The sequence below is a fragment of the Lytechinus pictus genome, unplaced genomic scaffold, assembly GCF_037042905.1.
Source record: "Lytechinus pictus isolate F3 Inbred unplaced genomic scaffold, Lp3.0 scaffold_19, whole genome shotgun sequence".
Lineage (NCBI taxonomy): Eukaryota > Metazoa > Echinodermata > Echinoidea > Temnopleuroida > Toxopneustidae > Lytechinus > Lytechinus pictus.
Genome location: NW_026974140.1, coordinates 4046922 through 4262009, shown reverse-complemented (window position 1 = coordinate 4262009; position 215088 = coordinate 4046922). Strand labels below are relative to the sequence as shown.

The following is a 215088-nucleotide window of genomic DNA, read 5'->3' as shown; positions in this document are numbered from 1 at the left end:
TTTGGTCACGTGTGTGTGTACAGCAATATATTTGACTGCCCCCCCCCCCCCCCCCCCCCCGGGATAATATGTTAAGGATGGTTTACATCATTGATATATGAATTATGACTAGCTGGATTGATAATAATAATATTTTTGTTATTACTGATTAATACTACTATATTCTTATATTCTTCTCATAATTATTATTATCATCATTATTATTCTATTGTTGTTATCATTTTTTTATAAATTTGGGCAAAGGTTGGGCAAAACTTACATAAGCTTGCTTTTGCCGGGAAAGAATCGTCAGCTCGCTCAAGAACAACTTTTATGGCCCCACCCTATTACCGATACGGTACTCATACTAGACTGTACTTTGCAATTAAGCTCAGAAAAGGATATACAAAATGAATTTGTTACACACTATGTAGGGACTAGTCATTGGAGGTAGTCATCAAATTACATAAACGATGATTTTGTTGATTTGTAAGATTGAACAAAATATTATTCCTTACGTACGAAAGGAAAGTACCTATTGTTAATTTACTCTAAAAGAAACAAAAACTCTTTCAAGCAGACTACAATCAGACATAAACAAACAACGGGAACGGGCGGACTGGTACCGGTACTTGACTACTTCTGCTCTGTCCATAAATGTTTCAGGCTGAGGATCTGCTGAATCCGAAGTGATGTTAAAGAAAGAGCTTGTGTAAAAGTAGTAAGTGTTATTTGTACCACTTTTTGAAGACCACTAGGGTATTATTTGCCGTGTAATCAAATTGAGAATGTAAGTTGAGCAGGCCAGGAGAACGTGGAGAAGAATGAAGGGGCATCTGTTGCCGCATGCCGCGGCCGCTCACTCCGTGCCATAGCCAGGCATAGCCCAGTGGCCTGTGTTGCATGACGAGATGAGCGATACGTATGACTATGATGGGGTGTCCAAACTTCGCGCACTTTTCAAAAATATTCATCAGGCTTAAAATTTTTCACAAAATATTCATAATTTATACAAAACCAATTCAAGAAATAGTTACCACATTGACGGCAAGATCGTAAACTATAAAATCACGGACGAAAATGTAAAGTAGGTCAAGGGGATTCGCCGGTATCGCGATCTCAAAATTCTATTCCGATCGGCGAATGCGCGCTGTGCTGGAAAAGCGTTCAGAAAAAGTGTGACCTAACTTCGCAGACCAAAGTTTTTGTGGACATTTAAACAAAAACTCAAGCTCAAAAAGTATCATATTTATATCAGATTGACGGCAAAATGCTATAGAATCGGTTAGTACCACATTTAACTCACATGTTTGATGATTTCTGCTTGCAAAATGGTGATATCGTGATGCTTGTTGAGAATATCAGATTTCTTCAAAACGGGCGCTAACGGTGACAAATTTGCCGATCTTTTGCCAATATTTTCATGAATACTGAACTCATCCTAAAGAAACTTACACCAAATGGTAATTTTAGGTCGCTTTTCACGTTGATGATGTCAGATTTTAAGGATATTGGCTAGTTTCTTAGATAATGACCGTCCGCGAAGTTTGGACTCACTGCCATACATGTAGGAACGTCCTAGGACCATAGAGATATATTAGTAATAGTATACATCTCTATGCCTAGGACCATTCTTCCGAGATAGAAAGATTGGTGACAAATCAGCGCTTTCCGTTTCACGAAGGCAATTTTGTCTTTCAAGTCCGCGACATCGTTTGATATCGATAGTATCGGAAAAATATTTAGTCTTCATCGTCACCTGAACCTTTTATTTCGGAATGACGACTTATCATAAAGTCATATATTTCAATAAAAGGGGATAAAATAATGTTTTATTTATTACTGATTGTAGAATTGATGTATGGAGCGTACTTTATCATGAGTTAAAGAGAGAAAAAACTTTCAAGATTCACAAACATAACTAATGGATAAAATCGAAATTTTCATTATTTCCCTTATTTAGAACATGGGTGTCTTTTTAGAGACACCTTCCATTGATATTTCAACGAAAGAGACCCTTGTCCGACATAAAATTGATTTAACTAAGTAATTTCGACATTTTATTAGTTCAATATACTGATTTTTTTATAGAATACACATATATATAATGATGATTTTGCAAATTATGCGTTAAAGGTAAATGCTAGTTTTGGTAACGATATCAAAATGAGTTCGTACAGAATCCAATGAAATGACCACCAATGTGTCTGTTTGTATAAATAAAACGCATGTGCCAAAGGATTCTGGAAGAAATTGTGTAATTGCTGAGAAATCAGCAAATAAGCACAGGATTCGGGTAGAGCGTCGGGCCCGACGCTCAAAGCAATAATTATACACTGTCCCACGTGCGCTTATCTGTGTTGGGGAAGTTCAGTCTGAACATTATTCAGCGTAAATTTCAAGATTTCACAAAGTTCAGTTTATGTAACTGTACCAGATCTAGATCCTCGATGATATACTGACAATTAAGCCTGGTTTTACAGACTTTCTCATGAAATCAGTGTTTACTGCAACTACTGGAATTTCTCTTTAATATCTGTTGAGGTAAAAATAGGGTTTGAATGGAGTAAACAAAACCAACAGTGTCTGATTGTATGAGACTAAGAAGGAAAATATGAGAGGCTGCCTGTGAAAAATCTAATTTATTTATTTTATTTGTCAGATATAACGCAAGAAATACAAATGTGAGTCTTTAGTGTATAATCATACCTCAGTTGCATGATGAGTAACCGAAGACAAGGAAAATATGAAAATTGCTGCAAACATGTCCAAGTGGATAAAGTAGTGCTTTGCAATAACAATTAAAACATAGAAAAAGATGTGCAATCCGCAATGGAAAAAATACTATTTACAGAAATAATGCTAAATATTACAATGATCATAAACGTTGGTCATCTTTAAAGTTGATCACTTAATATATGGAAGCTTACCGTATATAAGAATATAAGGTTTAAGAATATAAAAAATATATATGTTCAACATTTCAAAGTTGAGGAGTAGAGACTATACATTATTGCTTTAACATTACATAGGGGCCGAAAGGGGCCTACCCTACGATTTAAAATGCGCCTCTTCGTATGGACTTTCCATAACCTTTTCTTTAATGAACTAGCTTATCTTCATTCGTAATAATTGTGATGGATTCGTAAGCTATAGGCCTAGGCCTAATCTGTCAATTATAGCTATTTTGTTACTGCAGATTTTTTGTTTTGTTTCACTGTTTCACATCTCAAGTTAGCCCAAATCCGACAGTTAATTTTCCTTGATTAAAACTAATCTCAGCAAAAAGAAAATAATTATAATGAAAATGAAATAAAAATGAATGAATGATTTACCATGTTTAACATTTTAGTTTTGTATCGTGTTTTTTTTTTGCTGAACGTTATAAACGCGTTTTTTACCTTACATAATTTCTTTTAAAGAAATTTGTTTTCATGTTGTTTAATTATCTATAATGAGAAAGTATGAGGGGTCAGAGAGATAGTGCCGCCCATTTCGATATTTCAAAAAAAAATTATGGAAATGATGTGGGGATAGGATGGAGAATAAAAGAAAACATATTAAAAAATATTTGGGCCTATACATTACCCCCGGACCTAATGCTCGGAGAAGTTAAAATGACATCTGTTTTTGGTCGTCTTGCCGTGCTAAAAGACGACCTGAAATTGATGACAACTAGCTCCCATATAAAAAATAACTTGGCGCTATCCCAGATAAAATGCATCAGTGTGCAACCCCCAAAAATGTTTAAAGGTGATATGTCAGTGTGGTTGCCATAAACGCATTTTCTCTCAATGCCGAAGATCATGCCTACGTAGGACGTATGTCTGGAGGTGTCTTTCCAAGGACCATTCTTCGTATCGCCCAAATCGGCTTTGTGAAACAGTTGAGCGATATCTCGTTCTTACGTAGAAAGGAGGTGCCTACATCTAGTGGCTCCCGCCCCACCAGCAACGATGCTTATTGCCTCTGCATGCCGAAAGCCAGACGATGGGCGGCTAATGATACAGTCTGATACTGAGAGGTGCCTGGAGTGGTATCATGGGGCATGTACTGCCGATTCAGGCTATGACCATGAATACTTATATGTGCCCCGTATGTTGGGTAACCCAAAGAAAAAAGAAATGGATAGGTTCTCGGGGTAAAGTAGCTCGATAGTTGCTGCCACATTAAGTTCCTTACACATTTAGCTTCTTGTTGTTGGGTTACTCCATCTTTGTCCATACTAATCTATCCATTGTTGTCAAACCGCACCTAACCTTGTTTATTCTCCATTCTTGAATGTTTTCACGTCTTCCAGTACCGATTAGGAATGTATGTATGACATGTATACATAGATACATGTATTCTTTTATTTTATCTTCTTTTTTTTTCTTTTTTTTCAAAGCATAGATATCTAACATACGATGTAATAAATATGCAAACTAAAACTTTATCCGAGAAAACAAAGCATAGATATCTAACATATACAATATATCTATAAACTAAAACTTTATCCGAGAAAATAATACCAATAGCAGTATTCAAAATGATTCGGCTAAACCATCAAGTCTTCCTTGATCAGTACTTATTTCATCTTGAGATGTCGGGGGCAAGTCAGTACTTATTTCATCTTGAGATGTCAAGGGCAAGTCAGTACTTACTTCTTTCATCTTGAGATGCCTTTTTTGCATTTTTCTGTCAGTGGCTTTCCTTTCATGGCCATTCGTAGCTCATTAGCTTTTGTTTTGTAGACGTCTTCATCTGGAGTCCCTTTAATTCTCTTCCATTTCTTGTGGGCCCTTTTCATTAATTTTCCTCTCCTCCCTTGTTGCATTTCCGAATGATTGGCAATGTATTCAGACATGAAAACCGTATGAGATGTGCAGCGGGTTCCAGTCCGGCCCTCCCTTTCCTCTTCCTTCTTTTAAAATGGTAAATCCAGCCCTTCACTACATTGAATGGGGCACGAATTCTTGTGAAATTTCATGAAGCACCTTGATGTTGCCTGCATTTTTCGCATCACGAACTCCTCTCTTAAACGCGTCCTTGGTTGCTTTACTAGCTCTCCTTAATAATGGATCTCTGGGTACTTGGAGATTGGAAGACCTGGTTGGAGCTCAGAACTTGAAGCGATTGGAAGCTGCCATTGCGTTGCAGAGCGCTCTGTGATCCTAGCTGGACGCTGTATGTTCTGCCGGGGTATGTTAATTCCGCAGGCCACTATACGCTTTCAGCGTTGGATCCATTCGAAATCGACTCAGAACAACAACTAACCTACACAGTGACTCAGCTTTACATAGGGAACCCGTGAGCCGTGACAAGAGGCAAAGTGGTATGGCTCGCCAAAAGGGAATACGTACATATACGTAACCATATGGATAGCGAATGAGGAAACTATATAAAAGTGCACGTCACTACAGGTATTTGCATTTGCAAGTAACGTCTTTCGTGTCGCCCATAATGTGCTGTGTGTGTATTTTTAGTTCCTAGTAATTACAAATGAATTAGGCCTATAAACTATTCTTTCTTTTTTTTCTTTCAATCTTTATTGATCAAAGTATAAATTACAATATAATAAATCAAACTAATCAACAAGCTATTTACATGTACATGATTAAACAGAGCAGCACTAATTTATAACTTTGTAGAGACAGATACTTTATATATTAAGACTAATTTAATATCAAATCTCCATTTTCAGAATGTGCAGGTAATTTACCATTTTTCTTCGCCAAAAAATATTCAATATCCTTAATGCCTTTGATACGAGCTTTGAATTCCACAATATTGGGGGTTTTGTTATTAAATTTACAAAAGTGAACATAGTATTTGAAAGCAAGGAAAAAGAATGTTAAAAAATTATCACCTTGAATACCAAATATCTTTACAAAGGAGGAAATGATAATATTCGATTGTTGTTTTTGGTTTATTATACTAGATATAAGATCATCCCACACAATATTAACAACCGGTCAATCACAAAAAATATGTACAATTGTTTCATTCAGGGTCTCTTCCACAGAATGAACAGTTTGGGGAATCCTTATAAACTATTCACATTATTTAGGCTTAACGTTAGATCTAGCTCACTTTTAAATCAATTTTTTATAATGACATATAAAATATTACATCTGTAAACAATGTAATTTGTTCATTTAAACAGATTCATGAATAAAATACGTTTGCAGGAACTTTATGAAAGAGGCATTTCATACTCCACGTCATAATTGGCTACATGAAAGACGTTCCTTGCAAAGACCCTTCCTTGCAATCGGTCCTAGATCCCAATTTCCCAGGGACACTTTTTCATGACAAAGATTGCCAGCGGCTGCAAAGCAGCTTCCAAATTGTGGCATTATCGTGCGTTCATTTTAAATAATTTACCTGCTAACATATTTCATTCATCCATTAAAAGTAAACAAAATCTTTGTTATAAAATGATGTGATATTGTACATGTATATCGTGAAATTGTGCAAAAATTGATTTAAAGGGCAAGTCCATACCAGCAAAAAATAGATTTGAATTTAAAAAAAAATCAAAGCATAACACTGAAAATTTCATCAAAATCGGACGTAAAATAAGAAAGTTACATGACATTTTAAAGTTTCGCTTAATTTCACAAAACAGTTATGCACATACATGTACCAGTTGGTATGCAAATGAGGGAACTGATGACATCACTCACTCACTAATTTTTTCTGTTGTATATTATTACATGTATATAAAATATGAAATATTCTAATTTTCTCCCCTTTGTCCTGTGAAACAAAGTTTTATAATTTCTCCCTGAACATGTGGAATCACCATTATTTAACATTTTATGGTTCAGTCAAGTTGGTCCTTATTGTCAAATCTGTAAAAATTGAAATATTGTGTAATTCAAACAATAAAAAACCAAAGAAATTAGGGAAATAATCGATTCTCATTTTTACGTGACTAAATTGTGCAACTACATGTATTTTGTGAAAAATAAGTGAAAATAAAAAATATCATAATTTGCTTATTTTATGTCCAATTTTGATGAAATTTTCAGCATTTAATATGCTTGTCTGATTTTTTCTATTGATTTATATATCAACATTTTTGTGAGGTGGACTTGACCTTTAAAAGCTAGCTAAAATATTTGTTTATCATAAATGTCAGAAATATCCCGTATACAGCACATCTTAAAAGATACATGTATGCGACATATTAGACTTTCCTTGGAAAGACCCTTTCATGCAATTGGCCACTTAAGATTTCACTTTCACTAGAAGGTTGAATCCTGACAACATCGCTTCAACATGTGCAGTCACAGGGAGAAACCTTATATGAAAAGCTGAGTTAAGGGGTTTAAAACTAAATCGGCTTTAAAATAGCATTCCAATTTGACAGTATGTTTGGACAGAATGACGTCGATGTATGGGTATTATCAGAGCATGTAGCTGGGTGACCTATAAAAAGAGGCAAGACGTTTTTGTGTGTGATATGTTAGTGTCGGAGCAGAGAAAAGTATCGTGGGTTGAAGGAAGCTGATTAACAGACCCTCCCCCCTCTCCTGAATAAGATAAAATATTCATATAAATGAAAATTGAAATAAAAAAATAAAGCAAATACATTACTAAAAATTTATTAAATAATGAGAATGAATGAATGAATGATGATTGAATGATTGAAGAATGAATGAATGAAAAATATTTTATTGAATACAATTATGAATGAAAAAAATACATTAAAAAATTCAAAATAAAATGCAAATGAGATCTAATTACACTGTACATGTAATCTTATTCAGTTCAAATGTATATAAAGTTGATAATATTGTCACATGCATGCAATTTATTTACAACCTGGGCGCCCATCCATATATACACCTAGGTCATAGGATGAAGCAGTCATGTAGTTGATCCTGTATTCAATAACAATAGGCGGTGCTGCACCAGCCCAAGTTTGCTCAATCTCAAGATTTTAGCCCGATCGGCCCTCTTCGCGATTAATCTTGAGATTCAAGAAACCCTGTCTTTACCATCGCAGGAAATGCGATTCCTGCTCGAGCGAGGCATCGATGCACTATGGTCTGATGCCGTAAATAAATAGTCCCGAGTGCGTCTGCACCTGCAAATTAGCGTGATAATTCTTAAAATAAAGCGCTATTTTGCAAATAATCCTAAGTTGACTTGGGATTGCAATCTCGAGATTAATCCAACGAACTAGTGTGATAATTGTGTCTCCATTACAAATGATATTTAGATTGTTCGGATCGGGATAATTTGCCATATCAGGAATAGCACGCTATTTTGAAAACTCGGGCTGGTACAGACGGCCCTAATAGTAACCTGAAGATTTTCTCCGAAAGCTTTTTGTGTAAGCCTCTGTAAGCTTTCCAGCTGATTAGTTTTTAAAAGGAACTTAATGAACCATGATGAGCTTTATAAACACTGTATGTACATGCAGGGTTGATCTAAAAGTAGTTATTTTGAGATTTAAAAAAATGATTTTTGAGATGAAGTTATAGGCTTAATTTTGATGTAGATTTAGGGTGTGTTTATGCTTCCATTGCGTAGACAGAATCAGCATTTTGAAACGTCGTTTCAGAATGCCGATCGTAAACGTGGTTCTGGGAGTGCTGTTTATGCTTAACTTTTAAGAGGCGAAATCATGATCTCCAGCTGGCTTCGCATCGTAATTTTCGTTGAACAGGAAAGCGAGATCAAATTGAGCTTGCCCTTTATCGAAAGTTTATTTTTACAGAGTGGTGTAGTGGTCGACTATTATTTAAACATAAAAAAATTTCCGATATTTTGGTAAATGCATGGAGCTACTTGACATAGCCATAGAATTTCCACCATGGTGATGATAATTAGCCAAAATAAAGAATATTAAAGTATAAAGGAAATAATAAGACATCTTTCTGTTTACTGGGGCTTTATGGCTCAGCGATGTCTCCTCATCATAACTCATTCATGGTGATGACAAATTAGAAGAGTGTAGTGATAGTACTTAAATTAATAATCACACATGCAAATGTACATTGGTCATTATCAGAACCAGGGAGATGAGAGGTACATGTAATTCCGTGGATAGAAAAATGCTGTATTTGCCCGCGGATTTTCATCTCACCGGAAGCATGTGACATATGACGTCATTTAAAGACGTTTACGATCGTGGTTCTGTTTATACTTACCCAGAAACCCTGATTCTGGTCAAACGACATTTTGAAACGTACCTTTTTGTGAGTTTACGATCGGCGTTCTGAAACGTCGTGTAAATGAAAGTAAGCATGAACGCAACCGTGTTTTGGACTAATCACGTATGGAAACGCTGATTCTGACCTGAAAAGTGGAAGCACAAACACGCCCTTAGACCCCGTACTCATTACCGTCCTAAAACTGGTTAGTGGAAACTGTAATCAGAATGGCCGAATTGATCTTCAAAGCGATCTTCCAAACCGGTTAGAGAAATCACATTGTAGTTTTCAAGATCGCTTTGCCTCGTTAAACTGGTTTTAGCAACAACTACTCTTCGGGAAGCGATCTCCGCACATGTTGTGTGGAGAATGCCTACGCTGCGGTTTCAAATTTCTTGCGAAACTGAGAGCGTACTCAAGCAATAAGATCGCTTTCCATGAAGTGGTTTTGAAAATCACTTTCATGTGTTCAAATGGGAACGCCAGCTACATGTAAGTGATCTTCCAAACTGGTTTCCTGAACCTGTTTCCAGTTTTTAGGTTTGAATTGTAGTGAGAACAGTGTCTACCTCCAGGGTCTACATTTGTATCAATAGGATGTGTTATTGAATATTTTGATACCAAAACATCAATAAAATAAGTACCTCCTCCTGTTTTCTTGATCAATAATTTGTCAAGTGTTGTGTAATAAATAATGTCCACTGTACAATTTAACCTACTCTTAATAATATCTTACAGTTTACACAGCATCAATATAAATTTTGCTTGTGTACATGTATCATTTTGCTGTTTGCATCCTGACATCAGTGTACTGTATTCCTTTTTTAATTCTGTGCAATTTTTTATTTATTTTTTTTTTGCTTTGAAAATCTCCATCAGTGTGACACTATTATTTCTTGGCAGACCTCAATGGGGTTTATTGTGAGTTTTTTCCGAAAAGTTTGTCTAAACAAAGTTAACCACTGGACGAGGTCAAGTGTTTTCAAAGCTATTTCTCATTAACTTGGCTTTAATCTGATTGTGAAACTAATGAGTAAACAACGCTATGAGACTGAAACCTCAAATGTACTTGAAACAGCTTGCTATTATAGATTGAATATTATGTCTTACAAGCATAGTAGGGGAGACCGGGGTTAGTTGGAACATGGGGTAAGTTGAAACATTGTAATTTTCTTTAACGTCTTTAAATAAATTTCTGCAATACTGCCCTCAAGTTATTGTCATTATCAAGAGCCATCCACCATATTACAGACAAAACATGTGCAACAAGCCTGGTGAAGTTCGAAACAATTTTTTTTTTTTTGACCTTCTGAGTAATTTTTTTCTCGTTCAGAAATGTTTGATTATCTCAGAGAAGTTTATAGATCAAGTTGGCCAGTTTGGGGGTATAATAGACACTTATACCAAGCTACAAAATGAGGTTATTAATATGCCATGGTGAAGTCCCTTTTTTGTGCTGTAAGCTTATAAATGTCAAATGGGCCTCCGGGGTTAGTTGGAACAAAGTTGAAGGGGCTAGTTGGAACATGTTCCAACTTACCCTAAACATCATAATCAAACATCATAATTTTTCAACCAAAAGTCTTAAATGTATGATTTACTTTTGCTGGTTCAAATAGATTCATTTTATACTATTTATGATCGCAAAAGACTCCTGACAAAGTCCATCGGAAAAAACAAAGTTCGGAAAACAAAAATACAAATAAAAAAAAAAATAATAATAAATACATAATAAATTATATTTTTTGAATTTTTGGTGGATATTTGTTATAAATGTAAAAATTGATACTCTCACCAAAAATTAGCATTCTACTAGCTTAATAAATAGAGTTAAAGGCAAAAACATACCAAAAAAAGCAAATTTCAGGAAAATTTTATATGCTTATTTGCATAATTAATTATGAAAAAAATATAAACAATTAATTTTTGTCTTATAAATTTGATGCAGAAGTACATGAAATTGCTGAGAGTACACCTAATTGCATGTAAACTCAAATGCACCCAAATATGCGGAATTCTACTACACAGTCTGCTTGTGTGAGTGGCTGTATAATAGAAAGCCTAAATTTCAATGAATCCACACTTTAATATTTTGAACTTGAATAAGATAAAGCAAATAGGCTAAAACCATGTGATATTACAGTTTTAAGTAGTTTAAGTATAATTCTTAATTGACCATGCAGTGTTCCAACTTACCCCATACCATGTTCCAACTTACCCCGATATGGGGGTAAGTTGGAACGTTTGCAATGGTCTTGTTCAAGTTGGATTTTTTCAGTAACCATAATGGAGTTAAAAATTTTATGGGGTACATTTGAAGCCCTGAGATATATGCTTCAAGCTGATATATCGATTGTTTCTCGAATAAAATCTATTTGGATTTTACAACCATTTCTGTCAAAAATGTTCCAACTAACCCCGGTCTCCCCTACATAGTGTCTCTTTTTATGCTGATTTACTTTTGTATGTTACTTTAAGTATGTCACAGAATTTGACTTCAGAAAACACTTGACTCATTCCATGACTCTTCTTGGTACCCCCCCCCCCTTCACCCTCAGCCATTATTTACAATGTACATATGTAAGTTTTTATAATCCCAGTCCTGTTTTCAAATGAAATGAATCTTAAATCTTGTGTGTTGCTCTTAACTTTTGCCTTAAAATCATGAGTGCCACATCCTCAGGAGGCACCTCCGGTCATGATTTTTCATCTTTAATGGTAAAAGGAAAGTAATGAAGAAATTCAAGAAAGATGGGTACTAAAAAAAATAGAGGTCTGAATGCTATATTACCCCTGAAACCGGAGAAAAAATTATTTCTGATTGTCTTGTCCTCGCCTCTCAAAAAATCAATGATGCACCCGTTGGAAATACTAGACAATCCAGACATACAATATAGTGTACAAACAGAAACCTTGGCCTATTAAAAGTATGATCGGTTAAAGGTCTTAATAAACTTGTGTAATTTAGAGTTAATTCTGTTTTCTTTCAACTACAACTATGTACATGTACACAAGTAAACATATTTTGTGTTGCTCTGCAATACTCTGTCAAAGTGGTTGGTCTGCATGTGTATTCATTGTTGATTTAAAATTAAAGATTAATTCATTAATGAGGATAAGGATTTGTTTACAGAGGAGACACATTTCCAGGATGTGATGATCAAAGGTAACTTATAATCAGTATGTGCTTCTTGTTTTGTACTTGTACAAGTAACCTTTGAAGAATTTCAACACTTATGACAACAGACTGTAGTTTGAGATGTCACTGAGTGATCTACATTTTGCATAAGTTACAAATTATCCTATGAAACTGAAAGGAGGGATGTCAAATACAGTCTGCTTTGTGATTGCTTAATAGCACATTTACTTCCTCAGAATGTTGTTAGAACTTGAGTTTCATGTGTGGATGTTTTGTGACCTTAACAGGAGTCTGAGCTGGTTCTGTCATTCTTAAATAATTCCCATATCGCTTTATAATCTACATTTTTCTTTAACAATTTTACCAGCTTCACCAATATGTTGAAGTGCTTTTAAGAATGAGGCATTTTCAAAACACCCACATTTCTGATTACAATATATACTTGTACATGTATCAAGCATGGCCGTACCTGAAATTTTGAAAACTTATATTTTTTTCTGAAAATTTTCACCAAATGTGTGAGTGCATGAAATCGTTCAATTTCACTTTAGAAAATGCAAAAGCACCCCTATATAACAAGCTCGGTTGCTTCGCTCTGACGCTTCTTAAAAAAAGTTTTTTCTTCCAAAAAAAAGTTTCTTTAAAAAATGTATGTGTATTTAATACACCCCCCGGAATTTTTTTGCATATATATACGACCATAGTAAATATAAATATTCATTCATATAATGCATGTACACCGTACATGAAAACATTTTATTTTAAAGTGAACATTGTGTTTGTGAGTAATTTAACAAATTCCTTTTCTCACATCTGGGTCCCGTGTCTTCAAAGACTTATTACAATTTCAAATGCACATTTTCTGTAACAAATTTACAAACAGCCAATCAGATTGAAGGATTTCTGTAGCTTTTAACTTTAATGTAAATTTGTTATTATAACAATTATGGGGGCACCTGTTTTTCAATTGCAGAATGAGGAGCACACTTTCCATTGAGAGAAGAATCAATTTTGATTCCACGTCAAAATCTATGCGACTCCTCCCTTCTCTCCTCAACTAAATCCTGTCATCGCTATTTTGATACATGTATGTAGCTGAGGAAATGGAAGATGAAGGTGAAACAAAGGGACTCTTGGATGGGAATGAAAGCAAGAGCAGTCATGGTAGTATATCATCAAATGGACACTCTATACTTCACAGCAATTCAGTGTACAAAGAGATGGAAACAGCTGTAGATGATGATAATGATGATGATCGCAGGTAAGCGAGCTAAGTTTTTTATTCTTGGTTTATCCAGATGTAGAAACGTCTTTGTCATGTTTTTGAAATGGTGCGCATTTCAAGTATGGTAACTTTGCCATTGCAGCATCTAAACCATGGTAACCTTGATATCGATTGGCTGCTTATAGCCCTGTTACCATGGTAGTTGCCACATTGATGGAAACAGTTGCAAGTGATATTGGTGCCTGGTCTGATTTGCATGGACTACTTTCTGTAGAAGGAAGACTCTGTTCCTCCCTCACCCCAACCCCCTCACCCTTATCCCAAACATCTTTACCTGCACCCTAAACCTGGAAGGGAATTGGCCTCAGGGACTGTACATATAGTATTTCCTGAAATGGTGATCAAAGTATGCAGTGTTTTTATCACACATTTTATAGCCTTAACAAACTTTTTGCATGTACTTTACACCCTGTAATGTAAGTTTTACGGTTTTGCTATAGAAGGAGGAAGGTCTAAAGAAAGGGATGATAGAAACAACATGTACATGTATAATTTTTTTTTTCATTTTTTATTTTAATTCTATATTTTGCTTGCTTGCAAAGCAGAAGTAAGACATACTAACCCCCTTTTTTTCTGAAGGAGGTGACAGTGTCATCGACATAAAATCTTAACCATTGTTATAAAGTGTCATAACATTGATTATTTATAAGGACCTATTTCATGATACTTAAATGTAATATAATCGAGTGTCACTGATCATTTGGCATGAGTTTCAGGTCACGCTATCAAGGTCAAGGTCATTTTTGGTACATATGGTGTCAACATCAAAACCAGAACCAAGATTAAGATAATTTTTAAAGTACATGTAACATAAAAAAAAAATTGCCAAATGGATGCGTGTAATTTCAGGTCACTAGTCAGTTCTAACGCTAATTTGGGGGTCAATGAATCTATAAAGAACCTAATTAATCTTGAAATTTTTCAATTTTCAAGATAATGTGGAAAACGTAAGTCTGTATTCCGTTAAAATGTTTATGTTTGAATGGTAAATCAGCTACGGTACCATCAGTAAAACAACAAAAGAGGACAAATTAAAAATCATATCTGTTGTGTCTCTTGAGTTCTGTTCCATTCTTCCAGATTTCTCAGTGTTTTGCATGAAGTTTGAAACTATCTTTGTGAATTATGCCGATGTCCTACTCCTGGTACCATTTGTGTTCTACCAAAGTTTTTGTATGGTCATGTGGAAAAGGACTTTATCTTCTTTATACTCTTTATATGAAATAAACAGGAAAAAGCACACTCCATAACCTTGTTAACTCCTTGAAATGTTGTATTGAATGAAGATTGTCTGTTTTAGTTCCAAATTCTATCAAGATTGAAGATGACATACTGTAAATTCTGTGTTTTAGATTTTAAGCATGGGATTACACCAGGGTGACCAGACTTGGACAATCAAAATACAAGACACTCTGAAATTCTAGGCAATTATTGCATTACATGTATCATTCAAGAAGTAATTGAATTGAATTTAACTTAATTTAATTTTTTTAATTATTACATTTTTTACAAGTCTCACCATAAGGAAAATGCACAATGATCATGTTCATTTAAAAAAACAAAACAAGTTCACACCTAGTTACCAATAATGCATATAATGTAGCATTGCCATTTATTTGAAAGCAGGATAAAAGAGCATTGTAGATTAAATGCCTTGCTCAGGGGCATAGCTGCCGCGGCCGGGGATCGAACCCCGGACATTTTCATGTATAGCCAGGCGCCTTAGACCATTCGGCCACGGCACTTCCACTATACATGTACACTGGACCGTGGAAACATGAATGGACAGATTTCCCTTTCATTAGTACCAATAATTTTATTTAGAAATTAGTGGGAATTTAAAATGTAATATCAGAGCTCAAAACTCAAACCATGGAAGCTCATCTACACGTACATGTACCATGTGTACAACTGTAGTAGGCCTGAATTTGCACAACCCTCTACATGTACATGTACATGTATGTGGCCAGCAGTCTAGATTACTCAGCATTCATCACAATTTATTTTTTCCGGGGGGGGGGGGGGGGGGGGTCGGAAAGTTGCCAATACAAATTCTGCATCGGTTTTAGAATTCCAGCACTCATGAGGCAAAAAGACAATCTTGTGAGTAAATTATTCCAAAGCAAAACCCAGCTGGCAAGTGATGAAAATGTATGAAAATTTGTAGGTTTCACTTTTTTGTCTCACCTTTAAATGTGCGTCCGAAACATAAACTATATATGCACCTGTAGCTTCTTTGTATACCAATTACATTTGACATTTAACAAGCTATTTCTAATGATTGGTTTTTGGATTGATTTTTCCAGATTTGAGACATCGCAGAGAACATCTTTCTCATGGGATAAGATGCTTTTGGATGACTTAGCATACGATGATGGGGACACGTCAAATAGTAAATTTAAAAGGGTGTTATCAAGATGCAAGCCTTCCAATCAAACAAAGTAAGTACTGACTGTAATACATTACAGTAGGAAACAAGTACGCTGATGTGATATTTTGTGATTTTAGTTTTCATTTGTTTTATAAAATGCTTCCCTGTTTACCAGCTTGTTATACAGGGATCATTTAGCACATTCTGTTTTATTCATATATCACATAGAAATATTTGGCGGCCATTTTGTTTAATTACTATTGGAATAAATATTCTGGTTGTCATCATGACAGTTGGCATTTTTAAATATTTTTTGTTTCTTAAGTGTTATTAATAACAAACATTTGAATGAGGAATTGTAGTCATTAGTCAACAATCATTGTAGTAATTACTAATTCAGAAATCATTGACAAGACGTTTGTTGACCTTTAATGTTGTGAGATTATTATATTTCTATTTTGATTGTCACGTTTGAATTGCTTCCTGCCAGGATGAATCTTGTGGTGGGAATGATTTCCTTTTACAATCAACAAATTAGCTCCAAAGAAGATTCATGCTGGCTTGGAAAATATTAATGATTAGCTGAAAAAGAGAAGCGGATTTGTAGTCTTGTGATGATTTTAATCCCCCTTTCTGTTGCATTTTGTCACGTATGCTTGATGAATTTTACACTTGTCTTCATGCTTGGCAAGCAAGACAACATTTCCTGCCAGCAATAAAAAAAATGTTGGCATTCTAACAGGTTCAAACGTTCAAGTGCCAATGTGGAAAATTCATAAATCATTGATAAATGTGGCCATATGTATTCATGTATTTAACTTTAAATGCAGGATATATTATGAGCTATTCTCTGTTAAGTTGGCAAGCAAGGAAATCCTTACCAGCAAAAGAACTGTGTTATGTAAATCAGCTCAGAAAAATTTCCGAAGCATGACAAACATAGCCATAGATTTGATATATATCTAACTGTGGCATATACATGCGCTTGACATTTTACCTGACTTTTCACCATCTCCCCTTTGAATTGGACCGATCCTAAAACATGTTAACCAATTATACTGCTAGGTCCAGTAGGCATTGCAGGAGAACTCATCTAGGTATAGACTGGTGCAGTGCGTCAGGGGTAGCGGGGTTGGGGGGCCACTTACATTGACGAGTGGATACCATGCGCGACCAAAGAAACACGTAATAAGGGTATCAAAAACACTAAAATTGTGAAATAAGGGTATCCAATTTTCGCTAGGTTTAGGGTGCTTTTCGACACCCCATGGTCGCGCATGGTATCCACTCGTCAATGGAAGTGGCCCCTCCGGGGGTAGGAGACTGTTTTCAATAAATGTGTACATAAATGAAAAATGACCATTTGCTTATGAGTTTCTATACATGTTCATGGTCAGCTGCCCCCCCCCCCTTATGAAAACCATTCCACGGCCCATGTGGATCACAAGAATTGATGGAAAAGAGCATTTGATTGTATTAAGACTGATTATTTTGATTGGGAAGTGACAACATTTGTGACATACCTGTATCCATTTTACTTTTCAGAGTTTTCCGATGTTTAAAGTATTGTCAACAGTTCTTGTAAAGTATAGGAGTCATTGCAGCAGAATTATGAGTAGTTTTATTTGTTTGTATGGTAATTAATGTAATTTTTCATTATACATGTATCTTTGCAGGCTTTATCTGAGATATACAAAGATTGCTGTTTTATTTCTGTCCATGTTTGTCTGCACGGTAAGTTCATAAATCTTAAGTTAAGCATTTTCCCCGACAAAATAATCGTCAGAGAGGTCAAATAATGATAAATAAGTTGAAAGAAAGTACATGTAGTTGCTCTCGTCACAGTGATCTTGAATATTCACAGATCTTTGACATCACACTCAATGCATTTTAGAATAGTTTCTTAATTCTCCTGACCACCTTTATAGCATGACAAGACTAGAAAATTAAAGACCTTTTTCCTGATTTCGTCAGTTCTGGTGTGTGACCATTGTACAAGAAATCATCAACTTTCCAGTCCATGTTCCAGATACATGTAGATGATGTAACAAAAATAGACCTATTAACAGAACTAAATGTTCAAGAGGTTTTTTTAAAGGAGAAATATTTTGTTGAATGAATCCAATGATAAAAACCACAGGTGCACATTTGTGGATAACACATTCAGGACGGAAGTTTGGTTGTTGAAGCAATGACATTTGACCTGTAGATGTTATCAATATGTTGATTTGTATTGCACCTGGTCAATGACAGGACTGATTTTTATGTACAGTGGAACGCATTGATCATTACATGTATGTGTGCTGTCAATCATACCAGTCATTCGCTATAAAGCCTTGTATTATGGAAGACAGATTAGTGAGCTTTACTTCATCTGATACCATTTCATAAATCAAGTGGTCAGATATATTCACTGACTATTGTTATATACATTTCAATTCCAGAAGTATCTGCAAAAACTTTGACTCTGTCGAAACTTTTTTAACTTCTCTAAACAATTATTCTTTTTCAGTCATTGGTATTTCGGAAACCTGGTTGAAGTCAAATTCTCCAAATATCTATAATTTACCAAGTTATCACATGATACACATTGATAGGAGGAAAAGAAGAGGAGGAGGGGTGGCAATGTATATTAATTCAAATATCAAATATAAACTTAGAACAGATATTCATTTTGAAGATATAGAAAGTTTATTCATTGAAATAGATAATAAAGTTGGAAAAAATGTAGTCATAGGAACATTATACAGACCCCCAGGTAGCAATATTAACAACTTTCTTGAAAACTTAGATAGTGAATTGGATAAAATTTCACGAGAAAATAAACATATTTACATAATGGGCGATTTCAATATTGACTTGTCACATCATATACAAAGCACGTCACATTTAATCGGAAATCATGATGCCAGTGAGAATATCATAAATACATTTTTGAATACACTATTTTCATATGACTTTTATCCATGTATAAATATACCTACTAGGATAACTCCAATGTCAGCGACAATAATTGATAACATATTTTCCAATTCTTTTAATGATAATAATCATAGTGGTGTTTTTACTTATGATATTACGGATCACTTACCAATATTTTTTATTTCTCCACTTCTGAAGCTTAATGATAATAAAAAGCCGAATAAAAGAAAATATAGAAAAGAAAATTTTAATACTATTTCGGCCTTAATTGAAGACTTAGAAAGAGAAGACTGGCATGAAATTATGGTTCAGCATGATGTTAATAGAGCTTACAAATACTTTATTGACAAACTAACTCATTATTATAATAAAAATATACCACTTGTTCAAAGAAAACAACGCAAAAATGATAAAAGAAACCCATGGATCACTCGAGGAATTATACGTTCAATTAAAAAACGCAATAAACTTTATAAATTGTATATTTCTAAACCGTCTGAACAAAGTCTTAAGAAGTATAAAAAATATCGCAATACTCTTAACAGTGTAATCTGCTCATCCAAAAAAGATTATTATTGTAAGGAATTAAAAGATGCAGAAGGAAATTTAAATGCCACGTGGAAAGTTATAAACAAATTGATTAACAAAAGCAAACCACATAGCAACAGGGACAGTCTTAAGATAGACAATGAAGAAATATCTCAACCGGCTGAAATCGCACAATCATTCAACCGTTTCTTTACAAACATCGGTCCCAATTTAGCTTCCAAGATAGTTAGTGACAATACGAATTTTAAAGAATATCTTTCCCAGCCAAATCAAAATACAATGTTTTTTACTCCCACAGACCGACATGAAATAATTAAAATAGTACAAGCTTTAACATCAAAGAAGTCAACAGGCTATGATGGTATTAGTACAAAACTGTTAAAGCAAATTGTAACATGCAGTCAGACTGCAGGTCCCAAGAAAGTGGCTTCTTTCATCCAATTGATATTCATGACTTGAGATGTTTTGCATATTTAATGAGCTTGATGCGGACCAAAACACCTCTTTTCATTCGGTCATTGCTGCTCTAATTGAGCATCGAATTTCATGAATTTGGTACCATTGTAAAGAAGAAGAATCATTCTTTCAGGTCATGTGTTTGGATTTATTCAAAGATTTTGTAATATAGGTTAAAATTTTGATCTAAATTATGCTACAAAATAAATATTTTCACCTGACAAAAGCTGCTATTTTCACACTTTATTTTTGTTTGAGCCCAAATGATTTTTATATCATGATAAAGCTGAATATGTATGCTTTGAAATGATATAGGTTTCAAAATAAGAATTGGTTTAATCGGGTCAAGATCACACTTTTCATTTGCCAAGTACATAAAGCAGCTTGAAAACAAGAATACTGCACTGTGATTGGTCAAAGAGACCACACAATGGCAAATTCCAACGGTTCCAGTGCCTGGGTTCGTGGGAAGGTCACACTTCCCATGTGGTAATCTCCTCAAATACCCCGCGCCTGTTGTTCTGTGAACCTTATCCAGCCAATCAGAACTCTGGATTTCATGCAAGTACAACATTTCAGAAATCTCGTCTTGTACCTTGGTGGGAAAAGTGTGATCTTGACCCGATTAAAAGGTGCCGCATATCAAGAGTGGCATTGTGAGAAAGTACAGATGTTCAGCTTTATGGTGATATAGATATCATTGAGGCTCAAAATAAAAAGTTTTGCACAATTTGCAAAAGAAAACAGAGGAAGAAAATTCAATTTTTAGGCACATTTTCAGGCCAGAAATTTACTTATTTAACAAAATATTGTATACAAAGTAAATGACCAATATGAAAGAGTAACTTTTACTCTATCTGATCGTGTAATAATATTTCATTTAACTTGAAGTTAAAACAGGTAAATTCTTAGAGAAAGAAAATCTCACGAATCACGAGATTTTGCAAGGAGGAGGATTCAGCCACGAGATGATTTGGATGAATCTGGCCTTTTTGCTCATTAGCATAGGGACCTGCGGTCTGACTGCATGTATTGTTTCTCCATTGGAACATATTTTTAACTTATCACTCTCAACTGGATGCTTTCCTGAGCTATTGAAAATAGCCAAAGTAGTCCCGATTTATAAAAAAGATGATCCTACTCAAGTTACAAATTATCGGCCTATTTCTCTTTTACCATGCATATCAAAAATATTTGAAAGAATTGTTTACAAAAGATTGGATTCCTTTTTGTCATTTAATAAGATTATTACACCAGCCCAGTTTGGATTTAGAAAAAAATTCTCTACCGATTTCGCAATAACCAAATTGCTGGACAAAGTTGTAAACTCACTTTCAGAAAAAAATCACACAATTGCTTTATTTATGGACCTAAGTAAAGCTTTCGATACCATTGACCATGGTATTTTACTTCATAAGTTGTATAATTACGGGATAAGGGGCATTGCTTGGTCATGGATTAAGAGTTATCTTTCCAATAGGCAACAATACATTTTTATCAATGATGTTAAGTCTCCTTTATCGTTTATCAATTGCGGCGTCCCGCAGGGTTCTATTCTGGGACCTTTGTTATTTTTAATATACATTAATGATATAGTAGATTCATCTTCCATTCTTTCTTTCATCTTATTTGCCGATGATACTAATATTTTGTTATCTCACAAGAACTTACCAGAATTAATAAATATAATGAATTTAGAATTAAATAAAGTTTCATCATGGTTTAAATGTAATAAGTTATCTCTTAACATAAGTAAAACTCATATTATGCATTTTCAATCATCTCATAGAAATGAAAATTTTATACAAGATATAAAAATTGATAATGTGCCTTTAGATAAAAAATAATACGTAAAATTTCTTGGTATAACAATAGACAATCATTTATCATGGACTCCGCACATAAGCAACGTGTCTTCCTCTGTAGCTAAAGGAATTGGAATACTATGTAGACTAAAACAAATCTTACCAGAGAAATCTCTTGTTATGATATATAATACATTGATTTTACCATATATTCACTACTGTAACCTCATTTGGGGGAATAGCTGCAAAACAAGGCTTAATCATATACTTTTATTGCAAAAGAAAGCGGTTAGAATGTGTTCCAAATCTGCATATCTTTCACATACAGACCCTCTTTTTTATCGTCTGAAAATATTTAAGATAAATGATATTAATACTTTACAAATAGCACTTTTTATGTATAGATATAATTACGACATGCTTCCTCCGGTATTCACGGATTTATTTTCATATAATAACAATTTACACTCATATCCAACAAGAACATGCAATAATATTCACTTAAACAATCCCAGGACACTATTTGCACATAAAACACTAAGACATCATGGACCTGATATTTGGAATGCATTGCCAGATTCACTCAAGCTGACAAGATCATTTTATTCCTTTAAACGAACTATAAAAGAAATGCAATTAAACCAATACCTAACAAATTAAAAAAGAAAATCATTACAATTGTTATCATTATTTTAATTAGACATTGACTTTTATCTAGAACATGTATAAATTAAAATCAAACAACAAAACATGTTATTTTCTAAAATTCCATGCTAAGGACCAAGCATCTCCCCCCCCCCCAGTCCCTCATGCACCTGCACGTTTAAATGACAATAGATATTAATTATTTTGGCTATATTCCAGGGTTGTTACGTTTTCAAGCTTTGCTTTTGTGACGACCCTTGCAACCATCCTATTTTTTATTGTGAAACAGAAAATACCACTTAATGATTTTCATTTATGTAAGATATATTTGATGATTTATATACAAAACTATTGTTCATTATCTTGATGTCAAGTTTCAGATATGTATTTTCTTGTCCAGAATTTTGTTATGAAAAATGTTGCAAAAACCAATAAATGAAATGAAAAATGAAATAAGCTACTGCAGATTAGTGCTGTTATCGGTAAGAAAATTCTCTGTCGATATATCGCTAAAATATCTTACCGATATCGATAACTATTGACAAAAGCACGTAATCAATATGCATTTTTTATGCATTGATTAGCGATGTCACAATCCTCGCGTTGGTCAAAATTTGTATCTGCCACTGTACCAAGAACACTTTAAAATCATCGGATGTAAACGATTACATAACATCTTTTAACAAATATATTCAGCATAAATACATCCTTACCTTTCATGTTACTAGCATTATTTTAGGGTTGGATGAAGTTTTATTGATAATTTGGAGGCTCTTTAGACATCGTATTGAGCGGTCAACGACTTTCGCCTATCCGTCATATCGTGCTGTACATCTTCAAATGTAGAGGGCAGCAACACGGCCGTGTGCTGCCTTCTACGCTAAAATTAAGCTGGCGCTTGTGAATGTTTTTGATACGATCGAATGGAGTCGAGTGCAGTCACGATGTTTGGATTGTCATGATTATAGCGAAGTGAGATCATATTTTGTGGCTGGGAAATGTTCATATTTTGTTGAGATTTTGGAGTAATTTCTGTTGCTGTTCTGTGCATTTTGAGGGAAAAAATATGTTTTTTGTGAATTTCTGTTTGAAAAGCCACTTTCCGCAATCACGGAAAATCACTGTCATGTCCCTACATAATCATGGGTATTATCGACAGCGAGAGAAAAGTTATCGATATCGCTCAGTGGCAAAAAACATGCGATTATCGACAAGACTAGCAATAAGAGGTTATCGATAACAGCACTACTGCAAACCCTTGTATCTGATTGGCTGAGAGCAAATCAGTTGGTGAAAATCACTGAGTAATCGTTTCATGAAATGTTTCCCAGGTCTCCTAGACTGTCAGGGAGACTTCAATGTGAACCCTTCCTAATTCAAACATTTCCCTGTATAGTCATACATTGATAAACCTATATTAGATTGTATGTGAAATTTTGTAAAGTCTCTTTGATTGGTCTGTAAATTATCACCGAAATGGGCAATGATAAAAGCTACTTGTAGCAGCTCTGCCTATTTTGGATCCTATTTTATGCCTGCATGATCAAGAGGCCATCCAATTCCTGATGTGAGAGGCAGGTTCCTGAGTGGTACGAAAGGAAAGCCATATATGCCACGTTTCCTGTTTTTGAAGTTTAACATGACTTTTCAATTTATTCTAACTCTGGGAAATTAAATGAGATTCTTATAGAAATCCAAATTGGAATATATCACAGATTAACATTGTTTTTAAATGTCATTGAAGGAATATTCATTAGAGGGGGATTTAGACCTTTCATTCCCAGCTCCACCCCAAGTAAAAAAAAAGTAAAATGAGTCTCGATGGCAAGGAGTATCATTGATTTGGAATTCTAAAGAGCTGTTTTATAAACATTGAAACTAGATTTTCCCATTATTAGTTCACCACTTTACCGTTGGAAGTATCAAAAGCCATTCGGTGTAATATCCCATCACAAAATAATTCTTCATTGCTAGTTTATAACATTATTAGCTAATTGGGAAATTTGTATAATCAGTTTAATTCTTAATCTTTTTTTATTTGATTCTCGTTTTTTTCTTCAGGTATTCTTTACCTTGAAAGATGAAGTACTGCCTCAACTTGAAATATTCTCTATATCACATGATCATCCTTATTGTATCCTTCAAAGAATGGTTTCCTATCTATATCAATAATCAGGCAAAACAAAGAAGAAGATCTGGATGATGTTGCATATTTGGATTACATTAAAAGATTTCCTTTTGTAATACCATGATTTGGGAAATATATCATCCTACATTAATGTTTGTCATGTTCACACAATACCGCTTTTTGTTCAGCCAGTGCTATAGGCATAGTTACAATATGATATACTAAGACAAGGGAAAACAATTTCTGGTAAGGGTTAAAATGTTGAATGACACTTTTCTCTGATCCAATAATGGGGGAGTAACCGTAAAAATTTGTGGCGTTTTGTGACCTTTGCTCAATTAGTAACTCCTTTGTTTTGTATATTATTAGAAGTGATACATAATAAACCAATATTGTGTACTAAGTTTGAGTCCCATGGTGACCCGGCTAGTATCCTGTGGCAATGCATCAATCTAATTTGTAGAGTGTACATATATTTTCCTTAATCCTACCCACTGGACCAGCCTCTAAAATATCAGATCTTGGCGGAAATGTTATAATAAAAGTCAACTTTAAGGGTCCAATTGTAGAATTAGGCAACTCAACAGAGAATATCACAGTCCGACTGGTTGGCTATAACAACTTTCAAGAGGTTTGTTATGAGGTTTCAGAAGTCTATAACGTCTATCGGGAATATCCACTATCAGAAAGTATTTACTGGGAAGAAATAGAGAAGAAATACTCTAATCTTAAAGAAAGGTAAGCACATATAAATAGTGTAACACATAATTGTACCTGTACATGAAGATATTCAATTTGCATTACTTTATTTCATTGCCAAACTTTTATACTTTATTCCTAATTCCATGAAATACCAGCTATATTACACTGAGTCTTTCAGATGAATGTGATAAAGAGCAATTTTCATGTACATGTATGTTTGGAGCAAGTAAAAAGTATTTATTTAGTCTTTTTTGTGGATCAATCTCACAAAAATATGCTGTTATAAACAATAAGAGGTTATTGTGTGTACAATGAAAAAAATGATTCATCATTGCTTTCTTCAAAACACAATAATTAATGATGAATTAAACATTTGGAAAAAATATGTCTTTTAAAGTATGATGCATGTAATGTGCATGTACTAATATTGACAAAATATCACTTGAATTACAATGTGCAGAGTACACTAGCTTTACCAGACTGGCTAGCCCCCTTAAACATATTTGGAAAACTAACAATTTCATATCCCTCATTTGAACATTGTATTGAAGACATCTATAGAATCAAAGGTAATGTTTGAACATCATAACATTGGAATCATACTAAGTTTGAGCTTGACATCTCCATCAAAAGCAATTCAATTGAGATGAAGATAATTTAATTGTTGAAATGATGCATTTGCATAATGCATTTGTATAATGTCTTTGTATAATGTCAGAAGTACCCTTCCTCTTTATACATGTAACTTGCAATTTTGCCAATTATGTCATTTTAATAGGGAACTGTCCACTATTCATATTTATTTTGCAATATTTGATTGATACAAGGACATGCTATCATCTTGTCTATACAAATATTATTAGAATGATAAAAATACTGATACTTGATTTCCAATCACTTTCTGTTAGATGTGGTCATAATACCAGTTATGAGCTGCGATTTGAAAGCAACATTGATGATTTGGTAACCATGCAAACGGACCACACCCTCTTACCCTCATCATCAAATGAAGAGGTGGTTTGGGCTGCCATTATCTTAGTTGCTGTATATGTCCTGATTGGATTTGAGGTATGTCATAGTGTCAGACTGCTCCATTGTTGTGTATGTTTAGGAATATGAGGATAAGTTTAATACCACGTAGCACATCAAGCTCATTCTTTGGCTGTGTTTAACTTACATTTTGTATGTGTATCTAGTGACATCATAATTTAGGCAATATAACTGCTCTGTGAAACCGGATTTTTTTAATGTTGAATAACCATTTTTGCACTAAATAATTGAGACTGCTATTATTTTCTCCTTTTTGTCATTGTTATTTTTTTATTATTACTTCCTATTTTTATTTTTATTTATTTATTTTTTTTTTTTGGGGGGGGCTATAGCCATTAGAAATGAATGAAAAGTACTAGAATATTCATTAAAAAACTCTTTGCATTTTTATATTCTTGTATGAACCCTGAATAGACCAAGATCAAACAGGTGCAGTATTAAATTGTCCATGTTTTGTTTCCAGTTAGTACATAGGACCACAGCTGCCATGATAGGATCCTTTGCTACACTAGCTGTGTTGACAAGCTACAACGCACGTCCACCTTTAGAGGTTGTGATGTCATGGTTAGATTATGATGTTCTCGCTCTACTCTGGGGAATGGTGAGTGCTTAAATATCAAATGATCTGGGGAGTGTTTCATAAATTGACTTGTCAGTGATTTCCACTGATTACTTCTTTCTTAGCCAATCAGATGCAAAGGATTTCAGTAGATTATAACAGTTGGTGAAAATCACTGTTTCATGAAATGATTCCCAGATGACAATGACTCTTGGATTTCTTTAAAGATTTGAGTAGAGAAGAATAGATAGGGGAAAATTTTGTCACTACATTCACCGCTCTCCACCCAGGAAGGAATTCCTTAAATGTGTGAGTATCTGATCAGGAGAGCTATGCTAATGCCAGGGTAATGATATGCAGCTTTTGGAAATGTTAATGCTATACAAATGTTGCATATTATCATTATCATCATAAACAAGAAGGACATAAGGAGGCAGAGTAGAAGCGCAGTATATAATATTCCTTTTTCTTTTATTTTCTGTTTCAGATGACAATAGTAGCCATCTTTTCTGAGACTGGCTTCTTTGACTACTGTGCATTGCTCTCCTACAAGTTGGCTAAGGGAAAGATCTGGACGCTGGTTACCATTCTTTGTCTCTTCTCTGGTATTGTTTCTGCCTTCTTGGACAATGTCACTACCATTCTACTCATGACCCCTGTCACTATTAGGTAAGAATAATACGATACATGTGATTGGTGTGTTGCATATCACCCCACATTATCATGTACAATGGGTGTCTTGATAGCCCCTCCCCCCCCCCCTTCTCCATAATTCAATAGAAAGTTATACCACAAATAATTTTCTTTTTCTTTTTTATTAATTTCTCTCATGTGAAGGCTCATACATGTATGTTTGTTTTATTTGGGGGCAGCTACCCGGGGAAAATATGTAAATATATTTCCAGGTCTTGTTGCTTCTATTTCTACAGCTGCTGCAACTACATGCGATTAAACTTGAATTTAAGTTGCATTTGGAGTTAATAGTTTAAGTAGATCCTCTAACCAAGATCTTGATTTATTGATGGTATGCAGAAATTGAAATTAAATTGAATGTGTGATATCGATCCTTTTTCTTACTTTACTTCACCAGTTTTTTCCACATTGATATATTTTTTTTTTGTAGAACAAACAAGCAGTATTTTTGTTTTCCTTCTCTTTTTATGTTTTTCTTGAAGCCTCTGTGAGGTACTCAACATTGATCCTAGGCATGTGTTGATAGCTGAAGTAATCTTCTCAAACATAGGAGGTACAGCTACAGCCATCGGAGACCCTCCAAACGTCATCATTGTTGCCAACTCAGAGATTGAAGCTGCAGTAAGTATTTATCTCTATTTCACTGAACATATCTTTGTGAATTACACTATATCTTTTGAAATATGGAGAAGGTCTCAGAGAATATCTGGGAAACTTCTAAGGATTTGCTTTACTAACTTGGTCCATTTTGTTTTGTTTTATTTTTGTTTAATCATATTGATGAATGTTGCCCCCATTTTCAAATTTGTTGACCTTACTATTCCATAATTATCGGATGGGGGCAACATTTTGAAAACACTACAAAGTTAAATCCCCTCCAGAACCACACATGTATTCTTGTCAACTCCAAACACATTTCAAAACTGAAAAAAAAAATTTGAAAGTTGAAATAAAAAATTCTGAAAGATAGGTGAAATTATTGATATGACATCTTATTTCATCTGTTCATTCATATTTTAATTATATTCCAATAATTGATCTTGAGACCATTTTGTTTTTGTGTTTGATATATATATCTGACATATTGGATTATAGATTTATTTTCAATCCAATGCACATCATGTCTATCTGTAATGAATTAAACTACTCTCCATACCCACCCTTCAAAGAAATCATTTCACTTGTTTGAAACAGTTTTGTGGCAACAAATCTCCATTCTTGTTTCATTTTCTTATGATATTGGCAATATTTGGAAAGGGTAATTCCTGTAGAATCAATTAGTAAAACTAATTAGTTGACTTGAGATGTCACAAAGTAGGTCACCACCTGTGATACTGAGGTGGTATCTGAAATCAACCTCCTTTAAAGTGTTATGCATTGATATTCATAGAACCAACATGGTAATTCAACATATGTAATATCTTTATTGAATGAAGAAAAGTATGTATTATGATGAAGGATAAATTTATTATCCATGATTGGAGTAAATTTCATTAAATCCATGTTATAATCTACAGATGATAGGAGTAAATTTTATTAAATCCATGTTATAATCTACAGATGAAGCTTTTGATATCATATTTGCACATCAGGCATGGCATAATTCAATAACAGTATTATCAGCAGTTTTATATTCTCATCAGTATTTTATCATGACATCTTTATCCATGCATCACTCCATTGATTCCATTTGACAGGAAAACAGATATCCTTATGTATTGGTAAGTAGTTGATGAATGCCACTGACTCCCAAACTGCATTGGTTGTTTTTTGCTGGTTCCCTTGTGTGCTATGTATGGATATTTCTTTCAACTAATATGTGATATTTTTTCCTGACTAATTGTAGATGTGCATGGTTATATTAACATTGCGTAGATCTAACCCCCTAACCTTGGTATCACTAATAGATTGCAGTTGACAATTTGCTTGTTTCCTTCCTCTGTTCTGAATAATGACAGAGCAGTTATTATTGTTAATGTAGTGGAACAATGTTTGTACAATCTTTGTAGGTGGATATTAATATGGGTGGAAGCTTTTGAAATTTGTCATTTTGAAACATAATTTTGAATTGGATATGAGGGCTCATCTTCTGAACTCTGGTTTAATCTAAACTCTGGTCTAAACTTAACTATGGAAAGCCAATTGTAACAGGTATTTCTTAGTTAGTTCACTTTGTCACCTCATTTGACACACAAATTATTCATAATTATACAAAAAACACTAATGAATATATCAGCAAACAATAGGGGGCGTACTTCCCAAATATGATAAAGGTTGTTGATCGATGATCTATGAAATTAATAATAATAACATTTCAACAATCCTGAAGTTCTTAGGTACTTAAAATTCTCAGTGTACCAAGCATCACTTAATATCTGTAGTAATACTAGATAAATTTGTGATACACACAGCGTAATTTTTTAGATAAGTTATGGTATGGCGGGTATAGTATTTTCTCTCTTCAAGGAATGGTGTCATTTTTTTCCCTGAAATTTGGGTTTCCATTTCAGTTTTCTTTTTGAGGGGGAGTTGGAACCTTTCTTGGCCTTATATACATGAACAATAGAATAACATTTTATGAAAATTTGTCATAAAACCCCATCTGCATCAGTGAATACCAATTTTAGATAATCACTGTATTTGCATTTTTTATCCTTTTTTGAATTAGATTGGACGACATATTTGCCGAAATTTGTTTGCATTGAAGAAAGAGTTCTAGATTGATTTGTCGTTGAATTTTGTATATCTTTATTGCCCTTTAGGTACATGTACATTATAAAAAATGTTGATTTTAATAGATGTAATTCAGTTTTATCCCTATTTTATACATATCTGCCTGTGAATGTCTTTTGCATGAAAACCGTTCCTGGCATACAAATGGCCTGCATGTTGTATGTGCATTTATTTGTTGCCGCCCATTCTTCCTTTGAAATCTACCGTTCCCTTTCCTTTATTAAACAAGAATGGTATGCCTATGTGTAAACATAACCTTTTTTGGCAAATTTTGAGAAAAAATGAAGAAGTTTATTGTAATAATTAGTGTGCAATCCATAATGTACATGTATATCAATTATGAGCTCCTCATCTTATCCCCATCAGGGTCCTGTAATATAAAGGTTTGCAGTGCATTGCAAATGTGAAAGAACCACTCTGATTGGTTCCTGGTCAGTGTATTGAACAACATGCGCACGTAACGATGATCTTGATTGGTCATTGGCATTAGATCTCACCAAAAATTTGCCTTCACCCTACAGATCTTTGCAAATGATATACATTATTTTAACACCCCTATTTGATCTGTATTATTAACAACAAAGAAAGTGAGATTTCATTTGATTAGAAAACAAAATAGTAGGAAGCATAATTTCCAATTTCTAGATAAATAAACACCTTTTCATGTATGTACTGATAGATCTTGCCTTAAAAAAAATCAATGTTTATTGGTCAATGGGGATTGGATATGGCTTCTTTGTACGCGTGGAAAAAATAGGCCACATCACCATCGCTCATGGATTGAAACCTATAATTATGGCGGTTTAGAAAGGTTCAGTCTGACATGGTTTTGGAACACAGTTATAAAATTGCTGCATTCAGCGTGGCTCACATTTCAAACCTCTGAAGCAAATGAGTAGATAGATGCATACAATTACAATGTATACTGTATGTAGTGCAAGATATTTAACCATCAACTTCAATTGACCCTTTAATTATGTCCTTGGAAACTAATACTAAACTAATACCTTCTTTGGAAAGGCCTTTTTGTCATTGTGCAAATACATGTATTAAACTCAAGTAGTGAATTCCTGTGATGACTATAGGCTTGACAGATCATCATTAAAGCTTTGAAGTTAAGGTGACATTTAAAGTGATCCAGGCACCTAGGGCCATAGATATTGCCATAGATCAAAATCAGAGAGAGATTGGTCTCTAACTGTCTGTGGGTAAAAGTGGTTTAGATTTGGGGATCCTGCATTTTCCCCGATGTTCTTAGTATAACTGTACTAAGCATGGAATACACAAAATGCAGATATCTGAAATCTCAACTTTTCCTTCAAAACTTTATGTACATTACAATGCAGGCAGAAACTCAAAATTAAAGTCATTATGTGCAATTAAGTATGACCAGTTACAATTCATTTTCTACCAATCGGTATCTGGTGCTAGAAAATACTGCAGGGATTTGATAATGATTGGTTTATCTCATCAAATAACAGGATTATATCTCAAAGTAAATTTGGACTTCGACTTTAATTGACATTGACTTGAACTTTGATTTATGTCTTCCTTAAGACACTATTTATTATCAAGTGGAAGCGTCATGGTGTAGCGGTTCTGATCTGACTCTCGCCTTGTAATCAGAGGGTCGTGTGTTCGAAACCCACCATGGTCTAGCATCCTTTGGCAGGCATTAATCCACACTTTGCCACTCTCCACCCAGGTGTTAAATGGTTACCCGGTAGGATGTGAAAGCCTCTATGACTTGAACTTTGATTTATGTCTTCCTTAATCACTAATATGCAATTAATCATTTGTGATTTTAATATCCAATATACAGTAGAATTAACTACTAATGATGCCTCTTTATTTCAGGGAGTATTAAAAGATAATACTAAATTTTACCCCCCCCCCCCCATTTTAATCCCAGATATCAAGACTATTATAACCACCAAGTTCTTGAACTGTGTTGTATTGGATTTGTTTTTTAGTACTATTTATTATCAAGTAGAAGCGTCATGGTGTAGCGGTTCTGACTCTCGCCTTGTAATCAGAGGGTCGTGTGTTCGAATCCCACCGCGGTCTAGTGTCCTTTGGCAAGGCGTTAATCCACACTTTGCCACTCTCCACCCAGTTGTTAAATGGGTACCCGGTAGGATGTGAAAGCCTCTATGACTTGAACTTTGATTTATGTCTTCCTTAATCACTAATATGCAATTAATCATTTGTGATTTTAATATCCAATATACAGTAGAATTAACTACTAATGATGCCTCTTTATTTCAGGGAGTATTAAAAGATAATACTACATTTTACCCCCCCCCCCAATTTTAATCCCAGATATCAAGACTATTATAACCACCAAGTTCTTGAACTGTGTTGTATTGGATTTGTTTTTGAGTACTATTTATTATCAAGTAGAAACGTCATGGTGTAGCGGTTCTGACTCTCGCCTTGTAATCAGAGGGTCGTGTGTTCGAATCCCACCATGGCCTAGCATCCTTTGGCAAGGCGTTAATCCACACTTTGCCACTCTCCACCCAGGTGTTAAATGGGTACCCAGTAGGATGTGAAAGCCTTTATGTAGTGGTATGTTGCTTGGTATTTCACTAGCATGTTCTCATTGAGATACGAACCTAGGATTGGCGGTGTTGGTGCTCAATTAACATTTTATCTTCTGAATTGATTTATGGGGACTGTTAATGGGGTTTATGGTGTAATCTGATTTCATTAATGGAGTTTTTATGCTAATTATTATATCAATAATTTAAGGTATTCTGTATGTAAATCTTTTTCTTCAGGCATTATGGTCCAATGGTGAAGGAAACGGCATATTTTTATTTTTGTCTCACCGGCATAGCAGAGTGAGACTATCGGCGCCGCTTTTCAGATGGTGGCGGCGGCGTCGGCGTCAACACCAAATCTTAACCTAAGGTTAAGTTTTTGAAATGACAGCATAACTTAGAATGTATATGAACTTAGTTCATGAAACTTGGCCATAAGGTTAATCAAGTATTACTGAACATTCTGCCTGAGTTTTAGGTCACATGACCAAGGTCAAAGGTCATTTAGGGTCAATGAACTTAGACCACTTTTTGGGGGAATCAACATCAAAATCTTAACCTAAGGTTAAGTTTTTGTAATGTCATCATATAACTTAGAAAATATATGGACCTAGTTCATGAAACTTAAACATAAGTTTAATCAAGTATTACTGAACATCTTGCTTGAGTTTCACGTCACATGACCAAGGTCAAAGGTCATTTAGGGTCAATGAACTTTGGCCGAATTGGGGGTATTTGTTGAATTACCATCATAACTTTGAATGTTTATGGATCTGATTCATGAAACTTGGCCATAATAGTAATCAAGTATCACTGAACATCCTGTGCAAGTTTCAGGTCACATGATTAAGGTCAAAGGTCATTTAGGGTCAATGAAATTTGGCCAAATTGGGGGTAATTGTTGAATTACCATCATAACTTTGAAAGTTTATTGGTCTAGTTCATAAAACGTGGACATAAGAGTAACCAAGTATCACTGAACATCTTGTGCAAGTTTCAGGTCACATGACCAAGGTCAAAGGTCATTTAAGGTCATTGAACTTTGGCCATTTTAGAGGTAATTATTAGATTGCTGTCATAACTTTCAAAGGTTATAGATATAGTGTATAAAATATGGATATAGGGGTAATCAAGTATCACTGACAAGTTTTAGATCACATGATCAAGGTCAAATGAATGTAGTATTGTATCATTATATCAATGGTGTTTTTTGTGAATAATTATTTTATAGTAGTTTTCAAAGTCAGCACTGCTGCTATATTGAATCGCGTGATGCAGGTGAGACAGCCAGAGGCATTCCACTTGTTTTTAATTTTATTATATAGTTAAGATAAACTGCCAACATCATCTGGAAAAAGAACATGTACCTACACGCAATGCTACTATATAGCATAAGCTATGCATGTACATTTCCATTAGTGATCTTAGATTGTGCATGAAACAATACAATGATATCAGTGAGGAAGTAATATTATGCCTCATTGCATAAAATCAATGAGGCATCATTTACTCCTACACATTTGATGAAACTAATTCACTTCTTATTCCTAATTTTAAACTAATTAAAGGAAATGTTGTGAGTATAGATATTTTAGGCCCAAATTGAGTGTAGGGCGTAAATTGCAGACATGTTGTTATTTGTATATTCAACCAAATGGGCAATATGAACAAGTTTATTTTTCACTTGTTACAATGTTCCAAGGCTGAAAAGATATAATGGTCTTAATTCCAAAAAGTGCTTTAAACAAGGGAATTATTCTCACAATTCCATGTTATTACCCTCCTGGTTTAAACCCTAACCTGTGTTTTTGTAAGCATGTCCGCATGCACACTGAATAATACCCATATGAATGCTGGAGGTGCACACTTGGCCAAAGTGTGCTTACCTGCCCCCCGTCTTGAGTGTTCATTCAAATTAGGATGGGGTTTTATACCCTCTCCTAGTTTAAACTTCTTTCATGAATTTGGACGATTGAGTCTCTGTTCATGTAGGTTCATATTAAAGTGATGGGGGGGGGGAATACATGGGGCTCGGGGTGAAAAGAGCCCTGGAAATTCAAAAAGAGCCCCGGAAAAATTCCCGGATTAACTTAGGCAGTACATGTAGGTTGTGAAAAGTAGCCCTCGAACAAAAAAAAACCTTGAAATTATACTTTGTTTAATACTTCTTATCTCTCTGTGTGCTATACAATAAATACAGCATAATTACCCTGGGTTTAGTAATGCAGCTGTTATATTTGTACTCTGCTTTTTAACCCTAAAATGGCCGGGGGGGGGGGGGGGGGTTGAATCAACCCCCCCCCTCAACATTTTCTGCGATCATTCCGCCGCGTGAAATTTTTTGACCGCGCCACTCGCAGAATTTATACTTATAAGTCTCGCGCATCTTTTGAGACCAAAGTTACGACGCCCGGGTACGCGGTTCCAAAATTACGCAACATTTGTAAGTGCATGTCAGACCAAAAATTGTTCCAAAACGTGATTTTGTGTACAAAGTCAATGCAAATTGAGTTTTCTCATCTTATTCATAAAGATATGATTATTTTTACTTTAAACAGCTGAAAGCAATTGATTTTAGCATAATTATGCTTCAAAAAGATTGTGCAATAAATCTGGTGAAAAAAACAAAGAAAAACAGAGAAATACATGTACATAAGAAATTCATAAAACAATAAAATACATAAGAAATAGATTTCCAAACCGAAGTTTTTTTTCAATTGCCATTGTTAAGAATGCTACAAAGAATGCTACATTCTAGGAGCTTTATTTAGTGAATTAGAGCAAAAAGTATGATTTATGCATAAATTAGCATAATTAATTCATATAAAATAAAATCTCATTATTTTGGAAAATTTTACCATACTGCCTTGTAGATTACGTCGCACACTACCAGCGTGCAAATTTTTGTGGCGCTCGCGCGATCGGTGGCCGAGATCTCAGGGGGGGTTGAATCAACCCCCCCCCCCCCCCCCCCCCCCGGCCACAGAACAGCCAAAAAAGCCCGGCCTAGTTAGGGTTAACCCTATCTAGGCCGGGGTATTTTGGGAGTTCATATGGCGGGGGGCCTCCCAGGCCCCCCTTGAGATCTCGGCCGTCGATCGCGCGGAGAATCGGTTGTCTGGGACATAATCTACAAAATTGTAAAGTAACTTATTTCATGCGAATTGCTATTAAGTGATTATGCTAATTTATGCGTAATTAGTATGCAAAATCATACTTTTTCCTGTAACTCCCTAAATAGAGCTTCAAATGTTCTAATTTTTGGTATAAAAAACTCTTTGTGGTGTTCTTAGCAATTTTGCTATATCAAATCATTTTCTTATGTATTATAATGTTTTTTGCAATTTCTTATGTATTTCTTTGTTTTTCTGACCTTTTGTTTTTCATTGTTTTTTCAATGAAATTTGTCGGGGACTCTTCTGAGATTATAAAAAGCATAAAATAAATACATTTAGACCAGCAAAACTAAAAATAATCATACATTTATGATTTTTGGTTGAAAACACAATTTGCTTGACTTTGTACACAAAATCATGTTTTAGAGCAATTTTTTTTATGCACCTATATAATGTTGCGTAATTTTGGAACCACGTACCCGGGTGACGCAAAATTGGTCTCAAAAGTTGCGCAAGACTCGAAAGTAAAAAGTCAGCGAGAGGCGCGGTCAAAAATTTCGCACGGCGAAGATATTGTGCAAATCGTTGTGGGGGGCCTCGGAGCCCCCCCCCCCCCCTCCTCCCGGCCTAGATAGGGTTAAGGAATACATTCTTGCCGACTCCCCATTTACCTCTCCTGGGGCCTGTTGCAGAAAGAGTTGCAATCAAACGCAACTCAAAAAATCTTGCGCAACTTGATTTTCAGCCAATGAGGCACCCGTATTCGGGACTTGCGCTTGATATTTTGACTTGCATTTAAACGCAACTCTTTCTGCAACAGGCCCCTGGCTTGAGTGCAGCATAATATGGATGAATTTCTTGCTGAAGGAAATTAATGCCTGGAGTAGGATTTTAACCCTGGTGGGTGTTTCATAAAGCTGTTCGTAAGTTTAGAGCAACTTTAAGAACGATTGGTAAACCTTTCTTACGCTCTAAATAATCACCAATGGACATTTAATGGTCAATATCATTTACCACAAGAAAGGATCACCAGTCGTTCTTAAAGTGGCTCTTTACTTACGATCAGCTTAATAAACCAGCCCCCTGAACCCTCTCATTCAAGAGATGAGATTTGGAACCACTTCATCATTTTTCTTCCTGGTTTAATGATAGGGAAACATTTCTTTATTACATGAGTTATTTTTGATCAACCATAAAGCAAGGATATGAAAAGATAATTTTTATTCCATTGGTTTTTCTGTGCACTACCTCTGCAGGGTATAGGGTTTTCAGTATTTACACTTCATCTGAGCTTGGGAATAGTATTCTGTATGATTGTAGGGTACGGAGCCCTGAGACTACTGTATAGACGCATCAATCTGCATTCCCTGGAACCACCTGCTATAAGAGGTAATTATGAGCATGCCATGAAGCATTATAAAGATGATTTTCACTGACAAATCAAGCTTTTTCACCCTGATCGCCGAGAGCAAATCACCCTCAAATTGCATCATAAAATGCCCCCCATATCTATTTTTCGTAATCTTCTAAAAATCAGTTTAGGTTAGTTACTCCTTATTACCTCTATTTTTCTTCTGTATATCTTGAGATAAAACTAATATCACCTTATTCATCATTTAATGAGACCATAGTTTTATTATTAAGTTTTATTTTTTTGTTATAAATTATGTGTATTGATTGTCAAATTCTGTCGAAGTCTGTAAATAAACTTAAATGATGAAAATAAGAATGGCATGTACATGTATATGCATAATGATGATCATCATCATTACAATCTTCATCATGACTGCCATCACTATTATCATCATCAATAACATTACGTTTTGTCAGTACCATCATCACCATCATTATCACAAGTGTCAACAATTTCATCACGGTTATCTTTATCATCATCTTCATCATCATCGTTTCCATTACCATCATCAAAATCATGATGCTTATCACTTTCACTGTCACCATCATCATACTATCACTGACGTCAACATCACAATCACCATCATCAGTGTTATGATGATATGATCATCCTCACTGTCACAATCATGATCGTCATTGTCATCCGATTTCCTTTCTTTCCGCCACAGAATTAAAACATGAGATTGAGGTATGGCGCCAAGCAGCAGTCCGGATAATGGTAGCTTCAAAGGAGGAGAATACTGTAAAAGCTTTACTTCTCCAGAAAGTCTCCCAACTTGAGACACAACTCAGAAACCAAATTTATGAACAAAGGTGAGACAGGATCATATTGATTAATGGGACTGTACTGGCATTATTTTCTTCAATATTTTATTATGTAGAATACTCATGATTTAATAATGTATAACTATATTTATGATTATTGCTCGTCATATTTATTCGACATTTTACACTGATGATGGTGGTGGTGGTGGTGGTGATGATGATGATGGTGGTGGTGGTTGTGGTGGTGGTGGTGATGATGGTGATTATGATGATGATGATAGTCCTCATCATCATCATCTGCTGTAATCTTCAAAGGGCTCTGCAGCCTACCTCGAAGATGAAATTAAACTTGGACGCACGTTATGAGGAGGAGTGAGGGATATTTTCAAGGTGATTTTGCAGAAACTTTTGGAAGCTGTCAAGCAAAACTGCATTAACTATTTGAAGAGGGAGTTTATTCCATTCAGGTACAGATCGTTGGGCAAAGGCAAATTTGTCAATATTGCCTCTTGGACGATATGTCTGAAAACACTTGTTGTGATTTTTCCTAGTGACAGTGGTGCTTAAGGAAAAGAATTTGTCTTGGGGTATTGCAGCAAGGTCGTTCACAATCCTATACACCATGCTGAGTCTGCTTACAGTGCGTCGAGAAGACAGACTAGGCCACTTCAGCTTGGTGAGCATGCTGGTTACGCTGCTGGTTCTACTGTAATCAGCTAAAACATAGCGAGCCGCTTGCCTTTGGATTCTTTCCAAATTCTGTGTATCCATGATAGAGTGAGGATCCCAAACACTGCAGCAGTACTCTAAGTGAGGGCGTATAAGGGACTTGTATGCTGCCTCTCTGAATGACTGGGGCAGAAACCTTGTATTACGCCTGACAAAGCCTAGCTGTTGGGTAGCTTTCTTGCAGATCAGTGAGATGATGATGATGATGATGATGGTGATTGTCATGATGATATTGAATATATTTACAATGATTGAAATAATGTCAATAATGAGTATGGTAATGATGGAGTTAATTATTGTTCTAATTTTCAGAATCCCTAACAAAAAAAACCCTGATATTTGTAATGTTATGTGGTCATTTTTCCATTTGAACTAAGTTGATTTATGCCTTTTACTTCTTTTATATCACTTTACAGACATATAGCCAATGAAGATCTCAACTGGAAGGAAAAGCTGATGGAATTAGAACAAAGGGTAAATATCATGTCAAATTTAATACACGCCGATCATGGTAATGGAAAATGATTATTCCCTTCGAAGTGATCATCAGTTTCAACCTACCTAAGTGCTCATAATAAATTACCTATAAAATCTCCTGATTTTTAGTCAGAGTATTTCATACTTTACCATGCACTTTTTCCACTCCACGTGGAGCATTCCCTAAAGTCATCTTCAGACATACAGCGTACTGTCAAACCTGTTTTAACGACCACCTCTCTGTAGCAATCACCTGCTTATAGTGTCAACTAAAACTGATTCCAATGGATGCATATTATTTGTATGGAACCTGTCTATAGCAGTCACTTTTTTGATGATTATTATAGACAGGTTTCACTTAATACGTTTTGATCCTCTTGATTAACTTTTCCTTTATACAAAAGAACTATTACTAGGTGGAGTATGTGCTTTAGAAAACAACACCATTATTATTCTTATTTTACTTGACATGTAAAAATTGGGAGATATGTGTCCTTTGTTCTGCTAGTGATTATTACATTCTCTGTTCTGCCTTAGACTAGTTTTTAGCTTTGTGCTCAGAAAGGCCCACAACCAGTTTAAGCTATTGAAATATCTCAAGTTGACGAGGTTTTCCTTGGGTAGCATTTCATGAAGTGATTTGTGATGGGTTTTTTTACTGATGACCGTAAACTTGTTTCCTTGGGCACAGTTCAAAAAATGATAAATAAACACTTTCAGTTTTTACTATCCACACACCCGTTTTCTGCATTATTGTATCTTTATATTTTCCCCTTTCAGTTGAATGCAAACTGCCATATACATGTAGTGCTAATACCATTGATGTGTGCAATTAACCGTATTGTACATCTTCTTTAAATTTTTGTATCTGCAGTACCGCATTACAGATAGTGTTTTGTTGGCCAAATGCAGCTTCATATTAATAGTCACAATACTCTTATTCTTCATCCACTCGGCAGTCGATACTATTTACCTAGATCTAGGTAAGTTTGATTACCCTAATATATGTTAATGTTCAAACTGTTTTGTCTCAAAATTCACAAAGAAATTTTAACCGGTGTCCTGTTTAAACCTTTCTACCATACTCAAATATGAAGCATCAATAAACATAATTCCTTTAGTTTAATTCTTTGTAATGAAATGAGAAGGTTGAAATTAGAAATTTAATATTAATTCATATCAATACTGTTATTTCTGATACCATTGTGATCACGATCATCACTATAAATGCATGTATTATTCTAAAGTGAAGCAACTCTTCTTTGATGAAAATAAAACACTATTTTTTAAAATCTAGGTTGGATTGCTATCATTGGAGCTGTAGCACTTCTTCTGTTAGCAGATGTGCATGATATTGAGAATGTCATGCATCGTGTGGAATGGGCTACATTACTCTTTTTTGCAGCTCTCTTTGTTCTCATGGAGGTGGGTCTTAGAACTAAACCTTTCAAGACGATTATACCATTATACTGTCAAGAACTGAATTGATGATACCCAAGAGTAAATAAATGTGCATGCTCTGATCGTGTAAAGGCATTGGTTGGAATGGGTTATGAGACTCTCTTTTTTTCCCCTTATTTGGTAGCATTTTTTTCAAATTCGGGTTGGCGCCAACACACTATGTAATTAAAAGAATGGGAAAGATATGAAAAGGATTGTCGAGGAGAGAAGGGAAGTGAAAATTATTTTTTAAAGAGGGGGAATTGAACTTTGGAAAGGGGTATCAGAGTCGTGTAAGGCAGAGCTTAGTGACCGATTAGACCATTTTACGATTGATCGTGCATTGTGGTCAGTGCAGTTAATTCTATTCTTATGATCAATTACTAATCTCGGTGTTATTTGGCAACCCGCACCATAATTCTCATATTTGAAATTAATTGCAAATTGTACATGATTCTGATTAGTTGATAGGGAATATCTTGAACTATATGCACATACTATATGGATTGTTGCAATTTGTGATTGATTGCAAGACAGTATCTTTGTTTTATGGAGCCCAGAGAAGAAGATGATTTGCATATGTTAAGCTTACTATAATAATAATAGGCATTTATATAGCGCCATCTATCTAGAAATATTCTATTCCGAGGTGCACAAGAAAAGAAAGAATGAGAAAGTTTGGATGAGTGTCAAAGTGCCAATAACTACTACTGTTAGAAAAGATAAGACTTAAGTTTAGATTTGAAGGTCTCCAGTGATGGTAAAATTCTTAAATTCAACGGCAAATTATTCCAGAGAGAAGGTGCTGAGGCAGAGAAAGCTCGCGCACCATATGCTACACGTGCCATGCATCTTGTGGGAATGGCCATCTTGCTTCCTGCATTTCTAATCGCTTGGTTAAGGCCCTGTCACATCATTCTGTGCATGCCTTTCGAACATGCTCAAAACTCTCCCGCAACAAATTTTTGTGCAAAACTTTTCTGCTTGCAAATTAGACTTGTGTGCGTTTCTGAGGGCAACTGCGTGTGAGATGCATGCGAGATACTCTCAATGCACGTGACCTGCGGGTAGCAAAGATAGCCACCCGCAAGTCACACGCAAGGCTTGCACTGAACGATATGACAAAGTTGTGCATGAGAAGATATAGGTCTTTGTTTTGCAGCTCTCTAAGTTCTGATGGATACTGGTCATTATTGGGATGAGTTCATCGTTATGTTTTATTTTGATAATATTTACAGGGTTTAACAGAACTTGGCCTAATTGAGTATATTGGAAACTTTGTGGCTGGTATTATTGAGGTAGGTATCCTGCTTTTCAAATATTCAAGCTCATTTGCGTCTTTGTTAGTATTATTTTCTTTTTTAAATGTCTGCTGCATTTATGGCAAACTCCACAAGAAGGGATTCCATTGTTACTATATCTGGTATGTTTGTCAACAGTAGGATCTCGTGCTATTATTCCTATGTCATACTGATAATAATATGCCTATTAGTATCTATTTTTACAGTTTGCTTGAGGTGATGAATGTTTTGGGATGTTTGAATGTATATTACGCAGTTGACAACTCTTAAGTGACAATATCTTCTCTTTTCCTCTTTTCTTCTTTCAAATCTAGGATGTTCCTCCTAATGCCAGATTAGCTGTAGCTCTTATTCTCATACTCTGGGTATCAGCCCTAGCGTCATCTTTCATTGATAACATACCATTTACAACAGCAATGGTAAGTGGATATGTCAGCTCAACTCAAGCATCAGCAAAAGAAGGAATAGCAAGTAGTATAAATGCTAGCTTCTATTCTTGGAGTAAGAAAGGAAGGAAGCAAAGGAGAGAGAAAGAGAGTGTGATAGAAAGAAAGTCAGAATAATAGATTAGATTTAGAAAGATAAAGACAGGGGCAAATAAAGAGATGGAATGGAACGATCAAATAGTTCAACAAAAAGGCAATGATGGAAAGAGAGAGAGAGGAGGAGACCAGATCATGAGAGAGATTTTCAAGTTCAAGTTCAAGTTTATTTAAACCAATCAAAACAAGAGACATATTACATAGTATAACAAGAAATGAGAATACATGATAGGTTTGGGACCACATAGAAGCAGAACTTGTGAGAGGGGCCCCTTATACAGTACAGTACAGCAAGAATGAGATGGAAAATATATACAATGATAATCTAGAGAGTAAATAAGAAAAATACACACACACACACACCCACACCCTCACGCACACATATGGTTTGTCAAGATTCAATCAATAAGAGGCACTTTGTAATCTTTCAAATAAATATTTTCAACGTGAAATTTTAAATATGGGCAGTGTTGGACTGGATCTAAAGCTTTGTGGTAACTTATTCCATTCTTTGATACAAACTATCACAAAAGAATTCAAAGCAGTATTTGTTCTTGCAAGTGGTTGGTGGATAAGATTTTTCTGCCGTGTATTGTACAAATGGACATTCGAGTTAACAACAAATGCATCTTTTAAAAATGAACAGTTTTGAGAGGATTGTGATTTGTACATAAATATCAAACAATTGAAGGAGACTAAATCATCAAGAGGCAAAATCTTCAATTGTAGAAATAAAGGAATACTTGGACATCTGAAATTCGAATATGTTATGAGCCTCATAATTTTCTTCTGAAGAATTAGCAATTTGTTTAAATGGTTTCTATATGTGTTTCCCCATGCAACTTTACAATAATTTAAGTGTGGCATAATAATAGCATTGTAAAGAGTTACTAAGGTCTGCTGAGGTAGAGAAAAACGTAACTTATAAATGACACCAACACTCCTTGATACAATAGTACAAACATAACTGAGGTTATTTTTCCATGATAAATGATCATCAACTACAACTCCCAGAAACCTTACATCTTGACTTTGATTAATCTGATGGCCACCGATTGATAATGGATTAGTATCTTCAGGGACTCTTTTACCCCTTGTTCTAAAGACAACATATTGAGTTTAACTAGCATTTAATAAAAGCTTGTTACAGCAAAACCATTTAAATATATTTTTAATTTCATTGTTAGTTGAAAATATAAGAGTATGCATATCTTTGTGATGGGAAAGTAAGCAAGTATCATCTGCGAATAGTGAATAAGTAAACAATTTTGATGAATTTATAATGTCATTAATATAAATCAAGAACAATAATGGACCCAGAACCGAGCCTTGGGGTACACCACATTTAACCTCCTTAGATTGTGATTTAACTCCATTAATCATTACATACTGACATCTATTCTTTAAGTAATTTTTTTAACCAACTTAAGGCTGCCCCACGAACACCATCATGCTCAAGCATTAAAAGGGGGAATTAAATCAATGAGGTTATTGCCAAGAATTTCCCGCAGTATTATGTGTCCCTTTGGAACAGTTGTTTAGACTGTTTGAAGGTACCTGGCATATTTTATTATATTGATACTTCAAACAAAATAATTTTATTTTGTTTATTTTATCAAATAATCATATGCATTCTCCTTGCTAAATTATTGTCATCTCAAAATCATTGTCAGCCTTCATACATAGGATCATCAGTACAAATCCCTTTTCATGCACTCTCAAACAAAATATGTTTATGATTTACTTAGCACATGTTATGAATAAACGCTCTATACCAAATTTTGTATGTACATCAGATCCCTATTGTACTAGATCTTGCTGAGCGTGAGGAGTTAGAGCTCCCTCTGCAGCCATTGGTTTGGGCGTTGGCCTTTGGGGCGTGTCTTGGAGGCAATGGAACACTCATTGGTGCCTCAGCCAACGTGGTGTGTGCTGGCATAGCTGATCAACATGGATATGGCTTTACTTTCTTTGACTTCTTCAAGTGAGAAATATCATTATTATTATTTTATTTGGTATAATCAACAAACAAGAATAGATACAGGCAACAGGATAAGGAAAGTTACATGGATGCTGAAAAAGATAACTATAACCTGGAGGTCAATCTTTCCATCAATTCGACTTTACATAAACTACATATTGGTGAACCATTCAACCAAATTACCATAGTTACAGATCACAGCAATGGAGCTGTACATAGATTGAAAAAAATTGGGAAGGGTATGCATATCCATCGAATCATATCATTTCAGAATATTGATTATTTTGAAGATTATATAGCATTGGATTTGCTGTCAATCTTCCTGATTAAATAAACTGTTCATTTCTTGGATATTGCAGTTTATGAAGATGAAGTGAAAAGCAAGATTGAAATAAAGTATAGGCCTACAAAATAATATTACACATCACCAAGGTTTTTAGTAATAATTACATTTGGACCAGCTCTAACACATTTTGGACTGTTCTGAATGTACCAGGTTTGGGTAAATATTCTAATTACCAAAAAAATGATTTGTATTACATGTTTGATATGATAATGATGTGGGTTCTTTTTATTTGATGAACCATCCCAATCTTAAAGCCATGCCTGGTCAGAACAATTATTCATTAGTACCAGTCATGAGCATACATTGTATTTACCTGTTGTGAATGACTTGTCATATGACTTTGGCCAATCGTTTTATTAGAATCAATATCGCAATTTTATCAAATGTAATAAAAACTTATCATAAAATATAAAGTGGGTGATTTATTTAGGTCTAAAAATCCTATGAATGTTGCAGATTTAAAGAAGGTGAAAAACTTAATACCTCAAGTTCAAAATATTCCGTCTGGCCATTTTCAGGATATGCTGATTATGCCAGTCCATCCGCACAATTTTTAGAAACATACACTTAAATCACAGTGTCACATTATAGCTTTCCCATTCCAAAGTATGTGTCTCTAAACCATGATAATTTCTGGAAATGCTAAAAAGTGTATATACAAAATACACCTACATATTTGATTTTTATTATACTTTTGGAATTATATATTGATTGTAATTATATTTTAATTCATCTTTTAGTTGTGTTTATTTCTAAAATTTCAATGCAATTAAGACATACAAAGATATCCTATGATGAATTTGAAACAACATTTTGCCCCATTTCTTCCTTCACTAGGGTTGGATTTCCCATGATGCTTTGCACCACCTTTGTTGCAATGATCTACCTGTTGATTTGCCACGTGGCATTTGAGTGGCACTAGTCTTCCCTCAAAACCCAGCTGGATTGTTCTTCAAAGTAAGCATGTTCAGTGGAACCTGTGTGTTACCACAATTCAAATGAGAGACAAGGAATGGTCTTTACTAGTATATGATTGAGGTTTTTTAGAGTTTTATTTCAAAACATCTTGTACAGGAAAGAGGAAAAATATTTTTAATCTTATTTTGTATAAGAGATAATTCGTTGCTTCTACTAGTTACACCCTATGATAAGGAACCAACTCTTCTTACATCCTTCCAGATGGACTTGGTAATAATTACACCGATCCCACAATGTCCCAACAAATCATTTTTTTTCTACTAGAATATAATATATTGCATCTCTTTTCTTGTGTGTTTGATTGTATATTGTACTCATCTTTTTCCTGTATCTTGGATGTTTTAGCATTCAGACACTGTGGACATTGTTCTGAAGTTGGATTTAATTAAAACTCTGGTCTAATGTTGTAGGATAGCCAATGAATGTTGATGGATAGCCATATTGTAACACAAATCTCAGACAGTGTAGATTCAAGTGAGTAGCACATAGAGTTCCTCACCTTTGAAGCATGGGATGAGAATACCTTAAAGAAAAGAAATAAACTTTCAACATTTTTGGTTTCTCATGATTTCACCACAAAACTCGGACCATGGTCTAGGTTAATCTGGACTTCAGACATAGAGATATATACTAATAACGCTAGAGGGCGTACTTCGTCGAATCGCTGTGATTACGCGGAGACCGGCCGCCATTGCTCGATAGGTCTTCGCAGCCTGCCATGCGCGTACAGTACCTATGGGGCATGTACATTGATGAGCATAGAACTGGAACAAAACGATGAAATATGAGCGCGAAAGCAATTGGAAAAGCAAAATTGTAAATATTGCACTGGATTAAAGTTCAAATTAACAAAAAATCTAACAAAACTGGGGACAAATATACCTATATATAGGCCTATAGCGCATAATTATTCTTCAACTATAGGCTTACAGGCCAACGATCAGTAGGCTAATTATTTTTGCTTTGGTCATAACATTTCGATACATTAATATGACTTCTATTTTCTAATGATTTGGAAGGGATTAATTTTAAAAATAACATGTATGCCTAGGCATATCATTATAGGTCCTGATTAACAAATTCAATACGTTTTGATATAATTTTGTATTCAATTTATTGACGTCAGAAATTAGGCCCTAGCTATCACAGCTAGTGTCTTATGCATCTGAGACACTAAGGTATAAAAAAAAACAAGACTGCTTTTTTTTCAAGTATAGTTTCCTAATTAGTATAATGCTGATTGCTGATAAATTATTTCTTCACTTGATGATTGTTATAATTCATTTTCCATATAGATCTACACATAGAAATCATAATAAAGAAATTTAGAATAGGGCCGAACTCCTTTCCCCCGTGGCCTTAAAACGTCGATGTAATCAACATCACAAAAACTCGTGAACATCATAAAATGACTTTTATTGATAATATTAAAAAATGATTTACGCATTGGTCCAGTTAATTGATGATTTAGATTTCCAACGTAGGCAACCTTCGATCATATTGATTACTTTCTTACATGCGATCAAAAGTTTGTTGACAGCAAAATTTGCATATCAAATGCGCGTATGCAGTCGTATTTTGCAATGTACAGGAGGCCTAATTCGGGGGGGGGGGCGGTAGGATGATTACAGTATATTATTGCCTTGCAAACATTTCAAAATTTCGGAGAGTAAACAAATTACAATGTGCAACATAACTTGAAAATTTCACTTTGAATTTCTTGAAAGTCAGACTTGATTCAACCCGGCTGATATACTATGCTGATAGGAAAACCGACTGAAATATTCTGTTGATAATTATATCGCTGGTGTTTGTGATCCTATATTCCAATGGACCAATATTATATGAACAAATCAAGGACAGAATAATAAGGAAAGGAAGAAGAAGAAGGATAGGAGAAGAAAAAGGGCGGGAGGAGGATATTATAATCTGTGTTATACTACAAAGAATATTATAAAACTGAGTGTAAAAACCCAATTGATAACAATATCAGACATGAAAAAGATAATTGCAAACTTAATAAACTTATCATATTAAGCAGTTGCAAAATTGTGAGTACTAAAACCAAACATATTAAACAGTAATATTGAAAAACACTGACAAATACCTGGAATAAGATATTACAAATTGTCCGCTGTTGAGTGATCATCCTAATTTTATCTCAACTATATATTCCTTTCTTGAAATTGTGTCTGTGTCGCTTGAATATTAACTTTATGGCAAAGATTTCCAAAACACTGGCACCGGCCTATAGCCCTAATTATTAACAGATAAATGCGCATTTTGCATATTCAGTTTTGTTTGTCATTTTAAAAGTATCTACTGAATTTGTTTTTCTAGTTTTCTTCTTTTTCATTGGCTAGTCTATGGACCTGCAGTTTGATTATTCAGTTTTGTTTTATAACAAGATTTCCCTGGATGAACAAAATTATTATATTATTTCATATGGGGCCGCGGAATGGCTTTGAAATTGATGGGTAGTGCATAAAATCAAAATCATTTATTATGTAATGTTCATTTTCACTTCAGGGAGGGGTCCGGTCGCGCCCCCTGTATTCTTTTTTTTTTATCAGTGTGTTAAAGTGAGTTTGCATGGGTGCTTTTGTCATTTTAATTACACCCACCCCCTAAAAAGCGAATAAAAAAAGTGAAGGGAATTAAAAAGCAAAAAGTTGGAACAGTATAAAAAGTCATTCTCGATATTTTTTAATCAATATTTCATTTTAAGTGCCATAATAGGCCTGCAGGTTTGGGAATTTATTATTTTCCTATGAGAAAAATTCAACACGTACACCCAATAACACAAGTTTTAACATTGATGGTGTAACGGGAGGCTCACCAAGAGCAATAATGAGATGCCCTTTATTCTACTTGCTAATAAAAATACAATACCGCATATATAGTAATCAAATATCAAAACACTAGTGTACAAATTATTGTATATTAAAAAATTATATATTTCATAAAAATTAAAGCAAGTTACGGCCTACATAGATATTACAAAATCATATCCAACATAAACAAATTGGTCACGAGAACATGGAATCAAAGGACGTGAATGGAGGAAAAGGACGATGCAGTTAAATCCTGAGAAGATGGGCTAATTCACTGTCTTTTTAATTAATTGTCTATCTATATATCTATGTGTTATTATCAATATTGTTATCTATTATTATCTATAATAGGCCTATAAATGGACAGGTAAATGCAAATCATTTAGGAGAATTTCATCCCGAGAAGTCAGGTAAAAATGACAAATTAAAAGCATAATCCCCATGTAATCATTCTAATAGTTCATTGAGATGCACTTTGTCATTCATATTTTCGATTATAATGAGGTTGGATTCCTTTCTTCAAGAAAAAAGGCCGGAGACGGCATCCCTTTTTCACAGCGTTACAACGTACGAGCTATGGGTACATCCGGGTACTTTTGCGAATCTAGACCTATCGAGCAATGGCCGACCATGCTCCGCGCAATCACAGCCGTTAAGTACGCGCGCCTATGGCGACTCCGCACTCTAGCGTAATTAGTATACATCTCTATGACTTCAGACTACAGACCTATGGTGTCTCCAAAGCTGTAACACAAGATTATCTAGCTGATTTTAAAAAATAAGCTAATTCAATTTGGAAAACTCAGATGTCAAGTTGTCGAAATTCGCATTTCATGATCAATAGGAGAGGGTACACTCTAGACATGTTTATATTAAAAATTGCATTTTCCTTATCCTATTTGACCAAATCGGTTGTTGAATCTGCCCAACCCCATATCGACTTCCTTCACTCTGATTTATCATCATTATTCTTTTTAAACCAATAATTACATTCCAATCACAAGCATAGCTTTCACATGTTGAAATCCTCCCATGTATAAAACACTTTAAATTATTAGTGGGAAATTTGCTGGTGGGAGAAAACAATTAGAGAGATGCTTAAAAAAAATTCAACGTCAGTTTTTATCACTGCCAAGGCTGAGATAGGGAGGCCAGAATCCTACAATTTTTCTTTTTCTCATACAGAAATATATCTGTTATTGGTTTATTTTCCTTTTTTTTTGTGTGTGGTGTTTTTTATATCATGTAATATCTGCCAAAGAATGATTATTGGTTTTTTTTAGAAATATGTCATGTATATATGAATTTCTAGTTGTCAATTATTGAAAATGTCTTTAATTAGAATTCAATTAAATATTTGTAAAGTAGTTTTTGTGGCCTTGTAATGGTGAATGCAATATGATAACTAAGGCTTGTAGATTCATGTATCAATGTGGGATGTGCTAATATTTTTACACGTTTATTTCAACCTTAACAAAGACAATGCTATTTTGTGTCGTTAAGGCTTTGATTTTCTCTTAGTCATAGAGATTTAGGTTACTGAAATAGTATTTTTTTGTGTGGAAAGGGGTACTTTTTGTCTCGCCTGCATAGCAGAGCGAGACTATAGGCACTGTTTTATGGTGGCAGCGTCAACATTGTAATCTTAACCAAGGTTAAGTTTTTCAAATGTCATCATAACTTAAGAAATATATGAACATAGATCATGAAACTTGGACATAAGGGTAATCAAGTATTACTGAACATCCTACTTGAGTTTCAGGTCACACGACCAAGGTCAAAGGTCATTTAGGGTCTAAGAACTTCGCCCATGTTGGGGGAATCAATTTTGAAATCTTAACCAAGGTTAAGTTGGAAATGTCATCGTAACTTAGAAAGTATATGGACCTAGCTCATGAAACTTTCAGAGTAATGCAACTAAAGATAATGGTGTGTCACTGAAGATCCTGCCTGAGTTTCAGGTTACATGACCAAGGTCAAAGGTCACTTAGGGTCAACAAACATGTTGGGGGTATTTGTGGCATTGTCATCATAAGTTGAAATTTTTTTGATCTAGTTCATGAAATTTTGACATAAGAGCAATCAAGTATCCCTGAACATCCTGTGCTTGTTTGAGGTCACATGACCTGCTCAAAGGTCACTTAGGGTCAACAAACTATGGTAATGTTGGGGGTATTTGTGGAATTGTCATAACTTTAAAACTTTATGGATCTAGTTTAATGAAACTGGTACATAAGAGCAACCATGTATCCCTGAACATTCTCTGTGCGTTTCAGGTCACATGACCAAGATCAAAGGTCATTTAAGGTCAATAAACTTTGGCCATGTTGGGGGTATTAGTTGAATTGACATCATAACTTAGAAACTTTATGGATCTAGTTCATGAAACAAAGACATAAGGGTAATCAAGTAATGTACATGTATGAATGATTGTTTTGCACACGTTTTAGGTCACATGATCATGGTCAAAGTTCATTTTGGGTCACTGACATAGTATTTTTTTATCATATGAATGTTTTCTTTTGTGAATGATTATTCAATTGATAGTTGTTTTCAAAATTAGCGCTGCTGCTACTAGTATATCGAATCGCATAATGCAGGCTAGACTGCCAGAGGCGCTCCACCTTTTTTTTCCCATTCAGTTGTTAGTGCCCGTTTGCAAATACAGAATTTCTCCTCCAATGTAAGTACAAATTTTCTTCTACTGTCTCCAGAAGGATAGGAGGGTATTATCATGAAATAGGGACCCCCATTCACTCTGTACAACAGCGCTTCATTCAGTAACAAATGTATCAGTTTCATATTTCCACTTCCTATCAAATCGTACACAAGTGAGGTGCATCGACTACTGGTTTTCTATACCACAGTATGGCCAATATGAGAATGGTTTTGTCCAAATCTTGGTAAGGGTCCTGCCATTTTGGGATGGATCTCATTAATAACAATCCATGACCCCATATAAGAAAATATTTGTCAAATTTTGTGTTGTTTAACTTAAAAATCATCTGGTCTTGACTTCTTGAATTAAAAGTAGCCATAATTGATATTGCAGCACAAGACTTGAAAGAAACATCACATAGTTATTAAATACTAAAGCTGCCTTTGATATGTAAAACAGAAATTATGAGGTTTGATTGTGAATGTTTGTTATGTTTCATACAAATTTTAAGGGGTTATTGCTTGTTGATAATTTTTTGTACATTTTGCTGACTTCATATATGCATCCTGTGTGTGTTCATATGTTTCATAGAGATATTGATATTATCAAAATTTAGTACTATGCAACTGTCGAACAAGTGGAATCCCTTCCTGAAGCACATTCTTCTAAAAGGATACATGGTGTATACCATCAACCCTACTACACTATTCTTCTTTGCCATGGCAACCTTCAGAAGTTGCATTTAAAAGTTTTTTTAATGTAAACGCTTTATTCTGGGTGTGTGAAATTACAATTTTTATGAACAATACAGTAAGTTCATAAGCTCTAGACAATCAAAATCTAGATCCTAATTCTCACAGATTTTAATAATAGATTCTGATTAATATTTTTAAATCTATATTAATCAGAATCTATTATCAAAATCTGTGAGAATTAGAATCTGGATTATATGATTGCCTAGAGCTTATGAACTTATTATATTGTTTATCAATCATTTTTCTATTAAACTCTAGATGTTTTATAGGTGTCCGTTTACCCGTGATTAAGGATATAATAGATCAGCTTTAGTGGAATCAATATTTTTATATTTAAATGTGAGGGATACTATCTAGCATAACCATCTGGATAAATTTTTTAATTGAAATCAAGCTAATATGTATGTTATGGAGGGGGAGATGAGAAATTATTGAAGAGAATATATAATGAGAGAAACAGAGAAAAAATGACTCAATATCAAGACCTTGCATTTGGGACACTAACTTAAACCGTGATCTAAATCTCTAGTTTTAAACTGTTTAAATATAGATAACCAAGTGTGGTGCAAGGCTTTTCAATGGAATAATAAATTTATTATCACATTTCTTACTCAAATCATAAATATGTATTGAAATGATCAATGAAATACTCTTCTACATCATTCAAGCTTGTGAATATATCCCAGTGAGCACAAAAAAAACCCAATATCCGAGTAAATGCAAACAATATTTTACACTTTTTGACACAACCATGGCTTGAGTTAAACCAGAGTTTAGATTAAGAACCTGGTATCCAATAATATCTTGCAAATTCTATTCTACCTCTTAAATCATCGTGTAAAATCGGGGATTTAACTCCCTGGTCAAATTAAGATGATATTAATTTATTTTACTGTATTTATTTTACCATCATTATGTTTGAGATGATAATTGTAAGTTGAAGCAGATCTAGGAATATGCCATGAGTGTTGATGACATACATGTACCCAGAGGCGTAGCTAGGATTTTTTTACTAGGAAGGCACTGGGGGGTCCTTGCTTTTACAGGGGGGAACATTTTTTTTGTGTGTGTACGTGTCACAAGGGCGGATCCGACTTTTGCCAATAGGGGGTGGGGCCCGAAATTATATTTTCCCCGATCAGTCACTTAGATTTATTCTTATAAAACAACATTAATATGAAATAATCTCATAACCCCTATATAAAAAGTGCAAGCGGGAAGCGCGAGCGATTTTTAAATAAATTTTTCACGTATTTTGTCCTGAAAATACAACATTCTGTGCAATGTTTGTGATCCTGAACAAGATGCGTATGTATAGATAATTACTGCAAACGCCAAGCATGAGCAGGATTTTTTCATAAATGTTCTAGTATGATCGGAAAGGGACCTGTTAAGGACTGTTTACAGCTACCCACGAATGCGGTACATAAATTGACATTCCGACCTAACAAAAATGGACATTTTAAGCAGTTTTTGGAATCATAAATGGGATAGGTATGTAACTAATAAACAATTGATGCGAGCGCGAGCGGAAGAAAATTGAGATTTGAGACCTAAAAGCGGGACACTATTCATGAATAGGATATGGTTAATTGGGTATCATTAGTAATGCGAGCGTGAAGCGCGAGCAGACAATTATTGATATTCTGATCTGAAACTGGATAATTTAAGCATATTTTAAATAAAGAACATGCATGCTATCTAAATAAACATGCGTGCGCATGTTTTAGATTTACTAGACCTAGAATCTGGGCATTCTGAATACATTTTTTTAATCGTGAAGATCAATAATGCAAGCGCGAGCTGAAAAAAATGATATTACAATCTGAAAAGGTCAAATTAAACAATATTTCAAGTACTGTGTAGGGAAATTGTGAAGTGGATGTGGATCACACTTAAAGGGGAATCCAGCCTTGGCCATAAAATGGTGTGTTGGGAAGGAGAAAAATACATGAAATATAATGGTGAAAGTTTGAAAGAAATCGGACAAGCAATAAGAAAGTTATAGCTGCTTTAAAATTGAGATCACTAATAGTATGTAGATTTCAAATTGGCAACTGGTTAAGTAAATTATGACAAGGGGCAAGGACAACTTTCCCATCTAGGCCATGTACTTTATTATCAGGGATTTGTGGTGTTCTCCTAAGTACCCATTCCCCTGGGGCAGTAATCTAAATATAACCCAGGTAGTATATTGTTTTATGTCCTCATGAAAGAAAAATATAATTTGCAATAAAACTTTTGGGAAAAATTACATTTTAGCCATAATATGTAATGGAGTACATGGAAGAGTAGTCCTTGCCTTACATCACTATGACATCCCATATGCGGCCAATTTGAAGTCTCCATGAGTAAAGTGATTACCAATATTTACAACTTTTAAAAATTCATAACTTTCTTGTCGTTTGTCCAATATTGTTAAAACGTTTACCTATCAACTTGTCTGATTTTTCTTTTTCTTATAAAAACAAGTTTTTATTTGGGTTGGATTCCCCTTTAATGAATGATATTTTTTGTTATTATTTTAAAAAAGGACCGGGACATTCTCAGGACATTTTGTCATCATATGAAAATGATGACTATCTTCCTATTAATCCTAAGCTCGTCGATATTCCATTCTGAAAAGACCCAATTTAGTTATTAGGAATTCATGAAAACGTTATTTTCTTATTTGTTAATCTAATATGCGTAATGACAGCGTAGAAGTTGTTGTTTTTAAGGCGTGAAAACTAGAAATTTTAAGCATTTTGTAATTATGAATACAATTAATGCAAGCGCAAATCGCGAGCTGAATTTTTAAAATAAAATGTCATGAAAAGGCCTGGGGTTATTGTTTGCTTATATAGAATTGATATAGAGTACTCACCAATCAAAATGCGAGCACGCAGCGCTAACTTATAGGCCTACGTTTTGACAGTCACATCTGAAAATTGATATTTTGAGAACTTTATAGAATACACGAAGACAATAGGAACTCGGCAAATCAAATAATGCGACCACGCAGCGTGAGCTTAAAATGTTGATGTAGACCATATTAACGGACATTTTACAGAGTGCATTGAATTTGTAAATGGAAAAAAATAATGAAAGTTCTACGCCGAGCTGAAATATGTTTTGTATATTGACTTCAAAACTTGACATTTTAAGCTCCATATCAGCCTATTGAGCAAAATATGAATCTTATCGAACAGGCAATTCGAGCGCGAAGCGCGAGCGAAAATTTTATTTAGTAACATGAAAGGTTTGTTTTTTGCAAGTCTTCCCCTTCCCAACATTATTTTATTCACTTAGTCTTCATCCTCTAAATTTTCCTCTTATTTCCTTCTGTCTTTCCCCTTTTTCCCTTTTCTTTTCTTTCTCCTTTTTTTTGCTCTGCCAATTTTTTTCATGGGGGGGGGGGGGGGGGGCAAGTGCCCCCCCAGCCCCCCCCCCCCGTAGCTACGCCACTGCATGTACCTCATACTCGAGATTGGGGCATTGTTTCACAAGCCTTTTTGATAGTAGCAATAATAAGATACCAGTTCTCTTCAGCCCCCCCCCCCAAAAAAAAAAAAAAAAAAAAAAACCAAGGATTTTCACTTGATTATTCTGAGCTGGAAATTCAGTCAGTGCTCACAATTTCATGAAACATTCCAAAGTGATCCTTATATCCCAAGTTCAATTATTATGTGAGCCAAGAATTTTATGCAATCATAGATACCAGTGATATATATAAAGATATGATTTATTACTATTTTTATTGATTTTTGTTAAGATTGTTATGTTTTTTAATATCTTCTACTGAATGAATTCGATTTTTTTTTTATGTGAATGAGACCTCATTCTTGGGCATTTTTAAGTCGAGTATAACTTTATCATGTAGTAATTATGCAAAGTGCACACTCATTAGAAAGGCACCTTTTAAACACAAATTAACCGACACTCAGATCTGTGAAGGTGGGGAATAAAAGAAAAACACAAGTACTAACTCTCAAGTCTAGGAACTGATGTTTATTTATTAACTAAAATGGTAAATCGTCTTAAGTGCAAACGCCCCCCCCCCCCCACAAGAGCCTGGGTCAAATCATCAGAGATATGATGGCATAGTGCCATAGAACAAAATCAACAACTTTAATTATTGACCAAATCTCATTGTGTATGGATAGCCAATATATATATATTTCTCTACATCTGTGTTTAAGGCGATTTTTTTTTTCTTCTTTCAATGTTCGTAATGCGCCTTAACGCCCTCTACCTTCATCTTTACGCCTATATTTGTATTATGACGGAATAAACCCATTCATAGACTTCGCCCTTACGTATGATGTAGGCATATATATATATATATATATATATATATATATAATATCATGGTCCTTGTTCTTTATTTGTTACCAACCTTCTATTTTCATAAGTATCAGTTATCTTCAAGAAAAAAGTAATAATACTTCTTAATCTATGTTCTCACAGTACATGTTTAGAAGTTTTGATTCTCTTTGTAAATAAAATTAATAATTCTCGATCAAACATCAACTCCAAATATTGTATGTGGTAAATAGACCTTACCATCATTTATTATAATCACAGTTCAGTACTATTTTTGTTATCAAGTTGTGATGCCACATATAAGCTTTTACTTACCAGAGGCAATAAAAATTAACATCTGTTTAGTGCTGCATACATACGGATTATTTGGCAATAGAGTAGGAACTAAAAGAGATTCAGAAGTTGTATCACTGACCTGTTCTTCAAATCATACATTACTTTGCAAACAATGTGAATATGTAATGAAGCCAACTGAGTTTATGATATTTAAATACACATTAGCTCAATTTAAGTATGCACGTGTTACTGACCTTTTTACTGTTCATACACATCTTTAGTACAAATTATATATATACAGTGCGTCCCACAAAAAACGAAACCGAGATTTAGCGATGATTTATCATAACTTAATCACAAATACAATAGACAAATGACCTACCATTGTAAAGCTTAGAATCTCCTCTTTCATCTGAAATTACTTAGATTATTTCTCATTCACGCATGAGGGAGCAAAAACAATTTGAAGAGGGGATACCAAAAAGTCATTTGGCGGGCTGTATCTTGGTTTAAAAAAGAAAACCACATTTCTAACAAGTTCAATATATGCTCTTTAATTTGATACCTCAATTACAGAAAATTGTCAAGAAATAAGAAAGTTCTGGTTATTTAAAATAAGGCTTGAATTTCAATAATTTCATAACATGAAGAGGTTTTACAGGCTAGCGTTCAAACTCACTCGACACTCCGTTTTGTTGACGATCAGCCATGCATGAAGTATTTTGTTAACCATGCGATAGCTTCTGTGGGAAACCGGTGAAAACACGTTTATTTAATGAAATTATGGAAATACAAGCATTGTTTCGAGGGAACTTAACTTTTTTTACTTCTTGACCATTTTTTGTGATTAAGGTATCAAATTAAAGAGCAGATATTGAACTTTTTAGGCATATGATTTTCTTTTTAAAATTCAGATACCCCCCGCCAAACGAGTTTTTGGTATCCTTTCTTCAAATTGTTTTTGCTCACTCATGCGTGAATGAGGAATAATCTAAGTAATATCAGATGAAAGAGGAGATTCTAAGCTTTACATTGGTAGGTCATTTGTCTATTGTATTTGTGATTAAGTTATGATAAATGATCGCTAAATCTCGGTTTCGTTTTTTGTGGGACGCACTGTATATATATAATTTGTAGATGATGATATTATTAGAAGTGCAGGCGTACTTAGGTTACAAAAATATTCATGTGTTTGTGTTTATCAACCATAACTGTGTGCTTAGCTATATCCCCGCTGTAAAGAATACAGGGTCACACAGTGTGGTCGCAGTTGAAAATATTATCCACACTTCAGATGTTAACAATATATCAGTGTGAATATATTATCCACACACTTCAGATGTTAACAATTAGTGTGAATATATCATCCACACTTCAGATGATAACATTTCATCTGTGAATATTTTATCCACACTTCAGATGTTAACAATTTATCAGTGTGAAAATATTATCCACACTTCAGATGTTAACAATTTATCAGTGTGAATATATTATCCACACTTCAGATGTTAACAATTCATCAGTGTGAATATATTATCCACACTTCAGATGTTAACAATTCATCAGTGTGAATATATTATCCACACTTCAGATGTTAACAATTCATCGGTGTGAATATTTTATCCACACTTTAGATGTTAACAATTTATCAGTGTGAATATATTATCCACACTTCAGATGTTAACAATTTAAGTGTGAAGATATGTTTACACTGTGGACACCTCGACAGTGTGTTCACACGGTCGACCATGTGAATACTGTATATGTTTCACACTGTTGAAATACTCAAATTTAAGTATGAAGGTGATTTCACATTGTGTTCCACACTGTGGTACCCACTGCGGGACACTGTGTTCTTTCCAGGAGGGATGAAACAGCACACTGGGTAGGTCACCATTTCTTTTCACCAATCATATGCAGTAAGTAGAACTTGCAAGTCACTTAATGTATATTCAAGAGAGTGCTGAGAATTTTTAAGTCAAAATTTTTAATTAGAAGCATTTTTGTGTCGCATTACAGAAATTATATGTTCTCACTGTTTCACATGAAATGACATAATGCAGATCAGTTAACGGAAGCCTTTTAATACGTAATATCTTAGACCTTTGAAATATTTTAAACTTTTAAAGTATGATGTTACCTATTAGGCAAACTTGAAATGAATACCAAAATTGACTATTTTTTCCCTAAGTACATAACCAAGTAAGATAGTTATTTTGCCAACTAAAGTATTGATTTTGATAAATTCCTGCTTCTTAAGTGACGGCTCCTTGAAATGTTTTATTTGAAATTTGACTATCCAAATGCACATGTACTGAATTTCCACCAAATTCTGTTAGTAACTCATGATTATATTTGGGATGAAATAAATGTGATAAATAATTTGCATTACTTATGTTACATTTATTTTTGTTTTACTTCCATTTTCAATAATTCCAATATAAAACATCTCATATTCCATGCATGCTTCCATCAAATGAGTTTTATATGATGTGATTTACTTTTGCACTTGAATGATGAACATTGTATAAAGTATTTTTTTCAATTGACATTGTATATTTTAATTTATATCTGTTATGAAATCTTCAAGAATTGAAATATTTTCATATTACTATATGGCCAATGAAATAAATTTATCAACTGTTATATGATTACATGAATATGTATATATTGGTGATTTACATTTTATGTAATAGTTATATCTATATATACATGTATATACATGGTTTGAAATAATTTTGTATTTTTATAGGAATTATGACCTTAAAATTGTATACATGAATATTATATACATTGACTTGGGATCAGCAACTTGCATTTCTTGTCCCCAGACATCTGTCTTGTGTATAGACATTTTGACTAAGATCAGGCATATTATTATTTAGAAAATGGTAGTATAATACTTTTTTTCAAATTTCAAGTTCCAAATCTTATGATGGCTAATCTAACCAAGATGCCTTTAGCTTAAAAATTGTAACAATTTGAATTTTGTCACCGATAAAAAAAAAAGGGTTTATGAAAAAGGGGGCCAAGTTAAGACTGGATGTGATGACCACCCTTGTACAATATAGAGGCATAATATATTGATTATGATTTGCGTCTTCCTAAGATTCTGTTTATGTAACGAAATTTATATAGGTTGTTGCAGTTATATTTTTGTTGTTGAACTTAGAAAGCCCACCACAAATAAATACAAAACTTAACCGACTGTATCTGCCTCCACTGTAAAAATGCTGTTTGAAATTTAAAGCACATTGTTTAAGCCCGTCACTCTAACAAGTATTGTTTAAACTTTTTAAACAATTGTTAAATAAACTTTTTAAACAAGTTGTTTAAAAAAAGGTTTAAACAATTACAAAAAAGTTGTAACAACTTGTTAGAGTGACAGGCTTAAACAATGTGCTATTTTCTTTTTACTGTGTACAATCTTCTTATTTCTATTAATGAATTAAAGCTAGGCTCAGTTGGAAGTTGGACCATGGTTTGTGTATTCATGGATCCAAGCGGCGTCCATGATGTATTGTAGGGTACATACACAATAAAAAAAAAAAACATGATATTAGGGAAATCATAAGAGTACTTAAATTCATTGTGAGATATTATCATTGAGTGTTTTTTTTTCACTTTATCAAATATTTAAAAGGGGGAATCAATGTTAACAGTAAATAAAAATATGAAAATGAGGTCAACATACCACTGAAGATGTGGCTAAATCAATCACAGAATAACATATTAGCATGTTTAAACTTTTATTTTCTGACATTGCGAGCAGCTCCCCCATACTGTATGTCACATAATATGAATTCCACCATGATTTGCAATTTTCTCAGAAAACCGAGAATGATTTAGTCCTGGGGCATTAAACACTTCATCCGACATATCATTTCATACTCAATATCCCTTTTCTGTCTCCATGTTAATTATGCGGGTGTCGTGCAAGACATGTATGAAAAGATAGTTATCCCCAAAATTTGAATTGGTTTTCACTTGTAGATTGATAAACCTATAGTTTTTCAAAAACACCACTGAATATCAAGTGACAAACCTAGTTTGTCCAGTTCGTTGAAAAACCCGGTTTCAAGTTTGTTTAACCTTTGTTTTCAATTCAATAAACTTGGTTAATAAAATTTTGTAATTCTGGTTTATAAGATTCCTGAATATCGACATATATCACGGGGTTTTATTTATGAGCCAGGTTTTCGATTTGATAAAGATCCTATAGTGTTTTTGGTATCATCATCATTCGCATCTTATTAATGTACTCCCAAGGATTCTTCTAAAGTAAAGGTTTCAATAAACATGCCAGTCTTGACAGCACCAAGATAATTTCCGTTTCTTTTTGTCGTGTTTGATATTTTAAAGGTAGTTATTTTTCATCCTTGGGAAATTTTACTCTGACCATGTTTGTTTTTTAATAGGCTCCCGAAAGATGTATTTCTCTCATTAAACGTGTTTGTTTTTCTCCTTCAGTATTGTCTTAATGTAACGTCCAAGATGACCGTCTTTCAAAGCAAAACAATTATGATCGGAGCAGGAAGGATCGGATTGGATTTTTACAGAATAACTCGTGAGTTTTCTTTTGAAAGAAATATTTAATTATCTCTGCATGTACAATTTTTTTTCTAAAAGAAAGAAAGAAGTCACATAATAAGCGTATATTTTCTTTTAGAAATCTAAAAATGTCTATGTATCGTCGATAACCAGTTCCAATGACGACTACCTTTCAGAAATACATCTATTGTGAAACAAACGTTACATAAACTAATCATCGCTGCTGGAAGGAAATTGAATTTTCGACGAGATTGATTCGTGATTTCGTGAAGCTACTTAATATTCAAATTTTTTTCCTTCTTCAACGAAATATCCAATTGTTTCCGGATAAAGTCTTGTTGAATCGTATTTCCATGTACAGCGTTTGCAGACGAACTAGTTTCAATTGTTTGCACTAAAACCATACCCGACTATGATGATGTGAAGGAGTTTGTTGATTCTCTCTTTTTAAAGATTATTTTTTTAGTGTATCATGCTGTTATCTTCTCAAGCGGGATAAGATAAAATTGAAATCACCAGCCTATACCGGTTTTAAAGTTCTGGGTATGGTTTGTTTGAATTTTGTTTCGACAAATCCACGGGCAAGCGAGCAGAAAAATTGAAAGTTTTAAAATAATGTTTGATATTAGAAAATCGATTTGTCAGCACCTCTGATGTACAGACCTACAACTTTTTTTCTCATGTTGCTCATGCATGCCACATTTTGAGGAAAGGCCTTCCTAAAAAAGGTCAACAAATTGCATTTTCCATAAGACCTTTTCAGACTTGTTATTAGTAGTGGACCTCTACACTCTTAAAATGTTGGGCAACATACTGTCCGCACAACAATTGGTTAAAAAAAATTATCCAACTCTGTGTAGTTTTCACCCAAAGCACACATTATTGGTTTAAAGCTACCCAGAATTGGATAGTTTTAACCAATTGTGTGGACAGTATTATGTTGCCCAACATTTTTAAGTACTTTGTAACCTTAGCGCGCGCATTGAGCACTAACAGAGTGTGCAGGGGTGGATCCGGGATTTTCCAAAAAAAAAGGGGGGGGGGGCAATTGTTATTGAAAAATATGACAAGCACATAAAAAGTCTTCACTCCATAAAGAAGTAATTCAGGTCACGAGAAATTTGACAAATTAAAAAAGGAAAAAGGATCTTAAAGTGCTTATAATATTTTATGACATTTCCACTACAGGTACATATGTCTCACAAAGGGGGGGGGGGGGCACACGGCCGGGCCCGCGCTCCCTCCTATAGATCAAAAACTGAGAGTGCATCATCCTCATCAATGTACTGTTAAGTGTTCTTCTAAAGTAAAGGTTTAAACGTTGTTTCTCTGTCATTTTGCCTATTTTTCTTCAAAACTAGTTATTTTTCACCCTTGGGAAAGTTTACTCTGACCATGTTTGTTTTTAAAAGGCTCTGCGGAGATATCCTGTATTTCTCTTATCAAAGTAAAAATGTTTTTTTCTCTCCTTGTGTTGCATTTTCTTAAATGTAACGTGCAAGACGACAGTATTTTAAGCAAAATAATTATGATCGCAGCAGGAAGGATCAGATTGGATTTTTAAAGAATATTTCGTGATTCTCAATATCATCTCTGTATAATGTAGTATATTTTCGTTTTTGTTTTAAGGAGAGAGTACTATTCGTTGGCATTACATTGGAAACTTTTTTTTCTATTTTAATTTAGGACTTTACATAATTTGTTTGCGGACAATGCCCATTTGTCGCATAATTATTTCCATTTCCAAGCGTAATTGCAAATGAGTTCGTTATTTCAATTTCTGCACCCCATTGAGATGACGTTAATGGGAAATTATTTTGTTTTATTAAAATGTAGCTGTATCATCTCGAGAGGGGTACACAAGGTCTCATGCAATATTTCGACCTCCATTAATACCCGTTATGACAATATGTGCAGGAGGGGAACTGACCTTCATCTGCACAGGATGTGCAAGTTAAGGGTTCCCGGACCGGACACTATTAGTTGGGTATCTTGCAACTGTCCGTAGCGGACAAAGCTCATAACGCTACGAACGACGACAAGGAACAAGTCTCCGTCGAGACCTACGAGCTATATACTTGCGGACTAGCTTAATTGCGGAAACCAAAAGAATGATTGAATGATTGATCGTTATTGTTGAGGTGTGAGTCCGGATTATCATTATAGATGCATCCGTGTTTTCTTCGGGAATGTTAGATGCGACAACTTTTGGAAATTTGACAACTACCGGTATATTAACGACCACATCACCGTTGCCTGATATTGCACCAATTCCCATCGGTCATAGATATATTATTTTGCTAGGTCCAGTATTTTGTTTCCTATCCCTTATTGGCAATTTGGTAATCATAAAGATTGTTCCCAAAATTTCATCAGATGACATGGCAGATTCCACAAAGGTCTGTTTAATCGGACAGGCCGTTATCGATGCTTTGTTTTTAGCAATGGCCATCATTGCAGCCTCGGCAGAAACGATTGGTAAATATTCAATGTGGGCATATGGAAGAATGCAATTTTGCAGGGTATTTGGTTTTTTCTTGGAATCGCTACTAAGTGCCAGTATCGTCCATGTTGCACTCTTGAACACGGATCGATATCTGTTCATTGTGAGGCCTCTTCTTCACTCCAGAATCGCCACTCGCAAAAACCTGATATTTGCATCTATATTCCTCTCAACATTTGACATTTTTCTGCTGGCCCTTTTTGTTTTCCTAAACGATGATTCTTTTCATATCCTAAGGAAAGTAAAGACTGAATCGCTTATATGCAGTATTGACTATCAAGAGCCAAATTTTCTGCCATATTCTTACTGCATAGTTGGAATTCCTTGGTTGGTCATGGTTTTTCTGATGATCATGTATATTCACATCATCAAAATCTCACTTGCACACCTGAAACGATTCCAACGACAGCTAGGTGCAATCGGAGCCAACACTCCGGCGGATAGCCAGGGAATCGCTGATCGGAGCGCGGGCGTTCCACCATTGCCGATAGTGAGTTCGAATGATGTAGAGCAAAGGGACAATCGCAATGTCTTGGTTAAGATTCATGGCGAGGAATCAATTTGTAACTCTCTTCCAGAGCCCCCTGCTGTCGGAGATATCCCCAACAGACGCAGGAGACAAGAACCTCGTCCTAAACATGACAACGCAACTCTGCTTCGAAAGAACTTTCGAATTTTGCGAACGCCTCTCATAATTACCTGCTGTTTTTTCTTCTCATATATCCCTGTTACTTTCACGAACATCTACATTGCTTCAACGGGCAATAATCCGCACCTTTCGTTATTATCATTATTATACGTACTTTCCACCTTCAATAGTGGAGTCAATATCATCGTATACTATTTTACCATTAAACCATTTAAACAAATTCTTAAGAACACTCTTTGCCGACGCTGAGATAAAACGTCTGTATTTTTAGTCTCACTAACTCATTCCTTTGTCAGTTAATTTGTCTGTTCATTCATGGAAACATGTATATATTTCAAATTTCTTGCGATGAACATTAATCATCTGATCTTGTATAATCTTAATATAATCTGCGTCTGTGGTCTGTGCCACATTCATGAAATTGGGCAACAGCCGCCATTTTACAAGGGAACAACATTATGAAAGTAAGTTATGAATGGCGTGTGATAACCTCTTTACTTCTTCTCTTGAAACATACATAATAAAGAATCCCTTGAAGTAAACCTAGCTGCACCCTTAAAAAACCGACTGCTTGTAACATCTTGTACTAACCAGTAAAAATTAAGTGTGGAAGATTTTGCTTCGAGACATTCTTGATTATATTCACGCAATGCGAATGTATATACTTCCTTGAAATTATTTTCATAAGCACCTTTTGCACATATGGATCGATTGATGCATTGATGATTATCTGTTTTATAAGGATAATTGATTCGGTGTTACTTTTGCACCAACAAGATGTAGACTTGATAAAACCATGGCTACGTCAGCTTTATTGCAGTGCTCATTTATTTATTGATTGATCGAATTTGATTTAGACAGGAACGATGTTCCATTATTAAAGGAGAATGAAACCTTTCGAACAAGAAAGCTTGTGCGAAAACAGAAAAATCAAAGAAACAGATCAACGAAAGTTTGATAAAAATCGGACAAATAATGAGAAAGTTATGAGCATTTGAATATTGCGATCACTATATGCTATGGAGATCCTCACATTGGCAATGCGACAGAGATGTATGATGTCACTTGTGAACAACTCTCCTCATTACTTTAATATATATTTCACTTAAACTGCCTCTTTTATCACATCTATCAGTAGATCATGTGTTCTTTCTATAGGAGGGCGTGTAATACAGATTTAAAAAAATACATCATGATGGATAAAGAGTTTGTATCACCTTAAGAAAAAGCAAATAGAGACATTTTGGGGGTATTTTAGAGTCCATCAAAGGGAAAGTTGTTCACATGTGACATCACACATCCTTGTCGAATTGCCAATGAGAGGATCTCCATAGCATTAGTGATTGCAATAATAAAATGCTCATAACTTTCTCATTATTTGTCCGATTTTTCTCAAACTTTCTTTGTTCTTATTCTTTGATTTTTCTATTTCGACACAAGCCTATTTGTTCGAAAGGTTTCATTCCCCTTTAAAATTACATTCATTCTTCGAAATCCAGAAGAAATTTATCACGAGAGTTCGGACATTAAAGTGCTTTCACACTTTAAATGATTCATCACTTCCTTAACTGATTGATCGATCGATTGATTGATTGAAAATTCTTAAGAAACTTATCAAATAAGCAAGGTATTTTCAGAATTCAGAAGCTAGCTGTAATAGTGATACATGCTATATTATGGGATTATAGTTCAGATACCAGAGAGTTAATTTCGAAGATGAAATTTAATCACTCACCTGTCTAGAAAAAAAGCCAGAATCTTTATGAATACGTTTATTTTGATTGATTGGAATGGTAATGATAATTTTTATTTTCTCCTTTCGCACCTATTATATAATAAAGGCCAATAGATCTACCGCCTGATTAATTAGATAATGACTATGCACGTCACATCTACTATATAGCAATTGTTTTATTGATTGATTGATTTGTTTTAAACGACAATGCTGGATCCAGTCGTGACGCGATCTTATAGTTACAATTTTCACAACGATAAAGTGCAGAGCCTTGCCCCTGATATAAACATGACACGATAGAACCATATTTTTGGAGGAATATCTCAATTTTAATGATTTGCTCTAGATTTCTGATGTGGATAATAATACAAATTTCGACTGACTTTTCTTTCGGGGAACGTCAAACGTATTGCCCTTAATAGAACCATATTGCCCTCGTCTAAAGACTCGAGCCAATATGATTCTGTTGCGGGTAATATGTTGATGTTCCTCTCAAGGTCAGTCAATATTATATAATAATTAATCTGAACATTATTTATACTACATAATTTTCATGATGTTATTATAAAAGGAGGCGCGATAGCTCAGTCGGTAGAGCGGGGGACTCGTATTCCGGTGACCCGGGTTCGATTCCCACTTGGTGCGCTAGTGCCCTTTGGTAAGGCATTAATCCTCAGTACCAGGTCCTTCGGAGAAGACCTTAAGCCGTCGGTCCTCTGGTTGCTTGCTTACAAGCATTCATGCTTAATTCTTAGCAATCAGGTAAAAAATCACCACCACCAAAATCATTATATATCTATTGTCTATTTTCATTCTTAGGAAGTGTTTTCCCGTTTATCGCACACGGTTTCCCGATGACGTCTGCGATGGAAGGGACAACGCAAGACACGCACCTGCTTGATTATTCTACCACTTGGGTTACATTTACTGAGATCATCTTTGAAGCTGTACCGACTACTGTTTTTCCTACAGAGGTCGTCATTTTATTGTCAGTTCTTGTCGGCGTACTTATCATTTTGACGGCAGGAGGAAATCTGCTGGTAGTAATTGCATTTGCCACGACCCCGAAACTCCGTACCTATAACAATTACTTTATCTTGGGTCTCGCAATCGCGGACATCCTGGTCGCGGTTGTTAACATGCCCCTGTTTGCTATGGTAATCTTATTGGGATATTGGCCTCTAGGGGCCATTTTCTGTGATATGTTCTCATTCATGGACCATGCTTTCTCGCATGTAAGCATCATCCTTGTGGCCCTCATCAGTCTCGACCGATACATCGCAGTGACATCCCAGGACAAAAATCCAATTGAAACCAACTGGTTTCAATTGGTTTCAATTGGTTTCAATTGGTTTTAACTGGAATATAACAATTTCCAATTGAAACCAATTGAAACCAGTTGGGCAACTGGAAATCCTAACTGGAACCAGTTGGGTAACTGGAAATGACTTCCAATTGGAAATGATTTCTAACTGGAACCTGTTGGGTAACTGGAAATCCTAACTGGAACCAGTTGGGTAACTGGAAATGATTTGTAACTGGAACCAGTTGGGTAACTGGAAATCCTAACTGGAACCAGTTGGGTAACTGGAAATCCTAACTGGAACCAGTTGGGTAACTGGAAATGATTTGTAACTGGAACCAGTTGGGTAACTGGAAATCCTAACTGGAACCAGTTGGGTAACTGGAAATGACTTCCAACTGGAAATGATTTCTAACTGGAACCAGTTGGGTAACTGGAAATCCTAACTGGAACCAGTTGGGTAACTGGAAATGACTTCTAACTGGAAATGATTTCTAACTGGCACCAGTTGGGTAACTGGAAATGACTTCCAACTGGAAATGATTTCTAACTGGAACCAGTTGGGTAACTGGAAATCCTAACTGGAACCAGTTGGGTAACTGGAAATGACTTCCAACTGGAAATGATTTCTAACTGGAACCAGTTGGGTAACTGGAAATCCTAACTGGAACCAATTGGGTAACTGGAGATGACTTCTAACTGGAAAGGCGATTAACTTGAAATTAATTATAATTGGAACCTGTTTGGTAACTGGAAATCCTAACTGGATCCAGTTGGGTAACTGGAAATGACTTCCAATTGGTTTCCAATTGGAAATTTTCCAGTTACCCAACTGGTTCCAATTGAAACCAGTTAATTTGCATATTATTTGCCAGTGTGCACAGATTAATGTTTTATGTGATTCATCATCATTTAAACTGTATCTATTTAATTCTTTTGTAATTCAAGTACCATACTTGTTTCAAATAAGTGTTTAGAATGCTTAGCAGTGAAAACCATGTTCATAAATGATATAGATTATAATTAAAACAGATTATAAGATAATTAGTACACCACTAACTGTTACCAAATTACATCAAATACAAATACATATATTTGAAGATCTTTCATATAAATATATATACATTAAAAAGTCTATTTTATCAATGCCCTTTACATTGGTATTTATAAACATATAGCACTGCTTCTTTGTTGGCATGAGCAATATAGTTAGTGCAAATTCTAATTAATTTGTAACTAATTAACTCATTCCAACTGGAATTTCCAATTGGATCCAGTTGGAAAACAATTAGTTTCAACTGGTTCCAGTTGAAACCAGTTGCCTCCAATTGGATTCAACTGGTTTTAATAGGGAAATTGGAACAACTGGAACCAATTGAAACCAGTTGCCAACTGGTTGCTTAATTGGTTTCAACTGGAACCAATTGAAACCAATTGCCAACTGGTTCCAGTTGCCCAATTGGTTTTAACTGGAACCAGTTGGCAACTGGTTTCAATTGGTTCCAGTTGTTCCAATTTCCCTATTGAAACCAGTTGGCCAACTGGTTTCAATTGGTTTTGCTCTAATTGGTTTCAACTGGATTTTAGTCCTGGGATACCCTATCCGACACCGGAAATACTGGCGGATGCGACCCCGTGCGATCCAAATCATTGCAGTTGGCTACATCATTCCTGTCATCATCTGGCTGCCTCTGACCTCCCTTTGGCAAGTCATCCACGGCATCGACAAGCGGCCCATTCCTGATGATGTATGCACGCCTTTGTACCATCAGAGCTTTGTTGCATTTTGGTTTATCATCTGTTTATTCGGGATGATTCCATTTTCAATTACCTCCGTTTGCTGTGCCAGGATCTGATCTACGTCTTGCGCCGTTTCTACACAGGACGACTGAAGCTGAAAATGAAGATCACCGAACAAAAATTAACGACTCCGAATGCAGGTTCTTCTCAAATCAGCGACGATCCAGGAACCGGCAGCGGGAAGGAGAAAGTGTCTCAGGTTAGGGAAGACGTAGGAGCGAACCAAATTAAAGTAAACAACAACAAAAAGCCCGGAATCAACCAGGAGAGCTAGTATTAAAGGTAATATTAAAATTCCAATCTTTAATGATCATGTTAAGTTCACAAAGGTGTGGCGGTCGGGATGGAATTTTTTTTGTAAATGAACATAAGATCAGTGATGTGTGACTCGAGTCCGCTATCGGACTCGGACTCGAAGGTTCATAACTCGGTCTCGGACTCGGGGGCTCGGGGCCTTGCTGTGGCTCGATGACTCGCCGACCAGGAACCAGACTGTCCAAATGGTTGGACTAACATTCTCACTGGACTAATTTAATCATAGTCCTGCTCTCATGCATGATTATTTAAGCGCTCTGACCAGCACACTTTCCTCATTTAATTATTGATGAATCACACAGTGTAGATATCATCCAAAGTCTTGAAAAAACATAAAAATTTGTCATTTCAGGCGATTTTCAGGACCTATGATGATGTTCACTCTTCTTAAAACAACATCATAATATACACTTGTACAATTATATCATGAACATGCATTCAAACATACGTTTCTGCCATTAACAATATACAGATTAACAAGATAATGCAGTAATTCATGTTCAGTAAATGCATCTACATATAAACCCGCATCAAATTTTATTCCAGATCCTGACTGGCAATTGTGGTTACTACAAGATCCTGAACCACTAGCGTACCTACGGGGGGGGGGGGGGGGGGGCAGAGGGGGCAGTCTGCACCCCATGACGAGCAACAACCCATGCAAAGGACGTATCCCTGCCATTGGCGGCGGAAGCCAAAAATTTTAGGGGGGACCACCACACAATTTTTTGACAATGAAAAAAAAAAAAAAAAAAAAAAAGGTTACCAAAAAAATTTTTTTTTTTGCTTGTCAAATTTTTATCAGGTACGAAATCCCTCATTTGTGTTTGAAGACCTTTTTTTTTTTTTTTTTTTTGCTTGTCCAATTTTTTGGCGGACGGTTTTGCCCCCCCCCCCCCCCCTGTGAAAAATCCCAGGTACGCCACTGTCCTGAACGATATATCAATACATTTTTTTTTCACATACCGTAAATGTAGAATAAAGCTAAGTAAATTTAATCAAAGACCTGCATGTTGGTTGAAAATTGTCTACTATTGGGATATACATGCAATCATATGCAGCAATGAATGAATTCAGTTTTATACCCCATCGTGAACATCATGCAAATTCAAATGCAAATTCATTAAAACAGAAAATGTAGATCATTTTTATCTGACAGCCTTAAACAGTATTTGTACCCATTTGAGCAAATCAATGGCTGGACTTCTTAGTAAGTCTATCAGTTACTAATCTTAAAACTAGAAAAATACATGGTTGGAAAGACCAAGACAATTGCTTGACATCGGCATCCGTATTTTAACACCAAGCCAATGAGAAGAGAAAATATCACAAAAGAGCTCCAAGCTTATGATTTATATGCTCGAGCGGTTTAGATTTCCCCTGTAAAACGCTATATGGGTATAGGGTATACAACAACCCTGACCGCGATTTCATGCAATGCGCGCGTTCAGTCAAAACGTCGTGCAAAGTCAGTGCAGTGTCAACGGTTTGGCTGACCGTGTATGGCGCGCCGTTTGACCAATAATTCAGATAAACACTGTTTATCGCCGAAAAACACTGTTTATCGAGCGATAAACACTGTTTATCAAGTGATAAACACTGTTTATCGAGAGAAACTATGTTTATCGACTGAAAAACACAGTTTCTCTCGATAAACAGTGTTTATCGCCGAAAAACACTGTTTATCGGCGATAAACAATGTTTATCAAGCGATAAACACTGTTTATCGAGAGAAACTATGTTTATCGACTGAAAAACACAGTTTCTCTCGATAAACAGTGTTTATCGCTTGATAAACATTGTTTATCGCCGAAAAACAGTGTTTATCGGCGATAAACAGTGTTTATCGAGAGAAACTATGTTTTTCGACTGATAAACACAGTTTCTCTCGCCAGTGTTTATCGGCGATAAACAGTGTTTTTCGGCGATAAACACTGTTTATCGAGAGAAACTGTGTTTTTCAGTCGATAAACATAGTCTCTCTCGATAAACACTGTTTATCGCTTGATAAACAGTGTTTATCGCTCGATAAACAGTGTTTTATATTATCGGCGATAAACAGTGTTTATCTGAATTATTGGTCAAACGGCGCGCCATAACCGTGCGCATTGAAATCGCGGTCAGTCAAAACGTTGTATCGCTCTTCTACTACACGTTTCCAATATCATGTTATTAAAACATTGTATGTCATCGCCGTGAAAACCCCCTCATATCTCAGAAACTAAAATAAATTGCTGCCTATCTATTTAGTTTTGAATAGCTATAAGACTGTACTTTCATTTTCTGCAAACATCTCGAAATTGACTGATACGACGGTTCGGATGAACGCCGACGGTATATACGGTATATACTCGTCGAAAATTTGTGGACTTCAATAAATTTTGTTGGATTAAAGCATGACAGTTTCAACCTTGTTTGTCTTATATTATATATATATATATATATTTATATATATATAATATATTGAGACGTCATTTGGTCTAAATAGGGCCTCTAGGCCACCAGGGAGTATTGATGCACATCAGCAGCATTATTATTTTTATTTCGTAATTGTTTTCAGGAGACCGGACATTGTTTCTCATTGCGATCGCTATGTGGATTGCCTGGTTTCCATCGCTAATCGTCACTATAATGATCCCATTCTGTCCCGATTGTGTACCCCCGGTCGTCTACTCGGTGAGTATGATGAGTACTGTGGATTGTGCATAGAAAAGGTTACGTAAAGATATAAAGCTTAAAGGGATGGTCCGAGCTGAAAGTAATTATAGCTTAATAAATAGAGTAGAATTCACTGAGCAAAATGCCGAAAATTTCATCAAAATCGGATAACAAATAACAAAGTTATTGAATTTTAAAGTTTAGCAATATTTTGTGAAAACAGTCGTCATGAATATTCATTAGGTGGGCTGATGATGTCACATCCCCACTTGTTCTTTTGTATTTTATTATATGAAATTAGGTCTATTCAAATTTTTTCCTCCAAGAACTAGAAAAATTGGATAGACGACTGATTTAGTGCATTAGATATTTATTGCTGCAACTTATTTCATTATAAGGGAGACATATTGTTCACACAAGGATGAAATAATGAAAAAAATATGATTTTATGTCATAACATAAGAAAACGGAAAGTGGGGATGTGACATCATCAGCCCACCTAATGAATATTCATTACGACTGTTTTCACAAAATATTGCTAAACTTTAAACTTCAATAACTTTATTATTTGTTATCCGATTTTGATGACATCATCGGCAGTTTGCTCAGTGAATTCTACTCTATGTATTAAGATATAAACATTTTCAGCCCGGACCATCCCTTTAAGAGTTGCTTCGTAACTCCTGCAACACGTGTATTTGACAAATACATGTATTCCATGCTCAACAGCATGGTCAAGTCTTCAGGACATTATTATTATTGTTATTGTTATTATTATTATTATTATTATCATTATTATCATTAGTATTGCGATCTTAAATTTGAGTTTGCTGCAAGTGAAATGGTGCCTATTAAAGTAGGTTGGACAAAGAATGGATCAAGGACAGATCAAAATGCATAGGATTCCTATAATAATAATAATAATAATAATAGGCATTTATACAGCGCCATCTATCTAGAAATATTCTATTCTGAGGAGTGTTGTTATTATCATTATTATTACCACGGCTTTAGCTCGAGCTGCCTTTCAGCGCTCATGAATTCAAGGAATTAATACTTACGGTAACCCATTCACCTCACCTGGGTCGAGTGCAGCACAATGGGGATACATTTCTTGCTATTCCGAGGCGCGTTGTTATTATTATCATTACCCCGGCTTTAGCTCGAGCTGCCTTTCAGCGCCCATACATTCACGGAAATAATCCTGCTGGGCCGGTACCCATACAGCTCACCTGGGTCGAGTGCAGCACAATGTGGATACATTTCTTGCTGAAAGAAATTACGCCATGGCTGGGATTCGAACCCACGACCCTCTGTTTCAAAGTCTTATACTGCATATACAATTTTACTAAATTTTTGTGGAATTGTATTGCTCAACGTAATACCACTGACGGAATAAGGAATTAATAATTTAAAAAAGAATAAAAACAACACTCACGCTTCCCCCCCCCCCCTCCTACAAAGATTTAACGGAGATATGTAATTGTTCGTTAATATTGTTGTTTTGTTGATACTATAAATATGTATGTGTATTTTGGCTTGTGCAATCACATCGGATTATCGAGTCCGATTGGACAATCGTGTAGAACGACCATTCAAGAAATGCCCCCTCCCCCTAATAGTCATAGGCAGCATATGTCATGATTTACTGGCTACTTCGACAAATTGGCTAAGTCTGATTTTTCACTTTTATGTGGGTCTATAGGGGTCAATTTTTTTTATTGCCCCAATTCTATCGAGTGACACATCAAATTGTTTGTCCTGTTATACCGAACAAGAAAGTGTACATAATCATATACTCGTGACCTCCCGTTAAAAGGTTATGACCGGAAATGTCAAAAGGTCAACGAACTTTCGTTAAAATGGCAAATTACACTGAAAGTGTTGAGAAAGCTAATTTTTTGGGGATTTTTTTTCTCTTTTTTTGCATGTGTGTATTTTTCAATTTTCGATTCTGATAAGTTCATCTTCAGAAGTCTTTATCCAGAATATATAAACATGATAAAGGGTCATGACAAGGTCAGGGAAAGGTACAAGGTCAATAACCTTTCATTTGTATCTAAAATACACTAGAATTTTAGAGGTCTTATTTTTCGTGGGTTGTTTATTTTGAAAAGTCTCTATCTAAGAAGACATTATATTAAAGCCTGGGTCAAATGTGCTTATGTAGGAACGAAATAGATCAACAAAGACAGACGTCGTATACATTCAGTGTGGTATTATGGTATTGCAGTAATACCTTGAAAGGACTTGACAAAACCTTATGCCCTTAAAATCATATCATCTTCATGATATAATAAGTGCAACCAGCTCTTTAAGATTTTTTTTTAATTTTGGAATTCAATTCAGGTTAAATTCATTTTCAATTTACTGGTCTTTGATAATGTAAAGAAGCATTTCCTTCATTTGCTTTGTACAGAATATTTTAATTAACATAAATTATTGTAATGTATTGGGGTATATCAAGTGTAAGAATAATCACATCGATTTTAGACACCCATCTTAATCGTACCAAAAATGATTAGAATATCAAGCTTTCAGGTCAGAATATAAAAAAAATTCAGCTCGCTCTCGGCACTCGCATTATATGTGTAGTGAGATCCTCCTCATGATTTACTACAAACAATCCTAAACAGGTACGTTTTTCCTGTTTTCAGTTCAGTATATTAAAAAAATTCAGCTCGCGCTTCGCGCTCGCATTAATTTGTTGGTGAGATATATGTCTCTTTCTCACGAGTCATATATATGTATGTATATATATATATATATATATATATATATATATATATATATATATATATGTGTGTGTGTGTAAAATTATACATGTACAACAGCATTGGCAACTCTTTTTATTTAAATATTGTAAAGAAATGGATGAAGAGAACAATGGTAGGCGTAGCTTAAATCAAGGTTCCCCAGAGCTATCTACCCTTTGGAAAAATTGGTGATGCCGAAAAAATGTCTCTGCCGGGAATCGAACCCGGGCCCCAAGCTTTGAACGCCGATGCCTTAACCACTAGACCACAGAGACGGGTTAGTGGCTAGGGCGACCCCGATCCGATTGACCGTCAGATAGACAGATTTTCGACACTATACCAATTATAATTTCCTTTGTCGGGTGAAGGTGGGTTTTGAACAATGACAAGCCGCCATGCCTCAGCTGGATCAAAGCTATTGCTTTGATACAGTACACGTATATATACATACATATATATCACTCGTGAGAAAGAGACACATATCTCACCAACAAATCATATATATATATATATATATATATATATATATATATACATATATATACACTGTTGGTCATAAAGGTGGAATATTTTTTTTTCACAAAATTTTCACAGCGTAATTATTACAACATGATTTGAATATGGCATTTATGGTGCATGATAACCACTTTACTTTATTATTTTGCTTTTTACACGTTTGACAGTGATATTTTACAAGTTTATGTCCTAAGCGATGGATGTCATGAGCATAGAACAACAATGACGACAATATACAGTAAATTAAAGGATCATGATATATTTATTTTCAATCTCTCTCAGTTTTCCAGATGACTTATTTTTTGTGATTTCATGGACAAATTTGCATCAAATTTGAGTCATTGTTCTTACTCAATCACTAGTATCGGGTATGTCCACCCCTGGCACGAACCAGCGCATGCAGACGTCGTGGCATGCTGTCCACTAGCTCAGGCGCATAGCCAGGGGGGGCGGTGGGGGCGGTCGCCCCCCCCCAAAAAAAAACGTCCCCAAAAAGAAAAAAAAAAAGGGAAAAAAAAGAGAGGAGAAAAGGAAAAGCGAAGGGAAGAAAGGGAAGAAAGGTAGCTTTGTGGGTTTTTCCTTTTATTCTTTTTTTTTTTCAAAAAGAGAAACTCCTTCACTCTTGCTCTAAATTTATATATATGAATTTTGCTTCCGCGCTGCGCGCGGATAAATGACAATATTGCAGTTCTCCTCTGTTTCCCCCACCCTTTCTCTAACCCTGTTTTTCCACCTCAGCTATACGTGTTTCTTGCCAGTTCAAGTTCAAATGTATACATGAGGGCATGGAATTAGAATAAGGTTAGGCCGAAGTGTATGAAGTCTTTTTTTTCAAATTGATCGCGAAACTTCTGGTCGGGTCGACTCCAGGCGGGTCAAATCTTTATATCAATTTCTGCCGTCACCTCTACTAGGGCAACTTCTCCCGCTTTTCAGCTCATTATTTAACAACCATAATTTTGGGGCAAACGGGATTCTAATTAAAAAAAAAAGTAGGTATAAAATTCGTGTCGTATCAAATAAAAAAGTACAATATTTTTTAAATCAAATTCTAGTAAATTTCATGTCATTTCCCTGCCCTGTCCTATTTTGCGCCCTCAGTTTGAAATTTTGAATGACACTTAAGTTTCTTTATCGTTCAAAATGAAGCGCTTCAAGATTAGTCAAAGACATTATACATCATCCTTTTTATATAATTTTAATAAATCACAGAAGTTTCAACTTTTTGAGCGGTATTTTCCTTGTAATGAAGTTGAATAATCTTAGAAAATCAATTGAATTAGAGCCGATGGGTATAGAGATATCTGCATGTAATGAAACGTCCGACCTTTAAAATTTCAGAGTTTCATTGCTCTGCGCGGGGAAGAATATCTTCCTCCCGGCATATCTTCTCCTCTGTTTTGCGAGTTAAAGATATGCACTGTGGCTAAATTGTAATCAAATCTGATCTTTCCGAGGGAAGCATTCAATATGACTTAGAGAATACCATTATTTCGGGACCCTTTTCTTTGCCAAAAAATTATAAAATGCATGAGCTTCCGCGCTTCGCGCGGGGTAATTATTATTATAATTTCCTTCATTTTATCCCTTTTTGTGCGTTCACAATCAATTTTGAAAACAAGATTCAAAATCACAATAGAGTCAACTGAATTGGAGCTGATACAGGTACTAGAGACAAGATAGACGGCTCCTTTTCATTTTAATTTATGAAACACCGAAAGCTTCGCGCGGGAGGGGGAAATTCCCCCTCCCTCCACCCACCCCCGCGCGCTCTGTAAGTGTTGACACGCTTCGCGTGCATTTACCGCCCCCTCCAAAATGAAATCCTGGCTACGCGGTTGCACTAGCTTGTTGATGACGTCAACGGGCATAGCGTCCCATTCTTCCCTCAGAGCATCTGCCAACTCCTGCAAATTTTGAGGAATGACCTCTTTGTCGTTGATGGCTCGGCCTAGGGCATCCCATGCATGCTCTATGGGGTTCATATCCGGCGAACAAGCTGGCCATGGCAACTGTACGACGCCCTCTGCCTCCAGGAATTCCCTTACTGCAGCGGCCCTGTGCGGTCTAGCGTTGTCATCCTGCAGTCGGAAATTGTGCCCATACACTCGTCTTGCATATGGAAGACAGTGGAACTCTAAGATATCCCTGTAGGCGGCGGCGTTGACGTTTCCGTCCGGAACCACCAGTGGCGTTTTCCCTCCATAATGGATGCCGGCCCATATCATCACTGAGCCGCCTCCGCCATGTCCGCCTTGAGTCGTCTCGTGGATACATTCATTGCGAAGGTTTTTCCCGGCTAATCGACGAACTCGTTGTCTCCCATCCTTTCGGTCAAGGATGAACCGGCTCTCGTCCATGAAGACCACATGTTGCCAATGTCCTGGATGAAGCCTTCTGTGCTCCCTAGCCCAAAGAAGATGAGCTACTCTGTGGCGAACAGACAGGCGTGGACATTTGGTCAATCGTCGTGCTCGGTAACCATGTTGGAGCAATCTGCGATTAACGGTTGACCGGGAAACGTTGATCTCATGATATCTCCTCCACAAGCGACGAAGACGGCTCGTGGGCAATTTCCGGTTTCTGCGGCTGAAATTCAACAGTTGGCGATCATCTCTTCTTGTGGTCAATCTGGGACGTCCTGGAGATTTCCTTGGCCGCACATTCCCCGCCTCACGTTGACGTTTCAGGATATTAGAGACTGCACTCTGTGATATCCCTAGGACTTCTGCGATATCAGTCTGCTTGTAGCCCTCCTGTCGCAGTGCTACCACTCTCTCGCGTGTTGCTGTTGCCGTTGGACCAGTCATAGTCCAAGGAACGTCTCTACCGATTTTTATTTCAAACGGTACAAGGAACTCGAAAAAATGCAACCTTCTTAAACACAGTGCTAAATCAGGGAAAGGGACAGAATATCATATGCATAGGCTTTTATAGTCTACAACAAAATAATTTATTACGTAATCCAAATTTCTCATGTTATAATGTCACCTGTGTAATGGGGAAACATTATGTAATCACTCAATTACCATTTTGTCTACGCGTAGCCTTTCAAATACCAACAAAACTGTCGATTTTTATTCAAAAATATTTTATTCCACCTTTATGACCAACAGTGTATATATATGTATATATATATATATATATATATATATATATATATGCCTATGTGTGTGTGTTTGTATGTGGGTGAGTTTGTTTGTTTTGTGTGATCGAGCGCCTTTGGAAAGTTGAGTCATGATTTTGCCCCCCCCCCCAATCTGAAAAATGGATCGACGCCCCTGACACCTTGTAGAGTTGGGCAAAAGGGTCCGACTCAGTATTGTAGATTAATTGGCTACTATATAGATCTGCATATTGATGATTTTAACTATTTTATTTTTAAAATGAATTATTTGGATGGTAACTTTGGTGCAGGAATTGTTAATGAAATAAGAGTTCCTCTAACAATTGTTGCCATATTGATTCGCTGATTAGTTCGTTGAGTAAAATTTGAAGGAATGACTTGTTATCCAGGGATATTAATTTGCTTACATGTTAGTGTAGATTTACATGCCGACAAAGAATTTTAGTGATAGTCTTTCAGCAACTATGAAGCGGACTTCAAACCAAATGAGCTATGGATATGAAATTATTGATTGATTGATTGATTGATTTGATTGAAAATTGATTGATTTGTTATTTCAGTTTTGTAATTGATTACACTGTCTATTTTTGCACAAGTTAAAAGTATTCTTTATTTTAGTTTTACATCTCGTTGATAACCATAAGAATGAATTTGAAGAAAATATGATTTACATCATTAATATACGATTGATTGAATGTTTTTTGTGGATTCTTTTAATTGATTGCATTACACTTTATAATAATTAGTTGATTAATTAATTGATTGCGTGGTTACTCAAAATGATTTTTGTAATAATATTGTAGTGTTTATCATCATTAGATTTAAAAAGCGTTTTATTCACACCTTGCCAATGAATTTCGAAATGAATCGAACAAACTTTGATAAGCATTATCACCACAATGAATTAATTGATATGTTGATTGACTTTTTTTCGGTGCTTTGATAAATTCAGCTTCTTCATTTACCTGGGAACATAGTATTTAATGCAGAAGTTCAAATCTTTCAGTTGTACTCAGGGTCTTTTTCATAAATTGAGTGTCTTTGATACCCACGAAATAGTCAAAATAATGTGCGCATGCACATAATTATACACCATTGCTATCGGCAAAAGCTGTCGGGCTGATGAACATTTGGTGAGTAAAATCCGTTATTGGGTTCTCCCTAAAACGTAAAATGGGACATTAGCCGAACCGGTTCTTTTGTTTTCTTATTATTGCATTGACTATCTATGAAATTTTAGACATGGTAATCTGGATCGTGGATACCCCACATTCCCAACTGACCCAGTTGTTTCTTTTTAAACAAAGATCGAAATTCGGGGATTTATATCACATATATTAATGGAGGAGCTGAACGTTTGTTTGTACGTCACAAAATAAAAGTTTTAAAAACAATAACTCCATTCTGCTTTTATATTCAAATCGGTTAATTTATCTTTATCATCAGTTATTGTCCGGGGTGAATTTCCAAGTGCTATCTATACTCATGTCTTGGCTTCATTGTCAATGTGATGATGTCCATAGTATGGACATCATCACATTGACAATGCGACCAAAACGTATGAGCAACATCCCCCCATTCGATGGGCAAAAATTAGAAAATACATTTTGCTCATTCTGATTATCATTCATTATTTAGGATGAATACAAACGCTTAATCTCTCATATATTTTGCGACACCTGTACATAAAAGAAATCCTGATTTACAGACAGTTATAAAGAGAAAATTTGATTGAAAATAATCATGTAAACACACAGCAAAAACTGTGGTGTTAACCGGTGTACATAGATGACCACACCAGTCATTTTACTCCGGTGTTAAATTGATGGTGTTAGTTTAACATCTATAGGTGTTATTACAACACCTTTGGTTGTTACATTTACACTCTTTGGTGTTATGTTCAATCTCTAGTGTGTAATTTTAACACCTCGGGGTGTGGTCCTCTATTAACACCAACTGGTGTCAGTTTTAACACCACAGTTGCATGATTGGGAAGATGTGCATAAATTGTGTAGTAATAAGAATGATGATTCTTATTTACCCAGGTAGCTTTATGCTGTTCTCCCAGCGGTCCCTGCATAACACGTGTAATTACCCTTCTACTTTCTAATGCATTGAGTGCATGAACAGAAAGCAGGAGAGGACCCATCGTTTACGTCTTTGGTATATGACTCGCGACGGCCGGAGATCGAACCCACGGCCTCCTATTCATGATAGACGCTCTACCACTGAGCCAGCATGTCCGATGAGTGGGATAGCATCACCACTGATCAGGGAACATCATAATTTTATCTAAGTTGTAATAATTTTATCTAAGTTGTATCGCTTAACGGAGGATCTCAGTAGCATTATAGTTTATATCAACATTCAAATGCTTTTTTATTTAGTTTTCTTGATCAGTTTCCCTATTTCATTTCATTTATTTGACCATTTAAAATCAACATAGTACGTGAACATTATAAATTAAGTACAAAATCATCCATTAACAAACAAAATAACAATTTAAAAATAGCCAGGACCCAAAAGAAGCAAAACTGCTTCTAATCTGGGCCCTACATAAAAATACATGTAAAATAAGAGTATAGAGTATAGTCTGTACATACACACACCCACCCACACATACCCATCCTGATTCACGCATTAATTCATATACAGAGCAAACACATAGCTCGAGATCATAGAGGAAATAGAATTAAAGGGATGGTCCGGGCTGAAAATATTTATTTTTTAATACATAGTAGAATTCACTGAGCAAAATGCCGAAAATTTATTTATCGAAGTTTAAAATTTAGCAATATTTGGTGAAAACAGTCGTCATGAATATTCATTAGGTGGGCTGATGATGTCACATCCCCACTTTCCGTTTTCTTATGTTATTACATCAAATCATAATTTTTTCATGATTTCATACTTGTGTGAATAATATGTCTCCCTTATAATGAAATAAGTTGCAGCAATAAATATCTAATGCACTAAATCAGTTGTCAATCCAATTATTCTAGTTCTTGGAGTAAAAAAATTGAATAAACCTAATTTCATATAATAAAATACAAAAGAACGATTTCGATGAAATTTTCGGCATTTTGATCAGTGAATTCTACTCTATTTATTAAGCTATAAATACTTCAGCCCGGACCATCCCTTTAATAGGAAAGAGAGTGATACACAATAAGAAATTCGGGTTCAATTTTACACCCCCAGGGGTTCACAGGCTTGTCCCTATACGAGTACCCCTAGCGGTGCACACGTACACCCCGAATAGGGGTGTACAGTGTGACCCCTATTATAGTATTTGGGTGTACAGTGTGCACCCCTATTCGGGGTGTCCATCTGCACCTTAGAGGGTGTACACGTCTACCCCTTAGGGTGCATAATCCCAATAATGTACCCCCGCCTAAAATAGCAAAAAGATTGTCGAGACTTCCGGTCCATTCAGTTTCTGTATCGATTTTTTTAGTTACCTTAGTTGGGACTCGAATTCACCTCGTTTTATCTGTATTCAAGATTCTTCCCGCTATGCCAGCGAGAAGCGCTGAGAGCGGATGAGGTCTCTAGCGATATGATCCGATTCTTTTTTTGACTTGTGCTTAAAGTTGTGGGTCAACTTATATATAGCTCTATTTACTGTTTCTCCAAATGTACACGTAATCAAATGTGTTTTTTAAACAATCATCACATGAATATTAAATATTTTTAAAAGTGATTTCACTTAGGTAAAGTGAAATGCGTAAGTGCATTATCCCGGGGGGGGGGGGGCACTTACATTGACGAGTGGATACCATGCGCGACCAAAAAAAACACGTAAAAAGGATGTCTTTATCAAGATAGGGCACGTTATGTACGTAACGTAATAAGGGTGTCAAAAACACTAAAATAATGAAAAAAGGGTATCTACTTTCGCTAGGAAAGGTACGTGTTTAGGGTCAAATTTGCGAGGGTGTAAAAAATTAAGACTATTTTTTTTATAAAGGATGTACTTTTTGCCCAAGAGTCAACACTACGTGTTTAGAGTATATTTTTACGCGAGATGTGGGAGATGGGGCTGTACCACTGAACTGGAAATACGTGGAATACGTGTCCCTATTCCCAACGTACACAAAGCCGTGCGGCAACGAAGAGCATCGGGCTTCACGCTCGACTGAGCGCGCCGCCATTTTGCTAGGTCAATACTGGCTGGTCGACAAACGCTGCGTGTAGTAGGCAGATGGGAGAAAGGAACGCAAAGAAAGTGTTCCTTGTGCTCTTTAAAGTTTTAGTTTGCTTTGTTACATCATGACCTATATGTTATTGAATACTTTCATAACTGAAAATGTTGATTTAGTCACATTTTTGTATGAAAGGGGAGTAAACATATAGACATGAAATCATAAAATCGACCTTTTTCACGCACACACTGTGACAAAGAAAGGCCCCAAACAAATTTGCTTTCTGAGTAGGCCTACAATTTGTCTGAACAATAAAGGCTAACTAGCTGGTTGCATTAAAAAAGTCCTTTTAACGATTAGAAATCATGTCCCTTTTCTCCAGCTTTTTTTTAAACCTCCCTTCTCATTCAACTATTCCTCTCATCTCATTTTCTCTGATCTTCCTCTTCTGTCCATCTCTCTTATCCTCCCTTTTCTCCACCCCCTCTATTTCTTCCATTTCTACTTTCATGCCCCTCTCTCTCTTATTTTTCCCCTTTATCATCTCGATCTCCCTCTTTATTATTTTTCCTTTCTCTTTCATTTCTTCTTTTTCTCTCTGATTTTCCTCTTCTTTCTCATCTCTCTTTCTTACCTTTCTCTCTATCCCCCTTGTATCTCTCTTTTATTTCCTCTTATATCCCATCTCCCTTATATCGAGCCTAGCTCTTTTATCTCCCTCTCGTCTCGCCTTTCTCTCCTCACCTCTTTCTAATCCCTCGTCATTTCCCCCCTTTCTCTCTCTCTCTCTCTTTCTCTTTGATCTTCCTCTTCTTTCCATCTCTTCTCGTTGATCGTCTGTTTCTTTTTTTCTCTCTCCATCTTTACCATTTGCCTTTCTCATTTCAACTTTCTCTATATAAATTTTGAGTAAATATTCCCTTCCCACCCTCTCATACTGTCAGGGTGAAAAATTCAATAGAAGTTTGAGGACAAGAAGGTTGTTACTTTTAAATGAAGCCTTCAAAGTTGGACCTTCGTGTGCTCAGCTATGAAATATCTACTAAGTACAGTGTTTATAAAAATGGGCACAATAGAATTTGAATTCTTATGAAATTTAATTTGGAAGAGCATGGATGTTGCACGACATGTATGCTTATATATACATCAATACACCTTTACATAAAGGAATGGGTGATGGATAAACAAAACCAAGTCAACTCTAACAAGTTTACTAATACAAATCAGAAAAGCATAGCAATGGTAATTGCATTTAAAAAGTTGTGGCACTTTAAATTTCGCTTATTTTCACATACCAGTTATATGCATCCTGGTCAGTATGAAATATTCCACATGTCAAAAATTGCACAACAAGACCACTACCTCTTGTCAAATATTTTAACCCCTTTTTTAAAACTATATGAATTACCAGTTCCCAGTACTTTATGCAATGTGCATATAGAAATATGTTTGTACATGATTGGCTTAATGACATTAAAATACACTTTGCCACACTAAGTACATTACTTTCTTCTACGGCGCGTTCTCGAACAATATTGACCTAGGAAAATGGCGGCGGTCACGTGACTTATCGAGTTCGCCGGCGATGTTTTGCTTGGGTGAACACGACTTCCACGTATTTCCAGTTCAGTGGGCTGTACGAAACACAATCAGGTAAAGGTAAAACCGACGACAGTGACATAACAATAAAAATATCGTTGTTATTAAGGGGGTCAATTCAGGGAATACTTGCCAAGAGTATCGTTTTGTTTCCAATACTTGTTAAGGGTAGGGTTTCACACGCCAATACTTGTTAAGGGGTGCATTTTCAGAATATGGAAAATACGTGATTAGGGTGCTTTTCGAGACCTCATGGTCGCGCATGGTATCCACTCGTCAATGGAAGCACCCCCCCCCCGGGGGGGGGGAGCATTCCGCTCTCCCAATCAGAAGTAAGCTCCACTACGCAACATAACTGCAGATCACCCTCTGCAAATGTTTTTTTAGAGATATTGCAGAACTTTCCACATCTCGCCGAGGATATAAGTATATCTTAGTCATCGTAGACCATTTCAGCATTTCAACATCTATCCGATGAAGAATCAAATTGCTCAGACTGTTGCAAAACATAATCACACGCCAAAATTTGTTAAGGGGTGCATTTTCAGAATTTTGAAAATACGTGTTTAGGGTGCTTTTCGAGACCCCTGCATGGTCGCGCATGGTATCCAGTCGTCAATGGAAGCGCCCCCCCCCCCCCCGGGTGCATTATTGATCTTCGATCACAATCAACTTTATCTATACCATGTACGTCTATCAGCGAGACTGGTGGGGTGCACGCAAGAGTACATGGGTGTACAACAGACACTCGCATAAGAGCTATAACTTGCATCTCGATGGTATTGCGAGGTGTACGCACGTATCGTACACGGTACACCCCATTTGCACTTGGATTTCTTAGTGTGTACAAGCAAACAAGTAAAAAGAAAACTTTAGGAGATGAAAGAGGTGAGTATCCTACTCAGCCATGAACAACATTTGATTTAATATAAGTTTCTTATACATGCACTTAAATACTGGATCTTATATCGAAATTTAGATTATTCCATTCACGTACCCCAACAGAAGATAAATAATTCTAGAGTAATGTTGAATGACAAAGAGGAATGTGTAAGTTTTTGCTTTGACGAGTTGGATAATTATGAAATGAAGAATTTGGTTGGAGCATACCAATAAAAACAGGCGGTAAAATGTTTTTGTGAAATTTGCTTTATTAAGTAAGTTACAGGAATAATTTTCATTTTTTAAAACAGTGGCAAACTTTAGGATAAATGATGACCATTTGTAATTAACCGAGCTATGCGTTTCTGTAACTTTTGTATTTTGTCTAGTTTTGTTTTGTATGTATTTCCCCAAATAACATTGCAATTATTTAAATGGGGGACGATTGTTGAATTATGAATTTTCATTAATATGTTCCTTGGGAGAATATTTTTTAACTTATACAAGCCACCATTACTACGAGAAATTTTAGAACAGACATAATCAATATGACATTTCCAATCAAGACACTCCTCGACGTAAATACCTAAGAAAAATATATTTTGCTTACGTTCGATAAAAACATTGTTTATTTTGACAGATTCAATTGAATTATAGGTATTTTCTTTTTCTTCTTATGAAAAATTACATATTTTGTCCTATCATTATTTAGAAACCGCTATTAGAATACGAATGATACACCACAGTGTCATCTGCAAATAATGAAAAATTAAGTAATTTAGACGAATTTACAATATCATTGATATAAATAATAAAAAGAAGCGGTCCAAGTACTGATCCCTGTGGTACTCCAATGTCAACATTCATATAATCAGATTCAACACCATCGACCACCACATACATGTACTGTTTTCTATTAAGTAAATAATCAGGAAACCATTGGTGTGGAACACCACGAATACCATAATGATATAATTTAAAGTAAAATATGGCGGTCGATTGTGTCAAATGCTTTGGATAAGTCCATAAATACAAAACATATTAAAATTTTCACGGAGGATATTATTTGAAAAATTAACGATGCTCAAATCAGTACTATAGTTTCGACGGAAGTCAAATTGTTTTGAAGTCAGAATGTCACATTTATGTAAAAAAAAAATCATATAGTCTTTTATGCATCACCTTTTCTAATAATTTTGCAAAAACTGATAAAAGCTAGGGCAATGGGCCTGTAATTTTCTACGTCATTACTATCATTTTTCTTGTGAAGAGGTACAATCTTTGCCACCTTTAGTCTGTTTGGGACTATTCCACTATTCAAAGACTTATTAAATATGTCACATAGTTTTAACAACTTTAGGGGAAAAAGAATCAGGTCCATTTGATTTATCAATTTTTAAAAGACAAGATAATTGGACAATTTCATGAGTAGTTGTTGACCTAGCAAAATGAACTTAAGTTTGGTTTTGACAGGTATTTTTCAAAAGAGTAACTTTGATTTTGAAACGATGAGGTAAGTTTTTTACCTACACTAATACAAAAGTTGTTAAAATTATGTGCAATATTTTCTTACTACTTATTTTCACATTTCTATCGTACATGTTTTGAGATAGTTTTTATGTTTATTTCGACCAAGTATTATATTTATTTGAGACCATGTTTTTTCATATAATTTTTCAAGTTGTAAAATAAAGACTCATGATATTTCAGATATATCTGAGTCTGGTGGACGATAAGTACAAGCAATAACTGTAGGTTTGGGGTTGTTAGCAATTTCAACAAATACCATTTCATAATTAGGTTCAGAACAATTATATTCAGACAACTAATTATAAGTAAGTTTATCTCTCAAGTATAGAGCAACTCCACCACCAGTCTCGAAAGGTATACATTTAGAAACAAGCGAATAACCATTTAATTTATACATTTCTATATTTTTAGAAGTACTAAATCAAGTTTCAGTAACAGCAATTACATCAAATTCAAAGTTTAAAGATGATAAAACAATTTCCATTTCATAAAATTTTTCATTTAGGCTTCGAGAATTTAAATGAATGTTTTGACTTAACATTGCTAAACTGTCTACTGAATTCTTCACAAAATATATATTCACATGCACTGTCAAGACGAATGTCTGGACCAGAAAGTGCATTAGTATAAGTTTTGTTGATTGAAAAGGGATTTAATTTCAATTTCAACAAATGCTCGACATCAATCGTCTTGTTTAAATCAAAATAACCAAATAAGGTCCAATGAAATTCACTATCATCTTCAACATGATTGAATGGAAAAATAGTAGCACAACAATGCTGACATATAGCCATGACTGATTAGAGAAAAGAGTAGAGCTCTCACAATGAACACACACACTCATTCACACACAATCCTAGTTCAATTCTAGTTCAATAATACAATCAGTATATAAAATGGGAGGAAAAGATACTACAAATATGAAAATTGTAAGTAATGGGCATTGGCAATGTATACATTATCATCGAGAGAGAACAATAATTCATCAGGTTTCTTTTTTTGTGGGTGGGTGGGTCAGGGTGCGAAGTGTGTGTGTTTGGAAAATCTTTACTAATTGAATGTTCGTAATCATTCGATATGGTCTGCTAGAAGCTGGATGTTACAAGTTCTTCATAAGGGGCAAGACAAGTTACGTGGCTGGCGCACGCCTGAGATGGATCAAAGCTCTTAAAGATTTGTAGAACGCTTACGAGTGGAAAGATGATGACGGCGCCAACCATGGTACCGATTGTAGTACACCCTCCGAAGAACATCATCAGCATCCGGGACCTATTGTCAGAACGAAGAATCCAACCAATGGTGGCCCGGCAGTAGGAGAAGAATATACCCTGAAGGATCCACGCCAAAACCTGTGAAATAATAAGATTAAAATATTCTTCTTCTTCTCTTAAGAGACTTAATACTTACTATGATTGTCATTAAACAGAAATCACGATCGCACTATCCTAAGGCTAACACAGTACGTACCATCACTCCATCTTAGTGAAAAAACTTTAAATTCACATTGTAAGCAAGATTTACCAAAGTGGACAGGGAACTAATTTGGCTCCTTGATTAATTATCAGATTTTTAACAAAGTCGAAAATGCATTTTAAAATGTTAGAAAAATAGGCCATATCACTATGTGATATACCAAAGACTCACAAAAAGAATGAAAACCTTCCCTTTTAGGACTCTGTCATGCACAATGTGATGCACTGTAAACACGCCTCTAAATAGGGTCACGTCAACCAAATTCTTTCACTGGGGGGGGGGGGGCAGTCAAATATATTGCTTTACACATGCGTGACCATGCAAAAAATATGCAAAAATTAACATGGGTTCATGTGCTTGATTTTTTGTTACTGATCTTTGAAGTTCACCGAATTGGAAGTTATCGAAAATGGCTCATTCAAAAGAATTTGGCATTTTTAGACCCACGATATCACAACGTTGCGGTTAAACCTCTATTACTAAGCTTCATCAAATTTTACAATATAGTTCAGAATGGTATAATGAAGATGGAGAACTTTTTCATGTTGCTTTTTTTTTTGCCCTTTTAAGGCTAGCAGCACCCTCATTTCTTTCAAATGGTGTGAAAGAAGACAAAAACATAATCTCAAAAAGATGAAATTTCTATAACAAATCTGAGAAGTACAATAAATCCTGCATTTTATTCAAAATCCGTGTCATTTTCACCAACATTAGCAAGCTTGTAGAAGACTTTTGTTGGAGCAAGTGTGCTATTTTAAACACCAAAAACACGCCAAAGGCTTTGCATTTATGTGAAGAAAGGTTCCAAACCACTCCACGATTTATTCGAACTCGATGTCCTATTCGTCATATCTGCTGCACTTCACAGGAAAGTGGTATTTAAGAAAACATGGGTCGATGGATTATTTTCTTCAAATTAGCTTTATAACACATCGGATCAGCAGTTGCAATGCTTATCATGTGAAAAATCAGTTGATACCTGTAGCTGATTAATCACCTGTTCATCCATTGTGACGTCAATGCGCATAAAAAGGGTTTAGGGTATGTTTTTCCCCAAGCTTTTTCCCCGGGGTCATATTCTGGCGACAACTTGTGTAGGGGTCAAAATGTGTAAATAAAGCCCACGAAAAAAAAACCTGTTTAGAGGGTTATTTTACACACAGAAAATTCGTTTAGGGGGTGTTTGGAAATAATTTGGTCACGCATGTGTACAGCAATACATTTGACTGCCCCCCCCCCCTCCGATCTGCCATCACTCTTATTTTTTCCCTCTCTTTTTCTATCTTTCTCTTTCATCCACTCAGGTGCACCAGTCTTTCTTCTCGGTTACATTTCTTTTCACTCTCCATCCATCACTTCCGTATTCCATTCATCACCATAACATAAGACGTTTTCTTTTTTAGGATTTTTTTCTCGTTCTTGCATTTTATACTTATACCTACAAATCTGGTTTTTTATACTTTTTTAGGAATCCACACTCAACATGCCCTGCTTTTTAGTGGATCCCTTTATTTCCTCAACTTTTATTTAAATAGTAAAGATGAATAAAAGTTATATACAAATGCTATATCATAAATATTTTACAGTTATTATTATCATGGTTATTATCTAGTTCATTGTAAATATCATTATGAATATGACTATCATATCGTTTTAGTGTCTATTATAAATGTTAATCTATGTCATATTGTATATATTTGTATACTATCATCTTTGTAATGATTTATTTTATTGTTAAATTGACTTGAGTTGAAGTGAAAATAAACCAAACTGAAACTGAAACCTATCTAATTGACAAAACTAGTATTAACTTTTACTGATAATAAATTGCCTTATTGTCGCCCAAACCCTAATCGAACTTACGATTAAAACTTTTCCGATTCTGTGTTCTTGCAACGGAGGTGTTGGACTGAGAGATGCTGTCAAGACGCAATACCCACCAGCAGCCACGCCACCGAGTGACGTCAGAAAGACAAGTGGATAGCTGGTTGTTGGACGAATCATGACTAGAATGGACCCAACTGGGACACCGATTTCTGCAAAGGCTGTTGCAACGAGGTATATGTGTGACCCGTATGCTGCTGCTGAATATCCCTGGATAGCTGGTAGGACACTAAAGGTTAGGGCGCTGATTAGTGTCAACGTTATGAAGAGAAACGCATGCCTTGCAGATGAACTACTCGTGGAAACATTAGAGTTCCCTGTAATCTCGTCTCTTTCAATATTGCTACCTACAATGCCAACCTTACTGCAATCAATTTCGCGTTCCCTATCCACAGATGATTCTTCATTAAGGTCATCCTCACAAATTTCTCTTGGCAATCCTGTTCCATTCCCTTGCGTTTGATTTTCTTCAGCATTGTTGTAACTTACGAGTAAAGGTGTTTTCTCATCAACTTGATTACCCTTGCAACACTCCAGGCATCTACATACTGTATAATCGCTGCCAGTGTCATCTGAATTTTCAGTTAGCTCCTCTTCTTCGTACTGGTCCTGAAATAATGGAACACATCTCAGGATCCAATACGAAATCGTACTGAGCGTAAACAAAACAAATATGAATGTAAAATAATATTGTGGCGGGAAGAGGAAGTCTCCAACTTTCTCGACATCCCATATCGTGCAGTTTTGACGAATTGTGACGTTTGTGACGGGGTCTTTGGTGATATTTGTAAATGTATGATTGGCGACGCATTCATCTTCTCCACCAGAGCCTTGAATTAGGACAACGATACTTGGTATAACGGAACTAAGACCTTCTCCTATGAAATACCAATTGAGGTACTTTGATTTGAAACTTGAAATAAAGGGCATGAAGGTCAGATTAGAAGTACTATCGACAAGGGCCATGAAGAATGATATGATAAGAAAAGCGGTGCTATGCTCTTCTCCAAACCAAAACGTACACGAATCCCAGAAGAATATCAAAAGGAAACTGGCCGTGGCACCCACCGCTAAAATCGCGTAAATAGCTGGGATTTCCAGATGGTACTTCTTTGGAGCAAAGCATTGGCATGAGACGAAAATGAGTGGTCCGATGACTGCTGCTTGGGTGACGATGATGAAGTAAGATCCGATTTTGTACCCCTCAGGGATGTCCAAGTTGGTAAGGAGTGGTAGCTCCTCCCAGATCCCTCCAAGGGACACCCATGTACTGGTACCAAAGGTGACCACTAGTAGGGCCGTCAAGGCATCGCGTAGGGTAGATTTGCTGCAGATCATTTTCAGCTCTTTAAGCGTTTTGAAGTGATATCGAAGTATGGAACCGTCCTAGTTATAATCGAAAACAAAGTTGCTTTCGCCGATGAAGTTCTATTCGAAACTGCACAGCCTTAACAATCACAGCACGTGATTGTATATCCGTCCGTTGTTATTTATGATTCACATGATATAAATTATGTTTAATCATCTTCATGTTTGTCGGTCATTGTCTTCACAGATCTTGAAAAGGGAGACATGAAAAGGGAAATAAAAACTATTTTCGGTTTCTGTATTCAATATACCTCTATAAGTATGATTATTGCCTTCTGCCTTACTTTCTACTGTTAATAAAAACAAACAATTTTTTTTATTGTTGCCAATAAGGCCAATGGAATAAGTATTATTGAAAGGGGTGCTGATTTACGGTAGAAAATATTGAAGCCGTACTTCATAATTTCGCATGGGGATTTTATTTTCATTTTTCTTCAATAAATATAACGTTCAATCTTGTACTGATTATAATGTATCATATAGCAGTAGAGACCCGAGTAGAGAGTCCTACTCTGGCTATGATTATGCCATTTCTGGGAACGCCTACATGCCCATTTACACCTAATGTTTTTCATAATAAAAAATGATCGCAATTCACAATAAAAAATGATCGCAATTTTCTGCAACAGTAATAAGTAGAATTAGTACTGAATTTGATGTACAATATTCAACTTCAATTCAATTTATTTATTTCATTTTCAACAGAACAAAGTAATGTGGTCAAAATAGTTACAGTGAACTTATACAGACAAAATAAATTCAGGCATGTACAGTATATGATATTTATCTATAAGTAAAAGCAAAACAAAACAGAGTATTATTATATAAGCAAAATATCATAACCATTTTAAAATAAAATTCTGAGAAAATGGAGGGATCCACTAAAAAGCAGTGCTTGTATTGTGTGGACCCCTCAAATAATTATTTTAGAATTGCCTACGAAGACAGACACGAAGATGACAAAACAGGGAACAGCAAAACAAAAAAAAACAAAGAACAAGAAACAAGAAAACATGGAAGCACACACAAGGGAAATTAAAATAAAAAGGGAAAAGAGATAAAGAAAGATAACAGCAGGACTTCAACGCGCGGATAATAACAAAAAATAAATAAAAATAAGTTAAGGAGGCATGAAATGGTGAATTTAATGATATAATCATTTAAAATTGAGGAAATGATGACCTGTATGATTTCAGAAAATTATTTTTAAGTTTCATTTTAAAAGAACAGAGGGATGGGCTTTTAATGATATCTTCACTAAGGGAGTTCCAGAATCTCGGGCCATCGTATATAAATGTTTTTTTAGCTAACAGTGTTCTTAAAAGAGGTAAATGGAACTCATTAGACTGTCTCGTAGGGTAATGATGAAATGAACGATTTTGAGGGAACATTGAATCAAATACGTGAGGAAGTGAATTGTTATTATATTTATACATAAATTGGCCTAAGTGAAACAGATCTAGATCATTTATTTTTAGCAGCTTGTTTTCAGCAAACAATGGGTCTGTGTGTGAAAGAAATGAAGAATGGTTAATTATACGGAGATATTTCTTTTGTAATAAAAGAAGTCTGTTTAATATAACTTGGTGGGTATTGCCCCAAACAAGAATGCCGTAGTTCAAATATGGTAAGATTAAAGAAGAATAAAGCATTAATAAGGTTCGTGGAGGAAAATGAAATTTCAGTTTATTTATTATGCCGATGTTGCGTGAAATCGCTTTACAAATATTTTCAACGTGATATTTCCACGAAAGTTTGTTATCGACAGTTATGCCTAGGAACTTTATAAACGAAACAACTTCTAAAGGGGTATCATCAAACACAATGTTTGCGGGCAGTGTGTCTATGGAGTTACTAAATAACATGTATTTGGTTTTTTTTTTAATTAAGGGATAGTCTGTTAGCTCTTATCCACTGAGTAACCTTTTCTAGCTCAGAATTTACTATATTTAGTAGTGTGTTTGGATTTTTATGAGAATATAAAAGATTAGAATCGTCGGCAAAAAATATGAACGAAAGAATATCGGATGATTTACAAAAATCATTAATGTAAATGATAAATAATAAAGGACCTAACAGACTACCCTGTGGGACTCCGCAATTTATATTTCGCATGTTGGATGTAAAGTCGTTTAATGTTACGTCCTGACGTCTATTAGATAAGTAGCTCCTGAACCACTCCAAGGCCTTCCCACGCACCCCATAGTGAGCGAGTTTACATAATAACATATTGTGATTGATTGTGTCGAAGGCCTTGGAGAAGTCGAGGAAGATACCAACCATGTGTGAAGAGTTGTCGAGAGCATGTGCCACTTTGTCAATGAAATTTAATAAGGCATGTTCAGTATTATGTTTTTTTCTAAAGCCAAACTGGTACTCGGAGAAAATATTGTGTGCTTTCAAAAAATTAATAGTTCTACTGTAAACAACCTTTTCAAAAATGTTTGATATGGAGGACAATAAGGAAATAGGTCTGTAATTATTGACATTAAACTTATCACCTTTTTTGAAAAGAGGTATTACTTTGCCAATTTTCATGTTGTCGGGAACTTGACCATTTTGTAATGAAAGGTTTAAAATATACACCAAAGGATTAACAATAGAGGAAATTACACCCTTCAAAATAAAGTTGTTGATATCATCATAGCCAGGACTTTTTTTGCTATTCAAACTAGACACAATATCGATAATTTATTTTTCAACAACAGGGGTAAAGAATATAAAATTTGGATTAGGTATGCCCAGATAATCAGAAAAATGCTTGTTTGAAGGAGGGACTTCATGAGCTAAGTTTACACCTATAGAGGAAAAATAGTTGTTAAAAATATTGGCAATAATTTCAGAGTCTTCAACAATTTCATCTTTATCCCTTATTTTAGTTATGCTTGTTTTGTTATTTGATAAATTCATGGCTTGTTTTAAAATCTTCCATGTACCTTGCATGTCGTTCTTATATAAATGTAATTGTTTCGTGAAGTATTTTTTCTTTGCTAGTCGTATTGTTTTAGTCAAAATATTGTTGTATCTGGAATACTTAATTTCAGCTTGCTCGGTACCTTTTGTCTTAAATTTGTAGTACAAATTATTTTTTCTGTTAATAGAACGTAAATTGATTTGGAAATCCATGGAAGTCTTGGTGTTTTTTTGTACGCCGTTTCTTTGTCTTTTACTTTTGGAATGTAAGTATCTAATTTATTAAAAAATATATCAAGGAAGTTTTCAAATGATGCATTAACATCATCTGTATTGTAGACACGCGACCAGTCTGAAGATTCTAAAGAAGCGTCAAGTCGGGCTATGTTTTCATGAGTTTCATATTGAGATTTAGTTTAAATTATTGTTTTAACTATGATAATGACATTTTTGGGGCTATAACCTTTTGTTTATATGCGATGTACTAGTCCATGTAATGTACCTGACAGTGATATTTGGTAATAAATTCAATTCATAATAGCCATACATCATACCTACCTTTAAACGAAACTTTTTTTAAATCAATACCATGTGTATAAACATCGACACTTCACTTTTAGTGCCCGTTCTTATCGTCACGATGATAAGAGTGTAAAATAGATTGGCCGTCTGTTATATTATTTTGTGTTGAACTGCTTTTTTCTGTTTTTTTCCAAATTTGCCTTTAAAATAATTAAATCAAGATGCTGGTATGGTTGGTGGGATATAAGTTTTCCGTTTGTTACGTATAGATATCATTAGGAATGGACAGACTTAATCGTTGGTATAAGCAGTAGCGGATAGACGGGGGGATTAGGGGTTACCCCCCCCCCCCCCCCCCCTTGCGCTACCAAGTAAAGAATACGCAATGACTTACATTTTGGAGCCAACACAGAACTTTATAGTGAACCCCTTTCTTTTGGCCTGTGTGTGGTAGTGAAACCTTTTTTCTTCTTCTTCCTTTTTTTTTTTGGTTGTCAAATTCATCGGTACCAAAATGGCCTTCATTTTGTATACGAGCCCTTTTTTGTGCTTGTCAAATTGTTCGGTCAAACCCCCTCCTTGGAAAAAAGCTAGATCCGCCCCTGATATGGTTTGGGGGCTATAATGTCTAAAGAAATATTTGTGCTGTAAATTTCATTATTTCACTTTAAGCTTTAATATCTTGCAAATTCATGTCAAATATTGAGGAAAATACTCCTTTGACCACTAGGCCTCTAGACATCGCATAATATATTTCAATGAATGGAGTTCCTTTCAACATACAATGTCTTCGAGTTTCTTGTATATATATACCCTGCTTGAAATTTGCCCCCAAAATTGCAGATGAAGAGACATGGTATATATCTATATACCATTAGGCCTGTAAAGAAATTCAATGAGGAAGGTGGAAAGAAAGCAGAATCCATATGATGATCAGGTTTTACAGTAGGGCCTAAGTATGATTATAGCTTTATGGCGCAGTCATATTTCCCCTATACGGCGGCCGTACCGCAAGTCGAAAACAGCCCTTTTAAAAGTTTTGTACAAGCTACATAAGTTGATTTGAATAAAAAAAATTATAAAACGGCTGTATTCGACTCGCTGTACGGCTGCCATATGGGAAATGTGACTGCTGCATAAGTCATAATCTCGAAAGTAATATATATTATAATTATAAATATACTTGAACGTACCATTTTCTTCTTTATATGTGTATTCTCAGTGCGCACATTAATGTCCCCTGCGGCCCTGCTTCTTGTCGTCCATAATCCCATTTGTTAGAAACTGTGCCTTCTCCATCATCTTTTGAGAGCTTCTTCACCTATATAGACTGAAGGTTGTGCATACAGCCGATAGATCACCGAGAGGAAGCTCGATCTTGAATGTTTGCTCTAAACATTCATAGAATGAGACACTATAGCTCCTTACGTAAGAGATCCTTTGCACGTATGACGAATACAAACAAACTCTTGGAGTGAGTGGCAATCAGTCCCGGCAAACAGTAGATTGCATGGATTCTCTTTTGTACTTAAAGGTCAAGTCCACCTCAGAAAAAAGTTGATTTGAATAAATAGAGAAAAATCAGACAAGCATAATGCTGAAAATTTCATCAAAATCGGAAGTAAAATAAGAAAGTTATGACATTTTAAAGTTTCGCTTATTTTTCACAAAATAGTTATATGAACGAGTCAGTTACATGCAAATGAGAGAGTCAATGATGTCGCTCACTCACTATTTCTTTTGTTTTTTATTGTTTGAATTATGCAATATTTCAATTTTTACAGATTTGACAATAAGGACAAACTTGACTGAACCATTAAATGTTAAACAATGGTAGTTCCACATGTTCAGTGAGAAAAAAAACTTTGTTTCACAGGACAATGAGGAGAAAATTAGAATATTTCGTATTTTATATAATAAAATACAAAAGAAATAGTGAGTGAGTGATGTCATCAGTTCCCTCATTTGCATACCAACCGAAATGTGCATATAACTGTTTTGTGAAATGAAGCGAAACTTTAAAATGTCTTAACTTTCTTATTTTACATCCGATTTTGATGAAATTTTCAGCGTTATACTTGTTGGATTTTTCTCTTTCTATTCAAATCAAGTTTTTGTTGGGGTGGACTTGTCCTTTAATCTTCAAATGAAAACCATGTAGGCCAAAGGGTGTACGACATAAATGTGCAAGCAATCAACCAGAGGACCGACAGCTTAAGGTCCTCTCCGAGGGACCAGGTAATGAGGATTAATGCCTTACCAAAGGGCACTAGCGCACCAAGTGGGACTCGAACCGGAATCCGAAACCCTCGCTCTACCGACTAAGCTATCGCGCCTCCTTAGAGGGCATAGCATTAGAGTAAGAATTGTAATAAACTTTTTGGTTTAGAATAATGTAAAGATACTGATAAGGGTAAGTTTTGGAAGGTTAGATTTAAAGGAAAATGAAACCTTTGAAACAAGATAGCCCATGTTAAAACAGAAAAATCAAAGAAACAGATCAACAAAAGATTGAGAAAAATTGAATAAATAATAAGAAAGTTATGAGCATTTGAAATTTAGATCATCGTAATGTAGATCCTCCGGTTTGCAATGCGACAAAGATGTGTGATGTCACTTTTGAATAACTTTCCCATTACCTTTCTATACAGGGTTGTTTCTATATACCAGTATTTCACTTTAACTGCCTCTTTTATCACATCTATCAGTAGATCATGCATTCTTTCTATTTTTATATAAGAGGGCATGTAATACGGATTTTTTAAGAATACATTATGGATAAAGAGTTTGTATCACCATAAGAAAGAGCAAAAAAGGACATTATAGGGGTATTTTATAGGAAAAGTTTTGTCTGCTATGCAGACTCTGAATGGCTCGTGAGGTGGGAGCGCGCTGCTACTGGTTTGCGAAGCAAAATTAACCAGCCTGAAAGGCCGAGCGAAGCGAGCCATTTCAGCCACAGTAGACCTAGTCTGCTATGCAGACTTGTTGAATCAGCTGTGGTACACACACTGCAGATACGGGTCTACATTTGTTGACTAGGGAAAGTTGTTCACACGTGACATCACACATCTTTGTCGCATTGCCAATAGGAGGATCTCCATAGCATTAGTGATCGCAATATTCAAAGGCTCATAACTTTTTCATTATTTGTCCGATTTTTCTCAAACTTTCTTTGATCTCATTTTTTTATTTTTCTCTTTACACACAAGCCCACTTGTTCCAAAGGTTTCATTCCCCTTTAAGGTTTCGCTTAAAGGGGAATCCAACCCAAATAAAAACTTCTTTTTATAAGGAAAAGAAAATTCAGACAAGTTGATAGGTGAAAGTTTGAACAATATTGGACAAACAACAAGAAAGTTATGAATTTTTAAAAGTTGTAAATATTGGTAATCACTATACCCATGGAGACTTCAAATTGGCCGCATATGGGATGTCATAGTGATGTAAGGCAAGGACTACTCTTCCATGTACTCCAATACATATTTTGGCTAAAATGTCATTTTTCCCAAAAGTTTTATTTCAAATTATATTTTTCTTTCATGAGGACATAAAACAATATACTACCTGGGTTATATTTAGATTACTGCCCCAGGGGAATGGGTACTTAGGAGAAAACCACAAATCTCTGATAATAAAGTACATGGCCTATGGGAAAGTTGTCCTTGCCCCTTGTCATAATTTACTTACTCAGTAGCCAATTTGAAATCTACATAGTATTAGTGATCTCAATTTTAAAGCAGCTATAACTTTCTTATTGCTTGTCCGATTTCTTTCAAACTTACTCCATTCTGTTTAATTTATTTTCTCCTTCCCAACACAACATTTTATGGCCAAGGCTGGATTCCCCTTTAATGTGCAGATTTACTATCGGAGCAATTGTCGCCAGAGAAAATGTCATGGAATCCCCAAGGTTATGCTTGTTAATTAGCCTGGATGGGGCGTCATGGTCTAGTGGTTATGACTCTCGCCTTTCGGTTCTATTTCGTGTTTTCCTTCAGTAAGAACGTTACCCCAATACTGTGCCCAACCCAGGTGAGGTGAATGGGTACCTGGTAGGAAGAAATTAATTCCTCGAATGTTTGAGCGCCAGGGCAGCCCATTAAGGGGTAATATTGATAGCATGGTCCGCTGGGTTAATTGCCGTTATTATTATTATTATTATCATCATCATCATCATCATCTCAGGACAATCCGATCCGATAACTAGAACAAGAAAGATCAAGGGGGGACATATTAAAATCGTTCTAAACAAAACAGAACTGAGCTCCTAAACATTTCTTGCTGATAAATCTGTAACGCGGAAAGCTGGTGCTGCGTCGTTCTACGGCTTTTATCTATCAAGTCTCGCACAGCTTTTGAAATTTCTTGTCAGATCCAAAAATTGTTCAAAATGTGAATTCATGTACAAATCCAATAGACATCCAATACAAATTTGTGATGGGTCCAAATATCACGGCTCTATCCACTCTATCCCGGGGCTTTATCAGGGTTGGTTAAACTTCAGTCCTGACTACCAATGACACTTGCTATATATGATTATAGACGTTGACGTTCAACTGATAATTACAGTAAACATTCAATAACATACGAGCTTAGGTTGAAAATCTTGTTTGATTATGACCTTTTTCTTTTACCACAAGTCGTTTGGTGGTCGGATAATGCCATATGTACGTTGAACGCGTAACGGTGTAGAAAGGGGGATCTTATATTTGATATTTGCACAGCTACAACATCGTCCTTGGTCTCCCCCTCTCCCTCTGTCTATCGACCCCCCTCCCTTCTCTCCCCGGCTGCATGCCCCCCCCCCCCCGACCTACGATAGTTCACCTACTCGTTGCTAAAACAACAATTCTCAATATTCTTGTGGTATTTATGCATGTGAATAGGAAAAATCAATTCGAAGAGTAAAATATATATACAGAACATATAAAAATGACTGTTATGTCATATAGGGGCGGCTTGCGGGTCGAGCGACGCCCATGATTTCTTGTATTAATGACGTGCTATTATGTTATGCACTACTATTATCATGATTATAGGCAGCGCGCGCACCCCCTGGAAATTAGGTTGGTTTTATAAAATGTAGAAATTTGACTCAAATTACTTTCATTTTGTACCGAATACTCACTTTTTTTTGTTTGTCAAAGTTTTCCTGAACAAAATCACCTTGATTTTGAAGTGAAAACCTGAATTCAAACACCGACCCCCGGCCCCCTTTGAATTGCCTGCATGGTCATTTTAACATACCTTGTTGTGGGCGTAAAGTTTTACCTGTAAAGCTTGTTTGCCCCAAATTTGTACTCCATTGCTTTTTGAGCAATTAGCCAAAACCCTTGAGGAGGCACAGCACTGATCTGTATCAGTGGGGGCATGGAACTATTTTAGTCGCCCATGGCCCCACCAGTGGCGTAACAGGCGGGGGAAGGGGGGGGCAAGCTGCCCCCCTGGCGGATTTCACTGGGTAAAAAAAACGGGAAAAGAGAAAAGAGAGAAAGGGAAAGGGAAAGAAAGATAGAAAAAGAGGAATGGTAAAAAGGGTTTAAAAAAAACGGGAAAAGAGAAAAGAGAGAAAGGGAAATGGAAAGAAAGAAAGAAAGAAAAAGAGGAAAGGGAAAGTGAAAGGAAAGGGACAGAAAGACAGAACATGAATAGAGAAAATGGAAGGAAAGTGGGAAAATGAACGAAAGAACATTTGAGATGTAAATAGTAGATTTGAATAATACCTTAGTATGATTAGCAAGAGAGGGATATAAAATCAAAAGCCTTATGACTTAATGGCACAGGCAAGAATGGCGGGAAATTTGGAGAAAGACAAAAAGAAACGGGAAATGAAGGTAGAGCCAAAAGCAAAATTGAAAAATCAGAATATGAAGAAAAGGGACAAATAAAAAGAAAAGAAAAGAACTTAATAACACGACCGGGCTGCCGATGATTAATATAAAGAACGGGAAGAAAGGTGAATGGCGTATATTATAAGCTTGCTAAATTTTATGCATTAATGGTTGCAATCAGAACAAAAAAAGATCCTTAGCCAAGGGCTAGTTATAAATCCCCCTATGTCGATCATAACCTATAAGTAAAGCTTTACGCCTGTTAGATTTATCGTAAAAAGTATATTAATGCCTACTTTGGCTAAATTTCCAAAGCTATTATCACATAATTAGAATTTGATTTCAAAATATTTTTATAAAAGGCCAAATTTTTCTGTCTCGCTTCGCTCGCTAATGACTTTTTACAATTTTTTTTTACCACATTCGCTATGTTGTGCTGCCACAAAATATTTCGTTTATTATCCGCAACGGCTTTGAAGTGCTGTGTGTGTACCTGCGGTTTGATAATAAAATAGCCATTTGCAATGTTTAAAAATATCACGAGGTTCCGGGGGCTCCGCCCCGTGCAGTAACGGCATAAATCTGCAAAGTGCTGTTTTGAAGTGTTTTGAAAAGTTTCTCACCCATCACTGTTAGCTCCCAAAAATATATCCAAAATTTTCAGCTCGCGCTCGCATTATTTATTTGGTGAGATATAATCTTCATGAACCAATGCAAACAGCTAGTCCTTAACAGGTCCCTTTTCAAGTCAGTGGTGCCTACATTGAAAAATTACCTCACGCTTCTCGCTCGATTTTGTGAAATAGGCAAAAAAAAATGTGCCTCCCAATGTTCTTTTTCCTCCCCCTAGGTTATCCTGGTGCCGCCACTACCCCGGACCCAATCCACATAGCACTGGTCCCCAAAAGTTCTACAATAATAAGAACAAAAAGGAAGATGTAAGATATATGATGTTATTTTCTGAATACCTTGTCAAAATCATTCTCAAAGTTAGATTCTCATGAATAGGTGATTTGTTTATTCGCTCGGCCGGGACTTATGTTAAGCAACTTTTTGCCACGCGCGCGTTATGCTGTGCCCCCTCTTTTTTGTACTTATCACGCATTGAGCTGCTTCGCCCTAATGCTCGGGCTCAGTCATAAAAAGTCCTGTTCATACCGTGATATTACCGGGAAATTTTTGGCTCTTAATTGCCCCCCCCCCCCTGGCCACTGACTGAGTTTCAGGTCACATGACCACGGTCAATGAACTTTGGCCGTGTTGGGGGTATTTATTGAATTGCCATCATAACTTTGAAAGTTCATGGATCTAGTTCATGAAATGTGGTATAAGGGTAATCAAGTATCACTAATTATCCTGGGGGTGCTGCGTGTATTATTTTCCATAGGCAGCACCCCCACGAAATCGGGTTCCCCCCTGTATTTTTTAAAATATGTTATAATGTACATATTTATCACATCCGACAATCGCAAATCATTTACATAGTCTTTCACATATTCCAATAACATCCCTCCTATAACGCGACTCAATCAAGCTCCAGCGGGGCAGCACTCCGATACAGACGTGGTAGCGCGCAATACGTGATAACCATACACACTCTTCGATAGCAGGGAGGGACATGGGGGTAGTTTGACTTGAAACTTCCAGGTTTTATGTCGAATCAAGTGAGCCCGCGCCCGACCGCCCGTGTATTGTATACAAAAATTACAAGTCAGATAATATAAATCAAATTTCACTAGTCTTTTTCGCCCTGCCCCATGGCCCTGGGGGCTGGGAAGCGGGGGTGCTGGGGGTGAAGCAACTCCAAAATTTTAGGGTGCTGCGTGTGTTATTTTCCATAGGCAGCGCACCTTGAAATCTAGTGGTAGGTATGATAAATGACAGAAATGTAATGAAAATGTAGAACCCCCCCCCCCCCACTTCAGAATTTTCCGACACATTACTTGAAATAATGTTTAAATTCACCCTCTTTCAGATCGGAATATCTAATATTTTCTGCTCGCGCTTCGCGCTCGCAATATTGATTTTTATAATTAAATGAAATGTATTTAGAATGCCCAGATACTAGGTCTAACTCTAAACACGCGCAGGCATGTTTATTCAGATACGCAGATTGATTGGGTGGGGGGTGGGTACTCTGGGCTGAAAATATTTATATCAAATACATTTTATAAAAAATGAATAAATTTTATCAAAATCTGATAACCATTAGTTAAATTATTTAATTCTAAAGTTTAGCAATATTTTATGAAAATGGTGATATGCATGTCGTCATGAATATTTCATAGGTGGGCTGATGCTGTGACATTCCCAATATCCTGTTTCTTGTGGAATCAAAATTGTTTCATTTTTTTCATACCAGAGTGAATGATATGTCTCCCTTATAATGAAATAAGTTGCAGCAAAGAATATCTTATGGACTAAATCAGTTGTCAATTCAACTGTTTTTTGGTTCTTGGAAGGAAAATATTGAATAAACCTAATTTTATATAATAAAATACAAAAGAACAAGTGGGGATATGACATCACCAGTTTGCTCATTGAATATTAATGAAGAAATGCCTAAAACTGTTTCACTGGAATAATGCTAATCTTTAAAATGCAATAACTGTGATATTCCTTGTCTGATTTTGATCAAATCTTTATTCTTATGTTCGTCTGAGTTTTTTTTATCTGTTTAAACCATTTTACATTCAGTGTGGAGTTTCAGATCAGAATATCAAAAATTTTCTGCTCGCGCTTCGCGCTCACATTATTAATTTAAGAATATATCCAATTACCCATCATTTTCTTGATTTACAAAACATGAATAGAATGTCCCGTTTTCAGGTCTGAAATCTCAATTTTGTTTCCGCTCGCGCTTTGCGCTCGCATCAATTGTATAGTTATATACCTATTCTGTTCATTATTAGAAAAGTGCATTAGATGTCTCGTTTTTAGGTTTGACATCTCATTTTTATTTCCGCTCGCGCTTCGCGCTCGCATCAATTGTATACATTTATAGCTATCCTCATTATGATTAGAAAAGTGCTTAGAATCTCTCGTTTTTTTTGGTCTGAAATCTCAATTTTGTTTCCGCTCGCGCTCGCATCAATTGTATAGTTATATACTTATCTTGTTCATATTTACAAAACGTGCTTAGAATGTCCAGTATTTAGGTCGGAATGTCAAATTTTAAGCTCGCGCTTCGCGCTCGCATTATTTGATTGTTGATATATGTATCGTCTTCATGGGTAACTGCAGAATAGTCCTTATAACATGTCCCTTTCGATCAGGCCAGAGCGTATATAAAAAATATCTGCTCGCGCTGATCGCGCTCACAATTATTATTTGTTACATACGCATCTTGGACCACAAACATTGCTCAAAATGTTCAATTTTCAGGACAAAATACATGAAATTTCCACAAAAAAATAGCTTGCGCTTCGCGCTCTAATTATCTAATTATATATTTATGTTCTTTTATAAGAAGAAAGCTAAGAAGTGACTGTCATATAGATGTATATTTATATATATGTGTGTGTGTGTGTGTGAGGGGGTGCGTGTGAGGGTGTGTGTGTGTGTAATTATGGAAAAAACTCAATTGTGTCTTCCCCCCCTCACCTTTGAGGAGAGATTTCAGCACCCCCACTGAAAAAATCGTTCCCAGGTCCCTGTTAAGGGTCAGTGCAACATAGTATTTTTTCATCATATAAATGGTGTTTTTGTGAATGATTATTCTATAGTTGTTTTAAAAGTCAGCACTGCTGCTATATTGAATTGTGCAGGCGAGACTGCCCGAGGAGCTCCACTTTTTTATTGTAGATAATACAAAGAAGTGATAATTAATTATTGTACATGTTATACGCGCGGAACACGATCGCGAGTGCGTAACGCGAAGACCTTGGCGGGTTGATGTCCTTTTCACTGCAACATCATACCTGTATAACAATGGACCTAGGTCCATGGTATAACACTTTGTCTTTTCCACCCCCTTTTCCTCTTTCTTTCTTTATTTTCTTTCTTTCATTGATCTTTCTTTTTTTCTTTCTTCATTTTTATATTATTATTTTATTTCATATCATCATAATATTTGGAGGGAATGCGTCCTCCAGCCGCCCCCCCCCCCTCTCCCATGCTTACGTCACATATGATTACACTGACTTAACATTTTAAGGAATTTTGGTACTAAATTCAAGAGGATACGTGTCCCACTATTTAATTAATGCGCACACGAAACGCGAGCTGGAAATTGTTGATGTTCCGATTTGAAAACATGACACTCTATTCATATTTGGCAATCATTAAACGATGGGTATATTTTCCAAAATGAATTACGCGAGCGCGAAGCGTGAGTTAAACGTTTTGATATTCGATCTCAAAAAGGACATTTTTATCACTTTCTGTAACAACATGATGCATGTGTTATTACATTTTTACAATTAATGCAAGCGCGAAGTGCGAGGTAAAATCTTCGATGAAATAAAAAAGATAATCAAAATTGATCTTTTTGAGGACTTTATTGTATGCCATAATGGTTAGTCGCGTGCATTTGAGTGTCCGAAAGTCCACACACACAGCTTCAACACAGGGAACAGTGGTTTTCATGAACGTAATATTGCAGAAATCCGGGTATATAACTTTTATCCAATTCCATTAATTTGATGTAAATATTATTACAATTTATTCACTATTTATGTCTCGCTGTTCATTTGAAAGTGTCCATGTTCACAACTCTTGCTATGGCAAATGGTCTAAAACCACCCATATTTTCGAGACACTGGCACCTTTGTTTTCCCACTGGAATATCCCTAAGGGTAAAAAAGGTCGAGATTGATTGTCATCTTAATGCTAAATAGATTACCCACAATTTGATGTATAATACTTATGACTAGTATAATGGTTACATCTCATTTTTCTCCCAAACTTTGAGATCGAGCAGGCAGAACATGGCATATTCCTGGGTACAACGTCACGTGACTAACGTACGATAGTTTCCGTTCCTAGACCTTTTTTAATTGAAACAATTAATACACTCCAAACAAACTTAATTAACGCATTTAATGTTGAAATAAACAATGTTCTTGTACTATAAAGCTTTGCCTACTGATATAATATAGCTACAGTTTGAGGAAGCAAATATCGAATCCGGAATTGATTTTGATTTGCAATAGGGTTTGCGTAAGTATACTATATACTAGCAGGCTAACATTATCTGCTACGTAAAACAAATGAGCGAACATGACCGAAACTAACCATTTTCGAAGATCGAGGAGAGGTACTTTATAAATCAAATATTTCGAGTGCTCAGCGCGAGCTGAATTATGATTCGTATATTACTTCATACCTGAATATTTCAAGCTCCATTTAAGCCTCTTGAGCTGCTGAGCAAGATATTAATCTTATCAAAGACACAATGCGAGCGCGAAGCGCGAGTTGAAATTTGTTCATTTTTTTTCAAAACTTAATTTTCTTAGCAATTTTGTGATCATGATCAGGGTGCGTACCGCGCTAATACAAAATACTGCAAACTCGAATCGCGAACAGAATTATCTGTGCATATTGACTTGAAAATGGTAACTTTTAAACTCCATATGCTATACTCTTGTTCAAAATATTATCTCACTTAACTGGCACAGCACGGAGCGCGAGCAAAATTTTCTTTTTTAAATAATGGCCTAGAAATGTTCTACTTGCAATTATTCCCTTCTTCTTCTTATTTCATTTACGTTTCTTCCTCCTATTACCCTTCTTCTTCTTTTTGTTTTACTCCTTACCTTAATTCGATCCTTTGTCCGGGGTATACGTGTAGATGTCCGGGGGTATATGTGCGGGCCGCGGGTTAGATGTCCGGGGGGGGTATTAGATATCGGCCGGGCGGGGTAGAGTGTCCAGGGGGTAGATGTCCAAGAGTGTAGTTGTCCTAGGGGGTAATTGTCCTTGGGGGTGGATGTCCTAGAGGGTGGATTATCGGGGGGTGGATGTCCGGGATGGATGTCCAGGGGGTAGATGTCCTGATACGATTTTAAAGTATCATTTATGAATTTATGAATTTATGAATTTATTTACATTTACACTCTGGTTTTTATACATTCTAATTTACCGGGTAAGACTGGTAGGACTATAAAATAACAATGCTTGAAAGAAATTTTATTATTTTCTTCACAAATGGGGGGCCGGGGGGGGGGGTGATTGGATAGTACGTCATTTAAGGAACTAATTTATTTTTGGTTATTTTGTAATGACGCTTCTCAATGAAACTCCATGTACATATAATACAACCTCATACTCTGGCCATTATTCATATAGGCCGACCCCCTCCCCGAAAAAAGAAAGAAGAAGAAGATAACTTTTTAATGAAAAAACTCGATCCACAACCAACTTGACCAAGCCCCCCCCCCCCAAAAAAAAGAGAAGAATTCAAGGCAGTGCAAAGCAAAAACAGTGATCCTATAATGTCAAGAGCTGTCACAAAAACTGCAGTTTTGTCCCCGAAATAATAATAACCGATACATGCACATATGTTTGTCACGAATGTACAAAGATATATGAATTGGAAGTCTCGTATATTCCACTTGTACCCCCCCCCCCCCCCTTCTCATGAACTATTTCTCTCATTCTTTCTCTCCTTCTCTCGCCCTCTCCATCCCTTGCCTTGCTTCTGTTCAATCATATCTTTCGACCAATGAAACTGCTCAATGCAGCGATGATAATCCATATTTATCACAATGAGCCAATCAGATGATTCGTTTCTTGAATACTCTCTATGACTTCAGCAAAATGGTCGAAGCAGAGCTTTTGACTCGTGGATGGTAAGATTATTATCATCGATTTCCTAATCATTCTGGACACATGTCATCTTGTATTATCGTCATTTTGAATTTTGGATTATTTAATTGTGTTATTAATCGAATGCACTTACATTGTGTGGTACATGGAAGGTGTAAGAGTACTCCTCTTTCACTGCCTTTGCATATTTTGTGTGGATGTCTTTTCCTACAGACATTACAGTCCCACACGTAAGGATTTCTGTTGTGTTAAAGAATTGTCAAATCAAGCACAATTATGAATATGAATTATGATGGTGGTCCCAAAGTCTGCACACCTAACGATTTGAATTAAGATCTAATATGAATATTTGGCAGAGCTACCAAGTCTCACGCATTGTGCTAGACCAAAAGCTTCAGTTCAGTCTCTGTATTTTGATTGTTCCGCAGTCCGCAGAACTGCAGCAAGCCAGCATCAGTACTAGTAGCACTCTAGGCGACACCCCAATACTTACCCGTGCTAATAAACTGGGACTCCACTCACGCGCATTTGGGCCGCCCTAGCTTAGAACTAAGCAATATTATCTAGAAATTGTTTAACTCTAGTCATGAAATATGTTCTATTAAATAAATTGATAATGTTTAATCGGTACTCACCGGTTCTTTTGTTGCATTTTCAGACCATTTCTCACAATTCTTCGTAAATATTTGCGGCAAATTTTGTCGCCATAGACAGCTATACATCCATCTTTATTAATAAATGGAGCGCCCTTTACGATAGTTGTTAATGCCGCGGAGAAATCGTTAGGCATTTTGGCATGTGTTCAAGGCGTTCTTTCTGTTTTATTTTTTATATTGAAGATTGTGCATTTGTTGAATAGCGCGGTCTACGTCAGTATGAGATCGAGTGTATAAATACACTCTTCCAAAATAATTATGATTCCGACCTGGCGCTGTTTAATTTCAATCTCTTTCACCTAAATTAGCGATGAATGCTAGCATTATAAAATATATATTATTAACGTCTGACGAAAAGAATAACCATCCGATCAGCTGACGAGAACGCGAATCACGTGATCTTCATATCAGCTTCGATCGCGAGTCAGAAGTGAAGAGCAACTGCCTAGAAAATCAGGAAAAAGCCGTGAAAATGTAAGTTCCCCTTCATTTCTTTCATTTTTTTGTTGTTGCTAACGATGCATTTACACTATAAAATTATAATTTAAATAAGAGAAAGGAATATAGCTTGTACTTGTGATATAATATATAAATATCCTGTTCTCAGAGATTTCTAACCAAAAATACTACTGATGTCGCCTATGAGGTCCATACATGTAATGTTTGGACCTCATTGGTACTAGGAGTGATTTTGGCTCACTTACTCATGCACTCACCAATACTCAATAGGCAATACTAATACATAAGTTAATGTCATAAGTCATAGACTGAAGAGCTTGGAGGCCCGTACGTACAGACAACATATTAGCAGTTAAGTTAGATCTAACATTCGGCGGAAACCTGATTTTCCGATCGTTTGTACATAAAATGCCACATTATGAAAAAGAAATCACATCCATATTTATGAAAAAATGTTTAAAATTCAGAAATATTGTACCTTAGACCGCAGTTACTCTAATTCCTTTCAAATGATGATGGTAAGTTGCCATCTTGGATGACGTCATCATCCTTACAGACGTATTTACCAGTCGCTATATTTCGCGATTTGTGCCGCTGCTTTGCGCTTGTAGATGTGCGTGCGCTCGCATTGATTGGCCAGGATATCGAAAATTTAATCGGAAAGCCTTGATAAAAGCACAACTCGTTGAACGTAAAGAACAACAACACACGGCTGCCATTTTTTCCTCCGGCAGAAAATTAAAAAATAGGAATAACACATCGGTAACATATTTTTTCGATATTTTCTTAGAACTTACATAGTAATGTTGTAACCCGCAAGTGAAAACCCGAACCGTACCGTCCCGTATAATCCAATAATTTTAACCCGCAAGTCAATTTAATCTTTGAAAAATGAAAAATATTATTTCTGCAATCCCCACACTATACAGGCTCAAATCAGGAAAAATATATGCCAAATACTAACCTAGCCTAGAGTGAATTCACTTACAATTTGCAAATTCGCCTTTTATTCCGGAGAGAAAATGTTTTTTTTTGGTGACTTTGTACCACGAAATGGGTCCGCTCTGATCTCGAAATTGAAAGCATTACGCAATTAACAATGACTTATAATGTTCCTTATGAGTAGAGTAACATGCCCAAGATTTGGCATGTTAACCCTAGCTTTTCTGCAATATTTTTTGTTCTTTAATTTATTTTCAGAAATGATATTTGCACCAATGTTTGTGAAATATATTTGTCTATTTTAATTGCAATGTTCATTTTTAATTTCACTTAATTGCATTGCACCGCATGCGACGTGCAACCTGGAAGTTGCAGTGGTCATTCGCTCCCGCATTGCGATTGGGGCCCCTGTCGAATGAAGGCAATCTGCAAGCTAGACCAAAAGCTTCAGTCTCTGTATCTTGGTTGTTCCGCTGAACTGTGTTGGCTCCACTCACCAATACATAGACTGAAGAGTTGTTGGCCTGTACGTACAGTCAACGTATTAGGCCAAGTAAAAAAAGAAAGTAGTTGATCGTCTTTTTTGAGAGCAGTGATGAGGGAGGTCCTTACTATTTCATCATCATCATCATCTGCTGTAATCTTCAAAGGGCTCTGCAGCCTATCACGAAGATGAACTTAAACTTGGACGCATGTTATGAGGAGGAGTGAGGGATATTTTCAAGGTGATTTCGCAGAAGCTTTTGGAAGCTGTCAAGCGAGACTGCATTAACTATTTGAAGAGGGAGTTTATTCCATTCAGGTACAGATCGTTGGGCAAAAGCAAATTTGTCAATATTGCCTCTTGGACGATATGTCTGAAAACACTTGTTGTGATTTTTCCTAGTGACAGTGGTGCTTAAGGAAAATTTGTCTTGGGGTATTGCAACAAGGTCGTTCACAATCCTATACACCATGCTGAGTCTGCTTACAGTGCGTCAAGAAGACAGACTAGGCCACTTCAGCTTGGTGAGCATGCTGGTTACGCTGCTAGTTCTACTGTAATCAGCCAAAACATAGCGAGCCGCTTGCCTTTGGATTCTTTCCAAATTCTGTGTATCCATGATAGAGTGAGGATCCCAAACACTGCAGCAGTACTCTAAGTGAGGGCGTATAAGGGACTTGTATGCTGCCTCTCTGAATGATTGGGGCAGAAACCTTGTATTACATGTACGCTATCTTACTACTTTTTTAAAAAACAAGGAGTCATTTTCTCGGCCCGTTTTTTGACATCAGTGATGAGGGAGGTCCTTACTATTTACTTTTTTTTATTCAAATGATTGTCAGGCCATGTCAGGGTCGATTAGTTGATCGATGCATGCTCAATATTAATGTATAAATATATAAATAAATATATATATAATATTCAATTAATTGGAAATCTATGGAAAATGTGTTATGCAATGAAAAATTTGATCTACCAGTACTATATTATTGTAAAACAAAATGTTCATGTCAAGTGAATGATTTAAACATTATTCTACATTATATGTAAGGGTAAAAAATACTTGGGGGAGCATTTAGAAAAAAAAATTGATAGCCATTTTTATTACCCTGGAGCCATGTTCAGTTTTCCAGAGCCAATCTCTTTTTCTGCTCAGGGCATGGTTTTGCATCGCAGTTTGTCCTCCTTTTTTATTCATTTAAATAATGTTTAATATTGTTTATTTAATTGCTTATCATTATTTTGATAATCAGTTGTTAAATTATTTTTGAATGAATTGTTAATTGTAATGTTCACTGAATGTTTATTATATCAATATTTGTAACTGTTAGATCTATTTACTATAAACTTACAATTGTTCATCAAATTGAATAGCTCAAGGAAGGATGAAGTTTATCAAATTTGAACAGAATAGGTACTTACTGGAATCCTTTTCATAATTTTCAATTTCTTGATAATAAATAGCTCACATTATAATATTTTTTTAATATTCAATGCATTGCCGCTAGAGAGCTAACGTTATAAAACTCGCCAGAAAATTATTCATCTAACAAATTCACATGTCTCGCCAGCACAGTCAATCACATCACCGCAGCACACATGCACACCCAACACAGTCACAAACACAATCAATCACCGCAACACACACCGAAGTACAGGCGCTATCACTCACCAAAAACCCCTGCTGAAATACAAATTACATCATTAAATTGATTTTTCTGCGCCATATTTCCAAAGCATGCGACGGATTTGTTCAGATTCCGGAAGTGGGGTCCCCGAAAATGCAATAGAAATGAAGAAATCTGTGATTTTTCCAGAGTTTGCAAACTTTATTTTCTCGCTAATTTATGATTGTATCTTCAAATTTATTACCAATAAAAACCAAATCAGAATTTTTTTCATTATAGCAGTTATGGCGATATCGGACTTTGCAATTGTTTTAGGAAGTTGCGAGAGAGGTCCCAGAGCAAATCGCTCGCCAATTTTGTGTGTTATTTTCGCTTTTCAGCAGCCATAAAAATAGTAAATATCAAGAAAATTGATGCGGCAATCAAAAAGGGAAGCGGGCGAGGACGAGAAACATCACTTTTTGATATTTTTTGGGGCCAATTTTTGAAAATAGTAAATAGTAAAAAATTTCATGCGGCGGCCAAAATAGATGCGCGCGAGGATGATCAACTACTATCTTTTTTTACTTGGCCTTAGCAGTCACGTTAGATCTAATATTTGGCGGAAACCCGATTTTCGGATCGTTTTTTGTACATAAAATGTCACATTATAAAAAAGAAATTACATCAAATTTACGAAAAAATATATAAAATTCAGAAATATCGTACCTTAGACCGCAGTTACCGCTAATTCCTTTCAAATGATGATCAAAACATAGTCATCTTCGATCCTTTCGTTGGTCAATGTAAGTTGCCATCTTGGATGACATTGTCATCCTTACAGACGTATTTACCAGTCGCTATATATCGCGATTTGTGTCGCTGCTTTGCGCTTGTAGATGTGCGTGCGCTCGCATTGATTGGCCAGGATATCGAAAATTTAATCGGAAAGCCTTGATAAAAGCACAACTCGTTGAACGTAAAGAACAACAACACACGGCTGCCATTTTTTCCTCCGGCAGAAAATTAAAAAATAGGAATAACACATCGGTAACATATTTTTTCGATATTTTCTTAGAACTTACATAGTAATGTTGTAACCCGCAAGTGAAAACCCGAACCGTACCGTCCCGTATAATCCAATAATTTTAACCCGCAAGTCAATTTATCTTTGAAAAATGAAAAATATTATTTCTGCAATCCCCACACTATACAGGCTCAAATCAGGAAAAATATATGCCAACTACTAACCTAGCCTAGAGTGAATTCACTTACAATTTGCAAATTCGCCTTTTATTCCGGAGAGAAAATGTTTTTTTTTTGGTGACTTTGTACCACGAAATGGGTCCGCTCTGATCTCGAAATTGAAAGCATTACGCAATTAACAATGACTTATAATGTTCCTTATGAGTAGAGTAACATGCCCAAGATTTGGCATGTTAACCCTAGCTTTTCTGCAATATTTTTTGTTCTTTAATTTATTTTCAGAAATGATATTTGCACCAATGTTTGTGAAATATATAAATTTGTCTATTTTAATTGCAATGTTCATTTTTAATTTCACTTAATTGCATTGCACCGCATGCGACGTGCAACCTGGAAGTTGCAGTGGTCATTCGCTCCCGCATTGCGATTGGGGCCCCTGTCGAATGAAGGCAATCTGCAAGCTAGACCAAAAGCTTCAGTCTCTGTATCTTGGTTGTTCCGCTGAACTGTGTTGGCTCCACTCACCAATACATAGACTGAAGAGTTGTTGGCCTGTACGTACAGTCAACGTATTAGGCCAAGTAAAAAAAGAAAGTAGTTGATCGTCTTTTTTGAGAGCAGTGATGAGGGAGGTCCTTACTATTTCATCATCATCATCATCTGCTGTAATCTTCAAAGGGCTCTGCAGCCTATCACGAAGATGAACTTAAACTTGGACGCACGTTATGAGGAGGAGTGAGGGATATTTTCAAGGTGATTTCGCAGAAGCTTTTGGAAGCTGTCAAGCGAGACTGCATTAACTATTTGAAGAGGGAGTTTATTCCATTCAGGTACAGATCGTTGGGCAAAGGCAAATTTGTCAATATTGCCTCTTGGACGATATGTCTGAAAACACTTGTTGTGATTTTTCCTAGTGACAGTGGTGCTTTAGGAAAATTTGTCTTGGGGTATTGCAACAAGGTCGTTCACAACCCTATACACCATGCTGAGTCTGCTTACAGTGCGTCAAGAAGACAGACTAGGCCACTTCAGCTTGGTGAGCATGCTGGTTACGCTGCTAGTTCTACTGTAATCAGCCAAAACATAGCGAGCCGCTTGCCTTTGGATTCTTTCCAAATTCTGTGTATCCATGATAGAGTGAGGATCCCAAACACTGCAGCAGTACTCTAAGTGAGGGCGTATAAGGGACTTGTATGCTGCCTCTCTGAATGATTGGGGCAGAAACCTTGTATTACATGTACGCTATCTTACTACTTTTTTAAAAAACAAGGAGTCATTTTCTCGGCCCGTTTTTTGACATCAGTGATGAGGGAGGTCCTTACTATTTACTTTTTTTTATTCAAATGATTGTCAGGCCATGTCAGGGTCGATTAGTTGATCGATGCATGCTCAATATTAATGTATAAATATATAAATAAATATATATATAATATTCAATTAATTGGAAATCTATGGAAAATGTGTTATGCAATGAAAAATTTGATCTACCAGTACTATATTATTGTAAAACAAAATGTTCATGTCAAGTGAATGATTTAAACATTATTCTACATTATATGTAAGGGTAAAAAATACTTGGGGGAGCATTTAGAAAAAAAAATTGATAGCCATTTTTATTACCCTGGAGCCATGTTCAGTTTTCCAGAGCCAATCTCTTTTTCTGCTCAGGGCATGGTTTTGCATCGCAGTTTGTCCTCCTTTTTTATTCATTTAAATAATGTTTAATATTGTTTATTTAATTGCTTATCATTATTTTGATAATCAGTTGTTAAATTATTTTTGAATGAATTGTTAATTGTAATGTTCACTGAATGTTTATTATATCAATATTTGTAACTGTTAGATCTATTTACTATAAACTTACAATTGTTCATCAAATTGAATAGCTCAAGGAAGGATGAAGTTTATCAAATTTGAACAGAATAGGTACTTACTGGAATCCTTTTCATAATTTTCAATTTCTTGATAATAAATAGCTCACATTATAATATTTTTTTAATATTCAATGCATTGCCGCTAGAGAGCTAACGTTATAAAACTCGCCAGAAAATTATTCATCTAACAAATTCACATGTCTCGCCAGCACAGTCAATCACATCACCGCAGCACACATGCACACCCAACACAGTCACAAACACAATCAATCACCGCAACACACACCGAAGTACAGGCGCTATCACTCACCAAAAACCCCTGCTGAAATACAAATTACATCATTAAATTGATTTTTCTGCGCCATATTTCCAAAGCATGCGACGGATTTGTTCAGATTCCGGAAGTGGGGTCCCCGAAAATGCAATAGAAATGAAGAAATCTGTGATTTTTCCAGAGTTTGCAAACTTTATTTTCTCGCTAATTTATGATTGTATCTTCAAATTTATTACCAATAAAAACCAAATCAGAATTTTTTTCATTATAGCAGTTATGGCGATATCGGACTTTGCAATTGTTTTAGGAAGTTGCGAGAGAGGTCCCAGAGCAAATCGCTCGCCAATTTTGTGTGTTATTTTCGCTTTTCAGCAGCCATAAAAATAGTAAATATCAAGAAAATTGATGCGGCAATCAAAAAGGGAAGCGGGCGAGGACGAGAAACATCACTTTTTGATATTTTTTGGGGCCAATTTTTGAAAATAGTAAATAGTAAAAAATTTCATGCGGCGGCCAAAATAGATGCGCACGAGGATGATCAACTACTATCTTTTTTTACTTGGCCTTAGCAGTCACGTTAGATCTAATATTTGGCGGAAACCCGATTTTCGGATCGTTTTTTGTACATAAAATGTCACATTATAAAAAAGAAATTACATCAAATTTACGAAAAAATATATAAAATTCAGAAATATCGTACCTTAGACCGCAGTTACCGCTAATTCCTTTCAAATGATGATCAAAACATAGTCATCTTCGATCCTTTCGTTGGTCAATGTAAGTTGCCATCTTGGATGACATTGTCATCCTTACAGACGTATTTACCAGTCGCTATATATCGCGATTTGTGTCGCTGCTTTGCGCTTGTAGATGTGCGTGCGCTCGCATTGATTGGCCAGGATATCGAAAATTTAATCGGAAAGCCTTGATAAAAGCACAACTCGTTGAACGTAAAGAACAACAACACACGGCTGCCATTTTTTCCTCCGGCAGAAAATTAAAAAATAGGAATAACACATCGGTAACATATTTTTTCGATATTTTCTTAGAACTTACATAGTAATGTTGTAACCCGCAAGTGAAAACCCGAACCGTACCGTCCCGTATAATCCAATAATTTTAACCCGCAAGTCAATTTATCTTTAGGACCCACATGAAAAAGTCATCAATGTTCACACCATGTCATCATCTCGGCTATTGTTGTGGGAAGCAGTTGCACCATATTAGTGGGCCGATACTCAGCCAGACAATCAAAATCCTGCATGGTCTCAACTTTCAAAATTACCCATAATGTAGGCCTACCCGTTGGGTGTGAATCTAAACCAGTCTCGTGACTTGGCTATTTACATTCTCTAGTCTAGGATATCTATATTCTGGTCCGGCACTGGATCATGGCACTCTTTTGCGTAGGCAGAGCCTAGAATTGATAGGAGAGAAAAAAAATATTTTTGCTATCACAATGTTACTCTCCCTGGAGACTGCATACCACCTTTTTAATGTTGCAAAGGTTTTCCTATCAGAAATACCCATCAATTATCACTGTTCTTGTGGTCTCATTCTCACTGTAATTTTTTTTTTCTAGTTAGGCCTACATACATGTAGTTTGGAAAATGTTTTCACAATATTTTTGTTGAATAAATTACTCATATCAACGACCCAACATATTAGTAATCACCCTATTTTAATTTTATGCTCTTACAAGTGGCATGTCTTTCCTCTTGTTTTTAGGCATCTTTCTAAAGATGGGATTGAGCGATGCAAGGATGGAGTGCCTGCTATGTCAGTGGATGCTCTTACAAAGAGAGCTCTGGATGTAAGTACAGCCTTTACCAGAAATCCGAAAAAACATTTTATCCTCTATATTATTGTAAATCCTGATAGTAATTGTGAAAAACAAGTTTAAAGGCATGTACTTGAAATTGTTAAAGTGTTCAGGAATGTTCCCATGGACTAGCATGCCAGTCAAAAGGGTACTTTTATTAAAGACAGTGGCATACCTCAGCTCAATATCAACATGATAATTTAATAAGACATACAATAATAATTTTTAGAATACCAGCCATGACTTACATTGTTTTGGTGATAGCTTTGATATTGCAATAATAATTCAATGTATATTATACTGCATGAAGTTTCATAAAAGTATTTGATCCAGCACACAGTCAATATGTAAGTTTACTTATGTCAGTGGTGTGGCCTGATTATTTTGGTCATTTTCTTTTCATAATTCATATATTTTTATGACATAGAGCAAGTCTTCTCTAGTTAGGACATTTCCTCATTATTTTTGTTTGAAAGAAGTCTTGTGAATGTCCTTATCCTTTATTCTATCTGATAAAAAAGATTTCACTATCATTAAAATTCATGTCAATGTTGGTTCAAATCTTTTTATAAAATGGTTTTCGGGATATAGCCTGTAAGAGCTGTCATAGTATATGCTTAGTTATGCATTTGTGGAACAACTTTTTTATTCAAAGGTACAGGTCATCTAAATGTTTATGTTCTGATTTGTGAAAAGTTAATCTTTGTTTTGGTATATCTTTTTAGATTGACCTGAAGCAGATTGGGTCCAATGCTCTTCCAGCAGACATTGGCAAGGCAAAATCTGACAAGGTAATTATCCACTTTCATATTTAGGATCAACTCATTAAATGATGTACCGTAAGTAACGGTCTATTAATCGCACCTTTTTCTCGGCGGGATAGAAGCAAAAGTCGGGGGTGCGGTTTATCCACGGTGACGGGTCTGAGCCAGCCCGTCGTAACCCCTCCCGAACACGTAAGACGTCTGCCAGTTCACAGCACTTCGAGTGGCCGGGCGTAGCCGCCCAGGGCAATGTCGTTTAGAGGGGTATGAGCCGAGGGTAATGAGAAGCGATTATTACGATCTTAATCAAATATTGTCCATAACAAGCGCACCCACCTTCATGACACTAATTTCGACTTTATTCTCGATTTAAAGCAGCGAAGTTCCCTGGCTAAGTTCAAAGAGACGCCAAGCATACTCGTTAATATTTTGTCACAGCTGAGCGAGAGTTGAGTGAGCTGCGCTGAGCTAGCTAGCTTGCATTGTATTGTGGTTATAGTGCGACTGAAGCTGGCACTATTCATTTTAACCCCTCCCCTCCAAAGTCCCGTTTCGCGCGCGCCAGCTTATTTTTTCTTTCCCGTTTGCTTTTCATAAGATACCATGTACACCACGCACGAGAGAGACGGCACAAAGCCATAAAAACAACTGGAAGAAATGCCAATTTCTTTGTTTCTTGAACCTTCCTATAATCCCGTATCCAAAATTCATGCTAAGGCATTGAATGCTAGACAAATTTTGAAAGTGATTGTGAGGTTGTGATGCAAGAAATGTGAATGTTTCTTCCTCCTACGCCGGGAAAGACACATCATAATTTGATAAGATGTACTGGTACCGTATCGTAGTTTGCAATGTACAAGAACGGCAGTGCTGTGTGTGTGCACTGTGACTGTGAGGTGAGTGAGTGTGTAAGTGGCCAATATTGTCGGGACATTTCTTTCTTAACATTTGTTGATGAAATGATCAAGAATAGCAGATTTCCGCATACCGGTAATCTGTTTGGAGACTTTGAAATCTTTAACTTAGTTTTTGTTTCTTCGTTCCTCAAATATGCATGTAATGTGAGAAGGATTTTTTTTTTTTAGTCCAAAGTTGGGGGTGTGGTTAATCCACGGGTGCGGTTTATAGTCCATTACTTACGGTAGACCATAATACATGTAATGTAGAGAAAAACCCAAATGTAGTAGGTTGCAATGATTCTTAATCTGTTATTTATAATAGTTTGGGTCCATAGTTAGATTTACAGGCAATACATATGGGCATCGATGAATCAGGGTCATTGCCAGAAGCCTACTTTGTGCGACATACTGAACAGGAACCAATGAGAAGTGTCCATTCATATGTGCAATTTATTGCAAAGCTTTGTGTTACCAGGCCCTTGCTAGAATTCAGCAATACAGTTCTCTGAAACCAGGGGAAGAAAAAAAGAAGAGGAACATTGTTTTGTGGGTAATTAAACTGCCCATTTTAGGATATATGTCATCATCACATGCCCTGCTTTCTTCTTTTATTTTTGACGTCACTGTGCATATGCAAGCAAATTGCTGGGAGAGTACTATATATTAGTTTCTTCATTGTGTCATTGATTAGGAAGCGTTAATAATATTGATTTTACTTGAAGTATTTAAGAGTCCTTTGTATCAAAACTTGAGCAATGTTTATTTTCCCTTTATCAGATCCAGGGTCCCTATGTGTTGCAGATTCAGAAAGTGCGTAACATAGGAGCACCCAAGGCCAATGAGGAATCTTCTATGGCTCCTACACTTCTAAGACTTCAGCTTACTGATGGTCATACCACATGCCTTGGGGTTGTCATGGAAACAATATCACAAATAAGGTAAGTAAATAGGTTTTTCACGTCATAATAACATTACGAGATTGATATGTTTGATTTTTGTTCGAATGACTGTGTTCAATTACCAATATCTGACATACAAATTAGTAATCCTCCATCAGTAGACTATTCGTCATTATTTGTAACCCTTAAACAACGTCTGATTCCAATGTATTATTATGACTCTGAAATTGCAGATGCCAAGAACATTCTTCAGATTAACTGCATCATTCGTGGGTAAATTTGAGATTCTCATATCCCAATGAATTAATCAAGTTTACTGATTCAACTGAATTGATATGGAAAGGCTGAATTAATTTGTGGCTTCCAAAAGTAAATCTGTATAAATGATGATGAAATTATATAAAAATCCTGGTTAGCATTCCATAAGACAAATAGTCTGTGATTTCACTGACTATTGTTATAAGCTAAGGGAAAGTGTCACATCTGATTGGCTTAGAGCTTATTAGTCAGTACATATCACTGACAAAACATTCATGAAACCTTCCCCTGATCTCAATTTGATTACACCCAACAGTAGTGTTCCCTAACTCAAGGTTTGTCCTGCCAACTTATAATTCCCCACTTTTTTTTCTTGTAAAGTCAACAAGTGTAGTCATTGAATGTAATTTGATATCAAATCATTGATATTTTCAATTTTCTTAATTCTGTTATCAGTCTGAACACTCCCCCTGGTACCAAAGTATTATTAAAGGGCAGTGTGGACATGACCAATGGATTGCTTATGTTATCACCATCAACCCTGAAGGTATTGGGTGGTAGAGTGGAGGATATGGTACAGAGATGGGAAGTAGCCAAGGTAAGTCATCCCCTGAGTCCTGTAACACAATGGTTAGTGATTAATCATATCCTTCATTTTCATGTTTGATTGTACATTGTAGTCGATACAATTAGTCATCAAAAGTATGATTGCTTAGCTTTGTGTTCCGGGCCCACGTCGTGTGTAGGTTTTACTCTGTCATTAAATCACTTGTTACACTGAAGTGTATTGCACTGTTATTTGTATTTTTTGTATTGTGCTACTGGATTGAAGTAAAGGTGTAAAGATTTAGAACTGAAATTACAACATACAACAGTTATTGACTCAAGTTGTAAGATAACTGACATGTGACAATAAAATAGTGGTATTTGGATAGCTTATTGATATATGTTTAAAAACAATACTTTTAGGAATGAAGTAGGGATAGAATGAAGTGTTGGAAAGAATTATAGGTACTGAATGCTTAGTTGATACTGAAGGCTTATTTGTGTTCTGTTCTGTATGTGTAGCTTTTAAAGGTCTTTACTCTATTTCGTGTCTTCTAAATATACATGTAGCAACTGGCTCACCATACAAGGACGACTCTGGTTGGAGAAGGTGCACCGCCCCCATGGGTACCGTTTGGTCAACGTCATCGGGTTCAAAACCACTCTGACAGTAGGCAGAAGATAGATGGACCAGGTATCAAAATCAAGCATAACACTTTGTGTTAATGTGTGTATATACATGTATCTATCTATCCATCCATCCATGTATTTATCTATATAAGAATGCAAATCTTAACATTGATTTTTATGATCATGTGTAATCATTTGTGATTTATTGATATTTTACCTATTATTGTAAAGCAAAATGCTTATTTGTTGTTTCAAATATGTATTGTAAAGCAAATGTTTAATGTACAATTGATGATGATATCAGTGATAATGATTACCCGGTATTGGGCATTGTTAATGATTGTCAACAGTTATTGTGCCTGTGTATTTTGAAGCAAAACATTTACATGGTCTGTGCTTTCCAATTAAAATGAAGCAAACCCAAAATGATTGCACAATAACATAACAGATAATAGTACCCTATTAATATCCATCATTCTTTTGGACAATGAACAACCTGTCTATGATTCTTTTGATTTCCTTCAATTAGGCAAGAAGCGCACCCTAAACCTTGATAAGAACCGGGAGCAGACCGATCAGGATCGAGAGTTTGAGGAGCAGAGAAAAGCAGCTATCAGAGAACTTGACCAGGCCAGAGGTCAAGGGGGAAAGAAGTTTGGAGGAGGGGGTACCAAGGCAGGAGGTCAGGATAATGACACAAAGGTGAGATGGGCAATTCATTTACTACTCATTCTGTGGAAAAAGGAGAAAAGCATTCAAAGTTTTCAAGATCCCTTTAGAGAGGTCTGCTGTAAACAATTACTCTTCGATGCCCTGATATTTGAAATACCGGTACACAAAAACGAATGATTGAGACGTTCTAGTCAAAGATTTGTGTGTAGTCCCATCCATGTAGTTCTGAATGTGTGCATGTGACTCACAGAAGAATAGAGTTAATTTCTGATGATTTGGTGGTTCTAAAAACTTACAACATTTTAACATGTTTACCTTAATCTGAATTTCCCAATCACTGTGAGATAGACTCTTATACAATATAGTCTAAACATCTTTATTCGTAAAATAAAACTGGACAGATCTCTGCTCTGATACTTCGCAATGTGTAAACAAGGGTTGATGCAATTTTGGGGGAACCATTTGTGGATTCAGACATTTTGCTTCACATAGACCAGCACATGGTGACAATGTAGCTTGAATATTGTATTTCTTAGGAAAATCAAGGTGGAACCAGATCAAGCTATTCAGACAGGAGAGGAACTGGGTCAAGTGGAGGTGCACTTAATGAAAACAATAGGAACAGTCAGTCTTTTGCAAACTATAGAGAACTGGGTTATGAAGTAAGTTCATTCTCAGTCATGCCATGTAATAAGGGGAATTCTTAGTTGGTTAACACTAAAAAAAGTGGTTCATATCTGGAAAAAGCTTCCTACACTCTTGTCCAGCCCTAAACTGAATCTCGAGTGGTGACCTGGGTCCTGTAACACAAAGGTTAGCAGTTAATTTTACTCTTGATTTTCACGATTGGGTGTACATGGTATTCAGTTCAATCAATCACAGAGAAATGTTCTACAATCGTTGCTAAGCTTTGTGTTACAGGCTCAAGATGTTGACTATTGGAGGAAAATGCTGAAACAATCATCTTGAAAAGCTATGTGTCGTCTTACTAAGTAACACTTATCCACAGGACATCAGTATGACTGGTAGACGTGGAAATATATTGACCCACTTTGCCAAGGATAGGCTGATGCAAGACTAATATGGGAAAGGAAGATATACTGATGGCATCATTAAATGTGATTGTGGATTGTCTCAAACCATGCAGTATATCCTACATTGTGCAAACATTGGGAGTTAAAGTACAGCCAGGATGTTTTCATAGTCACAAATGAGAATGCTCTTTGATGTGACGGGTCATAATCCTAGTATCTGATTGATACGTGTGTGGACATGAAAGGAGAAAGCTTTCATGTTATATGTTATTTTCATTGCCCTTACAAGTAATCTTTCCAGAGTACCGATTGGAGTTGCACTTAATGACACTAGAATTTGTTTGAAGTCTGTTTTGATCACTAAAATCTTCTGAAAAGAGTGGCTGGGAAATTGAACAAGGAATATACTCTGTCAAATTGTAGTTGCATATATTGGAATTCATGTAAGTAGATACTTAAAATATCTATTAAACACAACGTCCAGTTGCAATTGGAACTACGTGGTAATCTATATTGACAGGCCAAGTTTCATTTCGTGTTTGCCATTCCTTTCAATGCAAAATATATAGCTACTGAAAAACGACATTATGCACATAAGGGATATTTCCTTGTCTCCATGTCAAGTTACACCTTTGAGTGAATCCACTAGCAACTTACTCGGGCTCTTTTCCAATTTGCAAGTTCTGTTTTTGACATCTTTTTCTCTTGAATGACTTCATTTTGTCAAAATGCCTGTGCTCTTATGTTAACCTGTACAATGACATCTCTGAATACAGAAAAAGCCGGATGACAAGTCGATATCACAGCTTGTCAGCATGGGATTCTCCAAGGAGGATGCTGTAGCTGCACTGAAGAAGCACTCAGGAAACCTTGATGCTGCAGTAGACTCTCTGGTGGGAGGGGGAAGTAACCAAACCAGTGTTGGCAGCGGTGGGATAACTAATACATCAAATACTAGAAGTAGCTCTGGACCACCACAGAGGGGAAGGGACAGGCCAGAAAGGGGATCAGGTAGGTTTAGATTATGTTGTTAGGAAAATTAATCCATTTAAGAAATTGAATCAAAGTTATACTCTGATCTTCGCCAAGAGGATGACTTGCTGTTGTTTGTAGGTGTAATACAAAGTCCAAGGGCCCGTTTCATAAAAGACTTGCAACTGTTGTAACTTTGCCATTTTGGCAACTATCATGGTAACCTTGATTCTGATTGGCTGCTGAGCCCTGTTACCATGGTAGTTGCCATAATGGCAAAGTTACAACAGTTGCAAGTCCTATATGAAATAGGCCCCTGGTCCACCCTAGGGTAAGAGGGACAGAGGTGAGATGACAAGTATTTTTCAGTTGGAGAATGAAACCTTGAATCTCATAAATCAATATTTCAGTAGAGCTGAAAGACATGACAACCTGTGTTGTTACCAGTGACTTAATTTTTACAATTTTGTACACACAGTATCCTAGTTTCTACTTCTTTTTACAAGGTGGGGAGGATTATGAATATTTGTATCTGCTGTTTCCCACACAGGTGGTTTTAAAGGTCGTAGAGGGAGGCGTGGTGATGATGATGAGGATGAGGATGCTCCCTCCCAGCCTTCTGCTCCTACAACTCTCTTTGACTTTCTGGAATCCAAGCTTGGTCCAACTAAAGCAGAAGGTAAATTCACAATTGTGTGTTATATACTTTAGAGAGTTATACGTTTATCTGTTAATTATCTATTCAGTGATGAATAAAGATAAGCCTATCATTTGGCTTATTGGGTTTGTTTTCTTAGGATTTAACGTAAGCAGTCTGAAAGTTTTCATTGATTTTCTTTTACGCAACATTTTTCTATTGTAATTTCTTTATGTGCTGCACATTAAGGTACATTAACATGATTCTATTCTCATCTTATCTAAAACTGCGAATGTCGGGTTTATGGATAGCTCTGATTAATTTCAGGTAATGATGGTATTATGGCCATTATGCACTTAGTTTACAGATATTAGTGCTCTCTGTATTTATCTTGGTGTTTTTGTTTCTTTAATTCCTAGCATACAAACCTAAAGAAAAGGATAGCAGAGACCATGGAGAGAAAAATGACCGTTCAGGCCGTTACGAAAGGGAACAGTCCAAAACAGGCAGGGATGCTAGTGGGAATAACTTTACCCATAATGTCCGGGAGACGCCACCTAGATTCCAGAAGCTACAAGCTCAGAAACAAGCCCAGAGACAAATGGGGGACAACCAACCAGGAAACAAAGACAATCGAGGTGGTAGGAGAGGGGATAGACAGGATAGGTATGATGATCGAAGGAGAGATGGGAAGAAGAATAACGAATGGACTAATGATAAGGAGGATGCATCCCAAGGGTATAAGAATGATTCAAGGTTTAGGAACGAGAGAAAAGACGGAGGGTATCAAGATAGGAATGATAGAAGGTTTGATGGACAATCACGGGGTAGTAAAGCAGACGAGTATCAGAATGATAGGGGATACCAGGGAAGGGATAGGAACAGTAGACCTGAAAGGTTCCAATCGGATAGGGGAAGGAGCTCCCAGAAAGATGGCTACCAGAATGACAATGGCTACCAAGGACGTGGTAATCGCCGATACGATGGCCAGGGAAAGTCTGGCGATTCAAGTAGGTACAACAGCAGTAAGAATGATAATACCCCTGAAAAGACATACCGACTTATGGAGAGAAAGAAAGACAATGTTCCAGCGCAGGAGGAAAGTCAATCTACAAAGAAGAGCAACGGAAAAGAAACATCTCAGCAGGATGGTGTTGGGAACTGGAAAGGGCTTGGTCAAGAGGAGAATGCCGTCAAGAATCAGGTTAATAGTAGATCAGACTTCCAGCCCTTGAACCAGCAGTCACAACCATTTATACCTCAGCAACAGATGGTTAGTGATGCAGGGAGGAGGGTTGCTGATACAACCAACCAGGGTTTGAACCAAGGACCTGTGGTGAGGACTAAAGTCATGACCAATGGACCAGAAATGATTCCTCAGGGTCAAGGCATGCCTATGTTACCATTCAAGGAAGGAGATCACTGCCTTTCAAAGTACTGGGAGGATGGCAAGGTAGGATATTTATTTGTTTGGTTTGTTTTTGCACCATGTAGTAGGAATTTCACTCAGTATCCATTCCCTGCTAATTCTCTATTTTCTATGCTGAAATGATAGGATTGAAAAGGAATAGACTCTGAATGGGATTCTACTGGAAGACATGACCAAAAGTGAGGCCAATTGTAAACTGCCAAATCTGACTTCTTTTTGAGAATTAAAAAAAAAAATTATTCTCAAATGCCCTATGGGTTATTATACAGGGTACTTCCAATTGTGGTAATGATCATTGAATAATTTTAAACATAATTCAATGAAATGACAAAAGTTTTGTCAGTGCATTTTACCAACAGATATTTTTTAAGCTACTGAAGATTCTTGCATCTGATTGGCTGAGAGAAAATGAGTTGTTGAAAATTACTGTCAAAACGTTTTATGAGATGTTTCGTAAGCATTGACTGATCAACAGTGGGTTGATCTGTCAACAATAGCATTAGACCATTATTTGAAACTTGACAAACAAAATTGTGGAAATTGGTTCTTAAACTGACATTGAACGATGCATAATATTCTATTAATGTGCATGATTTTCAAGACTCCAATTTTACTTTACCCATGAGTGGACTTGTCAACTCTTCAAGTAAAAACTTCTGCCTGTAATCAATTGATGTTTTTTTTCTAACTTTAGTGAAATTAAATTAGAGGTGGATTGATTTGGGGGGGGGGGGGGAATCACAATTTAAAAAGTAAAATATTTGTGTTGCTCCTGTCATAGTTTGAGTCTTGAGCCTGATGGTATTCATAGAGAGAATTGAAGTAAATTGAAGTTTTACCTTTTTTTTTTACTCATGCCATCACAACATGTTTAGTTTTTAACACAGCTCTTGTGCCTTTGCTATTATCATAATCTGTAATTCCTTCTTGTAGACATAATTTAATTGTGAAATTCTTATGAATATCCTAATGGGCAATTCCATAAAATAAGTATGTCTGACCCCATATATGTGGGACCTTCATGAAATTGTCTGTCTCTGATTTCTGGTTCTATTGACAGTATGTAATGATCTCAAATGATCATGACTTGGTCAGTTCCTGAAGTGACGTAAAATTTGAGAAAAATGGGGGTTGGATGTACGAAAAGGTTGATTATTTTATGGAATTGCCGTAACGTCTATTTATTCAATATTCACTGTCATCAACATGGTTTGATTTTAAATTATTGTTTGTTTGTTTGATTAATTCTTGACAGTTTTATGAGGCACAAATTACAGCCATTCATCCAACAGGGAAAACTTGTATGGTGAAGTTTGTAGAATATGGAAACTTTGAGGAGGTGCTAATCACTGATATAATGCCATCTCCTGATCAGCCCTGGGTAAGCATGCTTACATAAAAATGATCATATGGGACCATGAATATCAATTTTATGTTCAAGTAACTCTGCATTAGTTGTCGTAGAAGTCACATAATTGCTGAAATTAAAGCAATTTTTTTTTTGCCAGATTATGCAAGACTTCTTTTCCCCTTCTGTAAGTTATATTTCTCCAATGTCTAACAGATTTATATGGTCCCAAGAAATTTGACTAGGGCAGAGTTACTTGTACATCATAGCAGGGAGAAACTCGACTCTGAAAACTTTTGAACAATAAACGGTTTGGTCCTTTTAAAAATGAAGAAATGAATTAGGGGCTTGCATAAGTAAATTTTGAAAAGTTCTAGCAATTAATACACTACTGTTCTGGTTGTTGTTGCAATTCAGGCCTGGAAATCTTTCCCTATTGCCAGGGAAATATTCTATTGAAATTCTATGATTTAACCTCAAGAAATATTAAATGTCTCTTTTATTCTCACCGTCATTACCTTCAATTAGAAGTATGTTATTAAGAAAGAACTCCCTGATTTCTCAGTAAATCTTTCTGAAGGATGAAGGATGATTTGACAATTGCCATGAATAAGCTCTCAGATACTTTGTTGTCTCGCCCACCAGAGGTGAAGGCTAGACTTAGGGATCCAAATGTCGTCCGTCCGTCACAAACCTTATGACACATAACTCCACAACCGTAAGTCACTTTTCAACTAACCTTGGATGGTAGATGGACTTGGGGGACCTGCATGTTATGCTGCAGTCGGAGGTCACATGGTAAGGTCAAAGGTCATTTTCAGGTCAACGTTAAAGTCTACATGCAAGACTCTCTTATGACACCTAACTCCGCAACCGTAAGTCGCTTTTCAACCAAACTTGGATGGTAGATGGACTTGGGGGACCTGCATGTTATACTGCAGTCGGAGGTCACATGGTAAGGTCAAAGGTCATTTTCAGGTCAACGTTAAAGTTTACATGCAAGACTCTCTTATGACACCTAACTCGATAACCGTAAGTCACTTTTCCACCAAACTTAGGTGGTAGATGGACTTGGGGGACCTGCATGTTATGCTGCGGTCAGAGGTCACATGGTAAGGTCAAAGGTCATTTTCAGGGTAACGTAAAAGTTTACATGCAAGACTCTTATGACACTTATCTCCACAACTGTAAGTCACTTTTCAACCAAACTTGGATGGTATATGTACTTAGGCGACCTGCATGTAATGCTATAGTCGGAGGTCACATGGTAAGGTCAAAGGTCATTTTCAGGTCAACATTAAAGTTTACATGCAAGGCTCTTATGACACCTAACTCCACAACTGTAAGTCACTTTTCAACCAAACTTGGATGGTAGATGTACTTAGGCGACCTGCATGTTATGCTGCAGTCGGAGGTCACATGGTAAGGTCAAAGGTCATTTTCAGGTCAACATTAAAGTTTACGTGCAAGGCTCTTATGACAAGTATTATTCCATCCCAGTCATTTTACGATGAAGTTTCGATACAATTATGTTGCGTGCCCTCGCAAATAACAATATTTCTGGTTATTTTCATAAGTGGGCGAGACACAAAATCGCTTTTGCCTTGTTATCTTTGGAATAAGTATTTTGGATGTCCATTTGAATTAAAATGAATTTTAAAGGAATAACTTTATACAGCGTTTTTGCTGTGAGAAATTTGTATTTTAAGAGATTAATTCATGCAAGGTTAAAAAAACAAAGAAGATGTAAATTATGTAGAACGCTTTTCATATTATTTTCTCCAACACAGGATAATAGGTTTGTATTGATTTCTTTACTATTTTTCATTATGCAGACTGCGCCTCCACCACCAATAGCTGCAGTACATCACCAACAACAGCAGCAGCCCCCGCAGCAGCAACAGTTCATCCCTGCTGCCCCATCCTACCCCCAACACTACCAACAACCCCCACCCATGGCACAGCTAGTCCCTGGTCAAACGCCACTGGTGCCAGACTACGGCAACTATGACGGGTCGATGAATATGACCCTTGAGTTCCGGAAAGGAGGTGAAGGGCCGTTTGTCTCCAAGCAGGGTCAGGATCCTGGAGGGTACAGAAATGATAGGCGGAACCAGAGACCGGCTCAAGCTTTCTACCAACCTCCGCCCAGGAGGTGATGGAATAGATCTTAATATGAACTTTAATGTGACAGTCTCGAGACAAGGGTTGATTAGATACTCTGTCTTGCCGTCACAACGTGTTTGTGGAATTAAAGATAGGGATGGGTAATCTACATCATATGGATAACAACTGCTTTGCTTGCTATAAACAAACAAATTTTTGGTATTTATCTTTGGACCTTTGGATAAATTGAATGTATCTCTCTCATATCTCTTGCATACATACTTCTTTAGATTATTTTCGGAGTATGTCATGGATGAGATGTTGAAATGATCACTTTAGCTGAAAGGTCCTCACAATTCTGAGTCCTCATGAATCCCGATAGGTTTGGTCTTCAGGAAAATTGTAGGACAAATTCTGAAAACATATATATGTCATTGTTGAATTATGTACTCAATATATTAATATTATAATAATTTTCAATCTTAGTGTTCAATACATATAGTTTTCCCATTACAAATATGCATTATGTCATTTATGATCCATTGTTTCCCATTATAAATGGAAAGACTATTCAATTTATGCTCAATTTTGATTTTGTTTTTATGTGGACTTATTAATTTCACTCATGTAGCAGATGATTACGTATATTTGCTTCCTTCGTATTATTTCCTCTCTATTGGGTGTGAGTTACAAATTGTCATTTGGTTTGTGGAAGAGTGGGTATATCTTTTCTGTGATTTCTAAAGTTTTGTTCAGATTACTTTAAACATGAAGCCATAGCTTTCCCTAGACTAAGCATAGACTGGATGACTCGAAGTAGATGCACTGAACAGCGGAGCCATCATGGAGAGTGTTGCCAGTGAAAATCACGGACAAAAACCTCCATGAAATGCTCTGATAATGATCATAACTGGATGTGTTATCTTCTAGTATGTTGTTTTCTGTCTGTCAGTGCTCCTTTGCCAATCATATATGATGCCCCTTCAGATGCGTTCATATTTCAAACCACCACTTCTACATGTTTCATTTGTATGCTATCTCATTATAGTTCTCCGGTATTTGTTAATGAAATACCACACTTTCAGAAGTGCAGTAGGGATGTGCGTGTTTTAATCATTCATGGTATTGTGATGGTGTACTGTAGTTCGATACATGTCTTAGCACTAACACCCTCTGGCAAGGTATTTATTTGTATTTTCTTGGACCCTTTGCAGCAAGATTTGCAACCAATGGCAACTTCCAAAATCAAACACAACTTGAATTTTAATCACTCAGAGCCATGCAATTTGGACTTGCATTGGATGGTTTTTTGTATGCAACTTTGTCTGCAGAGGTCCCATGGAGATAGAGGCCCGTATTCTGAAGTCGGGTTTAACTTAAACTCAGGTTTAAAGTTGTGGTTTAAGTATGGATAGCCAATTGTTACATAAATCATTAACGGTAGAGATGTTATATTTCAGCTCATTTGGCTCTCAAATCATTCATAATTGTCTGGAAGTGTAAATAGATGATTGTCTTCACCATCGATGAATCAGGAAAGAGAACAGTAAACATAAGAAACATACAACTTAATAAAAAAAAATTGAGACTTTTGGCTTACCATAATTTTAGCACAGAGTTAAACCATGGTCGAAGTTAAACCTGACTTCAGAATACGGGCCAGAGAGTTTGCTTGTGTCACAGTTCTCCTGTGATAGTTTTTCTAGCTTGATATTTTGAGATTCAAGATTTGTCAAGATTCAAATGATATCTTTAGAGAAAAAAGGTAATGGCTTTCTTCTTACTGCAATAGACGTTTTGATTTTGGAAGATTGTGAGGAAAAGGACTGGATGTTTTCAAACCATATATTACGCCAACTCTCATCCTAGGCCATGTGATGAAATCTCAGTCATCTATGATGTTTTGGTCATCTAAGGATGGTTCATTTTATTTATGAATAAATTGAATGAAAAAAAAAATAATTTAAAAACTTGTGTCATGTATGTAATTTTCAAATTCAATTTTTTTTTCTTTACCAAAATTTTAATATAATTAATTTGCTCCTTTATGTAAAAGTTAGATTGAAGCAGAATGTTGAAATATATCTCTAAAATGCAGCTGAATACACATTGTCGACCACCTAAGGTTGCATTCCATATATCTTGTTAAAATAACAAATTTGCAATAAACAGTTAAAATTTACTGAAATCATTGAAGTTCACTGACTGATAGTAAACTTATATTGTGCTTTTGTTATTCCAACAAGTCTGTATATGAAATCAGCCCTCGGTGAAGAAATGCCATATTTACCATTATCTCAGAAACGTGTTGCAATTTATTTCTCATTTCAGGCAATTCTGATACTCCATGGTAATGATGAATGTGATGTGAAGATAGTGTTTGCTATCATCTAATTTCCAACATTTGTCTGAATTGTAGTCATTAGATATTCTGAATTATAGTCAATAGGGGCTATTCCACGGTTACTCACGTTACATTTGGAGACACCTTGACTCATACTTGGAGCTGTAACTCCATTATTATTGATAGGAACTAAACATCTCTTTATCACAACATAGTACGCAGTCTGACTTTCCTTTGTATAAAAACAAAACTGGGGAAATTTCATTATGCTCCTGGCAAATCTTTGAAATGTGTCGGTTACTCATGTTACATGATTTAGACATGCATAAAATGAAAAGTGGACATAAGTGAAAAGTGTCCTCATGCAAGGCTTTTATGAAAGTTGATTATATCCATTTCAAAGAAGTATATTAGGGAGACAAATTTGTATATAATTTAAAAAATAAAGAACACATGGTTTTTACTAGGGGTGCAGATAAAGTGGTTACTCACGTTACGGTTCGGATGGGCTATATGTACAAAGACACATTGAGCGCATGTCCACCAACCTATGGAATTGCCCATAGATATTATGCCATTTGTAACATAGGGGGTCATTTAAATGACCAGACTATTGCCAGCATTTCAGTCTTTACTAACAGTACGTGGTGTATGTAAAAGATTCAGATGACCACTGATATATAAATCGTGTTTATATATTCATTTTCATGGGTAGAATCCCTTATCAAGTCTTTTCATAATGAGATTCTGTTTGTTTTTTAATGACTAAGAAATAGTGGCACTACTTGACAGAATCCAGAAACCCGTCATTAAAAACTGATAATTTGCATGCTCATGAAGAGCACGGGAGAATGTGAAGACACTGCACAATACTGAAAAGAAGTGAGGGACTTCTTATTTGTCTGGACAACTCTAACAAGTGCATACATACCTACTTATGAAAAAATGGAATATGGGAGATTCTGTTATTCAAAAGAAGTCTTATGTTTTTACATACTCAAGATTCAGTAGGTTTTTGTGTATTTTCAATCATATTCTTTAAGCCCGTGCTAATTTCCTTGTTTGGAGAGATTAGTTTTAGGGGTAGTCTCATGTTAGCTGGAATGGATGAATATCAGGGCTAGTAGTCTGAAATTGAGTCTCGTCATAAAGGTAGTGCATCATTGTTGAAGTCTGCGGGCAGGAATAAAAGGAAAGTGGGCTTGCTCTAAACACATGAATCAATAAAGGTATGAATTTACCTTTTCAAAGTAGACAAATTTGCTTCTGGCACTATGAGAAAGTATACCATATCTTGTTCTAGTGTATATTCAACCATACCAGAATGTTTTAGACACAATGGAAGTCATTTTAAAGTAGCAACAAATGTCAAGGTTTGCTCTAAACCATTCCTGAGATTGTGACGTGGCAGGCTGTGTGTGGGCCTGAACAGATACCATAAAAACTTTATGGTATGGTAATACGTTATTGAAAAAGAATTTATCATAAATTAATATCTTGTTATATGAATGATCACTTTATGGTGTATTAAGCGTACGCAATTTGTCTGATTTGAAGGTTTGCAATTATAAGTTACAACAGTAACTGGAAAAATGATTTGGATTTGAATCTTACCTGTAGTTAAAGTTGCAAACTGATGTGGATTACATGAACCGGTAACTAAATGCAAGTCAAATGTGCACAGGAGAAGCCACAAAACTGTTTCTTTCTATAGCAATGAAATCATTACACACGAGATTGGAAATCAATTATCAGATTTACGACCCTGGTATTTTACAGTGTGCCGAATGCCCAAACCAACATATAATCATGATTTAGTGATTTTATCAATTGTTATGACTGTCTTCCAGTACAAAATAAAACAATTTTGAGCATTTATACCAAATTCTTCTTTTTATTCCTGTATTATTGCATTCTCTTGTCAAAGTGTGTAGGGCTCTATGGCAAGGCCATAATATTGAATTACATGTAGGCCTACTGTGGCACAAACTTTGATGAATACAAGTATCATGGGGTTTGTATATGCATAGAGGCACATATTTCTTTATTCATACATTTGATAGTGGTGGTCATTTTATTAACTTCTGTTTGAATTCAGCTCAGATCATTACCACAACTCACTGGCATGTATGTTTATATGAAATATTTCAATTTTTTTGCCTCCTGTTATGTATACTAATGAGGCTGTATTTATTATGTCTTTTTAGTGTCATCAATCCAAACTCAAAGAATTAGTCAAAATATGAAGTCTTGTGGATTTTACATTTAAATTTTTCATTTACTTCATCCATTTGAAATCATTCCAAACAAAACAATGCATCCTAACATAATTCTACTGCCTTGTTTACTTTATCATAGCTGCTTTCACTTTTAAAGTACATACTCCAGGCTGAAAATAATCTGATTTGAACAGATAAAGAAAAAAAATCAGACAAAAAAAAAACACTGAAAATTTGATCAAAATGGGACAAGGAATAACAAATTTATGACATTGTTAAAGATTTCCGATATTTCAGTGAAACAATTCTTTGCATGTCTTCATGAATATTCAATGAGCAAACTGATGTCATATCCCCACTTACTCTTTTGTATTTTGTTACATGAAAATTTTTTTTTTTTCTTCCAAGAACTAAAACATTTAGATTGGCAACTGATAATGCATAATATATTCATTGCTTCAATTAACTTTATTATGAGGGAGACATATCAATATTAATTATACAAAACATTTATAGGGCGCTTAATGCGGGCGTTTCTAAGCGCGCTGTGTTCTGAATTTAACTTTACATGGGAAGAAAATTCAATGGGCATAATAACACAAAGTGTGACAAAAATCATTAAGAGAGAGAAAAAAATGACTAACAGATTAAAACTGGTGTGCACCTCCAATGACCGACCCATAACTGGGATTCATTGATTGAAAAGGTATGTTTTGAGCAGGGCCTTAAACTGACTGACGAATTTGGCACTATGCATGTAAGAGGGTTACTTGTTCCAAAGAGAAGGGGCAATAGAAGAAAAAGCACGGTCACCATATTTTGTAGAAGTTTGTGGTCCAGGAGTTAACTGCAATGTAAATGATGAACAGAGGGGTCTTGAGGAGGTACTAGAACATAAAGAAATGAGATCTGTGAGATATTTGGGGGATTGACCATTAAGAATTTTGTAGGTAAGGAGGAGGACTTTGAAAGATATACGGTGATGTATGGGGAGCCAGTGGAGAGAATGCAGGACTGGGGTTATATGCTCAGATTTCCTACAGAGAGAAACCAGTCTAGCAGCAGAGTTTTGAACCCGTTGAAGTGGAAGTAGGTATGTACGAGGGAGGTTAGAAAATAATGCGTTACAATATTATCATTCACACATGTAAGAAAAAATGAAATTCTTTTTTCAAGTAACAACATATGAAAATGGGGATGTGACATCAGCACACCTAATGAATATTCATGACGTGCATATAACTGTTTTCACAAAATACTGCTAAACTTTAAAATTCAATAACTTTATCCGTTATCAGATTTTGATGAAATTTTCAGCATTTTGCTCTGCAAATTTTACCGTATATATTTTGACATAGTTATTTTTAGCCTGGAGTACCCCTTTAATGCCACTGGGAAATTCCACAAAATCTGTACCCCCTATTTAGAGGACTTTTGTCTCTGTTTTCTATTCATAATGAAAATGTGTAATGCTCTCAAATGATCATGACTTGGGCAGTTCATGAAGAGAAAAATGGAAATTGGGTTGGACAGACAAAAATGTTGAAAGTTTTTCTATGGAAATGCTGCTCTCCGAGGCAACTTTCATGTTGCTTGCTTATGTTTCTATAACCATGCAAGTCTTGTGATAATAAGTATGGCTACTAGATCATAAGTAATGAAAAATTTAAAAGCAGTCATCATGATCAGTGTTTTGGCAATCAACACATAGCACATTGTTGTCCTTATAGCATTCCATACATACAAGGTGTCTATGATACAGGTCACAGACCACAAATCCAGATCTGCAGAAACAAGTTTATTCATTATTCTACACACACATTTTAATACAAAATCTTAAACAAGAACTTCCTCAGATATCCTACACACTTATACGTGTCATTTGCTCCAGCAACAATTGCTCCTGGCTTTATTTTGTCTAAGATGTTAGGGTATGGGTTAAGGTTGAAATAGGGTTTTATGTTGGGTTTTGAGTAGAGTATAGTGTTAACTCCAGGGTTAAAGTTAAATGCTAGTTTTGGTAACGACATCAAAATGAGTTCGTACAGAATCCAATGAAATGACCACCAAAGTGTATGTTTGTATAAATAAAACATATGTGCCAAAGGATTCTGGAAGAAATTGTGTAATTGCTGAGAAATCAGCAAATAAGCACAGGATTCGGGTCAAGCGTCGGGCACGACATTCAAAGCAATGATTATACACTGTCCCACGTGCGCTCATCTGTGTTGGCGATCTTCAGTGTGAACATTTTTCAGTGTAGATTTCAAGATTTCACAAAGTTCAGTTTATGTAACTGTACCAGATATAGATCCTCGATGATATACTGACAATTAAGCTTGTTTTACAGACTTTCTCATGAAATCAGTGTTTACTGCAACTACTGGCATTTCTCTTTAAAGTTGTTCATTCCATTAGTGTGTGGAATTTACAGCAGAGCGATTGTCACCAGAGTAAAGGTCATGGAACCGGATACACCCGTCACTAAAATACGATTAGAAGAAACTCCACCATTATGGTAATTAATCTTAGACATTTGGCAGGAAATAAGCCTAATACTCTCAATTTTCTAGTAATGATTACCCCCTCCACAGCTATACATGATGATTTATGGCATAAAGCAATAAACCCATTTTTTTAGTTCAAAACATACCTGGTACTAGAACTTGCACTTTAATTCCAGGAAATGTGCATATATGTATCAGATTCACCCTTTCCATATAGAGAGAAATACTTTTATTTCATTAGTACCAGAAGAAAAAAAAACTAATGAACTAAATGTGATTCATTGCTGGGGCAACATGACCTTGTGACTCAAAATGGGGATAATCACTGTTTTTTGTGTTTTTAGTTCAATATCTATAAAATATAACAAATGATGTCCTGTTATAAATCTCAGCTTTCAATCTAAAATGACTACAGCAGCTTCACCCCTTAAAAGAGAAGGCAATCCCACTGGGTACCATGTTACGGCAGTCATTTCTTTTTAAAGCATTTTTATACATATACATTTGAGATGATTCAGAAGTGACATTTAATGTCAGTTTACAATTACAGTGATGAAATAAAGATAGGTATAGTTATGAGGAAAATAATCACAAGCATTGATAATCAAACTTGATCCGTAAACAGATTTTCACAGCCTCAACAAACAAAACATCCAGGAAAAAGGAATTTCTCAACTTTCCCTATTACTAACGTACAGACTGAATTTATAAACTTTATTTATATCATCATCATAATTTGAAAATTTTCAAATTTTATCACATAAATCACAGTTAAATGCAAGAAAAGAAAAACACAAACATAAATTTTACTTAATATATATTACTGTTGTAACAGCCCAGGAGGTTGAATTTTCTCATGGAAATGTCAACTAACAAAAATAAAATAAACTACCAAATTTGGTAAACAACATCTTAACCATACACAGATAATATGTGATTAAGTGAAAAACAACATCTGTTATAAAATCTTTAAAAATATTTGATAAAGAAACATAAAGGCATATCATCTTCAGGTTACATGGGGAGTAAGCACCTAAGTGGTATCAAACTTCAGGACCATGAAAACTAACAATAATATGGCTTTGACATTTTGCCAGACTTGACTGCCAACATGCACTATTTTCTAATTAATTCAGATATTGTGTCTTATTTACCCAGTAATCCTCAAATTGGCAAGAATCTTACCTAGGATTGAAAAAAACCCATGGCAAAGCAGAGGTTTTGAAACGAGAGCACCTGGCAAGCATAGTATTGAGATTTTATGCACATATTACAGGGGTCGCGGAACGGTTTTGAAAGTGGAGGGGGGGGGGGCTGATCATGCACAAATCACAATCAGATGGACATTTTTATGTTTTATGTGTACACATAGTTTTGGAAAAAAGTGGGGGGGGCTGAGATTTTATGCACATATTACAGGGGTCGCGGAACGGTTTTGAAAGTGGAGGGGGGGGGGGCTGATCATGCACAAATCACAATCAGATGGACATTTTTATGTTTTTTGTGTACACATAGTTTTGGAAAAAAGTGGGGGGGGGGGGCTGAAGCCCATCCAGCCCCCCCCCCCCCCCCCCCCCGTTTCCGCGGCCCCTGTCATAAGACCATTTTACATGGAATGTACAGAGATTGAAAAAAAAAAAATGCATTATGTCTACACATGACAATACAAAAAAGCATCTTCCAGATTTTAGAATTACTGATATGTACACATTCAAAGAAAATTCTTTGGTATATATTGACTGCCTTTTGCACAAAGAGTTAATTCAAATAAACATCACATGATTACTAGCTCAAACAATTTTTTTTACGTTAAGGGCTTGTTCTTTCAATTCTGATGCTCGACAAATTTCAAATCAAAAGATTACAAATATTGAATGCCTAATAATGAAAAGTGAAGGATAAATGCCAGTTTATATTCAATGAACGTTGAAGAGAAAGAAACAATGTCTACTAAAAATGCTAAAGGATGATACATGTAGCTATGAGATGCATTCAAAGATTACGTCTACCATAACACACGCATATGAAGGTTTTTTTCTTTCATATTAAAAAGTAAATTTGTATGGCCAGGCTAACATCAGGGAAATAAAAATAGTAAGCGTATTGAACACTCTAGATACAAGTGCTTAAAGGAAAATGAAATCTTTGAAACAAGATAGCCTGTGTTAAAACACTAACATATAAGAAACAGATCAACAAAAGAGAAAATTTGAATAAATAACAAGAAAGTTATGAGCATTTGAAGTTAAGATCATTGTCATAATGTAGATCTTCTAGTTGGCAATGCGACAAAGATGTGTGATGTCACTTGTGAACAACTTTCCCATTACTTTTCTATATATTTCACTTAAACTGCCTCTTTTATCACACCTATCAGTAGATCATGTATTCTTTCTATAAGAGGGTATGTAATATGGATTTTTAAAGAATACATCATGGATAAATAGTTTGTATCACTATAAGAATGAGCAAAAAGGGGCATTTTATAGTCCCTCACAGGGAAAGTTGTTCACATGTGACATAACACATCTTTGTCGCATTGCCAATAAGAGGATCTCAATAGCATTAGTGATTGCAATATTCAAATGATAACTTTCTCATTATTTGTCAGATTTTTCTCAATTAAAAAAAAATCTTATTCTTTAATTTTTCTCCTTCCACACAAGCCCACTTGTTCCAAAGGTTTCATTCCCCTTTAATAACTTGCATTATTTGTTTTGTTGTGAACGCAATATAAAAAGTTAATATTTTCTACATAACATACACTATATAATTAACTTCATACTGTAGCAGTGTCCATTCTTTTAGTGTTTGCTCTTTGTACTCTAGTTGTTTCTATAATGGATAATATTCAATGAACCAGTTTTAAAGAGTGAAATTCTCCACATGATATTAAAGACTCATTGAGTCAAGTGATGATAGCTCAAAGATTATGTGCAGCAATTCACAATTGCTTTTATTTCATAAAGAAGTGTATAATACACATAAACACACATGTTAATGACAACGACTGGCCATAATGTGTCCAAAAGAAAAATCAACATACATTAGTACATACATTATCGTAAAGCTTGGCTAACATAATAATGTAAGATATAACAAAGACATGAAACAAACTTTTTTTTCTTATACAGTGACTACAATTTCAAGTATTTTAAGTGAAGAAACACGACCACATACATTAAAAAAATTATAGCTCTCCCCCTCCCCCACCTCTTATAAACGCAAGAAAAATATATATTTCTCTTCTAGATATACAGTATAGAAAAAATAATTCACAGCAAGCAAAGCTACTTTTTCTTTTGTCGCTTGACTTCTGGAAGCTCTTTAGAATCCTCTACAAGCTTGTCATGGACGTACATCAAGCTCTTGAAGTATTTGACTGTCTTGACCCGGAGTTCAAGGGTCGCATCCTCGTCAACGACAAAGATGGTACGTGGGTGCTGCTGGAAGGCCGAGACTGTCCACATATGACTGATGCCTTCCTCAATGGCTTTGTAGAGAGCAAAAGACTTGTGAGCTCCAGTTATGATGATCATAACCTGCACAAGATGAGAGAATCAATTGAAGAAATGAAGCTGGTTAGATGCAAGGGTGTAGATATATATATATATATATATACATATACAGTCAAACCAGCTTTTCCCACCTGTACAAAAAGATCATCTGTCTTTGAAGACCACAAGTTTGTTTTTCCCTTGAATGATTTTAAGTGTGTATGATATGGATGTGTCTGTAAAGACTACCTTCTCCTAAAGACCATTTTTCTTGTCTTCTTTGGGTGATCTACTAGGGAGTGTTTCAACATTTTTGTTGGACAAGTTAACAGATGTGACAGCTTTCCTTGATTTTTATTGGCTGAGAAGCACTGTTAGTATGGTTACTTTTGGATATAATTGGACTTGTCTGAAAAAAGTCTAACAAGTCTTTTTACAATACACTCACTGAATGATATCATGCTGTTTAGGGAAAGGGATGACATGATTGATTAAAACTTTCCTTCCTTGCATACCACAAGAGCTGCTCATTCCAATTGCATATATTGTATTTTGACAGGTCAAAATTCATGTTAACATCTATTAAATTGCCTACAATAAAAAAAATTCCCTATTTATGTACAAACACATACCTCATTAGCATCCATCACAGTGCCTACACCGACAGTCAGTGCCATGGTGGGTACTTTGCTGATATCATTGTCAAAGAAACGAGCATTGGCAATTATGGTGTCATGGGCAAGTGTTTTTACTCTTGTTCTTGATACAAGACTAGAGCCTGGTTCGTTAAAGGCTATGTGACCATCAGGTCCGATACCTGTAAGAAAGCATAATGTGAAACAAGATTACAATCATAAGTAAATCAACAAAATAATGCAACAGAATGGCAAAAGCTTGAAGTACATGTTAAAAAACAATACCTTCTACCATGAATTGCAACATAATGTTGATTCATAAGTGATTGCATTGTTTTTTTTCTACACTACTATTTGTGTTCATGTGTATGCATTCATTTTGAAATGTTATTTGCAATGAGCATTCCTTGGAATGGATATGTGCGCTTAGAAATGTAGGAATCATATTTTTTTTCTAATTGTATACTATGAATTTCCATAAAATCCTAAGATATGTATAAGTCTTTGTTAAGTCTAGCAATTCACTCGGCTAGTTTTCAGAATGCAAAGAAAAACAATGTTTAAAAAATCACATAATTTTAAGTCAAGTGGTTTATTTTAAAACTGTGAAGTGGTGGGATAGGAAAAGGGCATCTGACTTAGGATTATACCATCATCAGGAAGTCTTTTCAATTTAATTATATACTCTTGCATATCTCACCTCCGATGAATAGTTCAATTCCTCCCGCCTTCTTGATCTCCTCCTCGTATTCACGGCACTCCTCATCTAAATCCTCAGCGTTGCCATCAGGAATGTGAACATTCTCAGGTAAGATATCAATGTGCTTGAAGAACTTATCCCACATGAAGGAATGGTAGCTCTCTGGATGGTCCCTATCCAATCCTAATGAACAGAACAAAACAAAACAAAAAGATCATAAGAAAAGCAAGGCCTGATGCTACCATATCTGTAAGAATTAAAGGACAAGTCCACCCCAACAAAAAGTTTATTCAAATCAACATTTTCCTGGGGTGGACTTGACCTTTAAGAACAATATTAGCCAAATCTGTAGAGCTCAAACTTCTACAGATATATATTTTCACATATGATTTCAAGAATCATGCAAATAAATCACACAAAACATGATTTTGTTTCAGATAACACTAAATATTTTGTTCTCAAACTTGTGCTTCGTGACAGAATTATTAACAGTAATACTGATACTGTATATTTCTACAGTATAAATATATATGCCTCTGTTTAATGAGATAAAAGAAAGAGAGAAAAAAAATATGCATCTGTTTTATTACAGAATATAATCCTGTATCATATAGTGAATATCATATTAAATCTTAATATTTCTCTTCTATTGTTATATACAAATGCAACAGGCATCACAGCACGTTTTCTTGTGTATCATAATTCTACACATGATATAAAAGTTGAAATGAAATTCTAGCTTTAAAACAACAATGGGCACAGACTGGTTTCCCTTACCAACATACTCATCCATGTTGAAGGTCTTGACATATCTAAATGAGAGAACACCAGCCTTGTGGAACTCAATCAGCTTCTTATACATCCCTATGGGTGTACTTCCTACAGATGGGAAGAAAGTATGGTGAAGTAATAATTGCTTGAATACTTTACTAATGTTCTGAATAAACTTCTATTCATCATTAATTGCCATGTTAATATTAGAAGTCCAGTAAATTGATTTACTAACTAAGTATGAAAATTTGTTATCCATTGAATACAAACCTTTATGCTCTACATATCAACATCCAAATAAATCCAAGCAAGTATTGTCCTGAGTTATGATTTAGCATTGAATAAGCATTTAAGTCAAATCTCTTTGAAGTTGGGACTGCAGAAATATGTTCGACTTGAGACAAAATTCAAGTTTTATTAACCCTTTGCGCACTGATGTTGCAATCTTGCACATTCGTACAAAAAATTAAATTAAACAATTGTAATAATTAGTTTTCTCCCTTTCCTTCAAACTAGATAAGCTAATAAAAGGCAATAGTTCTTGAATGACATCTATATATTACTGGTGCAATATGGAAATCTTGAATTAAAGAAAATAACATGGAAACAATTGTCATTATTACCCCCCCCCCCCCATTAATTCAGCGTGCAAAGAGTTAAGTAAACACAGGATTTCCATTATCTAGTCTTAAAATTTGCTTCGACTTGGTCAATTTCAATAATGGAAGATTAACTGGTAGCGGACTCAGCTACAATTCCATCCATGAAATCTATTCTGTTACAATTTATAAAAGTAGAATGTGTATTATCACCACAAAACTGCACAAATCAAACCCCTTTTCATCCCTCCCCAACATGTGATTTTTGTTATTCTACATTGACAGACTGTTAACTTGGTGGAATTGTATAATGCAGTAAGACCTCGTGAAGAATCTTGAATTCATCATTGTCTGTGCATGCATGGTGTAGCCAGTACCTAAACTTATCTAGATTACAAAAATCATGACAATTAGGGATGAGGAAATTTCCTACCTGTAGGAAGACCAAGTACAAAGTACTTGTCTTCTGTAGGATTGAAGTCTAGTATCCTGTTCCGGACATATTTAGCAGCCCACTCACTGGCCTTAGAATAATCATCTAGAATAACTAGCCTCATGATGGTACCGCGAATACTTCAGTCAGTCAAGTTCTGTAAACTCATCATTAAAACAAAATAAAAAATAAAAATGGGCATGTCAGAACAAGAGGAGGTGAGATTTAGAAAGTGTGAGAGTCACTGACAGAGAAAGAGAGAGGGGGAAAAAGGGAAGATAAAAAGGGGTATGAAGAGATTTATGTTACATGTAGTCTTCTCTAGATAGATTTCCGATCACACACACTCAAATTCATGCCACCAGTAAGTTTCTTAGGCCATCCTCAATATATCTAGCCTTTTAACTTATGTGGTGGGGTCCTGATCCATCACATTCCAGCCAACTTTGCAAGTGTTTTTATTGTAGTCTTGATTTTCTTACAATGATGGAATGCAAAAAGTGTTTCAAAATAGGAGAGAGAGAGGCAAGTAGTTAGGAATTGCATGCATCTACACAGATCTACTGTACGTCATCATGTTTGCAAAATAAGCGATCAAAAATTTCATAATGGTGAAATTGTCGTTCTAGAGTAGTATTTTGCTTTTTTAATCCACTTTAAGTTTTTGAATGAAAAGTATATGGCCTTATGGGAGTGACAATGTCACTAAAATTCTGGGATCAAAAGTTAAGTTTACATACAATACGGAGATCATTATCTGATCATTTTAGAAGTTGGCCTGGGTTTTGACAGATTTATGATCTCGCAGTGGTCTTCCCTAAACAGTGTCAACAAAGGTCAGCTCCACACACAATACTTCATTTGCAATCTTCATGCAACCTGCAAAATAGACCAAAAGCTTCAGTCTCTCACTCTGTACAATGGTTGTTCCGCTGAACTACGTTGGGTCCACTCACGAATGGGGATAAAGTTGAATAAATCCCTAGAAACCGGTTATTCCTGTCTACCTGCCAAAACCTTCTCAGCAGCAAAATCTAAGCTCTAACAGTCCATAAAAAGTGTCTTCAGTTACTTAAGCTGATATCAACAACAATCTCAGACTGAAAGGTAAAAGACATTGGCCCATCTTCTGAAGTCAGGTTTAACTTAGACCACGGTCTAACTCTGCTGGAATTATAGGGAGCCAAAAATTCAAAAATTAAGTTTATATTGTATATTTCTTATGTTTACTATTTTGTTTCCTTTTGCTTTCATAATGAAGAAAAATACTTCAGTTATCATTCCCAGACAATTATAAACAATTTGGGTGTCATATGAGTTAATAAATTGAATGAGTGTTCCAATTGGCTCTCCATAGTTAAACCACAACTTTAAACCAGGGTTTGAATTTAAACCAGAGTTCAGAATATGGGCCAGTACATGTAGTTGCAGCAAACAATTATTTCATGAGAAAATCTTTTAAATCAAGGTTAATTGTCAAAATATTATCATACATCTAGATCTGATACATTAATGTACACTTATATTAATCATGAAATCTTAGCTCAAAATCAATAATTCTGATGATCATCATTAACACAGAAAGGTATATGTGGGACAGTGTATTAATGTTGCTGAGAAAAATACCCAACATTTCATTTCTAAGCAATCACGCATTTTCTTCCAGAGCCATTTGGCACATATTTTTTTATTCATACATACAAACACTTTGGTGGTAATTTCATTGGATTCTGTTGGTATTTATCTTTGAATTAAGGTAAAAAAAAGTTATTGAAGCAAACAATTATTTCATGAGAAAGCTTTTAAAATCAAATTACCACCATAATATCATACATCTAGATCTGATACATTAATGTACACTTATATTAATCATGAAAATCTTAGCTCAAAATCCATAATTCTGATGATCATCATTAACAAAGAAAGGTATATGAGGGACAGTGTATTAATGTTGCTGAGAAAAATACCCAACATTTCATCTAAGCAATCACGCATTTTCTTCCAGAGCCATTTGGCACATATTTTTTTATTCATACATACAAACACTTTGGTGGTAATTTCATTGGATTCTGTTGGTATTTATCTTTGAATTAAGGTAAAAAAAAGTTATTGAAGCAAACAATTATTTCATGAGAAAGCTTTTAAAATCAAATTACCACCATAATATCATATAGATATAGATCTGGTACATTAAAATCAACTCATATTTGTGAAATCATGAAATCTTAGCTGAAAACCGATAATTCTGATGAAAAATAACACTGTGTGGGATAGTGTACTAAAGCTAGTCAAGTCCACCCAAGAAAAATATTGATTTGAATAAATAGAGAAAAATCAAACTAGCATAACGCTGCAAATTTTATCAAAATCGGACGTAGAATAAAAATAGTTATGACATTCTAAAGCTTCGCTTATTTTTCACAAAACAGTGATATGCAAAACTCAGTGACATGCAAATGAGCCCGGGGGGGGGGGGGGGGGCACTCATATATATATATATATTGGTGAAACAGGGACGTGCCGCTTTGATGACCCTCTTTTTCAGACCTAATTTTCTGTTCTCTGGATACTCCGAATGACAAAAGTTCATTTCAGAAGCCGCCCAGTCCCGCTCGCAAGACCCCCATTACGGGACATCTCAGTTCCCCAGCCCTGCCAAAATTGTCAAGCGCGAGCACCAAATGCGAGAGGATGCACGTACAGCTTAGCAACTCCCTATGTACATGTAACTAGTAGCCGCTCCATGCATGGCTAGCGCTATACAGTGCCGCGATGCCGTTCCGTAGACCCTGTTTTTCACACACCGCGGTATATATTTAGTTCCAAAGACCCTGTACTTTACCCTTTTAGTCAGTTCCTTAGAACCCCATTTTAGAGTTTCGTGAGGCACACCAAAAAAATTTTTGAGTGCCCCCCCCCCCCAGGGGGCAAATGAGACAGTCGATGATGTGCCTCACTCACTATTTCTTTGTTTTTCATTGTTTGAATTATACAACAATATTTCATTTTTTGCATATTTGGCAATAAGGACCAACTTGACTGAACCATAAAGCAATGCTAATTCCACAAGTTCAGGGAGGAATTAATCATTGTTTCACTTGACAATGAGGAGAAAATTAGAATTTTTCATATAATAAAATACAAAAGAAATAGAGAGTGGATGACGTCATCATAAGTGAAACTTTCTTATTTTACATCGATTTTTCTCTATTTATTCAAATCAACATTTTTCTGGGGCGGACTTGACCTAGTCTACAAATGTAGACCCACGTCTGCAGTGTATGTACCACAGCTGATTCAAGGAGTTTGCATAGCAGACTAGGTCTTCTGAAATGGCTCGCTTCGCTCGCCCTTTCAGGCTGGTTAGCAAACCAGCAGCAGCGCGCTGAGATCCCATCTCATGAGCCATTCAGAGTCTGCATAGCAGACTAGACTTGACCAGAGAGAAAAAAAAGATCAAAGAAAAGAGGGGGAGAGCAGGAAGAGAGCATATATGATCAGCAGATCTGTGATCCTGGCCCATAGATCTACCAGTCTCACTCTCACAAGATAGACACCGGGGGGCCGCGGGGGTGCTAATAATGTAAATGTATGATAAATATGTGCAGCGGTTGAGACCCCCTTTTTCAGCTTAAATTTCCATTCCAGAGCATCACCAATTTAGAAAGCCATAGACTAGCAATTCTTATTTTTCATCGTTTTTTGGAGACCCTTAATTTGAATTTGTGGTTTCTCATTCCACTGCGCGACCATCAGGATCATAATGAAGTGAACTTCTCTGCCAGTCAAGACAGCAAGCTCGATCAACGAGGAGCTAGAGTCACGAGTTCCGCAGACCACCAGTTTCAGAGCAATGCATTTTTAATTATGGCAATCGTTTATTCAAGCCAGGGCCCCCGGGGGGGGGGGGGGGGCACTATGTATATAATGCATAGTGGGTATGTGCCGCGGAGGGGACCCCCATTTTTACACTCAAATTTCCGTTCCACTGCATAGCATTTTCGTCTTATTGAGAAAAAGAACTAAGAAAGCCGCTCCGAAGCATAGCATTTTCTTCTTATCGAGAGAAAAGAAGAAATCCGTTCCGGTCGCATTGATCTGCCACAATCAGCTGCAATTTGATGAAAAGCGACCGCATAGCGCTGTCCGACCATCGCCTCTACGCAAGCGCACCCGGTGCCCATGCCGCTGGGCTAGCTGCACATACACGTATGCCCGTTCCATATACTATATAGGGATGCACACGCAGGCCAACCCGTTCCAAGCTAGGACCCTCGTTTTCACAAACATTTGTAGTTTCGAAGCCCATTCCGAGGACCCTCATTTTTACAGCAAGTCCACTCCAAGGCCCCCGGTTTTTGTCTCGCCCGCGGCACATACCCACCACTTATTTGGTCGAGTACCCCCCCCCCCCCCCCCCGGCCAGCAGTAGAGGCGCACGGCCAATATGGGAGACTCTCTCCAATACTAATAGGGGAGACAACACATTGGAGATTTGCTTTGCAAAAGGACAAAAGAAACAACACCAACAAAAGCACGATTTTTTCCACCCAAATTTTGTCTCACTGAGGTCAGAAGCCCATTTGTTTTGTGTGTGATTGACAACAAAAATCCACATCAAAACAAAAGTAGACGGTGAAAAGGGGCAATTTTTCATGAGGAATCTGCTTATCACATTTTTATTTGCCGCCAAGGTAATCCTTTTGCAGCAAATGTAAACAAAGGAAATTGGTCTCCAAAACTGGAGTCTAGACTGTCTCTGAAATTGGATACCCAAATTCTTTACAAAAGTCTCTGATATTGGAGATAAACTCCCACATTGGAGACAGTCTCCAATATTGGCCGTGCGCCTTAGATAGTACTGGCCAGGGCCGTTCCGGAGACTCCCATTTTAAACTTAAAGACCAATAATAATTAATATTCAGCTGCAGAGCCCCCTATTTTCGACTTTGGTGTGGTAGTATATAGGTAGGGCCTATCATGTTATAATTCGAGTTGCAATTAGTTGTACTTGTACTATTGTAGTTGTACTTGTACTGTAGTGTACCCCCCCCCCCCCCCCCCGATAAAGACAACTTTTTATTTATTAACTGTCACACTCACACTCACAGTCAACTTTACAATCCAAGGAGCGGAGACCCGGAGTAATTTTACTTGCACAAGCTGACCCTTTCTGCGATACCAAAAATGTCGCCGTCTCGTCTTCTGAAGATATAGACCCCGCTTACTGCAGCATGCTATGACATGAGCCGAATTGGATTTGAACACACGGTAGATTCTCTGACCGTATATCTCTAGCTAGCTCTATAATATGATATGAACCGTATATACCGATCCGCCCACCACGCGCGGCCACGCGCCGGAAGGATACTGCAGAGCGGTACGCAGCACGCTAGCTAGCGGCGTGCGATCGAAGCACGTGCGTGTTTGTTGACAACAAGATCAAGAGGGGTTTTAAAGTCGTTTTGAACAATCATTAATTAATCACATTAATGTAGAAAAAAATGTATCAATAAAATATATTGAATATATATTAAATTGTTTTAAAGTGAAAATAATATTGATGAATATTTTTAAGATATAATTTGATTATTCATCAATAAAAAATAAAGACTTGTTGAAAGAGTCCACTAGATTCTCGTGCGTTTACGTCTTACTGTGAAAGTTTCTGTAGTTTTACTGTAGTTTTAAGTGTAAATTTCCCGAGAGTTTAGAATGGATTTTTGGGCAACAGATGATTCTTCGAGTTGGCAGGAAGAACCTTGGTCTCAAAAGCTACATAAAACACTATTCACTTATCATGAAAAGGTAATTAATAGACTTTAGTTTTGAAAAATCCCATATCTTGATGTCAATATTTTTATCGGTCCCATTCATTTAATCTGATGTGATCATGATCATGGGACATGGCCATTTTTCTTTTGGAATCTTGTCAGAATCCCGCAGAAATGCCACTCGTCTAATCCCATTGGACAGGATAGGGGGCGTGTCTACGCACCTAATAATTTAACTTAAGATTCAACGTTTTTGCCTATTCACCAATAGGCCTACACGATTGGTCTCATATAATTTGAAAAGATCTTGTTCATTTAATTGTTTCAAAGTCAACTTTAATCTCTTTATAAATTTCTTACACTGCACTACAGTACAGTCTTTATGATTCGAATCATTTTGTGACTTTTTCTCTTTCACTATGTCTTTGTCTTTGTAATCCTGAATTTTTATGTCTTCTATTTGTTAAATATATTTCATAATTTCTGATATTGTCAATAATTGTTTTTTTAAACTTTGTCAAGTTTGTGCCGGCTGTGTGGTGTGTAAGGAAAAAAATACTCATTCGTACTCTTCTTCTTTGCTGCTTGCCTCTCATTTTTTAAGGATAATAATGTATTCTTTGTTCCTCAGTCATGAGTCATGTATTACTATAGTATCAGGGTTGGCGATTTTTCGATTTAAAAAAAAAACAGATTTATTTGTTTTAAATCAGATTTTTAGATATTTTTTAATATAATTTTTTTTAAACAAAGTGCAAACACCAAAATATAATCCTATACACTGACATAAACTTTAAAATCCTACATTTCACTACTAAAATCATTCTTAGCTCTCTATTTCATGATTAAATCAAGTCAAAATATAATTTATAGAAAATATGAAGATGCTGACAGTTAATTTGAATGATTTCTTTTACAATAAACCTGAATAGTAGTATTTGGCATTTCTTAGCAGTTTTGCTAAATATGAGAAAACAGGTTCTACAGCTACAAGTGTTTAAATACATGTGGGTTACCAGGCCAGGGACAATGCCTATTTTATGTATTACTGCACTCAATTCAACACATTCACTGAGGAATGTACAAAAATAAATGCTCACTTTTGGCATATGGCACTAATGTATGGTTGTTACCATGATTTAGTAGCTTTTACCAAGAGCATGCATACACTTTTTTTATACATACATGTAGGTCTATACTGAACCTTTTTCAGTGTACCAGCTGAATGAAGCACAATGGTATACAGAAAGTCTGAACAGGCCTTGTATCAAACCCATCCTGGTAAACACCCTAAGGGAAGTCAGCCTTATAAGTTCAGGGTTTCTTTTTCAAATTCCTCTTTTATAATTTTTACATATTTTTTTTTTGTTATGAAAGGAAGTGCCATTGCTATAGATAGATATGAAAAAATGTTGATGTTGAAGAGCAATATGTAGTACAGTAGTTCGTGTGAATGATCAGAATAGAAGAACTGTCAACCATTTACTTTTATATTTTCTTAAAAACTGTCCTCTAAAAACACTTATGGATTTTCACATAAAGAAACAAGAACTTTGTTTACTATCAACAAAGAAAGAAATTTACAAGGCAAAATGTTGTAAATCCACTCTTAAAAGTGGAGAAGGGGTCTAAGTGTTAACCACTTATTGGCTACATAAAGTAATAATAATAATTAACATTATTTGTATAGCGCTTATCACAAAACATGTCTCCAAGCACTTAAGAAAAAAATAGAAAGAGAGAAGGTATTCCAGAAAAAAAACTAAAGTAATTGTATAGTTCACAGTAGACTGTAAACAGTTGAGGGGGTTCACATGCAAAGGGAAAGGCTATTTAACAAAAAAGTAGGTTTTTAACATGGATTTGAATTTCTCTGTTGAATCTGCTTGTTTTATACTTCGTGGTAGATTGTTCCAGAGTTGAGGGGATGCGGAATAAAAAGGTCGTGAACCATAAGTCTGGGTATTAGTGGCAGGAACTATTCAGAGTGATTTGTTTCTTGAGCGCAAGTTGCGGGAGGGTGAATATTCTGATATCAACTCTTGAAGATAGACTGGAGCTGATTTCTTCAAACATTGGAAGGTCAGCAAGAGGATCTTAAAATCAATTCGTTCCCGGACTCTTAGCATGTGAAGCTCCCTCAGCAGTGGAGTGACAGACTCACGTGAACGACGATTAGCAATCAGTCTAGCGGCTGAATTTTTGTACTCTCTGCAGTTTGTTAAACTTTACATCATACATCTTTGGTTTTGCAAGATTAACCTGATTTTATTGATTTGATTTCAATTGCTCTGAGTAGATATGAATGATTTATTCATGTTTTGATGATATAAAGTTGATGAAATCTTCTTCTTTTTGAGTAAAAAAATGATTTAAATCAGCCAACCCTGTTTACTATATGTTCATTTTACACTGAGAGAAATAATGTTAATGTTGAATTGAATTGAATATAAATATGCTAAAAATTACAGAAATGCAAGCTGTAAACCCAAGGCCAAGATAATGAAAAACATAAACATGACAAATTGATCTAGATCTAATCTATGTTTTGAGTACTTTTTGTTACAAAAGTGATATTTTAAAGAATATTTTATTAGGAAACTAAATATATATAGGATTTACTTTAGCTCAACTTTTGGCCAGATTTAATCTCCAATGCCTAAAATTAATTGATCTCTTAAATTTTAGCCACATTTGGAATAGCTCCTTTTTGGCTTTGATTTGGACATTGTCATTTAAAGTCTCATACTCTGTCTTCACTGTAGTTTTTATATGGACTGAGCTAGTGTAATCATGTGGCTAAATATAAATGCATGCCCAGACACAGGTTTGGTTGACAATTAATCGCTAAGTGCAGTTCATATAAAAACTACACTACAGAAAGGAAGAGTAAGACTGAGGTTTTGAATGCCAATGCTGAGATAGAAGCTGTTTCTTTGCATTTTTATACATTTCTTTTGTATTTCTATAATGCAGCAAACAATGAAGAAGGTCAAGAAAGCGGACTTGGAAACTCAATCCATAAAAGTGAAGAGAAGACAACATACAGAGGAAGATAGAGATGATGAACAAGAAGGAGTTTCAAAGAAAAAGAAAAAGAAAGGAAATGTGAGGTTCGGACCTGAAAATGGAGATGATGATGGTGGTGTGCAGAATCTTGGGGGCACTGAGAGGACAGAACAACTCCAACCTAATAAGTCAAAGACAGCTTTGAAACATACTAAGCCTGTTAAACAAAAAAGTGATATTCCCTCTACAGAAGTAAACAAAATTGATAATGCTTCACCACATTCAGAAGAGGTGAAAGCAAAGAAGAGAAAGAGAAAACCTAGAAATAATAAATTCAAAGATCAAACCTTGTCTACAGAAGCTATGAAGAGTACAGCATCAGTAGATACCGTTGAGAGTCAAAACACTGAAGTAATAGGAAGCTGTTTGGAGTCATCTGATCCAAAGCTGTCAGGGAAAGAAAGAAGAAAGTTGAGGAGGAAGCTGGCAAAGCAACAGTTGAGAGCTGCGAAGCAAGAACAAGCAAAGATAACCAAGAAGAAAATCAGTGATGATTCTAAAAAGAATAAGGTCAAGAAGTCAATGGAGCAACCTTGTGAAGAGGACAGTGAGCCCAAAGGTAAAGATGAAGATGATGTACCTGTTATCAGGTCTAATGGGGATGTATCTTCCAACCTCATCCTAGCCAACACCAGGAGAAAGACACAGATGAAACCTGATGTTAGTCTCAAGTCCCAGATGGAATCACAGCTCAAGTCTTCCCAGTTCCGCTTCTTGAATGAACAATTGTATAAAGTGACTGGGGACAAGGCCAAAGAGATGTTTGCTTCTGATTCAACGGCTTTCTTGACCTACCATGAAGGGTTCACCCAGCAGGTTACACAGTGGCCTTCAAACCCAGTTGACATCATCATTGATGCCTTGAAGAAGAGGTTAGTATATGAGGTGTTAATGATGGAAATGTGAAAACACAGTAGCCCTGTGGGGTCACTTGCTGTACATAGTTGGGAAATCGAACAAAGAGATTTACAGTTGTATCTTGATTTTAAGGAAAGACAAAAATAAGAGAGCAGCAATAACTCCCCCAAAGGATTCTGTTGCCCTAATACCTTTGTCCTCAAAATCAGACAGGAGGCAGCCATTTGGATTAAACTACATGTATTTATTATTTCTCAAGTGTTAGACATCTAATTATCATTAAGAATGATCCAGTTTACTTCATTTTTACTCTCCCAGGAATGGTCAGAATACTTGATAAAGTGAATGATGCAATGACCTGTTAAAGTTGTTTCTTGTTTTTGAAGAAATAAAGAAGAAGAGAAAATAAATTCTCCCCAAAATGATTCTGCTGCCCAAAAATCATTGTCAAAACATTGTCCCTTTTGTCTCTTTTGCTTTCTTTTTTTTGGTTCTTGAATATACCATTATCAGTCCCCTAATCATGAAACCTTTACTGTTATTTATTTGATTACATCATATTCCTTTATGTGAATGTACTCTTTCATACTTCATATATCTTCTATATTTACAAAATTATTTTCAGACCAGCTTCCTTGGTGATTGGAGATTTTGGATGTGGGGATGCAAAGATAGCTCGCTCAGTGAAGCAGAAAGTTCATTCCTTTGACCTGTATCCTATCAATCAACATGTGACTGTATGTGATACAAAGAAGGTAGGTCAGTTATAGTTGTGTTGGTAGGTTTTAAGCTGTGTAGCGAAATAGGACATTTTTATTATGAAATAAAATAAGGTGAATTTTGTGGTGTCTGCATCATTCCCAGTTAGTAGTGCAATTTGGGAACCTATCGGTATATACATATTTTTAAGTTCCCCTATCAAACTGCTGAACTAGACAGCTATTAAGGAATTTAATTTTTATGAGCCTGTTCTGAACACAAGCATGTCATTAGTGAATGAATTGATAAATTGAAACTATTGAAACAGAAATTAGTTGTTGCTCTGTGAAATAAATGTTATGTCTCGTCCTAAGTAGTGACAAACTCAAATAGAATCAGTTTTGCATTCAGATTATTATATTTTAGTCATTGTAGGTTTATGAAATGAATCTAGTCAAGGCACTGTTATAAATTTAATCAATGAAGTCTTGATTACAAAGACATTGCAAAGCTATTTTACTCCACCAAAAAAGGAAATGCCTGAATTCTTTGCCAAAGATAATTGTAAAAATTGCCATTGCTACAAGCTTAAACATGACATGTAAAAGAAGTCTTGCTCATTAATTTTATTGAGATTTATACTCATAACTGTAAATGCTTGGAGTACAGTTAGCATACACTACTTGTTACTACATCTTGCAAGCATTTATCCAGCTTTGAAGTAACAAGACTGGGAAAACATTTATATGCATATATGATGTTCCAGATAAGCTAGAAAACCTGTTTGTCTGCACCAGAGATGTGTTGCCAAATTTCAGACATATTATTCATAAAAATGTATGGGAAAGCCATGCTAACTAGGAATCGGTACATATCAAGATCATAATGTTTAGTTTGTGTATTTTTTTTCTCAGGTGCCATTGAAGGATTGTGTCCTAGACATTGCAGTGTTTTGTCTTTCATTGATGGGCACTAATTGGATGGATTACGTGAACGAAGCCAATAGAGTACTCAAAACAGGGTGAGAGAAATGTTTTTTTTTAAATAGAATTTTACACTTTTCCAAAATAGTTGAAACAATAGATTGGTTGCTTTTAAAAGCCAACATTGAAGAAAGCACACTGTTTAATTTTCATTGGCATGAAAGGATTTTTCATAAAAGTATGATAAATGTAGTATGAAATTCCACAATGTTTGCAAAATATTCAAGAAAAATGTTTCTTGATAACCAAAATTATATGGTAAGCTGTATGTCCATACATGCTTATGGGATATGAAGTAATGTAATTGATTAGCAGGTTAAAGAAAGAATGTGTTTCTTAGATCCTTGGAAAGAGGTTTCCATAATTTTGAATCACTAGACATCACCAATTTCTGATTTGGTATTGCTGGAGGCCTAAATTTTGACTGCGGGCAGTCGAAAATCTATATATATTTTTTTTAATGATTTTTTTTTCTATTTTGCCATCTTATCCTTTTTTTGCAGGGGTCTTTTGAAAGTTGCTGAGGTTGCTAGTCGTTTCACCTCTCCTGCCTCCTTCCTATCTGTCATGAAATCTTTAGGGTTTCAACTCAAGACCAAGGTAAGAAAGTTATATTAAAATAAAGCCTGTAATTAGAAAGGGGGACTAAGTAGCCTGTGCTCTAAATATATGGTTAGCTAAGTGTTACAATTCTCTCTCTACACTGTTACGTACCTTTGTGTGTACAGAACTTGTGTTCTCATGCTCAATGTTCAAGAAAACTATTGTACTTCATTCCAAGACAGTAAAGTTTAAGTAAAATCAAACAAAAGCAAAAAACTCTCACTGATGGATGTAAACATTGACAATTTGTGATAATTTGGCTACCCATAATTAGATCAATGACTCAAACCACTTAGTACACATTTGTCAATACTGATCCTAGTCTTCCTATGCATATAGTAAATTTCTCCCAAAGTGTAAGTGATACTGATAGAGAATGATTCAGGGTGGAAAATATGACATTCATGTTGGATATAATTTGAAAGTCCTTTCTCATGTCATGATACTGTACATAAGGAGTGTATCTGTGCAATTTACATCTTACCTTTTTGTGACTCTGTGTTGTACATGTATGTCACTGTCCAAGCAAAATACAGTGGTAATGTAGGATTTGGGGGATTAACTGAAGCAGAAGTTTGTTTAAAGCATTTACCATCGACCAAAAGTGCTACTTAATTCAGAAATCATGTGGAATATTGTTGTAATCTTATTGGGTATATTAATTTGTCATGTCTTCTGTCATTTTAGGATGTATCCAACAAGATGTTCTATCTGTTTGACTTCAAGAAAAAGCAAGTAGTGACCAGCATACCTGCTGTGAAAGGACCTATCCTAAAACCATGCCTGTACAAAAAGAGATAGCATCTTCCGTCTAGATTATCTGTATTGGACAGATAGATTAACATAAGTTATCTGTAAGTAAAATATGAGTTTACATGTACATGTAGTGGAGCATTGTGGCCCAGTGGATTAGTCTCTGGACTTTGAAACAGAGTGTCGTGGGTTCAAATCCCAGTCATGGTGTAGTTTCCTTCAGCAAGTAATTCATCTACATTGTGCTGCACTCAACCCAGGTGAGGTGAATGGGTACCTGGCAGGAATTTATTCCTTGAAATGCGTGTGCGCTGTAATCTGAGTAATTACGGCTGCCAAGCTACAGCTGGGGTAATAATATCCAAGTCCTTTGGAAGCGCATAGAGACATTATTCATAATGTGATATGCGCTATGCAAGAACTGTATTTTATTATTATTGTGTATTTTACATTTTGAATACTGAATTTTCCTTTTTCAATAGACTGAACAATATCTTCCATCTGGCATTATCATGCTGTTTGTCTGTCACATGCCAGTTATTTTAGACAACACGCCACCAATGAGATCTTCTTTAGTAGTGTTGATTTGTCTGCAATGTTTGTGAAAACTAAACTGAAATAATCTTGTGAATTATCTTATATGGATTAAGTCACCAGTCACTCTCATTCTTGGTTGTTTTCTTTGTTTTTTTGTTCTTTTACCCCAGAAAGAGTCCAACAAGATGTATCTCAAGAAGATGCAAGTAGTGTCATCTGTGCCTGCTGTAGAACAATTCATCTTGTAGCCGTGATTGCACGAGAGGAGATGACAGAACTGTCCTTGTACAAGCCAATAAACAGCAATCTACCGGGGAAGAAGCCAGATCACGGAACTGATCTTTTTCTAGATTATACATAAGGACCAGGGCCTTGTTTCATTAAAGTTGATAACAATAGTATGTTACATTGGCTGTTGCAAGCTCCTGTATTCAGGACATTCTATTGGCTGAGAGCCAATTTTATGGGCAACAATTTTCATGAAATAGGTCCCCCAATCTTTGAAGCCCACCACATACCATGCAGTCTTATTATGTCTTGGGTTAACAGTAATTACAATCAGATTCAGTTTAAAAATTGAACTATTTCGTCTCTAAATTCAGATTATAATTTGCATACTGAAAATAGTAATACTAATGCGCGCATTGAAGTTTTGAGTTTGAATGAAAACTTAATCTTCAAGAGATCATTTAGAATCACACAATTCTTCACACATCACAATAAATCTGAGCTGATATGAACACTTTTCCAAATGTAAGGGTGTAACAAAAGCTGGAGAAAAATTAGAAAAAATGTTCAGAACCTTGATTTATCAATTTATTTGCTTTAATGTTCTGTAATGTAATGCTATTGCATATTTCTTTCAAAAAGCAGATTATTGTATGCTGTGACAGTAGCATTCAGTATGGTTGAAAAATCTCTCCATGTTGCATGCCAGCCATTTAATGTATGATGCTGTTGTTTTGCAGCAGCATGGTGCCAAAGAACAGTAAAAAAAAAAATTCTCTCTGAATATATTTTTTTTCTTAGAAATAACACATTGTCCATCCTCATCTCTGGAAGTAATGCAAGTAAATTAGAAAAGGTCATTGCGTGGCTTGGCAGAAGGGCATTAGGATTTACATCAATAAAATACATCAATTCCTAGTCCAATGCAGCTGGCATAAGAATTTTAACTGTCACACGAACCTTACATTTGGTGTAGTGCGCTATTTAGCCTCCATCCTTATACCAGCCACATAAGAATTGAAAAGTTTGTACATACACCGCCTACCGCCCCTCTACCAGGCAGGCGATGAAATACTTTTTCATTCCATGAGCATTGTGTGATGAATATATTGCCCCCCCCAAAAAAAAAAATCAGTTTTGTGCCCCTTGCAGTGTCCCTATGTCTTTGGTACAGCTGGTTGCATAAACTTGATCACATTACTCACTCTTAATTAAAGCCCCTTGCAAAAATTCTTTTTTGCTAAAAGAGAAATAAACTATCAACATAATAGTGATATGCTATTCATTTTAGTGGACTGTACTATATTTTGCCTATTTGACTAGCATGTAAAAAGATGAAATGGAAAAAATGTTTTCGCGAGATTGCTGAAAATTATGGCAATTTCAGGGTGGCTTGGGGACAAAGCATGCTTATTTCTAAGACTCATTATTTTCAAAATTTATAACAAAGTCACAATCAATTTTTTTTTATCATATTTTATCAAAGTATAAGTGTACACTGCACATTTTATCATTATTGACAGTACTATATTGAGCAAAGGTATTGATTTTGCTCATTACACATACTGTAGTGGAATTTCCCAAATTATTCGTTAGGCACTTTTTCTCTTAAATTTTTTGGTAATTTTTGTATTGGTTTCTCTCATGAACATTTACTTAATATTCTTATATATTATATAATCTTAGACAGATTTCTCCATCTTTTATTCAGTAATTAAAAAAAATCAAGTTCCACCTGCTTTTATTAAGTTTATCACATTTGTTCCCATTAAGTTTAAGCACCGTAACAATCTGTGAAGTGATTTTGATAGCTTTTTGCTATCTCTAAATCATGAAATGAAAATTCAATGTAATTTCTTCACTGGAAGATGTAAATTCAAGATGTTTTGTTGTTTAATAATGTGAAGATATTTAAAGCATATCAGCAATGTAAAGGAAAGGCTTAGTTTGAGGATATGGAATATATTTTTGTTGGCTTTGTTAAAGTCTTTCTAGAATGCAAATAGAAAATTAAATTATCCCACAGTAAGGATGACTCTGTTTTAGAAATAAATTTGTGGCAACTTACAAGCTAATGAAATATGCTTCTAATGTTTGATTGGCAGCACAAGTTGTCATTTTGCTTTTAAAGTTGTGTGAATCTGAGCCAAATTTTAGTGGATCAATAGGGGGACTATAATTTCTGAAGGTTTCCATGGCGAAGAAGAATAGTGTAGTAGGTTTCACGGTACACCATGTATTCTTTCTTGGGCATATGTTGGTCCTGAAAAGGACCACCCAATCTCGACGTTTCGACAAGTGTGTTCTTGTCGTCCTCTCCTGAAAAGGACCACCCAATCTCGACGTTTCGACAAGTGTGTTCTTGTCGTCCTCTCCTGAGGACGACAAGAACACACTTGTCGAAACGTCGAGATTGGGTGGTCCTTTTCAGGACCAACATATGCCCAAGAAAGAATACATGGTGTACCGTGAAACCTACTACACTAATAGGGGGACTAGCAAATTGAACTTATGAAGAGGGTCAAGATGACCTATATCCTCAAAGCTCTTTTTACAGGTAAATTAGCTCTTATGGAATCCTTGTTTTGGGAAGATAAACATGGGAAATCATGAGACTGATCCATAGAATTGTATTACAAAATTGTGATTTTTTATTGATACATAGCTACATAATTCATACATGTACATACAGTATGATTGTTTTACAACTATTTACAGCATATTAAAACAATTGGAAACAAACAAAAATCGCTATATTTTCTTTTTCTTGTTAACCTTCACTAATCTATTGGATGACAAAATGCTCAATCATCCCCCAAAAGGGAGAAAAGGCATAACGAGAAATAATTGAAAGGTAGCATAGTCTTCCTATGGTTATATTTTTTCAGGAGGGGAGGGAGGGGGTCACAGCCATCTCAAACTCTTGTCTCTAAAGAATGTTGCAAGACAATTTCATATTTGCAATTGAAAGATCATACTCGTCTCCATTAAATCAAAATGAATGCCCCCTCTGTTGCAGAGGAGCAGACAAGCAAATGATATTGCAAATATCAAGACTATGAATTTATTTTGAGCCTTAAATTTACTTGCAATGCCCCCACGGCACAAGCCTAGTTCCACCATTAGTAAATTCATATATCATTTCTGTAATATATTCTCCCATCAGTCAATTGTGCTACTTGTCGGATAAATTAAAGTATTGTTGTTAAATTGGTAAATTACCAATTCGTCCACTGCCAACTCGTCCACTTACCACATGGTCTACCTTCATTTAGTCTAATGCCATTCCTTCCATTAACATTACGTCTAAACAACCATTTGGTCCAATAACCATTTGGTCCAATCATCACTTCGTCTAATCACCATTTTGTCTAATAACCAGTTGGTCTAATACCCATTTTCTTTTAATTCATTTTGCACAATAAACACTTTAGTTTAATTAGACCATATGGTATATGGACTAAATGGCTATTGGACCAACTGGTTATGAGACGGAATGGCATTAGACTGAATGAAATTAGACCATCTGGTGAGTAGACGAACTGATGATAGACCAAATGGTAGTAGACGAGTTGGCAATTGGACGAATTGGCATTAGACGAATTGGAAATAAACCGTTGAATATACCCCCAAATAATGTGCATACTACTGAAATGTGATTTAAATATAACACATCTTTCTTTAGTATAACCTATTTACCTGTCATAACTGATGGCTATTTAGTACTAAATGTTTATATTTTCAAATACATTAATATATTCTATGACTCCACAGGCTTCATACAAAGTAAAGAAAGACACGTCATATATAAATACATCTTTAGAGTTTATAGAAATAATGCCCAAAGTCTTGGACTGGCAAAAATACATTCAACCATTTTATCAAACATGTCATTGCATGTGAGTGATTGATTTTCATTCTAATCTTTTTATCCCTTTTGCGTAAACAAAGTAACAGTTTCGGTTACTATCAAATGACAATTTTTTTAATTTATTACAAAGATTGATAGTAACAATTTGATTTAATGGAACTTTTCACCATAGGATACAATGTGCTTTTAGATTTTACTTTATCTTCAAGAAGCCAAGTGAAATAACATTTTATAACTTTATAATGGAATATATCTTGCATATGGACCATGATGAAAATCAGTTAACAGATTAAATACAAATTTCACTTTTTGTGAAATTCAAAGAAAGGATCACAGAAGCAAGAATGCACGGTACGTTGAAGATATTGCCAATCCTAGCAACCTTCACCATGCTTGTTATGTTTCTAAGGTCTATACATACAAATTTTACACACAAAAAACACCTACAGGAACAGTTAACAGCATGAACATTATCTAGCATAGAATGAAGATATATTTGGTTTTGCTACATGCAGCACCATACATTATATAAATGCAAATAAAGATATCAAGACATGACTAAAACAACTTACACTCAAACTGAAGACAAAATGATTTTTTTTAACGATATTACTATCATCTACCCTGTAATTAGTTTCTGAACATTGTTGTTTTTAGTGTTCCTATGATGCTGGGTATATTTCTTTTATCAATGCTGCAATCTTATGCTGAATTTGGGCTAAATTGATGGGGAAGGATCAAAATAATACACTGTCCAAAATTAATGGTCTTAACTTACGAACAGCTTTATTAAACGGCCCCCAGGGTTTTTGGTTTTAGAGTCAGTCACATATTTTTAAATAAACATGTGTATATTTCAAAAGCAAAAAATATCAAAATACAGATGAAAGTTTTGTATTAACAGTTTAGAATTAAACAAATTATAAGCACCACATATTACAAAAATGCTACCTGTTCCATACATGTTGGAACGGGGGAATAAAGACTCAATGAAAAACGGGGGAAACATTACACAGATAAATATATAAAGGTACTGACACTACCCGAGGCTCAATATATATTCTATGATAAATTTAATACGAGAACATGAGTTGGCTAATGGCTGAAAACTGTAAATTGAAGAATACAGTGCGTATCAAAAAAAGTTTACACTGAGAAAAAATCCTGTAAAATTATATATTTGTAATATCCTGAAGATTTTTCCACATTTTAACATTGGTACAGATCCATTTAAGCAAATGACGATATAACTGTCAATAAATATTTCCGCTTGAATGAGCACCACTTACTTTTGAAAAGTGAAAAATGATTTGCGCAGAACTTTGAAATAGTTATGTGAATAAAAGTAGACCTTAATCATGAAGAACACGTAGAATTTAGCTAGTAAATTGATTTGAAGATATCTTACCTTTTTTAACTTGTTTCCTTGCCCAAAACACTTCGAAGAGTTCATTGCGCCCCACCCCACTCCCCCACACACCAAGGCCATTGTGACGATATTTGCTTTATTTGCTATATTGAGCTGCGATTTACATGAAATGGCTTAGGCTTGATTTTCATTTTGTTAATCATTGTCAAGCTTGGGAAAAGTGTGGAGAAACAAGTATTAAATTAAAAATGAAATGTAAACCCACTTTAAATGATAAAAACTTAGTGAAAAAATGCTGGAGATGTCTGATATAAACTTTTGTTCAGATTCAGTTATGTCCTCAGATCCAGCTGGCACAAAAAGGGTAAAGGTTGTGCTTACTTAGTGTTGAAATTTCAATTTGGGTGGCAAAATTGTTACAAAATGCTTGAATGTATCTGTTTTATTTCAATTGACTAAAAGTGCAAGGGAAATGTATGAAAATTTTTTCGCAGGGTAAGTTTGATTTCGCCCTTTCCCCTTGACACAGCGTGAAAACAAGCATTTCTGCGCAAACAGATTTCTGCGAGCTTTACAAAAATGGACCGTGCTCACTCAAGTGTAACATTCTGTCAAAACTTTTACTTTCATTGGATAGATGAGACCCAAACCCAAGATTATATGTGAAAAAATTACCCACATGTATATTTTTTAATTCCCAGGGCTTTTTCAAAGTGTAAATTTTTTTTTTATACGCACTGTATAACCTCACCTCTGTAAACCATGAGGATTAACTTAAAATTCAGCATATAACCTCTCCCCTCATGCAAATTCACAAATCTCCAAACTTAAAGAACTAAACACAATTTTACAAAGGGAAGAAATTCGAAAAGGGAAATCCCACTAAAAAAAACCTGTGTCTGCGAAGCACACTTGCAAATTTGACCAACTACATGGTAACAAGTCTGAGAAATCAAAAACCAAAATAAACACAAAACACCACATTCTCATGAAGAAATAATAATATAAGTTTTCACATAGCATCTGCTAGTAAAAAACAATAAATCTGTGTTTACTGATAATGTCAGAAAACTGATTTGTAATTATTGACATCTGAAAGGGAAAAAAAATGGTACACATAACTTCTGATAGTAAATATGAATTACATAATCATGAATTAGAGGAATATTTATATTTTTAAACAGAAAGGGAAAACGGTTCCTCAATTCTCTCATGTCAAATAAACTTGTTCGGTCATGTGGAGTCTTTTAAGGAATAATATACTCACCACTGGTTATTATCCACCATAGACAAACTTTGGTTTTGTTCTTTATCAAAGATGCATAAAAATTTAAACAAATATATTAAGTACAAAAGCCAAGACAGGACTACTACACAAATGTTTGTATTGAAATACAGAATGTTACAAGACAATGAGAACTATGTAATATATGCTGTTCAAATATATACAAAATATTATTGGGAAAATAATTCATTTGATAAAAATCTTATTTACATGACAATCAATGTTCACTATTCTTCATCTTGGCAAAACGATACACATGTACAAAAATACTAATGTGTAATTAAAGAACTTTGAGTATGCAGCTACAAAAACAATACAAAATAACTTCATTTCCAAAAACTATCATTTCACAAGAATCAAACAGTATTGGAAGATATAAATGTATAATCAATATACATGAAATCCTTTCTAGTACTCTATACTTAAGCACACTTGGTAGGAAACAATGAGTTACATGGTGCAAAAACATAAGACAAATTGATCAATTTGATCAATAGAAAGAGGTGTTTACTGGCTTTAGTCATGGCTTCCCAGGGTCTCAACCTTAAAAATGTATATTTTTTAAATGTTTTCCCTTTTTCTGTGGATTTTAGAATCCATGGATTTTAGACAGGGCAGCTTCATTTTTAAGCTGCAAGTTCACCCACCAAAACCAACTACTAGAACTGCTCGTTAATTATTTCTTTCTACAAAAGTGACCTTTTGTCAATCATCTGCATGTTGAAATGATCGCATTTGGTTCTAGAATTTGTATAATCCCATATTTCTGTAAACACAAATATTTCAATTTCTGCTGATATATTGAGTAAGTTCATGAGTTGTTTATTTAACAATTTTTTTTTATGACCATATGCGATAATATTTGTATCGCTTTGATTTCATATTTGCTTTTCAGAAATACATATTTATTTTCTTGGGGGCTTACTAAAATTGTATACTGACTTCACTGGTTTACATGATTGATAATGTGAATGAAATGAAAGTGTTACGATATAAAAGTTGCATTCCTGAAAAAATCTTAACTTGGAAGAAATACCTAAAAAAAAAAATTATTTGGAAAAGCTTTTAAATACTTCATTAAACATAATTAATCAATCATCTTCTTGTAAGACAAACACATGTATCTGTATCAAACAGTTAAGAAATAACTATTTCTTTGATCAAAATAAATCAGCTCTGTATTTATAAACATACAGAATTAATGATAATTGCACTTCAAAAAATAATCATCATATATTAAAACAGAAATATTCAACTTTCGCTTCTCAGATTGCAATTGATGCTAATATCAACCTTGTTTGCACGTATTTAGTGTTCCAGATTGACTCTTCTTGCTTTATACATAAGAGACCGGTGTAGTTTCATAAGTCTCGGAGGCTTGTTGATCTACCTTCTTCTTTGCCGAGGGAGGAGGTGGTGCTGCCCTCACCTGTTGAATTTGAAATAGATGAAAACACATTGAATCAAGGAGGCAATTCTAATACAGTTATGTCAATTTGAAAGGGTTTGAGTCAATATCAATCAAATATGTCTCATCTACAATTTTTAGATCACATACTCAAATGTTCAATTAATAACCAACATGAATTTATAAAAGACAAAATCAATAATACAATTAATAATAATGGTGAATATGCTTAACAATCAGAAAACCATAAAAATAGACATTTTCATGGATTTCTGTGAGGTGAAGAAACCTAGAATTATAATTTTTGTCCAAGAGAGGTCTTTGTCAAATAAATTCTATGATTAAATCCACCATGTCTTTCTGCATGACGTGATTATAGACTTACTGGTTTAATGGATGTAGAGGGTGGAGTGGTGGATACAGGACTCGCTGGTACAGACCTGGCACATTCTACATACGACGGTTGCCTCATATAACCGTATTGACCAGTTGGTGATGCTACAACAATAATAAGGAAATACAAATGATTGTGCCGATTATACATGTAAACCAACAAGAATGGGTCATCATAACCTTATGCTAGCTCTACTGGCAGGTAGTATGCACGATTACTGGCCAATCTTGTAAGATAATGAATATTTCACGGTTTCTTTTGTCTCTAAAACCCTAAATTTAAATAACAAATCAAATTTTCTGGAAATGACACGTGTATAATGTCACGCCGCCCGACAAACAATATTTTCAGGAAAATCATGCCTGTGTCTACTTTAAGCCTCCGCTCATAAAACATATTCTAGACCCTACTCTGGTATAATTATATAACATTGACTGGTCTTGTGGGGAACATCAAATATATTGCCAGCAAAAGAATCATATTGGCCCGAGTCTTTAGACGAGGGCAATATGGGTCTTTTAAGGGCAATATATTTGATGTTCCCCGAAAGAAGGGCAGTCAATATTTTTATTATCATCCAAATCAGATATCTAGAGCAAAAATCATGATAACAGTGATATCTTTTAAGAATAGAGTTCTGTTGTGTCATGATAATATCAGTGTCTAGGCTCTGCACTTTACCATTATGACGTACTTGCAAGCGCCCAGATCCAGCGTTGTCTTTATTATGACGTAGATCGTTGGTGCGCGGAATATTATGAAGCGTATCACTTCATTCGCATCCTCAAAGGCCCGGATGTGAGACCAGGGAAAATACAAAGGTATATTTTGCGTCGTCTCTGCATGCAAAGTCAATACGCGCATTGAGACCGAGGAAAATACAAACAATATACCTATCCCTTCCTGATAATAATAAAATACAGGGAAATACGGTTTTGTAAATGACCAGCTCAGATGTCTGATACGGGTGATAATTATCCATATTCAACACAGGAAATAAATTATTCTATATTTTTAAGAGGAGACTGCCCTGATTATACACCTTTTCTTGGTTATCAAAACTGTAATCGATACGGTTCTTAAGTAATAGCTCTTGGAGGGATTTCATACAGTTTAGATCTGGAATATATTGGATGTGACAAGGCCTTACCGAGTTCATTAGCTGATGCTGGTCTTCCCTTATCCACCTCCTCATAGTCTGGGTTATGATCGGTCAGGATGGTGGGAGGTAGGGGAGGGGGTGCAAAGGCTGGTGGAGAGAATGCAGGGGGCGACATCGTTGGTTCGGCGGTCTCGTATTCAGGCGTTTCAGGCATTGCATCTCCCTGTGGTGGGTAGAAAGACATTTTAATCGGAACCCATCAATTAAATTCAGAAATATATATTTGTATTTCTTTCATCTGTTGTTTTATTTAATTGGTTAATATCAATTTTAGTGTGGACAGCTGGTTTTAGTGTAGGGGTGGCATAATCAACAGTCATAACATCCGACTTGATACAGTATAAGACTGGTGTTAGGGTGACCATCACTCGGTATTGAGATATCAATATTACGTGATTGGTATTTTTCAGACCCAACTGTAAGTGTTTGAGCTCATTTATGATGCTCTCAACACGAACATAATCACCAAAGTTTAAACCTTTCAATCTCAAGATGTTAGACTCATTTGCAAATGATATTTAGTCAAATCTAATTCATGTTATCCATAATTGAATAACTTGCTATGTTAAAGGTCAAAACTTGCAAATACACTGTGATTTCAAGGTATTCATGTATGAGGCTGATGAACTTAACTACCCAGACTTTACGTTCAAACAGACAAAACACCATATAACATTCACCCAACACCAGTCTTCATGTTAAGGCTGATGTTACATTCAACCTCACCAACACTGGACTTTGACACCGATTTTGAAACTGCAAATGATCAATAGCTTTGATGATGTATTATTCTTTGAATGGAAAACAATGCTGCAATATTTTCACTATAAAATAGCCAAGTAATTCATCTTTGTTACATATTCCATGCTTCATGCATGCATGTATCCAGCTTTGTTGAATGAGTAAAGATTATGGTACAGTAAATCTGACTAATTAGGGGCATGTTTCTCTCTTTCATGCAAATGTTCCAGTGTAATGTCATACCTATTCGAATGAAGCAACATGCATGTCAATTTAGTAAATAGGTTACACTTCAGATAATTCCTAATTTTCTCTTAACTTCTGTTGTTTTTTTAATTCCGATTGGCTCAGTAAAGGAACTGTTTGGACCCTTTGCACAACCTAAAAATAAAGGTTAACTTTACCATCAATGGAAAATAAATCATAGAATCAATGATTCCATGGGAGTTACCATTAATTAGCAGAGAAATTCATTTTATGCCAAAGGGCCCAGACTCCTAGACTCAATGAGTTACATGTAAGTACCAGAGCATTCATTCTGGTACTACATTAATGTACATGCTCCAATTTGTGATGAAATATTATAACAAGTCCAGATAATACAAGAAAAAGACTACAGTCATGCAGAACAAAACTGAAAGCTAAATTGTATATTGGCCACTAAGGTTATCTTAACTTGCATAGATCGAGATACATATACTGGAGCATGCAAACAACATCATACTTGCACCAAGGTAGTGATCATGCACTCTGGGGGAAAGTGGTATTGGATTGAAGTACATGCTTAAATTTTGATGGTAAAATCCAACAGGAATTCATAATTTTTCATTATATAAAAAATTAAAGTAACGCTCCTGGCAAACACCTTAGTTTGGTTGGTGGAAGTGTACAAAATAACTTCAAAGAATCTGCCTGGTACTAAATTTCTGGATGAGTTTTAAAAAAGAATTTATTGATAGGTGCTGCAACAAGATGCATCAAGGAGAGACCATGGCAGGCAAGCAAAGAGATGTTGGAATAGCGTGCCTGTTTCCTGGAGAGTCTTGGGCTGTTCCGAGGGCTGGTGCAGGGGCTGCGGGAGGCAGAGCGAGCTAGGGTGGTGCTGGTGGATGTGGTAGGGGTACTGGTAGTGGTGGAATTGATGCGAGAGGGGTTACAGGAGCGCAGTGGATCCCAAGGGAGGGTATTTGATTTGTGTCCATTGATAGGTAGCGCAGGGGAGCTTTGTCTGTTTCTTGAGGGGGAACAACTACGGGACCTGACAGCCTTTTGCTTGCCATCATCCAACAGGGAATCTGAACGAAATGAGTTGCTACGGGATGTTCCCTGAGATTTCTCTTCTTGCTGTGTGACTTGGGATTGAGGAGTATCCTGAGGACCATTAATGACAACTGATGCCCGATTCTGAGACCAGAAGGAATTGAGGTTTCTCAGATGCCGTTCAAGAGTTGGACTGATGACCCTACTGGACACTTTTCTGTTATTCGCACAAGATAAGGTATTGGGACTGTTTGCCTTGCGGTAATTAGGAGGACTAATGCTCTCTGTATGCTTCTGCTGGAAGATGAGTGATGCAGTGGGACAACTGGATTTACGGTCTTGGTTCCTCAACCGGTTCAAATCCTCTTGAGCAGATTCATCAAGGGAGGCAGCACGACGCTCTACCATGGGGCTTTTCAAGGTTTCCTGGATCACCTGTCTACATCCCTGTGCCCTGACCTTTGACCTTTCATCTCTATTCCTTGCAACTCTTGCATATTGATCAATGTGAGGTTGACCTTTGACCTCTTCCTCCTCTTCTTCAACAACAGCATTACAGATATCAGAAAGCCTCTCAGGGCAACTCATATCCCGCTTTGGACCTATGGACATAGACTTAGACTTCACATCGGTTATATCAAGGCTATATGGGGGACTCTTTATCTTTCTATAATCCAGGCTCTGGGACTGCTTGAGGATACCATGAGCTGGCCTTTTCTTGATGAGGCTATCAGTTCTTGGACTAATTGGAGGGCCTATTCTTGTGCTATACATGCCTTCCAGCAAACTAAGATCAGGAATTGACGTTGCTCTCTTCTCTTCAAGCACGTTTCGTGCACTGGTTGATGATTTTCCAATGTGAAAGCTTGAGCTCACTTTCCTTTCCCTCTTTTGGTTGGTTAAACAGAAAGTTGTTTTCTTTTTGCTACATTTTCTTTTTGACCCCTGCTTAGAAATTCCCCTTGAAAGGGATGGCATATCATCTTGGCTAGGAGATGTGTCATCATCAATCGTTTCGTTGGATGATTTTTCAATCATCATTTCTGTCTGTAGCCCATTTGGTATTGCAATGCCACAGTCTTTACCATTCTGTAACAACTCCTGTACCTTATTTTCATTTTGATTATCGTCCGATGCCTCTTTATCCTTTAGCCCAGAAATGCAAGCACTTACTCTATCCTCCTGACCGAGTATAGGAGCACTAAATTTTTGCTCAAGACTCTTTCTCGAATCGAGGAACCTCAACTTTCGAAGAGCTTTATCTTCCTCTGATTGGTGATCATCACCTAGAGTACTATCCCTGTGTGTTATGGTTTCCTTTTCAGATCCATTTTTACAAGTTGTTCCATTCACAGCTAGTGTTATGACTCCCTCTGAACTCTGCGGGTGAAACTCTTGTTCTCGAATGTCTTGTTTCTGCATTTTGTGTTTGAGTGCTCCTAGTGCCTGCACGTCTTGTCCATTAACATAATTCCTGCAATCATCTTGCTCAGTATCGTCTTGTTTGGTTGGGTCTTGTCCAAATGAGTCCTGGCTGTTATGTTCTTTGTTAAGTTGATATTGCCTATGCTGTCCTTGTCTACGCTGGCCTTGACTTGTTTCCCCGTTTATTACTTGTTTTGTAGAGAATGGGTCTTGTACCACTTGATCTTTTTCAATACGATTCTGTTTTATTTGGTCCCTTTTTACAATGCAATTTGCAGTTTGGTCTTGTCGTTTTTTATTTTGTTCATGAGGCCCTTCTCTGTGCAGATTAGTTTCACGTTTTTCTTGTTTCTTATGGACTGCTCTACATAGGTCTTCTTGGTGTACCGTTTCTTGATTATTAGAATTCTGTCTTTGCTGAACTGTACGCACATGATGTTCTGTTCGTGGATCTGTTCTGCAAGGAGTATTTCTATGATGATTGATGTTAAGTTCTTGTAGATGAGGGTCTAGTCCTTGCAGATCATGTCTAAGTTGTTCTTGTCTTTGCTGATTGAGTCTGTTCATTTCCTTCATGTGCATGGCCTGTCGTTGCGGGTCTCGTCTTACAGGGTCCTGTCTTAGCTGATTTTGTCTGTTTAATTCTTGAACTTTCATCCCTCGTTGCTGCAGATCTTGTCTATGTGCGTTCTGCATTCGCTGATTGTGTCTGTTCAATTCTTGTATGTGCATGCCACACTGTGGCAGGTCCTTTCCATGGTCTTTTCTTTCCTGTATCTGATGATTTTGTCTTTGAGGATTCTGTTTTTTAAGATCTTGCATTTGAGGGTCATGTCTAAGAGGTTCTTTACTGTTACAGTCTTGTTTGTAGAAATCTTGTCTTTGGGGACTTGCTACTCTTGGGTCCCGTCTTTGAGGGTCTTGTTTCTGAAGGCTTCGCATTTGTAAGTCTTGTATGCTTGGGTCCTGTCTTTGATGTTCTTTCCGGCGTGGATCTTCCCTGTGATGAGCTTGTCCAGGTGGCGTTTGTCTATGCAAATCTTGAGTGCATTGGTTATGTCTTTGTGTTTGAAATTGCTGTCTATGTTGATCAGGTCTTTGCAACTCATAATAAGTATGATCAGGAAGGGGTGATTTGGGTCTACAACGACAAGGCTGGGCCTCTTTACAATCCCAACAGGACTTTGCACGGGTCAAAGTCTGGCTCTTCTTGATTTGTTCTGCAGACACTTCATACTGGATGAAACCACCACATTGATTCATGTTGCTATTAAGGGAAGGGCTCTTGGTCCGGTCCAAGGCACCAACTGAAAGCTGCAGGTTATGTGGTGGGGCACAGGGATGTTGGACACCATTAGCTTTGAGAACATTGTCATCAGTTGATTGGATACGGAACCACTTATTGTGCGTTCCCCTTTCAACCGGGTCACGTCTTGGTTCAGGAAGAGGAGGACGATTACGCGCTGACTGAATGCATTCTTTACACTGTGGATCAGACGGAGATTTACGGGATGGACCTACTAATTTTCGCTGCCGTTTGCTCTGAACTTGAGCCTCGCGTGAGGAAACGCCATTTTGTTTAAGACCAGCAAGGACACGGGGGGTTCCCTTCTTAGGCGCTTTTTTGTATTCTATCTTCTTACCCTTCTTGAAGGACCTCACAACTGAATTACGATTGGCCTTTCGAGCAGCAATCGGATGTTTTGGGGATGAACGTTGTTGGGAGCGACGGGAATGAGGAGGGGCCCTACCAGGGAAAAAGGATCTAGGGGAGGGCCTAATCTGTCTCTCTGCATAACTATCTTCTGAGGAATAAGTGTAACTAGAATCATTGGACCAGCAATGGGCATCATCTATTACAATAGAGGGGACACATCTGTGCTGTCTGTACTTTGGCCTGGACCTAGATTTTGATTTGGACTTGGACTGGAGTGGGTGGAAAGATAGGTAACAAAGAAGATACAAATATATAGACTTCAAACAACTTGCTAAGCTACAGTAACTACTGCTATAGTATCTAAAATACATCTTATGGACTCCTGACATTCAAATATTAAGATAATTATTTCATTATACTTTTCATGTTGGTATTAATTAGCAATAACAAATTGCACCATCAACAATCTGTAACAGCAAGGACCTATTAACTTAAAGTGAAAATTAAGTGTACATTTCGTCAGTCAACCTTCTAAAACAGAGCCAAAAATCTTATCAAACTTAATAGTATCATAACAAACACTAATATCTACTACAACATATGAAAATGTTTATTGATGAATTCATTTTAAAAGCTAGGAGCAAAATATTGATAGACAATCAACTTTAACACAATAAAGTGGATAAAATTTAGGTGTAATGAATCACAGAAAATTTTGCAGAAATTACCCCCATTTTTTCAAATACTTGAAGAGTGGGTTATTGCCAAAATGAAGTTGTTTTCAATATTTGTTTTGATTTGCAATTTCATCATGTTGATTCTTATCATTTTGTTAAGCTTGCAATATCAGTCCTGGTTGCATGCCATCTTGTGTGTTATCAATAAACCAATTTTATTCAAATCAAAATTACTCTGACCTAATTAGGATCTAACCTAGTTCTACATCTTCCCTAAAAAAAAGAAAAATTTTGATCCAAGATAAAAATCATTAGATAGATGAATAAAGATGATCTTACATCACTTGAACCCTGTCTAGACTCAGAGTCCAGTTCCTCAACAAGCAATGATGGAAAGACACCAATCCTTCCATTGATTTCGCCTTCCCAGAAACCATCATCGATTCCATTCTCATCCCGTCTAAGCAGCTTGAAGACTGTTCCCTCCACAAATGACAATTCCTCATGGCAGCCACCAGCGTAGTCATACAAAGCTCTCACCATACAAACTACATCAAATAGAGTAATTCTAATTAATAATTGTTGTATGTAAGGTACCAAAATTCTATTTTCTTGCCTTTAATTCTAGATTAAATGAAATAAATAATTGTGAAATGATTAGAATTTGGGATATCCTTCTTTTCTCTCTTATTGCATACTCAAAAACATTACAGACTTGGAAGAGGTATCAATAATCCCAGCTTTACTTGAGTGTTGCACGATTACCATAAATCTTTATACTTCAAATGGATTTTACAATCCTGATAAAATCATTAGGATTTAATTTTTTCGTCAGTCTTCGATAAGTTACAGTCTTTTGTGTTTTCAATGACAGTAAAGATCACCTTGTGTCGCTTGATGACGGTTCATGAATGACAACTTCATTATACTTTCTACACTTGGTTTCACAAGTAAAAGATTTTTAATCTTTTTTCTGTTGTCTCAAATTTAATCTCAACTACATGTAACGCTTTCTTACAACCCAAAACCATCTCTCTAGATACCCATTACTTCCTATCAGAATTCTCACAAAATGTAGTTTCTTGCAAAATAATTTTCCCCCAAAGTATAATCTATATGATTTCAACAACAAATAAACAATGTCAAAAAAAATTGTCCGGAGCACCGGTTAACTTACTTGCAGGTCTTCCAGAGTCTTCCCCAGTTCCTTGGACACCCATAACAGCCTGTACTTCGTAATCCACTGAAGATTGCGATGAAGCATGCCCAAGCTCCTGACCAGACTGCTGCCCTCCATCTCCCTTGGGTGACTGCAGAGTGAAGGAGAGCCGTTGCTTCTCAATCTCAATATAGTTCTCTGGCACATATCCTGTATCACCATGTTGGTTTCTTGCCTGCACAAAAGACCAGTCATTGCAATTTTTATATCATTTTTTTTTACTTGGTATAATAGTCAGTAAAGATAACAACGTTCCTTTTAAACCTTTTCCATGTCTCATAACTTTCAAGCTACAGTGTTGTCCTAAAAAAACTAATGGTAGAGGTGCTGTGGGATCAGTGAAGAAGTACTCAGACTTTGAAATACAAGGCCAAGGGTTTAAATCCCACTGCAGCACTGATGTCAGTGTTCTACATTTGCCACACCCCCAATCCTACTGTACATGAGCATTGGATATGCATGAGAATGTTGAGCACCAGTTAGTCTGGCGGCTTGCTTCTCGGTTATGCCTACTATAAATATGCTTGCTCATAGTACTGGGAAAGTATTTTGACCAGAGACAATTCAGTTCCAGACTCTCAATTCACTTATGAAATCAAGGGCAGTTTAAAGTAACATGTATAGGTGAATTCATGTTAATTAATCTAGAGATAGCCTTACCTTGAGCCAGCCATCTCCTTCTGATTCTTCAATAAGTTCCAAGACATCATGTTCCCTGATAGTCAGCTCATCATCTCGCTGTGCCTAGAGAAGGTATTAACATTTCACGGTGAATTTATTTCATGGTTAAGAGAGTTTGCTTCACCAAGTTCTTCAAAAAGCTCCAACAAGCTTATTCAAAACAAATAAATACAACAACTGTAATCATGCTGCTAAACATCTTTTCAAATGACAGTTAGTGTCACTGAAACACTAATTAATGCACACTGAGACATAATTGATAAGTATATATTCTACAAGAGCAGAATATCAACATATATAAACATTTCATTTTATGAAGATTAGAGATTTCCTTAATCTTACTTATTTTGTTTCCATCACAAATATGAATAGAAGAGGGATATCAATTTTACCCGGTGAACATAGGTCTTTCTACAATAATCATTTAACTAGCACATCAATGATGTGGAGCTCATCCGGCATCTCGCAACAAAATTTAACACAATTTTAATTTCAGCCCAGTTGACACTGTAGTGAATTATATTGGTGACATAAATTGAGGATATATAATTGAAATTGATGAAGAAATGACATCGAAGCATTTTCTGTGATCTATGAATAAATTTCATATAAATTAATCATAAACAATTTTCTCGTTAAAATTTCTTAACTCTGTGTAGAACCTTGGTGAACTCATGTACATGTAGCTCTCAGATGGAACAAAAAAATAATCAAAATCAATCAACAAATAAATAAGTATTTTTTGTGAGTTTTGAAAATATATGAATAAATTAGCATATTTAATGCGTTTGAAAATTCTGTGTTGAAATTTTGTATCACCACCTCGAGCTATCATATAAAGCAAACAAAATTAAAATTGATCAACAAATGAAGAAGAAAAAACATTTTTTGTAATTTATGAATAAATTTTGCATAAATTAGCATAAATAATTTTCTAGACAAAATTTCAAAATATTGTGTAGAAGTTTGGTGAACCTCATGCAGCTCTACCAGATTGAAGAAAAAAAATCAAAATCGGTCAACAAATAATGAAGAGGCATTTTCTGTGATTTATGAATAGATTTTGCATAAATTAGCATAAATGATTTTCTACTGAAAATTTCAAAATTCTGTGTAGAAGTTTGGTGAACCTCATGAAGTTCTACCAGATGGAAGAAAAAAAAATCAAAATCGGTCAACAAGTAAAGAAGAAGCATTTTATGTTAATTTTTACAAATATGCATAAATTAGCATATTTAATGAGTTTCAAAATTCTGTGTAGAAGTTTTGAATCCCCCACCTAATGCTAGATCATATAAAGCAAATGGAATTGAAATCAGACTTGAAATGAAGAAGAAGAAGCATTAAAAAATTCAGTCAACAAATAAAGAGGCATTTTCTGTGATGTATGAATTTTGCATAAATTAGCATAAATAATTTTCTACTCCAAATTTAAAAATTCTGTATAGAGTTTGGTGAACCTCATGAAGCTATACCAGATGCAAGAAAAAAAATCAAAATCGGTCAACAAATAAAGTAGAAGCATTTTATGTGAATTTTTAAAAAATATGCATAAATTAATTTCGCATAAATTAGCATAAAAATTGTTCTAGTCAAAATTCTGTGTAGAAGTTTGGTGAACCTTATGAAGCTCTACCAGATGGAAGCAAAAAACTCAAAATCGGTCCACAAATAAAGAAGAATTTTTTGTGAATTTTGAAAAATGCGCATAAATTATCATATTTAATAAATTTCAAAATTCTGTGTAGAAGTTTTGAATCCCCCACCTAGTGCTATCATATAAAGCAAACAGAATTGAAATCGGACTTGAAATGGCGAAGAAGAAGCATTTTGAAATTGTGGACGGACGACAGACGACGGATGCCACGCCACGGCATAAGCTCATCTGGCCCTTCGGGCCAGATGAGCTAAAAGTAATTTTGTAGAACTGATTTCTGACTTACTGTGTAATCAAAGATGGCTGTGCATTTGGTTGGGTTTTTGCTGCTGATGGAATGTCCGCTCGAACCCTGACTAATCTGATCATCGTAAGAATGTTCAAACTCATCTACAGAATCAAAACTTGTGATGCTATAAGAATGAAGCTCACGCTAGAAAATAAATAAATAAAAGATGATCCAGAAAACTTGATATAACAAACGAAAATATCATGTGTAAATTACGCCCCATTGATCCTTGAATAAGTCTTGATTTATTTGAATAGTCAAACTCTCCATCAAATCAAGGTGAATGATACTTTGTTTATAACCAGAGCTGAAAGATACACCACTTATTAATTTTCTCTATTAAGCATGACATAATGTTCGCTACACACGGAGGTTACTAGGGAGGGGTGCTGGTGACTTTTACATGAAGAAAAGTTAACTGCTGTTATTTTCTCCTCCAAATCAAAATCTCAGACCTTTGAAAAATTACCTCAAAGAAGATATTATAATAAACTACACAGAAATAATGTGACCAATTAATCATATGTATGTAATTTTCAAAAATCTTTTTAATACTGCAATAACATATTGAGAAGTTTGTTCATGAATAAAAAAAAGATAAAGAGCCATCTATCAAACTGCACCTTTCTTGCACAAAACATGAATATAAAAAGTCTTCATCCATTTATCAACAGCAATGACGACGACAATATTCTTACCACATGTGGTGCATGTTGCCTTTGGTCATCATCAACATCATCGCCATCATCAAACTCCTCATGGCTTGTTTCATAGTGTTGTTGCTCTACTAATGAATGTTGTTGTTCCTGTTGAGAATGTTGCTGTTGGAGCATGGTTTGGGCTTCGATTTCAGCTTCCTTGGCCATCGCTTCGTAAGCACTGTTCAGCCATTCCTCAACATCAACTGCAATGCAATAAAAGATATAGGCTTTTATAATATTTCCTCCCTTGTAATTGTTTTATTTACAGAAAACAATGATTCATTGTTCATTCAATTTTGTTTTGTCTCTACTTTCAATACAAGATAATATCATGTCACACAATAAAAGAGTCTTAGAAATTGTGTTATGAATCATTTTGAAATTTAAATGTTCCTTAACAAATTTGGATTTTCACATGAATGAATGAATCTACCACATTCCCCATCTTTACACTTGTTTTTATTTTTTTTACAAGGCTATTTTCAGTTGATCATTTTGCTTCAGACTTACTTCCTGCATTCCTCATAACATCCAGTTTGGCCTCTGCTTTTGATTTATTAGTTTCTGCTTTCCTTCTGGTTTCTCTCAAGGTATCCAGCTTGACCTCTGGATCTTTGTCCTGTGAGAACCCACTGTCTGAAGAATTATCAGAACCCTGTAAAAATGGAGATACAAGCATGGAAGACAGTCAAAAGTTGGTTAAATTACTGGTCTACACTCACTTGGTCTACTATCCATTTTTTTCTCATCCCAAATGGTCTGATCCTAATTTGCCTACGAATATATAACAGTTCATCTACTACCCATTTGGTCTAATTGCCCTTTAGCATATTTACCACTTTGGCTATACCCAGATCATCTAATATCCATCAGGTCTAATGCCAGTTACTTGATTAGATTAACTGTTTATGAATCAAATTTTAATTTGTCAAAGTGCAAAATAATAAAGAAGAAAACATGGGAATTCTGTTATCTGGGCAATCGACTGAATGACAGTTAGACCAAGTGAGTATTAGACCAAGTGATGGTTGGACCAAATTGCTACTAGACCTAATCAACCATGGACCAAGTTGGTTTAGCCATTATGGTATTAGATGACCTGAGAATTAGACTACCTGCTTGTAGACAAAGTGGATACCAACAGAAAGGTAACCCCTTGGCAATGTATCAATGACTAACTTGAACAGGAATGTCACTGATCTTTTGAAAGCATGAAGGGTTTCCTTTTTTGTGTGATGGTTGGTTTCTGCTTTCATGCAAGCTCCCCTAAGGGTATATAGATCTGTCTTAGGAGACTTGACTCTGATGATCTGTCAGAGCCTTGTGACAAGAAGAAAATAGCAAGACAAAGACAGAGGAAAGGAAAGATGGTAAGGAGGAGAGACAACAACAGATGCAAGAGAGATATGAAGTGAGAAAAAAGTAGGAAGATAAGGAAAGAGAGAGAGAGAGAGAAGATTAAGAAGTGGGTGAAGAATAAGAAGTAACAATTTGACCTGAAGACAAATTGTCAATTTCGGTCAGAAAAAAATATTATTTTCTGATTCCAAATCTGAGAAAAGAACTGAGAATAGCAGAATAACAGAGGGAAAAGATATTCTTCATCTGAGCTTCACCACTTTTTTTTCAAGACTTTCAGTCAATGGAGAGTCTCCTAGGGTAAGACAGTGAGTTCACCATGAGGAAATGAGTGGAATATACAGTATATACCTACATGCATATCATTTTCATATTAAGAATATATTGATAAGCTTCATCAAATCATGACAATCCTATGATCCTTTAAACTACAGAAATAATTATAAAAAAGAAGAAAAAAAATTATTTGAATAAATAGAACTTCCAAACTAATATTCTCAATTCATAGGTGAGAATCAAACATGATCAAGTCTTGAATAAAGGATGATAATAACCAAACCACTTTTCAAGTGCATTTGAATAATGAGTTTCATTCTCACTTTTGATTCGGAACTAAGACTTGAAACAGTACTTATAAATCATTTTACACAATGTACATGTACTTGAAAAAAAAAAATCCTTAAATCACCTAAAACTATAAACAGTCCGGCAGGCTACAGAAAAGCATCTTCCTAGATACACAAACATGATTCATATCCTTACAAAATTTTTATCCTTGGAAAGAGGCATATATTACTTGAAAAATCTTGATAAAAATGGTGCAGGGTACAGAGAAAATAACCTGCCCACACATTAACACTATGTTCAAATACTTGTCAGGACCTCATGTGTATTGAAGACCACTCTGATGCAATGTAACACATGCACTGACCAGGCCTCTGCAACATGACATGTACAAAGGGGGATGAACAGGACCTGATTACCAGACAATGTCAAGGTGGATTATCACTCCAAATGATTCGGATTTTGACCTTATAGAAAGGATGCACTAACCCTGAGTTGGTTAAGATATGGTTGGCACCCTTCCATCTGTCTGGTAAGGGTTCCTATGCGGTTGGATTCCTTGGCCACCTGGGTAGCCCATCGTCTGGCTTCTCTCTCTAGGTAGAGGGATTCCGTATTGTCCATGATTAAGTTTGACACCTGGATATACAAGATGAAACACAAATAGAAATTAAGACAATGTTACTATCAAGGTCCATTTTAATTTTCCCCCAAAACTTTTAATTTGTACAATAAAACTCACACTTCTTGTGACTTTTTTAAACTGTAAGACATCATTTTTTAAAGCAAAAAATATAAAAGCAAATACTGTTGTCGTTGTTCAGTCGCGATGAAAATTATACCATCAGAAACTTTTAATTATAATAACTGTTATTATACAGATAAGTAACAATTTCATTTATACAAAATAGAAATAAAACATGTGAAATCAGATAAAGTGTGAGAAGGAAAAGAAAAGAAGGATATGTTTTTATTCAACACTTTTCTTGATCCATCCAATTTATATTTCATTGAATATCTACAAGAATATTAGAAAATAGTTTGAAAAGCAAATTTTTTTCTTCATACCTAGGCATCACATGGAATCTGTACCTTGTGTCTCAAGGCTAATCAATATAATCACAGATTAACTTTTTATATGGTATACACATTCCTAAGCAGACAAGAGTGCATATCATTTGATAACTTGACAGAGAGAGAGAGATAAGGGGGAGAAGAACAAATAGTCAGCAATAAGTATTGCCCAAGACAGGGAATAAGAGTTATAGGCCTACTGTTTAAAATGCTAAACATTTGTTTTTAATTCAGTAACCAGTAAATAAGGTGACATAACATTGTAATAGATACAACGTCCTTCATGCGCACAGTCCAAAGGCCATATCCTATGGTCTTTAATTATCGAGATAAAGGGTATGGCAAGCCCTTTTAATAATAATAATAGGCATTTATATAGTGCCATCTATCCAGAAATATTCTATTCCGAGGCGGGATGTTATTATCATTATTACCCCAGCTTTAGTTCGAGCTGCCTTTCAGTGCTCATGCATTCAAGGAATTAATCCTGCCGGGAACCCATTCACCTTACCTGGGTTGAGTGCAGCACAATGTGGATAAATTTCTTGCTGAAGGAAATTATGCCATGGCTGGGATTCAAACCCACGACCCTCTGTTTCAAAGTCAGAAGACTAATCCACTGGGCCACAATGCTCTATACTTTTAACATTCATTCCTGTAGCGAGTGAAAACTTACTATTGTTTAGTCTAGCAAGGGCTTTATCAGTAGAGTAACAGTCCATCAAAAATAGATTTTGATAAATTTGTTATAAATTCTCTTGATCACAGTTCTAATTCAAAATTTATTTAATTTTTTTCACCCTCAATATCTGATTAAAAAAACAATGGACAATTTATTTTGCAGAGACATTGTGTGTATTTTCTGTGCATGAGAATTCTGTTTTCCCCCAAACACAACAAACTCAATGACAAATTTGCTCCTTATATCTCACAAAAACTTGCTGTTGATAAATTGCTTTGTTTCATGAGTGGATAGTTAAATTGACCCTTGTCCAAATGTAAATAGACTAGTATAGAGTATCATAAACAGGGTCCCTGGGAATATCCTGCAATTACTAAGATCTACTATTTATTCAGCAGTCAACTGGTAAATTAAATCTTCCAACAGAAGATTGTCAAACTCCTACTGACTATGAAATAATGTACACATCATCCAGGTTAATTGGTAACCCAGGTAGGTTAGATATCCTTCTCGATTTAATTCCTTAAATGAATAATGAGAAATTTTCTAGCCAAAATATCCTGATTAATGTACCCATTTATTATCATTTTAAAACAAATTGTGAATTTGAATATTTATGTCAGGTAAGATTTCAATTTTTCTATTTGAATCGTATGGATCCTCATTTGCTGAATTTCATCGTATGGATCCTCATTTGCTGAATTTCATCATTCACTGAAGTTTGATCATTTATTAATGTATCAACTAACATACTACATGAACGATCAGATGAATTTGTACAACTGAAATATGTCTAAATTAGCAAATACAACACACTATCTATTGTTTCAATTTTTTTGTTTCATTTGAGGGATTATACCTGACTTTCATCAAGAAATCAATGTGGAATTACTTTATCAGGAATCTGTCATGAAGATTGTGATCATTTCCATTTTGTGAGGAAATGACAAAGTCTAAACAATCCTGTCTATCTCGGTTCTTTTCCTGTCTACATGTATGTTTATAAAGCTTAGAAACCAGGAGTACAACTAAGTTGTACTGTCCACTGAAAGAACTTCTTTCCCTTAGATGACACTAGGCCGTCTGCACCATCCCGAATTTTCAAATTAGTGCGCTATTTCTGATCTGGCAAATTATCCCGATCTGAACAATCTCGAGATTATTTGCAATGGAGACGCAATTATCGCGCTAGTTCGTACGATTAATCTCGAGATTGCATTCCAAGTCAACTTGGGATTATTTGCAAAATAGCGCACTATTTTACGAATTATCGCGCTTATTCGTAGGTTCACGGCGTCAGACCATAAAGCATTGATGCCTCGCTCGAGCAGGAATCGCTCTTCTTGCGATGGTGGAGACGGGGTTTCCTGAATCTCGAGATTAATCGCGAAGAGGGCCAATCGGGCTAAAATCTCGAGATTGAGCAAACTCGGGATGGTGCAGCACCGCCTACTGACAAAAAATTATGTACACCTGTATGTATTATCAATAACAAATTAATCTCTAGCCAATCAAATTGCATAATTTTAGTAGCTTACAACAGTAGCTTGTAACTTGTCATTGGTAACATGTTTATGAAATATGGCACATAGAGCAATGAAGAGACAATTCATTAATTTTATTGCTCTTTCGCACAATTATATGTAATGTTTTGACTTCTAAGTATGTGGGTGTATGTTGTATATTTTTTTGAGGGGGGGGGGAGCCTTGACCACAAATACAAAACGAAGACAAGAAAATAAAATATTCCTAAAATCTATGACAAAGTCAATACCTAATTTCCTTCAGGTATATCCGATCAAATATACATGACACAGATAATTTTCCTTTTTATTTCCTTTGAAAGAAGTATGGATTGAGGAGACAGATTGTCAAAGTTTAAATATGACCTATGAGCTCTTCCATTACATGTATGTACTCATCCTTCCTGTTTTAACCCATATGTAAGCAGTAGGCAAGAATTTAGGTTGGGTGATTTATGAGATCTGAGAATTTGATAACTGTGACATTTAGGAAGGCAAACAAAGACACTTTGGAGACATATGATTGTGAGAATGAATTTTGTTGACCATAAAAAATGACTTGAGAAAAAATATATGGCATTTGGTCATTGAAGAGTAAAAGGTGATTAATATGCTTTTCACATTGCATTTCCTTAACCCCAAACTATCATTAACCCCATACTATCTTTTTTCGGATTCACACTGTCTTTCTTAACCCCATACTATCTGCTTAGCCGGGGTTAACGCCTTAACAGCCGGCGTTAAGGCGTTGACAGCCGGGGTTAAGGCGTTAACCCCGGCTATCCCACAGCTCATGAATATTGATGATTTTACCATACAGAGCGTAATTAACGTATTATTTCGACTTCTGTGATTGGCTATTGCTTAGCCCCACTTTTCCTTAGCCCAGTTTCGTTTCACACTGCATCTTTTAGCACCGCAACTGTGGTGCTAGCACCACAATAAGCCGGCTAACCCTGCTTTTTTGCAGGGCCAGATAGTACCGTACTATTTACCGTGCTAGCCCACTTTGCTAAAACGTAGTGTGAAAAACGAAGTGGGCTAAGCTTAACCCCGGAAAATTGGTGGGGCTAAGGCCCCCCTTAGCCCCACCAATTTCCCGGGGTTAAGGAAAAAAAGGACAGTGTGAAAAGCATATCATTCTTTTCTCAAAGGGGTGTTGCTAAATGTGTATTTCTTATCACTTTACTGGCTTTTCCTCTATCTCTATAGTAGCCTTTAAATATTGCAAAAAAAAAATCATAATCTTCTTTAATACATGGCACGCGTTCCACAGGTCTCAGAAAAAAATAGTTGATACTAGTATACCAAACATCGAAGTAGAAAAAATGAAAGATTAACATTATGTCCTCTAAGTTTACAAATCTCAAAATAATAAACAAACTGACCTATTTATTATCAACTTCTCTTCAGGGGAATGAAAATGAAGTGTATATTGGAACTTATCCCACCTTGCTATTTCACAGAGAGAGAGATATGCACATGTATCCAACAGGAAAATGATTCACTTATAAGCAAGCAATGTACAGGGTGTTTGGCAAATATTGTGATATATCTTTTCTCTTGATCTTGGCAGGATCTTATAATAGTTTTCATGCTTATCTACATTTACAATAGAATATTGGATAGTCAAAGATCTTTAGAAATTCCACTGGCCCGGAGACCAGTTGATGACTACTTGACAACTCATGTCTCCTCTAGATACAGCAATGTCTCCATGTCGTGAATGCGACATCTCTTGGGGACTAGTTGTCAGAGTCTCAAAAGAGCGACATGTTCATTTAAAGATTTTTTAAAAATCTTCAGCAGGTCTTGGGTGACATGATTGACATCTCCACAATATCCCCATCAAGTTTCATTGCAGAGACATCTGTAATGATGACCTGCTTGAAACCAAGGAGATTTTATGATAGCTGTAAAGAGTCCAAAAGACCACTTGGTAAACAATACTTTGACATTGCACAAAATGTTGACCAACTTTCTGGTAATGTAGAGGTCTAGAGGAGTGATAAACTTTACATGTGAGTGTTCTTTAATCAGGGATATCCTTTCATCTCCATGTCAAAAGTATTCAAATTACCCCTCTCCTTAATCATCTATTTTGACTTTCTAAAGTCAAGAATGTATAAAGCATAATCGTTTCTAAATCATCCACAGTCAAAGCATATTTCATTGGTCAAGTATAACTACAAGTTTCTCAGTATAACGTGGAACTTCTCCAATTAACAAACCGTAGCCATCCGTCTCACTCAACACCTCCTCCTCCTTTTCTCTTCCCAAGCTCCACCTTCTCCAAACAATACCTCCATACCCCTTTCTTTCTATAAACTATTTCACCTAACCCTCTGCTTCCTGCCCTTGTGATAAACATAACTTGGTAACCATGGCAACATCTATTGACCTACTTCCTGTCGGCACCACAGCAGACAGTCTTTGGAGATAGTTTGCTGCCAAATCAGGAATACTCGACCCAATGGCAACAAGTTTCTTCCACTGCCATGGAACTATAAATACAAGAGCCATTGGTTCCCGCTAGCTATGGGATATGACTGATTTGGCAAATATGACAGGATTTATGCTCAATCTGGCACAGACTTAGCCACTAGGAATATGATAAAGGGGTTTAGTGGTTAGACAGAATGTAGGAAAGGAACCATCACACATCATCTGACTGCGAGATCTAAAATGGTAATGCAACAAACATTTCTGAAGTCTTGCAGATAAACTCCAGTTATGTCAATAATCGCAGCATGAATTGTAATGGGTACGAACTAAAAACCATCAAGTGTTTCTATGTATTAATAAATATGTGCCAAATGATGCTCAGTCACTAACAAATAATGAAGGCAATCTATCACAAGATGGCTCTTTTCTAAAGGTTACATAACACATGCCTATGGAATCACTTATTTGGAGTTATTCAGCACTTCTCAGTTTAAGCTGGTTTGTTAGATCATATCTGTTTTCGAATTACTTTATTTTACTTGTTTTATGTTTGGCTTATATAAACTTGCTGATGATGATATGTTAACAATTCAACTTCGATTCCAACATTCTCATTAACCTTTCGCTCTCTGCAACTTCCTAAATATGGCTTAAAACTTTAAATATCTTGAAAGTGACACTACGATTTACAGGTCTCATAGTAATAATGTCACTATTAATAGAAGTGTGAAAGATATACTCCTTCATTAAATTACCATTGAAACAGATGCAAAGATCACTTTTCTTTTAAACATGGGACATATGAAAGGCCAGAATTGTCATCCTGTTATTTTCATTTTTTATGTGTTTTATACTTCTTAATCATCTTTTGAAGTGTCACATAATGGTGCCAAATGAATATGAAACTAATTATATTTCAAATAATGTGCTTATTATACAAATTGTACCTATGACGATGTGCGTTAGAGTCATTAACAACTTTGTGACAAATCGCTCGAAAGTCAGTGTTTCATGGTAATTCTTGAGAAAAAAAAGGAAAGAAGGAAAAGAAGATTGAGAAAAATGAGTAGAGACAAAGAAAGAAATGTAAAGAGAATGGGGAACCATAATTAAAGGAGAATGAAACTCTTGGAGCAAGTTAGCTTTTGTGAAAGCAGAAAAATCAAAGAATAAGATCAACAAAAGTTTGAGTAAAATAGGACTAGCAATAGAAGAGTTATGAGCATTTGAATGTCGAGATCACTAATGCTATGGAGATCCTCCCATTGGCAATGCGACCAAGATCTATGATGTCACAGATGAACAACTCTCCCCTTTTGGACACTGAAAATATACCCCAAAACATCTCTTTTTGCTCATTCTAATCATATGACAAACGATTCATCAATGATATAATGTTGTGAAACCTCTGTACTTGTCCTCTCATAAAGAGAACACCTCACCTTGTGATAGACTCTATAAAAGTGAGAATATAAGTGAAATAAGTACTAAAGTAATGAGGGAGTTGTACGTGTGTGACATCACAGATCTTGGTCGCATTGCCAATGGGAGTATCTACATGGCATTAGTGATCTCAATATTCCAATGCTCATAACTTTCTTATTATTCATTCAATCTTCCTCAAACTTTCAACGATATGTTTCTTTGATTTTTCTCTTTGATATGGATTCAGCTGGTTTCAAGGGTTTCATTCTCCTTTAAGGAAAAACAAACCACCACAATGCAGTATAGGAGAAGAGGATGAACACAATAATTCTAAAAAATAGAGAATAGCAGAAAGGTGGAAAATAAGATGTAAAGAAAGTGAAAAAAGAGAAGGATAGACAGATAATAGATATTATTAAAGGAGAATGAAACTCTTGGAGCAAGTTAGCTTTTGTGAAAGCAGAAAAATCAAAGAATAAGATCAACAAAAGTTTGAGTAAAATAGGACTAGCAATAGAAGAGTTATGAGCATTTGAATGTCGAGATCACTAATGCTATGGAGATCCTCCTATTGGCAATGCGACCAAGATCTATGATGTCACTGATGAACAACTCTTCCCTTTTGGACACTGAAAATATACCCCAAAACATTTCTTTTTGCTCATTCTAATCATATGACAAACGATTCATCAATGATATAATGTTGTGAAACCTCTGTACTTGTCCTTTCATGTAAAGAGAACACCTCACCTTGTGATAGACTCTATAAAAGTGAGAATATAAGTGACATTAGTACTAAAGTAATGAGGGAGTTGTACGTGTGTGACATCACAGATCTTGGTCGCATTGCCAATGAGAGGATCTACATGGCATTAGTGATCTCGACATTCAAATGCTCATAACTTTCTTATTATTCATTCAATCTTCCTCAAACTTTCAACAATATGTTTCTTTGATTTTTCTCTTTGATATGGATTCAGCTGGTTTCAAGGGTTTCATTCTCCTTTAAGTAAAGGTATATGAATCACAAAATTACATAAAATAAAAGGGATTTTTAATTTTATATTTATAATCACCTCATCATTCTCAACTGGATCATAAACATACTGGACAATGTCCGTGAAGATGGGATTCTCTTTCAAAAACTTCTGTTGCTGATGACATCTCTTTATCTAAAAAAAAAATAATAATTGAGATATATCACAATAAATTACATACATCTTTAATTGTTTATATTCACTAAATACTTGCCTCCCACCATCTTTTGTATTTAATCATGATTTATTAGAATGCTGATTTTTGTTTCATTTGAAAAGTGCAAATATCAATCGAGCAATTTTATACACAGTATGAATTGTACATGCTTTAGCACAAACTTAGTTCAAATTATTGTTCAAGGGTAGATCCCAAACTGATTTTGATTTCTGTACTGGATGCACCTTACTGGGATGTTTTTTTTTTCTTCTTCCTGTTACTAATAAAAAATCCATAATTTATAAACCTTTGCCCATTAGCAAATAATGAAATATACACTGTGCAATTTAAGACAATTCAGATACATTTGCTGCAGTTCATATAAATGACTATAAAAACAAAGTACATATGCAATTATCCCATTTACATATATGCATCACTCAAAGAAACAACAAACATAACATATTCACTAAAATGTTTAGCTTTTGTGCATCTGATGAGCATATCAATTCTGGCACAAATTAATTTTTTACAAAGTTCAAGATGAATTGTTAGATGACTGTTATTGATTAGATGTTCAGGTTAACATCAAACAAAAAATAATAATTAACTAAAGATGTGACTTTCCTTAATGGTATAGTTCAATTTTCCCCACCAAGGATTGACTGATTATTTGACCATATAGGGAATCCCCTCCCATGAAAAAAAAAATCACAAGAATGCTTGACAAGCTTGCTTTCATCGTGGACCTATTACAAGCACACAGACGCTGTAAATGTCAGCTCTAAGAATACCACCATATTGCCAGATTGGTAAGATTAGCTGGTTTTTATCAGACAAAACATCAGAGTTTGTGTTAGCAAACAATCCCTCATCTTACATAAATTACGATCCCCAAAGCTGATATGTAATGGAGATTAAAGGAGAATGAAACCCTTGAAACCAGCTGAATCCATATCAAAGAGAAAAATCAAAGAAACATGTTGTTGAAAGTTTGAGGAAGATTGAATGAATAATAAGAAAGTTATGAGCATTTGAATATTGAGATCACTAATGCCATGTAGATCCTCCCATTGGCAATGCGACCAAGATCTGTGATGTCACACACGTACAACTCCCTCATTACTTTAGTACTAAGTTCACTTATATTCTCACTTTTATAGAGTCTCTCACAAGGTGAGGTGTTCTCTTTATGAGAGGACAAGTACAGAGGTTTCACAACATTATATCATTGATGAATCGTTTGTCATATGATTAGAATGAGCAAAAAGAGATGTTTTGGGGTATATTTTCAGTGTCCAAAAGGGGAGAGTTGTTCATCTGTGATATCATAGATCTTGGTCGCGTTGCCAATGGGAGGATCTCCATAGCATTAGTGATCTCGACATTCAAATGATCATAACTCTTCTATTGCTAGTCCTATTTTACTCAAACTTTTGTTGATCTTACTTTTTGATTTTTCTGCTTTCACAAAAGCTAACTTGCTCCAAGAGTTTCATTCTCCTTTAAGAACAAATATTACACAACATACACCATTTAATGTGGAGGTACATGTGCTTTAGAAACCATCAAGAAACAAACACGTTTTTTCTCACATTAAACTACTGAAACAAATCAACTTCAACCAATTGACAGTATTTGGCGAGATTCATTTTTGTCCCATTCAGGCATACTAAAATTTCCATGAATCAGATTGGTACTATCCAATGAAATCTCCATTATAACTGTCCAAATTCTGGCCTCAGAATTAAAATCATCATTCTAATCCTGAAGATATAAGATACATATCTAGAAAGAAGGGAAAAATCCTAAGACCAGAAATAGATTTGAAATTACAATTAGTAATTAACACACAAAACTTTAAGTTTTTGCATAAATTTCCTTTTCTCACTGCAAAAATACCAGCGATTTTCGAAATATCCCTGTGAAACTTTTCATAAGTTTGACAAGTAATTTACTTTCACGATGGCAAAAATACCTGGTATTTATTGATCAGGACAGATCAGGGTAAAATTCCCAATCAGAGAACAGTCATGTGCTTAACATGTATTCTCTGTTTTCAAACCAGCCTGTAAGCACCTATAGGCTATTTTGACATATCTACTTTGGTACTAATCACTTCAGGCAAATAACAAGTATTATGGTTCTGCAAAGCCTGTAAAAGATACATGTAAACCTCTCTTTGTACACCATACATTTACATAGTTCTTTATTTGTGCTATTTTGTGGGCAAGATCAGAATTTAAAGAATAATAAAAATAAAAACAATGGAAAAAAAACTCTTCAGAAACAAAATGAGAAAACTTAAAACAAAACTGATTTTTAAGCAAGTTAGTTAAAGCATGGTGTCAATGGTGATGACAGTAATTACATGTAGGTTGAGTCATTTTCAATATAAAAAAAATGAAATACATGCAGCACAAAGAAATCATAATCCAAATTTTATGCCTTCAATAATGTTGGTATAATAAAGAACATGTAATCATCATGAAGAGCAGAAACAGCCATATTGTAGTGAAATATAAATTCTTGATTTAACATATTTACTAAGTAAGCAGCAATGTGATATAGTTTACTAAATAAGGAATTAGACTTTGTATTCATTACATGTATTTATTTCTACTGAAGTCTGCCTTTTTGCAATCATTTCTAGAGATTTTTCTTTCAGAAAGAGAGAAAAGGGGTGATTGAGGAGAAAATAAAAGATAGGAAGAGAGAAGGATGAAGTGATACTATCTTCTTCTTTAAAAGAAACTGAAGCAATGAAAATATTTGCATAACTCATACACAGTGATTATTACAATTAAATGATTTCTTCTTAATTTAATACACAGTAATCAATGCCAATTTTTCATGTTTTCTCAACCACAAGTGTTACTGTGCAGTTACATTTATGAATATTCAACCCAAATGACTGCCATGAACAAGAAACAAAAACAAGAGTGACTAGATGTCTCTGCTGAATATTCACATCTTACTCATAAATATAAAACAAAGAATCATGTGCATAGATACATTAAAACTGTCAAAACAAAACAAAATATATAAATTGTGATATCATTTGATAAAAAGTCCATTTATATGAAATCAGAAGCAGAAGAGAAATAGTTGGTAAAAATTAAATAAATGTGTTACTGCTATTGAATCTCATTTTAATTAAAAGAACCTTTTATTTCATTCAAATTTTCATCATTCTGTTTCTCTATCCATTTTCTATTTTCATGTGGAGTACTTGAAGCCTTCTAAAACAAAATTTTAGATTTTATTTTCTTGAATACACAATAACCGCTCCAAACGAAAGTATCACTATTCTGCACTATAGCGATATTACAGTGTGCTAGAATTTAGAAGAAAGCACTGCACTTACATATTTTGATAATATCTGGGGAGAATAGATATAGAATGAAAGTAGAAAAGAAAAAAGTCCATGCAATAAAGTACATGATCGATATGAATGTTGCTGTAGAATATTCATTTTTGGAATGAAAAGATAAAAAGTTTTTAAACCTTCTGGGAATCTTCCGCAGCCTGTGACTGTAAGGAAACATGATATAAAGAGGGTAATGATGTGAAAGGTTCCAATTCCTGTACTGCATAAAAGGTTTGGTTTACACCGTTAAGAAATAATGAATGCCCCTGGCCTAGGCTAGGTATAAACCAACTTCATCAGAGCCCAACACCAATTTGAAATAATGTCCAACTATTTTGAGTAAGCACTACATACAGTACATGAAAATTTTCTGTAAATAAAATCACTACATAGCTTATCAGAGTTCTGCTCCTTCTCTTTCATACTCATTAAAATCAACACCATTAAAGTCATTTTTTTATAATGATCATCATCACCACATACCACAACTATAGAAGCTATGACCATCAATGTTATCATTAACATTTTCATCAACATGACAATATCATTATCACCATTACTAACACCATCAATCATTATCATCATTACTACCATCACCACCATCCTCATCACATCATCATCACCATCACCACCATCATCTTCACCATCATCATCTTCACCATCATCATTATCACCACCCCCACCACCACCATCACCATCATCATCATCATCATCATCATCATCATCATCATCATCATCATCATCATCATCATCATCATCATCATCATCATCATCATCATCATCATCCTCATCATCCTCATCACCATAATCATCATCATCACCACCACCACCACCACCACCACCACCACCACCACCACCACCACCACCACCATCATCATCATCATCATCACCATCACCACCACCACCACCACCATCATCATCATCATCATCACCATCATCATCATCATCATCATCATCATCATCATCACCATCACCACCACCACCACCATTATCATCATCATCATCATCATCATCATCACCATCATCATCCTCATCACCATAATCACCATCACCACCATCACCACCACCACCACCGCCACCACCATCATCATCATCATCATCACCATCACCATCACCACCATCATCATCATCATCATCATCATCATCATCATCACCATCATCATCATCATCATCATCCTCATCATCCTCATCACCATAATCACCATCACCACCATCACCACCACCACCACCACCACCATCATCATCATAATCACCATCACCACCACCACCACCACCACCACCACCATCATCATCATCATCACCATCATCATCATCATCATCATCATTATCATCACCAACACCAAAACCATCATCACCACCACCACCAACATTGTTTCACCATCAGCAAATTCATTGCAATAAATTACCATTTCAGCTTCATCTGATATTTTCTGGAAACATGATTTGACATAGGTACTGGTCTCAATTTCAGTGGTACTGAACACTCTGAAATGGTTGCGTAATCTCTCATAGATATCACCATCAAGCGTCTGAAACAATTCATAAGAGAGACAAATATTTGACAATTAACATCACTCTAAAAGCAGAATGTCTTAAAAATATAATTTGGTTTATAATCCATATTTTCTAAGGGTTGAAGGGGAATTATTGAGATAGTGATTCATTTCACGATGAAGATATATTTGTTTTAAATTACACTGAACGAAGTGATATCACAAATTGCCCCTTAATTTCTAGGGTTTGATAGTTTTCACACTGATTATATCTAATTAGCCATGATAAAATGTATTAGTAGTACCATGCTGAGTGGGCAATTAGGAAAAATATTGCACATTATTACACAGCTACATGTACACAATTATGTAAAAAAAAATTGCTTTAAAACTAATCTATTTTAAAGGCACAGAAACTGAAACAAAAATACAGAGCAATTATATTGATTTTATGACATATTGTTGGCGGAGATAAAAACATATGGCATTGAAATTATGCTATTAAAACAATGGCTAACATTCTCTTGAGTCTTGACTCTAAAAATAAAACACATTACAAAACTATCAATTTGCTTTCAGACAAAATATTGTACAGCTGTAATACATGTAAAATATTAAAATATAGTGGTTGCATAGCGCGGCTTTGAAATGATCTTTTCAAACTGGCTTTCTAGACTAGTTGATTCATATTGCTAACGGAAAATGACATTACAAAAATTGAAAATTTATAATATAATATAATAATCCGTTTTTTATATAGCGCTTAATACATCGGAACGACGTGTCTAAGCGCTTTACAGATATATTATTACCCCGGTCATCGGATTCAATCAGTCATTCCCGCACACAATGTGTGCACATCCTCCACTCCCTGGGGAGTATTCCAGTCAGTCGCCGATGAGGCGCACACAGTACTGGACAAGCTACAATGACTTTCACATCCTACCGGGTACCCATTTAGCACCTGGGTCGAGAGTGGCAAAGTGTGGATTAACGCCTTGCCAAAGGACGCCAGACCGCGGTGGGATTCGAACACACGACCCTCTGTTTACAAGGCGAGAGTCAGAACCACTACACCACGGCTCTTCCACAAAATTTAGTCCAGCATCCAAGAAACTATCCATGCAAGAGAACATACAATCATCCACTCACATTTTCAAGTAGGCCTACGGTGTCAATTCAATCACTTATTGAAATCATTCAGTACTTTATGTAATGCGAGCCACGCCATGTGAGATATGCACAGTACATACATTTTTGCACAAATTTCACTTCTACATGTGAATGGCTTTTTAAAAATATACACTACACTGTACCAACGCACAGAGAGTGCTCATAAATCAGACATGTTAATATAGATCTATAAAGCCATCTCTGTATCAACTTCCCTCAAACACATGTCATTTGTGTTTGAAACTAATTCAATAATATGATATATTATTTTCATTGCAGACTTGAATATCTACAGGTAAGTATAACATTTCTTACTACCATTAATAATCGTAAAAAAATGTCAAATCATATCGCCACTCGTACATTTCTACAGACTCCTATTAAAACACAATGATTCTTTCTAAAAAAAACTAAAATAGTCTTGCATATAGATTTCTTGCAGTCTGAATATAAACAGTTCAACAATGAAAAAAAAAACGGAGGTTGGGGCGACTTAGCCCCTGATATGCTCAAAAGAGCATTGGAAACTAAATAAGGAGCCCCGGAAATCCCAATTTATCACAATTTTAAAGCTTCATATGTTGCAGATTAAGGCAGCAAGTCGTGAAAAGTAGCGCCCTGCCCCCCCCCCCCCCAAAAAAAAAAAGACTGCAATTTATACTACATGTATGTTTGACATCTGGTAATATATTGATAGTACTCGGTTTCATACTTTCTGCTTTGTTGTACTATGTCAAAACAGGTCTTATTTATAAAAACCTATCAAAACTAAAATATGAAACTGCAATACCACATAAAGATGGAAGAATTGGGGTATACAGGACATAGTTCATACAACTGTAGGATGTTAAGGTGTTGATCAGCATTTTAACATGAATAAAAATGTAGTTGTACTTCTTTCCACTCTTTTGGTAAAGTTGAACTGAAAATAATAAAGATAAGGTCTATGAATTTATTAAATTGCAATATTCTATTGTGACTCCCCCCCCCCAAAAAAAAAAAAAAAAATCCATACCATATATAAGTTGTATCGAAAATATCAAATTTCCAATTAACTCTCCAAAACATTCTCCCAATAACTGAAAACATATTTAACAACCTACATAACAAATGATTTTAGATAAGTGGACAAAATAAATATTTATCAAATCATATAAATATGCAAAGGAAGAAGGGTGATGAGCCATTGTAGCCAATACTTTGGCATCAATTTCAATAAAGCATACAATACAGGTGTTATGAATCAGGACACTTCCATCCATGTGCACTTGCATGTACTTCACATCTGTCTTTCAGTGTTGCCTTTCCTCTTCTCTATTGTTTATTCCAAAATACCTTCACCTTTTTAATTCTCAGACAGTGAAACAAGTTTACAGGGATTCTTTTCTCCGATAATGAAGCCCCATCTTCCCTTTCATCTGTTATCGTATTTATCAGGGACATGAAACGTTAAACAAAGCATTTTCCAGTAGTACTGAAATTCTCAATGAAGGGCTGAAATGTGACAAAACTTTTTAATTTCTTTTCTTAGAGAATGACGCAAAATTTACACACTATATTTTGTTGTCTCTGGTATACGCTAGCCACCGCAAAACAGATCTTATGTACCAAATTATTTTAAGTGTGATGCACTTCTTTCTCATTCTCCCTTCTCTCTAAAAAGCTTATAATACCCCCCCCCCCCCTCACATAAATCAAGACACCCACTTGACGATCCAAATATCTACTGACCCTTCATCGACAGCCATAGACCGGTCTAGCCTCTCCAAGATGGAAGCTACCTTTTCCGAATGCCCTAACTATAGAGGAAGACATACAAGATTACTCCTAACTTCAATTCATCCATCAGAGCCAGCCTAAAAGTGATAAAGTACAAAACTTGACCATCTTGGAGGTCCTAGGAATCAAACAAGTGATTCTTGCCCCTGATTAGTCCAGTTTTGTACTGGACTCACCATTGGCTCAGGTGGACAGATTGTAGATAGGGATAGTCTTGTCTGTCTCCCTCTATGTAGAGCTTCTGAGGTAGATTCCCTCTAATATGCTTTTCACACTGCACTTTTTGTTCTTAACCCCGGGAAATTGGTGGGGCTAAGGGGGGTCTTAGCCCCACCATTTTCCCGGGGTTAAGCTTAGCCCACTTTGTTTTCACACTACGTTTTAGCAAAGTGGGCTAGCACGGTAAATAGTACGGTACTATCTGGCCCTGCAAAAAAGCAGGGTTAGCCGGCTTATTGTGGTGCTAGCACCACAATTGCGGTGCTAAGAGATGCAGTGTGAAACGAAACAGGGCTAAGCAAAAGTGGGGCTAAGCATTAGCCAATCACAGAAGTCGAAATTGCACGTAAATCGGGCTCTGTATGGTAAAATCATCAATATTTATGAGCTGTGTGATTGCCCGGGGTTAAGGCGTTAACCCCGGCTAAGCATATAGTACGGGGTTAAGAAAGACAGTGTGAATCGAAAAATCGATAGTATGGGGTTAAGGATAGTCCGGGGTTAGGATAGTATGGGGTTAAGGAAATGCAGTGTGAAAAGCATATAATAGAGGCCAGACTGGATCATCCGGTTCAACGACATTTTTGCTCCGACAATTGCTCCGATGGAAAATCTGCATATTAAGCCAAACATAAAACTTGACCTCCAAAACAAAATAACCCTAAAAATCCTTATCTTTTCATTATTCTGAACCAAAAACTCTATGACAATCCTTGCTCTAACCTTATGCCTATTGAGATATTAAGATCAGACGAACTGTCATGTCACAGGATTATCCACCAGGTAACTCAACAGATCAACCTACCTCCATTAGATATGGCATGTCCGTTTCATGCAGTCGTTTCCGATGTGCATTGGCCGCGGCCAGACATAGTAAGTACTCGTTCCTCATGTGTGCTGCTCTCCTGTCGCAAGTTGTCCTCCTAGAAATCAACTTGGCTGTTGTCTTTTCCAGGGATGATCGTGACTGGAAGAACTTGACCGAACCCTTGTTCAATCTACGGTTAGGGAAAATGAAATAAAATGTACACAACAAGTAAATTCCCTCAACTTTATTTATTTCAGTGATGAATATAAAAAAATTTAAAAAAATTGTTTAAAAAAATTATACATTTATAATGAGATTATTTGCCTCTTCATATCAGTTCAAGTAAGAAATTATCTTTCAAATGTTCTTATACATAGAGGACGCGCTGTACATCAATCTATGGTAGATATGAAAGAACAAAATTGAAAAAAAAAATTGTCTGAATAGGAAACTTCGATAAAAATCCTATAGTAAAATAATCTATTGAAATAAATGGAAAGACTTTTAATACAATTTATAACAAATGTTTAACCTTTTATTCAAGCTGTGTAATGCGACTAACCAATTTTTGGACGTTTTGGCATCCACAATATACAGTATACAACCTTCCTGTACATGTATGTATTGTTTTAAAGCCTCGGTTGTCAAGATACATTTGACAGAATAAACTTGACAGAAAGACTCACCCCTGTAAATTCTAGCACCAAGTATTGGAAAAGAGTAAAAAGACACGTAAAAGTGTAATGCAACTGACCGTGGAATCGCCAATATCACATTTTTCAATTGTACTTTAGATAAAAACTGTACTCAACAAAACTGCCTTCCGACATAAATTTGATGTTGCTTTTTCAAAAAGACAATTCAGGATGTTTTGTCAAAGTAATATCGTATGATATTGCATGTTTATTTAGAGCAAATACAAAGGAATCAAGAAATTTTAATAATAAGTTGTATTTTATTATAAAAAAGGCAAACGCCAAGCGTTGTCTCGCCTGCATATTGCAGTCATGAAGAGACTGCATGTCAAAACTACATGTATGCTATATGACTTAGATGGACCTCTTGTATGACTTTGGCAATCCTACCTTGAAGATATAAAAAGTTATGTGTACAACACAGCACAGTGCCAGTCATGGAAAGTTCATTGACCTTTGACCTTAATCAAATTCAACTCACATTTGAACTTGACCTGCACCTTCAAAAGATGGACCTCTTGTATGCATTTGGCAATCCTAACTCGAAGATATAGAAAGTTATTGTGTGTACAGCACAGCACAGTGCCAGTCATGGAAAGTTCATTGACATTTGACCTTTTACCTTATTCAACTTCGGCTCACATTTGAACTTGACCTGCACCTTCAAGAGATGGACCTCTGTTATGAATTTGGTGATCTCACCTCGAAGCTATAGAAAGTTATTGTGTGTACAACAGAGCACAGTGCCAGTAATGGAAAGTTCATTGACCTTTGACCTTATTCAAATTCGACTCATATTCGAACTTGACCTGTGCCTTCAGGAGATGGACCTCTGGTATGAATTTGGTGATCCCACCTCGAAGCTACAGAAAGTTATTGTGTGTACAACACAGCACAGTGCCAGTCATGGAAAGTTCATTGACCTTTGACCTTATTCAAATTCGACTCATTTTCGAACTTGACCTGTGCCTTCAGGAGATGGACCTCTGGTATGAATTTGGTGATCCCACCTCGAAGATATAGAAAGTTATTATGTGTACAACACAGCACAGTGCCAGTCATGGAAAGTTCATTGACCTTTGACCTTATTCAAATTCGACTCATATTCGAACTTGACCTGTGCCTTCAGGAGATGGACCTCTGGTATGAATTTGGTGATCCCACCTCGAAGACATAGAAAGTTATTATGTGTACAACATAGCACAGTGCCAGTCATTGAAAGTTCATTGACCTTTGACATTTGACCTTATTCAAATTCGACTCATATTCAAACTTGACCTGTGCCTTCAGGAGATGGACCTCTGGTATGAATTTGGTGATCCCACCTCGAAGCTATAGAAAGTTATTGGGTGTACAACACAATTGATGACGACGACGACGACGCCGGAAATAGTGATACCTATGTCTCGCTCTGCTACGCAGGCGAGACAAAAACTGGATATTTAGAGTGTTGACCTTTGACATGCACATACTATTTCTGGATGGCAGGAGGCAGTGAGGAGAAAATATATGAACTTTGGCCACTGAGAAATATATATTAAGACAAAACTACAAGGATTGTCCTATTACCTTTACAAAAAATAGAAAAGAGACTACAGCATATGCATTTCAGTAAAAATATATTGTTTACCAATTCTCCCTGTTACAAGGAAAAATAGATCCTTCATTTCCTAAAAACTACCTCACTGCTATCAACTCTAAAGGCCTGGGTGAGAACTACATGTAAGACCAACACCTTGAATGGGGCAAGTCTTCGGACTATGACTCATCTTTTTCTCTGTGCCTCAAATGCCTCAAACTTTGTGGCTAAATTTGGTACTTACTTCATACTGAAAATCTGTCATTACAACAAACCTAAATATAGATGGCTGAGAAAAACAAACCTTGACAAAAATCCCAAAATATTAAAGCAGTAATCTGTTAATACAATCTGTAACATTTTCCAAAGATAAACATATTTTTTTTACAATCTTCTTAATACAAGTGTAGTTTCATTTAGAACATTTCACACTTTCTCATGTTTAAATTGATGCACAAACAAAAAAAAGGAATGTAGCACACACTGTACATGTACAGCATACTGACCAAAACTGACTACATGATATAAGGAGATATATTGTAATTTTTCTGCCTCTAAGACCTAAGACAATACAATAAATGTATTTTTTAGCAGTATATCAGCATTCGCCACAAAATCAATGAACTCCATTCAGTGTGAAAAAAAGTTTTCAACACATTCATTGTTTTATAAATAGGACCCTCTTTATTCTTTTACAAAAATTAGTATTATCAGTTTTCACTCTAAATTTGTAACTTATTTCAGTTGGGAAATGGTAAAAATTAAAATTGTTGCGTGATGAATGAACAACATTTGTTTGCAAAACAAACACACCCTTGCACTGTAATAAATTGATGTAGCTTCACTTCTCAAGAAAATTACAGTCAGTGTAGAATATTTCCACTGTTATTGATTCTTCTATCCAATAATGTCAATACAAGTACCTTACAACATTCAAACAACCATGAAATTATGTCACTTGAGCATGGGTGAATGTTGAATACAAAAATCCCTTGCTCAATGGTAAATCGCCACTTGGTCCAGTGACTTCTTAACCATAATGGCAATAATTACATTTCACCCTATTTCCAGTCAAATGTTAAACCATGTATTCAGATCACATTTAATCTTAAAACAATATTAATAATATTCAGTGTTTGGAAAAACCCAATAGATGAAGAGGCAATAGGACCATTGGATCATTAGACAAAATGACAGTCCAAGTAGACAGGTCATGATCATATCAACCAACAAAAGAAATGGAAAGTAACAAACGGTAGGTTGGTACTCATAACACATTGCATTATGTAGGTTTAAGAACTTGGACACTGCACTTTTTTAGTGTCTGTTGCCAACTAATGTAAAAAAAAGTACAGATGAATTTTAATCCTGCATTGAAAATGTACAAAGATCACTTTGCAATGAAATAAGAGAAAGAGAAAATGAGCACCAAATTAATTACAGAAAGATGATGAAATTTTCAACTCACTACAACACTGAAGAAAACAGTCTATCAAAAAAAAGGAAAAAATATTTTGATCAGGTACCTAGTATTTCCTGCAAACTGTAAAATACATCAAATTAAACATGTTCTCATTTCAAATCATCCACACTATACAATTTTTTTACAAGAACATACATGTACATGTATGCATAATGTAGTGATGCATCTGGAATAGTGGAAGACACCTCTTGGTGATTTACCAAACTTTAATAGAGTATTAGCCATGGTATAGGTAGTTTTAGACAATCTGGGAATTATGCCAATTAAAGGTCAAGAAAATACAAACAGCTAATACCCCTTTCATAAACCCATCCTCCGATTAGCCGCCTAAGAGTAATGCGGATAATTCAATAAAAATTGCGTTCACAAACTCCGAAAATAATCCGCACTATTTTTACGAGCGCCCGTCCTGAAAAAGGCGGATAATCGTTATGACAACTGCACACGCCCCCTCCGATGCCGTTGTGTTGGAAAAGGGCGACCTTGTGACCGCACCATGGCAATTATCCGCATTATTTGGAAATGCGTTCATAAAGTCAAAATCTGGTCCCGATGCCGCTATTATGCGGATAATTGCAGCATCAAAATAATGCGGATAACTCTGGTCCTCCTCCGATTTTACGACCAAATTATGCTGCTATTAGCCGCATAATTGGGTTTATGAAAGGGGTATGAGATTGGTATCCCTTACTCAAGATTAAAAGATCAACACATATATCTTCATTCTGATCAGTGGTCTTTCCCCCGTAATTCATGATTGAACTTTGAGGATGGATGTCCATTCCTAACACCTGTAAATCTATTCTCTGCTAATCCAGGGCCCTGTCTCACAAAGAACTGCAAGTGATTCAAATCAAACTCAAAGTACAATTGATCTCTCAACTATACAATTTAGATCAATCACAGTTTGAGTCTGACTTGAATCAATCGTAACTCTTCATGACCTGTGGGCCCTGGTTTTAATTTCCACCTTTCCCATGGGCTTAGCAACTTCCTAATGGATCTATACCTGCCTAATTACTGGTTGTGAAAAGTGAGAGTGTAACACTTAATATAAGCTTGGTCTTTATCAGTTCTGGTTGCATGGGTCAAGGATTTCCCAATGATAGAATGATTTTACTTGTTCACTACATGAAGTGCGCATGCTTCAATCAATGCACAAAATCCTACACGTTATCTTAAATGAATATGGTTGAAAATAAATCCTATCACACAAATCTCAAAGAAATTTCAAAAGATGGGAGTCTAGACACAAGTTTGATTCTATGATTCTCTATTAACGAAAGCTTTGAGGAATAGTAAACATGAAGAGACTGTAATATCACTTCTTTCATTTCATAACTTATTAACCTATCTCTCATTTTCAGATTCTAACTTTTCCCTCATTTCAGTTATTCTGTCTTTCTCTATATTCAACCAGAATGATTGGATTGAAGTGCAGGTGCACCTTGCCATTCCTCCTTCCCACTCTCCCTTCAAACTCCCCACCACCACCACAGTGCAAGTGGCCTCGTTAGTGCGGTAATGGCTGTCAATTAATGGAGACGACCTAAATATAGGTACCCCAGTATCTAGACCATCAACAGCATCATGTTGAAGACAGACGACGGCCTTGTATCAAAACATTCATCTTGACTAACACTTTATCTCGCTTATCGTTGAGAGAATGCTATGAAAGTAACACCCCACGGCTCTTGCACTGTATGCAACAAGAATTTTTTAGAGAGGGGGAGGAACATTACTCAGAACATTTCCCTTATCATAATTATATAACACAAAATATTGCATAGTGCATACCATTTTTTCTGGTATACAGCCCAATGTCTAAGAATAAGAGCCAATTGGGCAGGACAGCTAACTGAGCAGCATGTCATGTGCAACAAACATCTTCATTCCCATCCATTTCCATTATCAGACCTCATGGATGGATGCCCATCTCAAAAATCTACATGTATGCAAATGCCTAAAAAATGGCATTTGGTATTTCATTCCTTCAGTTGTAAAAGCTGGAAAAGGTGTACTGATCACTTGGTCATGACCCTTGATATATTATTCTAGCATATTCATAGAGCTCAAGCTGTGTACTGCCAGCTACAGCAACAGCACATCGATTTGATAGCACCTGCATCTGCCCCGACCTTTCTCCATCCCACTATAGACCAGTGGCCAATCGAGGGGGGGGGGTTAGGACACAGTATGCCGCAGCTCATCGTCACTGCACTGACAAGTCAAACCAACAGTCAAACCCGCTCTTAGCAAAAGTTACAGATCTACCACTAGGCTGCTTCTAAGATCAGATTCCACAAAACATCATCCATACATATATATGGAGAGTAAGGCCAGATGAGCGAAACAACAATGAAGTTGATGCCTCTCAGTTGGTGATGACACATAGTCCAGGATCCTGTGCCTCTAGAAGATCCTAGATGCATCTATCATAGTCAATTCATATCAGACCAGGCAGGTGGCTCAATGGTATAGAGCACCTACCTCATGAACAGGAGGTTGTGGGTTTGATTCCCAACCAAGTCATACCAAAGACCAAAATGAGACCTACCTTCATGCCAGGAACTAGGCATGCAAGCAGAGCCCACTGGAAGAACAACTTTCAGCCAAAGTGGCTACCCTGGATAAAGTAGTGTTAGATCAAAGAACTATCACAGAACTATGATGCTCACATAAAAGGATCCTGTATTAAAACCTTATCATGGTAAATTCATGGGGCATTACAACACCAGACAAACAGAGTTAATAATATGATTGTAGTCCATCATTCAAGGATGTAATACTAACATAGAGATATCCTGTGCCCCTTATCAGGGTTCATTCTTAGGGGTATTTCCATACAGGGAATCAAAGAGAATGGCATTTGACACTCCAGGATATACTGTTAACATCTATGATCATAACTGTTCAGTCCCTATCAGGGTGCCATCGTAGGGTCATTTCCACACCTTAGAGTCAACCAACGTGCCAATCAGCACTCCCAGACACTACAGCAAGGTCTGTTACTTAAGTTTTGACACCATACATGATTGGGCTTGTTGTAAACTGTCACGTAAGTGCCGTGTAAGATTCGGGTTCAAAAGATTCGAAAGGGAAGGGCTAAAAATGATTTATTTTCATTTATTTAGCTAAGATACAATTCCTAGCTACAGGCCCTTGTATGATTAGATACTTGTATCATAAGAAAGGCATGTATCAGGGGTAATTGTCCTGGGGTATGTCCTCAGAGGTAATTGTTTGGCGGTTTATTGTCCGGGGGGGGGGGGTTGATTGTCGTTGGGGGTAGTTGTCCGGAAGGGGGGTAATTGTCTTTGGGGGTAAATGACCTCGGGGTAATTGTCCGGGGGTAATTTCCTTTCCAACTCGATAGACATCACATGTCTTTTAACCTAATCTTTACAAATTAAAACCCATACTGGGACATTCGAATCATGAAACAGTTGGAACTGCCCTGGGGTTCTCATTTTTTTGGCAGGCGTCAGTTCTTTGAAAGACACCATGAAAAAAATTTGCTGGCGAGCTTCAGGAATTTACCTGAAACTTACACGGCACATACCCGACTGTTTACAACAAGCTGAAGCCCATGATTTTATGTACAGTACAAGGAAAAAGTTTCTTCCAAAGTTGTACAATTTCAGGAAAGTCAAAACACAAGACTGTCATAAATTTTCTACATAGAAATTACAAAATAAAGATGATCATCATGAAAATAGATTAGGAATTTAGCTTCAAACACTATTTCCCACTGCCCTATTCATGTATACATGTAGTCAACCTCGTCTATATGACACAATTGGAAGATCATGTCATGACCATAAGGCATTTTATAGTAATTGACAGTTTTCAGGAACTACAATGTAGCCACTGGCATCATGTGCCCCTAGTATCAGGGTACATGGGGGCAATGCCGTACTAATGGGGCAGGGGAGTAAACTTCCTTTCCCCCTTTGCAGGAAAATCAAGTGCATGGATGCTTGGCTTTCTTGACTAGATAACACAGGGTAAAGGCGCTGGCCTCGATATCTAGGGATAAATATTCAACATAGTATGATGATCATTGTTCCAATCAGATACACTTTGTGACAATATTTCTTGAATAATAATCTTTATAAAGATTTTAGAATGCAGTGAGTCATTTGTTGTCAACATGTATATCAAGTAAAGAAAGGACCTTAATAATAATATTAAAAATTGTTTTTTTTCATCATCAAACAGAACCAGGGGTAAAAATCACTGGCACAATGCACTTTTTAGATGATTGTATGATCATTATCTGCGGTCTCCCAACAATTTAGATGAAAGTCCCCAAAAAGTATATTTAAAGGTCAAGTCCACACCAGAAAAATATTAATTTGAATCAACAGAGAAAAATCAAACAAGCATAACGCTGAAAATTTCATAAAAATCGGATGTAAAGTAAGAAAGTTATGACATTTTAAAGTTTCGCTTAATATTGTTCACGTAACAATTATATGCACAACTCAATGACATGCAAATAAGAGAGTCAATGATGTCCCTCACTGACTATTTCTTTTGTTTTTTATTGTTTGAAATATACAATATTTCAATTTTTACTGATTTGACAATGACGACCAACTTGACTGAACCATAACATGTTAAGACAATGGTAATTCCACGTGTTCAGGGAGGAATGAAACTTTGTTTCACAGGACAATTAGGAGAAAATTTGAATATTTCATGTAATGAAATACAAAAGAAAAAGTGAGTGATGTCATCAGTCCCCTCATTTGCATACCGACCAGGATGTGCATATAACTGTTTTGTGAAATTGAGCGAAACTTATAAATGTCATAACTTTCTTATTTTACATCCAATTTTGATGAAATTTTCAGTGTTATGCTAGTTGGATTTTTGTCTTTTTCATCAAATGATTTTTTTCTTGGGGTGGACTTGTCCTTTAAACTGTCGACTTCGATGAAATGTCATATTTGAGTGATTACTGAGTATTTTTATATTACATGTAATTCTATTTCCGAGAGTGAATAAAAACACATTTCCTGTGCCACACAAATGAAAATAAAAACCAATATATTATTTCTGCTATTGACTCACACACGATTCCTCAGATGTACATGTATGATTCAGGTTTGAACATTATAGTTACAGGTCACATAATAAATTTGAATTCAGAACTCATGGAACTACTTCTGGGGGCCTCTTTGTATCTACTTAGTACAGACATGACTGGGTTTATTTTATTCATAGATATGGAACTTGTATTTGGGTCAAGAAATATTCTGTCAGTGAGTGTTTCCTTATCAGCGCCCAGAGGGATGTAAATGAACTTTCAGTGGTAACATCACTAGCCGAATCTTGCTCCAGTTACAGGTATGTTACCGGCCTTTTGAGAAGTGTTGAATGATAGGTACAAAAGAACTCTGTACTAACTTTGGCATTCTCCAGAGTATTTAAAGGACAAGTCCACCCCAACAAAGAGTTGATTTGAATAAAAAGATAAAAATCCAACAAGCATAACACTGAAAATTTTAAAAAAATCGGTTGTAAGATAAGAAAGTTATGACATTTTAAATTTCATTTAATTAAAAAAAACAGTTAAATATGCACATCATGGTCTGTATGCAAATGATAGGACTAATGACATCACTCACTATTTCTTTTGCATTTCATTACATGAAAAAAGAAATATTCCTGTTTTCTCATCATTGCCCTTCGAAACAAAGTTCCATTCCTCCCTGAACACGTAGAATTATATGTACCATTACGTTAACATTTATGGTTCAGTTGATCCTTATTGTCAAATCTGTAAAAATCAAAATATTGTATATTTCAAACAATAAAAAACAAAAGAAATAGTGAGTGGGGAACATCATCGACTCTCATTTGCATGTCATTGAGTTGTGCAAATAACTGATTTGTGAAAAAAAATGAAACATGAAAATGCCATAACTTTATTTTACATCAGATTTTAATGAAATTTTCAGAGTTATGCTCGTTAGATTTTTCTCTACTGATTCAAATCAACATTTTTATGGAGTGGACTTGACCTTTAACAGGTGTGCAGATGATGGTAATATCAGTATCACATCGTAACTGATATGATCCCAGAAGTTTCATGAAATCGCTACATGTAGTTTATCTCCTGCTAAACTAGGCCTTCATTCCTAATGTACATGAAGTACTTTTACTGGTAGTCCCGCTAAAGATAACTTGGATGCCGCATAAGAGCCAAACTCCTTTTATAGAAAATTTAAGAACTTGAAATGATATTGCTGGATTTAAAACAACTCATAGTCTTTTTCTCCAAAAAAAATATTTGACCTGTACAAAAAAAAAATACTCCCAAATATCAGTTCTGACAATATACCACAGTGATACATATAATTACCCCCCCCCCCCTCCCCTTTCAACCCAACACCCCAGACAAGTTTTATTTCATCATTAAAGATAGGAAATGTAATGAATGATGCATGGAGAAATTCATCCTTATAATACATTATTTGGCATACAATGAAGCAGTCAATGTCCTGGACTGCATGTACAACAAGTTAATCTGTAAAGGCAGGTATTCAACCAAATTTCAGGTTTCTTTTATCATCAAAACTGCAGATCCAAAAATGACAATCAAACTCCTATCTCCAACAGCCTTCACCGGTAATTGGTTGACCACAAGACAGGAAATCCATGCGCAATAGAAAGCAATCCATTTGTACTTCAAAATATTTGTTTTGTTCATTTCAATGCCTCAAACCAACTGTCATAGCATTGTTGATAGAAAAATGTCCCTTTAATGTTAGAAGATGGAACTATGGGGGGAGCAATACAAAAAAATTATAGGTGTGAAAATTTTAACAAGATACACCTCCATATCAACTATTTCAACAAAATCCACCAAGAGATCTGACCACAAACACATACACAATACATGTACATGTATGATGCTGCAGCACAGTATTCAGACCTTCATTTTTGAGGAGCGCGATCGCGCCAGCGCTCCTAAAAAAAATAAGGAGAACAGAATATCGCGCTCCTTAAAAAAAAAAAAAAAAAAAAAAACCTTCACAAAAAGTTGCTGAAATTTCACATTTTGCATCTTTATATATTCATGAAATAGGCATCTGTTTTCCATAATTCCTTGAAATTATTTTGATTTAGTTGGAAATTACTGAAAAAATGAAGAATATTCACCTCTTTCCTGACTCTGGTTTGATTTTAAACTCGGTAAATATTGTAGTCCCATATTTAGACTTTCATTTGTTGAAAAAAAAAAACCATGGAAGTCTACATGTGGGACTATAATATTTACCGATTGTCACATCATCAATTAGAGTTAAGAAAGAGCTGAATATTCTTCATTGCACTGATAGTTTTCAACTAAATCAAAGTAATTTCAAGGAATTATGGAAAATAGATGGCCATTTCATGGATTTAAAGATGTAAAATGTGAATTTTTTTTTTTTTTTAGCAAGAGCGTGATATTTTGTAAACGTATTGACCCAGGCCTAGTTTCACCACAGATTAATTACCGGTAATAGCTTCACAGCTATTGCATTTATAATTTTAAGAAAAATCTATAATTTATCATACATGTATTGTATTGAATTAATTTGAGCTCCTCAAGTCAAGGAGAGCGATTCTGAGGAGCTCAATTGAGCACCTCGAAAAATAAGGAGAGCGATTTATTGAGCTCCACAAAATTATAAACGTGAAGGACTGAGTATGGAAGGTCAAGTCCACCCAAGAAAAACGTTGATTTGAATATATTAGAGAAAAATCCATCTAGCATAATGCTGAAAATTTCATCAAAACCTGATGTAAAATAAGAAACTTATGACAATTTAAATTTCTCTTACTTTTCACAAAATAGTGATATGCACAACTCAGTGACATGCAAATGAGACAGTCGATGATGTCACTCACTCACTTTTTTCTTTTGTTTTTTACTGTTTGAATTATACAATATTTAATTTTTTACAGATTTGACAATAAGGACCAACTTGACTGAACCATATAGTATTAAACAATGCTAATTCCACATGTTCAGGGAGGAATAAAACTTTGTCTCACAGGACAATGAGGAGAAATAGTGAGTGGATGATGTGATCAGTTCCTCATTTGCATACCAACCAGGATGTGCATATAAATGTTTTGTGAAATTAAGCAAAACTTTTTAAATATCTTAACTTTCTTATTTTACATCCGATTTTGATGAAATTTTCAGTGTTATGCTTGTTGGATTTTCTCTGTTTATTCAAATCAACATTTTGTTGAGGTGGACTTGTCCTTTAAAACAACTATAATCCAAAGTACACTGAGCATTCTGCCAGAAAGGAGGGGGGGTAAATAAAGGTTGCCGTAGTTCCATAGTACTTAATCCATGCAATTACAAATCAACTAAATACAGTACCTAGACGATCTTTCCCTTTAAGTCATTGCAAAAAAATGGATGAGAGTTTCAATTTCTTATTGTTATTATAGACTTCTAATGGTTATGAAACCAACCCAATTGCCACAATTTTCATTACATGAAATGCAATACAGAGGTCACAATCACTTTGTGTTCACTTTTAGTCCATCAAAATATCAGAAATAAATAAATAAATAAATAAAAATCATATTCTTCACTTTTCAGTTTCAATCTTTGTTTTTAATAATTGCAGACTAAGAAAGTTGTAGAAGAAGTCAATCAGGAAATATGCAAATGAATGGGGATATCACTTTTCCCTCAAAACATTTCTTCTGCCCATACATTGTCATATATGTTTTCTAAAATTCTTTTTCTTACAGATGTTTTTTACTTTGCTTTCAGCATTCTGATACAGAGGAGATAGCCATGTCTACATCATCAAAGATCTCTCTCATTTCCAACATTGTTCCCTTCATCTCTTTAACTGGATGTGACATCAAATATCGCATCTATTCTGATATATTTCTCCTGGCTTATTTCAGTAGTATTATTGACAACCGTTTTCAACTATCAATGCTTTGTATCTGACATCCTGCAGCAGGGGAAACAGCATTCACCTCACACCTACTTCTCATTCTTTCTCGTATTCCCTTTATACTCTTTGAAAGACACATCTGGGCCCCGTTGTACAAAGAGTTACGATTGATCCGATCAATCGTAACTCTATGGAAATCCATCAGTGTCATAATTTTTTCTACAGGAAATTTGCAAAATGTCCTTTGTAATCAAAGGAGAACAACCCAAATTGTCAAGAAATCAATGAATTTATAGATATGCTTTCATATCTAGAATTTTTTTTGAACAAACATGCATTTCATATGTTGACTTTGCTGGCTTTCCATAGTTGTGATTGATCGGATCAATCGTAACTCTTTGTACAACGGGGCCCAACTATGTTTCATGCTGTCACATTTTCTCACTTATTTTTCCTTGAACTTCTTTCCTCCCTGCAAAACGAGTTATCTTAATAACTTTATTAATCAAGCATTATCATTTATTCACGCTTGCTCCCCATTTCTATAATATTTCTGAAATGTTTTCTCACCTTTTCTCTCTTTTTCTGCTGCTTTGCTACTGTCATCCTGAACTTGATCATACCCTTTCCTTCTCAAGATGAAACTGGCAACAAATTTGTTATTCATTCTGAGATATCTTAACTATTTTTACAAATATTTTTCTCACCTATTTTCTGCTTCTGCCGCTTTGCTCCTGGCATCTTGTGCTATCTTCTCAGCATCAACATAGTTCTTTCTGGCTTTGATCAACTCTCTAACACTGGCTTGGACCTCTTCATGCCATATATTTGTCAGATCTCCACACTGTCAAGGCGAAAAAAATTGTCAAACAAAGTCATATTATTGTAAATGATTCAAATATACGGTTTGTTGCCTTCTTTCCTGAAAAACAAGGAACATTTAAACTTATAACCTGTATGTATGAATAAATAGTGATAACTTGAATCAAATTTTCTTGGTATATGATGCTACATGTATGTGTGACAAATCTCTGGCAAGCTCACAGTTACATAAGCATACTTTTACAAAGTCTCCACACTAACTTTTTCCTAGCCCTTTTACCCAAACCATCATATTTTATTTCTTGGTGGCCGAACTTGACTTATTTGGTGATCTGTAAAATAAAGAAAAACCTTAAAATCAAATTTAATAATCACTGTCACGAACATCACCTGGGGCCCCGTTTCATAAAGAGTAACAACTGTTGTAACTTTGTCATTATGGCAACTACCATGGTATCCTTGATTTTGATTTGCTGCTGAGCCCTGTTGCCATGGTAGTTGCCATAGTGGCAAAGTTACAACAGTTGTTACTCTTTATGAAACGGGCCCCTGGTCTTTATCACCACAACCAATGTTGTCATCATTAAGAATCATTATCAGCATTAAAAACTAATATCCATCCAGGCCATCATGTTTTCCTGTGCATATTTGATGTTATTTTGATCTTTTGCAATATTACTTTTTTGTTATTACTTTATTAATGAATTCTTAATATTGTTTGGCTGCTTTTAGGATGCATAAAACTTCATACATTCATGATATTTATTCAAATACAAGTAGTGGGGGAAATATAACTGATAAATACTTCAAACACACCATCATCATCATAATTATTCAAAATCATTTTCCAAATTAAATCACTACCACTTGAGTTCTTTCTGTACACAATTCTATTCATACTGTAGAGCAACAAGTAGTCTGTCCTCCAGACAAAAGCAGCACTCATCCCTTATTTTCTTTCACCATCATGTCTTCAATAATTAACACAAAAACCACATTCTGGGAAATATCATTTTTGTAAATCGAATACCGGGTTTTTAAAAATACATACATTTTATCAACTCTGGGGCATTGCTGGGGGGGATGTTAAATGCAATCTTTAAAGGAGAGGAGGGATCCGGACTTTGCCTGGAAGCTCCACTGTTTGACCAAAATGATAGATCGGTGAATGGCAAAGCAAACATTGCTGCCCGCCCCAATCACATCACGTCTATTCATAGAACACAGTACGCTGACTGCATTAGGAGAGTGAGATAAATGTTAAAGGAGAATGAAACCCTTGAAACCAGCTGAATCCATATCAAAGAGAAAAATCAAAGGAACCCATTGTTGAAAGTTTGAGGAAGATTGAATGAATAATAAGAAAGTTATGAGCATTTGAATATTGAGATCACTAGTGCCATGTAGATCCTCCCATCGGCAATGCGACCAAGATCTGTGATATCACACACGTACAACTCCCTCATTACTTTAGTACTTATTTCACTTATATTCTCACTTTTATAGAGTCTATCACAAGGTGAGGTGTTCTCTTTATGAGATGACAAGTACAGAGGTTTCACAACATTATATAATTGATGAATCGTTTGTCATATGATTAGAATGAGCAAAAAGAAATGTTTTGGGGTATATTTTCAGTGTCCAAATGGGAGAGTTGTACGTGTGTGACATCACAGATCTTGGTCGCATTGCCAATGGGAGGATCTCCATAGCATTAGTGATCTCGACATTCAAATGCTCATAACTCTTTTATTGCTAGTCCTATTTTACTCAAACTTTTGTTGATCTTATTCTTTGATTTTTCTGCTTTCACAAAAGCTAACTTGCTCCAAGAGTTTCATTCTCCTTTAATGATTTTCAGCTACTACAGTACTATATGAAGCTGCATTTTGAACCATTGTATGATCAGCAAATGGAGGAAAATTCAAAGAAAAAACTTGATCTGAAACACTTAAATTGCATGGATAAAGGCAGAGCATTCACATCCAATAACAGTGCAGGCTTAATTCTTCCAACCAGCTTTGATTTTAATAATATTGTGAAAAAATTGCAAAATTTCTGAAGGTATTGTAGATTTACATCTTAATGTCGAGGCCATTTCCAAACGAACAATTAGGGGAGAGTGGGGTAAATAAGGCCACCTTTTTCATAATGCCAATATCTTTTTAAAGCATAGCAGTAATCATCTTATACTAGGTCTACAGTAGACCTACATGTACATTATCTAATTAATAGAAATATGAGGACTAATCAATCTCATTTGCATATTTATGAACATTCAATATTGTTGTCAGGTGATTGCCCCATCAAAATGGGTCAAATGAGGACCCTTGAATAAAAAAATATTTTGTGTAGCTACATGTATAATCAAATTAATAATAGTTCAGTTGGTTTACAATCACTGAACATTTTATAGTAACAATCACAGGATAGATATTTAATTATTTTCCCAAAGGCCCCCATATAAAGATAAGTTATCAATCCTATCCTATATTATGAAAAAGGCGATTGTCGGATTGTATTTTCAACTATTATAATCTAGTCATATTATTATGTTTCTACATGTTCTACTGTTCTAGTGTACATAAGCAAGTGTGGAGATGTCTACACTGCATTTTACTGTTTTAAGAGAACAGTGTTTGTGTTTTAATCCTGGGGGCCTCATTTGCCCCATCAGGCATGTTAAGTTCCTGAAAAGGCTTCCAGTCAAGAAAAAAAGGAGGGAAAGTGGTGAATTTTACTACAGTAGTGGCATGTACAGTGTACCATCATGCCTACAAAAGAAAACTAAGATAAAATTTAATACACATTACACTACAGGTGGTAACAGTACTCGCCTCTCTAATGTCGCAATGCTACTTTCTAAATTTTGATTTTGAGGTGCTGCTATTAAAGTTTGTGCTCCTCCTGGCCATATGCATTGTGCTATGAGACACTATTTACGTATGCTCAAGATATGTGCTATTAAAGGAACTGCCTCAAATACCACACAAACAGCAATACCATTGATACTCGTAAACTTGAGCAGTGATCTAAAAATTAAACTACTGTAGGGGCCTTATTTACCCCATGGCCTCAATGACCCCACTCTCCCCTACATGTATGAAATTCAGCTCTTCTTGTACACCTACATGTATCCAAAATGAGCACTTTCTGTTCTAAAACTCTTCTTTAAATAGTGTGGTTTAAGGACATACATGTACACGTGCAATGGGCAGTGGTAAAAACTCTACCAAATGGCTGCCTCATATGCAATTATAAGTATAGCTCAAGAAAACTTTCCATATTGCATGCATTCCTAAAGAATACAGCCTATAAAAAGATTGATGCAAGAAGGACGATCAAGGACAAAGTGCAAAATCTAAGTCAAACACACTGAGAAATATTTCACTATTCAAAAAATAAACACTCAAAGCACGTGCATTCTGTACAAACATGATAACAGGTAATAATCAGTTTACACAACAATCCATTACATTGCTCAACCAAGCATGTTATATTTAATGATACACTGTTATTTTGTTATTTATATCAAATTCATTAGGCAGGCTGTGTCTTTGAATTTACTTTGTCATCAATGCATGTCACATGTTACATTGTATGAGAGTGATGAAATATAAGGAGAAAACATGAGCCTGTTATTAACAAAAGTATGCAATCATGATCATGATAGCCTTTATTCATAATTGATTCAAATATTATATTCTATACTTGATGTTAAAATGGTAAAATCATAAATTACGAGCCCTGTTAAAGAAAATAAAGGATAATGTATGATAAAATATATAAAGTCATGATTCATAAAAAAATGTTATGTACACTAATGGGTCTATATTTATTCCATACTCGTATATAATAAACAAGTTGAATGCCTCTGGCAGTCTCGCATGCATCACGCGATTCAATATAGCAGCAGTGCTGACTTTAAAGATGACTATTGAATAATAATTCACAAAAAACACCACTCATACGATAATATTAGACTATCTATTCATTTATCCTAAATGACTTTTGACCTTGGTCATGTGACCTTAAACTCATGCAGGATGTTCAATGATTCTTGATGACCCTTATGTCTTTAGGTGGTTTCAGACCGCCTCGAAGTTCGTCAGTTCCAGGTATTCTCTGATCGGGGAATTTACCCCGATCAGAAAATACCAGGTATTTTGGTAATGTGAAAGCAAACTACGCGTAAATTCCCCGAAAGAAAATACCCGCTAAATAGTAGGTACTTGGCAAAATTACGAGAACTTTCGCTGGGATTTTTCCAAGGTCGCAGGTATTTTGGCAATGTGAAAGCAATTTACGGGAACTTTTAGCCAAGCGTGTCGTTGGGCGCGGGCGCCGTGGGTGGCTGCTGGGCTAGTGATTTTGAATCTCGCGCCTTGCCTGCTTATACAGACCATACTGCGCATGCTCGTAACTTCAGGAACTTATCCCGAAGGGTATGTTTCTGGGCGGTGTGAATGCAGGAATAATTTAATGGGTATTTTTTAGCCTAAAAAAGTTCTCGTAATTTAACGGGGATTCTTATGATCGAGGCGGTTTGAAACCACCTTTTGTTTCATGAACTACTGTACATGTACATGTAGATCAACAACCTCTCAAGGTTAATAGTCAATTCAACAAATACTCCTAACATGGCAAGTTTGTTGACCTACATGTATATGACCTTTGACCTTGGTCATGTGACCTAAAACTAGTGCAAAATGTTATGATAAAAAAATAGCTGACCTTCAAATTGTAAGTGAAGGTCATGTACTGATACTTGTAGTCTCATTTCTTCAAATGAAATGTACGTGTACTACTCTTGAAGACTATAAATTCCTTTATGATTTCTAATGAAAACATAAATATTAAAAACAAAATTAAAGGGTATTTTGCAGTTGCTATTCTTTATTTAATTCAGAATTTCAAGCTTCACTACAACAACATCAGTGCTCTTCAAATGATAGATGAAGGTCATATCAATCACAGCTATGCTTACAAAGACTCAAATCTCCTAGGTGTTGACTCACAAAATTGAAGAAATGAATTTTTTTCATACTATAAGGATATGTTTCTTTGTGACCATTTTGCCCATTCAAACAACCCATCAGCTCTATTAAAGACAAACAATTCAGCATCGATTTATATCAATTTGCTCTCAGAGTGAACTCCACCATCTTATCTTAGTTCTTAAATGAATGTATTAATGTTGATCCACTTTTCCTAATGAAATGAAAACATAAATTGACTGGAAGGCAATTAGATTTCCACCACATGACTCATTTGGGATTGCCAGGGAAACTTTCTGAAGTTCAATTTGGAGGAGTATTCACAAGGGACAGATGGGGGAAGGAAAGGGGAAATCCCCTTCACTAGTAGCCATCAGATCGTTGAACCAGGGAATTGTCGGCGAGACCTGCTTGTGCTTTTACATGTATACAGGTCGTCGTCGCCGATTCCACAAAGTGGCACATGCAACCCTTGATGCGCGAAATCACTTTTCGAGATAAACGCGAACAAAGATTTTTACATTTTCAACTGCCCGTTGCTGCATGTATATTAGAATAAAGAATGCACATACCAAGAGACAGGTATTGCCATGTTAAAAATCCATTGAATGAACAACAAATCTGACATACAGTACATGTAGCAGTGATTCAAACACAAGCATGACAAGTGTCGTTTTGTGGAAAATACTACTTCAGCGTGCGTAGAAATGGCGCGCACCTACGTGCTACAGTATTTCATGGATTATTTTACAAAGGATTTTGAGGCTAGTGTTGTTCTTACACTTTAATTATCTCACTAATTAGAGAGAATTGGGTTCTAAATTTCGGTGAAATGATAGAACATAGCCAGTTAATAAAACTGAAAGATACTCAAAATTGACTTTTTACGTGATCTGGGGACGCTGTGCCACTTTGTGGATTCAGCGACGTCGCCAAATCGCAAAATCACTTTTCAAGATAAACGCAAATATTAAAAGATTTTTACATTTTCAACTGCCCATTGCTATACATGTATATGATTGTGAAGTTTAACAGAATGAAGAATGCACAAACCAAGAGCCAGGTATGTACATGTACTGCTGCATTCCATGTTAAAATTTATCAAATGAACATCAAGTCTTTAAATAGCAGTGATTCAAACACAAGCGTCGTTTTGTGCGAAGAAATGGCGCGCACCTGCGTGCCAGTTCATGGATTATATTTTACAAAGGATTTTGAGCTATTGTTGCTTTTTCACTTTAATTATCTCATCAATTAGAGAGAATTGGGTTCTAAATTTTGGTGAAATGGAAAGAAACATAAATATTACTTTTCACGTTATTTTGGGACGTTCTACCACTTCGTGGATTCAGCGACAAAGTGTGCAGCCATTGACCTACTACATGGTTCAGCTGAGCAATTTTTTGCTCACTAATCAGTAAAGATTACAAATCATTTTTGAAAATGTTTTTTTGAAAAATGTTTAAAAAACAGAGTTGTATTTGTTATTCGTGTC

The 215088-nt window shown here is 35.7% G+C and overlaps 6 protein-coding genes across 11 annotated transcripts; 3 read left to right on the top strand and 3 right to left on the bottom strand.

Moving 5' to 3' along the window:
* Positions 1 to 323: 323 nt before the first annotated feature.
* Positions 324 to 50046, top strand: LOC129261008 (P protein-like). 3 transcript variants are annotated; one of them, XM_064114574.1, is made up of 20 exons: positions 326 to 700; positions 13241 to 13528; positions 15859 to 15993; positions 17600 to 17657; positions 24362 to 24434; positions 24932 to 25166; positions 26039 to 26198; positions 26644 to 26781; positions 27227 to 27408; positions 27915 to 28053; positions 29130 to 29153; positions 37084 to 37216; positions 37909 to 38053; positions 39151 to 39208; positions 40086 to 40194; positions 40509 to 40636; positions 41890 to 41949; positions 42267 to 42371; positions 44291 to 44478; positions 45659 to 50046. In XM_064114574.1, exons 2-20 carry the CDS (start codon positions 13353 to 13355, stop codon positions 45741 to 45743), a joined length of 2331 nt encoding a protein of 776 aa, XP_063970644.1. In that variant the 5' UTR covers positions 326 to 700; positions 13241 to 13352; the 3' UTR covers positions 45744 to 50046. The 3 variants fall into 3 exon arrangements, with proteins under 3 accessions (XP_063970645.1, XP_063970644.1, XP_063970646.1); XM_064114575.1 differs by lacking the exon at positions 29130 to 29153 and having other exon boundaries at positions 324 to 700; positions 45659 to 48458; XM_064114576.1 differs by lacking the exons at positions 326 to 700; positions 29130 to 29153 and adding an exon at positions 12095 to 12294 and having other exon boundaries at positions 45659 to 48458.
* A 33718-nt stretch (positions 50047 to 83764) lies between these two features.
* Positions 83765 to 96345, bottom strand: LOC129260031 (solute carrier family 52, riboflavin transporter, member 3-like). The gene is made up of 3 exons (XM_064114379.1): positions 96051 to 96345; positions 90034 to 91611; positions 83765 to 88046 (listed from the first exon to the last, which is right to left on the bottom strand). The coding sequence occupies exons 2-3, from the start codon at positions 91390 to 91392 to the stop codon at positions 87783 to 87785; spliced, it is 1623 nt and encodes a 540-aa protein (XP_063970449.1). The 5' UTR covers positions 91393 to 91611; positions 96051 to 96345; the 3' UTR covers positions 83765 to 87782.
* An 11017-nt stretch (positions 96346 to 107362) lies between these two features.
* On the top strand, positions 107363 to 133206 carry LOC129261009 (tudor domain-containing protein 3-like). The gene is made up of 13 exons (XM_054899035.2): positions 107363 to 107482; positions 116690 to 116774; positions 117509 to 117574; positions 119224 to 119384; positions 120060 to 120201; positions 120720 to 120843; positions 121309 to 121481; positions 121988 to 122113; positions 123262 to 123496; positions 124008 to 124136; positions 124514 to 125547; positions 126779 to 126904; positions 128707 to 133206. The coding sequence occupies exons 1-13, from the start codon at positions 107412 to 107414 to the stop codon at positions 129028 to 129030; spliced, it is 2796 nt and encodes a 931-aa protein (XP_054755010.2). The 5' UTR covers positions 107363 to 107411; the 3' UTR covers positions 129031 to 133206.
* Positions 133207 to 136735: 3529 nt separating this feature from the next.
* On the bottom strand, positions 136736 to 148047 carry LOC129261011 (glucosamine-6-phosphate isomerase 1-like). Of its 3 annotated transcripts, XM_064114196.1 has the most exons (7): positions 147786 to 147964; positions 143595 to 143782; positions 142683 to 142839; positions 141657 to 141758; positions 140880 to 141062; positions 140177 to 140361; positions 136736 to 139589 (listed from the first exon to the last, which is right to left on the bottom strand). In XM_064114196.1, exons 3-7 carry the CDS (start codon positions 142804 to 142806, stop codon positions 139338 to 139340), a joined length of 846 nt encoding a protein of 281 aa, XP_063970266.1. In that variant the 5' UTR covers positions 142807 to 142839; positions 143595 to 143782; positions 147786 to 147964; the 3' UTR covers positions 136736 to 139337. The 3 variants fall into 3 exon arrangements, with proteins under 3 accessions (XP_063970266.1, XP_063970264.1, XP_063970265.1); XM_064114194.1 differs by lacking the exon at positions 143595 to 143782 and having other exon boundaries at positions 147792 to 148047; XM_064114195.1 differs by lacking the exon at positions 143595 to 143782 and having other exon boundaries at positions 147786 to 148023.
* A 267-nt stretch (positions 148048 to 148314) lies between these two features.
* Positions 148315 to 157301, top strand: LOC129261013 (uncharacterized). 2 transcript variants are annotated; one of them, XM_054899040.2, is made up of 7 exons: positions 148315 to 148490; positions 151433 to 152397; positions 153009 to 153138; positions 153997 to 154103; positions 154569 to 154665; positions 155356 to 155522; positions 156133 to 157301. In XM_054899040.2, the coding sequence occupies exons 1-6, from the start codon at positions 148398 to 148400 to the stop codon at positions 155467 to 155469; spliced, it is 1506 nt and encodes a 501-aa protein (XP_054755015.2). In that variant the 5' UTR covers positions 148315 to 148397; the 3' UTR covers positions 155470 to 155522; positions 156133 to 157301. The 2 variants fall into 2 exon arrangements, with proteins under 2 accessions (XP_054755015.2, XP_054755013.2); XM_054899038.2 differs by having other exon boundaries at positions 156129 to 157301.
* A 1515-nt stretch (positions 157302 to 158816) lies between these two features.
* LOC129261188 (uncharacterized) lies at positions 158817 to 197613 on the bottom strand. The gene is made up of 16 exons (XM_064114566.1): positions 197609 to 197613; positions 195088 to 195280; positions 191025 to 191147; positions 189756 to 189782; positions 186131 to 186226; positions 178395 to 178544; positions 176493 to 176637; positions 175980 to 176185; positions 175279 to 175425; positions 173315 to 173398; positions 172613 to 172829; positions 171775 to 171983; positions 167443 to 171021; positions 165664 to 165838; positions 164505 to 164617; positions 158817 to 164140 (listed from the first exon to the last, which is right to left on the bottom strand). The coding sequence occupies exons 1-16, from the start codon at positions 197611 to 197613 to the stop codon at positions 164048 to 164050; spliced, it is 5562 nt and encodes a 1853-aa protein (XP_063970636.1). The 3' UTR covers positions 158817 to 164047.
* Positions 197614 to 215088: the final 17475 nt, after the last annotated feature.

Coding starts and splice junctions, on each gene's coding strand:
- LOC129261008 (XM_064114574.1), top strand. CDS start 13,353: ATGTATGTAGCTGAGGAAATGGAAGATGAAGGTGAAACAAAGGGACTC. Junction 15,994..17,599: donor AAGCCTTCCAATCAAACAAA/GTAAGTACTGAC, acceptor GTATCTTTGCAG/GCTTTATCTGAGATATACAA. Junction 24,435..24,931: donor ATCACATGATCATCCTTATT/GTATCCTTCAAA, acceptor CCACTGGACCAG/CCTCTAAAATATCAGATCTT.
- LOC129260031 (XM_064114379.1), bottom strand. CDS start 91,392: ATGATCTGCAGCAAATCTACCCTACGCGATGCCTTGACGGCCCTACTA. Junction 88,047..90,033: donor GAATCGGAAAAGTTTTAATC/GTAAGTTCGATT, acceptor ATTATTTCACAG/GTTTTGGCGTGGATCCTTCA.
- LOC129261009 (XM_054899035.2), top strand. CDS start 107,412: ATGATTCGTTTCTTGAATACTCTCTATGACTTCAGCAAAATGGTCGAA. Junction 121,482..121,987: donor GTCAGGATAATGACACAAAG/GTGAGATGGGCA, acceptor TGTATTTCTTAG/GAAAATCAAGGTGGAACCAG. Junction 122,114..123,261: donor ATAGAGAACTGGGTTATGAA/GTAAGTTCATTC, acceptor CTCTGAATACAG/AAAAAGCCGGATGACAAGTC.
- LOC129261011 (XM_064114194.1), bottom strand. CDS start 142,806: ATGAGGCTAGTTATTCTAGATGATTATTCTAAGGCCAGTGAGTGGGCT. Junction 141,759..142,682: donor TGTACTTGGTCTTCCTACAG/GTAGGAAATTTC, acceptor TCCCATCTGTAG/GAAGTACACCCATAGGGATG. Junction 139,590..140,176: donor CTGTGATGGATGCTAATGAG/GTATGTGTTTGT, acceptor CATCTTGTGCAG/GTTATGATCATCATAACTGG.
- LOC129261013 (XM_054899040.2), top strand. CDS start 148,398: ATGGATTTTTGGGCAACAGATGATTCTTCGAGTTGGCAGGAAGAACCT. Junction 153,139..153,996: donor CTGTATGTGATACAAAGAAG/GTAGGTCAGTTA, acceptor TTTTTTTCTCAG/GTGCCATTGAAGGATTGTGT. Junction 154,104..154,568: donor AATAGAGTACTCAAAACAGG/GTGAGAGAAATG, acceptor CTTTTTTTGCAG/GGGTCTTTTGAAAGTTGCTG.
- LOC129261188 (XM_064114566.1), bottom strand. Junction 171,022..171,774: donor CTAGACAGGGTTCAAGTGAT/GTAAGATCATCT, acceptor CTCCAGTCCAAG/TCCAAATCAAAATCTAGGTC. Junction 164,618..165,663: donor AGCATCAGCTAATGAACTCG/GTAAGGCCTTGT, acceptor TTATTGTTGTAG/CATCACCAACTGGTCAATAC.